The sequence below is a fragment of the Salmo trutta genome, chromosome 5 (genome assembly GCF_901001165.1).
Source record: "Salmo trutta chromosome 5, fSalTru1.1, whole genome shotgun sequence".
Classification (NCBI taxonomy): domain Eukaryota; kingdom Metazoa; phylum Chordata; class Actinopteri; order Salmoniformes; family Salmonidae; genus Salmo; species Salmo trutta.
The window spans coordinates 13351109-13592533 of record NC_042961.1 but is presented as its reverse complement, the minus strand read 5'-3'; the positions used below and the strand labels follow the sequence as shown (position 1 = coordinate 13592533).

The following is a 241425-nucleotide window of genomic DNA, read 5'->3' as shown; positions in this document are numbered from 1 at the left end:
TGAATCAATACTTTGTAGAACCACCTTTGGCAGCGATTACAGCATTGATTTGTCTTGGGCATGTCTGCATCAGTTTTGCACATATGGATTTGGGGATTTTCTCCCATTCTTGTTTGCAGATTTTCTCAAGCTCTGTTAAGTTAGATGGGGAGCGGCGGTGAACAGCAATCTTCAAGTCTTTCCACAGATTTTCAATGGGAGTCAAGTCTGGGCTTTGGCTGGGACACTCAAGGACTTCCACATTTTTGTTTTGAAGCCATTGCAGCGTTGCTTTGACTGTATGCATGGGGTCATTGTCCTGTTGGAATGTAAATCTTCGCCCCCAGTCTGTCGTTCTCATCAAGTATTTGCATCTAATTGGTTCCATTCATTGTTCCCGCTATCCTTACCGTCTCCCAGTCCCTGCCACTGAAAAGCATCCCCATAGCATGATGCTGCCACCACCATGTTTTATGGTAGAGATGGTGTGAGACGGGTAATGAGCTGTGTCTGGTTTTCTCCAGATAAAATGCTTTGCATTCAGACCATAAAGTTACATTTTTGTTGTTCTTCTGGCAGGATCTCCCATCTCAGCCAAGGAACTCTGTAGTTATGTCAGAGGGGTCTAGTCAGAGTCTGGATAGTTCCATATTTTTTCCATTTCCCAATGATGGAGACCACTGTGCTCTTGGAAATGTTTAACAATCTAGAAATTGTTTTATACCCTCCCCCAGATATATGCCTCATCACAATTATATCTCTGAGATCTACTGACACTTCCTTGGACTTCATGGTGTAGTTTCTGCTCTGACATGCACTGTCAACTGTGGGACCATACAGTATATAGACAGGTGTGTTTCTTTCTAAATCTAAACAATCTTTATTATTTTTTATTTATTTTAAAGTTATTTTACCAGGTAAGTTGACTGAGAACACATTCTCATTTACAGCAACGACCTGGGGAATAGTTTCAGGGGAGAGGAGGGGGATGAATGAGCCAATTGTAAGCTGGGGATGATTAGGTGGCCGTGATGGTATGAGGGCCAGATTGGGAATTTACCCAGGACACCAGGGTTAACACCCCTACTCTTACGATAAGTGCTATGGGATCTTTAATGACCTCAGAGAGTCAGGACACCCGTTTAACATCCCATCCGAAAGAAGGCACCCTACAATCTCAAGGATGATCAAAGGAAATTGGATGCAACTGAGCTCAATTTAGAGTGTCATTGAAAAGGAGACTGAATAATTATGTAAATGACATATTTCTGTAATTAATTTAATACATTTGGTAAAATTTCTAAGCACATGTTTTCCATTTGTCATTATGGGGTATTGTGTGTATATAGGTCAGACAAAATAGATCTAATCATTTTTTTATTCAGGCTGTAAAACAACAAATGTGGAATAAGTAATGTGGTATGAATACTTTCTGAAGGCACTGTATATGACATCTAAGATTTTCCGGGCAGGTATACAGTGATTGGTGTGTACTGCACTAATCTCTCCCTACCCAGTTTTAAGGATACACACACTTTTAAGGCAGCTATTCCTCTTAAAACTAAGCTGAGCCGTCCATCTCCGCTGTGCTTGAGAGGCATTATCAATAGCTAGGCCATTCACTGAAGCAGCCAGCATCCCATCCTAGCAATGGTCGTCAAAATTGTTAAAAGATTAAAAATACAATTCTGATAGATGCAACAGTGTGACAATGGATGAAGATACTCTAAACTTGAAGTTAAGATCCAATAGATATCGACTGAATTATAGCACATAAAACGTATATTTTTGGACTCATCACAATAGTCCCTAAAGAGTTTGAGAAAATAACATTGATCCATTCAAAGATGGCCACACTATACCAGTAGTTGCATATTAGCACATATGCTAATATGCTAAAATACAATACTTCAGAAATCTTCTTGTCATGAACCATAGGACCAAATTACACCAAATTTGGAATGTAGACCCATAGTGCATGTCTTAGCTTAGTTTGAGAAAAGCTAAGGAATTGGTAAAAAAAAAAAAACAGGGTGTCCATTTAAACCACTATAAATCCATTCCAAAGTGGTGTATTAACTTGAAACATATCATGGGCATCCCTAAGATGAACCACACTGAATTTGGTGTTGGTATTTCAAAAAACAAGAAAACTATTTATTTTTTTATGTATTTTTTTATTTCACCTTTATTTAACCAGGTAGGCAAGTTGAGAACAAGTTTTCATTTACAACTGCGACCTGGCCAAGATAAAGCAAAGCAGTTTGACACACATAACAACAGAGTTACACATGGAGTAAAACAAACATACAGTCAATAATACAGTAGAAAAATAAGTCTATATACAATGTGAGCAAATGAGGTGAGATAAGGGAGGTAAAGGCAATAAATAGGCCATGGTGGTGAAGTAAATTCAATATAGCAATTAAAACAATGGAATGGTAGATTTGAAAGTAGATGAGTGTGCAAAGTAGAAATACTGGGGTGCAAAGGAGCAAAATAAATACATTAGGGGAAGCGGTAGTTGTTTGGGCTATTTATAGATGGGCTATGTACAGGTGCAGTGATCTGTGAAGTGCTCTGACTGCTGGTGCTTAAAGCTAGTGAGGGAAATAAGTGTTTCCAGTTTTAGAGATTTTTGTAGTTCGTTCCAGGCAGCAGAGAACTGGAAGGAGAGGCGGCCAAAGGAGGAATTGGCTTTGGGGGTAACAAGTGAGATATACCTGCTGGAACGCGTGCTACGGGTGGGTGCAGCTATGGTGACCAGCGAGCTGAGATAAGGCGGGACTTTGCCTAGCAGGGTCTTGTAGATGACCTGGAGCCAGTGGGTTTGGCGATGAGTATGAAGCGAGGGCCAGCCAACGAGAGCGTACAGGTCGCAGTGGTGGGTAGTATATGGGGCTTTGGTGACAAAACGGATGGCACTGTGATAGACTGCATCCAATTTGATGAGTAGGGTGTTGGAGGCTATTTTGTTAATGACATCGCCGAAGTCGAAGATCGGTAAGATGGTCAGTTTTACGAGGGTATGTTTGGCAGCATGAGTGAAGGATGCTTTGTTGCAAAATAGGAAGCCAATTCTAGATTTAACTTTGGATTGGAGATGTTTTATGTGAGTCTGGAAGGAGAGTTTATAGTCTAACCAGACACCTAGATATTTGTAGTTGTCCACATATTCTAAGTCAGAACCGTCCAGAGTAGTGATGCTGGACAGGCGGGCAGGTGCAGGCAGCGATCGGTTGAAGAGTATGCATTTAGTTTTACTAGTATTTAAGAGCAGTTGGAGGCCACGGAAGGAGAGTTGTGTGGCATTGAATCTCGTCTGGAGGGTTGTTAACAGAGTGTCCAAAGAAGGGCCAGAAGTATACAGAATGGTGTCGTCTGCGTAGAGGTGGATCAGAGACTCACCAGCAGCAAGAGCGACATCATTGATGTAAACAGAGAAGAGAGTCAGCCCAAGAATTGAACCCTGTGGCACCACCATAGAGACTGCCAGAGGCCCGGACAGGCCCTCAGATTTGACACACTGAACTCTGTATTAAAAACTAATTCTTTGCATTTCTAACGCTAATGCTCAAAATCATCTTCTTCTAATGACCCTTAAGTCAGATTCACTCCAGATGTTTTTAGACTCATGATTGCACATAAAGGAAGACAGTTCCTGCATGATAGAGTGTTTGCTTTGTTATCCAACTGATCTTGTGTCCTTTCTGTCATACTGTGAACACCATTCATTGCTGTTCGCAGCAATATTTACGAATTACTGTTCTCACGTTCTCTTTCGTAATTCAACAAGTGTGTCAAGAGAAGGATACCCACCCGATCAACAAGCCTTGCTCTAGAATTTTCCTGCACCACAGAATTGACATGAATTCACTGAAAACCTGCACTTACACACTATTATATAAAGTATTACACTTCATGTAGCCTAATTTTGGCTAGCTAATAGCCTAACCACCGATCAAGCAACATTACATCGGCAGAAAATTGTGAATGGACAAAACATTAAAATCCTGTTGCTGCAGGGTTATTTTGCTGTGACAATACTGATCAAATTAAGATCTCACATCTCTACATACTTTACATTGTTTGTGAGATCAGACATGTCACTATAATCCAAGTTTTCATTTTTGGAAGTTGCTTTTCAACTATATTAAATGATTACTGTTTTCAATTGCACAAACAATGAACATCCACCAAAATAAAGTTATCTTTCTTCATTTTTTTGGTGATACAAGTGTTGAGACAATGCATTAAATCCAAGACCAAGAGTTGCCATTCTTATAGATGCAACGAAAAACATTTTATTCCATTGAGCCCACTTCAGACTGTGTTTGACTGACAGGTCATTACAAACTTTTCCACAGTCGTAACATTAACAGTAAAAAACGAATGGCACAACCAATGATTTGGAAAAGTCACAAGAGTAAAAGGAAATCAATCAATTATTCCAGTGAGATTTAAGTGACTTTTCACCCCTCAAATCCTCATGTGTGAGGGCCATACGTTTAGCTAATTTCTGTGGTGGAGTGTACAGTATAGGGCCCTATAAAATATTTTAAACATTTTCTCAGTTTTGTTTTTCCAGGTATCAGATTTGTCTCTGTTTTTTGTTTTTCGCTTTCAAAATCACACTTTTTTTTAATAGACCAACAACAATGCTTACAACTACATCAGGAGACCACTTTTGATGTCTGGGAAAAATAAAAGAATATTCGATTTCGGGGTGTAGATACCCTTTAATTCAAGTGCATGCCAGCAAGAGACTTGTTTGGTCATGGTGTTTCTATAGCACACATGTTATTGCAGAGTTTGCTTAAAAAAATTGTCACTGGATTGATGCAAATAATCATGATATCATTCTACTACTTTATAGTTAAAGGTCCAATACAGCCATTTTTATCTCAAATATCTCAGTCAGGGTTTGCCTCTTCAGAAAGTTGAAGGAAAATATGATTCACTGATGAATTGTGTTCATGTCTTATGATAATCTTGGGCATATTCATTATTTTTCTAATAAATTCAATACATTTAGTTGATTTCCTACTAAATTCTATGTACATTTTTGAATACTGTTGAATTCCGTTTTTATTGTTGATTCCGTGATTCCATCCGCGTTCTCCACATCATGGATTTTTATAGGGACCTAAGTGTAGGCAAAGCTCTCTAAGTATGGAGCTCAGTGGAGCCCAGAGGCTAGAATGCCACACCTTCTGCAGCTGTGCTTCAATGCTCTCCTGTTGGGAGGAAGTGGAATTCAATCAATCCAGCAAAGAGGAAGCTCCAATGAGATGATAAAGCGGCCGTCAGTGGGGCTGGCCACGTTTATCAATTTCTGACAAATACGCTACCGGCAACATCAATCTAGCCTAATCCCACCAACTGAGGGACAGGTGGGAGAGCGATCAGAAGGGTGTCTATGACACGGTAGATCAGAGCAGGAAGGGGAGTCCCTCTGTTGTGTCATATGAAGAAGAGGAAAAGCATCTAGGAGATGCAGGAGATAAGGGGAGGATCTTGTGTGACACACTCAAGATCCTTGATGGGTTTTTTTTTACGTCAACACAATATTTTGCTACTTATTGATAAATTGGGCAATAAAATATTAATAAATACGTGGCACTTAAAAAAACTGACACTAAAGTAAAGGAACAATTTTTTGATGAGAGGCAGAACTTTAAACGGAAGGTTCTCAGTCATTGAACTGTGTTGCTCTGACCATGATGAAGGACCTTCCCAATGAAGTGAATGAGGTTCCATGTGTTGCCTTTTTCCCTTCCCATTACCTTAGCTTTCTTTTCATTTTGGGCTGGCTGTATTTTTCTTTGTTAGTCATTCAAGTCTATTATGAAGATTGATTTCACACCACTTTAATTATTTTCATTCTATAAATGTTGCAATTATGTTGTTGGAGCCACAATACCTCTATTGAAGTGGAGGTGTACGTCTTTATGATTGGCTGCTCAAGAGAGCTACAGACATAAGTTGAAAGTATATTTCATGCCCCCATCCCTCACTTTTTGTTCAACACCCACCTGGCCCCCTCTGCCCCGCAGGGCTACCTACTGAGAGTGCTCCAACTCTACACCAACAAACATTAGTCTGTAATGACAGCAATAACACTGCCAGCTGGGGAAATATGGGCTTGGAGACTCAATCATGAGGTAACAAATAGGAACGAAACAGGCAAACAGTAATATTATGACTTCTCAAGGCAGTGGTGTTCTATTTGAAATAAAATAGTTTTTGAGCAAATATCTGAAATATGTGTTGTCTATGATCTAATGACAAGTCAAGGACGAGAAAGCACAAAGGAAGTTGCAGAAATGAAACAGTTCAAATCGTCGCTGAGTATGACATGAAACCACCTTGCATCCACCTTGGAAAAAATATGGAAATGCATTTATTAATGTCTACATTCATTTTAGCCACCTTAATGCATACTTTTAAAGTATATTATGTGAGCTAAACATAAACAAATATATATACAGTACCAGTCAAGAGTTTGGACACACCTACTCATTCAAGGGTTTTTCTTAATATTGTACTATTTTCTACATTGTAGAATAATAGTGCTGACATCAAAACTATGAAATAACACATATGGAATCATATAGTAACCAAAAAAGTATTAAACAAAACACCTTTGTAACGATGTGCTCTGAGAGTCGGGAAGCAAGTTCACCTAGAGCACCGAAGAGAGAGCACACCCATGTGACAGTACCCCCTCCCCGGCGTGTTCGTCTCCAGCCCGCAGGACGCCAACCACAGGGACGATCCAGGGGATCAGGAGCGGACTGGTCGCCTCCTCTGAGGCACAGAAATCTGATGAACCGACTGAGGAGAGAGAGCCTGATGAGCCGGCTGAGACCTGGACCTGGACCCGGTCCTGACCCCTGGACTCGACATCACGAAACACGAACAACGCACAGACCTGAAACTGAAACAGAAACAATGACGACTGGGGAAGAAACCAAAGGGAGTGTGACATATATAGGGCAGGTAATCAAGGAGGTGATGGAGTCCAGGTGAGTTTCATTTTGCGCTAATGCGCATAATGATGGTGACAGGTGTGCACCTTAACGAGCAGCCTGTTGACCTAGAGGCCGGAGAGGGAGCACACGTGACACCCTTTGCCTTGATGACAGCTTTGCACACTCTTGGCATTCTCTCAACCAGGTTTATGAGGTAGTCACCTGGAATGCATTTCCATTAACAGGTGTGCCTTGTAAAAGTACATTTGTGGAATTTCTTTCCTTCTTAATGCGTTTGGGCCAATCAATTGTCTTGTGACAAGGTAGGGGTGGTATACAGAAGACAGCCCTATTTGGTAAAAGACCATATTATGGTAACAGCTCAAATAAGCAAAGACAAATGACAGTCCATCACCATCGTTACTTTAAGACATGAAGGTCAGCCAATGCGGAAATTTTCAAGAACTTTGAAATTGTAGTGCAGTCGCAAAAACCATCAAGCGCTATGATGAAACTGGCTCTCATGAGGACTGCCACAGGAAAGGAAGACCCAGAGTTACCTCTGCTGCAGGGGATACGTTCATTAGAGTTACCAAACTCAGAAATTGCAGCCCAAATAAATGCTTCAGAGTTCAAGTAACAGACACATCTCAACATCAACTGTTCAGAGGAGACTGCGTGAATCAGGCCTTCGTGGTCGAATTGCTGCAGAGAAACCACTACTAAAGGACACCAATAAGAAGAAGAGACTTGCCTGGCATCCACAATCATCCGACTTCAACCCAATTGAGATGGTTTGGGATGAGTTGGACTGCAGAGTGAAGGAAAAGCAGCCAACAAGTGCTCAGCATATGTGGGAACTCCTTCAAGACTTTTGGAAAAGCATTCCAGGTGAAGCTGGTTGAGAGTGCCAAGAGTGTGCAAAGCTGTCATCGAGGCAAAGGATGACTACTTTGAAGAATCTCAAATATAAAATATATTTTGATTTGTTTAACACTGTTTTGGTTACTACGTGATTCCACGTGTGTCACGACTTCCGCCGAAATCGGCCCCTCTCCTTGTTCGGGCGGCGGTCGACGTCACCGGCTTACTAGTCGCCACCAATCCATGTTTCCTTGTTCGTTTTGTTTTGTCTTAATTATACACACCTGTTTTCAATTCCCCTATTGTTCCCTATTTAACCCTCTGGCGTCCATTTCTGTTTTGTCCGTGATTGTTCTTTGTCAGTGGTTGTTGGAGGTGTTTCTTCTCACCCTGTTATTTTGCTGTTGGAGATTTTGACTTTGTTTTTTGAGTAAACAAGACTGTTTTGAACTCAACCTGTGTCCTGCGCCTGACTCCGCTACGTCTCCAAACCAAAAGCGTTACAATGTGTGTTATTTCATAGTTTTGATGTCTTCACTACTATTCTACAAAAGTAGAAAATAGTCAAAATAAAGAAAAAACCTTGAATGAGTAGGTGTGTCCAAAACTTTTGACTGGTATTTATTCCTTAAAGTATATCTATTTTTTATTACTTATGTTACTGTCCCCAATATAACAAAAAAATGCTTAAATACATGGAACTTTGTCCTTGAAATTAAATGTAATTACTGTAGAATTCCATTCATTCCTATGGAGGACTGCTCCTACTAGGGAGTGCCAATATGGTACCCAGTTGGCTTTAAAGCCTCTCAATGACCAATACATAGCATCAGCAATCCAGGGTTTATACATCATCGGTTCTCACTGCCGTAATGTTATTTTAATATCATAATACTCCTGACATGATTATACCTTCCCATGTATAGGTGAAGCTTCTCAACGATATGGGCTATTACTCAAAGATGAGTGTGTGTGTGTGTTGTATTCGTGGGCCTGATAGCATAATATGTCCTATGTGTGGGTGAGTGTACTGTATGTTTAGGAGTGTTTGTGATTTTTATTCCCAGTCATCTCAACAGCCCCTTGTTCTTGGAGCACCTCTCATTAATCTTTCATAGGTCCTCTAGTCACTGTATGTATACTTTGGGCAATTAGCCGGTGTTCCCTGCTGTACAGTCTGGCCTGTGGTGAGCGAGTGATAAATCTTTGACGCTGTAGGTGTTGATAAATCAGTGGCAACAGGCCCCCTTAGGATCACCTTCACTACCATCATTAGCAACCAGGCTGCATCCTAAGACGGCTTTATAGTGAAGTGCTATTGATCTCCATAAACGTGTAGGGAGCACGTTATGTTGCGTTCTTCGTTTTGCTCCTGAAATGATGATTTGCTATCTCAGTCACACTTCAAACCATCCGCGAGGTTTTTTGATCTCTCAAGTACTGACACAGTCCTCCTAATTTGAGGCCAACTGAGAAACAACTGATAGTTTAGGCCGTGATCCTGTGTTCAGGGTTTTGTGTCTCTCTATTTGTTGTCTTTAATCTGACGGAAGAAATAATTTGATGCACCAGTCAGCGTTTGACAGTGCTGACATTCACCCGGTAATTGCAGCAAGGTTTTCTTCATGAGCCTTACATATACTACCCACCACTGCGACCTGTACGCTCTCGTTGGCTGGCCCTCGCTTCATACTCGTCGCCAAACTCACTGGCTCCAGGTCATCTACAAGACCCTGCTAGGTAAAGTCCCCCCTTATCTCAGCTCGCTGGTCACCATAGCAGCACCCACCTGTAGCACGCGCTCCAGCAGGTATATCTCTCTGGTCACCCCCAAAGCCAATTCTTCCTTTGGCCGTCTCTCCTTCCAGTTCTCTGCTGCCAATGACTGGAACGAACTACAAAAATCTCTGAAACTGGAAACACTTATTTCCCTCACTAGCTTTAAGCACCAGCTGTCAGAGCAGCTCACAGATCACTGCACCTGTACATAGCCCATCTATAATTTAGCCCAAACAACTACCACTTCCCCACTGTATTTATTTATTTATTGATTTTGCTCCTTTGCACCCCATTATTTCTATTTCTACTTTGCACTTTCTTCCTCTACAAATCTACAATTCCAGTGTTTTACTTACTATATTGTATTTACTTTGCCACCATGGCCTTTTTTGCCTTTACCTCCCTTATCTCACCTCATTTGCTCACATTGTATATAGACTTATTTTTCTACTGTATTATTGACTGTATGTTTGTTTTACTCCATGTGTAACTCTGTGTTGTTGTATGTGTCGAACTGCTTTGGTCGCAATTGTAAATTAGAACTTGTTCTCAACTTGCCTACCTGGTTAAATAAAGGTGAAATAAAATAAATAAATAAACAGGCCAAGTGAGTTGGTGTTTGAAAATTTGTTCTGGAAGATGCATTTTAACAGACCAATAAGCCTGAGGTAAATAAAAACGCTGCAAAACATCCCTTTGAAATTTGCAAGATACAGAGAATTGTACAGTTTAGGAAGAAAATTGTGCTTACAAGTGATATGGACAACTTCAAAGCTAAGGCAACAAATGATCAATGCATTGATACTGAGTAATAAAGCTACCCAATACAAACCATTTAATCATCATTGACAAGGCCCAATGGATACCCTGATGAAGGTATTTTAATCCCAGGATAGATTGTCAGTAATACTGCTTGCAAAGACTTTCTTTCCCAACTCTTTAATGGGTCTATTTGGATACAGAGTATATGTGTAGAATTCATCAAGCAGACCAGCTAAGACAAACTAATGACAGACTCTTATATATTTTCATCCATAAAGATGCAAGTCGTAAAATCATACAAATAAGCCTGTCCTCAAAGGCTGGTTCTTGTAATGTATTTGTTATATGCCAGCAGGATTTCATCAATATCGAGTGATCTCTCTGTCTGAACATACAGTAGTCACTAGGTGGGGAGGAGAGAAAGGACACAAGAAATATCTTCCAAGCTTGGTGACATTTTTTGTATGTACCTGTCTCTCCCTTTATTGCTGTCTGAAACACACACACACACACACACACACACACACACACACACACACACACACCTCTCACACACACCACACACACACACACAGTAGTGAAGCAGCTCCAATTGATTTCATGTCTGAATTCTGTACGTGGATGAATTATTCCACTCAAGTCAAAGTCTCTCGAATAATGAATATTAAAATTTGAGATAAAAGATTAGCCAGAAAAGCTAAGTGTGAATTATATCAAACATTAATAACATCTCAAACATGGATTGTGTTAATTAATTAATAATAACAAACTCAAACTTGAAAAAGAGGTTAAGGAGCTCTCTTTATATTTCCAAAAGCATTCTATCCCTCAGGCTTGTGTGTTTACAATCTTCAGTCGGAGGCTAGGTCAAGGTTATGATTACACACAGATTTTCTCACCTCTCTCAGACCTGTCTGAACTCCTGATTAGAGTGAATAGCTTGCTGGGAGTAGGAAATTCAATTATGTTGCCTTGGAGGCACCTGTGAAATTATGACTCTATATTCTTTTTTCACCTTGCAAACACTTTTTTCTCTGCAAATCAACATTGAATCAAAATGGGTAGTCTTTTTGAGAAACAACATATTGATGTACAGTAACAGCATGAAGTTATATAATGTAACATTGTAATACCAGGTTCATGTCCCTTCTGTGTTTTACATTGTAATACCAGGTTCATGTCCCTTCTGTGTTTTACATTGTAATACCAGGTTCATGTCCCTTCTGTGTTTTACATTGTAATACCAGGTTCATGTCCCTTCTGTGTTTTACATTGTAATACCAGGTTCATGTCCCTTCTGTGTTTTACATTGTAATACCAGGTTCATGTCCCTTCTGTGTTTTACATTGTAATACCAGGTTCATGTCCCTTCCGTGTTTTACATTGTAATACCAGGTTCATGTCCCTTCTGTGTTTTACATTGTAATACCAGGTTCATGTCCCTTCCGTGTTTTACATTGTAATACCAGGTTCATGTCCCTTCTGTGTTTTACATTGTAATACCCGGTATACGTGTTTTTCCCACAGCAATAATCGAGTAAATGTATATTTTTATAAACAATGCAGCACTGTTACAAATGAATGTTGGACTGCATTCATTCACTGGATCAGCTTTTAGAATATAAAGGGAAAGGGGGAGACCTAGTCAGTTAGACAACTGAATGCATTCAACTGAAATGTGTCTTCTGCATTTAACCCAACCCCTCCTTAAAATCCCATTATTGACACCACTGCTTAGCCTACCAGTCTTACTGCTCAATATGCTATCTGATAATTGATAATTGTTCGCTGATGCAGGCCATTTACATCTCTTTGAAGATGTCACATTGCAATTATAGTGTTCATCAGTTTGCATTATACATTCACTTTGAACATGAATCATACAGATTTTTCTATAGAGTAGCACATGTTTCTCAGTGCCCAGCCAGTCCACAGCAAGTATGATCAGCATGTCCTGCAGCAAAGGAATGGTAACATCTATCCTTTGCACTGACTCATTGAAATTTGTATGGAAACACATGAGCGGTGTTTGAATAAATCAGCAAAATGGAGTCCAAAATAAGGGATTTTTAGAATGAAGGCTAGCGTCTGGGGATCTGATTATGACCGTGTTCTGCTGCCATCGTCTCTCTCACATCCCTTTTTTTCACTTTCAAAACACGCCGTCTCGCCTGCAGCGTTTGTGAATATTTGAAAGTATCGCCTTGAGGAAGAGAGCATTTCCCTTTAAGAGAGGCACGGTAGCCTACATTGTGGAAGTGAGGCAGAAAACTCCTCAAACAATGCAAGTCAAATGTAAAAAGTTCCTCTGTGCCTTTGTGCTGTGTCACAGCTTAGGTATTTAGAAGCCCTTGTATGAATTGGCAAATGTTGCTTCATGGAGCAAAGATGAGAGGGATAAAAACAGAAAAATATAAAATATTTCAATACATTTCCTTTAGATTAAAACTGATACCTCATTAATGGACAAATCACAGGCTTGCCATGCACATAATTAATACTGTAAATGTTTCATTAAGGTAAGATCTTACTTGACATGTAATTAATGCATAATAAAGAGAGTAAAAATGTATTTGTAGTTGATCAAACAAGCACTATAGATAGAATTATCATTACTCTCCAGGGTCTAGTGAGATTTGCTGAAAAGTTAACTGTCGGAATCAAGGCCAACACTTTCCTTACCCACATCTCCAAAACTCACTAGATGTTAATTAGCTCTAGCTGGTAAAGCTAGTGTGGGACTGTAATTAAGTGACTTTGATTTTGATAGCGGAAGCTGTAGCTCTAGGGCATAAAGAGCAGGGGTTGCTGGGATAGCTCTTCAGTTTAGGGTTTGCGTGCCACAGCATGGGCGTATTCATTATGCCTATTCTGTTGCAAAACGTTTCTTAAACGGAAACAAACGGAACTAGAAACTCCCATTTGGCCTAATGATTACATCCAAGGTTCCAGCTCTCCACTCATATGACCTCTCCTTACATTTTATTAGTCCCCTGAAGTTGTGTGGTCGCTCTAATTTAACATTGGAATCTATATCTGCGCATGGATATTTTTTCTTTACCCTGGCCTCAAAGTAGAGATAATCAATCGAATCTGATAGTATTGCACAGAATAGTCAGAAATACAGAATAAGTGGGGATGGGAGAACCTTGATCACCTGTCGGATTTCTTGTCAATCAGTCACCAACAGTCTAAGTGCTTCCAACCAGTTTTCATTCACTTCTCAGCTAATCAACCTCCTACCAGTCTAATCTGTAACTTCAAAAAAGAGAAGTTCAAGTGCACAGTTTCTTGAATGCTTCAGCAGAATTAGATTAATATTCACATATTCTTAAAAGCTGTCACTTGGAGAGAGGTTAAAGTGAGCACCCTCTTAAAGGGTGTCCTATGCAGAGATCGATGGTAGAGAATATGGTGCACTGTAGAGAATACTAGACTGGAAGGAAATTGAAGTGACTCCCTTTATCTCCCTTTCTCCCTGGCATGGTTTGCCTCTGCCCTGTAGGCACACGCACCACACACTTTCAATAACACCACATTGGGATATTGGTGTCTCTAGAAACAAACACAGCGGGTAACATAGATTTTCTGTTTGCCATTGTGAGTGACAGAGGGGCTCATTTCTTCGTTAAAATCACACAGGGACACTTCATGACAACCATGACTAGTGTTGTTTTGTCATTGTCTATATTGACACTAAAATTAAAGTACGCACTTCCTCAGAGAGTTGTGTGATCAACAAGTTCACACACACACATCTTGCTTTATAGATTGGTTAGCTGACAATGTCACGAAAACGATGCTTGAGCTTCAAGGGGGCAGAAGGCTGTGTGTTGTTATGGTTCTGGATGGCCAGATACTGTAGCTAGCAACAATTACAAGAAACTGCTATTTGGTGAATCGTAAGTGGCTTGTTAAAGCTTGTTTGATCTTGTTCTTGATACCATGTCTTGTTTTGAGGTCATGTCTATGCTAATATGGCTAACATTTGCTAGTTGGCAAACCAACAACTGTAACGATGTATTTGAGGGACATGTGCTCATTGTGCAACTTTATTTACAGTACCAGTCAAAAGTTTGGGCACACCTACTCATTCCAGGGTTTTTCTTAATTTTTGGTATTTTCTACATTGTAGAGTAATAGTATAGACATCAAAACTATGAAATAACAAAAAAGTGTTAAACAAATCAAAATAAAGGGTATATTTGAGATTCTTCAAAGTAGCCACCCTTTGCCTTTAAGGCAGCTTTGCACACTCTTGGCAGTTCCCACATATGCTGAGCACCTGTTGGCTGTTTTTTCTTCACTCTGCGGTCCAACTCATCCCAAACCATCTCAATTGGGTTGAGGTTGGGTGATTGTGGAGGCCAGGTCATCTGATGCAGCACTCCATCACTCTCCTTTTGGTCAAATAGCCCTTACACAGCCTGGAGGTGTACATGTAGAAAATAGTAAATATAGAGAATAACTCTTGAATGAGTAGATGTGTCCAAACTTGACTGGTACTGTATGTTTTCAATAAACGTTGAAGACGAAATATAGTTTACATGTTATCAACAGAGATTTTGTTCTAAAATCTTTCATTTTGATTACTATGTTATTTTCCACAGGCGATATTCTGTAGCTGAGAGATTATTTACTGCTGATTAGCAAGGATGCAGGGACTCAATCTGTATTTCTGGACATAGCAACCATAGAGGAGGAAATATGAAACAAGAAGATCCTCCTTGTTCAAACACACAACCATAGACAACTGGGAGATGTTTGTTTACCTGACTTCTGCAAAACCTGGAACTCAGTACACAGTGGACTCAGATATATACTTTTAGATGAAAGCTTGCGCATTCTGTATGTACACAGCTAAGAATTGTGTTTTTTATTCCGATTTTTCAAGGGGTGCTGCAGCACCTTCAGCACCCCTACTTGCCACGGCTATGCCAAGCTTTCAATAGAGCGACAGTGATTGGTGCGGAAGTGGGGTCAGGGTTCATACACTGTCCTGCCAAGTGAGGCATCAAAAAGATAGTGTCTTCAAAGACTCTGGTTCGCTCCCTTCCCCCTATTGCACCTTAGATGACTGGATCCTCCAGACTCTCCTTTGACTGATAACTCTCCCAAAGCTTCAAAGCTAGGCAACTAGCTGCAATACAGGCCCATGACACCCCAAAGACCTCTACAAACTGTGCTGTTATCTACAGTATGTGGGGTTTCTCATTCGTCTAGCAAACCTACAGGGAATATCACTACAACTTCTGACATGGGATGTTGAAGTCAGCATTCTGCTCATAAGGATTCAGCTTTCAGCTGTGGAACAATTCTGTAGTTTGGTAGTGAAATATTACAAAATGTTTACATTTTAGTCATTTAGCAGATGCTCTTAGCAGCGCGTCTGGTCCTCAAATGTACATGGAGGGCCAATGTCAATAACATGCATGTCAGTCTCCTGGTTCAGAGTTGAGGAGAGATTAACTGCATCACTGCTGGTCTTTGTAAGAGGTATTGACGTGCTGAAAGTATCTAATTGTCTGTTCAACCAGTTAACACACAGCTAAAAAAAAACATACATACCCCACAAGACATGCAATCAGGGGTCTCTTCACAGTCCCCAAGTCCAGAACAGAGACTGGAAGACGCACAGCACTGTATAGAGACCTCAAACTCAAGTCTGGACCTTGAAGCCAGTTTCACAGTTTTTTTCCATTGTTCCCCTCTAATCAGGGACTAATTTAGACACGGGACACCAGGTGTGTGCAATTAATTATCAGGTAGGACAGAAAACCAGCAGACTCCAAACCTCAAATGGTAAGAGTTGAATACCCCTGATATAGAGCAATGACTATATGGAATTCTCTTCCAGGTAACTCAGGCAAGCAATAAAATCTGTTTACAAAACCCAGATAAAACAAGACCTCAAGAAACAACACAGACTCCAGACACACACACCCAAGTACATTATTGTTATTATTATTCATTTTTCTTTATTTTCTCTTTCATCTTAAAATAGTCCTAGTGTTCTTTAGTCGTAGTGTTTTTTAGTCATATTCAGTGGCGACACGGCATTCATTTGAGCCCCACATGTTAAGCTAAAAAAAGATATACACACAAAAAATACGTTATTTAAATAAAAAAATTGTGCCTGTTTTGCATGTTGTTTTGAAATTAATACGTCACATATCAGTTAGCAAACAATGTATACATTTTTTTTGTTTGTTAATAAAGGCGCATGCAAACATTGTCCCTTTTTAGTAAGGCAGTAAGGCAGCTCCAAAATGCAGGTGTTTCAGCCTAGCTCAGTGCTTTCTGTGGTTGTAGGGCAGCCATTGGAAAATACAGGGTGTCGGGGTTGGTAATGTTCTCTAGTTGCGCCGTGATTGGCTCCGTGTTCTGTCACTCATGGGGACACTACGTCACCGCAAAATCTATGGGGAGAGCTCGAAAATTCAAGTCCCTTTGGTGCTGCCATAGAGTTATATTAGAAGTGCACATCCAAAAAGGCTCAAGGTCATTGGCCACAGATAAAATGACGTCAAATCACATTATATCTACCGTAGTTTTGATTGGACTGATCATGTCAACATCATACTTTCAAAATCGTAGCTAGCAAGCTAGCAGTCATCATCATGAATCAAGTTGACAATCTACTGGCAAGTCCTTTTCAATATGAAAAGAAACAAAGAGAAATTATAGATAAAACGTATCAGGGCCCATTGGCCATTGGACATAAACATTATACAAGTTGGAAATCGCAAATTCAACAATGAGTTTGGAAGGAATCAGTGGCTTACTGCAAGTATTAGTGGAGTGGGTGTGATCCAAGTCTGAGTTTAAGGGTCTCATTTCCTACAAGAGCACAAAACGTGGAGGCTACATTTAAAGCTGTCTTTGAAAAGCCAGTCAGGTAAAAAGCTTACGTCTTAATTAAAGGGGCATTGTTGTATTTTCAGACAGCTTTGAATATGCAAATAAGCCAATAGGCAGATGGGTAGCCTACATTGTCTAATTCTCTGTATGGTAATAATAATTAATTATATTTTGTAAAGTTGTTTCTAGCATCATACAACACAATACAATGCAATTTACAGTAATCTATTTGGCCCATGGTGTTACAGACCAAGTAAATAATAATGACTTAATGTCAAGCCCTTCATAATGTAAAAACGTTTTTAAGTCTCATGTAGGCCTACATTGAACACCACCTATAGGCTATATCATAGAAATCAAAGCTATTTCCATGTGAAAATGTTATAGGATTTGCTACATTGGTTTGGTTGGTAGGCCTACACTATGCTCAAACAGTCACAACAGCCTATTGGCTACTGTCGAAAACTGTAAGGTTACAGCCTCAGGGTTCTCTATAAACGTGCACAAATGTCAAATTTCCGCTCACAAGACCTAAAATGTATCATTGGTCATGTTGTTCTTTAGTCGTAGTGTTCTTAGTTAAAATGTGTGTTGCTGTTCCTGTCCATTAGAGTTCTGTATTTTGTCATGTTCTATGTTTTGTGTGGACCCCAGGAAGAATAGCTGCTGCTTCTTCTACAGCTAATGGGGATCTGAATAAAATAATTTAAAAAAATCCTAAATCTTATCCAGAGCAACTTAGTTAGGACTAGAACAATTCAGAAAACAAGACACAGTAGTTTCAGCACAATCTCCATTTATTCCATCCACAAAACTCATACAGCAGGGGCACAACACATCAGGAAATCCATAGATCTGTTGCCATCATAGAGCCAGAGGACTCATCTTTGTATCTGTGCCATTTTAGCAACTTTATATTTTAATTTAACCTTTATTTAACTAGACAAGTCAGTTAAGAACAAATTATTATTTACAATGACAGCCTACCCCAGCCAAACACTAGGCCAATTGTGCGCCGCCCTATGGAACTCCCAATCACGGCCGGTTGCGATACAGCCTGGAATCGAACTAGGGTCTGTAGTGACACCTCTAGCACTGAGACGCAGTGTCTTAGACCTCTGCACCACTCGGGAGCACTAGCATCTGTGACATGAGCAGCGCCATTGAGGCCATCTCCATTTTATTGTAGTCAATTTTCTTCACGATTGGCTGATCCCCCCGATGACCCAGTTAGACATGGACTACAACAGGGTCACCAGGAGGGATCAACCAATGAAGTTGTAAGTCCCACCCAGTTGATGAAAAGGCCTGGATGAAAACAAGCAACAGACAACAATTGCCCATAATAACAGGGTTTGATGCTGCCTGCTTTAAAGCATGAATAAGTGCAATCCTGCACAACAACAACTTGACATCTTTCACTGCTTGACCTGAGGTAAATGACTCCAAAACAGACTTGGCAAGTTTGATACAGTCTTTATTGCTGTCTCACACAACCTCCAGGAGAGAGAACGTGACGTACAGTACAAACAGAGAAAGGAAAACACAAAACAAATCCAGTCAAATCTTTAACAAATCTCCAGTTTAGTGTTCCTTCAGTCTCAACTGTCATTTAAAGTGCATCGCTGATTAGCTTTAAAAAAATTAAAAAATCCACTTGCATATAGGTAAACAACAGCTGTTAGGCATATAACGTTGCTTCAATATCAGTATCTATATTGGTTAACATAGCTGTTGTTTGTTACAATATTGCACGTTATGCAATGGGATCATGTATTACAGCAGGATGGGTGGATAGGTGATTTGACATGAAATACAGAAACAAGAAATGTTAAACATTGAAGATAGACAAATACCTCTCACAACGGTTGTAATTATACTATAGTAACTAAGTAAGTAATCAACAAATGAGTTAACTGGTGTGTAAACTTCTAGTGGTTTATGTGTAAGTAGTGGAAAAAGAGGAGGGAATTGTAGTCCTGTTGCATTAACAGTGTAGGTAGATTTACAATTATTAATTAACCCCCATGTTGTTAAAAATGTGATCAGAGTAAGCCCAAAGCCTTGACAGACAACCAAACAGCAGAGTGGACAACCATATCCTAAACTGAACCTGCACAATTGCATCAAATATGTAATCTTTAACAGCTACAAAAAAGTCAAGTATAATATCCTAATGATGATAGGCAGGCAGCTATGTTCCATTAACTAACACAATGGACAAAAAAGGCTTGCTAGTTTTGCTACTAAAGAGAACGTGTTAGAAATGGCTAATTATTTCCGCTTGTTTTGTTGCAGTGTGGGCTCTTTGTTCTGGTTTAGCTAGCTCAGGGGTCTCCGGCATTTTCTAACATGAGATCTACTTCAAAAAATGCTGCGAGCTACTCATTTATTTGCTTGCTTTTTTCTGTTGTTTCACTCAGACAATTACAATTACTTATCGAAAAACAACAAAATTGGATGCTCAGAGTCCATGTCAATGCATAAATCACATGAAAATGTTAAGGTCTTGAAAAAAAATAACAAATGCATACGTTTGAGTGTAATTCCCCTTTAATTCAAGTGCACACCTAGCAAGAGACGAATGTGTTTGGCTAGCGATTTATCTGTTTAGGCCTAGTGCACATCATGGCAGAGTATGGGCTTCGAGATCGACCTGTTGGACCCCCGAGATAGTTATACTCCTGCTTTAGAATTATTGATGAAAGCTATTGATTGGCTGATGGAGAGAACAGCATTACCCTTTCTCCCTGGCTTTATTTCTGTGGCCTGTGGGCACATACTGTACACCTGACACACACACACACACCCAATGAAAACACTGCCAGATTGGTGTATCTAGAGACTCACACACATCCTCTCTTCTCACTAAAAACCAAGGTCCTATTGATTTCTCTGTTTGGAATTACCAAGCAGTATTGACTGACAGGTCTGGATGGCATGGGACATCTCACCATGGCAAACACAAATATTCTCTCTCCCACAAAACAGACACACACACACACACACACACAGTCCTGTCATCACCTGGGCTCAGCTCAGTCCCCCAGGACCACACTGGCACCCATCTTGTCTTGCTGTAGGGGACAGATGGATCAATGTCCCTATGAGAACTTTCCAGAAGTGTGTGTGTCTCTCAGTCGGTCGGATTTATACTAAATGAAAAAACAAGACAGTTGACCATCTAGCTAACTATAATAAATTACTTGAAACAACACTACTGTGTACAGTGATTTTAATTTATGGACAGCGCTAAAGTGGTGAGAGTATTTGGTGTGTGTGTGTGTGTGTTTTCATGTGCGCATGGTATTAATGGGTACTGTAAAACAGAGAGTGCCAGAGGCATTAACTTACAGCCATAGCCCACATTCATGGAAGCTGCCATAGTCTGTCAGAAACTGTTTAACACACTCTCCATGTCTGGATGCATCCAAACGTTAACCACTATTCTGAAGAGAAGATAAACACAACCCTCAAATCCTCAAACTGACCTTAGCCCTAATCTCAAAATACAATAAACACTGATGTTGATCTCAGAGGGAAGGGAGAGCATCCACACATCACCTTACATACTCATAGAGGTGGAATAGGACTACAACTGTGGTTTATTCAGGATAATTGTGTTTATGTTTGAGCCTCTTTCTTTGAATGATTCTTCAATCAACCCATTTCCCTGTTTGAGCAGAAAGCTCCACTCCTTATTTCTCCCCCCCCCCTTCTGCTTTTTTTCTGTCATTCTATTTTTACCCTCTGGGAGAAATGTAACATTGCTGAGGTCATGGAACTATGTTCTGCTGTTCCAGAAGAAGGACCCATGTGAGTGTGAGTAGAGTTGACCGGAGCATTTTGTACAGTCTTGGCGTTCTTAAAGAAAACACACGTGTGAGATTACCAAATAAAAAATATTAATGTTTGTCATATACAGAAAAATAATGACTATGTGCAATGAAAGGCTGCTAAGTAAGTAACTTGACATTTTATGAAGGAGATTTGTCAGTTAGAAACAGTCCCTCCACGTATCTCAGTCATAACCATGAGGCTGTGGAAGAGGAGAGATGTTATACAGTATATATGTTTGATGATGTGAACTCTTCAATGGATCTTTGGCTTGGGGAGGCGTGACAGGATGGGGGGAACCAGGACTCTAGCTCTGAGCAGTCCCAGGTCTAGCATTTCCAGACTAGGAGGGCTGGTGCTCCCGAGGTCCCTCCTGACCCCCAGCGTGCAGGGCTGAGCAAGCACACCGCGGCCCAGGGAGGGGCCCACTGCCTGGGGACCAGAATTGAAGCAGGGTAGACCCCTGGAGGGAGGCGGCAGCTGCTTGGTCCTGTGGTTGGCCAGCAGTCCTACAGAGCCTGATCGGAGAAGAGAGCCATTAGCGTACCTCTGAGGCAGAGCTGGGACAGACACACGCTTGTGGAGGCGAGGCCGCTGCAGGACGCGAGGGCAGCCAGGGCCCTCTGGAGAGGCTCGCTGCCCCTCGTCTGGCCTGGACAGCGCTCCTGTTGCTGGGCTGCTGGCTGCAGGGACCCCCTGGGTAGGGCTGGGGTTGGTCCCAGGCCCTTCTCTGTCATTGATGTTGAGCTGGGTGCTGAGCAGCACGCTCAACTTGTCTGGGTTGGGCACTGGGGGAGTGTCGACACCCCTGGCCGGGCTTCTAGCAGGGCGGTCAGAGTCTGTGCAAGGGGACCCATCTCCCCTGCTCCTCCTTCTCTGGGGGTCACTGTGGCCCTCGGTGAGGGCTGTTTTTACTAGTCTTTCCTGGGTGAGGTGCTCGTGGTGGCTGGGGCTGGAAGGCTGTAGTATTTGAAGCTATTGAAGAAAAACAAAAACATACACATTATTATCAATTCACCAGTAGTGAGTTATCCTTCTTAAAGGTCTATAATTGATGAAGATGTTAATTTACAATGTAAATGTTTTCTATCTACAATTCCAGATGAGGTTTCCACATTCACTTTTTCAATTCTTTTTTGGAACAAAAACTTGCCCTTAAAAATGGGTGAACACTGTAGACTGTGGACAGCGAGCCAAGATTCTTTGCCCTGAGGACTTGTTTGTACTCTCTAACAATCAGTGAGAGTAGTAGTAGCAGTAGTCAAACAGTGGTCCTCCCACCCACCTAGCACAGGCCAGTGCATCAGACAAACAGCAGATCTAACACTGGGTAGAGTCAGGGAAGAGCACAGCTGGCTGCTAGCTGTGGGTCCTGAGTTCAGGGTGACCTATCAGTTAGTATGTGGTACGAGATTATTCTCCTGTCGGGAGAGAACCAGGCTGGAGCAAGGAAAGGCCATGGTTAGAGCAGGGTTTTGAGGGCAACCATACTCCACTCGTCTTTACCCTGTGGTGATATCCAGGGAGAGGGGAATGAAGGCTTGAGTATGTGATGGTCGGGGTTGTGTCTCTCAGACAGCCTGAGGGTCATACATCAACCAGACGTCTGTAGACATAAAACAGACTGGTATACTAACTGGTCTGTGGGCTTATATACATCCTAGTCAAAGGTGGCTGGTGGGAGGAGCTACTGGCTCATTGTAATGACTGGAATGGAATACATGGAACGGAGCCAAATAATTGGTTTCCATATGTTTGATACCGTTCCATGTATTCCATTCCAGCCATTACAATGAGCCAGTCCTCCTATAGCTCCTTCCACCAGCCTCCTCTGATCCTAGTCCTTAACAAGTTCATGCTTTCTAGTCCTTTATTGTCTGTGAACGTGCAGTCAATAAAAAGGGACATATCTTGTGATGATCATCCTCCTAAATCCTACCAATCCTTAGGAGGCTGCCATCTTTATGATCAAGCATGAGTCAGTACATTAGTTGTGCTCCAGGGCCCTGTGACAGGGTTGGGCTGGGATGGCAGTCAATTCAGGAAGTGATTTGAATTTAAAATCAGAAAAAATAAATGTGCTTCTAGTTTTCAGTTTATTGAGAAGTCATTGAAAAGAAGTATCCTTTTCCGATTATTGAATTGTATTATTAGTTTACTTCCTGAATTGACTGCCTTCAAACTGAATTGAGCCCAACCCTGCTTTGTGTGAATCCCTCCTAAGCCAAAGGGAACATACTTATGATGGCCCTGGTCTGGCCAAGGCAGTCTGCCTCAAACATCCAAGAGGAGACCAGGGAGGCATCTGTTCCAGCAGTAACCTGACAGAGGCAATGGGATGATTAGGCCCACAGCTCCACCTGGTGGTCATCTCCCATACTACACCAATCAGATATGGTAAACATCATGATTGTCTATGGTGATTATGCTTTTTATTAGATTACCATGAGTACCCACTATATGCCTCCTGCCTGCAATTCATTTTTGATAACATTCTAGACATTGACAAGCACAACCACCAAAAAGAACAAATGTAACAAAATTCATTACATCACCAAAAGTATGTGGACACCTGCTTGTCGAACATCTCATTCCAAAATCTTGGGCATTAATATGGAGTTGGTCCCCCCTTTACTGCTATAACAGCCTCCATTCTTCTGGGAAAGCTTTCCACTAGATGTTGGAACATTGCTGTGGGGACTTGCTTCCATTCAGCCACAAGAACATTAGTGAGGTCGGGCACATATGTTGGGCGATTAGGCCTGGCTCGCAGTCAGCGTTCCAATTTATCCCAAAGGTGTTCCATGGGGTTGAGGTCAGGGCTCTGTGCAGGCCAGTCAAGTTCTTCCACACCGACCTTCGACAAACCAGTTCTGTATGGACCTCGCTTTGTGCATGGGGGCATTGTCATGCTGAAACAGGAAAGGGCCTTCCCCAAACTGTTGCCACAAAGTTGGAAGCACAGAATCATCTAGAATGTCATTGTATGCTGTAGCGTTAAGATTTCCCTTCACTGGAACTAAGGGGCCAAGCCCGAACCATGAAAAACAGCCCCAGACCATTATTCCTCCTCCACTAAACTTTACAGTTGCCACTAGACATTGGGGAAGGTAGCGTTCTCCTGGCATCACCAAACCTAGATTCGTCCATCAGACTGCCAGATCGTGAAGTGTGATTCATCACTCCAGAGAACACGTTTCCACTGCTCCAGAGTCCAATGGCTTTACACCACTCCAGCCAACGCTTGGCATTGCGTGTGGTGATCTTAGGCTGCTCGGCCATGGAAACCCATTTCATGAAGCTCCTGACGAAACAGTTCCTGTGCTGACGTTGCTTCCAGAGGCAGTTTGGAACTCGGTAGTGAGTGTTGCAACCGAGAACAGATGATTTTTACGTGCTACGCGATTCAGAACTCTAAAGGGCCCGTTCTGTGAGCTTGTGTGACCTACCACTTCGCGGCTGATCCATGGTTGCTCTTAGACGTTTCCACTTCACCATAACAGCACTTACAGTTGACCGGGGCAGCTCCAGCTGGGCAAAACATTTACGAACTGACTTGTTGGAAAGGTGGCATCCTATGACGGTGCCACGTTGAAAGTCACTGAGCTCTTCAGTACGGGCCATTCTACTGACAATGTTTGTCTATGGAGATTGCATGTCTGTGTGCTCGAATTTTATACACCTGTCAGCAACAGGTTTGGCTGAAATAGCCAAATCCACTAATTTGAAGGGGTGTCCACATACTTTTGTTGATGTATTGTATGTATAAAAAAATAGCACACCATATTGAAATCTAAAGCAGAAATGTGTAATTAAATGAGAAATGGAATGAACAGTTTTCTATCTCACAGGAGTGGCCAGTGTATAAATAAGAGGTTCTACATCTGTGATTTTGAGTGGACTGTCTATGAAGTACAATAGGACATCCCTTTATAACCCCATTTACAAGTATCTGTCCAGGCTATCAAACCAATCTCAACAACCCCATCCCACTGTGTCAATACAACTACAGTGATTTAAGCATAATGAGTGCAGAAGGACCTAGATATTGTGTAATTGAAAAATTATACTAATTTAGCTCCCTGGAAATCCCCCTATTATAACCCTCTGAATATTGCCAATGATGATCATTATCTATTTCAGCTCTAGTTTAGTGCACAATCGTATATTGGTTGCTGCGAAATAGTGGCAATTTCAATTTTGTCTACATTACACTGCTCAGATTAGAGCCAATGATACAGGGGGAGAGAAGACTGATTGCTTTCATTTGTTGACTGCTGGCTTAGCTAAACTGTTTCTGATTACATAGTGGGATAGTGATGGCTGACAACAGCGATAATGGGGCTTCAAATACATGTGGCCTTGTTCAGGAGCCAATTTAAAAATACAGTAGATGTTTATTGATGCATGCATTATAATTTAACAGAGCAGTGCAGGCCCAGCAGGAAGACAAGGTAGACTCCAAACTCAACCCAAGGCATGCAGATGCACATCAACACTGGCATGCTTTCATTGCGCCACGTCATGCTACGCCAGAGTGCAGGGCCCAGGGTGATGGTTAGACGGTTACTGTACCACGCTTTGTCAGTGATGTAATGCACAAGGTGCTCCATTCCTTGCCAAAGGCATTATGGGAGAGGCAGAGGGAGAGAAAGAACATTGACAAGGTATTCCCAGAGAGAGAGAGAGAGAAAGAGAGAGAGAGAGAGAGAGAGAGAGAGAGAGAGAGAGAGAAAGATGGGATGAGAGAGAGCTCGATAGACAGATGAGAAAGACGAGCAGAAGGCAGACTGACAGAGGAGAGACACACACACAGGATTAAGACAGGATTAAGACAGGGTTAAGATAGGGTTAAGATAGTAAGGTAGCTGAAAAGGAGCACTTGCATCAATGAGTGATGACATCTTCACTGGCATCCACATTTTCGCAGAAAAATACCTTGACCAATGACCACTCCATCATAATGACTCAGTGTCCCATTCAGGCACAGAAAAATACAGACATACTCACATCACACCTGAATTCAAGGGTTAAATGGTTAATTGCTCAATCCAGTGCATTTGGCTACAACACATTAAAACAGCTCCCTCTTTCATCTCTCTCCCTCTCGCTCGCTCTCATTCTGTGTTTACATGGTACGAGGTAGACAGCAAACCCGATGTCGTTGTTTTCAATAAGAGCATGACGGTCAATGCCATTGAGGTTGGCGGTGAATGGCGTCAGCCGCCAAGGTAGACGGGACTTGCCTTCAGAGTTCAAATATGAAAACTTTTGCCGTAGCGTTGTTTTCTATCGGTTGTTGATTTGCACTGTTTGTTTACTGAAATCACCATAGCAACGCATTCCATCGTGCTCGTTTGCTTTTGCCGTCGCTGTCTTTCTTGCTTTCTTGTCCCGCTATGCCGACTGGTATAACGGTTTTTGCGTCCCTCGTTTAAACGCAGGATAACATCATGTGTGGGGACTCATAACTCTGTCAATGCACCCCTTTGATTGACAGCGGGATTGACACATTATGTTTGTCAATCCTAATACAAGAGCAGCCAATAGACTGCCCCGGGTTGTGGAAATGCACCCTCCTTCGGAGTCTTGACTCTCTGTCACTGAACTCATCCAAGCATTAGCTAGTCTTGTTCCTTTACACTAGGGTGTCTGATAACAATCCAAGTCAATTTACTAAAACTACCCGCTGCGTTTGCTCACTCAACCTTGCTACCAACTGATTTCCCCAAACACACAGGTGACTGAACATCACTCACCCTCCTAACTGAATTCAAGTGTTAATGGGTAGATCATATTAAAGGAAGAAAGTAATGATAGAGAGAGACATGTCAAGGGGGGCAGAGACACCGGATAATTGAGGGGAGCAGAGAAGGAGACAGAAGGGTAAGTGAGAGGGTCAGAGGGGGGTTGGGTTAGTGACTCACTCTGTCTGCGCTGGGGCATGCTGGTGCGGGGCGGCCCCTGGTACTGGCTCTGCCAGGGGGAGAGGAAGGGGGCGGGCGGCACACCCTGCACAGAGAAAAGACAAAGGAGGCGTGACATACACTGACACACACACCCACACAAACACAGACTCACACACACACACACACACACACACACACACACACACACACACCCACACAAACACAGACTCACACACTGACTGACACACACACACACACACACACACACACACACACACACACACACACACACACACACACACACACACACACACACACACACACACACACACACACTGACTGACACTGACTGACACACACAAACACTGACTAACACACACATACAAACACTGACTGACACACACATACAGACAATGACTGACACACACATACAGACAATGACTGACACACACACTGACTGAAACTAACACACACACACATACTGACTGACACACACACACACACACTGACTGACACACACACACTGACTGACACACACACACACACTGACTGACACACACACACACACACACTGACTGAAACTGACACACACACACACAGACTGACACGCACACACTGACTGAAGCACACTGACACTGACAGACACACACACTGACTGAAACTGACACACTGACACTGCCAGACACACACACACACACACACACACACACTGTTTTCTCCACAAGACATCCAGCCATGTTATGAGCGATTGTGTGAGTAGGAAGCATGACGTCGACGAGCATGAAAACATGCTAACGTTAGTGGGATGACGTTTCGACTTTGTAAAGACCATCTACAAAAGTAAGAAAGGTAAAGCCAGCCAGCCTGTCACAGAACTAGTGCTTAATTTGACTTCTCATTTCCAGGTGAAGGGGTGCAGGGAGGAAGAAGGAAGGGTTATCAACCCAATCTCTCCATTTCACTCTGCAGCCAGGGACAGACATCAATGTCAGTCAGCAGACAGCAAGTAGCCGAAATCAATTGTACCCCACTGTTCCTCCCACCAACACCACATTGCTCTCTGTCTGTTATTTGTCTCATTCTCTTACATCCTCACTCTCTGTTTCCCTGCTCTAGGATGTCAATGCAAAAACATAACACTTTTGAAAGGCATACAAGTTAAAATGCATGTTGTACTTATGTGAACCTCTCTCCAATAGCTACTTCCTTTATTTTCAATCGTAGTCTCTCTCACTCGCTCTCTTTCCCACAGTCTATAACGTTTAGCACTGAATAATCAGACAGAATGTTTGTCTGTGTGTGAGGGCGAATGCCTGTCCTCAATAACCACCCCAATCCCACCTGAAGAGTCCCAAACTGGGCATAAACATAAAAGCATTCTGGGTAAAAGAGGAGTGGAGGGGCGGCCGCAGGCTCTACGTTAACCAGAGATGACAGTCAACAGGTTCTCCTGGGGCCGGCTCTTAAATTGCCCAAATCTCCTCAAGCCGAGAGGGACATATATGCATCTAGGGTGAAAGAGATTGGACTCCCTGGGGGGCCCCGCGCTATTTCAAAGACCCCTACGGTTAGGGAAGTGGATGAGAAATGAGGTTTCTGATCAACCTCCTCCCCGTCATTCTTGTACAACACAATTACAGCAGGACCCTTCTGCATGGCCACCTGCCACAGCTTCATTTGCAGAAAGGAAAGTTTGAAATGGGAAAGAGGGCCTGGGCTAGCCTAGAGCTGACAGTGACTGGCATTTTTATTGGGCTGTCTGCAGCTCAGGGAGAGCTTTCCCATCTTCATCTAACATTCTGCTGTGAAGACGTAGCTACTTCCCATGTCTGACAGTTCAGGGGGAACACTTTTACTTTACTGACTTTATTGTCCCAGTGAAATGTTGTTGCAGTATCATGTACACGCTTAAAGTGGTGTTTAAATACAAATTGACAATAAAAAAATCATAACAGTTACATACAGTGTATGTCGATGAAAGAAGACCAGCCTGCTGACCTTACTGGGTGGATAAGATCGAAACATTAACCAGAGCTGTTAACAAGGCACATTACACCTGACACAAATGATTGGCCAGTTCTGTTTTTCATGCCGGGGGTGTCCTATACCTTCACCCAGAGGGGAGAAGTTCAAAGTCCAGGTACAGGGGGTAGTTTGGGTCTAAAAGGATTTTGTGAGCCTTGCTGAGGGCCCTGACCTTAAAGATCTCATCCAGGCCTGTCTGTTTGACTCCAAGTACCTTGCTTGCTGTGGTAATAATCCTTCTCAGCATATTTTCTGTCTGACAGTGGCATTTCCAAACCAACAAACAATACAAAAAGTTTTTAAAAAGTGAATACTTGCTGTACAAGATGTACAGGAGTGGGGACAAAATACATCCCTGTGGGGAGCCTGTCTTGGTGGTGCATTGGTCTGATACACGGGGACCCACCTTGACCTCTGGCTCAGGAAGTCCAACCCCCCACCCCATCTAAGGAGAAGTCCCTTACGAGTGAGTCTCTGTGCCAGAATGTACGGCTGGATTGTGTTAAAGGTAGAAGAAAAGTCAACAAACAGAACTCTGACATGGGATTTGGCGCCCTCTAGATGTCTATAGACCACGTCGAGGAGCGTAAGAACGGCATCATCAACTCCTCTGCTGGGCTGATAGACTAAAGGTCGAGGATATGGCTTTTCACAATTTCCGCAAATCATTTCATTACTAAGGATGTCAAGGCAACAGGGCAGTTGTCATTCAGCACAGAGGGATTAGATTCTTTAGGAATGGGTATAATTGTTGAGTTTTTCCACAACATTGGCACGTGTTGCTGGACGAGGGAGGATTGGAAATTGTAAAAACACCAGATAATTGTTCAGCACAGTACTTTAACACTATTTTGTCTGGGCCTGGGCTTTCGTGTGTATTACATCCCCTGAACAATTTCAAATCATCAACCTATTTAACAATAATCCTCTCAAACATTTGTAATGACACTCATTAGTTGCACCTTGTCTGATTCAAATTGTGAGAAGAAAACATTCAGTTCATTAGCCATGTTCTGCCACACATGTCCACTGATTTTGTCTGGGCCTCAGGCACACAAGTAGATGGACCCGTTATTAGATGCTCTTTCATCATGATGTCATTAGTATGCTAACAGTGTCTTGGCCTAACATGTCAGTGTGAAGAATTAATAAGGTGAGCATACTGCTGTTGATTTGTTCATGGTGAAGCCAAGCAAAAGCAGTTATACTAGTAAAGTGTTCACTTCCCCTTTCATCTTACAAACTGGTCTGAGGCCTTATTTGTGGAGCATGGTGTCATTGCTCATTACAAATGATCAAGGCATTAGCAGTTCTGCTAGCAGTGTCCTGAGGTACCTTGTATCATCCACTACGTAAAGTATTTCGCTAGACTGAGGACAGCACCAAGAGAAGCGATACAACCCAGGTCTGTACACAAATGTTTACTTCGGTAGTTCTGGCAATTAAATTTGCACCTGTCCGATAATATGAAGTTGATTTACAAAGCAGCAGCGTTCTGGTGGTAGCTTGGGGCAGGGTGGTGAATATGGAATCTCTGGGGTCTCTCTCTCTCTACCTCTCTCCCTCCTGCTGACAGGATGTTTAGAGCATTGTGTCTAATTACCACTTCGATAATGATAGAAAGGGAGGGAGGGGAAAGGAGAGAGAAGGAGGAAAAGAAAATAGAAAAGTTTGAGGAGGAGAGACAAGACGGTAATTAGCCTTTTGTCTTGGTGTGACGAAACAAGGTTTTGCATTCTATAATTCTTCCTGCCTGTTTGATTTTCCACGTTATTAATGAGGCCGTTCAGTATTCCCCTGTTGTCTAAGCCCTTTGTTCAGAGACCTCTTCTTCTGTCCTCTATCAATCCTGAACCTCCAGGCACGCATGCGCACTCTGTCGATCTCTCTATCGCTCTCAAATCACAGCATTGCATTAACAGTGTATCAATTAAGCCATAGGGAGTTATATCTGATAACATGATTACCATTCATATCTTCTGAAGTTAAAGTGGACTACGTTAAATCTATCAAAGTGTGGTGTATAGAATCCTCCCGTTCCATAAGAGATCAGACATGTGAAAGCCCTGACAACATCCTGATCATCAGACACCTCCTCTCTGAGTAGTGTTATTGGGTAAACCTCAGAAACTAGCAGGCAAGCACCAGGATGTCACACAACAACAGTATCGGTAGTAATTAGGATCAGAGAAGATATTCCACCTCTGATTCATTATTTAATTAATAAGATGAGGTCTAAGGGCGTTTCATAGTGCCATCGTGTGAGATAAGTCAGGCTTCAATGACTGTACCTGCTAGCAACATGTGTCCCACATCCGAAGATACATCCATAATCTGTAGACTGTTCTGATTGGAGAATCGCCATTTGTGTCGCCGAGCAGTGAACAAGAAACTATTAAACCCAGTTTTTAGATGCACACCCCTCCTCAAATCAAAATCTAATATGGATGCCAATGTTTTGTTCTGGTTTTGCACGCACACATTTCCTCTACCGCGAGACTGATTAGCTAGACAAACAGGTGTGAAACGCAGACCGGTGTCCACGCAAAGTGAGGATACAACATGGAATGTGATGCCAATGGCGATTCTCCAATCAGAACAGTCTACAGATTATGGATGCATCTTCGGATGTGGGACACATGTTGCTAGCAGGTACAGTCATTGAAGCCTGACTTATCGCACACGATGGCACTATGAAACGCCCTTAGACCTCATCTTATTAATTAAATCATTCAGAGGTCAAATATTGGGACAATGTTCCACCTGCTCCAACTCCCTGTGAACGGTCTGTGGAGCGAGAGAGTGTGTGAGTGAATGAGTGAGTGAGTGAGAGACAACAAGAATAATTAAATAGGGAAAGAATAAGTGAGAATGACACATACAGAGGTAGAAAGATAAAAGAGGGAGTCACTACACCTGCCTTGTGTGTAGATGGCTGAGGGCTGACGGCTTGTCTCAAACACACAGACAGTCTCACTATCCATTAAGTGGTTCCACCATTTAGGACAATGGTGATGGGGTGGGGGATCTGGAGGTGTAGTACCAGTGAGTAAGTTGAATGGGAGGATAGGGAGTGAGGAAGGGGACTATAGGTGATGGACTGACTTGATGACTGACTAGCAGTGGACAGATGAGACTGGATGTGGGTCTCCATTCTCCAGGTATATATTCTACAGGTGTACTCACGGCATGGCTGGTTCCTTGTCCTCTCCAGGGGGTCTGTGTGGCCTTGTCTTGGTGCGTCTGTCTGTCCTCGAGCGACGGTGCCCTCTGGTGACAATGACAGCTCCCAGGCTGGTCAGCATGGGCAGACTGGGGCAGGAGAGAGTTACAACTAAAGTATCAGGAAAATACAATAACAACTGATCTACTAAAGTGAGTTGCTATTCAGAAACTACTAGACCCTATTAACTCTAATACTATGGAGGTCATTCCCAGTGGGTTTTCAACTTCAGAATATAGCAGTGGATCAGTTGCTAATTCACAGTTTGCCGTTAAAGAATGTATTCATTCCAGGAGCACCAAGGTCAGATGAGGGGAGGTTCAAATTCAATCCAATTGGTAACTTCGTATAATCAATGAAGCTGAGCTACATTAAAATGCAACATACCCACGTCTGTCTCTCTCCTCACAGTTCAATAAAAACAACACCAACCACCCTTTGCTAATGAGTAAAACAGAACATCTGCATCAACTCCTGGCAGCTCAACCCACAGAGCATTCACTATTTCTTTCTCCCCATTTGGCTAATTATATCATTCTCTCCATTATTCTTTCTCTCATCTACTATTCAATCAGTAACTCCCTTACTATTTCTCTCCATAGTAATGAATTCTTATTATATCTCCCTCTCCCCCTCCCCCCTAATTGGGAGAACTAGAGCGGTTGGAACACTGATGTTGCTCTGACATTTGCTATTACTGTACCTTACGTTGCTCTGACATTTGCTATTGCTCTACATGGGGAATTTGAATAATGTCAGTGGACGGTCTGGTTGTTTACCTAACGAGCCCACTAGGCCCTGGACACTAATGAACGTCATAACACTGATGGATCCATGTGAAAGCAAACATAGCTGAGATTAGTATGTCGGTGTCTTGACTATGGGATTCGTAGAAACACACTCCCAGGTGTAATGTGCTGCATTATGATGGAGGAGAACGCACTGGCAGAGAGTGACTGCCGTTGTCTCACTGACCCCTCCTGGAGACTCACCACCTGCTGCTGTCGTGTGAGCTGCGTGACTGTCCTGTCCTTATCCCTCAGCTCCTCCCTGAGCTCCCGCACCTCCTTCATTAGCTCCTCCATCTGGAACACATACACAGTGGTTCATTCTGAACACGGCTAACGATGCTACTCGTCTTGGTTCCCGGATGTGGCTGACTGTACCTGTATGGTTGTGCTGTTATCCTCCTCATCCTCCTTCACAACCTCTGGGCCTCCATCCTCCATCTACAAACACAACACATACCTTTCAGTATTCTGAAATATACTACATGGGGCAGACAGCATGACTAGCTGTATGGATATTGACAGTTGATTACAGTGATACTACTAATTGCTACTAAGTCTGGCGCCTCTTCTGTAATGTCTTCTGTAGCCAGGCCTTGCTCTAGCTAGCCTATAGCCAGCTGGGTACACTGATAAAGCCTGTTGCTTGTAGCTCAGAGAGATCAATTATGATTAAAGTAGAGCGTCATTTTACAGCTGCTGCCCACAGCACATCATCACGGCTCCAAAGAAAGATAATTAAGAAGAGAACATCTAATGGTGCCCAAGGCCAAACTACCCAGCTAAATACAGACAAACAGACAGATATACTTTCAGACTTTCTCAATTAGACATTTTTGTCATTTAGCAATTAGATGACTATATTCAACAGCATTACTTAGTGTAACGAACCTTGCCTAGGTAGGCCTGTTATGATCCCCCCCCCCCCCCCAAACAGGTTAACCCTTATTGGAGTAGTGGTTAGCAGGTCTGCCTACATGCTGGGAGACCCGCAAGGGGCGTTACACTGTTGCCATTTGCTACGATCTCTACATTTTAGTCAGAGGTGAAATTAACATGAATCAAACATGGGTATAAATAACGCACATTTATACACATCACTTTGGACCCAATGAAAGATGTTCCTTTTTGGAGATAATTAACATATTCTCCGCTCTGACAAGCAAATCAAATTACTATCACAGAGAGTGGCTGTGTGGTGCTTTGTCATGTCACAGACCCTCTTTGGGCACAGTTGACTTGTCTTGGAGGAATGTAATGTGCTGAGGGCTGTGAGGGCAAAGCCAATATCACCCAGCCTGACACTAACATAGATAATGGGGTCCTACAGGGCCAGACAGAGACGCTGTACCGTCAAAAGCTGTACACCACTGATTAACTGTCTCACACATCACATCACTGGCTCTGTGTGTTTGTGTGTGTGTCTCTGTTGAATGGAATGCTTCATGTGACAGATCTATTAAGTGATTAGGAACCACAGGTACCCACAAAGGAGGAGGATTGGCTCCAGGAGTAATAACAGGTAAAAAGAGATGACTGACGCACAGAATAAAACCCTGTGCCACAGCTTAACTGTTGCTCACTCTCAAGACATGGGCATGAGACATGGCATTCACAGTAAAGCCAGCAGCTATTTTCTACATCACAAAATGGATTAAACCAGTGCATCTCTGCTACACAGGCCTAAAGGGTCACTGTGACTGGTATGTGGCAGTGCAGATTTCTACTGCCTTCAAACTTCAGAAGCCTTCTTTCACCTGGAGGTTTTGATGTGTGATAAACTCCTATAAAGATACTGCTTAATAAAACATGTGCAGCTTCCATCTGGCAAATGAAAAACTCGAACCTGACATCATTGTTATCCTAATCAAGTGACATTTTATTGGACGCTAAATCTATTTGATTCTGAAAGGAGCTGACGCAAGTGACAAGATGTGATTTCCACTTGCTTAGTCAGTAAATTGCTCAAATCAACTAAGTGATTAGATTGGAATTGTATTGAAAATCCTAAAGACTGCCTTCGAGACTTAGAGGTTGTGTGTGTGTGTGTGTGTGTGTTACCTGTAATAAACTCTTGAGTTTGAGCAGCTTGTTTTTAACAGAGCTGCAGTCCTGGGCCATGTGTTTGAGTGTGAGCTCGTCCAGCGCCCCCGAGTAGCCATCGTGTCTCCCTACAGGAGGAAGAGGACGGGGGCCAACCATGAACCCTCCATGACAAGTGTAACCCTCATACTGCTGGAACACTGGACCCCTGGGAGAGGATGGATAGAGAGAGAACAGAGAGTAGAGAGAGAAAAAGAGGAGCATGTATTATTATTATATTATAGAAAGAGGAGAGGCAGTAAGAGAATGACCTTTGCCACATTGACTAGGCTTAAATGGGCAAATTAAGTCATTTACCAAATGCACTCTGGCTTTATCCAGAAAATATCCAATAATGGACAATCATATTTCACACAGCAGCTTTATATTCATGAATACAGCACACCTAGTAGACTGTTGTGTTTGGTCTTTTTGCCATTTCCATGCTGTAGGACAGCTACTGAGTCTCACCTGTTGTCATTATGGAAGTGGTCTAGTCCATTCCAGCGAGGCTGCCTCCTCCTCCAGTGACCCTTTCGTCCCCCCCTCTCTGAGCGGTCAGAATGGGCCATCTCATCAGCGTCTAGATGGATGGATGGAGAGATAGATGGGTCATCCACAAGGTAGCTTAGAAGTGTGTGTGTGTGTGTGTGTGTGTGTGTGGTGGTTCTATATGCTGCATGTAAACAGCAGAGGAGGCTGGTGGGAGGCTGAAAAGGAATAAATGGAATGGAGTAGGGCTGTCCACGACAAAAACAAATCTTTGTCGACCAAGAGTCGTCTGTTCTTTCAACCAATCAATCGGTCAAAATATTTTTAATCAAATCAACTGTATTATGCACTGAGCTTGTCTGATGCTTTAAGCAAACTGTTATATTAAATAATTAAGACACACAAATGACCACAGGGAGTCCAACCGCAATTGATTTGATTGTGCCGGGCTCAGACGTGCTGCGCTGTGTTAAAAAAAAAGACAGTGAGACTGTGTGACAAGCACCCGTTGTCTCTTCTTCCTTCCTGCTGCAGCGACCACCACAGAACATCCACAGTGTTAATCGTGCTACATAATTACAGCCAATTCTGATTGTATTCGACATGTGGTTGCGTGAGGCTCGGTGCTCACGGAATCAGTAGGCTATTAAACAAACACTCAAACAGGTAACACAAGCAGGATCAATCTTATTTCTGTAGATCGGAAAGTATTCAGACCCCTTGACTTTTTCCACATTTTGTTACGTTACAGCTTTATTCTGAAATTGATTAAACTGTTTTTATAATCTGCACACAATACCCGCATAATGACAAAGCAAAAACAGTTTTTATAAATGTTTGCAAATGTATAACATTTTTGGAACTGAAATATCACATTTACATAAGTATTCAGATCCTTTACCCAGTACTTTATTGAAGCCCCTTTGGCAGCGATTACAGCTTCAAGTCCTCCTGGCTACAAGCTTGGCACACCTGTATTTGGAGAGTTTCTCCCATTCTTCTCTGAAGATCCTCTCAAGCTCTGTCAGGTTGGATGGGGAGCGTTGCTGCACAGCTATTTTCAGGTCTCTCCAGAGATGTTCGATCGGGTTCAAGTCCGGGTTCTGGCTGGGCCACTCAAGGACATTCAGAGACTTGTCCCGAAGACACTCCTGCGTTGTCTAGGCTGTGTGCTTAGGGTCGTTGTCCTGTTGAAAGGTGAACCTTCGCCACAGTCTGAGCTCCTGAGCACTCTGGAGCAGGTTTTCATCAAGAATCTCTGTACTTTGCTCTGTTCATCTTTGCCACGATCCTAGCTAGTCTCCCAGTCCCTGCCGCTGAAAAACATGATGCTGGCACCACCATTCACCTTATTTTTTACATTTATTTAACCTTTATTTAACTAGGCAAGTCAGTTAAGAACAAATTCTTCTTTACAATGACGGCCTACACCGGCCAAACCCGGACGACGCTGGGCCAATTGTGCAGCGTCCAATGGGACTCCCAATCACGACCGGTTGTGATACACCTTAGGGATGGGGCAGGTTTCCTCCAGACGTGACGCTTGGCATTCAGGCCAAAGTGTTCAATCTTGGTTTCATCAGACCAGAGAATATTTTTTCTCATGGTCTGAGAGTCTTTTGGCAAACTCCAAGCGGGCTGTCATGTGCTTTTTACTGAGGAGTGGCTTCCGTCTGGCCACGCTACCATAAAGGCCTGATTGGTGGAGTGTTGCAGCAGATGGTTGTCCTTCTGGAAGGTTCTCCCATCTCCACAGAGGAAATCTAGAGCTCTGTCAGACTGACCATCGGATTCTTGGTCACCTCCCTGACCAACGCCCTTCTCCCCAGATTGCTCAGTTTGGCCGGGGGAGCAGCTCTTGGAAGAGTCTTGCTGGTTCCAAACTTCTTACATTTAAGAATGATGGAGGCCACTGTGTTCTTGGAGACCTTCAATACTGCAGACATTTTTTGGTAACCTTCCCAGATCTGTGCCTCGACACAATCATGTCTCTGAGCTCTACAGACAATTCCTTCGACCTCATGGCTTGGTTTTTGCTCTAACATGGACTGTCAACTGTGGGACCTTATATAGGCAGGTGTGTGTCTTTCCAAATCATGTTCAAGCAATTGAATTTACCACAGATGGACTCCAATCAAGTTGTAGAAACATCTCAAGGATGATCAATGGAAACAGGATGCACCTGAGCTCAATTTTGAGTCTCATAGCAAAGGGGCTGAATACTTATGTAAATAAGGTATTTCTGTTTTTTGCAAACATTTCTAAAAACCTGTCATTATGGGGTATTGTGTGTAGATTGCTGAGGAATTTTTATCAATTTTAGAATAAGGCTGTGATGTAACAAAATGTGGAAAAAGTCAAGGGGTCTGAATACTTTCTGAAGGCACTGTATGTGGATGATTTATGAAGCCAGGCACATTTAACAGTTAGGCTATTGATTATGGACCTAATTAAGTCAGGGTGTCCTCTCTCCTCACTTTTCTTAGACAATTAAGGCAAGGGCTGTTATCCAACGTGGGAGAAAGCACATTTGTTATAAAATAATTCAATTTTTTATTTGTGTTGCGCCATTGTTCTTACATAATATAACAATATACAATTTCAGTAGCACACTGATGGACTATGGCATTCCCACGGCCTCCACAATAGACAGGTGTCTTGTACACCATGATTTTTTTGTTTGTTTTTTTGCTACTGCTCGACTAAAGAAATCTCGGTCGACCAACAGCCTATCGACCAAACAATCGACCAGTCGACTAAATGGGGTCAGCCCTAGAATGGAGTCAAACGTGGCTTCCATTTGTTTGATGTGTTCAATACCATTCCATTCTGGTAAACAGAGTCCTGTATACACTCTGCCAAGCATACACAAACATTGCCTCATGGGACAAGGTTAACTTAGGGGACTTTTATTTGTTCTCACACACATACATACACATACACACACACACACGCACATATATATATAATACCACAATACAAATAGTGAAATAATGATACTTCAAGCAGTTTTTCATCTCATAACACATTCACTGATTTGTACTGAATAAGACATTAAACCCCAGAAGAAGCAGTTCTAGCTTCAAGCTAAGGCCTACAGTCAGACAGTAGGACTCTCAGGGGTTAACATCAACAGAGAAAACTAACAAACTCATACACACCCACAAAACACTTACATTACAGACAGACAGACACACAATTTCTCTTCCAAACAGAGCAACCAAGGAACATAAATATTTGTCAACACTCTAATCAAACAAGCCATTAATGAACTGAGACAAAATAAAAAAGACAAACTGCATAAAATTGTGTGCCAGTCTTCAAATAACTCAATCTTACTGTTGTAGCATGAGAGTTCTTCAGCTGAGGACTAAACAAATACCTTACCCAGCCTCTCTCCACATACCGCAACTGAAGACGACCCCGTCTAAATAGTCAGCCCAGTAATTCCACAAGTGACCTGCTACATTCCAACATGCTCTGCTACATCCGTGAACGTCTTCTCAACATGTACACAACTCAAATCCAAACATTGCAAATCCAAAGTGGTAAAATGAAGAGGGAAAAGAGTGGGCTAAAGTCCTAGTCTGCTTTTTAAAGGGCTGGAGAAACTCCTCCACCCTGCTGTCTGTTTTCGGAGAAACTCCCCAAGTGGCCAGAGAGGGAGAGGCTGGGGTGGCTGTGTCTGTGGCCAGGCTGGGAGTCACCGGCTTGGGCAGGGTAGGGAGAGACCACCAGGACCTGTCATTGGAGCTGGAGTCTGCCTGCTGGAGAAAATAGCAGGGCCTCCTTTTCCCTTCTCCCTTTCCCCTTCCTGCTTGGCTGGCAGAGCCTGTGCCCATGGGAAGGAGGGAGGGAGGGGAGGAGAGGGAGGATGGGCCTAAGGCTATGCTACATTGAAGCTCCCTCCTTTCCTCCCCTCTCTTTAGGCCTGCCACAGAGGGCTGAGCTTGGCTGGACCCTCTGTCCGCTCCCCTGTCCCTTAACTACGACCCCTCGCTATGACATACAGAGCTATAAATAAATACGGTCTCTTTCCAGGATGCCGGTTGGCTTCACAATCCTTCAGAGTGAACATTCCTGTCACACACACAACACACTCAATGTAGCGCTCTGTGAACTGAAAATCCAGGCTGTGTGTGTGTGTGTGTGTGTGTGTGTGTGTGTGTGTGTGTGTGTGTGTGTGTGTGTGTGTGTGTGTGTGTGTGTGTGTGTGTATAGAGACAGAACAAGATGCACTTTGGGTTGTCTGTGAGTTTTATGGTCATAAAGGGACCCTTGTTAGCAATCCTTTGGCAAGACTGGTCAGCAGTCTCACACTGGGCGAAGTGTTTTCAGAGCAGTGGAAAGAACTGCATTCGCCATGAATGACACTGTCAGTGTGGCATTTCCAATACAGTGGATAGACTTCATTACCTAAAATTCATGATCAATGACCGATGATCACTGACGTAGGGAGTTTGTGATGGCTTGTATAATGTAACAAAATGCCAAAATCTCTCTCTCACACAGACACACACATAGATGCCCACACACACCCACAGCACACCTACACACACACACACACACACACACAAATACAATCCTGCTGTCTCTGAGAATAGAGACCTATTCACCAAAACTATCTATGAGATTAGTTTATCTCGTTACCTAATCAGCAGTTGAAATAGGACCAGAGGAATGTGTCATGATTAGAGATTAAATTGTCACTTCCATAGGTGTGCCATGATTACATTTACAGAACGGAATCAAGAGCTAAACTCAAAAGGTGAGAGGGTCTGGTCACAGTGATTAGGCTTTCATTGTAATGATTAGGGCTCTACTGAACCAATCATTAGTGTTAAGGAGCACCAAGCCTGGGGAAAGATGAAGGAAGCGATGACTGTACCTGGAGCCACTGTTGTCTGTGTTCGTAGAGAGCCGTCCTCAGGGAGGTCCACGTCCAGCATGAGGTCGTCATCCTCCAGGTCAGCTGGCTCCAGGGGGTCCAGGTTGTTCAGAATGTCCTGCATGGTGGAAGAGACAAAAGTTGGTTCAATTGATGTTATGTTATTTCGATTCAATTTATATTATGACAATATACTGTTTTGTTAGTTCACAAGAGATCCTCAAAAAAAGATTGTACAGAATGTCGGGGTATTTCAAAAAACATCTCACAACGCTCCCATCTGTAAAGGCATGATTAGTTCACTGTTTTTGTCTGCCGGTGCAAAAGTAGTGAGTACATTTTTAGGCTCACAGCTCCTTTTGAATCAGACTCTCACGGACAAACACAGGTTGTTATTCAAAACAACAAGAAGCAGAGTCGGAGACAACAAAAGATTTGCAGACATGAATTTCTCAAAAGAAACATCACTCTGGAATGAGTATAATAATCTAAAATCGGTAAGTATGTTTTATTATTAAAGCTAAAATAGTCTGCACTTTGCATGTTGTTGAATTCAAAGCATAACATACCCAAAAGCAAAAAAGGCAAGAGTACAAATTATTACTTCAAAGTATGAAGTGTTGATTTGTACTCCTCACCTTTTTGCTTTCCAAAGCATCAATTCCCAGGCAATTTTGTGCTTCAGCAGAAAATGAAAATATATAGCGAGGCCTTTACTTGAAGATGTACCCATAAAATGATGGTGGTTGGTGGTATTTAATGGATGTTGTGTTATTAAAGGTTAGAGAATGGTTATCTAAATCAAAAACTGGCATTGAAGCAGGGAACCATGATAGAAAACAGAAAAATAACATCCAATATCTTTTGATCCATACTTATATCTGCCAGTGCACCCAACTGAACTGTACTCAGTCTTTCTCCCACATGCCTGCTCTCCTCTACTCCCTCCTCTGCTTTTTTACTACTTCTATTATCACCCTCTTTACTTCTCCCACTCTCTTTCTCTGTCCTCTTCCTCTCGTCTCCTCGCTCTCTTCCATTCTCCTCACCTCCTCCCCCACTCTATCCCTCTCTCCTCTAGAGGTTCCTCATGCAGAGCAGGCCTTAGTCACGGCACGTTGCTCGAGAGGAAATGGCATTTCACACCGGCAGGCTGCAGCTTAGATGCTGAGCGGGCCACATAATCTCCCCCAAGGAGGAGGAGAAAAGGGCTGGTTGAATGAACTGGGAATCTGGGGTCTAATTTCACACAAATCCCACTCCAGCTGACTGCCCTGGGGCTCTGACGTTGGAACCGCCAGCCAAACAGAGAGGACTAGGGGGGTCCAACAGAACCACAGTACCACAGCAGGTCCCCATATTGAAATGAAGATAGCTCCAGTGGTGGTCCCCTCAGTGGTGCTTCACCTCCTGTTCAGTAGATGGAGACTAATGGGCAACTGATTTACCGGATTAGCATGATTATCCATCTCTCTCGTCATACATCTTTCATATAAAGATATTTCATTCATTGAGCTTACACGTTGTTCAAATATTTAATCGATTGAGGTTACACATTATTCACATTATGATTACATCAATTCAGGAAGCATTTTGCTGTGGTTGTGCATGTGTAACATGCTATGGAAATTCCTGCACCATTCTGTGTCCCTCAGTCAGTTAACCTCACAATCCCCATCTTCTCCCTACTACCCTCTCAATCTGCACCCGGTGGGGAGATCAGTGAAGAATAATAAACCAAAGGAAAAGCCTTGGCCCATTCAACCCCATATTGAATTGAAACTTCAAACAAACACAACTCTCTGTTCATATATGAATCTGAGGTTAGCTGAGGCTCAAAAATCACACAGATTACCTCATATGACCCACTAGTATATGACCCACTAGTGTGATTAATATATGTAGCTTTGCCCCCACAACCCAAGCCCTGCAGAACTTCAGTCTGCCTAACCCAGAAACGTAATCTATACAAAATGAAACTAGAACAAATAAAAAATACTACCTTTTGGGTAAATGATTGTTCTACTGTATAAGGAATTATGGGCACAGATATAAACATCCAAACGTCTAATATATCCTAGAGGGGCTTAAGAAATGAGTCTGAAACTGTTCAAATCAATAGCTGTCGCACATTCTGAGACGTAGTCACCAGCCCCTCTGCCTGAGATCAGAATTATCATCGCATTTTCATTACATGTCCATTCTGTTTCCCATAACTCTCAATGAAGGCTTCAGAGCTGCCTGCAGATCAACTGCTGCTCCTTCAGTAGATCTTCACTCTAATTGAAGGTCATTCCCAGACTAAATGTAACACAGTGGGGCTTACTGCAATGTGAGATACTGAAGATTTCAAAACTGTTTCTTCGATAAAAGACCAATACAGTATCTCCAAATAAAGTTTTACTAACCTATGTGTGAGTGTGCCTCTGCAATGCCTCCACAATGACATTATGTTGACCTTATTCTACACTGAAGTTCTGAGTTGAAAGCACTTAGCTTGTCCTTTAAATATAAAATATGCCCTCTACCTCTACAATGATAGCACTGCTTTGTAATCCAATTATTCGACTCATTTACTGCTCTTGAACTAATGCATTTTCCCCCAAACCCAATTCTCAGGCTCTAGCCAACTGCATATGACCATTCTCCGTGGTTCTATAAAGGATGTAATGTGGTGTAATCTAGGCGTCCGTTGCTGCAAAGGGCTTATTGACTTTTACAGGGACAATTAGAGGGTCACTATGAGCACGGAAAGTGTTAGAGAGATTGATGAGAGCAGAACTTCCCTTCCAAGGACACTAGGATGATACTGACTTGGGCACAAAAGAGAGATTTAAGGAGAGATGGCCCCATAGCGCTGATCTAAGGTCAGTTGTGCTGCTTTAGGTTGGGACATTCAGGGTTGGGATGGTTAAAGGTGACAGGCAAAGGTTTCCCTGTACATTTTAAAAAAAAAATTTTTTTTAATAACAGCTACATTTGAAAGACCTTCAAAATCGTGACTTGTCGAGATAGTCAGAGACTAAAAACCAGCAAACCGTAACAACATTTCTCATTAGTTGTCATATCCCGCAGTCTGTTGACAGACGCTACGATACCATTTATGTTACGTGTGTCTGTCCACAAAAATGATGAGCTCACAAGCTAGATTTTGTACTGTTGGGAACACAAGCAGAATTTTCACATTTTCCATTAGATCCAGCTATTCCAGTGAGGAAATAATCCGGTGCCAGGATCATTTGCCCTCTGACTGCCCACAGTGACCTCGCATTCACAAACGTTCCAAAAAGCAGAATCCGCATTGACCACCATAGAGAGTCAACGTTTTATTTCCGCTTTGCCCAGCGGAGTGAAACCGATGGTCATATGGGAGGCAGATGTGGTGGGAAATAGATCACTGCTCTATTTTCTCTGCTTCTAGTGACAGGTGCCTCTTTGTTCAGCCAACCCGAACCCACCAGGATGTGTTGGAGGGACAGTGGTCGGTGTAGATCGGTTTAAATTCATCCAGATTTCAAATAGGATAAACGGGGGACATTATATGCACGCAGAAGCGGATTCTGACGTATTTGGTGTGTGTGTGTGTGTGTGTTCTGATACGGTGTCTCTTTGTACTTGGCATGAGGGAATTAGGCCTTTCATAATTACACTGCATACATCTCTCCCTCTTCGTTCCATTTTCATCCTCCTGTTATCTCCATTTGATGCGAACAGAGCTACGGGGATAAGTGAGTGACAGATTCGTCCTCCACTCTTTTCATAAACCTCTGCCTTGCCTGCCTTGCCCACCCTCGACTGCTTTTATCAACTTAATAATCAATTCAACAAACCCAAAAGCAGCAGTAAAAGTAAGCCTGGTTTACATCTAGCAGGCGATGTAAGGAAAGACGCAAGGAGACAAAACTAGCCAGTTTTAGAATGTTATGTTGTGGAACAAAATGACAGCCTAAATGGAGTTTAAATGGAGACCTTGGACTATCACATTTCAAACAGACTAAGGGAGTTACTAATAGTTACCACTGTGGTCAGCAACCAACAGGAAAACATGATGACTACATTGAGCCCACTAATCTTAGGGCTGACACAGATCACCGTCATCATTGTAAATTGCTACTTTCAAAAAACAGCAGTAACCACTATCAAATGTGTTTCTACGGGTTCTGGCTGACGACACATTGGTTCAGTATAGCAGCTATAAATGCATGCAGGCGTATGTCATATACTAAGAGGGAAGACAGAAGGCAAGAGAGAGAAATAAGAAATCAATGAATTATCAGACAAGACAATGTAGGGACATGTTGGCAATTTATGCGTGGCAAACAAAGCAGCCTAGATATTAGCTAACTAATATGACAACAGTCTGCTTGCTGAGTGTGTGTACTATAACAGCAGTGTACTGCAAAGAGAAAGGCTTAAGCACCTAGCTCATTTATCTGCTAATGAATTGGGCTGTCACCACCCAGCGCTACAAAGCCTAACATTAGATCCAAATAAATAAATCAAGAAGCAGCAGCTCTGCGGCTTTGAAGTCAGAGAGGAGACGAGGATTAGAGACAGAGCGCCGTCAGGAGCTTGCTCTGCTTCTGAGAGGATATGTCTCACATGAGAGAAGCCGAGTTAAAATAAAAACATAGCAAATACTAGGTACCTGCAGGAATAAGGAATAAACAGGCCAAGGAGAGAGTATGTGAAAAGAATAGAAGAAAGAGTGGCTTAACATTGTTTATTCCAATGTCTATCTGTTACAGCCTTTCGGTGGAAATAGCCATTTTCAGGTACATTAGAATGAATACAGACAGCCACTAGACCTCCTCGGGCTCATTGGGCAGTATGAGGGGAAGCAGAAAACATGAACAACGGCTACAGAAACACCAAAACAGGGCATTTTAGAAACAGCAAATCTCCCAATATAGTGAGGCAGGTCTTTAGATGTTGTACATATGAAACCGTGTCATTTGGAACTTAAAGACTGTTATATTTCATTTTGTTGGACTCAAGCGTTACTTCATGCATATGCATGCGCTTACATTCTTGTTTCCATTGTGATGATAGTGACGGTTTCTATAGCAACCAAATCGAGCCAAATAAATATTAGCTGTAGCCATAACGTTATAGCCCATTTAGGACATATATTTGCCTATATCCACAAAACAGACAAGCGTCAACTTTCAATGTGAACGCACGCGCACGGTTTCAAGTTTCACGAGTTCAACAAAATATCATGCCATTTATATCCAAAACAGAGATTAATAAAATGCTATTATAATGTATTAAAACCTCTAATATAAGGGCAGGACTACTTCTAATTATGAAACTGGCTGTCTACTACTCAACAGCAGGCTATAGGAAATCATCAAGTGAAAAACATGGAAACCAGGTGATGTATTTCTCTTACCACACACACACTTATGTCATATTTAACTTAACACTGCCATCAAGTGGAGGCACAGAGGTATTGCAACACAGCTTAACTAGGATGACTGTGATTTGTTTTGTCTGGGTTCTGTGTTATGAAGCTCTTTTACAACACAGGATCATAAGACGTTTGTCAGGTTAATCCAACACCAGACGACAGATCATCATGGCTGGCTGTTGCCTCTTAGGAGACTTGTCTGTCTACACTGAGTGTACAAACATTAGGAACACCTTCCTACTATTGAGTTGCACACCCTTTCAGCATCTGAATGGCACACATACAAATCAAATCAAATTTGATTTGTCAAATGCACCGAATACAACAGGTAGACCTTACCGTGAAATGCTTACTTACAAGCCCTTAACCAACAATGCAGTTCATGAAATAGAGTTTGGGTATCAATGTAAATAGTCCGGGTGTCCATTTGATTAATTGTTCAGCAGTCTTATGGTTTGGGGGTAGAAGCTGTTATGGAGCCTTTTGGTCTTAGACTTGGCGCTCTGGTACCGCTTGCCGTGCAGTAGCAGAGATAACAGTCTATGACTTGGGTGACTGTAGTCTTTGACCATTTTTTGGGCCTTTCTCTGACACCACCTAGTATAGAGGTCCTGGATGTCAGGAAGCTTGGCCCCAGTGATGTACTGGGCCGTACGCACTACCCTCTGTAGCGCCTTACGGTCAGATGCCAAGCATTTGCCATACCAGGCAGTGATGCAACCGGTCAGGATGCTCTCGATGGTGCAGCTGTAGAACTTTTTGAGGATCTTTGGGCCCATGCCAAATCTTTTCAGCCTTCTGAAGGGGAAAAGGTGTTGTCGTACCCTCTTCACAACTGCCTTGGTGTGTTTGGACCATGATAGTCAGTTGGTGATGTGGATACCAAGGAACTTGAAACTCTCGACCTGCTCCACTTCAGCACTGTCGATGTTAATGGGGGCCTGTTCAGCCCTCCTTTTCCTATAGTCCACAATCAGCTCCTTTGTCTTGCTCACATTGAGGGAGAGGTTGTTGTCCTGGCACCACACGGCCAGGTCTCTGACCTCCTCCCTATAGGCTGTCTCATCGTTGTCGGTGATCAGGCCTCTACCTCTGTTGTGTCATCAGCAAACTTAATGATGGTGTTGGAGTCGTGCTTGGCCCCGCAGTCATGGGTGAACAGGGAGTACAGGAGGGGACTAAGCACGTACCCCAGAGGGGCCCCAGTGTTGAGGATCAGCGTGGCGGATGTGTTGTTGCCTACTCTTACCACCTGGATGCGGCCCATCAGGAAGTCCAGGATCCAGTTGCAGAGGGAGGTGTTTAGTCCCAGGGTCCTTATTAACTTTTTTTTTATAAAAAAAAAAAAACAATGGAATATCCAAAACATACAATATACTTGCAGTGAAGCCGCTCAACAACTACACCATACCAGTCATCCAATAGACTCCCATTCAGAGCGATACACAAAAGCATCCAGGGTCAATGCCCTGCTCAAGGGCACGTTGACAGATCTCCTACCAGGCCAAAAAACATGAACCCTAACCCTCCAAGATCCCCCACAGTTCCCCAATAGCTGTCCCTCAACCATTCAAGACCCCTCCCACCCCCCCCCAGAATATATATATGTTTTTAAATACAATTCATTTCATTCTTCACCCCCAAGAATCCCCCAATGCACCAACAACCAAGAGAATGAACTAAATATAAAACATAAAAAGACAGAAGAAAACAGCAAACAACAATGCAAAAAAAGAAAGAAAGAAAACAGCAACAAAAAAATCTATAAAAAACAAAGGACATCAAGGGCAACTAAATTCATAACAGCAATGCCAACTGTATATGTTTGTGTGCATGTCTGGCACTATTACATGTATGTGTGTGTTCTTGTGTGCATTTATTTGAATGAGAGTGTGTACAAACACCTGCACGGCATCAGCCTCAGGCAAACCGGCATTAGCTGTAAAAACACTGCTCATCAGGTGTCATTCAAACATACTTTTTATTATGTTTTATTTTGACTTTATTTTTTACTTTTATCTTTGACCATCATTCTATCTCCCGCACAGCAACTCCAGTCCCACCTGTCTCCAATTCCACATCCCAACCTTCAGCTTCCCTCAGCCCATCCCACCTGTCTCTGCTGGCCACCCTCTTCGGATTTCTACACAACATATATCTTTCAACTATGCTGTGATGTTTAAAGTACAATTTCAATCTATCGAATTTAATCCACAGATTGCGAGTTGAAGATAAATACATTTACTTAGAGTATTAGTAATTGACTGACCCGGTCTCTCCAGATCTCCTAACAGTACTATTTCTAGGGTCAATTTTAGGGCCATTCCTGAACCTGAGACCAGAAACAGAAACCTGAGGGCAACACCAGAATAAATGGTCTATTGATTCTGTATCCTCACAACAAAATCTGCAGAGCTTCAATGATTTTATGTCCCAAATATTCAACATTTTGTTGGTGGCAAGAATTTTATATAATAATTTTAGCTGAAAAGCACGAAGTCTTGAATCTTCCCGTACAATTCTGATAACTCCATGAACGACATAACTCTACCATTCCAATTTACAATATCATTTAAGAACAAAATACCCTTTTCAAACACCTTTCCCATAAATACAGGTATTTTATCAACCAGCACATTTGAGTTCAGCCATAATATTTGTTCTATCTTTTCATGGGGATGAAATTGAAATTGTAGCCAGCTCTGCAATGCTTGTTTGAAAAAGTGAGATACTTTTAAAAAAGTATCATTTTCGCATGGCAATCTGCACAAAGGCAAAAAGGCAATTGTTAAACAATGGGTGAGCTTTTCTTAGCAATCTACTTGAGAACCATTTAGGATTCAAGTAAAACTTTTGAATAAGTGAAGCTTTTAGAGAGGTTTAGTGCTTTTATATTTAAATAATCTCAACCCACCCAATTCATATTCATTGTATAGATAGGCAAGCTTTATTTTGTCTGGTTTAGTGTCCCAGATCAAGCTAAATATTTTTGCTTATATAATTTGAAAAACGAATCATTAGGAGTAGGCAGCGCCATATGTGAGTAAACTGAGATATGACTAAGGAGTTAATCAGGGCAATATTTCCATAAATATACATGTATTTACCTCTCCATGGTTGCAGGATCTTGTCTATTTTTACAAGTTTTCTATTGAAATCCATTGTGGAGAGCTTACTTATATCTTTTGTGATATGAATACCAAGTATGTCTACTTCACCATCAGCCCATTTTATAGGTAAACTGCAGGGTAATGTAAAAGTTGTATTTTTTAAAGATCCAATACGTAATATTGTACACTTATCATAATTAGGTTTTAGTCCAGAGAGTCCAGAAAATGTATCTAGATCTTCAATGAGACATTGCAGTGATCTAGCTTGCGGACTTAATATAAAACTTGAGTTATCGGCATACTTGGACACCTTTGTTTTTAAACCTTGGATTTCTAATCCTCTAATGTGGTTATTGGATCTGATTTTAATGGCTAGCATTTCGATGGCCATAAAGAATAGGTATGGTGACCCTTGTTTAACTCCTCTTGACAATTCAAAACTCTCTGAGAAGTAGCCATCATTTACTATTTTACACCTGGAGCTGCTATACATTATTTTACCCATTTTATAAGAGAATCACCGAAATTGAAAAAATCCAGGCATTTATAAATAAAATCCAGTCTTACTTTATCAAATGCCTTTTCAAAATCCGCTATAAATACAAGGCCTGGCCTCTTAGATGTTTCATGACGTTCTATTATTTCTAGTAGTCGTATATTATCTTCGATGTATCTTCCATGTAAAAAACCTGTCTGATCAGTATGAACAATACCTGGTAAAACCTTTTTAATTCTGAGTGCTATGCATTTCGCATCACAACGTTGAAGTGTAAGGGGTCTCCAGTTTCTTAGATAGACTGGGTCTTTATATTTGCCATCTGGGTCTTGTTTTAATAATAGATAAATCAGACCTTCCTGCTGAGTACCTGACAGACTACCATTTCTATAGGAGTAGTTAAACCAATCTAACAATGGAGCTTTTAGTATATCAAAAAAGGCTTGATATACCTCTACCGGTATGCCATCAAGCCCTGGGGTTTTTCCAGACTGAAAGGATTTAATAGCCTCAAAAAGTTATTCCTCTGTAATTTGGCCTTCGCACTGATTTTTCTGTACATTTGTTTTCCATTTTTTATATTATTTGGAAAGAATTCCTTACCGTAATCTTCCTTCGGTGGGATAGGATGGGGAGGAAAAGAGAACATCTGCCTAAAATAATTAGCTTCCTCTTTTAAAATATCATTCGGAGAATTATAGATGACTCAGTAACGAGTTTCTCCAAATTCTATTTGTTAGCGTTCCTGTACTGGAGATTCAGGAAGCATTTTGTGCATTTTTCTCCATATTCCTTCCAGTTTGATTTATTTTTGTAATAGATTACATTAGATCGTTCTTGAATAAGTTCCTCAAGTTATTTTTGTTTTTCATCTAACTTATTTTCTGTCTCTGTAGTGTCATTTTTATTGCTATCTACCTGTACTATTAGTTAGTCTTGTCTCTTTAGACAGAAACTGCTTTTTTATTATTGATGAATATTGAATTGAATGACCTCTGAAGGTACATTTGAAGGTAACCCAAACAATAAGGGGATTTGCTAAACCTATACTATACTGGAAAAATTCAGTTATAAATTATTTTGTCTTAGTTAAAAATAGGTTGTCCTCCAGTAAACTTCGATACAATTTCCAATATCTCCATACTCATGGAAAATCTATAAGAGTTATGTGAATGCCAATTAAATGATGATCCGATCGCATTCTGTCTCCTATTAAAACTTTTTTAACCTTTGATGCAAGAGAGAAAGAGTCAAGAAAGTAGTCAAGACGAATAGCTTGATTAAGTCTCCTCCATGTATATCTCACTAGGTCGGGGTTTTTTAGTCTCCAAATATCCACTATTTCTAATGTGTCCATAATATTTGTGATTTCCTTAAGGGCACGGTGATGATAGTTTGTAGAGTGATTACCTTTACGGTCCATTGAGGTACTTAACACTGTGTTACAGTCTCCTAACATAATGATTTGATCATTTGTTGCCTGTAAGTTCAATAAATTGGTATAAATGTTTTCGAAAAAGTATGGATCATCCTGATTTGGACCATATAGATTAATGAGCCAAATCTCTTTTTCGTCCACTTTCATATTCAAAAAGAGCCACCTTTCTTGCGAATCATTCCTGACTATTTGCACATTCAGATCAACATTTTTGTTAATTAATATCATCACACCACCACATTCCTTTTTCCACGCAACTTCATCTAAAGATGTAGACTGAGTTTCCTGTAAACAGTATATGTTATATTCCTTTTCTTTTAGCCATGTAAAGACTGATCTTCTTTTATAATCTGCTAAACCGTTACACTTATAACTGACTATACTTATATCACCCCTTACCATAACTAGATACTATTCTCAGTCTAAATTGACCATAATTAGTACTTGTACTTCCATCAGAGGTATTATGACGGTCAAAATTAAGAAATAGGGTCTAGCAATATCTTTTTTATTCCCTTGCCTGTTTGCCTGTGAGCCAATGCCACAGATGTTAGAAAATTGAGACAAGATATTATGTGTGAAGTAAATCTGAGTAGGTTGATGTGTATGATATTTGATGTGATTTAGTGAGAGTGCGTACGATGTCTGTATAAGAGTAATGTGTGCTGTCCAAATAAATAATAACTCCGCCAATTTGCATGGTTGAGTGTCTATGTGTGTAACATGTAGTGCATATAGCCTTAATATTCATGATGATAATTGTAATCCATATCGTATCACCATCATAGTTGCATCATAATTACCTTTAACATCATTGAAAAACACATCCCAGCATTTCCATAGCAATTGACGTTTCACATGATCATGAAAGAGACCTTGCATTACTCTAGAGACGGCTTCACTACAGTACAAATGTATTCCGTACAATATGTTATTAGAGAGTCCCCTGTTCTACTCCAATCGAAACTTCTTTATCGGTGTAACAAATGGCTTTGGCCACATGGTGTCACCCTACATACATGCTTTACTTTGCTGTGTTTGCTCTAAATCACGTGTTCCAAACAAATGCAGCACATCTCAAGGGTGCTTTGACCTAATAGGCCAAACAATTAGGACACAGTATGTTAGATGGACCTTATTCTACTAGGCTTACCAGATACATGAATGTCATTGTCATTGTATCAGTACAATGATTTATGGCTCAGTTGGATTGTGGGTTCGATTCCCGAAGCCGCACGCATGACTTAAAGTCGTTTGGATAAAAGCGTCTGCTAAATAGTATTATTATATATTAGAGAGAGTCACTCACACCCACTCAGAACAGTTGGCATCCCCAGCTCTCTCCCCAATACACACTGTCTCAGTTGTCTATGCACCACTGTTCGGTCAACAGCTCTGTGTTTTCATGTAATGGTAAACCCCAGAGGAAGGGAAGAAAAGACTAAGCTGATTAACTGTTTTAAATCCCTGTCATTAAGCTCGTTAAACATTCCAGAGCCAATGGCACCGGAACACAGAGAGGAAAACAGAAAGAAACGGTTCGATTATCTCCAGGAGATCATATGTGGCTTGTAAGGAGCTATGCAGACATTCCGGAATCTGGGAACCCCGAGGGAGGGAGACCTTGGTTGGGAGTGGGTGGCTGGCAGCCTTGACATTCACATTCCCTTTCTGACCTGAGTCTTTGTTCTCCTAATCCCTAATTAAGTATCTAATTTAACTGAATTTTTAGCAGCGGGATCAATTGATAGAATAAAGCAGGTAGCTCTTGCTGGGAGGACTGGACTGACATAATAGGGTCAAAGGTACACACTATCAGGCCTCTGGTGAATACCAACACTAGTCAATCTGATGAATTAACTTTGTACTGTACTGTGCATCATACAGAAATTACAGTATGTCATTACTAGTCAGTGATACTAAATCAAGTGTATGCTAAGCGGAAGACAAGGCAATCGCGGACAATAAAACAGTCCGTTTTTCTAAACAAGGACTAAATATTCTCCTGACCCTCTCTATGTTCTGACTGTATCTGACCAGCCAGGTAAATATGGGTGTTTCCGTGTGTATGAATTTGGTACCCTGGGGCAAACCAAGCGTTGACTCACCATGCTGTTGAGGCGGTCTGAGTCGTCATAGCTCTCACATGGGTGTGTTCTGGGTCCCAGGGGCTCCAGATCCTCCTCGTCCCACATGTAGGTGCCCCCCGAGCTGTTAGAGGGGGACAGCTCCAGAGACGAGCCCTGAAGGAAGTCTCCCCTCTCTGGGGGCAGGATGTCAAGGGCTGTCCTCACCCCAACTTCCTCCTTCCGCCCTGCACAGGGGACACAAACAGGCCAAACAGTTCATACTGTACATTTTACTGACTGTCAGGAATGACGGGACTGAAGCAGTGTTACCAAAGCTCTAGAGTGGTTAATCATGGCAACTAGTAGTAACAAATACCTGCTGAAATCTTATTTTTTTCGCTTACCTGAGAGGCTCATCTCATTCCAGTCCATGGTCTCATTCAGGAAGCTCCGCAGGCGGGTCTGAGTGGCAGTACTACCTCTCGTCCTGTTGTCTGGGACATCCCCATCAGCCAGGTTATTAAAGTCATCCAAGAACTCCTCGCTGGTGTCTCCTCGAGAGAGCGATGAGGCTGAGGAGAGAGACATGTCCTCTAGCCCCTCCCCTGTCCCCCTGAGCTGCCCTCCTGAGGTCCTGTCGCTGTCACTAAGGGGGTCTGGAGTGAGGGTGAGGGGGGGTGACTCTGCCCTATCCCCGTCCCCCACTCCTCCAGCCCTGACCTCCCCCTTCACCCTCCCTGTAAACAGGGGTTTCTGCTGCTTGACCTGGCCAGGCCGTGTCAGTCTATAGCCCAGAGCAGAAGGCTTGTTCAGAACACAGTTGGGGAGAAGAGTTTTTTTCAGGGCACTAGGGGTTGTGGAGGGGGAGCCGGCTGAAGAGAGGCTCCTAGGATACTGAAGCCCCCCCAGCCCTGTCCCCAGGCCGAGGCCCATCCCCAGGCCCTGCCTCCCATTGGACAGCTGGTGGGGTCTGATGTGGTTGGTCCTGGGTGGTTGTAGCTGGGTGTTGGCCAGAGGCTTGGCCAGCTCCACTGCCCGGTTAAAGGAGAAAGAGCGTGCCATGGGCAAGTTGGTCGGGGACGGGATCTGCTTGAAGTGGGTGAAACTCTGCGAGCGCACCATGTTGTCCAGTGTGAGGGACTTGAGGCTGTCGCTGGACTGGGACAGGCTATCTCTAGAGCTGCTGCGCGGGGAGCTGGAGCTGGCCCGTGGCCTCACCAGCCCTGAGCCTGACTGTCCTGTGAAATCAGTAGCTCCATTTTGGCCTAGTTTGGGGCCTCCACTGAAGGAGGTGCTCTGCCCCTGTCTGGGCCCTGCCTTGGGGCTGGTCTTTGCGGCTTGGCGGGGGATGGCCCTGGGGCTGGAAGTAGATGACTCAGACGAACCAGACCTCCTGACCCTCTTAGGGGTGGATGGGGAGGGTTTCTTGATCTCCCTCCCCCATGTGGAGTGCTGAGTCTTGGGCTTGTCCCCTCCCTCCTTTGGGCATGCATCATCTTCAAGGCTAGTAGGGGTGGTTGGAGTACTGCCACCGTCTTTCCTCCATTTTAGAGAGAAGGAGGAGGCACGGACCACCCCATTGGGTCTTGCTGGGGGGGTGGTCTTGCTGTCTTGGGGTGAAGGGGTGGTTCCATTGGGCAGGGGGCTGGTGACCCCCGCGGTGGGGCGGACCCCGAACTTAGGCAGTCTGGACACCATGGCAAGCTTGATAGGTGTCTTCTCTTCCATCAGCTGCCAGCACAGTGTGTGTGTGTGTGTGTGTGTGTGTGTGTGTGTGTGTGTGTGTGTGTGTGTGTGTGTGTGTGTGTGTGTGTGTGTGTGTGTGTGTGTGTGAGAGAGAGAGAGACAGAGAGAGACAGAGAGAGAGAGAGAGAGAGAGAGAGAGAGACAGAGAGAGAGAGAGAGATATCAAAATTACATTTCTGTTGCAAATTCATACTTTCATGCATGCGTGGATGTGGCGGTCCTTGGCTGGCGTGGTTACACGTAGTCTGCAGTTGTGAGGCCGGTTGGCCGGTTGGTCAGCATGCCAATTTCACTCTCCCTCAAAACTTGAGACATCTGTGGCATTGTGTTGTATGACAAAACTGCACATTTTAAAGTGACCTTTTATTGTCCCTAGCACAAGGTGCACCTGTGTAATGATCATGCTATTTAATCAGCTACTTGATATACCACACCTGTCTAGTAGATTATATTGGTAAATGAGAAATGCTCACTAATAGGGATGTAAACAAATTTGTGCACAACACTTTGGAGAAATAAGCTTTTTGTGCATGTGGAAAATGTAGGAGATTTTTTATTTCAGCTCATGAAACATGGGACCAACACTTTACATGTTGCGTTTATATTTTTGTTCAGTATATATACAGTATGTTGTAGCAGTGAGACAGACAATGACATGATGTCATGATTCCTAGATTAGTACTAATTTATTTGGGTCAATGACTAGACTACATACCGGCATTGACACAAGGATTCCGGCCCTGCGGCGTTCTGTGTTAAGCGTGGCAGTCCTGCACAAGATCAAAGCTAACTCATTGTTATTTTTTCCTATGCAAAGATATGCAAGTTGAAAAGAGTAAACATTCTGGAGTCAATCCCTGATAGACAGAATCCTTTGTTGGACTGTACAGTACCAGAAACAACCGTCTGTTATTTCACTATTTCAATATCAGTCTTTTCCTCTAAATCTACAGTGTTAGATTTGTAAACCACAGACAATGAAGAATGAACTTTGAAAGATATTTGGCAGACTTCCCCCATTGTCTTCTCTATTCATTACCACTTTAGATGTGTTTCAATGGGACCTCTGCCCCCCCCCCCCAACTTAACAAAGCTGATGAGTCACAGCTACCTTATCATAAAAACACCCGAGCGCCATAGGCTTTATGATATCACAGAACTATAGGGCATAATAGTGAATCATATTTGGTTCAAAGCGAAGGGGAAGTTTTAGGTTCTGCATGTAGTATAGCTTCCTTTTCTTGCAGTACCTGGTAAAGAACCTTCATCTTCCTTATCCAACGGTTCCCCATTCCCAGACCCATTACTACTAATCTGGATCAGCTCCAGAACAGAGGCTGCATTGAGGCAGCACACACACGCACGCACGCACGCACGCACGCGCGCGCACACACACACACACACACACACACACACACACACACACACACACACACACACACACACACACACACACACACGCACACTGAGGCACAAAGCAGGTCACTTCATAATGACAATAATACGGGCTGTTGTAAAGACCTTGCTGATGCTGATATTTGTGCCGGTCCTCTTAAGGTCAGAAGGTTGTGGAGGAGGGGAATTTGCATGTCCAGCTTTTCTGACACAGGGATAGTGGGACAAGTATGGTCCATTTAATTCATGAGCATGGATAAACTGCTACACGGTGTCGCTCATCCAAGGGCCATGCTGACTGGAATCTTTTTTTATTTTTTTTATTGTCCATCATCAGATAAATCCCTCCAAAGGGGAAATTCCAGATAGTTCTGGGAACTATAGTGGCTTAAGAGGAAACTCCAGGGAAGTTTTAGTTGGTCAACTTAAGACTATCAGAACATCATGGGGTAAAGAGGAAATGTGTTAATAGAAGGAAATAGAATTTGGAGGGATGTGTTGGCCTGAGTCCCAACCCCACAGTGCAGCCATGTGAGATGCGGACATCAGAACCTGAGGGTAAGATGCCAAGAGAGCTTGGCCAAGTACAGGACAGGACCCCAAGTAGGACACTGAGGCTGGGACTCAGGCCAGCTCAGTCAATACTGAATGGAGGATGGACGTAAGCTGTTGGTGAGTTTAGGCCTAACTCCATTATCCTTCAGTTATAGCCATTCAATTCAAATAATGAATGCAGCCTGGGTGGTCTGGGCAGTCTTTTGTCAAACTCCAGTCAGAAGCCTGTCAAAGAGACACCATTGTGTGTCTCAAGCCTGTAATAACTAGTAGTCAACTTCAAAAATAAATCATTCTAGATTACTAATATGTGTTTCCATAGTATTCATACACAACCACAGAATACAGGGTGCTAGTTAACGTAATACATACGGATATCTACTGCTCTATTGGTAAAGGGAAATTCCACATTAACAGGGACACTGAGACTCAAATTCTTCACATAAAAACTTATGTCAAACAAAAACAATAATTGCAAAGTTAAAAAAAAAACATGCAACTCTATGCACAAGGATTCATTTGAACAATTTCCAAAGACATTTTTACAAAAACACATTTACTTGAAGAACAGTGCAGATGCAAAGTTTGGTAACAAAATTGATGACAGTAACAGCACAAACTGTCATTCTGTTAACAAACTTTACAACTGCACTGTTCTCCAAGTAAATGTGATTTTATAAAATCATCAGTGGACATTTGTTAAAGTAGTCCTTGTTTAAAGGCCCAAGGCAGTGAAAAACTTGATTTTCCGGTGTTTTATATATATTTCTACACTATTAGGTTGGAATAATACTGTGAAATTGTGATAATGCCCTTTAAGTGTACGAGCTGTTTGAAAAGAGCCACCTTAAATGTCTGCCTGCTTTGGAGGGATGGAGTTTTGGCTTGCCTCATCACCAGGTGGTTAATTAGTCAATAGGCTAATAAGAAAGACCGTTCCAAACCTCTCTGTCAATAACAGCTTGTTTTTAGTTTTTCCCTCCCCACTGAGACCACTCTCAGACAGTCTTGCTCTTTGCTTAGAAGCTATTTTTGTTTATTTTTAACCATTTTAATTGAAAACAATCACTTCATTGTTACCCAGAAATGATTTAATCAAATAACATTTTATTTGTCACATGCGCCGAATACAACAGGTGTAGTAGACCTTACTGTGAAACGCTAACTTACAAGCCCTTAACCAACAATGCAGTTTTAAGAAAATAAGTAAGAAATAATTGAAGAGCAGCAGTAAAAGAGCAATAGTGAAGCTATATAAAGGGGGTACCGGTACAGAGTCAATCAATGTGCGGGGGCACCGATTAGTCGAGGTAATTGAGGTAATATATACATGTAGGTAGAGTTATTAAAGTGACTATGCATAGATAATAACAGAGAGTATCAGCAGTGTAGAAGGGAGGGGGGGATGCAAATAGTCTGGGTAGCCATTTGATTAGATGTTCAGGAGTCTTATGGCTTGGGGGTAGAAGCCTCTTGGACCTAGACTTGGCGCTACGGTACCACTTGATATTGAGAACAAAATGGATGCATTGGACCTTTAACTTTGCAAAAATTGGTTTTTGTTTGAAATCGGAGTCTCAGTGTCACGCTGTTCCCGTGGAATCGCCCTAAACCGGTGATGGGCAACTGGCGGCCCCCCTTTTGGCAAGTTAGTGTAGCGGCTAGCTATCTACACTTGTATTAATTATGGTCAAATCACTGACCTTGGGGCCCTCATTGATTTTGTTAGTTACTCTCACTCAGAAATTTAAAAAAATTCTCTACCCCATGGCAAAATGTGTACAATTGCAGGAAGTTAGCTGTAAAACTGCAAATTTTTCTCTCTGCCCCATGTCAAAATGAGTAGAATTGCATAAAACGTGTTATAAAATTCCAAAATCTGCTCTCCGCCCCATGGCAAAAGATTTAGAATTGTAGCAAACTTGCTTTAAAACTGCAACATTTTCTCTACGCCCCAAGGCAAAATTTATACACTTGCAGGAAATTAACTTACATTTTTTCCTCTTTGCTGTCAAGAAGAGGGCCGCTAAAATTGTTGGTTGCAAGGTAGGGGGCAACCCTATAAAAGTTGCCCATCCCTGCCCTTTTACATTGATGTGCCACTTCCTATTCTTGCTGAGTAAATACTTGTGTTTTGGACCAAAAACCTACAGAAGTGTATGTAAAACTAAAGGATGAGATTGGGCCATTAATCCACAAAGCTGGTTTGTGTGTGTGTGTCTGGGAACACTGACCTCACACTACACATTGACCCACATTCCCACACGCACACACTGTGCCATCACCAGCCCAAACTGACACTGTAATGTAATAGAGAATAGAGTTGCTGGCAGCCTCACTAATCTGCCTCGCACGAGCGCACACACTCTTAGAAATCAGGTCAGTCACTGGAGACAACGTAGCCAAAGCCTTTTTGCCCAGGGAGGGGGTAGGGCAGGGTTGTGGGGGAGGTGGGGCATATACGGGGTTTCTCACTGATGTCATAGTTCAATAAGCTCACCCACGTTCCATTCATATCCAGAGTGGCACACGACTACACCCTGACGCAGCTTCGGCAACCATCTTCAGCTGGCCAGCGAGGCTGCCTGATATGTGCGTACTTATCCTATACCCCCCCGCCCAGAACATACTGTATCTTAAATATATTTATTTAAAGAATATTCACACCAATAATTGAATTACCAAAACAGAATCACTAGACCAGTAAATGTAAAATACAGATTTTGTACGATATACACTCAGTCACATGAACAAAATTGCCAACAACTGCTGCTGTACTGAAGAGATTTACTCATTGTCCTCACAGCTTAATTTGTGGCATGCATTAAGACCAGTACAAACGTGTTAGCACAGCCTCATTAAACAGGAAACAAATATCAACTGTAAGCAAATAGGGCAACTGACACACATCAGGGTGTGGGTTACCAACACACCATCTGTCACTCACTCACTGCTCCTACATTACTCCCTCCCCCAAAGCATTGTGGTAAATAAACATCCCTGAACTGACACACTATACCACCTGCCCTTCTATCCACACTCATCAAGTCTGATGAAACCTTGCAGAGATCCAGTAATCCAGGGATATATATACAGTTGAAGTCGGAAGTTTACATACACTTATGTTGGAGTCATTAAAACTCGTTCTTCAACCACTCCACAAATTTCTTGTTAACAAACTATAGTTTTGGCAAGTCGGTTAGGACATCTACCTTGTGCAAATCAATCCCAGAACAACAGCAAAGGACCTTGTGAAGATGCTGGAGGAAACGGGTACAAAAGTATCATATCCACAGTAAAACGAGTCCTATATCGACATAACCTGAAAGGTCGCTCAGCAAGGAAGAAGCCACTGCTCCAAAACCGCCATAAAAAAGCCAGACTATGGTTTGCAACTGCACATGGGGACAAAGATCATACTTTTTTGAAAAATGTCCTCTGGTCTGATGAAACAAAAATAGAACTGTTTGGCCTTAATGACCATCATTATGTTTGGAGGAAAAAGGGGGAGGCTTGCAAGCCGAAGAACACCATCCCAACCGTGAAGCACGGGTTGGCAGCATCATGTTGTGGGGGTGCTTTTCTGCAGGAGGGACTGGTGCACTTCACAAAATAGATGGCATACTGAGCATGTAAAAGTATGTGTCTATATTGAAGCAACATCTCAAGACCTCAGTCAGGAAGTTAAAGCTTGGTCGCAAATGGGTCTTCCAAATAGACAATGACCCCAAGCATACTTCCAAAGTTGTGGCAAAATGGCTTAAGGACAACAAAGTCAAGGTATTGGAGTAACCATCACAAAGCCCTGACCTCAATCCTATAGAAAATATGTGGGCAGAACTGAAAAGGTTTGTGCGACCAAGGAGGCCTACAAAACCTGACTCAGCTACACCAGCTCTGTCAGGAGGAATGGGCCAAAATTCACCCAACTTATGGTGGGAAGCTTGTGGAAGGCTACCCGAAATGTTTGACTCAAGTTAAACAATTTAAAGGCAATGCTACCAAATACTAATTGAGTGGATGTAAACTTCTGACCAACTGGGAATGTGATGAAAGAAATAAAAACTGAAAGAAATAATTCTCTACTATTATTCTGACATTTCACATTCTTAAAATAAAGTGGTGATCCTAACTGACCTAAGACAGGGAATTTTTACTAGGATTAAATGTCAGGAATTGTGAAAAACTGAGTTTAAATGTAGTTGGCTAAGGTGTATGTAAACTTCCGACTTCAACTATATATATATATATATATATATATACTGCTCAAAAAAATAAAGGGAACACTTAAACAACACATCCTAGATCTGAATGAAAGAAATAATCTTATTAAATACTTTTTTCTTTACATAGTTGAATGTGCTGACAACAAAATCACACAAAAATAATCAATGGAAATCCAATTTATCAACCCATGGAGGTCTGGATTTGGAGTCACACTCCAAACAGGCACGTGGAGGCCACACTACAGGCTGATCCAACTTTGATGTAATGTCCTTAAAACAAGTCAAAATGAGGCTCAGTAGTGTGTGTGGCCTCCACGTGCCTGTATGACCTCCCTACAACGCCTGGGCATGCTCCTGATGAGGTGGCGGATGGTCTCCTGAGGGATCTCATCCTAGACCTGGACTAAAGCATCCGCCAACTCCTGGACAGTCTGTGGTGCAACGTGGCGTTGGTGGATGGAGCGAGACATGATGTCCCAGATGTGCTCAATTGGATTCAGGTCTGGGGAATGGGCGGGCCAGTCCATAGCATCAATGCCTTCCTCTTGCAGGAACTGCTGACACACTCCAGCCACATGAGGTCTAGCATTGTCTTGCATTAGGAGGAACCCAGGGCCAACCGCACCAGCATATGGTCTCACAAGGGGTCTGAGGATCTCATCTCGGTACCTAATGGCAATCAGGCTACCTCTGGCGAGCACATGGAGGGCTGTGCGGCCCCCCAAAGAAATGCCACCCCACACCATGACTGACCCACCGCCAAACCGGTCATGCTGGAGGATGTTGCAGGCAGCAGAACGTTCTCCACAGCATCTCCAGACTCTGTCACGTCTGTCACATGTGCTCAGTGTGAACCTGCTTTCATCTGTGAAGTGCACAGGGCGCCAGTGGCGAATTTGCCAATCTTGGTGTTCTCTGGCAAATGCCAAACGTCCTGCACGGTGTTGGGCTGTAAGCACAACCCCCACCTGTGGACGTCGGGCCCTCATACCACCCTCATGAAGTCTGTTTCTGACCGTTTGAGCAGACACATGCACATTTGTGGCCTGCTGGAGGTCATTTTGCAGGGCTCTGGCAGTGCTCCTCCTGCTCCTCCTTGCACAAAGGCGGAGGTAGCGGTCCTGCTGCTGGGTTGTTGCCCTCCTACGGCCTCCTCCACGTCTCCTGATGTACTGGCCTGTCTCCTGGTAGCGCCTCCATGCTCTGGACACTACGCTGACAGACAGAGCAAACCTTCTTGCCACAGCTCGCATTGATGTGCCATCCTGGATGAGCTGCACTACCTGAGCCACTTGTGTGGGTTGTAGACTCCGTCTCATGCTACCACTAGAGTGAAAGCACCGTCAGCATTCAAAAGTGACCAAAACATCAGCCAGGAAGCATAGGAACTGAGTAGTGGTCTGTGGTCCCCACCTGCAAAACCACTCCTTTATTGGGGGTGTCTTGCTAATTGCCTATAATTTCCACCTGTTGTCTATTCCATTTGCACAACGGCATGTGAAATTTATTGTCAATCAGTGTTGCTTCCTAAGTGGACAGTTTGATTTCACAGAAGTGTGATTGACTTGGAGTTGGAGTTGTTAAACATTGTGTTGTTTAAGTGTTCCCTTTATTTTTTTGAGCAGTATATATATACATATATATATACATATATATATATACATATATATATGTATATGTGTGTATGTATGTATGTATGTGTGTGTGTATATATATATATATATATATATATACACACACACATACATACATACATACACACATATACATATATATATATACACACACACACACATATATATATACATATATATATATACATACACAAACACACACACACACACACACACACTACCAGTCAAAAGTTTGGACACACTTACTCATTCCAGCATTTTTCTTTCTTTTTTACATTGTAGAATACATATATTCTCTATGAAATGTGTATGATTTAATTGCCAAAGTAATACTACGTGGTGGGTGTACCTGTAAGTGAAATCTCTAATGTAGTGTCTAATGTAATATACATAATCCATATCAAACAGATTAGACATACAGCTCAGAGATGGCCATGTCTTAATGTGTCCTCTATTAAATCAGAGTGCACTGCAGCTGCATCATCATCTGTGTGTTTAGAGAGTGGATCTTTCCTTACTCCCTTATGCGTTTGGAGAGCTTTTCACTTGGCAGTGCAGCTTTCCGGAAAGCATTTCCGACCCAGAGGCTACAGTTAGCACTTGGCAAAGATACAGCAAGCCTAGAAAATGGCTTGAATTGTGCAGGACAAAATACAGACAGCATAGACGTCGAGTTAGATAATTGAGTTTTCTTGTTTGGCATTTTTGATATAATTTTTTTTATTTCACCTTTATTTAACCAGGTAAGCTAATTGAGAACAAGTTCTCATTTACAACTGCGACCTGGCCAAGACAAAGCAAAGCAGTGCGACAGAAACAACAACACAGAGTTACACATGGAATAAACAAGTGTACAGTCAATAACATAATAGAAAAAAAAGAAAGTCTATATACAGTGTGTGTAAATGGCATGAGGAGGTAAGGCAATACATAGGCCATAGTAGCAAAGTAATTACAATTTAGCAGATTAACGAGTGATAGATGAGCAGATGATGATGAGCAGATGATGGTGTGTAAGTAGTGATACTGGTGTGCAAAAGAGCAGAAAAGTAAATAAATACAATATAGGGATGAGGTAGGTAGATTGGGTGGGCTATTTACAGATGGACTATGTACAGCTGCAGCGATCGGTAAGCTGCTCAGGTAGCTGATGTTTAAAGTTAATGAGGGAAATGTAAGTCTCCAGCTTCAGCAATTTTTGCAATTCGTTCCAGTCACTGGCAGCAGAGAACTGGAAGGAAAGGCAGCCAAAAGGGTGTTGGCTTTGGGGATGACCAGTGAGATATACCTGCTGGATGTACCTTTCTGTAATGTTCAGGGTTTAAATTATTGGGTGATATGATGGCCCGACAAGCAGTGGGAGAGGGTCAAGGAATGGAGATAGTATAAGCAAATAATTATTCTTTACTCCTCTAGCAAAACTCTCTTTCTCTCACACACACACACACACACACACACACACACACACACACCCTCTAATCAGTCCACGCCCCCCTTGAATTATAACTAGCATTCTTCAAGAGCAACAGGATGGACACAGATAGCACATGACAGCTCCTGGGCTGTGATCAATTGGGAAGTGGGGTTACGCATGAGTGCATCATACAGCAGCCGTCCAAAACCCCATGCTGCCCTGCTATAACCCTCCCCATGCCCTTCATTCTCCACTATCTGCCAATAGGTCTGAGTACAGGAGCGACCAATAACTACTAGGCCTTCCTCTCTATAGAAGTGTCTCTCTTCTATCTTCATCTCAAACACAACCAACCAACCTAGGGAGCCTCTGAGCTAAGTCATAAGGGCGGTAAGCAATGAAGGAGGGAAGAGATAGGAAAAGCGAGGGGGAAACTGGGTTATCATGCTGTATCATCTTTCCATTAATGGGCCTTGGCACTGGTTTCCAGTAGGGCCGGGATGATACCAGTATGACGATACTTGTTAGTATCATAGCAAGGAAACAAAGCGCAAAGCAGAAATAACTTCTTTAGGAAAACAGCCCTACTGGTCGAAACATACATCATTATGTTGTCATCCAGAGTCACGTGTTTATTTTCCAAGCTATAGCTGGCAATATTTTATGTATAAAAGGTTTTTAAATTACCAAAGTTTGGTCTGCTTCGTGTTATCATTTTTTGCCATGGAAAAAAATACTTGTATCTATTGTAACCTCCTAGTTTCCAGGAGGTTACAGTAGACCATGGCCGCTCCCACGTCCTCTCTCTTCGTCCTCTTACTGAGCAGAACTGAGCCAGGCTCCAGTGTGCTCTCTGCACTGCAGCCTCAGTAGATCTAGCTGTCATCTGACTCTTACAAGTGAATCAATTTGTCTGATCAATTACTCTATACCATCTGTTTGATGGGCAACTGGTCCCATTCTCAGACATACGCCTAGAACTAGAGGACTAGAGCTTTCACAGTGGAGGTAAACTCACAGCCCCCCATGCAACACAACCCTGTCAGTCTAACCCAGATGCAGTAGTTCATCCAAATCTGGACATGGACTCCTCCACTGGCTCTACAAACAGAAGGCTGTGTAAAAGAGAGACATCCATTAGTGTTTCTCAAACCCCGCTACATGAACCAGGTGATTCGCTGAAACTAATTTAAACAGTTCTCAAATGCAAGTTGTACAATTGGTGGGCCTCAGAGAACAATTGCGTGCCAGTCCTTGGAAAAGGGTTGAGAAACACTGCCTCAGTGTAGTGTAACCTCCCCCCACCATTCCCAAAGGGATCCCAAACTAGCCATTAGCTGATGCTAATTGAATGAGACAGCGAGGAAAGCGACACTGAGGCTATGCTAACTAATGAAAATCGAATGAGTTAGCAAAACTATACTGATGCTACGCCATGTGATGCTAAACGATTGAGAGAGCATGGAAAGCTATGCTAGTGCTATATTCCAACAAGCAAATCAAATGGATGAGGAAGCGTGATGCAGGATAGGCTTCCATTACCATGCTGCACTGCACGTGGTGCTCTATCGGAGCAACGCATTACACCACACTATGCCACCACCCATCTCTCACAGTGACTCAATGACAGCAGGGGACATCCCTGTAGACATTACAAGCAGCACTTAGCTTTCCGTGGGAATTAAACATTATCTTTGCAGTCCACCTGGCTTTACCCCACAAAGTCTTCTAGTTACTCAAGTTCCCAGACATCAATGTTGAAACCACAGTTAGAGACTGTTTAGACATTCAGTATAGCTCATGCATTTTCCCCCGTGTCTTAGACAGTGAGCTGGCACCCAGTTGAGGTATTGCTACGCAAGGACACAGCAATAACCTTTTCAGTTTCAGTTGGTTATGTATTCAGTCTGACTGTATACAGTATGTGTGTGAGATTGGGTGGGGAGCTAAGGGGGAACTGAAAGGGGCTTTCAAGGGTCCTTTAATATTTGATGGGGCGTCTTTTAGGAGCCAGGTTAGAGATGTGTAGCATACGCCACAGAAGTCTCTCACACAAGGCAGTGTTCGGAGCAATGAAAGTGGCAAAGTTAGAGTACTGTAAATGAAAGGGTACATCAAATTCAAATCAAATGTATTTATATAGCCCTTCTTACATCAGCTGATATCTCAAAGTGCTGTACAGAAACCCATGCCAGCAAGACATCATTCACACACAATTTACCCAGAAAAAAGCTGAAGTGGCATTTCTCAGTGTGAAACTAGTCACAAGCACACAACTGTGACTACTAAAAGAAATATCAACTTGGCAATAGCTATGAGAACCCATTTTAGAGGGCTCAACAGACACATTTCAGAGGGATATCTGCCAGTAAACAGGATCTGTTATCGGTCTATTAAAGATACAGTGTCAATCAGTGAAGGCTGTTGAGGGGAGGACGGCTCATAATAATGCTGTAATTGAGTAAATGGAATTCCATTCACTCCTTTCCAGACATTATTATGAGCAGTCTTCCCCTCAACAGCTTCCACTGGTTTCAAGTTGTCAGCCAGACATGCCCAGTGTTACGAACCGGCTCTGAGTTCGCAACAAAAGGGAGACAACGTGGAGACAAGGAGTATCAACATATATATTTATTAAATAAAGTGAACAATTACCAATGGTGTGTGTAATCAGTAGTGTAAGTGAGTGTTTTGCATACCTGAATGTAATAATGCAGAGTGTTGAAAGGTGCCAAAGCAAATAACCAAAAAGCCACAACTACCAAAAAAACAACAAGGTGTCTGCATGGAGAGAGTCTCCCCATTGACTGTAGAAGAGGTCTAGGTGTTTCCCATTTAGCTGACGACCCTTCCAACTCCGCCCACATCGGCATCCTAATAAGGAAACAAGAACAAAGAGAGAGAATACGGCAGACAGAGTGGGAGGGTCGTCACACCCAGTAAAAAAAAAAAAGAACATTGAGAATGTTCCTCAATAGCCACTCTTTACAAGCTTCTGTGATGTCATACACCATCTTGATTCGCATTCAACCTTGGCTTATTTTCACATCACATTTAATCTAGCTGCAGAATGGCTCTCGACCATTGATGGCCTGATAAATCCTACCCCTGCAAACCTATGTGAACTTTCCTCCACATCTAAATGTGATGAGTTTGCGGCATATTTCAGAGATAAGATGGCACCCATTTGGCTGGGTATTAGTCAAGCAAGACCTGATGAGAAGTTTGATGACATGTGCCCTAGCATATCACGCAAAGGCACTATGGATTACATTTCCCTGGTTGACACAGACATGCTCAGGAAAGTGATTTCTCAATTTAAGCCCTTTACCTGCCTTCTCGATCCTATCCCCACCACCTTCTTCAAAACAGTTTTTAACTGCATATCTGAAGAAGTGCAAGCTATTGTTAATCCCTCCCTGTTAACAGGCACTTTCCCCACTGCACTAAAAACCTGCCATGGTGAAACTCCATATGAAAGAAAGTAATCTAGATTTCTTTTTAGGTTTTAGCAAGTTTCAGCCAATCTCCAACCTTCAATTCTTTAAGCTAAATTCTCGAGCAATAGGTTTTCAAACGGCTAAATGATAACTCTATTTTTGAAAAATTCCATTCTGGTTTCCGGGCCCTTCACAGCATAGAGAACCCCTTAGTTAAAGTGGTAAATGATCTTAGAGCCAATACAGATGCCAAACAGCTCTCTGTCCTTGTATTCTTGGATTTAAGTGCTGCATTTGACACTGTTGACCATGATGCCCTTCTGGACAGAATGTAGAGATGTGTTGGCCTCTCCGGTCCAGTTCTAAATTGGTTAAGGACGTATTTAACCGGTCAAGAGTTTTTTGTCACCCTTGGTGAACATAACTCAGAGACAATACATATCACATGGCGTTCCACAAGGTTCGATTTTGGGTCTGGTACTGTTCAGTTTATATATGTTACCCCTTGGCAGCGTTATCAGAAATCACAGCATTGATTTTCATTGCTACGCAGACAATACACAACTTTGCATTTCTGTGTCACCAGAGGATATTAGCTCCACGGATAAATTATTAGACTGTATTAGTGATTTAAATACTTGGATGGCTCACAACTTCCTCCAGCTAAATCAAGACAAGACCGAGGTACTTATTGTTGGAGCCAAAGTACAGAGAGAGAATGTGGCCACAGATTTTATTTCACGGCAATAAAGATAGAACCCTAGTTAAAAAGCCTAGGTGTTATTCTATATTCCTGAACTCAATTTCGAATCACAGATTAGTAATGTGACCAAAATAGCTTTTTACCACCTGAGGAACATTGCCAAAATGCCTCCATTTCTCTCTCAGGTTGCTACAGAGAGACTCATCCATGCTTTTTTGACTCATCCATGCTGTCTGGTCTACCAAAAGAATCCTGCAAAATATACAGAATGCTGCAGCATGGGTACTGACCAAGACCAGACGGAGATCACACATTATACCGGTTTTAAGGTCTCTGCACTGGCATCCTGTGAGTTTTAGAAAGAATTTAAAGATTATTTTGTTTTTAAAATCAATCCACGATTGTGCACGCCAATACATGTCAAATCAAATCATTAGTCACATGTGCTGATTACAACAGGTGTAGACCTTACAGTGGAATGCTTACTTACAAATAGGCGCCGTGTGTAAACATTTTATGAGAAACAGTGACATATACTCTGAATGACCTAAAATCATAAATTCCATATTGTTCTTTCAGTCAGGCCAACCCAAGCTTCACTCTGCAAGTAGGCTAATAGTAGGCCTACTATTGAAACAGATAAACGAGGCTGTCACCTGAGGTCACCTATTTTGGATTCAAAACGGCAAATCTCGTCAAAAGGTGACTAGTTTGGATCCCTGATTACAGAACAACTTTATTGACCTGAAATTGGTGCTGATTGCAGGTAAAAATAAGTATATGTTGTTCTCTAGAGTGCATAAAAATAACGCTGATGACGCTGATGATTTAAGCACATGTACTTTGGTTGGTGTCCATAGCGATGTGATATGATATGATATGGCAGATATCCCTCTATGATATGCATCTTCCAAGATGGCATAGCAGTCAGACGTCCTTCGCATATCTTTTTTATATATTTTTTTTCTAAAAACTCAACTTCAAAACACTCTCCTGAAACCCGCCTCACCAATATTTTTTAAAAGTATTATTTACCTCAAATCTGAAATCCTCAACAGAAATTAGGCAGAAGTTAGCCAGTTCACTTCAGAGCTCGTGCTGCTAGGTGACCTAAACTGGGACATGCTTAATTCCCCAGCAATCCTACAATCTAAGGTTGATGCCCTCAATCTCACACAAATTATCAATAAACCTACCAGGTACCACCCCAAAGCCATAAACACGGGCACACTCATAGATATCATCTTAACCAACTTGCCCTCTAAATACAACTCTGCTGTTTTCAACCAAGATCTCAGCGATCACTGCCTCATTGCCTGCATCCATAATGGGTCAGCGGTCAAATGACCTCCACTCATCACTGTAAAACGTTCCCTGAAACACTTCAGCGAGCAGGCCTTTCTAATCGACCTGGCCCAGGTATCCTGGAAGGATATTGACCTCATCCTGTCAGTAGAGGATGCCTGGTTATTTTTTTCAAATGCCTTCCTCACCATCTTAAATAAGCATGCCCCATTCAAGAAATGTAGAACCAGGAACAGATATAGCCCTTGGTTCTCACCAGACCTGACTGCCCTTAACCAACGCAAAAACATCCTGTGGTGTTCTGCATTAGCATCGAACAGCCCCCGTGATATGCAACTTTTCAGGGAAGTTAGAAACCAATATACACAGGCAGTTAGAAAAGCCAAGGCTAGCTTTTTCAAGCAGAAATGTTCTTCCTGCAACACAAACTGGAAAAAGTTCTGGGACACTGTAAAGTCCATGGAGAATAAGAGCACCTCCTCCCAGCTGCCCACTGCACTGAGGATAGGAAACTCTGTCACCACCGATAAATCCACTATAATTGAGAATTTCAATAAGCATTTTTCTACGGCTGACCACCTGGCTACCCCTACCCTGGTCAACAGCACTGCACCCCCCACAGCAACTCGCCCAAGCCTTCCCATTTCTCCTTCTCACAAATCCAGTCAGCTGATGATCTGAAAGAGCTGCAAAATCTGGACCCCTACAAATCAGCCGGGCTAGACAATCTGGACCCTTTCTTTCTAAAATTATCTGCCAAAATTGTTGCAACCCCTATTACTAGCCTGTTCAACCTCTCTTTCGTGTCGTCTGAGATTCCCAAAGATTGGAAAGCAGCTGCGGTCATCCCCCTCTTCAAAGGGGGGGACACACTTGACCCAAACTGCTACAGACCTATATCTATCCTACCCTGCCTTTCTAAAGTCTTCGAAAGCCAAGTCAACAAACAGATTACCGACCATTTCGAATCCCACCGCACCTTCTCCGCTATGCAATCTGTTTTCAGAGCTGGTCATGGGTGCACCTCAGCCACGCTCAAGGTCCTAAACGATATCGTAACCACCATCAATAAAAAAACAATACTGTGCAGCCGTATTCATTGACCAGGCCAAGGCTTTCGACTCTGTCAATCACCACATCCTCATCGGCAGACTCAATAGCCTTGGTTTCTCAAATGATTGCCACGCCTGGTTCACCAACTACTTCTCTGATAGAGTTCAGTGTGTCAAAACGGAGGGCCTGTTGTTCGGACCTCTGGCAGTCTCTATGGGGGTGCCACAGGGTTCAATTCTTGGGCCGACTCTCTTCTCTGTATACATCAATGATGTCGCTCTTGCTGCTGGTGAGTCTCTGATCCACCTCTACGCAGACGACACCATTCTGTATACTTCTGGCCCTTCTTTGGACACTGTGTTAACAACCCTCCAGACGAGCTTCAATGCCATACAACTCTCCTTCCGTGGCCTCCAACTGCTCTTAAATACAAGTAAAACTAAATGCATGCTCTTCAACCGATCACTGCCTGCACCTGCCCGCCCGTCCAGCATCACTACTCTGGATGGTTCTGACTTAGAATATGTGGACAACTACAATACCTAGGTGTCTGATTAGACTGTAAACTCTCCTTCCAGACTCACACCAAGCATCTCCAATCCAAAGTTAAATCTAGAATTGGCTTCCTATTTCGCAACAAAGCATCCTTCACTCATGCTGCCAAACATACCCTTGTAAAACTGACCATCCTACCGATCCTCGACTTCGGCGATGTCATTTACAAAATAGCCTCCAATACCCTACTCAATAAATTAGATGCAATAAATTGGATGCAGTCTATCACAGTGCCAACTGTTTTGTCACCAAAGCCCCATATACTACCCACCACTGCGACCTGTACGCTCTCGTTGGCTGGCCCTCGCTTCATACTCGTCGCCAAAACCACTGGCTCCAGGTCATCTACAACACCCTGCTAGGTAAAGTCCCCCCTTATCTCAGCTCGCTGGTCACCATCGCAGCACCCCCCTGTAGCACGCGCTCCAGCAGGCAAATCTCTCTGGTCACCCCCAAAGCCAATTCCTCCTTCGGCCGCCTCTCCTTCCAGTTCTCTGCTGCCAATGACTGGAACGACCTACAAAAATCTCTGAAACTGGAATCACTTATCTCCCTCACTAGCTTTAAGCACCAGCTGTCAGAGCAGCTCACAGATCACTGCACCTGTACATAGCCCATCTATAATTTAGCCCAAACAACTACCACTTCCCCTACTGTATTTATTTATTTAGCTCCTTTGCACCCCATTATTTCTACTTTGCACTTTCTTCCACTGCAAATCTACCATTCCAGTGTTTTACTTGTTATATTGTATTTACTTCGCCACCATGGCCTTTTTTTTGCCTTTACCTCCCTTATCTCACCACATTTGCTCACATTGTATATAGACTTATTTTTCAACTGTATTATTGACTGTGTTTGTTTTACTCCATGTGTAACTCTGTGTTGTTGTACGTGTCGAACTGCTTTGCTTTATCTTGGTCAGGTCGCAATTGTAAATGAGAACTTGTTCTCAACTTGCCAACTGGTGAAATAAAATTAAATAAATAAATAAAATTGATCGTGTCCCTGCTTACAAATATCTGGGCATATGATAGATGAAAACCTGTCTTTGAAAAAGCATATTAATGAGTTATTTAAGAAGCTGAGAATAAAAATGGGCTTCTTCTATAATCTCCTGAATCTCACTAAATAGTAGAAACCAGATTATTTAGTCGACGTTCCTATCGGTCCTAGACTATGATGACATCATCTATATGAACGCAGTTGCCACTTCATTAAAGAAGTTAGATGCAGTTTTTCATAGCCCACTGTGCTTTACTAAGGGCGACAGTTTTAGTACTCATTACTGCATTATCTACCAGAAAGTCTGTTGGCCCTCTTTGATGTCACGTAGGTTGATACATTGCTATGTTTTTATTCATGAAGCCTTTCTACAAGAAGACCCACTGTCCGTAACATCATTACTGAACTTTACCACACCCGGTCTCAGGGATGGCTAACTCTGGACATTCCTTTGTTCTTTACGGTAAATCAGCGTTTTATTTTCTTGCACCTTATTTGCGTAACAATCTTCAAAATATTCTTTAATTTGATGTTCTGGTGCCTCTAGGGCAATTCAGAAAGTTGATTGAGGACCTTATTACTGATGAATGTGATGAATGTGTTAGTTTTTTATGACAGTGTTTTCATCTTTCTGCTTGCATTTTGATGTGTGTATTTTCTGTAATGTACAATATGTAATTCAGTGCTCATCTGTAAAAGAGAGCTTGGTCTCAGTATGACTCCCTGATCAAATAAAGGTTAAATACAAATGTCAAAGTAGAATAATGTTTTTACACATTTTTACAAATGAATTAAAAATGAAAAGCTGAAATGTCTTGAGTCCATAAATATTCAACCTCTTTATGGGGAGCCTAAATAAGTTCAGGAGTAAAAATGTGCATAACAAGTCACATAAGTTGCACGGACTCTCTATGTGCAATAATAGTGTTTAACATGATTTTTGAATGACAATCTCATCTCTGTACCCCACACAATTATCTGTAAGGTCCCAAAGTTGAACACTGAATTGCAAACACAGATTCAACCACAAAGACCAGGGAGGTTTTCCAATGCCTTGCAAAGAAGGGCACCTATTGGTAGATGAGGTAAAAAAAAAAAAAAAAGCTGACATTGAATATCCCTTTGAGCATGGTGAAATTATTAATTATACTTTGGATGATGTATCAATACACCCAGTCACTACAAAGATACAGGCATCATTCCTAACTCAGTTGCCAGAGAGGAAGGAAACCACTCAGGGACTTCACCATGAGGCCAATGGTGACCGTTACAAATTTAAATGGCTTTGATTTGAGAAAACTGAGGATGCATCAACAACATTGTAGTTAATCCACAATACTAACCTAAATGACCGAGTGAAAAGAAGGAAGCACGTACAGAATAAAATATTCCAGAACATATATCCTGTTTGCAATAAGGCACTAAAGTAAAACAAAAACAAAAGTGGCAATGAAACGTCCTACAAAGCATTTTGTTTGGGGCAAATCCAACACAACACATCACCGAGTACCACTTTTCATATTTTCAAGAATGGGGGGGTGGCTGCATCATGTTATGGGTATGCTTGTCATCGGCAAGGACTGGGGAGTTTAGGCATAATCCTAGAGGAAAAGCTGGTTCAGTCTGCTTTCCAACAGACATTAGGAGACAAATTCCCCTTTCAGCAGGACAATAACCTAAAATACAAGGCCAAATGTACACTGGAGTTGCTTACCAAGACGAAATTGAATTTTCCTGAGTGGCCTTTTCAAGTTGACTTAAAATCCGCTTGAAAATCTATGGCAAGACTTGAAAATACCTGTCTAGTAATGATCAACAACAGAGTTGACAAAGCCTGAATAATAAGAATAATGTGCAAATATTGTACAATCCAGGTGTGCAAAGCTCTTAGAGACTTACCCAGACTCACAGCTGTAATCACTGCCAAAGGTGATTCTAACATGTATTGACTCAGGGGTATGAATACCTTTGTAAATTAGATATTTCTGTATTTAATTTTCAATATATTTGCTAACATTTCTAAAAACAAGTTTTCACATATAGAGTATTGTGTGTAGATGGGTGAGAATTATTATTTTTGTAACCCATTTTTAATTCAGGCTGTAAATGTGGAATAATTCAAGGGGTCTGAATACTTTCTGAAGGCACTGTCTTTTATAAAGAAAGACATCTTCATATGCGTTCTCCTGTTCTATTGGTTTTCTTTAAACTTTCTTTCATTGTCTAGCAGCCAAAGGCATTATCCTAGTCGTTAGCAACCCATGATAGTTATTGAATCTCCCCTCTTTCTATATTTCTAATTTCCATCTCTGTCCATAAAACCGCTTGCATGAGCAGTGCGCATTTTCGAACGGTGTTTATCTGCACATTTTGGAACAGTCGCCCATAGGCCTATTGATCTGTGCACATTGCTGCGCTTAAATGGGAAAAAAATAGTTCATCAACATTTTAAGCTAAACACTGTGATCCGTTCCATCAGCCTTACTAATTGATACTGTGTATACCTCCACTACACTACTTTGATATGCAGCATGGGGATTAAGAAGTGAGTACACGCAATTCCCACTGAAAAATAAGTGGGTATACGGCATATACCTGCGTATACCCTCCACTACACCACTGACCCACCCTGTCTTCAAGAGCATATTGTGTCTCAACCGATGGCAGGTACAAAACAAAAACCTCAGATAATATAAAGTACAACATAAATGAATATGAAGAAAAAACGCGTTTTTAGATCATTCACGTTAAATTAACAATACCATGACAACCCTTTTTGTAAGCTTTTAAATGATACCAGTGATGAAGACATGGATGTCTCATGGTATAGTGGGGGATGCAAAATGGGTCAACTTTGAGGAACTCCATCTCTTGAATGTTTTGGCATTCAGGTCCAAAAAGGGGACAAACATGTATGGAAGGTTTTGTTTAATTAAAAGGGAGGCTGTTAAAAAGTGCTTGAATTCATATGGATTTACCATATGTCTCTTATCAATCACTGCTTCCCTCCGGGCCTCCAGAGTGTTGCAGCGGTCTAAGGCACTACATCGCAGTGCTAGAGGTATCACTACAGACCCGGGTTCAATCCCGGGCTGTATCACAACCGCCTGTTATCGGGAGTCCAAAAAAGGCGGCGCACAATTGGCCCAGTGTCGTCCGGGTTAGAAGTGGGTTTGGCCGGGGTAGGCAGTCATTGTAAATAAGAATTTGTTCTTAACTGACTTGCCTAGTTAAATAGGCATAAATAAAATTAAAATAAATAGTCTATTGATTACTGAATCAATATCGAGAGAAAATGACTAATAGTGATACAGTAGCAACTCAGAACCGCCGTCACAAACATTGAATCTAATTTCTCCATTAAACATTAAACATGACTCCCTAATATGATGTGTGGTTCCGGATAATGGCCACTGTGCACTGCTGCAGTGGGAGTCAGGTTAGAATTTCAATATAGGAAATGTGACTTGAATAGGTTTGAACAGCTATATCATTGAAATCACATTTCCCAACAACAGCAATCTCTTATCTTCTTAACACTCAGCCGTGTCCTGACCTTCGACATCAAACACTGTTAGAAGACTGCAGTGCGTTTGACAACCCCGTTTACTTCTTGGCCTCTGATTGGCTGCGGGGGAGAGCGAGGCTGATGAGTGTCCTGCAGCAGCGTTGGTGGTGTCAATCACTGTCAGTGAAGTCATTAAAGGAGTTTATGGAGCGACAGGAGGACATACTTAACTCTACTCTCTCACCCATAGAAAAGAATATAATACTTATGCTCACATGCCTTTTGCCATTGATAAAAGGGTAGAGGTGAGAATCCATTTGTAATTACATTTTAGTTACCGTCATCAGATGCTCTTATTAAATCAATAACGACTTCAACTCTTGTCGTGGAATTTGCAAGATTATGTTATAATGCTTGTATTGTATTATAATGGTTGTTTTATTCGACAGAATAGAGTATTCTGTTAACTATTGTGTGTGTGTTCTACTGAGGAGGACCTCTATGGTCCTCCTACTCCAGTTTGGAGTTGGAGGACCAGACACTGGTCTTTACAATGAAGTAGATACCTTTCATACAAATCTTAACCTTGTGACCATTCTATGTATCTGTTGTTCGTCATGTAGGTTGAGAGGGGTGTATCTTGGCTATAAAAGATCTTTGTACTTTTGTGTTCACTTTCAATGGTTCATTAGAAATGGCGCATCATTGAAAGACAATTGCTATTGCAAAGCTCTTATTATTAAAAATGTAGTTAAAGTATAACTCTGACTGGTGTGTGAAGTTTGTTTCTCCTCATTTGGTAATACAGAAATTAGCCACCACACTCTAAAGTAGGCATCAAATCTGTTCTCAGTACTTCTGATCTATTAGAACACATAGCCATATTCTTTATTTGCTGATGTCGAGTCTTTATTCCTGGCTGGTGGAGGAGGAATGTCCCTTGCAATGCCTGAGCAAAGACATGTTACAAGGAGCTGAACAGGCACGCTGGGCATGTGCCCAGGGAACCACCAACCAATTATTTTGTTTGGAGAGAGATAAGCCTTGCTTTTTCTTTCTGTGGCTGTACCACTGTGTGGTAGTCATGTGACATTCATATGACCCAGTTTTCATGTACTTTAGACACACGCAATTAGACTGGAGGGTTGTGAACAGCACAAAGGAAATATGGAAATCACTTACCTTGAAAAATGGTGCATCATGCTACTATGAGTTAACCTGGTCACTGTGTTCACCATTCTGTCATATACTGAAGTCAAATACCTTTTTAAGGAAGTTCGTATCAGATACCCTAGTATCATGTTGCCAAAAGCACAAAAGAAGAGAGCTGGTTGATCGCCCGTTCGATGGCAACGTGCCCATATCCTGCCCATATCACAACATGAGAAGACACAGCAAATGCATCCACATGCAATATGACACCGGAATTACATTGGAGACCATTCAGTAGATCACAGATAAAGATCAAGACAGGAGAGCTGTACCACTTACACTCAACTAATCTCCTCTGTTGTCAAATCTGTTTCACATCGGTCTAGCTGGCGACTTTAATAAAGCAAATCTGAGGAAAACGCTACCGAAGTATTATCAACACATCGCCTGCGCTACTTGCTCATCGAGAACTCTTGACCACTGCTACTCCCCCTTCCAGGATGGCTACAAGGCCCTCCCCCACCCTCCCTTTGGCAAGTCAGATCTCAGCTCCATTCTGCTCCTCCCTTCCTATAGTCAGGAACTTAAACAGGAAGTTCCCGTGGTAAGGACTATCCAACGTTGATCAATCGGAATCTATGCTTCAAGGTTGTTTTGATCACGCGGACTGGGATACGTTCTGGGTTGCCTCTGACAATAACATTGACGTATACACTGGCTCTGTGACTGAGTTCATCAGGGAGTGCATAGGGGATGACTGGGAACATGGATGAGAACAAACAGTCCAGCTATGCACTCCGTAAGGCAATCAAACTGGAAAAAAGTCAGTACAGAGACGAAGTGGAGTCGCTATTCAATCACGGATTATAAAGGGAAAACCAACCACGTCGTGGACACCAACGCCTTGCTCCCGGACAAGCTAAACAATTTATTTTGTCCGCTTCGATGAAAACACAGTGCCGCCAACACAGGCCACCGCCACTCACGAGAACTGTGAGCTCTTGTTCTCTCTAGCCAACGTGAGTAATACATTTAAGTGTGTTAACCCCATGCAAGACTGCCGGCCCAGACAGCATCCCTAGCCGCATCCTCAGAGCATGTGCAGACCAGCTGGCTGGAGTGTTTATGGACAAATAACATTTCTCCACTTGTTTCAAGATGTCCACCATTGTTCCTGTACCCAAGAAAGCAAAGGTAAATTAACTAAATGACTATCGGCCCATAGCACTCACTTCTATCATCATGAAGTGCTTTGAGAGGCTAGTTAAGGATCATATCACCTTACTTGCAACCCACTACAATTTGCATGACGCAATCGGCATCGCACTGCACACTGCTCTATCCCATCTGGACAAGAGGAATACCTATGTAAGAATCCTGTTCATGGGGATTCCGGTATGGCGCAAAGCTGATCACATGCATCCTTTTTATCTCCGCTACAAATTTGAAATAAATCCTGAAATCAATTCACCCTTAAACTTTTGTGAAACTATCGCTGGAGAAGAAGGCAGATGTTTTCGGTGTCCCCAACCGATTGTGTTTTTTGTTTGTTTATTGGCTGGGGTTTTTAACTTATTTTGTACATAATGTTGCCGCTACCGTCTCTTATCACCGAAAATAACTTCTGGACATCAGGACTGCGATTACTAACCACGGACAGGCAGAATATTTGTTTTCCTTTAACAAGTCTGACGAGCCCAACGCAAACAATATACTGCTTTCTCGGGAACAGGACCAGATCCCCGTGATTTCCATGAAGAGGCGGAGAAAAAGGGGCCAGAGGGCGGGCTGCCTTCTGAGAATTCGTAGGTGATCGAATAAACCCCCACTTCCTTCCATTCTGCTGGCAAACGTGCAATCTTTGGAGAATAAAATAGATGACCTACGCGCAAGATTAAACTACCAATGGGACATTCAAAACTGTAATATCTTATGCTTCCCGGAGTCGTGGCTGAACGATGACACTCTCAACATACAGCTGGCTGGTTACACACTCTACCGGCAGGATAGAACAGCGACGTCTGGTAAGACAAGGGGCGGCGGACTATGTATTTTTGTAAATAACAGCTGGTGCACGATATCTAAGGAAGTCTCAAGCTATTGCTCGCCTGAGGTTGAGTACATCATGATAAGCTTTAGACCACACTATCTACTTAGAGAGTTTTCATCTGTATTTTTTGTAGCTGTTTACATACCACCACAGTCAGAGGCTGGCACTAACACAGCATTGAATGAGCTGTAAACCGCTATAAGCAAACAAGAAAACGCTCACCCAGAGGCGGCGCTCGTAGTAGCCGGGGACTTTAATGCAGGGAAACTTAAATCCGTTTGACCAAATTCCTTCAGCATGTTAAATATGCAACCAGAGGGGGAAAAAACTCTGGACCACCTTTACTCCACACACAGAGACGCATACAAAGCTCTCCCTCGCCTTCCATTTGGCAAATCTGACCATAATTCTATCCTCCTGGTTCCTGCTTACAAGCAAAAATTAAAGCAGGAAGCACCAGTGACTAGATGAACAAAAAAAGTGGTCAGATGAAGCAGATGCTAAGCTACAGGACTGTTTTGCTTGCACAGACTGGAATATGTTCCAGGATTCCTCCGATGGCATTGTGGAGTACACCACATCAGTCATTGTCTTCATCAATAAGTGCATCAATGATGTCGTCCCCACAGTGACCATACGTACATACCCCAACCAGAAGCCAGGGCAAGACGGCTTACCAGGACGTATACTGCGAGCATGCGCTGAATGGGGGCGTGCTCGATCCTCTTTTTCCTGTAGTCCACAATCATCTCCTTTGTCTTGATCACTTTACTACTTTCCCTACCTGCTAACTCAGTGGAGGTCAGACTAACAGACCAATAACACTGCACTGACAGTCACTGAAGTGAAAGCTCGGCGTAATTTCATTGGCATGTTTAGGGTTCTCCTCACATGACACAGACAGACAGGCAGACTCAAAACAGATGCTCAAAACAGACATGCCACAAGTTCAATCACTGCAATTGCAGTCCTCAGCCACAATCCACTGATACCAACAATGACATCACTCACAACCCTCCCTTTGCTGTAAAGTGATACGACACTCCTCTCATATCTCATTTGACATATGTAACAAGATCAGACAACCATGACTGCTTATGAGTCATATGATGGATGCTAGCCAATCATAATGGGGGGTATGAGAGTGATGTAGATCAATGCTAATGCAGTTGGATTCAAAACACACCGTATAGCTTCTTAGTCCACAATGTGTTTAAAATAGTAGTCTTTTATTAGCTCGGTCTCATTTCCATGTCTTTAGCCAGTCGGAGGGGCATGCTATTGGGCTGTGTATTGAACAGGAGAGCACTGGTTTCAAATGTCACCATCTCATAAATAAGTGATATCAAAGTGTTACCAAGACCACAATCAGGTTGTTAGAAAGGCTATGTAGTGGTAGGTGGGAAGAGAGATCCCATCTGACAGTGAGTGCTTGGCATACCCTAAGCAAACTCTTTGGGAAGAATAACAGCTTGCAGTAGGTGGAATGTTTATGGCAATGTTGAATAACAAAATGAAAAATAGTGCAATGGATTTACTCCAATATTTGACACAAGAAGAAACCAATTCAAAAGAGAGGACGCTGAATGTCATCCTTGCTTTCTTGTGGGTTATATGTTCAGGAAAACCCCCTCATGGCAGTTAAGCATCACGTTAGCCTGCATATTGGACTGCTATTTTAAATGTATAAGAGCTTTTTTTAAGAGAGCAACAGACTACATTAGACATGGTGATGCTTGGAATTGGAATGACCCAGCAGGTTTAGAGTGCAGAAATCCAAAGCCAGCATACTAAAGCTCTTGCATATAGGACATTGTTCACACACACAGACATGCACACACCCATGTAGACTTTCTATAAAAGCACCAGTTTAGAGTGCAGCAGCAGTCCATAAGCAGCACTTATTGGTCCCAGCCCTAGCCCTGGGGGCAAAGAGCAGACCCTATGCTGAAACTAGTATCACATGACAGGGGGGTATTATTGAATGAAACATGGAGGCCTAATGGAGGCGGCCTCTGGGGCCTCGTATAGGAAGGTCTCAATGGAGCTGCCAACTGCTGCTGGGAGCTGGAGGGCATTACTAAGAGACTGGAAACAGCACATATGCTGCTTGTCATCCAAACACATTAGAGCCAAGATGGCAGTCAGCACAAATCAGACTTGAGGTAGGACACATCATGCTGATGCCTTGTCTAGCCTTAGTATACACATTGATACAAGAAACCTGTCTGCCAGTGTTAGCAACCCCTGCACAACGAGGCTCATAAATATCCTATGATTCAAAACACTCCCAATCAAACAGAGAGCCATAATCTTACCCATCACACCTGTGTACACACAATCCTTCACATCCATGTCACAGTGTTGCTTTCGGTTAGTGGAAAGTCCAATCATACATTCTGAGAGTATGTTTATTACTAATTTAGGTGAAAAAGATATGGGATTAAATGTTGCTATTATTGACAATGAGAGACTAAAAACAGTGCCACGCACACCTTCCACCGGACCGTGAAACACACAGCTGTCAGATAGCAGCGATAAGCAGGGCTAAATATAGCTGTAATGATAGGCCCCATAGTGAGAGTGTGGAAACGGAGAAACAGATCAGACTACCGTCAAAGTCACATCAACCCCACATTACAACCAGCTCTACTGAAACTTCTCATTTCAGAGTGGGGTTTGTGGGCCACTCTGGCATTCATGTTCTACTGTTACACACACACACAGTCTTCTACTGAGCACTGCTACCCAAATCCTCTCTGGGGTCAGACATTCAATTGTTATAGTAATATTATAACACATTGCTAAACCATAATACAATTAAAAACAACAGACATGAGATTACACTGCCAGGCCACTCTGGCAATAAAGGTGTTGAGTTTAAACCAAGCTGTTAAATACTCAGTTGTTCAATGCTCACTCACCTTAAAAATAGCAGGTTAGTTGTAAATTCAAGTCCTTGAGATACAAGTAAACGCTTGACTCTCAGTGACACAGTGCCGTGACTAAACATGCAACCTTTATGCTGGTGTGGTCTAGTAATGAGATCTTATCTGCTCAACTAGACAGTTTTTCAGGGCCACCACCATTGCTGGGTATGACTGGTTTGTGATGCTTTCACACACCGGCCATGACTGATTGTGTGTATTAGAAATACACGGACATATATACACAGACACACACACGACCCAAGTATACCCTGATACTAGGAGTTGTGGCGGTCCTCTGTGGGCAGAACCTCTGTGAAGACATTCAGCTGTTGTGGGGTAGTGTACCAACGCAGCAGGCTGGGACCTACACAGACAGGTGCCAGGGGAACACACACAGAGATATGTGGAAGTGGAGGAGAACGCCTCCATCAGAGCACCAAGGAATGTCCAGCTCACTTACACTATGGAGTGTCAAAACTGGCAATGAATACAATCACAGTCAGAGGAATTCCACTTGTTTTGTACATTTGGGGTGATGGTACAGAGAGCTTAGCGCTGTCTGGGTTATCTATTTCACTTGGCAGACAGTATCACGTGTCATTGATTGAAAATAACTGGTCTTGGCGGATTATGTATCGGAATCATGTGTATTAAAAGATGCAGTCAGGGAACTTAAGCACAACAAATTTGTAACATATAGTACGAATTAGATTCATAACATATCAGACGAATTGCTAACACACACACATATATATACACACACACACACACACACACACACACACACACATATGTGTGTGTATATATATATATATATATATACATATATATATATATATATATATATATATATATATATACATTCACACACATATATATAAATAAATATATACATATATATAAATAAATATATATACACACACATATACATATACAATGGTATTTTAATCGATTTACTGTATATTTTAAATAGTGAACCGTTTCATATTGTGTGAACCGCTTCCTATATATATAGTGGGGAATTGTGTGTAGATCGAGGGATTTTTTATTTTATTTAATCAATGTTAGAATAAGGCTGTAATGTAAACTTTCCGAAGGCACTGTGAAAGTGTGAAAACTTTCCAAAGGCACTGTGTGTGTGTGTGTGTGTGTGTGTGTGTGTGTGTGTGTGTGTGTGTGTGTGTGTGTGTGTGTGTGTGTGTGTGTGTGTGTGTGTGTGTGTGTGTGACAGTGCCTTCGGAAAGTTTACATTACAGCCTTATTCTAACATTGATTAAATAAAATAAAAAATCCCTCGATCTACACACAATACCCCACTATGACAAAGCAAAAACAGGTTTTTAGAAATTTTTGCTAATTTATTAAATAGAAAAAACTGGAATATCACACTTACATAAGTTTTCAGACCCTTTACTCAGTACTTTGTTCAAGCACTTTTGGCAGCGTTTAAAACATCGAGTCTTCTTTGGTATGACGCTACAAGCTTGGCACACCTGTATTTGGGTAGTTTCTCCCATTCTTCTCTGCAGATCCTCTCAACCTCTGTCAGGTTGGATGGGGAGTGTTGCTGCACAGCCACTCCTACGTTGTTCCCAAGTTCTCTCACGTCACCCCGCTCCTCCGCTCTCTCCACTGGCTTCCAGTTGAAGCTCGCATCCGCTACAAGACCATGGTGCTTGCCTACGGAGCTGTGAGGGGAACGGCACCTCCGTAGCTTCAGGCTCTGATCAGGCCCTACACCCAAACAAGGGCACTGCGTTCATCCACCTCTGGCCTGCTCGCCTCCCTACCTCTGAGGAAGCAGTTCCCGCTCAGCCCAGTCAAAACTGTTCGCTGCTCTGGCACCCCAATGGTGGAACAAGCTCCCTCACGACGCCAGGACAGCGGAGTCAATCACCACCTTCTGGAGACACCTGAAACCCCACCTCTTTAAGGAATACCTGGGATAGGATAAAGTAATCCTTCTAACCCTCCCCCCCTTAAAAGATTTAGATGCACTATTGTAAAGTGGTTGTTCCACTGGATATCATAAGGTGAATGCACCAATTTGTAAGTCGCTCTGGATAAGAGCGTCTGCTAAATGACTTAAATGTAAATGTTGTCTTGGCAGTGTGCTTAGGGTCGTTGTCCTTTTGAAAGGTGAACCTTCGCCCCAGTCTGAGGTCCTGAGTGCTCTGGAGCAGGTTTTCATAAAGGATCTCTCTGTACTTTGCTCCATTAATCTTTCTCTCGATCCTGACTAGTCTCCCAGTCCCTGCCGCTGAAAAACATCCCCACAGCATAAAGCTGCCACCACCATGCTTTACCGTAGGGATGGTGCCAGGGTTCCTCCAGATGTGACACTTGGCATTCAGGTCAAACAGTTCAATCTTTGTTTCATCAGACCAGAGAATCTGGTTTCTCATGGTCTGAGAGTCTTTAGGTACCTTTGTGGCCACTACCATAAAGGCCTGATTGGTGGTGCTGCAGAGATGGTTGTCCTTCTGCAAGGTTCTCCCATCTCCACAGAAGAACTCTAGAGCTCTGTCAGGGTGACCATCGGGTTCTTGGTCACCTCCCTGACCAAGGCCATTCTCCCCCGATTGCTCAGTTTGCCCAGGCGGCCAGCTCTAGAAAGAGTCTTGGTGGTTCCAAACTTCTTCCATTTAAGAATGATGGAATCCACTGTGTTCATGGGGACCTTCAATGCTGCAGAAATGTTTTTGTACCCTTCCCCAGATCTGTGCCTCGACATAATCCTGTCTCGGAGAATGGGGGTATGTATGTGTAGATTGCTGAGGAATTGTTTTTATTAATCAATTTTAGAATAAGGCTGTAACATAACAAAATGTGTTAAAAGTAAAAGGGTCTGAATACTCTCCGAAGGAACTGTATATATATATATATATGTTTTTTTGAGGACGTAACAGATCATATGAAATGGATGACATAGTACACAAAAACTGGGACCCGTTTTGGCTTGCGAGCACAACTTCCATAACTACTGGCTGAAATTATACAAAAGATCTGGAGCGTCACATTAAGTGCCCTCTAGTACAAATGTGAACAAAAAATATGAATAATAATACGTCAATGAACAGTTACATAATTCCCATGGTTATTTTATACCACTATTACGTAAATGTCTAAACATAACATAAACATTCACGGTACAGTAACATCCCCAGGGTTATAACAGTGTGTCTTCTGCATGGCTGGAGAGCAGTAGGGAAAGAGAGCGTTTGTACTATTGGCCTTAGGATGCTCGGTTGACAGATGCAGAGCCGTCGGAAAACGTGTGGGGAGGCGGCATTTGCCACAGCATTTTTCAATTATGATTGATTTAGTTTAAAACTATTGATTTAGTTTAACAAAATATATTGACGCAAATATTAAAATAGTTGGGGTTTTTTTAGACTGATTTGCCTCATGATTTGTCAACACACACACAATTTATCTGTCCTTCACATCAGTGTTGCTTCAGGCTCTTTGCAAGTCGTGGCCAATCAGATTCACAGAAATCGCAGATTGTGCAGGCTGGGCACAGAGCACAAAGCTCAAGGCGCGCTCTTCACTTTCCTCCAGTATTTATTTAGCAAGCGTGATAACACATCACTCCCGACAGACACAAGGAAAAACTCCATACATCTAACACTAGAGATCTGACATGCTGTATTGCATGGAAATTAGACTATTTTTCAGTCTGATCAACTATAGGTAACTGTCAACAGCAGCTGCATAGTCTAGCCTACTACAGTATGTGCCCTCTCCTTCTGGCCAGGGTAAACGAAGCGGTAACATTGTGTATTTATAGTCCATTTGATTGTGAGAAAATGTGAATGGGATCACATTTGGTTTAAATTCAAACTTGGGCTGACTGGGCAACCTAGACTTTTTCAATCCAAAATGATTAACTGGAATTAATCAATAAACACAATAGCTGACAGACTGTGAGGAAATGTTTTATTAGACCTACAGTTGCATAGGGAAGGATTACACAATGTAAACCTGGATAAAGCAAGCTCAGCCCTGTGAGTTTTATTGTCCAATCATTATGTTTTCTCTGTGTATAGAAAACCCTGTTCTTTAAAATATAATTCATATGAACAAGTACAAGGCTGCTGCAGTTTGACAGGGTTTTTATATTCCCCAAGGTGAAGAGTTTTTCTAAACCATGTGACCTGATTCTAAAAACTTTGGTCCCATCATAGCCCATATTAAATCTTTTTACAACAGATGAATAATGTCATACCATATAAGATCGAGTTTTACCTGGTTAGGTTACCAGATCAGGAACATCTATTGGCCCCAGAATAGTTTTTCCGCCACTAGGGCTGCGGCGGTCATGACATTTTGTCAGCCGGAGATTGTCATGCAAATAACTACCGGTCTCACGGTAATTGATCGTTAATTAACATAAACACGTTTAGCATCTCCTGGCTTCCACGCATAGCCTACAAGTCACAGAAGCACACCGTTGGAACACCTACATTTTAAAAAGTCAACAAAAAAAATCTATTTAATATAGCCTACACCATCACAATAAATCCATGATTTATTTTAGGTCTAAAGAAACATGATATGAAGAAAATGTAGCCTATATCAGAAGAACAGAATAGCATATTTTGAGTTGTCCTTATGTTAGGCCCTGATCTGGCTATGCCATATGGCTGTGAGCTACACTAGTTAATTTAGCAGAGAAGATTTGCTTACAATTCTGTGGCATTATTTTATATTATTTTATAGTATGAATAATACAATTGAACATAGCTGAAAAAAATAGAAAGTATATTTTCTACAAACGATTTCTGAGGGAATGCGCACATGCGGCTATTCTGTGTTGAGCAGTTAACAGAGAAACAGATGCTGCTATATGCTTAATTTAGAGTTATTTATGCAACTTGGGGCGGCGTTAGGGAGCGTTGTGCCAGTAACCAAAAGGTTGCTAGATCGAATCCCCGAGCTGACAAGGTAAAAATCTGTTGTTCCACCCTGAACAAGGCAGTTAACCCACTGGCTGCATAATGCGACTAGTGATGATTTGAAAAAAGTTGTATGAAAGACATGAGCTCTGCTCTGTTTCTTGTGCAGCCTGAACACCAGTGGAGGCTCCTCGGAGTAGGAAGGGGAGGACTTCTTAGTGGAATTCATTAAAAATAAAAAGCGAAACATTAAAAAAGTTATTATTTTTAGATAAAACTATACTAAATATATTCCAAGTAATCAAATCATTTATTAAAACACACTGTTTTGCAATGAAGGTCTGCAGTAGCCTCAGTAGCACTCTGTAGGGTAGCACCATGGTGTAGTCGGATGACAGCTAGCTTCTGTCCTCCTCTGGGTACATTGACTTCTATACAAAATCTAGGAGGCTCATGGTTCTCAACCCCTTCCATAGACTTACACAGTAATTATGTCAACTTCTGGAGGACATCCTCCAACCTATCAGAGCACTTGCAGCATGAATTGACATGTCGTCCATCCAATCAAAGGATCAGAGAATTAATCTAGGTCTTAAACCATAAACTACAGATGGCTAGCACTGCAGTGCATAAACTGTGGTGAGTTGTTCATTTAAAAAGAGAAATACAGTAATTGAACACTTATGAACAAATTGACTTCTTCCTAAATTAAGGAGAAGCAAGAGAGAGAGCTATATTTGGATGTATTATTTTTATTTATTTGTATTTTCACTTAGCTAGCCAATTCAGTTAGCTAGTTTAGTCTACTCAAACACCCAGCTCAAACAGAGAGTAATACTATGTTAGCTAGCTGGCTATGGCTATCCAACACTGGAACTCTTCCAAGTCAAGGTAAGCTTTTGGTTTTATAAATGTATTGCCAAAGGGGCCCGCAGGTGTAACTGATCAACTGTTTTCTTACTGTACACTGTACTGCATGATTGTAGCAGGTTTACTAACGCGTTAGTTCTAGTAGTTCTAGTTGACTATGATGTGACAACAATGTATACTGTGTGTAGCTCTTAGCGGTCATTATATGAAGGTTTGGCTTGGAAAGTTTTTTTCGCCTGGTCACAGATAGCGGATTTGTTGTGCACTGAAGTCCACATGCGAAGGGAAAAGGTGAAAGGAGGAGAATGTGTAGATAGAAATTATATAAACAATGAGGAAAGTGATTGTGCTGTTTTTATGTGGCTGCTATGAAAGTGAACTGTTTACGTGTGATCAACGAAAAACGTTTCTTAAACGTAACCAACCAGAATGAAAAAGGGATAAACATACCTGAATTTGTCCAATAGAAACTCTCATTTGCAACTAGACTATTGATTACGTCCTAGATCAGCTAGATGCAGGCAAGCGTGTGCAAGGCAGTATTGAACGTGTCACTGTCTGTCACCTTGATAATTCAAAATTCTCTTGACCTTTGCACCTACATTGTAAACTTTAATTAACAGGCTAGGTTGTGGCAACCTCATGATGGGTACAGGGAAAATTTGAGGATCATGTAGTAGCCTAAACCTATTGATGTTACATTGAGAGGGGTGAATGGAATATGAACGACAGTCATCCAATACACTGTGATAGAAATAAGGCCATGCTCATAAAAAAAATCATCTTAAAAGGCACCGACCACCACCGCTGCACACACTTCATCAAATCAAATTGTATTAGTCACATGCGCCAAATACAACAGGTGTAGACTTTACAGTGAAATGCTTACTTACGAGCCCATAACCAACAGTGCCGTTTAAAAAATACAGATAAGAATAAGAAATAAAAATAACAAGTAATTAAAAGTGCAGCAGTAAAATAACAATAGCGAGACTATATACAGGGGGGTACCGGTACAGAGTCAATGTGCGGGGGCACCGGTTAGTTGAGGTAACATGTACACGTAGGTAGAGTTATTAAAGTGACTATGCATTGATAATAACAACAGAGCGTAGCAGCGGTGTTAAAGAGAGGGGGGGGAAATGCAAATAGTCTGGGTAGCCATTTGATTAGGTGTTCAGGAGTCTTATGGCTTGGGGGGTAGAAGCTGTTTAGAAGCCTATTGACCTAGACTTGACGCTCCGGTACTGCTTGCCGTGCGGTAACAGAGAGAACAGTCTATGACTAGGGTGGCTGGAGGCTTTGACAATTTTCAGGGCCTTCCTCTGACACCGCCTGGTATAGAGGTCCTGGATGGCAGGAAGCTTGGCCCTAGTGATGTACTGAGCCGTTCGCACTATCCTCTGTAGTGCCTTGCGGTCGGAGGCCGAGCAGTTGCCATACCAGGCAGTGATGCAACCAGTCAAGATGCTCTCGATGGTGCAGCTATAGATCCTGAAAAGGATCTGAGGACTCATGACAAATCTTTTCACTCTCCTGAGGGGGAATAGGTTTTGTCGTGCCCTCTTCATGACTGTCTTGGTGTACTTGGACCATGTTAGTTTGTTGGTGATGTGGACACCAAGGAACTTAAAGCTCTCAACCTGCTCCAATGCAGCCCCGTCCTGTAGTCCACAATCATCTCCTATGTCTTGATCACATTGAGGGAGAGGTTGTTGTCCTGGCACCACACGGTCAAGTCTCTGACCTCCTCCCTATAGGCTGTCTCATCGTTGTCTGTGATCAGGACAACCACTGTTGTGTCATCGGCAAACTTAATGATTGTGTTGGAGTCGTGTCTGGCCATGCAGTCGTGAGTGAACAGGGAGCACAGGAGGGAACTGAGCACGCACCCCCGAGGGGCCCCTGGGTTTGAGGATCAGCGTGGAGGATGTCTTTATACCTCCCCTTACCACCTGGGGGCGGCCCGTGAGGAAGTCCTGGATCCAGTTGCAGAGGGAGGTGTTTAGTCGCAGGGTCCTTAGCTTAGTGATGAGCTTTGAGGGCACTATGGTGTTGAACGCTGAGCTGTAGTCAATGAATAGCATTCTCACATAGGTGTTCCTTTTGTCCAGGTGGGAAAGGGCAGTGTGGAATGCAATAGAGATTGCATCATCTGTGGATCTGTTGGGGCGGTATGCAAACTAGAATGGGTCTAGGGTTTCTGGGAGAATGGTGTTGATGTGAGCCATGACCAGCCTTTCAAAGCACTTCATGGCTACAGATGTGAGTGCTATGGGTCAGTAGTCATTTAGGCAGGTTACCTTCGTGTTCTTGAGCACAGGCACTATGGTGGTCTGATTAAAACATGTTGGTATTACAGACTTGGACAGGGAGAGCTTGAAAATGTCAGTGAAGACACTTGCCAGTTGGTCAGCACATGCTCGCAGTACACGTCCGGGTAATCCGCCTGGCCCTGCATCCTTATGAATGCTGACCTCTTTAAAGGTCTTACTCACATTGGCTGCGGAGAGCGTGATCACACAGTCTTCCAGAACAGCTGGTGCTCTCATGCATGTGTCAGTGCCATTTGCCTCGAAGCGAGCATAGTAGTTTAGTTCGTCTGGTAGGCTTGTGTCACTGTGCAGCTCTCGGCTGTGCTTCCCCTCATAGTCTGTCATGGTTTGCAAGCCCTGCCACATCCGATGAGCGTCAGAGTTGGTATAGTACGATTCGATCTTAGTCCTTTATTGACACTTTGCCTGTTTGATGGTTCGTCGGAGGGCATAGTGGGATTTCTTATAAGATTCCGGGTTAGAGTCCTGCTCCTTGAAAGCTGCAGCTTTAGCCTTTAGCTCAGTGTGGATGTTGCCTGTAATCCATGGCTTCTGGTTGGGGTATGTACGTATGGTCACTGTGGAGACGACATCATCGATGCACTTATTGATGAAGCCAATGACTGATGTGGTGTACTCAAAACAGTCCTGTAGCTTAGCATCTGCTTCATCTGACCACTTTTTTATTGATCTAGTCACTGGTGCTTCCTGCTTTAATTTTTGTTTGTAAGCAGGAATCAGGAGGATAGAATTAGGGTCAGATTTGTCAAATGGAGGGCAAGGGAGAGCTTTGTATGTGTCTCTGTGTGGGGAGTAAAGGTGGTCCAGAATTTTTTTCTCCCTCTGGTTGCACATTTAACATGCTGATAGAAATTTGGTCAAACGGATTTAAGTTTCCCTGCATTAAAGTTCCCAGCTACTAGGAGCGCCACCTCTGGGTGAGCATTTTCTTGTTTGCTTATGGCGGAATACAGCTCATTCAATGTTGTCTTAGTGCCAGCCTCTGACTGTGGTGGTATGTAAACAGCTATGAAAAATACAGATGAAAACTCTCTAAGTAGATAGCGTGGTCTACAGTTTATCATGAGATACTCTACCTCAGGCGAGAAATAGCTTGAGACTTCCTTAGATATCGTGCACCAGCTGTTATTTACAAAAATACATAGTCCGCCGCCTCTTGTCTTACCAGACGCCGCTGTTCTATCCTGGCGGTACAGCGTATAACCAGCCAGCTGTATGTTGATAGCGTCGTCATTCAGCCACGACTGAAGCATAAGATATTACAGTTTTGAATGTCCCGTTGGTAGTTTAATCTTCTGCATAGGTCATCGATTTTATTCTCCAAAGATTGCACGTTTGCCAGCAGAATGGAAGGAAGTGGGGGTTTATTCGATCACCTACGAATTCTCAGAAGGCAGCCTGCCCTCTGGGCCTGTTCCCGAGAAAGTAGTATATAATTTGCGTCGGGCTCGTCAGACTCGTTAAAGGGAAAAAAGGATTCTGCCAGTCCGTGGTGAGTAATCGCAGTCCTGATGTCCATTAGTTATTTTCGGTCAGAAGAAAAGGTAGCGGCAACATTATGTACAAAATAAGTAAAAAATGTAAAAAAATAAGTTACAAACATCGCAAATAAACAAACAAAAAAACACAATCGGTTGGGGACACGTAAAACGTCTGCCTTCTTCTCCGGCGCCATTTTATCAGTCTCTCATTCACAATTTGACAAGCACTTGATAATATTCTCACCCACTGGACTATTCTTAATTTAATCTGGTCTTTACATTTAGCCTATAGGTAGAATTATTTTTAATTTAGAATGGCCCACCTCTGGATGGATGAGAGAGCACACTAGGTTGACATGAGTTATGAGTCATGGCACGACCCAGAAGACTACCTCTCATTATAAACTGGGTGGTTCGAGCCCTGAATGCTGATTGGCTGACAGCTGTGGCATATCAGACTGTATACCACGAGTATGACAAAACATTTATTTTTACTACTCTAATTTTGCTGTTAACCAGTTTATAATAGCATTAAGGCACTTTTGGGGTTTGTGATATATGGCTAATATACCATGCATGGCTAAGGGCTCTCTGCGTTGCATCATACATAAGAACAGCCCTTAGCCGTGGTATAGTGGCCATATACCACACCCCCTCAGGCCTTATTGCTTAATAATAAACTGGGTTGTTCGAGCAATGAATGCTAATTAGCTGAAAGTCGTGGTATATATCACAAGTATGACAAAACATATTTGTACTGCTCTAATTACATTAGCAACCAGTTTATAAGAGCAATAAGGCATCTAGGGGGTTTATGATATATGGCCAATATACCACGGCTAAGGGCTGTATCCAGGCACTTTGTGTTGCGTGCATTACAACAGCCCTTAGCTGTGGTATATTGGCCATATACCTGTACCCACTCATGCTTATTGCTTAAATTTACCAGTGACTAAACACAACAGTGATGAGACAGAGAACAACCATTTGAGCCATTGCAATGAGTCAAGTTTCTGATTCTATGCCCATTCTAGAGAATATTACATAAAATAATTTACAAGTAATCCATGTATTGTACTTTATATTCCTTACTCTTCTACAGAAGGACTCAAAGGATTACCCTGAGTAATGACTTCTGTTATTGACATGTTATTGTGTATATTTATACACGGTATCTACTCTTTCCCTATCACAGGTGACATGCGCTCAGAATACCATGGAGAAAGAAAAGTACTAGAGTAGTAGACAAATGGTAAATTTTGAATTAGTATAGTGATAAACTTTGTTTTAAGTAAAATGGACTCTTACCTGGAAGAACAGAATTATGAAGTTATTCGGTCAGGTTTACTAGAGTCCACGGTCCAACGAAGGCAAGTGTCAGATGAAAGCAGTGGCTGTCCTGAAGTTGAAGTTATCCTCTTGGTATCACCATCGCCAAGTTCGTTTCTCTATGTAAGAACAGTTTTCTTTAGAATGTGAACAATAAGTGGAAAACGCAACAACAAAAAATGGCAGAAAGAGAATTATACCGCATTTTCTCACTAAAGCCTTCTAAACTATTCTTGTTCAAGAAAACATTATCTTGAGTCTTGACGTTTAAATGTGGTTACAATTCAATTATTGTAATATGCCCAATGTAAAGAACCTTGGAAATAACCCCAGGTTTCGCTATAATCTCGTCCCCAGACACTTCCGCTTTATATGCGCAATAGCCTGGGGACGAGGTTAGTTGCACTTTAGTCATGATACACGCAAACTACAGCATTATCGTGTCAACACCGATACAATGTAATGATAACGTCGAATGATGTTCGGAAGCAACAGTCATACATATCCACGTGTTCGTGCCGTCAAATAATTCAAACGTCCATCAGAAAACAGTTCAGCGTAATTCTCAAAGGAGATTAGATGCATGATGCTTTATCATTCCAGCATCCTCTTCTACTCGATGGGCGGAGCGTTCAGACGTCACCTGGACCTCAATAGAGTCCCACGGCGGTGTTGTCATAATACCCATAAAACCTAGCAGTCAAACAAGGAAATGGTTCCAATCGTTTTTCCATCGTTAATTTTTCCCATAAAATATTTCAGAAACACATAAAATAATGTCTGTGTTTCGTGTAGGCTTACCTTGGCATGACGTTTTGATAACCATGTACTTCTCCCTTGGACAAGATTACTTTTATCAATATATTCAGCTCTATTTACTCTCAGATTCGAAAATGCTAATTGATATCAAAGTAGACATGCAAAACTACAAATCCCTGCAAGCTCCTGCCCATCATCTCTAGCTGACACCTTTGCTAACAGGTATTGTGTAAATGTAAAACTTGAACAAGACAGTTTACAGAATTGTCCATTTGAAGAAATGTTGCCAATTTATTCATTACTACATTTAGCTAACATTAGATTATTAATCCAGAGATTCTAACCTTTGCCTTGATTCAGCAGTCTCGTCCCGATTATCATGGCATTTGTAGTCCTTTATGATAGCCACATTAGCAGCTAATCAGCTTTTCATTTTTGGGTTGTAAATGCAGGTGAATATATTGATAAAAGTCACCTTGTCATAGAGAGATTCACACGGTTATCTAAACTACATGCCAGGGTAAGTCTACACAATACACAGCCCTTATTTTAAGTGTTTCTAAAATCCCCTATGGGAAAAATGAGTGTGGTAAAAAGATTGGAACCATTTCCCTGTTTGACCACTAGGTTTTATGAGTATTATGAGTATTATTACCAAAATATTATTACCAAAATACTCAGTAATATTATTCATGAGCATTATTTTGGGTGGCAGGTAGCCTAGTGGTTAGAGTGTTGGGCCAGTAACCAAAAGGTTTCTGGATCAAATCCCCTAGGTAAAAATGTGTCATTTTGCCCCTGAACAAGGCAGTGTTCCCCGGTAGGCCGTCATTGTAAATAAGAATTTGTTCTTAACTGACTTGCCTAGTTAACTAAAAAAATATTGAAAAATTATGACTCATTCCTGTATATGTCCCTACCATGGTCCCTACCCCCCACCTTCTCTCTTTCTCTCTAGCTCGCTCGCTCTCTCTCACTCACACACACACACACACACACACACACACACACACACACACACACACACACACACACACACACACACACACACACACACACAGTATATGACTCTTTCTCTTCTCACATCAATACACATACACTGAACAATTTTCAGAGGGATGAATGTGCATGTTTTTGCTCCACTCTTAGCAGTTACCTCTCAAATCCCCTTTGATGATCATCCATGTGAAGGGAAGCTTCTCTTCATGACATTTTAATCTAGTGAGAAACCTGAGAGCTCTCTGGTCTAAACGTTTACAAACAATAAACGAAGGGAAGAACTTACATTCGAATAGAAAATACATACATAAAAATGGAGGTTCTGTTGTGGGATAATGTACAGTACAATAAACCAAGTTATTCATGTAATGATATGTCTAATAAAATATGTATAGTGGTCATGCATCACAATGACCACTAGGTGACAGTGTTAAGCTTCTCCCCATCTCAGTCATCTCCCCATCTCACTATCTTCAGCCCCCAACAAACTGTGTAAAGTGTGTACCTTTATAAGGACTGAGGAAAATATTGGATGTTCATACCTAGAGGTTTCTCTGAAAACTGAGAATAGCAATTGCTAGGGGCATCATATGTTTGTCCATTATGATTACAACACTTCCAGGACCTCTATACCAGGTGCTGTCAGAGGAAGGCCCTAAAATGTGTCTAAGACTCCAGTCACCCAAGTCATAGACTGTACTCTCTGCTGCCGCACAGCAAGCTGTACCGATGCACCAAGTCTGGAACCAACTGGACCTTAAACAGCTTCTACCCCCAAGCCATAAGACTGCTAAATAGTTAGTCCAAGAAGCTATTTGGTTAACTATTTAACTATCTGCATTGACCCTATTTGCACTAACTTTTTTGACTCCTCACATACGCTGCTGCTACTGTTTATTACCTATCCTGTTGCCTAGTCACTGTATTCCTAGTTATATGTACAATTGAAGTCGGAAGTTTACATACACTAAGGTTGGAGTCATTAAAACTCGTTTTTCAACCACTCCACAAATTTCTTGTTAAATAAACTATAGTTTTGGAAAGTCAGTTAGGACATCTACTTTGAGCATTCTTTTTCCAACAATTGTTTACAGACAGATTATTTCACTTATAATTCACTGTATCACAATTCCAGTGGGTCAGAAGTTTACCTGCACTAGGTTCACTGTGCTTTAAACATCTTGGAAAATTCCAGAAAATGATGTCATGGCTTTAGAAGCTTCTGATAGGCTAATTGACATTGGGAGACGTACCTGTGGATTTATTTCAAGACCTACCTTCAAACTCAGTGCCTCTTTGCTTGACAACATGGGAAAATCAAAATAAATCAGCCAAGACCTCAGAAAAAAAGTGTAGACCTCCACAAGTCTGGTTCATCCTTGGGAGCAATTTCCAAATGCCTGAAGGTACCACATTCATCTGTACAAACAATAGTACGCAAGTATAAACACCATGGGACTACGCAGCCGTCATACCGCTCAGAAAGAAGACGCGTTCCGTCTCCTAGAGATGAGCGTACTTTGGTGCGAAAAGTGCAAATCAATCCCAGAACAACAGCAAAGGACCTTGTGAAGATGCTGGATTTAACAGGTACAAAAGTATCTATATCCACAGTAAAACAAGTCCTATATCAACATAACCTGAAAGGCCGCTCAGCAAGGAAGAAGCCACTGCTCCAAAACCGCCAATAAAAAGCCAGACTGCGGTTTGCAACTGCACATGGGGACAAAGATCGTACTTTTTGGAGAAATGTCCTCTGGTCTGATGAAATAAAAATAGAACTGTTTGGCCTTAATGACTATTGTTATGTTTGGAGGAAAAGGGGGAGGCTTGCAAGCCGAGGAACACTATCCCAACCGTGAAGCACAGGAGTGTCAGCATCATGTTGTCGGGGTGCTTTGCTGCAGGAGGGACTGGTGCACTTCAGAAAATAGATGGCATCATGAGACAGGAAAATTATGTGGATATATTGAAGCAACATCTCAAGACATCAGTCAGGAAGTTAAAGCTCGGTCGCAAATGGGTCTTCCAAATGGACAATGACCCCAAGCATACTTCCAAAGTTGTGACAAAATGGCTTAAGGACAACGAAGTCAAGGTATTGGAGTGGCCATCACAAAGCCCTGACCTCAATCCTATAGAAAGTTTGTGGGCAGAACTGAAAAAGCGTGTGCGAGCAAGGAGGCCTACAAACCTGACTCAGTTACACCAGCTCTGTCAGAAGGAATGGGCCAACATTCACCCACCTTATTGTGGGAAGCTTGTGGAAGTCTACCTGAAATGTTTGACCCAAGTTAAACAATTTAAAGGCAATGCTACCAAATACTAATTGAGTGTATGTAAACTTCTGACCCACTAGGAATGTGATGAAAGAAATAAAAGCTTAAATAAATAATTCTCTCTACTATTATTCTGACATTTCACATTCTTAAAATAAAGTGGTGATCCTAACTGACCTAAGACAGGGATTTTTAAATAGGATTAAATGTCAGGAATTGTGAAAAACTGTATTTGTCTAAGGTGTATGTAAACTTCTGACTCCAACTGTACATATCTACATCAATTACCTCATACCCCTACACATAGACTTGGTACTAGTACCCCATGTATATACCAAAGTTATTGTTACTCATTGTGTATTTATTACTACGTGTTATTACTTTTATATTATTGCTCTATTTTCTTTCTCTCTGCATTGTTGGGAAGGTTAAGCACTTCACTGTTTGTCTACACCTGTTATATCAGACGGCTACAGTACCACGGTCCGCTAATACTAGTAATTGTTTTATTCTTCAGATTTTTCAGGTTTTTGCTGCAGCACTCTCAGCACCCCTACTTCCCGCGGCTATTAGGAAAGGGGAACTGGTTCTCATTGAGGCTGGCAGTCCATCACAGACATATAAATGTACAGGCCAGAGCACACATGGATTCAGCCAATACATCTCTCTCTCTCTCTCTCTCTCTCTCTCTCTCTCTCTCTCTCTCGTTACATCATAAGTAAAATCAAACCCCCTAATAAACACTCTCACAACACCTACTGTCTGTCTGAATTGCATTTTCTGTTTTCATCTAATTGATTGATTGACTGATTGACTGATTGACTGACTGAAGGTGCATATATTTTCTCTGAGTATTTTGGTCTGCTGATGTGGCCTATACACTGGGGGCTATTGTGAACTGAAGATTAAGAGGAGGAGGTAGAAAGGAGGGGAGAGGAGGGGCAGATAAGGCAGGATTGTAAGAATAGGAGATCAAATAAAAGGAGGGAGAAAGTATAGGCAGCAGAACTTAAAAACAGACACCTTTAAGGAACGGGTGTAAAGGAGAGGGAAAGATATACAGCTGGCAAGACGCAGAACAGCAAGCGGAATAGCAACAGAGGATAGAAGCAAGTGAAACTCTGGTAAGATTTCTGAAGCTGTCTGAGAAAATGACTTGTAACTTCCTCTGTTGATGGCTAATGTCGTCCTGTCCATGTAACTCAATCTGTCTCCTACAGCACAGTAATAGGAAATTATTACTTTCTTTTGACTGAGCCTCATTGTTTTTTTCTGGATTATTGGAATGACTGGTGAATAATGGAGGGCAATTACACCAAATAAGAAAATATGTGTATATTGTCCAACCATATATTGACAATCTCAAAGTTATATTTGTCTTTCACTCTTTCGTAAGGGTTATTTTACAGTGAATCATACAAAAGGAAATTGTTTTATTTAATAAATTTGATATACAAGTAGTATACATAAATTGGCCATGTCACTGAAATAGTTCTGTTTGGTTTATTTCTCCTGCAGGACTGTTAGAAACTCTCTTCTCTCACGTTCAGCCTGACTATGAACCTGCTCTTCCTGCTGGTCCTCGCTTTTCACCCTGACCTGACCATGGTGAGTATAACCTTTTCTCCTCATTACATTAGGAGGCTGGGACCTGTTCGGGAGAGTGCAATGTTACAGAAGGTTCAGACAGAAATGTTACAGAAGATTGTAGAACGGATATAATTATTTGTCTGTCACAGTCTATGGTCTGTCATGTCGAATAGTGAATGTTGTCAGCTCTATTCATTATATATCTATCTGCAACGTTCTACATTTTTGATCTCGTTAAGTACGTCCCAAGTAGGACGGAAAGTTGGGACTTTTATACCTTGAAGAATGTTCATAGACGTCAACACATACTTTCATATCCAGCCAGGCACCTGGTAAAAATGTGTGTATAGCTGAGGAAATCACTTGGTATGTCAAAACAACTGAAGGAAAAATAGTAGGTCTTTACTGAAATAGGACACATTTTCATGTAGCATACACATTGAGAACTTTTCCCACATGTTGGAATGAGTTGGAGATAAATCAACATTCCTCTGTTTGTTAATGAGATGGATTTGAGTTGGAGTTGTTAGGCCATAAATTCATGTTAAAGGAAAACTCCACCCAAAACTAGCTTTTGGTATTTGTGTAATTAGTCCAATGTTAATATGGTAAAAATATATTTTGCATGTCAGCAATCAAGTTTTCAAGATATATCACTTTCAAAATACATAAATCATATGATGCAAAATGCATCATGCCAGCTGTGTTTCTGTTTTTTGAAAGTGATATATCTTGAAAACTTGATTGCTGACATGAAAAACATTTTGGGACTATATCAACAATGGACTAATGAAACAATTGGGCTTTGGGAGCTGAAGGAGCAAAAGGAGCTGAGGCCCCAGTATTTTGGGTCACAACCCACTGGGCACAGACATCAACGTGTATTCCACATTATTTCAACGTAATTTCATTGAAATGATGTGGAAACAATGTTGATTCAACCAGTGTGTGCCCAGTGGGAATGCACCTGTTTCTCATCAGGTGTATTCAGGGCAGATGTGGGTCTGGCTCAGACTACAAAGACCATAGTAGTGGATTGAGGATAGTGGGGATTTGGGGGGTTTGGAGCATCCCCCCTTACAGTGGGGGCTGTTCTATGCCAGTCAGGGTTTCATACACTAAAGGGGTTATAGAGGAGACAAGTCATCGATTAACATAGCTTCAATATGAACAGTGAAAGGACTTGAATTGGCTTGAAATTAATTGCTATCAGTGGCAGATTGTCAGGCATGTACAGATTTATCATGGTTGAAGATAAATCTGAAAATTTGGGAGAGGTTCTGACTGTTGCTTGGCATCTATTTGTCTGAGAACCCAACCACCCAAAATATAATTCAACACAAAAGTCTGTATACAAAACAGAGCAGTTAAGTTATCTACTCATGTTGAGTGGATAGGCCCTACAATATGCTGTACTAGTACAGCATTTTCAAAGGAACACAGCATTAAAAGACAAACGCATGCTCAAGGTTTATTCAATGTTACAAACTGATAACAGACTGGTCTGTCTCTTTTTGCTCCCGAATTCTATATGTTTCAGGAAGGCAGAGCCCAGCGCAAACAATGGCAGGCTGAGAGCAGTCTGAGACCATATCTGGGTAGAGTGGACCCAGGTGAGATACAGTTGAAGTCGGAGGTTTACATACACCTTAGCCAAATACATTTAAACTCAGTATTTCACAATTCCTGACATTTAATCCGAGTAAAAATCCCCTGTCTTAGGTCAGTTAGGATCACCACTTTATTTTAAAAATGTGAAATGTCAGAATAATAGTAGCGAGAAGGATTAATTTCAGCTTTTATTTCTTTCATCACATTCCCAGTGGGTCAGAAGTTAACATACACTCAATTAGTATTTGGAAGCATTGCCTTTGAATTGTTTAACTTGGGTCAAACGTTTCGGGTGGCCTTCCACAAGCTTCCCACAATAAGTTGGGTGAATTTTGGCTCATTCCTCATGACAGAGCTGGTGTAACTGAGTCAGGTTTGTAGGCCTCCTTGCTCGCACACGCTTTTTCAGTTCTACCCATACATTTTCTATAGGATTGAGGTCAGGGCTTTGTGATGGCCACTCCAATACCTTGACTATGTTGTCCTTAAGCCATTTTGCCACAACTTTGGAAGTATGCTTGGGGTCACTGTCCATTTGGAAGACCCATTTGCGACCGAGCTTTAACTTCCTGACTGATATCTTGAGATGTTGCTTCAATAAATTCACATAATTTTCCTCCCTCATGATGCCATCTATTTTTTGAAGTGCACCAGTCCCTCCTGCAGCAAAGTACCCCCAAAACATGATGCTGTCACCCCTGTGCTTCACGGTTGGGATGGTGTTCCTCGGCTTGCAAGCCTCCCCCTTTTTCCTCCAAACATAACAATAGTCATTATGGCCAAACTGTTCTATTTTTGTTTCATCAGACCAGAGGACATTTCTCCAAAAAGTACAATCTTTGTCCTCATGTGCAGTTGCAAACCGTAGTCTGGCTTTTTTATGGCGGTTTTGGAGCAGTGGCTTCTTCCTTGCTATGTCGATATAGGACTTGTTTTACTGTGGATATAGATACTTTTGTACCTGTTTAATCCAGCATCTTTACAAGGTCCTTTGCTGTTGTTCTGGGATTGATTTGCACTTTTCGCACCAAAGTACGTTCATCTCTAAGAGACAGAACGCGTCTCCTTCCTGAGCAGTATGACGGCTGCGTAGTCCCATGGTGTTTATACTTGCATACTATTGTTTGTACAGATGAACGTGGTACCTTCAGGCATTTGGGAATTGCACCCAAGGATGAACCAGATTTGTGGTGGTGTACAATTTTTTTTCTGAGGTCTTGGCTGATTTCTTTTGATTTTCCCATGTTGTCAAGCAAAGAGGCACTGAGTTTGAAGGTAGGCAATGAAATACATTCACAGGTACACCTCCAATTGACTCAAATTATGTCAATTATCCTATCAGAAGCTTCTAAAGCCATAACATCATTTTCTGGAATTTTCCAAGCTGTTTATTAAAGGAACAGTCAACTTAGTGTATGTAAACTTCTGACCCACTGGAATTGTGATACAGTGAATTATAAGTGAAATAATCTGTCTGTAAACAATTGTTGGAAAAATTACTTGTGTCATGCATGTCCTAACCAACTTACCAAAACTATAGTTTATGGATTGGTTGAAAAATGAGTCTTAATGACACCAACCTAAGTGTATGTAAACTTCCGACTTCAACTGTAAGTCTGCCATCATTAACCCTAAAAGCGCCAAATTGGTAATGTTAGCAAAGAGGCACTGTCTGTCAAGCAGTAACACTTTCTCTTTTATTAACCTTTTGTAACACAAGTAAATGGTTTTAATTCCCCCAAATAAACATATATTTTATCTTTTGCACACATTTATAGTGAAATTTGATGTTTAATACACATTGACCTTGTTTGTTTAGACTGCAAATAACCCCAATGTAGTTCTGTATCGACTGATTTTATGTTCAAAGCATGAAGTCTCTACCACCTCCCTCCCTTCCACCCTCCCTCTCCATTTCTCCATCTATCCATATGCAAGTCCTACTATGTGAGCTTCTGAAGTGTCACAGTCCAATGGGCTCCTGGTGCCAGGTGGTGCAGGACAACGGAGTCCTCTTCCCAAAGTGTGTGTGTCCTAAGACCTGCCCACGGTAGGGCCACACCACAAACTTAATTAAGTTGTATTCAAGTGATAAAGAAAGGTGCCTTACACTACAGTATGTCATTGTGCTTGTAATGACCTGTGTGTGCAGGCAGGGGGCACCAGTGTGCAGTGTTCTGGGAAAGACCTATGGGAACGAGTGTCTGCTGCATAGAGAAGCCTGCCGCAAGAGACGTCACATTGGACTGGCTCATAAAGGGCCTTGTCTGGGTAGGACTCACAAACACACACAGTACTGCAGTACTATACCTACATAATAAGTCTTCTTCAAGTCCAGGTTCCACTTCATGCTTGCTTATATTTGTTTCCAAGTTCCCAAGGCAAACTGTACAGAGGAGGAGTATGGCCAGTTCCCATACCGCCTCATGGACTGGTTCCTCCTATTGAGTCGCATGGGAGAGTCGTACGCCCCCTACGCCCCGCCTCAGAGCTGCCTGAGCCACGCCCAGCGCTCCCAACTAGCCCAGGTAACAGACAAGAGAGAGGAATAGGGCTGGGCTACTCTGGTCCTGGAGGGCTGCAGTGTTCGCAAGATCTACCGCACCTGATTACACTTATCATAAACTAACTTGAAGAGCATGAAGAGCACTTTGGCGTAAGAGCACTTTGATTTGTGTTGTGGTGTGAAATGCTTACAGTTATCACGAGCAGATGTCATTTAAGGTTAAAAAGCTCCTGTGTAGCTTATTGTGTGGTCTTCCACTACTTAGAATGAGGGAGCATTCGGGAACCCCAGTATAAATAGGCTTAGTCAATAATCACTAAATGATTCAATAAGAAAGATAACTGGGTGGTAATATTATATCCTCATTCCTGCCTTCCTGACCTCTAGCCCTCCCTTTATCTATTCAACTAACCATATCTTTAACCCAGCTTTGTCCTCCTCCCTCCCTCTCTAGACTCTGTCCATCCTCCTTTTAGGTAAATTGTCATTAGGAGAGCCTGGGGTGAATGGCTCATTGTTGTCATTCAATATTCCTCTGCTTCGATGTCTCCTCTCTCTCCTGAATTGTGTAGCGGAGGTTTGGCCTGCTGGACAAGAACAAGGATGGAAAGCTGAGCCGGAAAGACCTGAGGAAGCTACGCTACAAAAGAATGCCTCTAGAGCACTGTGCTACCTCCTTCTTCCAGTGAGCCCCACTCTGAATACACACTTACACCTAATCGTTCTTGTCCTCTATGCACCACATACAAATTATGACATGTCCAAATCCCCATTATGTTCATTCCTGTCTTTATCAGTTGCCAACTGTCAATATCCTTTCATCTCAATTAATTAATTAATTCAAATTCAACTGATAATTTCAGAACATAATGGAAAAATGTGATATTGGGGGCAATGACCTATTTGTAAAGAGAAGGTCAAATGATTTCCTTAGTGTAAAGGATTAAAATGTCAATCGCCCCCATTCCATGTTGCACCTCCCATCCTCATGTTCTCTCTGCACCCCATCTTCAGCAGACATCCTCTGTGCCAACCCCCTTCCTGTGAGCCCCCCCTCTCCCTCTACTACTCAGCCAACCCACCCCCCCACTCATCACACTCTCCTCTCTATCTCATCCATCCCTCTAACACTCCCTCCTCCATACCCCATGTCCTCATCCCTCTCTTTCCTCACTACTAAGTCTATCCTCTCTCTCTCTCTCCACCCGTCTCCCGCCTCAGTCGTAAAGCTGGTGTGTGTTGCCAGTCTGCAGTGACAGGTTTTGTGGGAGTGGGGCTGGCTGGCTCAATGTCAACCTATTCCCAGCAATGATAATGTTTATTACCCACTGTGCTTCCCGCTGTGTGTGGATTAGCACAAATGGAAACGGTACCCTTCAAAGATAATGTTTCTGTGTGGGTGAAGACAAATGTCGGTCTGTTTATATTGTATGCGGATGTGTTTGTTTGCATAAGTCCTTTGTGTTTGCGTGTGTGTCTGCGTGTGTGCATGCATGCATGTGTGTGTGTGTGTATTTGCAATAGTATATGTTTGTTTATGTGTATTTGTATTTCTTAAGGATCTAAGGAAGCAGCTACTCTTCCTGGGGTGCAGCAACATAAAGGCAGTTATATACATTACATTTCATCCCACTTTTCACAACATATTAAGTGTGTGCCCTCAGGCCACGACTCTACTACCACATATCTACAATACAAAATCCATGTGTGTGTAGAGTGCGTGTGTTATCATGTGTATGCGTGTGCCTGTGTGAGCGTCTCTTCACAGTCCCCGCTGTCCACTGTGTATTTTTATCTGTTTTTAAAATCTGATTATATTGCTTGCATCAGTTACCTGATGTGAAATAGAGTTCCATGCAGCCATGACTCTATGTAGTACTGTGTGCCTCCCAAAGTCTGTTCTGGACTTTGGGATTGTGAAGAGACCTCTGGTGGCATGTCTTGTGGGGTATGCATAGGTGTCTGAGCTGTGTGCTAGTAGTTTAAACAGACAGCTCGGTGCATTCAGCATGTCAATACTTCTTACAAAAACAAGTAGTGATGAAGTCAATCTCTCCTCTACTTTGAGCCATAAGAGATTGACATGCATGTTATTAATGTTAGGTCACTGTGTACATTTAAGGGCCATCTTAAATTAAGTTAAATATGTATTGTAAATGTTTATCAGCACAGCATTATGACAGCATTTTCTAAACTGCAGAGCCAATTGTAATTTTTCTAAGTCCCTCTTTGAGGCACCTGACCACACAACTGGATAGTAGTCCAGGTGCGACAAAACTAGGGCCTGTAGGACCTGCCTTGTTGATAGTGTTGTTAAGAAGGCAGAGCAACACTTTATTATGGACAGACTTCTCCCCATCTTAGCTACTGTTGCATGAACATGTTTTGACCCTGATTGTTTACAATCCAGGTTTTCACCAAGCAGTTTAGTCACCTCAACTTGCTCAATTTCCACAGTATTCATTCAAGATTTAGTTGAGGTTTAGGGTTTGGTCAATTATTTGTCCCAAATACAATGCTTTTAGTTTTTGAAATATCTAACTTATTTTTTGCCACCCATTCTGAAACTGACTGCAGCTCTTTGTTAAGTGTTGCAGTAAATTCACTCGCTGTGGTATCTGACGTGTAAAGTATAGAGTCATCCGCATACATAGAAACACTGGCTTTACTCAATGTCATTAGTAAATATTGAAAAAGGTACAGAGCCTAGACAGCTGCCCTGGGGAATTCCTGATTCTACCTTGATTATGTTGGAGAGCCTTCCATTAAAGAACACTGTCTGTGTTCTGTTAGATAGGTAACTATTTATCTACGATATAGCAGGGGGTGTAAAGCCATAATACATATGTTTTTCCAGCAGCAGACTATGATCGATAATGTCAAAAGTCTAACAAAACAGCTCCCACAATCTTTTGATCATCAATTGCTCTCAGCAAATCATCAGTCATTTGTGTAAGTGCTGGTCATGTTGAATGTCCTTCCCTATAAGCATGCTAAAAGTCTGTTGTCAATTTGTTTACTGTAAAATAACATTGTATGTGGTCAAACACCATTTTTTCCAAAAGTTTACTAAGAGTTGGTAACAGGCTGATTGGTCAGTTACTTAAGCCAGTAAAGGGGGCTTTACTATTCTTGGGTAGTGGAATGGCTTTTGCTTCCCTCCAGGCCTGAGGGTACAGGCTTTCTTGTAGGCTTAGATTGAAGATGTGGCAATATCGTCTGCTATTATCCTGAGTAATTTTCCATCCAAGTTGTCAGACCCAGGTGGCTTGTCATTTTCACCTTAAATTTCATTTAAGGTGCTCCAAAGCTTTTTACTATCATTCTTTATATCATTTGTCTTTGTTTCATAGTATATTTTCTTCTTCTTTTTATTCATTTTAGTCACATAATTTCTCAATTTGCAGTACGTTTGCCAATTGTTTGTGCAGCCAGACTTATTTGCCATTTCTTTTGCCTCATCCCTCTCAACCATAACATTTTTCAATTCCTCATTAATCCACAGGGATGTAACAGTTTTTACAGTCATTTTCTTAATGGGTGTATGCTTATTAGTGACTGGAATAAGCAATTCATAAATGAGTCAAGTGCAGCGTCTGGTTTCTCCACAGACCAGAAAATATTCTCATCAACATAGGAATCAAAACAAAACATATTGTATGACCTCTTATACACTATGTTAGGCCCAGCCTTTTGAACTTTGGTTTTCCTAGATATGGCTACTATATTGTGATCACTACATCTGATGTATTTGGATTCCTTTAAAGCAAATTGCTGCAGCATTAGTAAAGATGTGATCAATACATGTTGATGATTTCATTCCTGTGCTGTTTTTTAACTACCCTGGTAGGTTGATTGATAACCTGAACCAGGTTGCAGGCACTGGTTACAGTTTGAAGCTTTTTTTTGAGTGGACAGTTTGATGAAAGCCAGTCAATGTTAAGGTCACTCAGAAATTATACCTCTCTGTTGATATCACATACATTATCAAGCATTTCACAAATATTATCCTGACACTGACTGTTAGCATTTGGTGGTCTATAGCATCTTCCCACAAGAATAGGCTTTAGGTGAGGCAGGTGAACCTGTAGACATATTACTTCAACAGTATTTAACAGTAGATCCTCTCTAAGCTTTACAGGAATGTGGTTCTGAATATAGACTGCAACACCGCCCCTATTGGCATTTCTGTATTTTTTATAACCATGTATTGCAACAACTGTATCATCATCACTGTGAACTCTCCTTCCAGACACATATTAAACATCTCCAATCCAAAATTAAATCTAGAATCGGCTTCCTATTTCGCAACAAAGCCTCCTTCACTCACGGCGCCAAACATACCCTCGTAAAACTGACTATCCTACCGATCCTTGACTTTGGCGATGTCATTTACGAAACAGCCAATACTCTACTCAGCAAACTGGATGCAGTCTATCACAGTGCCATCCGTTTTGTCACCAAAGCCCCTTATACCACCCACCACTGCGACCTGTATGCTCTAGTCGGCTGGCCCTCACTACATATTCGTCGCCAGACACACTGGCTCCAGGTCATCTATAAGTTTATGCTAGGTAAAGCTCCGCCTTATCTCAGCTCACTGGTCACGATAACAACACCCACCCATAGCAAGCGCTCCAGCAGGTATATCTCACTGGTCATCCCCAAAGCCAACACCACCTTTGGCCGCCTTTCCTTCCAGTTCTCTGCTGCCAATGACTGGAACGAATTGCAAAAATCGCTGAAGCTGGAGACTTGTATTTGCCTCACTAACTTTAAACATCAGCTATCTGAGCAGCTAACCGATTGCTGCAGCTGTACATAGCCCATCTGTAAAAAGCCCACCCAATCTACCTACCTCATCCCCATATTGTTTTTATTTACTTTTCTGCTCTTTTGCACACCAGTATTTCTACTTGAACATCACCATCTGCTCATCTATCACTCCGGTGTTAATTTTCTAAATTGTAATTACTTTGCTACTATGGCCTATTTATTGCCTTACCTCCTCATGCCATTTGCACACACTGTATATAGACTTTCTTTTTTTTCTATTGTGTTATTGACTGTGCACTTGTTTATTCCATGTGTAACTCTGTGTTGTTGTTTGTGTCGCACTGCTTTGCTTTATCTTGGCCAGGTCGCAGTTGTAAATGAGAACTTGTTCTCAACTAGCTTACCTGGTTAAATAAAGGTGAAATAAAAAAATAAAACATGTATTATTTAAGTGAGTTTCAGAGATAGTCAGAATATAAATGTTGTCTGTTACTAGCAAGTTATTAATGCCATGAACATTGTTTCTTAGGCTACATACAGTATGTTAATGTAGGCTATTTTTAGCACTTTTCTGGGATGCTAGATTGTTTTTATTGCTTTACTGGGAAGCCTATCAGCAGTAGACATGACAATGTTATTTATGTTTGAGCTGATAGTGCAGGGTGAGCTGCACAGTGGGGCAAACCTCCTCAGTGCTAGCAGTATAACTCTGGTTTATAGGCACACGATTACTGTATACAATAGCTGTAGGATCGACAGAGGCATTCAGGGGAGTTAGAGGGACATAAATTAGGTTACTTACATTGTGACTGCCAACACCCCTGGGATAATGTACATTTGCTGCAGCATTACAACAACGACACAATGGTAGGGATTATCTGAGCTGGGCTTGGGTCATTGATAAGTCATTGTCTCAATGCAGCCTTGAAATGTGTGGACAGATTCCAGGAGTCAAGATGATTTGGATGGACTCCGTCATTCCTGTAGAGCATCTTCTGTTTCCAAAAGGTGTCAAAGTTACTTATAAATGTTATTTCAACAGAGCTACAGTAATCTTTTATGTGGTATTGTGTATGTTTATTCTCTGCATACAGGTCGTGTGACCATAACAAGAACAGTAAGGTGACCCTGCATGAATGGATCTCCTGTCTGGTGGATCGCTCAGAGATCTGGTTCCACAGCTTCATGTGTGGGTGAAATCCCTTAACTTCACTCTCCAGACTATGCAACATTATCAAATCAAATCAAATTGTATTTGTCACATTCTTCATAAACAACAGGTGTAGACTAACAGTGGAATGAGTACTTACGGGCCCTTCCCAACAACACGTAATAATAAATACACAATGAGCAACGATAACTTGGCTATATACACGGAGTACCAGTACCATTAACCTTAAATCCTAGTGAGTCATTTGTTTCGTCTTTAATTGAACTAAATTTGATTACAGCAAATGCTTTGATTAAAACAATTGATTATAGCAAATGTTTCTTTCTCTCTCTGACAGCTATGAAAATGGGATCCGGTAAGCTGTGTCCCATGAAGACTGACAACCACCTTTGACCTGGATATGAACACCTCTCCTCTCGCATTGTGTATTTATTCCTTGTGTTATTATTTTTTAAATGTCCTGTTGCTTCTCATTTTTATCTGCATTGTTGGGAAGGGCCCGTCAGTAAGCATTTCAATGTTAGTCTACACCTGTTGTTTACAAAGCATGTGACAAATAACATTTGATTTCATTTTAATTTGATTTGTCTACATGTGCATCTGTTTATCAATGCTATCTACATTCTACAATCATCAGCATCAATTCATTATCCACTGCCAGTGTCATATTTCCACTACTCCCTCTAACGGTCACACTCAGTACTGCATTTGTTTTTGATTAATGACATCATCTGTTTTGAGAAGTCCACTGTAGATTCGTCTGTGTGGTGAAATGGCCTGTAATAAATGTCTATGAGGCTTGGCTACCTTCTTAGTGTCTATATGGGGATGGCCAGAGGAGAGAGGGGCTCATTAAGAACCAGGAGGACGTGTTGCATGGATCAAGCATTCAATTACTGTGGAGGGAGAGATAGATGGAGAAAGCCTCACAGAGACAATGGGATACTGTGATGGAGGGAGGATGGAGGGAAGAGATAGAAAAGAGATGGTGTAAGGAAAGGACGCTTAGTGTGAGAAGCCGTTACCAGGGAAGGGAACAAGGGATAATAGGGGGAGACGGGGGAAGAAAGAGGAGTGTGGTAATGCACTGTAAACGAAGGAGGGGAATAAGAAAGTGTGTTTATGGAAGGGGGGGTAATGCACTGTAAATGGGGAGTAGAGATGATGGTGGGTAAAGTAATGCATGAAAAATAGATCAGAAATGAGAGAAAGAACAAAAGGGAGATGGAATAGTCTGAGAGAAGTTGGAGAAGAGTAACTGAGAAGAGGTTTGATGTTGTGGGAATAGTAGCCATGGCGTACGATATTTGTCAACAGGAAGCAGGAAATGAAGAAATAATGCACACTTGTAAGGTCAAAGAGCCAAATCATCAGCCCTTACACAGTCCAGTACATCATTTTGAGATATTTGATCTGTTGCCTCAGCTTTTCCACAGCTCTCATTGTGTTTTGTTTCGTCTGTGCGTGTGTGTGTTCTAAAAGATCAATAGGGGATGTGCGTGTCCCGGGGTGGGTTCCTCGGTTCCACTGGTGTCTCTGGATTAATTATCCCTCACATTTTTCTTCGCTGGGAGGAGGAAAGATAGAGAGAGATATTTCAATATTCAACATAAGATACAGATGCTTCTCAGACACCGGGCAACGGAGGAATGAGATTTGCAATGTGCCCAGATAAACCCCCAAAGAATCAAAACAAGATTTTTTTCCTGATGTCTCAGATTCGCTCTCATCACTTTTGATTAAGACGAGACCACTGGAGGCAGTGTCAGAGTTTTAGAAAAGAAGAGAGGAAAAAACAGACGGTGAGAGGAGCTGTAAATGAACAGATATAGGAGCGTGTTCGGAGATCAGCCAATTGAGAGCAGGCTGTATTTACTAATGAGTGACCTGCACATCAAGCTGTTAACACGGTCGCCACGGCAAGTGGAAAGGAGCTCTGAATACAAATTCCATCCCCCCTTCAATTGCTCCCCCATCCCAGGGGACTCGCTCCTTTATCTGTGAAAATGAAATGTGTTGTTGGGGCCACCCCTGGAGGTCCCTGCCTCCCTCCCTCTTTGCGTCTTCATCCCCTACATTAATACATTCCCACTCATTACCTCAAGACCTTCTGCCCCACCTCCAACTCCACTACCCCCCCATCCCCCACACCCAGGGGAGGGTAAAACTGATCCACAGGGCCCCCTTCCTGTCCTGCCCGTTGTCCCTCCCCCCTCTACACTTACTCACACTCACCTACAATCTTCTTCTCCTCTTTGTGTTGTCACATGTTGGATGTTGTATAGCTAGATCTTTCACACCCCCCAACCCAACCTTCTCCCCTCCCTGTGGTGATCTGATCTGAGATGGTGAGATAGTGTATGTCTCTGACTTCCCCCTCCCTCACTCTCTTTCTCTCCCTTTCTCTATCTCTCCCTCTCTCTCTCTCTCTCTCTCTCTCTCTCTCTCTCTCTCTCTAGGGACCCTCTGCCAGCTCAGGAGCAGATGGGTGGCTGGTGATGATACGTTGTTAAAAATAAAGATTCCTGTTAACCCGTTGTCAGCTAGCAACCTCCCTCTCTCTTTCTCAATTCAATTCAAGGGCTTTATTGGCATGGGAAACACATGTTAACATTGCCAAATATCTCTATCTCAAACTGGCCAGGCAACACTCCACAACACAGTCACAGCACTGTGTTGCTACATCCAGTCACTCTACAAACAGTCACCATGCTGTTTGTCCCGTACAACTGAGCCCCCAACCCTAAAAATATTCCATTTAATACATGATCGTCATAAAGACGGTGCCTGCATTATGCATGACTTGTAAGCAGACATAAATAATAAATGAAAGTGGCAATTGTGCAGTTTCTTTCATGCAATTATTTAAATGAAATTTTCTCTCTTGGTTTTTGTCGCTCTCAGCGGACGGAGTTAGTCCAGTGACAGTTTGTCGATAAATTATTAAGGGCAATATAAGAGAGGGAAAGCTGTAGGATCAAAATAAATATCCAGGCCAGCTCTGATGGTGCAGACCCCAGCAAAGAAAGAGAGAGAAAATGAGAGATGGAGAGAGGCTCTGCGTTTTGTGGGTGTCTGACCTGGTATACCTGTCATAGGCTAGCAGGCGAGCTGAGTTACCTTACAGATACAACGGGGACAGAGGTAGATTCTGGAACAGGAAATACTTTCCTGACATTACTTTCGGATATGCTGATCCATTTCCCCCCACTAGACAGCAGCACTGAAATAAATATAATATACACGCAGTCAGTTGTGAATAGGCTATAACCCCCAAAGGTCAATCAAAATCTAGCTTTCAAAGCATCAGCTATATCGTGCTCTGCCAGATTTTCAACTTTTAAAACTTCAGAGGGATTCTAAAGTGGGCCAGGGAGGGAGAAATAGGGGGAGAGCTGATAGCTTTGAAAGAGTCCAGCAGCAGTGAGGGGTCCTTCCTTAAAAGGGTGACAGATTTTGATACTGCTCCGATCATTAATATTCTCATTAATACATTTGCAGGGGGTATTGCTTTAAGCCCCCATATTGCAGAGGGCTCTCAGGTTAGTGTAATGACAGACAATACCCCCTCTGGGTGAACTGGCTCCATTCAGAGCTCCTCAATAGCCTTGCTGAAGTAGCTAAAGAATGGGTCAGAAAAGCCCTGGTGAGGGAAAAGAGAGGGGACTAGCACACAATGCAAACGATATTGATTAAAGACCGGAGCAGAGAGTACCAACATGAGGCTCTCCATTGTGTGTCTTTGTGTGGAGATGAGAGGGAAGGCTGGGTGGGGTTGGAGAGCCACTGATATCAATGTGCTTCTTGCTCCTCTGAGAGATGTACTTGTCCCCTACGTGGCTCCGTACCTCCTCACACCACACCACTCCAACCTAGTTCCAGGCTTTAGACATTGCTTGCCCCACGCTATATTGTGTTGTGCTACTGTCACTGGCTGGTGTGGACACAGTGGTATTTCATTGACATGTCTTCTGTCTGTTAAGCCATTATTCTTGTGTTCATATTCAATTAGATAAACTCTTGGCACCAAATCAAATGGCAGAACAAGATGTGATCTCAAGCTCCCAGTTCATAATCAATACAGATCTTATCAGATCCTCCAGTGAATGGTTAATGTGGGCAAGTTTTGTATCATCACCCTCTCCCCATCCTCTGCCATTGCTCCTGACACCCCCCCCCCCCCTTCTGCACACTCCCTTCACCACCACCCCCACTCTGCGACCTCACCATCCGTCCTCTCACTCTCACCCACTCACTCACTCAGTCACTCTCAGTCTGAACAGACACCCCCACACACACACACATTAACACTACACACGTGTGTCTACCTCTGTTCGACTTTTGCTGCTCACTTGCCAGTGAGCTCTGAACAGGGCTGGAGAATAGGAGAGAAAAAGAGGAGAAAAGAGGAGAGGAGAGAAGAGAGGAGAAGAGGAGAAGAGGGGAGAAGAGAGAGAAGCTTTACTCACGGACTGGCTGACATTCACATAGCGATCACAGATCTTCTAGGACACGTACAGAGCAAGGCTCCACGTGTGACTGAGTGGGACCTGCAGATACCCAATACTGTGCCTTGGGACCTGAACACACACATTGGGAGTTGTGCTGTGGTAGCCAGACACCTATTAAAGCAGAGAGGCAAACCCCAAGGAAGGGAAGGGGGCGTCCAACAAGAACCTGAGTGTTGACTCGAGCTCCTCCTCCCGTCCGTCTCTCATCCTCCTCTTGTCCATCTCTCCTCTCATCCTTCGTATTCTGCTCTGGAGTGCACTGTGAGGTAAGGACACGCATGTTGTCGTTGTCAAGTGCCTGTGTGTGCATCATCTTGAAATGTTAACATCGATAAACAAGCCTGGATGTTATTCAAACTTGTTTTCTACATCAGAGCCTTTTTTTCTCTCAGTCTCAGGAGGTTGGAGAAAGCTATGTGGGGGTTTGGAGTACTTTGCATTTGTTGTCGGTGGGACAAATAGATGACGCAGATAGTGAAGCTTTTATGTTGTTCTTCTTATTTTTATTTACATCATTTTCTATATAGCTTTCCTCTAAACCATTGAATGTTTGACTATGACTGCTGGTCTGTTAATCATTTGTCTGGCTCTCTGTCCGTCCGACTGCCTCGTTCTCTCTGTCTCTCTGTCAGCCTATATCTTAGTCTGTTCCTCTAGTTCCCCATAAGAGTTGCTAAGTGTGAATGTGTAGTGGGAAGTGATAGCAGAAGGAAAGAGGACCTATGCAATGAAGATCCAGCAAGAGCGTGTGTGCATGTCTGTGTGCGTGCACATATGTGTGTGTGTGTGTGTGTGTGTGTGTGTGTGTGTGCGAGAGAGAGAAAGAAGGGGTGGTGGATGTGAGGGAGAGCGAGCGAGAAGGCTAACACACTCAAACACTAGCAATGGGGTAGAAAAACAGCTGTAAAATCTTATCATGGTCCAGCTCCCCCTCGCCTCCACCTCCCACCCCCTCGCCATATCATGCACCCCCCCTCCCCCCCATGCCATTTAATCTGTCCCTCCAACCCACTCACAGGAGGCAGATGGGACCCCTGAGTCTAGGACAGAAGGCATCTGACACCATGTCTATACTGATAACTTACAGTAGGACTGAGCACTCTGAAACTGACTCCAGGCCTGTGTGCACCGAGACACAGTGAAGGCTGATTAGAGATAGCGGCTATACAAGAGAAAAGTAGAAGGATTTATGTAAATGTACATTTAGTGCTGAAAAACAAATGAAACAAGCAAAAAATGAAGAAATTAGATAGGAGCGACTTACTGTAAGTGAGACAGAAATGAGAGATGGAGGAAGAAAGAGAGACATGATAATAAACTCAATGCCCCAATCCTGTGGCAGGAGAATGTCCGTGAGGACCGTGTGTGTAAAGCGGTGTATTTATAGAGAGCTTTGGTTAAGATCACTATGCTCTCTCTCTCTCTCTCTCTCTCTCTCTCTCTCTCTCTCTCTCTCTCTCTCCACTCTTAGAGAAAAAGGTGCTGTATAGAACCTAAAAGGGTTCTTAGGCTTTCCTCATAGGAGAACCCTTTGAACAACCCTTTTTTGTTCCAGGAAATACCCTTTTGGTTCCAAGTAGAACCGTTTTGGGTTCTAACTCTTTCCACAGAAGATTCTATTTGGACCCCAAAAGGGTTCTACATGGATCCAAAGGGGGATTTTTCTGGAACTTAAAAGGGTTATCCTTTTGGCTGTAATTTGCTGAGGAGACGTATGCATATTTTATCAGCGGGCACATTTAGAGAAAAAACAAGTCTGAATGAGAGAGAGAAAGACACAGAGAGACAGAGAGAGAAAGAGAGAGAAGGGGTGTGTGAGAGAGAAGAGGACAAAGGGGGTGGGGGGCAGAGGTCTGGTTTATAGTATGCATGTGGCACCAGTTATGAGCCCATTAGACATGGAGCTGTAGTAAACACCACTTAGCTTAATTTGTGTGCCTTCTTCCATCACACTTTCTCTTATTTTCCTGTCACAGTCTCTCTCCATTTCTCATTCTCTATTACTCTGGATCCCATGTCCTTCCCTTACTCTCATTCCCTATTACTCTGGATCCCATGTCCTTCCCTTACTCTCATTCTCTATTACTCTGGACCCCATGTCCTTCCCCTCCTCTCATTCTCTATTACTCTGGACCCCATGTCCTTCCCTTACTCTCATTCTCTATTACTCTGGATCCCATGTCCTTCCCTTACTCTCATTCTCTATTACTCTGGATCCCATGTCCTTCCCTTACTCTCATTCTCTATTACTCTGGATCCCATGTCCTTCCCTTACTCTCATTCTCTATTACTCTGGATCCCATGTCCTTCCCCTCCTCTCATTCTCTATTACTCTGGATCCCATGTCCTTCCCTTACTCTCATTCTCTATTACTCTGGATCCCATGTCCTTCCCTTACTCTCATTCTCTATTACTCTGGATCACATGTCATTCCCCTCCTCTCATTCTCTATTACTCTGGATCCCATGTCCTTCCCCTCCTCTCATTCTCTATTGCTCTGGATCCCATGTCCTTCCCTTACTCTCATTCTCTATTACTCTGGATCCCATGTCCTTACCCTCCTCTCATTCCCTATTACTCTGGACCCCATGTCCTTACCCTCCTCTCATTCCCTATTACTCTGGATCCCATGTCCTTCCCTTACTCTCATTCTCTATTACTCTGGATCCCATGTCCTTCCCTTACTCTCATTCTCTATTACTCTGGATCCCATGTCCTTCCCCTCCTCTCATTCTCTATTACTCTGGATCCCATGTCCTTCCCTTACTCTCATTCTCTATTACTCTGGATCCCATGTCCTTACCCTCCTCTCATTCTCTATTACTCTGGATCCCATGTCCTTCCCTTACTCTCATTCTCTATTACTCTGGATCCCATGTCCTTCCCTTACTCTCATTCTCTATTACTCTGGATCCCATGTCCTTCCCTTACTCTCATTCTCTATTACTCTGGATCCCATGTCCTTCCCTTACTCTCATTCTCTATTACTCTGGATCCCATGTCCTTACCCTCCTCTCATTCCCTATTACTCTGGATCCCATGTCCTTTCCTTACTCTCATTCTCTATTACTCTGGATCACATGTCATTCCCCTCCTCTCATTCTCTATTACTCTGGATCCCATGTCCTTCCCCTCCTCTCATTCTCTATTGCTCTGGATCCCATGTCCTTCCCTTACTCTCATTCTCTATTACTCTGGATCCCATGTCCTTACCCTCCTCTCATTCCCTATTACTCTGGATCCCATGTCCTTCCCTTACTCTCATTCTCTATTACTCTGGATCCCATGTCCTTCCCTTACTCTCATTCTCTATTACTCTGGATCCCATGTCCTTCCCCTCCTCTCATTCTCTATTACTCTGGATCACATGTCCTTCCCTTACTCTCATTCTCTATTACTCTGGATCCCATGTCCTTCCCTTACTCTCATTCTCTATTACTCTGGATCACATGTCCTTCCCTTACTCTCATTCTCTATTACTCTGGATCCCATGTCCTTCCCTTACTCTCATTCTCTATTACTCTGGATCCCATGTCCTTACCCTCCTCTCATTCCCTATTACTCTGGATCCCATGTCCTTCCCCTCCTCTCATTCTCTATTACTCTGGATCACATGTCCTTCCCTTACTCTCATTCTCTATTACTCTGGATCCCATGTCCTTCCCCTCCTCTCATTCTCTATTACTCTGGATCCCATGTCCTTCCCCTCCTCTCATTCTCTATTACTCTGGATCCCATGTCCTTCCCCTCCTCTCATTCTCTATTACTCTGGATCCCATGTCCTTCCCTTACTCTCATTCTCTATTACTCTGGATCCCATGTCCTTCCCTTACTCTCATTCTCTATTACTCTGGATCACATGTCATTCCCCTCCTCTCATTCTCTATTACTCTGGATCCCATGTCCTTCCCCTCCTCTCATTCTCTATTGCTCTGGATCCCATGTCCTTCCCTTACTCTCATTCTCTATTACTCTGGATCCCATGTCCTTACCCTCCTCTCATTCCCTATTACTCTGGACCCCATGTCCTTACCCTCCTCTCATTCCCTATTACTCTGGATCCCATGTCCTTCCCTTACTCTCATTCTCTATTACTCTGGATCCCATGTCCTTCCCTTACTCTCATTCTCTATTACTCTGGATCCCATGTCCTTCCCCTCCTCTCATTCTCTATTACTCTGGATCCCATGTCCTTCCCTTACTCTCATTCTCTATTACTCTGGATCCCATGTCCTTACCCTCCTCTCATTCTCTATTACTCTGGATCCCATGTCCTTCCCTTACTCTCATTCTCTATTACTCTGGATCCCATGTCCTTACACTCCTCTCATTTCTCTCATTACTCTTTCTCTCACTCCCCCTCCCTCTCTCATGTGTCTTTCTCCCCATCTCCCTCCCTCTCTGTAAAAGCTTTATGGGTTGCTCACTCCTCTACTGAGATAATGAGATCCTCCATACTTTGTAATGATGCAGCTGCTGTTGGTGTGGAACTTGGAGGTCCCAGGGCCTGATCAAGACTCAGATTCATCTGCCTAGTGCCTATGTACGATTGTCATCTGATCTGCAGGGCACAGCCTTGACGCTGACAAACAAGCGCCAACAAAAGGACGTTTTTGAAGACTGTGACTTTGAACGAATGCATTTTCTCTCTGGAGACAAGAGCCAAGACCTGTAATCATATCTGCAAATCATCACAACAGCAAGAACAGCAAAGAAAAAAACATCCCAATCTGAAAACGGTTTCAAAGTTCTTGCAGCTTTGTCTGCTTTTGTCAAAAGAATCTGTATTCCAATTGGATTATACTAAAGCACCTCCAGGTGTTGTTTACGTCAATCCAAAGTAAATTGGCTGCTTTTCTCCAATAACAAGGATTGTAAAGACCATGAAAAAATACCCTATATTTAGAGAACAAACCCATTTGAACTACCTTACTATAAATAGAGATATACAGTAAATTCAAAGGAATCCACTTCTGAGTAATATTTGCAATCCACTTCATACTTTGAAAGTCGTCCAATGAGGGATTTTTCACCAAGTGTCAAGATGCGCCATACAGATCCAGAGTATTATAGCAAGAACGTTTGCTTTCCTGCATGAATAATTCCGTGTGAACAGCGGAAATGTTACCTCATATTAATGAATCATCTGCTGCTAGACCTCTTTAGTACTTGATGAATGGTAGGAGCAGAACTATGTGATGGAACTGATCGATGCTGTTTACCTATCCCCTGTTCTTTCAGTTCCTGGGGGACGGCATAGTGGTGTCTGAGTGTGAATGATGGCAGCGATGGCCTGGTATCTCTGCCTGGCCGTGTCTCTCCTCTGTGGCACCCCCTGGCCCCAAGGACACTCAGCTCTGGCTCCTGAGAACGAGGTGCCACTCCGCCCCACCGCCTGGCTGCCTGATGGAAAGGTCACCACCATACATCTGCCCAAAGGACGCACCCGGAGGTACAGCACAGAGACCCCATTAGGGGAGGTGGATAGTATTGCACACTAAATGTTTATGTTCCATGTCCTGGACATAGATTGAAATACTTAAAAGTGGCCTCTGTTTAATATCCTGTCTTTGTCCAAGTTTATACTGTCACTACAAAGGGTTATAATTACAAGGTACCTAAATGGTAATTTCCTGTGTAATTCTTCATGGGTTTGAGCAACAACAATGACAGCCTTAATCTTAATAGCCATTACTTTAGTTGTTGGAAAGGCAGTGGTTCAGTGCTGTGGCCCCATGGGCAGGAAGAGCAGCCCACTTGGCCCAGGCTCTGCTGATCAGTGCCAGTTGTAGAGCTCTAACACTGGGAGCTGTAAATTGTAATAAGGGCATCCGTGTGAGCTGCAGTCTGTCCATTGATGCATTTGTGCATAATGAAACAACATTTTTAGAAAATGAGAAAAAAAATCTGCTAATGATGATTCTAATTAATCAATCAATTAAACCAAGTATTACCCTTCATAACTTTAGCATGGCACAGCTGTTGACAAACAGCAGCACAGTAGCAGTTGATCCAGAACATACATGTAAAAGAAGGACGATACTTTTCAAAGGGCAGAGTAAATATTCTGGAGGCTATGATAACATAGAGGTCAATTATATTACGTCTCGATATTGAATGACTCACCTTGATGAGTGATGTTGGTGACAGTATAAAGATGATCAAATAATGATGTCAGAATCAGTCGGTGATAATGATGTAATGGTCAGTTGGTGAGTTTAAATCTAATTCTATTGTGAAGATGAACAATAAGCTTGTAGAAGGAGACTATAATGTCTAAGTAGAGAGATGTGGTGGGTCTAATGTGGAGATGGGAGCAAAGAGATCTCTATCTGTACAGCGCAGGTCCATGGAAGCTCATCACAGATTATTAGTTGACCTCTCCTTGTTCACTTTATGGGTTTATCAGTGTATGGTGAAAAAAGCTGATAGATATTTTATACATTTTTTTAATGCTTTAGTGGCTACATGTTACAGTACCTTTCTAAGTGTGGGACGAAAAAGGCATGAAAACATTTGAAGTGGAATCCCTTTTTTGTGTGGTACCTATCTTCGTGCAGGCTGTATTTCACACTGAAGAAGAAGGTTGCGATGATGTCTGTGACCGTCAGTCCCTGTGACCTCCCCATCGAGTGGACCCTTGAAGCCCGAACCCTGAAGGACAAACCGCCTAAGAGTCTGCACTGTGAGTGTGAAACACTGATAGACAATAAAAGCAATTACACACAACAACCTCTCACATGTAATTCCTATTCATATCAATTCGGTTTCATTACACCACAATCCAATTCAAACTGGAGACATTTATTTTTGACATAGTGGCCATTAAAAGACTAACCCTGGTCATAAATGTCTACAAGATAGGAGAGACTTAATCAATCCATTGGTCTTGTTCTCTCTTTCCACATCTCTGTTTTCCTCTCTCCCTCTCTCTTACACACACAGTACTGAGCCCAGGATACTGAATAAAACCGGTTTAGTATATCACCGGACAATCTTTCCAAGCATTTTACCTTTTGCTTTCTTTAATTTCAAAGCAAGAAGGACAGTAATATATCTAAATGCCACACTTTTTTTCCTGAATGTAAGAAAGATTAGACTGAAGTATTGCCAGTACTTGAGAATGAGAGAGTTAAAACATTTGCCATTTCAAATAAGACACATACTGAGAGCGAAATAGATAGGTTTGTATAGAACGACATGCAAGTTCTACCCTGTACAGTATAAACTGAAATTCAGCATAAGTCAGACCTTTAACATTCCATTGAAAATGTATCATATTCACGCCCAAGATCAGACTCTGCAGTTTTTATTTGTGATGCTATGGGCTAAGTGAAACCCGAAATAGAGCATATCTGGTGAAAACCTCTTCAAGAGTTGCAAGATATAAATTGAGTGACAAAATAGAGAACAGATAAATCTAAGCTACATAACTACATTCATTTATATGTTATAATAATCTATGGTTGTGCATCAATTAAACACAAAAGTCGCCTTTTTATGCCAACAATGAACATCCTCCATGAACCTCACCAGCCTGCTTAGTTAACATCAGTGGGTATTCTAGATGGACAGACAGCTTTATGAAGTTAACAGAGACACATACACTGAGTGTACAAAACATGAGTCTTTTTATGAGGGCAAATGAGGGTGTAAACTCAATACTATGAAGTCGTTCCTAATGTTTTGTACACTCAGTGTAAATCATTCAGTATGTGAACCCAAGGCTTCCCAACCTCTGCCTAAATTATTCAGTTTGATTGTGTAACATTTGGTACCCTTTCATTTCCGTAATAAAAAGTAACTGCCCCTAAAACCAACGAATCCCTTTGAAAACAGTATGTGTGGCATTGATGTCAGAAACATTTATTCTAGTGTCAAAATTGACTAAAAGGTGTACATTGGATACATTTGGTAATAAAGTCAGTATCGTCTAAAACGGAGTTTGGAACCTCCGCGCTTCACAACGAGTAAATGAAGGTTGGGTTTGGATTACTACGTCAACATATCATTCCCCCTTTTTCCAAGCTCCATGTGCACATCACCCCTTCGCCCACGTCGCTTCCCTTCCTTGAATGTGGCTTCATTATTTCATCGCCCTCAACGCGTTCAAAGGATCACGGCGTGAAAAGCCCAATACGGATTGCACAGCCAACAACTATGGTTTGCATGCCCTGCGGAAGGACCCTATCACGCGGAATAGGTGGTTGGAGTTTATTGCGGTCTCCAGTGGTGGTGAGTATACCGGTAGCTAGACCATAGGCTGCTGGTGATGTATATTTCGATCATCATTATCACTGTGATCGCTAGTATAGCTAATTTTAGCTAACTAGTTAGGTACCAAGCTAACGTTAGCCTACCTCAATACAACTCGGATTTGGCTTGGAAACACGATAACATTTCAAAAGAAGGCAAATAATTAGTAGCAACACCTTTTGTAATGATTCTGATGTCACCAGATAGCCAGCCAACTAAGATTGAGGAAAGCACCATATTTTAGCTAGGTGACGTTAGCATTGCTAGCTGTCTTTGACGAACTTTTCTAGTAACAGTAATGACAACATTGGCATCTCACTAAAGTAAATTTGATGACATCATAATATGGCAAAGTTGTTTCCTAATAATTATTTGCGTACTTTAACAATGTCGTCATATTTCTATGCAGCTCTAAATTAGTGTAATTTAGACGAAACTGTCACATTAGCCTCCGAGGCGAGATGCAACTTATGTAGGGCACAAATAGATACTGAATGCAGCTAGTTATGGTGGTACTAGCTAACTCATGTCTGACAACAGTGTAGTGACTAGCAGCAACAAACTCAAACCAACCCAGGGCCATAGCAAAATATGTCATAGTTGGTTGCATAGTGTAACAGCGTCACTGCCCTGAAAATGATCCAATCTTGTGCCAGTCAGTTTACATCTGTAAAACATAGAATTACGATCCAAATGAAATTACGTTATTTTTCGAGCTCTGTTTATAATTGAGGGATGATGATAATCGTTGACCCTGTTTTTCTGTTAGATAAAGTGCACAGTTGGGTGCCAGGCTGATCCCCTGGTCATGAATGGACCTACCAAAAGGAGCAAAGGTGGGTATCATAACATGTCCAGCAATGTGATTGCAATGGTTTAGAGACCTCCAAAAATAATTTAGTTCACTTGTTATATTCACCGCTTGTAAAGTACGACCTCAGAATAAAGTTGTGTCATGCGACACAATTACTCTTGTGACACCTCTGTTGACATTCTCCCTCAACGATGAAAAGGACACGCCATCATGAGGCCTCTGATAGTGGCCCGAGTTACTGCACTGATGACACAGTCGGCTTCATCAACGACGACAGGGAATGTGTGTTATGTGAAAAGTCGTATTAAAAAATACACTGCTGTATAAACTAGTAGGCTAATTCCCCAGCCAAGCAAATACATTTAGTAGAGACATTTTGGTTAAGTGCATTAGCAAAAAGCTTTGTCTTTTCTTTAGAACAAAATGCAATTTACTACTTGGCTGTCTATTATATCACCCTGTCACAGGCCCACCCTGTCAACACAACCTCATAAGATTGCCTTCTACAGTTGTTCGAGAGCTGTCCAGTTTACAGCCAAACATGCAGCATAGAGAAGACCAACAAGGGGTCCCTCATCAGCATCATGCAGACATGCCCTGGCTGTGAGCATTCCTATGAATGGAACAGTCAATCACATGTTGGCAAGTATCTGGTTAGCAACCTTCACCTATTGGCGGCAACTGCTTTCACAGGGTCACCTTCTCTACAAATACAGAAGGTAACCCATTTCATTACTTTGATAACCCAATTGTGAAACATAATTTATGTAAACTGCTATTATTTGTTGCTTATTTTCTCATTCTTAGATGCATGTAGTGTCCAGGGCGTAACCTAGGCTGGTGAAGCCAGCCTGATCGCTGTGTTCATCATTCTACTTCACTTCACATTTTAGGATATCTGAAGTGAAATAGAAAGGTGAACGCAGTGATCAGGTTGGTTCCACCAGGCTAGTCATAACCACCATTGATAATGTAATCGTGTGTGTGTGTGTGTGTGACCAACCAGTATCTTTGATAAGGGGCCAGGAGCTGATCTATGCTGCTATGCCCATCAACGGGGCTCTGGCAAAGACCTCGCCTCACCTCTTGCCTGCTCACCAACGGTCGTCGATGGCAAGACCAGACTCACGTAGGTTTAGTCTGACCTGTTCAAACTTCTACATAGTACCCTTTTGTGTGTCAGATGTTACCTATGTATTCACAGAAACATGTATGGAGCCAGCACATGTAGACTTGCAAGATTATGTGATGAAGTCCAGACTGACAGACAGGCTTGATACTGATGTTTTTGAATGGAGACCTGGCACTCAGCATTAAAATGTAACTGGACACAACTTATTTGTATTGTCTTTTTTGTTTGTTATTGAATGCTATCAGTCAATATGGGGAGAGAGAAACCTTGTGTATTCTGCACTGTGACCAGGGAACTCCTGTTATATACAGTACAACACACAGGAAGGTATGACCATACTTGACATGTTTGCCAAGGTAGTCCCATTGCCACCAAACAAAATACCAATGGGCACAGTATCTGTATCGCCTGGGTATGACAATGAAAGGTGTACATTGTTATGTTAGCTGAACACTGCTTCTATGGCAGTGGTATTAAAACCTTTTCAGCGGGGACACCTGCTGCCGACCCCATCTCACCCCAAATCTAATGACAACCTTAAAAATCTGGCAAATTTGATTTTCACAACAAATAACAAAATTGAGAACCGATGCATACATTTACTCAATTTTATTTTACAAATGATCTTCCTCAGTAAGGTTTGTATATTGTCCCATACAATAATCTGTACTCTGAATGTTTTATTTATTATCTGAAGGGTTGTTTATTCTACATGGGCCTGTTACTATATTTGAAAATGATCAAAACTCTTAGTTTAGAATATCTACATAAATTCAGCAATTGCATTCTTCCCATGTCACTCTGTAGGATACTGACCTATTCAAAACGTCCTCCAGCATCTGACCATACATCTGCCTGTAGTTATTGAACTCAACCTGCAGGAGGTTTGTTGTGATTGAGTTTGGGGGAAACGGCTGCGGGCAAGGTTCTGTCAGATGGGTGTCTTGGTGGTGGAAAGGATACACCCACATCAAACGACACCTCCAAGCCAACTCATGTTTTGCTTCTGTCATTGCCGTCATCAATCACATTTATTTATAACGCCCTTATTACATCATCAGTTGTCACAAAGTGCTTATACAGAAACCCAGCCTAAAAACACAAAGAGCAAGCAATGCAGATGTAGAAGCACAGTGGTTAGGAAAACCTCCCAAGAAAGGCAGGAACTTACAAAGAAACCTAGAGAGGAACCAGGCTCTGCGGGATGGACAGTCTTCGTCTGGCTGTGCCAGGTGGAGATTATAAGAATACATGGCTATTAATGCCAGATCGTTCTTCAAGATGTTCAAATGTTCATAGATGACTAGCAGGGTCAAATAATAATCCCAGTGGTTATAGAGGGTGCAACAGGTCAGCACCTCAGGAGTAAATGTCAGTTGGCTTTTCATAGCTGAGCATTCAGAGGTCGACACAGCAGGTGCGGTAGATTGGGGGGGGGGGGGGTCAAAACAGCAGGTCCGGGACAAGGCAGGGCGTCCGGTGAGAGATGGGAGAATTAGAGGGAGCATACCTAAGATCACACAAGACACCAGATAAGACAGGAGAATTACACCAGATAGGACAGACTGACCCTTGCCCCCCAGCACATAGACTACTGTAGCATTGATACTGGAGACTGCGGGGGGTCTGAGAAAACTGTGGCCCCTTCAGACAGGGCCAACCAGGCAGGATATAACCCTACCCACTTTGCCAAAGCACAGCCCGCACCAAAGTGATATCACTAACTTAGTACCCTGAGACAAGGCGGAGTAAAGCCCACAAAGTTCTTTCCCACCGCACGAGCCAAAGGGGACGCAAAACCGGACAGAAAGATCACATCAGTGACTCAATGCCGCCAGCATTTCTTGAGGCGCAAGCCAAAAAACTAGGCCAAATCAGCAGGTGCAGTTCCCCTTTATGTCAGGAGAAACTATAAATGCTTATGGTGAAAAGGGGTTCATATGAATAAGGTAAAATCTTTTTAGCACTTCATTGATTATAGTTGAATACTGTATGAATTAAAAGTAATCAAGATACATATTGAACTGTAAGACTATATTCAATGGGTGTGAGAGTATGTTCTGTCTAGTTAGTGTAAGTCTGTGTGTGGCACTGTGCATGTATGAGGCAGAATTTTCATGACCTGTGGCTTAACAGTGTTTTCTGCACAGGGAGTACCAAGAAGAGTATGCCAGAGGTGTGGTGGAGAGGACCTGGAACTGAAGCCAAGATACACACCTACACTGGCAACGCCATGAACACGTACACAGGTCCTTCGTACGCCCCAGCATCTATCTACATCCTCAGGCTGCAGTCCAAGGACCAGGACACCAGGGCTACTGTGTACCTCCATGAGGGCTCTGGGACCTCCTGGGCCTTCCCACAGCTTCCCTCTGACTCCCGTGTCCACACCCTGGGTGTAGGAATGACCAGTGTCACCCTCAGTTGGGCCCCCAGTGCCTCCCTCAAAAGGCTGCACACCCAACGCAGCTATGACTACTGTGTCCTCGTCAATCGCAAACACAACTACCGCAACCTTTGTGCCGCCCAGGAGGGCATCAGGAAGGAGCGGGAGAAAGATAAGAAAAGGGAGAAGAAGGACAAACGGAGGAAAGTAACTGTGTGGCCGATTCTCAAAGACTGGTGGTGGCAGCAGTGGGATGCTGACACTGAGCTTCGGTCACCCGCTGCGCTCCGTGACGACTATGGTCATCTCCAATGTGCTTGTAAGGGAACAGAGAGCGTGTGCACTGTCTCTGAGCTCGTCCCTGACACGCAATACTACTTTGACGTATTTTTGATTGACAGGCTAAATGGAACCAGTGCAGCATACACTGGAACATTCGCTCAAACACACGAGGAGGCCCGACCAGCTATCACACCACTTAGGGAAGGGGAGCTCCAGTGGGTGACCTTCCGGGATGGAGGCTCAACCTCTGGGGAGTTCTTTAGCTTCCGCCCCCGGGGCTGGCAACAGAGTGGCCTGCTCACTCTACAGAGCTGCGGAAGCAGTGAGAAGATCAACGTCACCGTTTCCAGCAAGGGCAAAGAGCTGAGCTCCCAGGCTGTGGGAGAAAACCTGGCTCAGATCTGGCTCCAGGGCAGCCCTTCCTACCTCATCCACTTGGAGAAAGACGGAACGGCGGCTCCCAGACAAGCTGCTCCAGGAGTGCTGAAGGCCTCTGTTAAGATGCAGGCATCCTCCACTTACCATCGTCAAGGGATACCTTCGCTCCCCTCCACTCTGCAGATAAAGTCTTTCAACAGGCTCAGGAGCTGTGAATCTGTCACCCTGGCCTGGATGGGCACAGAGGAGAGGAGCCTTTACTGCGTGTACCGCCAGAGGCTGGGTAAGGGGGGGGGGGAGAAGGGAGGCACGGCACCCTGCCTGGGGCCTGAGTCACGGTCGGACACTGAGAGGGTCCTGTGTAAATACTTCCAGGAGCTCAACCCTCGACGGGCTGTCACGACAGCCGTGATCGGAGGCCTGGAGCCTGGGGTGGCCTACATATTTGATGTCTATCTAATGAGACGCTGGGGGATCCCCATAAAGTACAGCAGCAAGACAGTAAGAACCAGGAAGGAGTGCTGAGCTGCTGCCCACTCCTAGTCTCAGTCTGCAGCAGCATTGGACTAAACAAAGAGGTGATTTACAAAGACTTACCATGACAAAGTCATTCTACTATGAGGGAGACTGTTAAGAAATGTGGTACACCCTCTGAAGAGTGGTCACATTTGAACACTGGTACTCATGGATTTGGTAGAAGTAGCAGAGGGGCGACTGCACACCAGCAAAATTCATTCCATTTCAGTAACCTGTGCTTTTTGTCTTTTTGTTCATAGTTGTTGATGATGTGCCAGTTGTCCAGGTACTAATTGTGCGACTGAGTACAAAGGAGGATATAAGTTTTTGATTAATACAAATTTTCAGTGAAGACTGTGCCAAAAAAATCAACAGAAGCAGATAGAGATTTGATTATACTTTGCAATGGGGAGAGAGAACTTATGGCAAGAACCTACAGTATATATTTAGTGCTGCATTGTTTTGTTTCAATATTCTACAGGCTTAAAACAGATAGGGTAATCTATTGATGCTTAGCGCAAAGTCAATGTGTATCTTGTGTTCTGCTTTCGCATGAAGTAGATAACATTTGTTAGCGACTAGCTTCATTGTCGTTGATGTATTATTGTGCTATACTTCAAATACACCAATAAACACACATTAGGTATCTGTATCCTGGTATCAACATTCATCACTATCCTCTTTTGGTTGACTTGTCTCTTTGCTTAGTTAAGAAAACTAATTGAGAGATAAACGCACACCTACCCTATACTAACTTGCATTTATTTATCTCTAGGCTACTTGGATGATTGCTACAAAACTAAAGAGTAAGACTAAAGATCATAAATGTATCATAAAAAATATCTCAAATCTAAAGAACATGATTTAAAATACTTTCAATGACAATATTATTGATATAGAGGCAATAATGATTGAGAGATCACTGCACTTCCTGATTTGACCTCATTAAGAAATGCTAGCGGCCATGACTGAATTCAAACTTGAGTTGGTTTTTGGGTGTGGTTTGATGTGGGTGTCTCTTGTGTGTGTTTGAAGGTGGGAACAGGTAGCCAAATTATATTGCCAATTAGCTTCATCCGGCTGGTGTGCGATAGTGGCAAAGTTGTTTGGACTTTGGATAGCCTATCTCTGGGGATAGTTAGGGACTGTCAATAAATTGCACAATGTAAATGGGACAATATTTTAATGTTGCACAACTTTTAGTTGTCTAATTAAATTATTTAAATTCATATATGAATTTCTGGTTTGATGTTTTTAGGTCATTGAAATTTGGTGCACTTGACCTTTTTAAAATATTGTCCCATGTACATTATATAACTTACTTATGGTCCCTAACTAGCCCTATAGGGATATTGAATGGTCCATGGGTACTTGGGGGGGGGGGAACGTCCCTACCCAATTGAAGTTGAAATTTAAAATGGTAAGGGGTGGTTAGGATTTAGGGTAGGTATGTCCCAAGGATCCCGGATAACACCGACAAATATCAAACAAAATTGACCATGGGCTTTACAATGACATCGCCTGCAGTTACTCCGAATTGGTGATTACTTGGGACCAAGGAAAACTGTTAGGATATCCTTCATTCAGTTACATTTTTTTTTTATTCCTATCAATCTCAGTTTTGGACAAGAATGACTTTATGACCAACATTTACCTATTTACACTTTGTAGTCAACTTTGACACTAAAATAAATGTTTCTGACTCATATCGATTCCACATAGGCCATTTTCAGAACGAGAAGTTTTGTAGGCGAAGTCGCTCTTTAAGTCGCTGTTTTTTTTTACTACTTTTTCTCCCAAATTTCGTGGTATCCAATTGGCAGTTACAGTTTTGTCTCATCGCTGCCACCCCCGTACGGCCTCGGGAAAGCCGTGCGTCCTCCGAAACACAACATAACCAAGCCGCACTGCTTGACACCATGCCCGCTTAACCCGGAAGCCAGCCGCACCAATCGCGTTTTGACCACGTGCTTTAAGACCGAAACGGCGTTTATACGACAGAGCTTGGACTCACACGAATCCAGAATCTCTAGTGGCACAGCTAGCACTGTGATGCTGTGCCCGACCATCGTTCCACTCGTTAAATCACTGTACCTGCTTCAACAGACAGAATGGGTGTTCATCAACCTGTGCCTAAAATGATTGACACAAATGGGTCGTCACTAGTTACCCCGCCCATTTTTAAATGTATCTTCTTAAAATGATATTTGAAACCTAACCTTCACCACACTGCTAACTGTATGCCTAACACCAACCATAAATTATGACATATTAAGCACGTTTTTCATTATTTTTACGATAGACTTTGTGGCTGTGGTAACTCGTGAAAGCCACACAAATGTAACGTACGCTGAAAAACGTGACCAAGAGAGGTGCGTTGACGCTACGTACACTCCGTTGACAGCACAGCGCGCCAAATTTTGTAAACAAAGCAAGTGAAGCTTTCATCCAGATATCCACCATTTTGATAAAGTAGATTTCAAGGTAGGTAGATGTTTTAAAACGCTATTACAAATAACGCTATGAATAAAGTATGCAGACAATAATTGTTTTGAAATAATTTACAGGGGCTTTCTGCACTGCATTAAAAAACAAAGGGGTGACATTTCACTGTTTTGGTAAACAAGAGGGCTGAGCAATGTAGTCATGTACGTAAGCGAACCACTCAAAATTCATGGTCAAAACTAGCTATGCATACATACAGTAGCTACAAGGACTGAACATCCATGGGAATACAATTGCAGTGTTAATCATGTTTTGAGGCTATACAGTGTTAGCCTAAAATGTAATTGTTTACAAACAATGGAGTAAAACAATATTGTATTTTGGATTCTGACGGTGTATAGCAGTTGAACTAAGCTCATGATTGATTTATAAGTTATATTCTTCAAAAATCATTGGCTATAACGTTATGTGGTTACATTTCTCCAGCCTTTAGTGTTATATATATACAGTTGAAGTCGGAAGTTTACATCTTAGCCAAATACATTTAAACCCAGTTTTTCACAATTCCTGACATCTAATCCTAGTAGAAATTCCCTGTTTTAGGTCAGTTAGGATCACCACTTTATTTTAAGAATGTGAAATGTCAGAATAATAGTAGAGTGATTTATTTCAGCTTTTATTTATTTCATCATATTGCCAGTGGGTCAGAAGTTTACATACACTCAATTAGTATTTGGTAGCATTGCCTTTAAATTGTTTAACTTGGGTCAAACGTTTTGGGTAGCCTTCCACAAGCTTCCCACAATAATTTGGGTGAATTTTGGCCCATTCCTCCTGACAGAGCTGGTGTAACTGAGACAGGTTTGTAGGCCTCCTTGCTCGCACACCCTTTTCCCACACATTATCTATAGGATTGAGGTCAGGGCTTTGTGATGGCCACTCCAATACCTTGACTTTGTTGTCCTTAAGCCATTTTGCCACAACTTTGGAAGTATGCTTGGGGTCATTGTCCATTTGGAAGACCCATTTGCGACCAAGCTTTAACTTCAATTGTCTTGAGATGTTGCTTCAATATATCCACATAATTTTCCTCCCTCATGATGCCATCTATTTTGTGAAGTGCACCAGTCCCTCCTGCAGCAAATCACCCCCACAACATGATGCTGCCACCCCCGTGCTTCAAGGTTGGGATGGTGTTCTTCGGCTTGTAAGCCTCCCCCTTTTTCCTCCAAACATAACAATGGTCATTAAGGCCAAACAGTTCTATTTTTGTTTCATCAGACTAGAGGACATTTCTCCAAAAAGTACAATCTTTGTCCCCATGTGCAGTTGCAAACCGTAGTCTGGCTTTTTTATGGTGGTTTTGGAGCAGTGGCTTCTTCCTTGCTGAGCAGCCTTTCAGGTTATGTCGATATAGGACTTGTTTTACTGTGGATATCGATACTTTTGTACCTGTTTCCTCCAGCATCTTCACAAGGTCCTTTGCTGTTGTTCTGGGATTGATTTGCACTTTTCGCACCCAAGTACGTTCATCTCTAGGAGACAGAACGCGTCTCCTTCCTGAGCAGTATGACGGCTGCGTGGTCCCATGGTGTTTATACTTGCTTGCTGTTGTTTGTACAGATGAACGTGGTTCTTTCAGGCATTTGGAAATTGCTCCCAAGGATGAACCAGACTTGTGAAGGTCTACAATTGTTTTTCTGAGGTCTTGGCTGATTTCTTTTGATTTTCCCATGATGTCAAGCAAAGAGGCACTGAGTTTGAAGGTAGGCCTTGAAATACATCCACAGGTACACCTCCAATTGACTCAAATGATGTCAATTAGCCTATCAGAAGCTTCTAAAGCCATGACATCATTTTCTGGAATTTTCCAAGCTGTTTAAAGGCACAGTCAACTTAGTGTATGTAAACTTCTGACCTACTGGAATTGTGATACAGTGAATTATAAGTGAAATAATCTGTCTGTAAACAATTGTTGGAAAAATTACTTGTGACATGCACAAAGTAGATGTCCTAACCGACTTGCCAAAACTATAGTTTGTTAACAAAAAATTTGGGGAGTGGTTGAAAACACATTTTAATGACTCCAACCTAAGTGAATGTAAACTTACGACTTCAACTGTATATACAGTACCAGTCAAAAGTTTGGACACACCTACTCATTCAAGTTTTTCTTTATTTTGAACTATTTTCTACATTGTAGGATAATAGTGAAGACATCAACACTTTTTTTTTTAAATCTTTTTTTTTACTATTTTGCACCCCAGTATCTCTACTTGCACATCATCATCTGCACATCTATCACTCTAGTGTTAATGCTAAATTGTTATTATTTCGCCTCTATTGCCTATTTATTTCCTTACCTCCCTAATCTTACTACATTTGCACACAGTGTACATAGATTTTTCTATTGTGTTATTGACTGGACGTTTGTTTATCCCATATGTAACTCTGTGTTGTTGTTTTTGTCACACTGCTTTATCTTGGCCAGGTCACAGTTGTAAATGAGAACTTGTTCTCAACTGGCCTACCTGGTTAAAGAAAGGTGAAATATATATTTTTTTAAAGATGGAATCATGTAGTAACCAAACAAGTGTTAAACAAAGTAGCCACCCTTGCCTTGATGACAGTTTTGCACAATCTTGGCATTCTCTCAACCAGCTTCACCTGGAATGCTTTTCCAACAGTCTTGAAGGAGTTCCCACATATGCTGAGCACTTGTTAGCTGCTTTTCCTTCACTTTGAGGTCCACCTCATCCCAAACCATCTCAATTGTTTTGAGGTCGGGTGATTGTGGAGGCCAGGCAAGTCTCTTCTTTTTATTGGTGACCTTTAGTAGTGGTTTCTCTGCAGAAATTCGACCACGAAGGCCTGATTCACGCAGTCTCTTCTGAACAGCTGATGTTGAGATGTGTCTGTTATTTGAACTCTGTGAAGCATTTATTTGGGCTGCAATTTCTGAAGCTGGTAACTCTAATGAACTTATCCTCTGCAGCAGAGGTAACTCTGGGTCTTCCTTTCCTGTGGCGGTCCTCATGAGAGCCAGTTTCATCATAGCACTTGATAGTTTTTGCGACCTCACTTGAATACATTTTCAATGTTCTTGAAATGTTCTGCATTGGCTGACCTTCATGTCTTAAAGTAATGATGGAATGTCATTTCTCTTTGCTTATTTGAGCTGTTCACGCCATAAAATGGACTTGGTCTTTTACCAAATAGGGCTATCTTCTGTATACCCGCCTACCTTGTCACAAGACAACTGATTTGTCTCAAACGCAAAGGAAAGAAATTCCACAAATTAACTTTTAAGAAGGCATACCTGTTAATTGAAATGCATTCTAGGTGACTATCTCATGAAGCTCGTTGAGCGAATGCCAAGAATGTGCAAAGCTGTCATCAAGGCAAAGGGTGGCTACTTTGAAGAATCTGAAAGATTAAATATATTTAGATTTGTTGAACACTTTTTTGGTTACTAGATGATTCGATATGTGTCATTTCATAGTTTCAATCGCAGATTTCCCTTTTAACCTAAAGTTGACAGATAGGGATGGGGCTTCTCGACCAGTGTCAAGCACTGTTCAACACCTCAAGCCTCTATGGGGTGCTGGGCGTCTCCAAGGAAGCGACAGACTCAGAGATCCGACACAGCTACTACAAGGTGTCGCTCAGGGTTCACCCAGATCGTGCTCCCGAAGACCTGCAGGCAACAGAAAAATTTCAGGTGGGAAAGTGTCAACTAAAACACCTACTCAAATCTGAGTTGTATTTAACTGTATTTACCTAGCCCCTTTCTTTCAGGTGCTTGGGAAGTTATATGCTGTGTTGAGTGACAAGGAGCAGAGGGCAGTGTATGATGAGCAGGGACTTGTGGCTGAGGAATCTGACTCACTGCAGCAGGACCAATGCTGGGAGGAGTACTGGAGGTTGCTGTTCCCTAAGGTAGCCTAACTATATAACTATCTAAAGCTGATTAACATCTTCACCGTATTTACTTTTTAGGCTCTCCTGAGAGAACTTTTCTTTTTCATACCTTAGCCATAAAATAGTCACTAGACGTGTGTAATTTTGAGTAATGTATCTTAATCATTACAAGACTGTCATCAGCATCATCCAGTACCATCTTCCTCTGTATCTCCCCAGCTTCTTGACTTTCTTTATCCACCTGGAAGCAAATAACAAACACCCAGTATAATGTCACAATTAGAATTTGTTCTAACAACCATCTCTCCTTCATTAGATCACATTGAAGGACATCCAGGAGTTTGAGAGGAAGTACAAAGGCACGGAGGAGGAGAGGCAGGATGTGATGCAGATTTACCTGCAGCACCAGGGGGACATGGACGCCATCATGGCCTCAGCCCTGTGCTGCTCTCAGGAGGACGAGCCCAGGATCACAGCCCTTATACAGACAGCCATCCAGGCAGGGGAGCTCACGGCCTACCCTGCATTCACCCAGGAGAGCACCAGGAAAAAGAAAACACGCAGACAGAAGGTACAGTGTGCTTTATACAAATACTTGTACACACTCACTTCCTCTGTTGGTAATTTTTTTTAGTTCACATTTGTGAGAATACTTTGTTGTTATTTCCTTCCAGGCTGATGAAGAAAGACAAGAAGCTGAGGAGATGCAGAGAGAGATGGGACTCAATGATGCTGATGACAGTCTTGTAATGATGTTAAAGGTAAGTTGAATCACACAACCAAGATCTTAACTGGTGACTGTTTTAGGGGTTCAGGTAAGGCATTAATGGGGTTTATTTTTGTCTTGTTAACAGCAAAAGCAGAAGTCCAGAGAGCAGAATTTGAACTCTTTCCTGTCTGACCTGGAAGCCAAATACTCCAAGGGAGGAAAAGCCAAAGCAGGAGGGAAAGGGAAAAAAGTGAAGACTTCAAACCCTTGAAGTTAAGACAAGGTAGAAGTTAAGGTTACATTTTTATCAAAACTTGACACCCGCATGCCCCTTAGTCACACATCTATCATGTATTACTATACAAATTATATTACTGATCTAAGCTTCGGTAGCACCTCTGCTGAAAGTAGAATATGGCTTCTACTGCAGTGAGGTGAAATGTCCCAGTACTTAAACAGCCCCTCTATTCCCTCGAAAGTCTCCTGTGGCTTACACTAAGCTCTCATCACATTAAGGTTTTAAGGAAAACATCTGATACCTACCTTTTAGTTGGCGTCTCTAAGGCTTGTCTTGTCTCTTCCTGTTAAGGTATGCTATGTGAAACCCCAAAGTTTTGTGCTTGTCTTTTTTACATGGGGAAAATAAAAGTAATGTCCTTATAAAAGTACAAAGCAGCCAGTCGAAGCATGTCAGTGTTCAAAAGGCTTTTGTTTCTCCCTGTATAGTTGGACTTGCCATTCGGGTCATCCTACGAAAATTGTCTTTCCTGTCCCCTGCCTTAACCACCAGGAAAAACACTTACGTTAGATAATGACACGTTTTAAGTGTTTTGTTAATTAAACATGTAAAACAGATATTGCAAACTATTTATATATATATAGTGCGTTCGGAAAGTATTCAGACCCCTTGATTTCCCCCCCCCCACAGTATTACTTTACAGCCTTATTCTAAAAAATATATTAAAAAACATGTTTTTCCTCAATCTACACACAATACCCCATAATGACAAAGCAAAAACAGGTTTTTAGACATTTTTGCAAATGTATTTAAAATGAACTATCATATTTACATAAGTATTCAGACCCTTTACTCAGTACCTTGTTGAAGCACCTTTGGCAGCGATTACAGCCTCGAGTCTTCTTGGGTATGACGCTACAAGCTTAGCACACCTGTATTTGGGGAGTATCTCCCATTCTTCTCTGCAGATCCTCAAGCTCTGTCAGGTTGGATAGGGATCGTCGCTGCACAGCTATTTTCAGGTCTCTCCAGAGATGTTCGATTGGGTTCAAGTCCGGGCTCTGGCTGGGCCACTCAAGGACATTCAGAGCCTTGTCCGGAAGCTACTCTCCCATTGTCTTGGCTGTGTGCTTAGGGTCGTTGTCCTGTTGGAAGGTGATGCTTTGCCCCAGTCTGAGGTCCTGAGCACTCTGGAACAGGTTTTCATCAAGGATCTCTCTGTACTTTGCTCTGTTCATCTTTCCCTTTATCCTGACTAGTCTCCCAGTCCCTGACACTGGAAAACATCCCCACAGCATGATGCTGCCACCACCATGCTTCACTGTAGGGATGGTGCCACGTTTCTTCCAGATGTGACACTTGGCATTCTGGCCAGAGTTCAATCTTGGTTTCATCAAGATTAATCTATAACGTAACAAAATGTGGAAAAAGGGAAGGGGTATGAATACTTTCCAAATGCACTATATATACAGTTGAAGTCAAAGTTTACATACACCTTAGCCAAATACATTTAAACTCAGTATTTCACAATTCCTGAAATTTCATCCTAGTAAGAATTCTCTGTCTTAGGTCAGTTAGGATCACCACTTTATTTTAACAATGTGAAATGTCAGAATAATAGTTGAGAGAAACGTTTCAGGAAGCCTTCCACAAGCTTCCCACAATAAGTTGGGTGAATTTTGGCCCATTCCTCCAGGCAGAGCTGGTGTAGCTGAGTCAGGTTTTTAGGCCTCCTTGCTCGCACACGCTTTTTCTGCCCAGAAATGTTTTATAGGATTGAGGTCGGGGCTTTGTGATGGCTACTCCAATACCTTGACTTTGTGGTCATTAAGCCATTTTCCCACAACTTTGGAAGTATGCTTGGGGTCATTGTCCATTTGGAAGACCCATTTGCAACCAATCTTTAACTTCCTGACTGATGTCTTGAGATGTTGCTTCAATATATCCACATAATTTTCCTCCTTCATGATGCCATCTATTTTGTGAAGTGCACCAGTCCCTCCTGCAGCAAAGCACCCCCACAACATGATGCTGCCACCCCCGTGCTTCAAGGTTGGGATGGTGTTCTTCAGCTTGCAAGCCTCCCCCTTTTTCCTCCAAACATAACAATGGTCATTAAGGCCAAACAGTTCTATTTTTGTTTCATCAGACCAGAGGACATTTCCCAAAAAGTACGATCTTTGTCCTCATGTGCAGTTGCAAACCGTAGTCTGGCTTTTTTATGGCAGTTTTGGAGCAGTGGCTTCTTCCTTGCTGAGCGGCCTTTCAGGTTATGTCGATATAGGACTTGTTTTACTGTGGATATCGATACTTTTGTACCTGTTTCCTCCAGCATCTTCACAAGGTCCTTTGCTGTTGTTCTGGGATTGATTTGCACTTTTTGCACCAAAGTACGCTCATCTCTAGGAGACAGAATGCGTCTCCTTCCTTAGCGGTATGACGGCTGCGTGGTCCCATGGTGTTTATACTTGCTTACTATTGTTTGTACAGATGAACGTGGTACCTTCAGGCGTTTGGAAATTGCTCCCAAGGATGAACCAGACTTGTGGAGGTCAAATTATTATTATTTTTTTAAATTGGAGATCTTTGCTGATTTCTTTTGATTTTCCCATGATGTCACGCAAAGAGGCACTGAGTTTGAAGGTAGGCCTTGAAATACATCCACAGATATACCTCCAATTGACTCAAATGATGTCAATTAGCCTATCAGAAGCTTCTAAAGCCATGACATAATTTTCTGGAATTTTCCAAGCTGTTTAACGGCACAGTCAACTTAGTGTATGTAAACTTCTGACCCACTGGAATTGTGATACAGTGAAATAATCTGTCTGTAAACAATTGTTGAAGTTTACATACACCTAAGTGTATGTAAACTTCTGACTTTAACTGTATATATTTTGTAGAAAATATATTTTTCTCCCACTCTAAATGTCATACATTAGAAAGTATTAGTTATTTAGTGCATACTTAAACTAATATCAACTAAATATAACTAATTTACAAGGAATAGCTGTCCCTCAATTTCATGTCACTGGTGTAACGCCATTAAATAACATTTTAAAAAGCAACATCCTTGTGATCTTCTTCCTGGGTCAAATGTTCATTGGAGCTATTTTGAAAAGCACATGGTGAGTCTGCAGTCTCTTCATGTTAGCAATTTGATGATTCATTTGGTAATTTCATGCGACGCTTTAAGATCGGTCGCTGGTGTTACACAGTTTATAGTATGGGGAAAAGGAAATTTGATTAAATCACATGATTAAGTAATTTATTCACAATTTAAGAAGTGTGGTTTGAGCTACTGTGGCCACCATCTTAGATATTCTATATTTTTTCACTGGTTACTGTTCCTGCTGTTTTTATTAGAACAGTCTGAAGATTTGTCACTGGTGTTGTTAATATAAAAAAAAAAAACATTTTCTTCTATATCATTAACCTTTTTGTCTTGAATTATATATGCAAAGTAAATACTCAAATTACATTCTGGAAAGCCTTAATTGTCATTAAAATATAGGGAACACCAGTGACAAAGGCAACACAAGCATTTTAATGTAATATAGTGAAAAAAATATATAATAAGCTGTCATTTATTTTCATTAACATTGTTACGGCATTAACTATTATCTGACTAATTTGTAAAAATATTTTTTTATGGCTGGTCAAAAAGCCACCATTTTCGTAGAACGACTCATTCCCTGCATAGAATCATTTAAGAGTATACAGATCAGAGAACGTCAACAATATACATTGACATATCCATCCCAACATACAGTATATACCAACATACATACAGATAGGTAGGTTTAATGAGACGGGTTACTGTCTTTGGCAGCCAGGTAAGCAGAGTTCCAACATACAAAAATAGGGCTCTAGAAAAACAAAAAAGGATCAAATAAAATCACCAAACAGTACAATGTAAAAATGTTCCTTGTTGTATAAAGTGTTGTTTGAAGGCCCCGTTGGGAGTGGCAGCAGGGCCTTGCATCCTGCAGTGCTGAGGTGTGTGGTTGGTGGAGGTGGCCGAGGTTGATAACACAGCCACAAAACCAAATTCCACAGCCAAAGTCCGAATTGGCAAAAAATGTATAGCTTTCTATTTTTTACTTTAAAGTTAGACATACAGTTAGCAGTGTGGTTAGGTTTAAAATCAGATTGTAAGAAGAGAAATTGTATAAATGGGTGGGGTTTAATGATAATTGTGACTTTGTGGCTGTGTTAACTAGTGACAACCGGTTGAAGGGGCTACAACCCAAGTCTGCTACTGCGGGATGTGAAGCCCCCCCGGCTGTAGGAGCGTGCTGGGACTGACACAGGCACCAATACAGCTGAGAAGAGGGGAGAGCAGGACAGACCAGTGTTAATGAGCATTCATAGTTAATATTCAAATCATCTGTCTGAAAATAATGACTTTCCTCGTTAGATAACCAGAGGCTACAACCAAACTCTCTCAAACATAATTACAGAACGCAACCCAGCGACATGTTTTATAAATGAGGAGGACCACAGATGGCTCCTACTGACCTGGGGCAGGGGCTTGTGTGTCAGGCTCCTCCTCATCCTTGATGGGGGAGTGGCCCAGAGGGTGGTGGATGAAGGAGTCCAGGAAAGAGGAGCTGCTGATGCCCAGACTGATGCCCAGACTGATGCCCATCACTCCGATGCCCAAAGAGTCTGCCAGTGTACCAGACAGACTCAATGAGTCAGCCACAAAAATTAATGCGTAGAAATTGTGTACAGTATTCAATGTAAAACGAGGTACCCACCTGTACCCAAAGATTCTCTGCCAGGACGCCCCTGTCCAATGTTGTCCAGCACCGTGAAGGAGCGGCGGTAAGGGGTGTCCGACTGCAACAGAACCCAGAGATAAATCTCACTGACTGGGACGCAGGCAAACATATTCCATATTCATCCATTACAATATGAACCTACAAAATATGCCTAAATTGTTCTGTAGTGGTATAATAACTTTTACCGTGTGTGACTATAGCCATACCCTGTAGGTGTGGGTGGTGTTGGGACGGGAGAATACGTCCAATTGATGAAGCCGATCCCGAGGAAGCAAACTACCAGCTTCATCTGTAACAGCACTGTGGGCACGACTGGACAAGCCTCTGTGCCGCTACACAAACAAAATAAAATAGTGTTGTGTTATTAGCAGGTGATAGTATTAAGTGTTGTCAAGTCAGTGCAAGATGTACAACTAGTATGCAGAGTTCTACTCGTCCAATACCTGAGTAGGTCTGAAGTGCTGTCCAGAGTGCGTGGGCTCAGCTTCTCCTGTGCCGATGGGGGGAAGGAGTGTGTTCCTGCTCAGAGGTATCAGAGGCGAGGCCTGGCGGTCACTGGCTGTGGGTCTGGAGAGAGTAACACCCTGTTCACTTTCCATAAAGTTACACAAGTCCCTTTAACATGGAGCAGACTGAAATCATTCCACATGAGGGCAAATTATACTGTATGCTTCACACAGATATTCTTTAACTCAGAGTTCATTAAAAGTCCACCCGTTGGTTCTTAATCATACACACAACGCCTCACATCTCTTCCACTTCCCTTCTGCTGAACAGAACGCCACAAGGCAAGAGTTAAACGGCAAACAGCTTTCAAAGTAATCTCTCTGCACAGACGGTTCTCCAGCTTCAGAGCAATAAATAAGACGGGAGTGAGGAGGGAGGGGGTGTACATGGAAGAGGACAGGGACCAGATGGAGAATGGGTAACCCCATTTAAGTTAACTCACAGGCGTGTCCCACGGATGACCTCCTCCATGGAGCCGGCGGCGCTGAACTGTGTCAGGCAGGGAACCAAGGGCAGAAGGGTGCGTGGGGGGGCGTTACGGCGTAGCGCCGACTGGGGCGGACGGGACAGGGAGGAGGAGCTCTGCTCTAGCGCCCGGCGAGGACGGGGCTTGCTGGACGGGATCACGCTGGACCCTGGCCGATGGGTCACCACCACCCTCTCCTCAGGGTCCCTGAGAAGGAAGCAGTGAAACTTTACTCAAAGTAACACATGCACAAACCTACATATCCATAGCTAATAACCATCTCTTGCTCTCTTATTGATAAGAGGTGAGTGGTTCACGGCTACAGTTAACTCCTTATGCTACACTCTACTAATAAAGATCGTTATAGTATCAGCATGATCAGTCTCCATACTGGGCTCTCTCCATCACGCCCAGGTTCCTCTGCTGCAGGGGGATGCCGTGGATCACTATGAGGTCGTTGAGGTTGTGATGCGTCACCGCTGCCCCTACTGGTACCCGACTGGACTGTAGGAGGGAGGGAGGCAGATGAAGATACAGTTAGACTAGGCAAAAGTGGTCATTCACCTAAAAAAACTACAGCCACATCATCACTACGGATACTTGCACGTCACCACAGTCAGCTCCAACTTGGATTTTCTACATGCAACCAAGTGGAGATGACATACCACCACCCACTTGAGACCAAACAGACGATTAGACAAAATAGCAAATTAAAGCGGTAAGCAAATAAAAGCATTCCAAAATGGTCATTATTGAATTAAATAAGAGGGACATGTGTAAAGAAAATACTCAACAGTTGGTTAAGAAGTATGAAAGTGACTAAAAGTGGTATGGTTTGTGTTATTCAACAGCCACAAGCACATTCAGTCTAGGAGTGAATAATAACATGCCGCTGTGGATGGCGTCGATCGCCGCCATTTTGGCTCTGGGTGAGAGTTACATACAGTGGATGGCTTTTTCTGCTTTTTGGATTTCCGTCTGGACTTGTGCTTTGAGACCCTTGATTTTGTGGTCTTTGGGGGAAAAACGGATGACCAAATGAGAGAGAGAAAAGGAGAGAGTATGGTGGACAGATACAAGGTTGTTGGTTTGAAACAGACCAAGGAACAAGACAGAGTAGGGGACAAAAGAAGGAAGGAAAGAAAAAAGGATGAAAGTTAATGAATTGATAGCCTTCAAGAGTGAGAAGAACTACGGACAGCAGGGGAAAACAATTCAGCATCAGTGTGACTGTTTTCAGTTTTCCGAATTTGTCCTAAACTCTCAAAGTCATCTGAAGATTATTATGGAGTTCAATCACAGTGCTTATTAACATTTCTTATTGACATAAAACCTACATCCTAGGAGTAGGATGTTCCACTCTCCGAGGAGGTGGTCCTTCAACCCTCTCAGGGCACTGACCTGGGGTTGCAGGCTGCCTGTTAGCTGGGGCACCCTGCTCTGGCCTAGCCTGGGGAGAAGGGTGGGAAGTGTGGACAGAAGCAGGAAAGGATTCTCAGCATCAGACTGTGATGGGCTGAAGTTCACTGCAGTCTTCTCATCATCTGTCAATAAGAAGGGGGCAGAAAACTGTTGATTTGGCAATGATGGATTTGTTGGTTTAAAAGTTAATGACAAGTCAAAAGTGCCTATAAGACATAGCCCTGTGGTCCTACTTGAGACATAGCCCTGTGGTTCTACCTGAGACATAGCCCTCCCAATGCCTGCGGACCAGCTCCTCCATCCAGCCAACCAGCTCTCGCCACACGTCGTCAAAGAGCAAGTCCAGGGCCGCCTGTCTGCGACAGCGATAGGGAGACACAGGAGGCAGGCAGTACCGCCGCCGACCAGCCCCCACCCACCCCCGCTCCCACTCATCATCCCTGTAAAAGTCAAACCACAGATTAAACCATCAACACAACAGACCTTTGGCAAAATAATGTCAAAGCCTTTCAAATACTAAGCTTTGTTTTAGGTTACTTGGTACAGTGGAACCCTTGGGATAATCCTAAAAGTAGGCTTCAAGCTCAATCAAGGGCACCATACTTTAAAGTATTTGAAATGCCCCTATAGTTAAAGGGTCCTACATAGGAGAGCTGGGTGGTGACTCACAGGTCCCTGCTGTCAAAGGCCAGGTACTCCTCCATCAGGCCTTCAGCCTCGATCACCTTGGGCCTGTCATGACCTCTGGATCCACTGGGAGTACCAGGGGGGTGGTCAACTGCCACACAGGGCCTGGACAGCAAAGCCCTTCTCCCCTGCACACACAGACTGGACACACAAACAACATGATTCACACTGACATCGGTTTCTCAACAGCATCAGTCCAAACTTTTTAGCTAGCCAAAGTAGACTAGCCAGTGCCAGTATGCCTTGTGTTACTTAGTTCACTTGCTGTTTGACAAGCCACACAGTATGTAGGTCACAAAACCACAAAGCTAACGGTAATCTATAATTGATGGGTTAACAGCATCAGTAGCCAGTGCTCACTCTGCGCTGGGGCCAGGCTTGTCCTTATCCTGGGGCTTGCTACTACTGCTGTCCTTCTGTCCAGCTGCAGTGGTGCTGGCGGGTGTCCCGGTCCCCTTCCCTGAGCTGGCGTACCACTGAAAGCCCTCGTCACTGGGACACACCAGCTGACTACCCAGAATCCTGTGGGTTCACATAGTAGGGTGGATAGGAGGTGAAACGGTGATTAGAACTTCAATGAATCCAACCGACAGGAAAATGAATTTATTTCATTAACAATTTAATTTTGTAATGCTGAGCCAATGGTCTATGACACATTCTCTCATTGTGTACAGGGGCCCAATGGCTTTGGGCCGATCATTATGTGGTAAGTAGTTCCTTTTCGGGTTTGCAAACAAATCTAAATAAGATTTATCTTAGGTACCTTTAAGTTAGACTGCTCTTTTTAAGAAGTATCACTATACAGCAGCCAAATGACCTTCAGTGATACATTTACAGGTGAGGAGTGGAAGGAGACAGGCTAGAGTGGCAGTAATGTGTGACAGTGTATGAGAAGTGAGAGATGAGGGGGTGTAGGGTGAGGACCCACCGTAAGTGAGGGAACCTGAATGCCCACTGATGACACTCATCTTGCAGCCCCAGTAGATGCGCCCCACCCCGCCCCTCGTAAAGCTCCTCATCAATCTCCTCAAACATCTGCTGCACCTGTCGCGACGCCGCCTTGTCAAACTCCTGAGGGATGGAGAGAGGGAAGGGAAAAATAGAGAGTGAGAGGAGCCCCGACAGAGAGGCACACTATGACAGAAGGTCATTGCTTTTCAAGCTACTTATCAATTATTAGCAGCACGTCGCTGAGCGCTGTTCATTTCACAGCAGGCTACATGGCTCCCAGGTGACTGTGTGTGAGTGATTGTGCTGGAGAAAGTAGTACCATTTGCATGTATATTTCAGAGACTGTGTGTGCGTGCACAGGCGAGTGTTTGTGTGTACTGTACAATATTAAGTTCGTAACTTAGGACTGTAGGGGTATGAGTTCTATGAGGCATTCTGAGGACATGGCTGTGTAAATAAATCCGTTTTTTGTTTTGTTTCTGAATGCAAGTTCTAGAAATCTCAGCATCACAACGAAGCGAAACCATGAGGGAAATGACCTCTGCAGACAGAGAAGATTGTCATCATTACAATACAAACATGATTACACTAATTCAATGGTAATCTGCATACAAGAGTGTTGTAGCATTCAGCATGGCTATGCCTAGCTATATATGCACTTCAAAATACTCAGAACATAGGGAATTTGAACTGAAAGATTCTGTCAGCCAGCTGAGAAGGTGAGGTGAGACTCACATCATAGCCCCAGGAGAAGACAGAGCTCCTCTCTGTAGAGATGCCTGTCCCTGTGTAGCTGTGGATCCCAGACCAGGCCCTCGTTGTGTTTCCAGTGGTGACCGTTGGAGAGTCTGACCGGTTAGAGGCTGCAGACGTCGTCTCCGAGCTGCAAAAGAGGACAGACTTTGTTTACATGTTGCTGTGCGTTACAGTGTTGTGTGTTGTTGAGTGTACCAGGGAATAATTTAGAGCAGTGAGGTATATTACTGTGCTGTTCAGATTATGTAACTGGCTACCTCCCTCTATTTTGTCCCTTGCCTTCACACATCTAAACAGGATCTGTGAAAGCAATATGACTGCTCCCTACAAGTGTACATGGTTTCACCTGTCCGGTTCATCGAAACAGGTCATACCTGTTGTAAGTGGAGACAGCTTCCTGAAGGTCATGGAGGTGCTGGGGGAGGAAGTCATCGTCTACCTCCTCTGGGAGAGGGTGATGGTCAAGGTGGCTTCGGGATAAGCCACGACTGCAGAGAAGGGAAAATATAGCTGAATAAAACATGAATAAGCAATAGCATTGATAGATATATCTTTCATTGTAATACTTTGGTGGGTTGATATTTATTGTTGTAAAAAGACATTGATCCCAAACAAGCAAGGAGTGAAATGTGAGGTAGGAGTGGGACCCTTACGTCATCAGTTTACAGCATTGAACAACATCATCCTATTGCATCCATTTGTGTAATGGAGGCAACTGACCTTGGCTTGGTTTATCAGATGGGCTGTCACATGTGACATGATTACGACATTCTCCTTTACGTTGTCACCCGATAATTAGCTAACCAACAATCTAACCATATTTCAATCTCGAATGACAGAAATTACAGTTAACAAATAATTACAAGCTTGTCCACTAGCTAACAACCATTACTTACATCTCAAGACTGTGCGTTACCGGCCGCCTGGTGTATCGCGAAATCATCCTTTTCTCCGTTTTTATCGCCTCATGCCACTCCGAGTACCCTCTCTCACCGTGCTTCCCTCTGATTCATGGCCCCACTTGCTCTTTTGGCAGAGGTTTGTCATTTTCAGCCGCCCGCGGTTCAATAACACTTGTACACCCTAGCAAGTTACCTAGCTAGCTAGCGTCGTTGTCTTTGATGTGGAACTTGCTAACTTTAACAAACATTAGCTAGGAATCTAGCCACTAGATACGCTAACAACTGAGAGGGAGAACCAAACCGCGCCTTTGTGCACGAAGTGGCCTATTGATATACAATGCAATGGATTACTTCAAATAAAACGCGGCCTAGAAGTATTATGGTAATGTAGGTTATGTTTCAGGCAGCGCCAGTAAAATAAACAATATAGCCATTAACTACAGCATCCCTCACGACAAGAGAGAATTAGCGCCACAACAACAATAACAAGGCTGTCATGGATACCTAACTTTCTTACCCCTATACTTCACGGGAAATGTATTTTGATCTCCTCTAAAATGACCTTTTGCAAAAATATAAAAGACTACAACTTCCTGTGTTCTGTGCGATGTTCCTACTGCGCTACAAAATTATGTCCGTCTCACCTGGGAACTTTGTCTAGCATAGAATTCAAAACAATTGTAATTCCACATTTTATGTAAATGGTACAACTTTTCTATTGATTCATTATATTTTTTGTGTATCGTAATTTTGAAGCAAAATTTAATCGAAGTATATTATTATTTCTGCGATAAATGTGTGTCATATAGGAACCAATTACAAAAAAGGTAGTATTATAACCGAGATCTATTAATGGTAGGGGAAAAAACAGTGCCTCTAACGGCATGAGAATGACAGAATTTGACAACTCATTTTATTTTTATGGGATTCCTTCTTGAAGATTAACGTTAAAACATATACATAATAAACAAGGCAAGGTAAGACCTCTCTCAGAACTGTGACTAAGTTAACGTTAATTGATCATGCGATTAGCTGGTAAAGACACTGACTAGTTAGGATGCTAGCTTCATTTTATTGACATGACTTCGTTTGCAAATGTCATGTAATGTTCAGTTTAAAAGAGTAGGCCTATCATTGAAGACTTATAGATCAAGATATCATGTGATCAATGGCAGTTACATATAGTTAAACAATACGGTTATCGATAAAAGACAAGCTGCCTGTCTGAACAGTTTGGAAGCTGAGCTTGTACCCTATAATTCAGTTATGATTCAAATGTCATTATAGGGATGACGTATGACCTGACCTACAAAAGTCTCTGCTGATAACAAAGCAAAGGAACATAACTTATCTTGTTATTGCTCATATCATAGGTTCATCAAGCCACCCCCACTATGGACCCACTTAGGAGAACAGTCATGCAAGAGGACATGGTCCAGTACTATCTCTTCTTGGTTCAGCCTAACCTCTCAGTCTGATGATCTATGTCTGCAACAGCTAGTGGAGGAGATTTTGGCCAAGGTTGCCCCTCTCCTTGTGCAGTATATCTGGCAACAGCAGCCATTCAACCTCAAGTACCACACTGAGAAAGGTACAGTACTGGTTCTGACCTGGATACAAATGTCCTTTGAGGATTGAAGGATTTGTTATATTGAGGATTGAAGGATTTGTTATACAAATCATTTTGATGCTTTGACTGAATGAATGGTGATCATGTCTTAATTGTACCTGCAGGGGGAGTTCCTACACACAATGGAGGCAGCACTGTGTTTAGGGACAGTGTGGAGGATGTGTGGTTCATCTTATACCTCCTGCTTCAGATCACACAAGTCTTCCCAGAACTTGCTGCCAGGTAGAGTGGAGCACATGGTCTGCAAAGCTCTGTATTACTTCCAGTTAGTTTCAACTTCCCAGTGATATTTACTTTAACTTGGAGGTTAGAGGACAATGATGGGGAGGTCCTTCTGATCGAAGCAGCAGACTATCTTCCCAAGTGGTTGAACCCAGAGAGCAGTGGAAACAGAGTAAGATGTCTACGTGGGATTTAGCGGCAATTTACGATAGTATTTTCTGTCCAGGGAGTTGTGCTAAGAGCCCTGACACTTGCACTAAAAGTTAACACGCATGCGGGACTATTTTCACATCAAATTAAATTGTATATGTCACATGCGCCAAATACAACAGATGTAGTCCTTACAGTGAAATGCTTACTTACAAGCCCTTAACCAACGATGCAGTTTTAAGAAAATACCTAAAAAAAAAGTAAGAGATAATTTTTTTTTTTAAAAACGAATAATTAAAGAGCAGCAGTAAATAACAATAGCGGGGCTATATACAGGCGGTACCGGTACAGAGTAAATGTGTCAATGTGCAGGGGCACCGGTGTTGAGGTAATTGAGATAATTATGTACATGCAGGTAGGGTTGTTAAAGTGGCTATGCATAGATTATAACAGAGCGTAGTAGCAGGAGTCTTATGGCTTGGGGTAGAAGCTGTTAGAAGCCTATTGGACCTAGACTTGGCTCTCCGGTACCGCTTGCCGTGCGGTAGCAGAGAGAACAGTCTATGACTGGTGTGGCTGGAGTATTTGATGATTTTTAGGGCCTTCCTCTGACACCGCCTGGTATAGAGGTCCTGGATGGCAGGAAGCTTGGCCCCGTTGATGTACTGGGCCGTACACACTACCTTTTGTAGTGCCTTGCAGTCGGAGGCCGAACAGTTGCCATATCAGGCAGTGATGCTCTCGATGGTGCAGCTGTAAATTATTTTGAAGATATGAGCCATGCCAAATCTCCTGAGGGGGAATAGGTTTTGTCGTGCCCTCTTCACAACTGTCTTGGTGTGCTTGGACCATGTTAGTTTGTTGTTGATGTTTTGGAAACAAACTGAACATTTCTACACCTTTATAGGGTTAGGGTTCCCACATGGCCATAGTTCCATGTTACAGCAGTTGTTTACGTAAAACAGAAGACAGTCGACTACCTGTGCTAATTAGCTATCTGTGTCTCTGAACACCTGTGCGTAAATGGAAGACGGACACCATAAACGTGTTTTCACTGAAAAATACTGTCGGCTGCAACTGTGTTTAAAACAGTGTACGACAGTATGTATTTTACATTTGTGAAATAATTTTTATGTGATATGATAGTAGATGGCTTTATGTTTCTAGAAATGTACCGCAATTGACAATCGATTCACGTTTACATGGAATGTTTGGGCTGCCAGAGCCAATTCTCCTCTAAACAGAACATGTAAGGTCCTTGGACTATAAGGAGTAACATTAGGCTCCATTATTGGGCTATGTGTGATGATGACTACAAATTGTTTATCACTCTGTCTGTACATCTATTCACATAGCTGACTATCCCTTTTGTTTGTTGTCTCTGTAGGCCTATATCATTCTGTCCATCTGTGTCTCTCCCCCTGGTTCTGGTCTGCTAGGTGTTCCTCCACAGGGGTGAGCTTTACATCCTGCCCTGACCTCCCACTCTAGTGGAGTTGGACTGCCCATGAACGTAGTGCCCAGCGTGAACCAGGCTCTGGTCCTGCTCTCGTCCCACACACAGGCCTGTCTGGCCAGCCCCAAGATCCGCACTGCTCTGGGGAAAAGACTGGAGGGGTGAGTGACGCAGCAGAAACAACACTATGAAGTGTTGAAGTGATTGTAAGGTTTCTGTTTGAGGGTAGATTTGAACCTTATGATTAGGGCCAGGCCTTTGGCTGTTTTCTTTCTAGCCCGCATTTCGATCATCTCACCTCAAGAGACCAATATAGTGCCTTCTCACACCACGTGTGGTTCTCTCCAGACCTGACTGCCCTTAACAGACGCAAAAACATCCTGTGGCGTTCTGCATTAGCATCGAACAGCCCCCGTGATATGCAACTTTTCAGGGAAGTCAGAAACCAATATACACAGGCAGTTAGAAAAGCCAAGGCTAGCTTTTTTAAGCTGAAATTTGCTTCCTGCAACACAAACTGAAAAAAGTTCTGGGACACTAAAGTCCATGGAAAATAAGAACACCTCCCAGCTTCCCACTGCACTGAGGATAGGAAACTCTGTCACCACCGATAAATCCACTATAATTGAGAATTTCAATAAGCATTTTTCTACGGCTGGCCTTGCTTTCCACCTGGCTACCCCTACCGCGGTCAACAGCACTGCACCCCCCACAGCTACTCGCCCAAGCCTTCCCCATTTCTCCTTCTCCCAAATCCAGTCAGCTGATGTTCTGAAAGAGCTGCAAAATCTGGACCCTTACAAATCAGCCGGGCTAGACAATCTGGACCCTTTCTTTCTAAAATTGTCTGCCGAAATTTTTGCAAACCCTATTACTTGCCTGTTCAACCTCTCTTTCGTGTCGTCTAAGATTCACAAAGATTGGAAAGCAGCTGCAGTCATCCCCCTCTTCAAAGGGGGACACACACTTGACCCAAACTGCTACAGACCTATATCTATCCTACCCTGCCTTTCTAAAGTCTTCGAAAGCCAAGTCAACAAACGGATTACCGACCATTTCGAATCCCACCGCACCTTCTCCGCTATGCAATCTGGTTTCAGAGCTGGTCATGGGTGCACCTCAGCCATGCTCAAGGTCCTAAACGATATCGTAACTACCATCGATAAGAAACAATACTGTGCTGCCGTATTCATTGACCTGGCCAAGGCTTTCGACTCTGTCAATCACCACATCCTCATCGGCAGACTCAATAGCCTTGGTTTCTCAAATGATTGCCTCGCCTTGTTCTCCAACTACTTCTCTGATAGAGTTCAATGTGTCAAATCGGATGGCCTGTTGTCCGGGCCTCTGACAGCCTTTATGGGGGTGCCACAAGGTTCAATTCTTGGGCCAACTCTCTTCTCTGTATACATCAATGATGTCGCTCTTGCTGCTGGTGAGTCTCTGATCCACCACGCAGACGATACCATTCTGTATACTTCTGGCCCTTCTTTGGACACTGTGTTAACAACCCTCCAGACGAGCTTCAATGCCACACAACTCTCCTTCCGTGGCCTCCAACTGCTCTTAAATACAAGTAAAACTAAATGCATGCTCTTCAACCGATCGCTGCCTGCACCTGCCCGCCCGTCCAGCATCACTACTCTGGATGGTTCTGACTCTCCTTCCTGACCCACATTAAACATCTCCAATCCAAAGTTAAATCTAGAATTGGCTTCCTATTTCGCAACAAAGCATCCTTCACTCATGCTGCCAAACATACCCTCGTAAAACTGACTATCCTACCGATCCCCGACTTCGGCGATGTCATTTACAAAATAGCCTCCAATACCCTACTCAATAAACTGGATGCAGTCTATCACAGTGCCATCCGTTTTGTCACCAAAGCCCCATATACTACCCACCACTGCGACCTGTATGCCATCGTTGGCTGGCCCTCGCTTCATACTCATCACCAAACCCACTGGCTCCAAGTCATATTCAAGTCTCTGCTAGGTAAAGCCCCGCCTTATCTCAGCTCACTGGTCACCATAGCAGCACCCACCTGTAGCACGCGCTCCAGCAGGTATATCTCTCTGGTCACCCCCAGAGCCAATTCCCCCTTTGGCCGTCTCTCCTTCCAGTTCTCTGCTGCCAATGACTGGAACGAACTACAAAAATCTCTGAAACTGACAACACTTATCTCCCTCACTAGCTTTAAGCACCAGCTGTCAGAGCAGCTCACAGATCACTGCACCTGTACATAGCCCATCTATAATTTAGCCTAAGCAACTACCTCTTCCCCTACTGTATTTATTTATTTATTTTGCTCCTTTGCACCCTATTATTTCTATTTCTACTTTGCGCTTTCTTCCACTACAAATCTACCATTCCAGTGTTTGACTTGCTATATTGTATTTACTTCGCCACCATGGCCTTTTTTTGCCTTTACCTCCCTTATCTCACCTCATTTGCTCACATTGTATATAGACTTATTTTTCTGCTGTATTATTGACTGTATGTTTGTTTTACTCCATGTGTAACTCTGTGTTGTTGTATGTGTCGAACTGCTTTGCTTTATCTTGGCCAAGTCGCAATTGTAAATGAGAACTTGTTCTCAACTTGCCTACCTGGTTAAATAAAGGTGAAATATATATATATATATTTAAATGTAGCGTTATTGTGGTTGTTGTCTGTGTCAGGGGGAGCTGCAGGACTCTGCACATTACAGAGAACTGATGACCTCAGCAGAGAACTTCTTCAAGCAGTCAGTCACCCCAACACACAGGTGGGTGCTCTTTGCTTGACTGTAGGAACACTGGTGTCTGTTTGTCTACATGTGTGCCTGCATATGTGTGTGTGTAACTCCAGTGGCAGGGCCCCAGGTGAGGAGATCCTTCAGCTGCTACAGAGCTGGGATCCCTGCAACGTGGAAGAACTGAGGAAACGCGAGGCCCATCTACCCCCAGAGGACAGTGGGTAAAACACCTCCTATTACTTCAGTACAGCAGTCACTCAGTCTAGTACCAGCTCCGGTGTATTGAGTAAAGTCCCTGTTATTATATGACACTTACCGCGCTGATATGTTCACACCACAAAGTAGTCTGCTGGCTTTCGTGTCAGATAAAACCACATGGGCATAAGGCCTGCTGATTTTTAGAGGAAGGGTTCAGCCTTTACTGAACATACCCATATCGTAAACTGGTTAAATAAGCGGTTTCCATAAAGATGAGCTAGAATGAGCTTATCAAGGTTGATTGAAACACTGATTTTCTCATGTCTCCCCCATCTCCAGGTGAGAGTTGGCTGGATATTTCAGCCCAGGAGCTGGAGGGGAGAGGAGGGGAGGAGTGGGGGTGGGCAGCTCAAGCCCATCCACACCGAACAGATGAAGGGGTGGTGAGTAGGAGGGGGGCAGCTACAGCCTGGTGGCTGTGACCCAAAGCATAAAGAACTTCATCAACGCCATGTCTTCATATGAGGGGGCCCAACTACCCTAGTGAGACTGACGGACTGTCTGTCCACACTGTTCTACTTAGCCCTGTATCGGTATGCTAACTGCTATGAGATAATATTGTGTAGAATGCTAACGTATGCTAGCTGCTGGCTGGCTGACTTTAACGGGTATCAATGTAATTTGCCTTTGTTTATGTTACAGGTCCCATTCAAATGAGCCTTTCGGGTTTGATCCAGACTCTATGGCCAGTGCACTGGACAGACTACTGGGTAAGTAGTTGCTAGTAGTAAGTGCTATATGAAGGCCGTATGTCACAGGTGGTCAGTGTACTTTTTACCTATGTCCTATGTAAATATCTCAGGGGCTAAGGATGAGGAGTTGGATTCAGATGATGAGGATGAGGCCGTGGATGGTCCTACTGGACTGTGAGGGGATGAAGGGGCAGAGGCTTCAGAAGGTCTTAGGAAGTACATGGATGAGATGGACCATGAGTTTATGGGCACCAGCATGGGACAGCTTCAACCAGCAGGTAAGATGTGATCGATATTTACCACTTCTTGTTGCAGTGTGCAAATTCTGTAAAGTGTTCTTTGGAAAGAGGAAGGATTAGGGATGCATAAATTGCATTAATTGCATATAAATATGTAAAATAACAATACAATTCTATGATTCCAGCAGGACACCAATAAAGCAGGCCCAGCAGCCAATGGCTGCCCTTGTTCCCCCAGCGGAGAGGGTCTGCTGGGTGAGGATGAGGAGGAGATCCAGCCCCTGGACATAGACTTTAATCTGGTCACTAACCTCCTGGAGTCTCTGAGCTCCCAGGCTGGGCTGGCCAGGCCGGCCTCTAACCTTCTGCAGAGTCTGGGCATCTGCTACCCAATACTGACCGTTCATGTCTAACACCTGCCACCCAATACTGACCGCTCACGATGAACACCTGCCCTCCAACTCTGACCATTCATGCTGAACACCTGCCCTCCAACTCTGACCATTCATGATTAACTCTGACCGCTCATTATGCCTTAGCAAATAAAATCACCCAACACCTAGTTCTTACTGTCTGCGCAGCCTAGAAACACTGGCCTACTTTTTGCTCACACAGAGTACACCATGGACCACACCAGAATCAGTAATGTACATCAGGACAGTGGTTTGACAACTGGATCATGTTTGCAATTCTGATTCTGAATGCAGGATCTAAAAGGTAACTAACCCTAAAATGTTGTGATCCTAACGTAGAGGCACTTTCATCCCTGTTGGATATTTTAATCTGAATGTCCTAAATATAACATGTAGTTTCAAATGTGTTTTTTTTGTACAGCACTTAAATCATTACTTAGTCAAATAATAAAGCCATTATTTGTTGGGACAAAATGTGTGATAATTTTCTAAGTATATATGATGTTAAATGAGGTTAAGGCAGTGAAAATATAATTTTCTTCACTTACCCTGTGCCTTATTATTACACAATCTCATTGTGATTCAATATTAACCAAAGCCCAGCCAATTTTACTAATACATTTGAGATAAACATGTGGACTTTCTCACTGTTAACTTTTATTGTTTCATGTGGGGATTTGATAAACCTTGAGGAAGACATAGTGTATCTCTATGCAGGGTTTCCCAAACCTTATCTTCGGGACCCCAAGGGGTGCACGTTTTGGTGTAGGCCCTGTTTTGGTTAAGCTTTGTAGTGCTAGGGCAAAAACCAAAATGTGGACCCCTTGGGGTAATGAGGACCACGTTTGGGGAAACCCTGCTGTATTGGTTTCTAGCACTTGGAGTAGAGATCACTTTCTGAGTCTAAATGCAAGCTGAGATCTACTGCTCAGATTTTAACTATGCAATTAAAAGCCGTTCTGTATCAATGAGGTTTGTGCAATAGGCTATAGGCCCAGTACATTATCATTGCCAACTGGCTATGCTTGAATTGCCCTGCCAGTGTTGTTCTACTCAAACTATTGTTAAATTACAGTATCTCACAAAAGTGAGTACACCCCTCACATTTTTGTAAATATATTTTGTTGCCAGCGGTTTTAGACATTAATGGCTGTGTGTTGAGTTATTTTGAGGGGACAGCAAACTGTACACTCACTACTTTACATTGTAGCAAAGTGTCATTTCTTCAGTGTTGTCACATGAAAAGATATACTCAAATATTTACAAAAATATGAGGTGTACTCACTTTTGTGAGATACTGTATATACAAAAAAAAATGGAATATGATCACACTGGTAGTATATAATTTGTTGTATTACTTGTGAGGCTGACGAGCCTAATATACAGCACATTTGGGAAAGTATTCAGACCTCTTCACTTTTTCCACATTTTGTTACCTCACAGCCTTATTCTAAAATGGATTAAATTACAATGTTTTCCTCATCAATTTACACACAATACCCCGTAAAGACAAATCAAAAACAGGCGTTCAGACATATTTGCAAATTTATAAAAAACAGAAATATCTTATTTACATAAGTATTCAGACCCTTCCAGAAAGACAACCATCTCTGCAGCACTCCACCAATCAGACCTTTATGGTAGAGTGGCCAGACGGAAGCCACTCCTCAGTAAAAGGCACATGACAGCCAACTTGGAGTTTGCCAAAAGGTACCTGAAGGACTCTCAGATAATGAGAAACCATATTCTTTGATCTGATGAAACCAAGATTGAACTCTTTGGCCTGAATACCAAGTGTCATGTCGGGAGGAAATGTGGCACCATCCCTACGGTGAAGCATGGTGGTGGCAGCATCATGCTGTGGGGATTTTTTCCAGTGGATAGGACTGGGAGACTAGTCAGGATCTAAAAAAAGATGAATGGAGAAAAGTACAGAGATCCTGCTCCAATCAAAATATATTTAAGACTTTAGATTTTTCAAAGTAGCCACCCTTTGCCTTGATGACTGCTTTGCACACACTTGGCATTCTCTCAACCAGCTTCATGAGGTAGTCACCTGCAATGCATTTCAATTAACAGGTGTGCCATGTTCATTTGTGGAATTTCTTTCCTTTTTAATGCGTTTGAGCATATCAGCTGTGTTGTGACAAGGTAGGGATGGTATACAGAAGATAGCCCTATTTGGTAAAAGACTAAGTCCATATAATAGAACAACAGCTCAAATAAGCAAAGAGAAACAACAGTCCATCATTACTTTAAGACATGAAGGTCAGTCAATGCGGAACATTTCAAAAACTTTGAAAGTTTGTTCAAGTGAGGTCGCAAAAACCATCAAGTGCTATGATGAAACTGGCTCTCATGAGGACCGCCACAGGAAAGGAAGACCCAGAGTACCTCTGCTGCAGAGGATAAGTTCATTAGAGTTAACAGCAACTTAGATTGCAGCTCAAATAAATGCTTCACAGAGTTCAAGCAACAGACACATCTCAACATCAACTGTTCAGAGGGGACTGCGTGAATCAGGCCTTCATGGTCTGAACAACTACTAAAGGACAGCAATAAGAAGAAGAGACTTGCTTGGGCCAAGAAACATGAGCAATGGACATTAGACCGGTGGAAATCTGTCCTTTGGCCTGATGAGTCCAAATTTGAGATTTTTGGTTCCAACTGCAGTGTCTTTGTGAGACGCAGAGTAGGTGAACGGATGATCTCTGCATGTCTGGTTCCCACCGTGAAGCATGGAGGAGGTGTGAAGGTGTGGGGGTGCTTTGCTGGTCACACTGTCTCTCATTTATTTAGAATTCAAGGCACACTTAACCAGCATGGCTACCACAGCATTCTGTAGTGATACGCCATCCCATCTAGTTTGCACTTAGTGGTACTATCATCTGTTTTTCAACAGGACAATGACCCAAAACACACCTCCAGGCTGTGTAAGGGCTATTTTACCAAGGAGAGTGATGGAGTGCTGCTTCAGATGACCTGGCCTCCACAATCACCCAACATCAACCCAATTGAGATGGTTTGGGATGAGTTGGACCGCAGACTGAAGAAAAAGCAGCCAACAAGTGCTCAGCATATTTGGGAACTCCTTCAAGACTGTTGGAAAAGCATTCCTCATGACGTTGGTTGAGAGAATGCCAAGAGTGTGCAAAGGTGTCATCATGGCAAAGGGTGGCTACTTTGAAGAATATAAAATATAACATATATTTTGATTTGTTTAACACTTTTTTGGTTACTACCTGATTCCATATGTGTTATTTCATAGTTCTGATGTCTTCACTATTATTCAAAAATGTAGAAAATTGTAAAAACAAAGAAAGATGTTTTAATGAATTATGGGTCCAATCTTTTGACTGGTATTGTAAATATTTTTTTACTTGACTGATGGCCTGCATCTGATGTTCAGTCTGAGGGGAGCTAAGGAACAGCAGTGAGGCTGCCTCGTACTGCATTATTTCTGCCTCATGCACACATTCATGTTGTTACTCCTATGACCAGTGAAAGTGAAATATTCCTAGATTTAAAAAACGACACAAGCTGCAAGCTTGTCGGAACACTTTGCTATACTCATTCATTGCAGGTTCAGTGCTGGTTGTAGTGTGAGTGGAAGTAGGGAGAACACGCATTTCATTAAAACAGCAGCTCTTTCCTCTTTTCTTCTTACAGTCTATGGTTCAAGGAAAATGTGCAGACATGGTGATCTGACCAGTTGGTGATCACCGACATGGAGTGTATTGCTTATTACCATTAATCTTATCACTAACCATGTTACCATACACAGTTTTTGCGCGAGTAAAGTCATACCAAATGAAAAAAAATCATGACAGCTGTGACGGATACAGGAAGCCGACAGATCATTTGTTCGTTTGACATAGTGGGATCTTTTTGTGTCTGTAAAATGTAGAATGCAAGAAATTACAGGCAACATCTTCACTGTGCTAAAGGATAGAGCTGGCGCTTTCAAAGAGTGGGACACTAATCCCAACACTTATAAGAAATACCGCTAAGCCCTCAGACGAACCATCACACTTTAAACAGATCAACATTCACAAAGCCGCGGGGCCAGACTGATTACCAGGACGTGTACTCAAAGCATGCGCGGACCAACTGGCAAGTGTCTTCACTGACATTTTCAACCTCTCCCTGACCGAGTCTGTAATACCTACATGTTTCAAACACACCACCATAGTCCCTATGTCCAAGAAAGCGAAGGTAACCTGCCTAAATGATTACCGCCCCGTAGCACTCACGTTGGTAGCCATGAAGTGCTTTGAAAGGCTAGTCATGGCTCACATCAACACCATCCTGCCGGAAACCCGAGACCCACTCCAATTCGCATTCAACAGATCCACAGATGACGCAATCTTAATTGCACTCCACACTGCCCTTTCCCACCTGGACAAAAGGAACACCTATGTGAGAATGCTGTTCATTGACTACAGTTCAGTGTTCAACACCATAGTACCCACAAAGCTCATCACCGAGTTAAGGACCCTGGGACTAATCACCTCCCTCTGCAACTGGATCCTGGACTTCCTAACTGACTAACCCCCAGGTGGTAAGGGTAGGCAACTACATATTGGCCACGCTAATCCTCAACACTGGGGCCCCTCAGGGGTGCGTGCTTAGTCCCCTCCTGTTCACCCACGACTGCGTGGCCAAGCACGATTCCAACACCATCATTACGTTTTCTGATGACACAACAGTGGTAGGCTTGATCACTGACAATGATGAGACAGCCTATAGGGAGGAGGACGGAGACCTGGCAGTATGGTACCAGGACAACAACCTCTCCCTCAATGTGAGCAAGACAAAGGAGCTGATCGTGGAATATAGGAAAAGGAGGGTCGAACAGGCCCCCATTAACATTGACGGGGCTGAAGTGGAGCGGGTCGAGAGCTTCAAGTTCCTTGGTGTCCACATCACCAACAAACTATCATGGTCCAAACACACAAAGACAGTTGTGAAGAGGGCACAAAAACATAATTCCCTCCTCAGGAGACTGAAAAGATTTGGCATGGGTTCCCAGATCCTTAAAGTTATACAGCTGCACCATCGAGTGCATCCTGCTGAACAATTAATCAAATGGCCACCCGTCTATTTACACTGCTGCTACTCGCTGTTTATTATGTATGCATAGTCACTTTACAAATTACCTCGACTAACCTGTACTCCTGCGCATTGACTCAGTCCCGGTACCCCCTGTATGTAGTCTCGTTATTGTTATGTAATTTTCTTGTTACTTTAATGATATGATAAGATTGTTTAAACTTTAGTTTATTTCGTAAATATTTTCTTAACTCTTTCTTGAACTGCATTGTTGGTTAAGGGCTTGTAAGCATTTCTTGGTTAAGTATACACCTATTGTATACACTCGGCGCATGTTAAAAATATAATTTTATTTGATTTGAAATGGCAGGGGAAAGACCAAATATTGATATAAAAACCATCATGTCAAAGTAAACTTGGAGCCATGCGGTGAAATGGCGTTTGGTCCTTCCAACCATGCAGTTTAGTAGGCCACAGATGAAATAACTTTGATGAACTTCACAGGGAGGTGAAAGTGCACGCTGATCTTGATGCGCCTTTCCAATAAATATGAAGGGTCTGATTCTGGTAACATGATGATCGATGCTTGACTGCCGTTTGACAAATACAAATAAAATAATCGCATTATGTAGAGCCTACCCGCACAGCATTCCCGCACTATCTGTGAGCTGTACAGGCACCAAGACCAGAGTAGGCCCATTTGCTATTTAACGCAACAGTTTTTGTGACAAATCTATAGTTCAAAATGCGATGGAAACGCATATAACTTTAGATTTTTATTCAGTACATGAACCTTGGGCATAATGACCATTGTTATGTTTGGAAAAAGGGGGAGGCTTACAAGTCAAAGAACACCATCCCAAACATGAAGCACGGAGGTGGCAGCATCATGTTGTGGGGGTGCTTTGCTGAAGGAGGGACTGGTGCACTTCACAGGCCGCTCAGCAAGGAAGAAGCCACAGCTCCAAAACTGCCATAAAAAAGACAGACTACGGTTTGCAACTGCACATGGGGACAAAGATTATACTTTTTGGAGAAATGTCCTCTGGTCTGATGAAACAAATATAGAACTGTTTTGCCATAATGACCATCGTTATGTTTGGAGGAAAAAGGGTGAGGCTTGCAAGCTGAAGAACACCATCCCAAACGTGAAGCACAGAGGTGGCAGCATCATGTTGTGGGGATGCTTTGCTGCAGGAGGGACTGGTGCACTTCACAAAATAGATGGCATCATGAGGCAGGAAAATTATGTGGATATATTGAAGCAACATCTCAAGACATCAGTCAGGAAGTTAAAGCTTGGTCACAAATGGGTCTTCCAAATGGACAATGACCCCAAGCATTCTTCCCCAAGTTGTGGCAAAATGGTTTAAGGACAACAAAGTCAAGGTATTGGAGTGGCCATCACAAAGCCCTGACCTCAATCGTATAGAAAATTTGTGGGCAGAACTGAAAAAGCATGTGCGAGCAAGGAGGCCTACAAACCTGACTCAGATACACCGGCTCTGTCAGGAGGAATGGGCCAACATTCACCCAACTTATTGTGGGAAACTTGTGGAAGGCTACCCAAAATGTTTGACCCAAGATAAACAAGTTAAAGGCAATGCTACCAGATACTAATTGACTGTATGTAAACTTCTGACCCACTGGGAATGTGATAAAAGGAATAAAAGCTGAAATAAATCATTATCTCTATTATTCTGACATTTCACATTCTTAAAATAAAGTGGTGATTCTAACTGACCTAAGACAGAGCATTTTTACTAGGATTAAATGTCAGGAATTGTGAAAAACTGAGTTTAAATGTATTTGGCTAAGGTGTATATAAACTTCCGACTTCAACTGTAAATGTGATGAGTTTGCGGCATATTTCAGAGATAAGATGACACCCATTAGGCTGGGTATCAGTCAAACAAGACCTGATGAGAAGTTCTTTATGTGCCCTAGTCTACTACGCAAAGGCACTATGGATTTATTTTCCCTGGTTGACACAGACATGTTCAGGAAATTGATATCACAACTTAAGACTTCTACCTGCCTTCTCGATCCTATCCCCACCACCTTCTTCAAAACTGTTTTTAATTGCATATCTGGAGAACGGCAAGCTATTGTTAACCACTCCCTGTTCAAAGGCACTTTCCTCACTGCACTAAAAACTGCTATGGTGAAACTCTGTCTGAAAAGTAATCTAGATTCTTCAGTACTTAGACATTTTCGGCCAATCTCCAACATTCCATTCTTAAGTAAAATTCTGTAGAAATTGGTGTTCAAACAAATAAATTATTCATTTTTTGCCAACTAACTCAATTTTTTTATTCCATTAGTTAAAGTTAAAGTGGTAAATGATCTTAGAGCCAATACAGATGCCAAACAGCTCTCTGTCCTTGTGCTCTTGGATTTTAGTGCTGCATTTGACACTGTTGACCATGATGCCCTTCTGGACAGAATGTAGAGATGTGTTGGCCTCTCCGGTCCAGTTCTAAATTGGTTAAGGACGTATTTAACCGGTCAAGAGATTTTTGTCACCCTTGGTGAACATAACTCAGAGAAAATACATATCACATGGCGTTCCACAAGGTTCGATTTTGGGTCTGGTACTGTTCAGTTTATATTTGTTACCCCTTGGCAGCGTTATCAGAAATCACAGCATTGATTTTCATTGCTACGCAGACGATACACAACTTTACATTTCTGTGTTACCAGAGGATATTAGCTCCTCGGATAAATGATTAGACTGTATTAGTGATTTAAATACTTGGATGGCTCATAACTTCCTCCAGCTAAATCAAGACAAGACCGAGGTACTTGATGTTGGAGCCAAAGCACAGAGAGAGAATCTAGTCACACATTTTAATTCACAGGCAATAAAGATAAAACAGCAGGTAAAACACAGAGGTGTTATTTTGGATTCTGAACTAAATTTCTAATCACAGATTAAGAATGTGGACAAAATAGCTTTTTACCACCTGAGGAACATTGCCAAACTGCATCCGTTTCTCTCTCAGGTTGCTACAGAGAGACTCATCCATGCTTTTTTTACAAGCAGGCTTGACTACTGTAATGCTCTCCTGTCTGGTCTTCCAAATAAATCCTGCAAAACATATAGAATTCTGCAGCACGGGTACTGACCAAGACCAGACAGAGAGCACACATTACACCGGTTTTAAGGTCTGCACTGGCAGCCTGTGAGTTTTAGAATGAATTTTAAGATTATTTTATTGTTTTTTATATTAATCCACGATTGTGCATGCCAATACATGTCAAATCAAATTATATTAGTCACATGCTTTGAATACAACAGGTGTGGACCTTACAGTGAAATGCTTACTTACAGGCCCCTGACCAACAATGCAGTTAAAAAAAGAAAAAGAAAAAAGAGATAAAAGTAACAAGTAATTAAAGAGCAGCAGTAAAATAACAATACCGAGACTATATACAGGGGGGTACCGGTACAGAGTCAATGTGCGGGGGCACTTGTTAGTCAAGGTAATTGAGGCAATATGTACATGTAGGTAGAGTTAAAGTGACTATGCATAGATGATAACAACAGAGCGATTCATCCATGCTGTTTAAAATGGCTAGACATGTTTAAAATGTCAGACATGCTTTTAAGTTATGTACCCAGTAGGTCCCTCAGGTCCTCTGGCACTGGTCTTTTAACTATCCCAAAGCCTAGGACCAAGAGGAATGGAGAAGCAGCCTTTATGCTCCCAGCCTCTGGAATAACTTGCCAGAGAACTTGAGGGGGACCAAAACTGTGGACATATTTCAGAGATCTGAAAACACATCTTTTTAGCTTTGCTTTGACTTAGGGTGCCTTTTAGTCGTTCAGTTTGTGTCATTCTTAATTTTTTTTAATCTTATGTTTGTTGTGTATTAAATATTTCAGTTTTTACTTCCATTATTTAATTTTTTTCTTGTATAGCACATTGCGTTGCATTCCATGTCTGAAATGTGCTGTATAAATAAAGCTTGATTGGATTTGATTCAAGTCACCTGATAATTCCTATATGGTTGAAGTTAACAATCAAATCAATCCAGCCCAAAGGTTAGGAACAAAATGCAATCGTAATAAAAGTCCCAAGCGATGCACCATGGGAGTTGAAGTCTTGGCTCCTAGACTGAATAATACTGCTCTGTAGTAAAACTATGTATCCTGCTCCTGGCACAGATCTAGGATCAGATTATCCTTGACAAATCCTCCCTTTAATCATTAAGAGGAATGCAAAACTGACTTCAGACTGACTAGTCTCTACAATAAACGTCATCCTCCTCTATGTTGGATCTCTACAACAGGCTGTACAAAGGTCTTGATAATCCATGTGCCGTGTGAAGTATTGCTGCAGCCAGCGGTGAGAATGCCAGAGCAGCCATGTCGACCAAGAGATTCTGTAGCGCTCCCAGCAGCAGTATGGCCAGCAGGTACCCCATGAACAGCAGGCTATGCCAGCTACCCTCGCCTAGTGCCCGGGGGCCCTCCGGGTGCAGCAGGCACAGGAAGCCCAGCACCAGGCTCTGGTTCACCATCAGGGTGAAGTACAGGTCAAAGGGCGAGGTGTGGGAGCTGATGTGGTGCCGGTGCTCGTTTTCAGCCACCTTGGCCAGCCAGGTCAGAGAGAGGCTGTGGAGAAGGAGGGCCAGTGGGGCGTAAAGACACTCCAGAACCTCCACTGACGGGAGACCCTGAGACACTGCAGGGAGAAGGGGTGAGTTAGTGTACTGACACACAGATGATTGACACACCATCACATTTGAGGCTATGAGTCTGTTATTAACTGGTAAATGCTGGTTAGAGAGCTGACTTTCCCCTCAAGCTAAACACTGTAAACGCATTTACCTGTGATAGTGATGGAGGTGAAAGTGATGACTGTGATAAGGCCCGTTAGGTGGACTGACGGGAGTAGTGCCAGTCGCAGGCAGTGGCTCCAGCCCACACAGAGCAGGGGCAGCAGGCCCATGGTGAGTGGGTACATGCCAGAGTGGGCACTGGCCTCTGCCCACACACCCAGCACAGCCTGGGCACTCCCACAGATAGAGGGCACCAGCAGGCGCTCTCCCAGAGACAGAGAGTAGGGCTTCAGTGGCGCCAGGCCCATGGCATGGAGGACCAGCAAGTATAGCAGAGTCACCAGCACCTGGGAGAGACATCCCATAAACACAGGTAAACATTAGCCATCATTAGCCATTTTAAACATTAGACATCCTGGAGATTGCAAGAGGTAGCCAATTATGTCCTGCAGTATCAAGAAAAAAACTAACTCAGGTGATTTAGGGTATTTTTTGCCTTGGGCCTGGGTCTTCCAATCATGCATGTGCAACACATGTACTGTATCAATTCACCCAGGGTCTCACTCACAGATATACTGTAGTTCAACTTCACATGCGCAGGTACAGTGAAATGCTTCACTTGCAAGCTCAAACCAACAGTGCAGTAATCAATATCAAAATAGTATAACTAATAAAAAATGAAATGTATATATCATTTTTTTTAAACACAATAAGAGAAGAAGCTATATACAAGGTCAGTGCCAGTACCACATTTACAATGTGCAGGGATACTGGAGTATTTGAGGTAGATATGTAAAATGTAAAATGTAAAAAAAAAAAATATGTACACATAGGCGAGGATTAGGAGAAAGTGACTGGTAGCAGGATAAATAATAAATATGATAATAATAACTAGATTGCAACTTTACAAGTAAAGTTGTGAGGCTTGCTAAAGCTCTTTTAAAAGTATTTTTTTTGATAGTGAAAGCAGTTTAAAAAGTTGTACTTTGATTATATAACTTGAATAGTGAAATCATTTTAAAATCTATTGATAGTCAGTAGTGACCAGTAGGTTTGGTCAGTAGTTGAGTGGTTCAGTAGTTGTGGTCAGTAGTTGTGTGATTGTGGTCAGAAGTTGTGTGGTTGTGGTCAGTAGTTGTGTGGTGTGGTCAGAAGTTGTGTGGTTGTGGTCAGTAGTTGTGTGGTTGTGGTCACTAGATGTGGTAAGCAGTTGTGTGGTTGTGGTCAGAAGTCGAGTCGTTGTTGTCAGTAGTTGTGTGGTTGTGGTCAGAAGATGAGTCGTTGTTGTCAGTAGTTGTGTGGTTGTGGTCATTAGATGTGGTAAGAAACTGTTTTTGTGGTCAGAAGTTGTGTGGTTGTGGTCAGTAGTTGTGGTCAGCAGTTGAGTTGGCAATAGTTCTTTGGTAAGAAGTTGGGTGCTTCTGGTCAGTAGTTGTGTGCTTCTGGTATAAGTTGTGTAGTTGCGGTCAGTAGTTGTGTGGTTGTGGTCAGCAGCTGAGTGGTTGTGGTCAGTAGTTGTGGTCAGTAGATGAGAGATCAATATTTGTGTTATCAGAAGTTGTGTGGCTGTGGTCAGTAGTCGTGTGGTTGTGGCCACTAGATGTGGTCAGCAGTTGTGTGGTTATGGTCAGAAGTTGTGTGGTTGTGGTCAGTTGTAGTGGTCAGTAGTTGTGTGGTCAGAAGTTTTGCAGTTGTGGTCAGAAGTTGTGTGGTTGTGGTTAGAAGTTGCGTTCTTGCGGTCTGAAGTTGTGTTGTTGTCAGTAGTTGTGTGTTTGTGGTCAGTACTTTTGTGGTTGGGGTCAGAAATTGTGTAGTTGTGGTCAGCAGTTGAATGGTCAGTAGGTGTGTTATCATATGTGTGGTTGTGGACAGAAGTTGTGTGGTTGTTGTCAGATGTTCTGTGGTTGTGGTCAGAATTTCTGTGGTTTTGGTCAGTAGTTGTGTGGTTGTGGTCAGAAGTTGTGTGGTCAGTAGTTGTGGTAGGGAGTTGTGTGGTTGTGGTCAGTAGTTGTGTGGCAGTGGTCAGACATTGTGTGGTTGTGGTCAGTAGTTGTGTGGTTGTGGTCAGTAGTTGTGTGATTGTGGTCACTAGATGTGGTCAGAATTTGTGTGGTTGTGGTCAGTAGTTATGTGGTTGTGGACAGAAGTTGTGTGGTTGTGGACAGAAGTTGTGTGGTTGTGGTCAGTAGTTGTGGTCAGTAGATGAGAGATCAGTATTTGTGTTGTCAGAAGTTGTGTTGTTGTGGTCAGTAGTCATGTGGTTGTGGTCACTAGATGTGGTAAGCAGTTGTGTTGTTGTGGTCAGAAGTTGTGTGGTTGTGGTCAGAAGTTGTTGTCAGCAGTTGAGTGGTCAGTAGTTTTGTGGTTTGGTCAATCGATGTGGTCAGCAGTTGTGTGGTTGTGGACAGAAGTTGTGTAGTTGTGGTCAGAAGTTGTAGTGGTCAGTAGTTATGTGGTCAGACGTTTTTCAGTTGTGGTCAGTATTTTTGTGGTTGTGGTCAGTAGTTGTGGTCAGCAGTTGTGTGGTTGTGGTCAGAATTTGTGTGGCTGTGGTCAGAAGTTGCGTTGTTGTCAGTAGTTGTGTGTTTGTGGTCACTAGATGTCGTCAGAAGTTGTGTGTTTGTGGTCACTAGATGTCGTCAAAAGTTGTGTGTTTGTGGTCAGTACTTGTGTGGTTGTGGTCAGAAATTGTGCAGTTGTGGTCAGTAGTTATGTTTTAATGGTCACTAGATGTGGTCAGCAGTGGTGTGGTTGTGGTCAGAAGTTATGTGGTTGTGGTCAGTAGCTGTGGTAAGCAGTCGAATGGTCAGTAAGTGTGTTCTCATAAATTGTGTGGTTGTGGTCAGTAGATGTGTGGTTGTGGTCAGTAGTTTTGTGGTTGTGGTCAGTAGTTGTGGTCAGCAGTCGAATGGTTGGGAAGGGGTGTTCTCATAAGTTGCATGGTTGTGGTCAGTAGTTGTGGTCAACAGTTGAATGTCAGTAGGTGTGTTATCATAAGTTGTGTGGTTGTGGTCAGTAGTTGTGTGGTTTTGGTCAGTAGTTGTGGTAGGGAGTTGTGTGGTTGTGGTCAGTATTTGTGTGGTCAGTAGTTGTGTGGTTGTGGTCAGAAGTTGTGTGGTTGTGGTCAGTGGTTGTGGTCAGTAGTTGTGGTCAGTAGTTGTGTGGTTGTGGTTGTGGTAAGCAGTTGAATGTTTAGAACGTGTGTTATCATAAGTTGTGTGGTTCTGTTCAGAAGTTGTGTGGTTGTTGTCAGTATCTCAGTGGTTGTGGTCACTAGATGCGGTCACATGTTGTGTGGTTGTGGTCACACGTTGTGTGGTTGTGGTCAGAAGTTGTGTTGTTGTGGTAGGGAGTTGTGGTCAAAAGTTGAGTGGTAGGAAGTTGTGTGGTTGTGGTCACTAGATGTGGTCAGAAGTTGTGTGGTTGTGGTCAGAAGTTGTGTGGTTGTGGTCAGTAGTTGTGTGGTTGTGGTCAGAAGTTGTGTGGTTGTGGTCAGATGTTGGATGGTTGTGGTCAGAAGTTGTGGTCAGTAGAAGAGAGGTCAATAGTTGTGTGGTTGTGGTACGTAGGTGTGGTCACTAGATGTGGTAAGAAGTTGTGTGGTTGTGGTCAGCAGTTGAGTGGTCAGTAGTTGAGTGGTCAGTGGTTGTGTGGTTATGGTCACTAGAGGTGTTCAGCAGTTGTGTGATTGTGGTCAGAAGTTGTGTGGTTGTGGTCAGTTGTTGTGTGGTTGTGGTCAGTAGTTGCGTGGTTGTGGTAAGTCATTGTGTGGTTGTGGTCACTAGATATGATAAGCAATTGTCTTATTGTGGTCAGAAGTTGTGTCTTTGTGGTCAGTAGTTGTGTGGTTGTGGTCAGTAGTTGTGTGGTTGTTGTAAGTCATTGTGTGGTTCTGGTCACTAGATATGGTAAGCAATTGTCTTATTGTGGTCAGAAGTTGTGTGGTTGTGGTCAGTAGTTGTGTGGTTGTGGTCAGAAGTTATGTTTTTATGGTCACTAGATGTGGTCAGCAGTAGTGTGGTAGTGGTCAGAAGTTGTGGTCAGTAGTTGAGGTCAGCAGTTGGATGGTCATTAGGTGTGTTATCATAAGTTGTGTGGTTGTGATCAGTAGTTCTGTGGTTGTGGTCAGAAGTTGTGTGGTTGTTGTCAGTAGCTCTGTGGTTGTGGTCACTAGATGTGGTCAGAAGTTGTGTGATTGTGGTCACTACTTGTGCGGCTGTGGTCAAAAGTTGTGTGGTTGTGGTCAATAGATGTGGTCAGTAGTTGTGTGGTTGTGGTCTGTAGTTGTGTGGTCAATATTTGTGTAGTTGTGATCAGTAATTGTGGTCACTCTCTTCACCCTCGTCATAATTTTTGTCCTCTGTGTCTGAGTATCAATAGCAACGGCTCCATTTAGGCTGCTCAATGATGACACAGTGACCTGTTAGTAGACATTTTTACATTTTACATTTTAGTCATTTAGCAGACGCTCTTATCCAGAGCGACTTACAGTAGTGAATGCATACATTTCATACATTTTTTTCCGTACTGGTGCTCCGTGGGACGTGAGCTAGAAACTTTCTGTCGCTCTAAACTCTCTCTAAACTCTGTCAAACATCTGTAACTTTTTATTGGTATAAACTATTCCTAATCCGCTCTATCCAGTCACAGGGGTACACCTCACCCTTCTCTTTAGAGACAGGCAAACTAGCCAGTTAAGTTATTTAGAGCACTTAGCCTGATCCTGCAAAGCAGGACAAAGCTAGTAAGCATTAGAAATCTTCTCTTTATCATTCCAGGTCGTCCAGACCGGGAAAGTATTCTTAATCTTAACGCTAGCTGTTTGGTCTGAAACAGATTGACAAATCATGGGAATTTGAAGAGACATTCATTGAAGCGAGTCAAGCATTGCTAGGCGACAGTAGCCTTGGCAACACTGCTGCCTTTTGGCTAAAGCAAGTGTGAGAAACATGCTAACATAAAGTACAGTGCATTCGGAAAGTATTCCCTTCCCCTTTTCCACATTGTGTTTTGTTACGGCCTTCTTCTAAAATGTATTAAATCATTTTTTCCCTCATCAATCTACACACAATACCCAATAATGAAAAAGTGAAAACAGGTTTTTAGAAATGTTTGCAGATGTATTCAAATAAAAAAACAGAGACACCTTTTTTACGTAAGTATTCAGACCCTTTGCTATGAGACTCGAAATTGAGCTCAGGTGCATCCTGTTTCCATTGATCATCCTTGAGATGTTTTTACAACTTGATTGGAGTCCACCTGTGGTAAATTCAATTGATTAGACATGATTTGGAAAAGCACACACCTGTTTATATAAGGTCCCACAGTTGACAGTGCATCTGAGAACAAAAAACAAAGCATGAGGTCGAAGGAATTGTCCATAGCGCTCTGAGACAGGATTGCGTCGGCGCACAGATCTGGGGAAGGGTGCCTCAGAAACTTCTGCAGCATTGAAGGTCTCGAAGAACACAGTGGCCTCCGCCATTTTTAAATGGAAGTAGTTCGGAACCACATAGACTCTTCCTATAGCTGGCTGCCCGGCCAAACTAAGCAATCGTGGAGAGAAGGGCCTTGGTCAGGGAGGTGGCCAAGAACCCAATGGTCACTCTGACATAGCTCCAGAGTTTCTCTGTGGGGATGGGAGAACCTTCCAGAAGGACAACCATCTCTGCAGCACTTCACCAATCAGGCCTTTATGGTAGCGTGGCCAGACGGAAGCCACTGCTCAGTAAAAGGCACATGAAAGCCCGCTTGGAGTTTGCCAAAAGGCACCTAAAGGACTCTCAGACCATGAAAAACAAGATTCTCTGGTCTGATGAAACCAAGATTGAACTCTTTGGCCTGAATGCCAAGTGTCATGTCTGGAGGAAACCTGGCACCATCCCTACGGTGAAGCATGGTGGTGGCAACATCATGCTGTGAGGATGTTTTTCAGCGGCAGGGACTGGGAGACTAGTCAGGATCAAGGGGAAGATGAACGGAGCAAAGTATATAGAGATCCTTGATGAAAACCTGCTCCAGAGTGCTCAGGACCTCAGACTGGGGTGAAGGCTCACCTTCCAACAGGACAGCAACCCTAAGCACACAGTCACGACAATGCAGGAGTGGCTTTGGGATAAGTCTCTGAATGTCCTTGAGTGGCCCAGCCAGAGCCCGGACTTGAACCCATTCGAACATCTCTGGAGAGACCTGAAAATAGCTGTGCAGCAACACTCCCCATCCAACCTGACAAAGCTTGAGAGGATCTGCAGAGAAGAATGGGAGAAACTCCCCAAATACAGATGTGCCAAGCTTGTAGCATCATACCCAAGAAGACTTGAGGCTGTAATCACTTCCAAAGGTGCTTCAACAAAGTACTGGCTCTGAATACTTATGTAAATGTAATATTTCACTTTTCTATTTATAATACATTTGCAAAAAAAACTGTTTTTGCTTTGTCATTATGGGGTATCGTGTGTAGATTGATGAGATAAAACAATCTATTTTAGAATAAGGCTGTAACATAAAGTGTGAAAAAAGTCAAGGGGTCTGAATACTTTCTGAAAGTCAAGTGCACCTATAGGCCTACAGGTGGCCAATCAGATAGCTCAGATCACCCTGTCTGCACATTTCTCAAGCTATACTGTAAAAAGAAACCTTGAACCCACAGCAAGTTGATACTGTGAGATTTCAAAACTTGTAAAACCATGACTAGAGAGAGACTCAATGAATACAGCAAAGACCAGCAGTTTTTATGAATACGTTGTTATTCAGCACTGTCAACACTTTGTTCGACAATTTTTTAATTATTCTAATACTTTTTTCTCAGGGGGTGGATCAGCTTTAATATTGAGGATAGATTGTTGCTTCCATCAATGTAATTGTCTGCATCATTTCCAATCCCACCAAACAGCTGCCTTCAATTGGAAGTCCAACCCCAATTAACTCAACATAGAAAACACACACACTAGACTAACCATAGAATACATGAAAACCAAACAGTGCCCAAAAACCCCGGAATACTTAAATCAAATGCCCCTTCAACAAACACACCACCCCGAACCACATAAAACCCTCTGCCACGTCCTGACCAAACTACAATACCAATTAACCTTATACTGGCCAGGACGTGACAGTACCCCCCCCCCCTTAAAGGTGCTAACCCCGGAAGCACCTTACAAAAACAAAAAACAAAAAACAAACCACAACCCCAAACAACAAAACAAAATTTCCCTTCTACTAAAAGGGAGGGAAGGGAGGGTGGCTGCCATCAACGACGGCACTGTGCTACACCCCCCCTCCCCAACCCACCTATATCAGCAGGTGGCTCCGGTTCTGGCCGTTCAGGGCAGTCTGGCCACTCCGGCAGTTCAGCGCAGTCTGGCCACTCCGGCGACTGTTGACTGGCGGGCAGCTCAGGTGACTGTTGACTGGCGGGCAGCTCCGATGACTGTTGACTGGCGGGCAGCTCCGACGACTGTTGACTGGCGGGCAGCTCCGACGACTGTTGACTGGCGGGCAGCTCCGACGACTGTTGACTGGCGGGCAGCTCCGACGACTGTTGACTGGCGGGCAGCTCCGACGACTGTTGACTGGCGGGCAGCTCTGACGACTGTTGACTGGCGGGCAGCTCTGACGACTGTTGACTGGCGGGCAGCTCTGGTGACTGTTGACTGGCGGGCAGCTCTGGTGACTGTTGACTGGCGGGCAGCTCTGGTGACTGTTGACTGGTGGGCAGCTCTGGTGACTGTTGACTGGCGAGGCTGGGTTTACGCACTTGAAGCCTGGTGCGTGGTGCTGGTACTGGGCTTACCAGATTGTGAACACGCACCTCCAGGCTAGTGCGGGGAGCGGGAACAGGACGAGTCGGACTGGGTTGACGCACTTCCGGTTTCGCACGAGAGACAGGAGCTGGAAACCCAGGGCTATGGAGGCGCACAGTCGGTCTTGATCTTACCTCCTGCACAACCCGCCTTGGCTGGATGGAACTAGTAGCCCTGTACGAGCGGGGTGCTCGTACAGGGCAGACTGGGCTGTGCAGGGGCCTGATGGTAGCCGTGCGTAGAGCGGGAGTTGGGTAGCCTGGTCCTCGGAGGCGTACCGGCGACCAGATGCGCTGCGCAGGCATCCTCCTACCAGGCTGGATGCCCGCTCTAGCACGGCACCTGCGAGGGGCTGGAATAACTCGCACCGGACTGTGCATGCGTATGGGTGAGATAGTGCGCTCCTCAGCGAAACATGGCGCTCTCCACCCCATACGCTCCTCCATAATACCACGGGTAGCTGGCTTCCGGCTCTTCCTAGGCCTAGCCAAACTACCCGTGTGCCCCCCCCAAAAAAATTATTGGGGGTGCCTCTCGTGCTTCTCCCTCAGCGCGTCCATGGCCTCGTACCTCCGCCTCTATGCCTTGGCTGCCTCAATTTCCCACTGCGGGCGGCGATTATCCCCAGCCTGGTGCCAAGGTCCGGCCCCGTCCAGATCTTCCTCCCAGGTCCATTTCTCCCGCCAGTCCAACTCGAAGTCCCTCTGCTCCTTCCTCTGCTGTTTGGTCCATAGTTGGTGGGAGATTCTGTCACGGTTGTCGTCGGTAATGGAGGACCAAAACGCAGCAGGTATGTGTATGCTCATCTTGATGTTTATTTACTTTCAAAATGAATATCAAAATAACAAAACCACGAGAACGAACGAACGAAATGAACAACAACAACAACAACAACAACAACAACAACAACAACAACAACAACAACAACAACAACAACCAGTCTGGCAAAGCATAAGGCTCAACACAGAACAATCTCCCACAAAACACAAGACAAACACACCCAACTAATATAGGACTTCCAATCAAAGGCAACACCCAAACAGCTGCCTTCAATTGGAAGTCCAACCCCAATTAACTCAACATAGAAACACACACACTAGACTAACCATAGAATACATGAAAACCAAACAGTGCCCAAAAACCCCGGAATACTTAAATCAAATGCCCCTTCAACAAACACACCACCCCGAACCACATAAAACGAATACCCTCTGCCACGTCCTGACCAAACTACAATACCAATTAACCTTATACTGGCCAGGACGTGACAGTACCAAAATAAATGATCTAATGACTCGGCCTCCTCGCAGCAAAATCAGCAGAGCTGAGAAGATTGTATCCCCCATATATATATATATATATATATATATATATATAACATTCTATTGGTTGCAAGAATTTTGTAAAATTATTTAAATAGAAAACTTGGAAGTTTTGAATCCGGCATCATTTTGCATGTCAAATCATAAACCACGTGCCATGGAATCGGTACATCGAAAATCTCTTCCCAACTATTTTGCAATTTATATGGCACAACTGTCATTTTTTTTAGTCCTTAATTGAAATTGGTATATATTTTTATTTATCACAATTTTCTTTAACCATTTTTGGTCTTTAATGAAAGCCGGACAGACAAGTTCCTTACTTTTTCCCCCTTCCACTTGCCTCTTCCATATTTGTGCTAATGCTGCAATTAGTTGGTTGTAATTTTGGGTAAAGCAGACATTTCCATATGTTTGTGGTAGCTGCATGTGTGACATAACTCCACCAGTGCTAAAAACTATACCTTTAAAAAAATATATATTGAAAAATAAATGTTTTTGATCAATTAGTATATTTGAGTTTAACCACAATATTTGTTGTATTATTTGTTCTGTCTTCTTAGACGGATTAAACTGAAATTGCAACCAACTTTCTAAGGCTAGTTTAGTTAAAAAAAAATAATGATATTTTGGATATTGTTTTGTTTTCAAATAATCGAAAGTGAGCCGTTGTAATCTAAATAAAGGGGAAAAGGCCATTCTTGAACATGGGGTGAGACATTCTTACTAATTTACTAGAAAACCATTTCGGATTTAAGTATAACTTTTGTATGACTAATGCCTTTAGTGAGAGGTCTAATGCTTTAATATTTAATCATTTCTGCCCTCTGAATTCATATTTGTTATATTAATAGGCCCTTTTAATTTTGTCTGGCTTGCCATTCCAAATAAAATGTAATATTTTGTGTTCATGTAATTTAAAAAGCAGATCACTAGGTGTAGGCAAAACCATAAGCAAATAGGTAAACTGTGATATGACTAAAGAGTTAATCAGGGTGATTTTTCCACAAACAGACAGGTATTTTCCTTTCCATGGTAGCAAGATCTTGTCTATTTTTGCTAACTTTCTATTGAAATGTATTGGAGTGAGATCATTTCTTTCTTTTGGGATTTGTATACCGAGTATGTCCACATCTCCGTCAAACCATTTAATTGGTAAACTACACGGTAATGTAAAATTAGCATTTTTTTGTGATCCAATACGTAATATAGTACACTTGTCTTCCCTGTGGCTCAGTTGGTAGAGCATGGTGTTTGCAACGCCAGTATGGTGTGTGCAACACCAGGGTTGTGGGTTCGATTCCCATGGGGGGCCAGTACAATAAAAAATGTATTAAATGTATGCATTCACTACTGTAAGTCGCTCTGGATAAGAGCGTCTGCTAAATGACGTAAATGTAAAAATGTTATCAGAATTTGGTTTTAATCCAGGGAGGTTAACAAAAGTATCTAGATCCTCTATGAGGCTGTGGAGGGATTCTAATTGTAGTTTTAAAAGAAAACATGAATCATCAGCGCACAATGACACCTTTGTTTTTAAGCCATGGATTTCTAATCCCTCAATATTATTGTTGGATCTAATTTTAACAGCTAACATTTAGATGGCAATAATAAATTGATATGCCGATAGTGGACAACCTTGTTTTACTCCTCTTGACAGTTTAAAACTTTCTGAGATGTAGCCATTATTTACTATTTTACACCTAGGGTTACTATACATAACTTTAACCCATTTTACAAGAGATTCTGCAAAATTGTAATATTCTAGGCATTCATATATAAACTCTACTCGTACTTTATCAAAAGCCTTTTCCAAATCAGCTATGAAACCAGGCTTGGTTTCCCCGATATTTCATAGTATTCTATTGTTTCCAGTACTTGTCTTATATTATCTCCAATGTAACGTCCATGTAAAAAACCTGTCTGATTAGGATGAATAATATCTGACAATACCTTTTTAATTCTATGCTCCAAGCATTTAGCTAGAATTTTTGCATTACAGCAAGAGGCCTCCAATTTTTTAAATGGACTGTATCTTCATATATACCACTTGGATCCTGTTTCAGCAATAATTAAATCAGACCTTCTTGTTGCATGACTGATAATCTACCATTTACATAGGAGTGGTTAATAACTAACATGCTAAAAATGGTCCTCGGAGTATATCAGAAAACGTTTGGCATACTACCACTGGTATGCCATCCAGCCCTGGAGTTTTTCCAGACATTAAGGCTTTAATTGCATCAAGAAGTTCTGCCTCTGTAATTTGGCCTTCACATGAGTCTTTCTGTACAGATGTACATTTTACATGAATAATAGGGAATAAATCTATACAATTAGCTTCAGTTACTGGAGATGGAGGAGACTGAAATGAAAACATATTCTTAAAGTACTTCACTTCCTCTTTCAAAATATCGTTCGGTGAATCATGCGTGACTCCATTTGTAACAAGTTTCAAAAAAAAAAATCGGTAGCATTTCTATGTTGAAGACTGAAAAATAATTTGGTCAATTTTTCCCCATATTCCATCCAGCCCATTTATTTTTATAATATATTACACTGGATCTTTCTTGAGTAAGTTCCTCCATTTATTTTTGTTTTTCCTCTTTCTTAACTTATGCCTCTATGGTACAGTTTTTATTGCTATCAAACTGTACTGTCCTTCAATTTCCTTTGTTAATATGTACTCTTTTGACCTAAATTGCTTTTGTTTTATAGATGAGTACTGCATTGCATGGCTTCTAAAGGCACATTTAAAAGTGTCCCATAAAATAAGGGGAATATGTACATTCTCCCTACTTCCACTCACACTACAACCAGCACTGCAGCTGCAATGAGTGAGTGTAGCAAAGTGTTCAGATGAGCTTGCGTTGTTATTATTAGCGGCTTCTGTCTTCTTTATTATCAAGGAATATTTCACTTTCTCTGGTCATAGGAGTAATGCAGAAATGCAGGAATAATGCAGTGTGACTTGAGTTTTGCCATCAGCTGGAAGACTGTGTCCCCTTTTCTCAGTGGAGGGAGGGAAAGTGGAGGGACGGTGAGTCGGGTGAGAGGCAGCCTCACCGCTGCTCCTTGCCTCCCCTTAGACTGACCATCAGATGCAGGCCATCAGCCCAGTAAAAAAAAGCTAATGATTATGCTCACTCAGCTGTGCCTCACAAATGATACAACAAATTACCTATTACCAGTGTGATCATATACTGTACACGTTTTTTTGTATATGTATATATAGATGATTTCAAAATGGTCAGAGAAGAACAACATCGGCAGGCTTATAGCCTACTGCACAAACGTCATTGCTACAGAACTGTTTTTAATTGGTTAATGTTGCATAGGCTTATGTTGTTTAAGTCATGTTTAAAAACAATCTGAGCGGTAGATCTGGGCTCGACTCAGAAATTGATCTTGACTCAGAAAAGGTTGGTGACCACTGCTGTAAGTGTACACATACATGGAGACTCCCTAATATACAAGCACACATGTTCACTCATAACCACATTCTATAAGCACATAAATCAAATCAAATTTTATTGGTCACATACACATATTTAGCAGATGTTATTGCGGTTGTAGTGAAATGCTTGTGTTCCTAGCTCCAACAGTACTGGCATCAGGAGAGTACCCATACTAATCTATGGGAACCGATTGAGAATATGTGACTAGAAGCACATTTCAGGAATTATCGATATTATTATTTGTAAAAGTTACCACATAGCAAAGGCCTAATGATGATAAGAAACATTATGTTGGCTCATGCAAAATCCCAACACCACAACTCAAAACGCGACACAGATTATTCCTATGATAACCCTGAACAAATGGTGGCCTACCTGTACAAAGGTGATTGGTACAGCAAACGGGTAGTGGTACTGGGGAATGAAGATGTCAGCTACAAAGCTGCGGAGCCGATCTGCCAGGGCATATAACACCACGACCACAAGGGTGGCGCTAAAGCAGAGTAATGGCACAAGAGGCTTCCATACATCAGATGAAAGCCTCCTCAGTGTACAAGCACTCCTCCTCCATCTCATCCACCAGGAACTGCTCAGGGAACACAATGGTACAGAGTGTTACGGATGGAGTGTAGTTCATGAGATTATTGATTAACACATACACTAATTGGAATGCACTGCAATTAACTGCTTGTCAAACAAGTGTCTACATTTAAGTACTATTTAACTATTGTCTACTATTATACAAAACAGGTGAATACCATTCTGTGAGGAGACAGCCCCAGGTAGTGGGGTGGGTACCCCTGTGGTTCATTGTCATAGTCCAACTGCCTCTCAGTGAGGGGAAGAGGGGCTGGAGTCAAGCTATCAACCCTTCTACTGCATCAGGTAATGGAGGTAGAGTCATCGTTCTTCCACTCCCTAAATATTGGGCGATCACCGATTACTTCCATGGCACAAATCACATTGATATCTTTATTTCTTTATTATTTTAACTTACCATTGTGGTGAGGTACTGTAGTTGTAATTGCCAAAACACTTTGACAGAATAATAAATGGAATGCACCCTATACATACTCAGACACAAATCTATAAGCCCTGAACTTTAGACTCTGTCACTAACCGGCTACCACCTGGTACTCTACCCTGCACCTTAGAGATTGCTGCCCTACACTCTTAGAAAAAAGGTGCTATCTAGAACCAAAAAGGGTTCTTCAGCTGTCCTCATTGAAGAACCCTTTGAATAATCCCTTTTGGTTCCAGGTTGAACCCTTTAGAACCCATTCTACCTGGAATCAAAAAGGGATCTCCTATGGGGACAGAACCCTTTTGTACAGTACATAGTCATTGAACACTGGTCACTTTAATAATGTTTACTTACTGTTTTACCCACTTCATATGTATATACTGTATTCTAGTCAAGGCTTATCCTATTTAACTACTGCTGTACACACCTTTTCTATTCACATACTGTCTATACACATAGCTAATTTCCTGCTATTCTATCCAATTTGCATGGGGTTTTGTACTGTGTATTTTTATACTGGATTCTTGACATAGCTCACTCTAATATATCTACGCTACATATCATTCTTAGTATATCTTGTGTAAATTCATCCGGTGTATATATGTATAGATTGCATTTGGATTACTGTTACAGTGCTATTTCGTTCTACATTTCTTAATTTCTTGTTATTTTAATAATTTTCTATTTGTGTACTTGTTTGGCATTTTACTGCATTGTTAGGAGCTAGTACAATAAGCATTTCGCGGCACCCGCTATAACATACGCTAAACTGTCTACGCAACCAACAAACTTTGATATATAAGAAAATGTTCTGTTGTTTCCTAGACATTTCATATCCACCTTTCTATCTGTAATCTGTAATATAGGGTGGGAGGATTGGTTTGTTTTTACAAAAGGGCATGCTATTAGTAATATTATCAGATTGGAAATGTCATTATGTAAATAAACCATGCATATTGTACTTTTTTACATCTTGGTAAACGGAACTTACTGAAGGGACGATGATACTGTACAATGGTAGTGTACATAGCTAGTCTGCATGTAACCTCACACACGAGAATCATAAACATGTGACATAGGCACCATATAAAACTCAAATAGACCCAAGCATAAGAACAGCAAATCTAACATTGTTACACTTAATATGTGCACGATGAAAAATGTCAAACTGACGGACTTACCATTGAGTCTCAATTGTTCCATCATGGTGTTTTTACAAAAGGTGTTTATTCCACTTATTCAACATTCCACAGTCTCCTCCAGCGTCCCTCTTCTTCCTCTCCTCTCCAAGCAATATCCACAGATGAAACAGCTTGGTGGGGTATATTAACCACAGAAGCGTGTTCCTTATCAACCAGGTATAAAACAGTGCTCTTCCTCTGTTCTGTGTGGCAGCAGTGGAGTGTGTGATGGCCAATGGCCCGAGCGGAATGCATTTTCCATGAGAACCTACATGAACACTAAGCACTCAGTTAGGTATTGACATCTAGATGGACTTTAACCTCACAAAGTGTCTCTGTTCGTGGGCAAAAACCACTAACAAATAAAGTATGTGTCTATATATTCTTGAATAGGGAAATATTGTTACATTTGCATTGCATCAAACTCCATCTCTATTTTGTTTAACAGAAAAGGATTAAGAAACAGTAGCCCTCTAAAATGAGTGATGAACAGTTGTTCTGCACACCACATGTAAATAGATCACCCAAAGGTGGCTGATATAATCCCTAAAAGGAGAGGTGTTTTCAGATAGAACAATCTGACAGATTTTACCCCATGCATGCCAGCTGGTTATATACACAGGATGCAATTGTAGGTATTGTATACCCTGAAGCTATTTGGAAAATAACTGTGAGCCACATTGTAGATGGTCGTAAACTTTGACACATTGTACAATTAGCATGGCTTGGTCCTAGTTTTATGCTATATGCTTGTAGAGCTTATACTGTATGTAGCCTATTGTTAAAAGCACATATACAGTACCTGTGTGTGTGTGTGTGTCATGACTGCTTTATATACTGTATGGAAATTCTGTTAGACCTATGTCTGATCTTTGACTTTCCTTTCTTAGATTCCTAAATAAGCAATGTATTTGTCTGATCTATGCTCAGCGTTTATAGCTGTACATATTTACCTTATCATTCAACTAGGATACTAGAACACAAATGTGACATGCCATACTGCTTAGTATGACTTCACGGAGGTGTGTCTAATCCTACAGTAACCCTGGTGGGAATCTCATCACTGATCATTCACAGCGTGGTACAGACATCTGCTTGTGACATTGTTGACCGCCCCCCCTCAATTCAAAGGGCCTTATTGGCATGGGAAACATATGTTGACATTGCCAAAGCAAGTGAAATAGATAATAAACAATAGTGAAATAAACAATAAAAAATGTACAGTAAACATTACACTCACAAAAGTTTCAAAGGAATAGAGACATTTTACATGTCATATCTCTCTCTCCTCTCGCTCTCTCTGTCTCTGTCCTAACTCTCCGCAACACTGATACTCCTGTGCTATTCCAGCAGAGGAGAACAGAAATGATCAAGTATTTCTGGAAAAGTATTTTTTTTGCCTGAACAAATTACTGAAAATACATGTGTTAGTGAACACAGAACATGCATGTGAGTGTGTGTACTAGCTGGCCTCTGTATCTCCCTGCCAAACTTCACAACACCTCAGACATGTGTAGTAACCTGAGCCATGCAGCCATCTGGGCAAAGCCCTCAAAGTAAACAGACTCATGTGACTTGAGAAGAGGTGGTTCTCTGATCTCTGTATTCAAACAGCAAAGAGGGCCTAATGCATAGCCAGGGTACTATAGCAACATGCCTGATCAAACTAGCACACAACACAGTGGAGATACAGTACTTTGATGGAACCTGGAGAGACGGATTCATCAAGATTGGTTGATACTTTATCAATAACATCAACAGTTTGACTTATTAAAATAATTAATCAAGCTGATGTCCTCACCATTGTGTGGTTGTGTTGTATTGTATAATCATATAAGCTTATACCCCTAATATATTTCAGTGTCTATGACTGCCATAGGTATTCATAAAAAGATCAACAATTGAAATATCTGTTGAACATGCTGGAGGTGTTTAATGGATCTGTCGATTGTAGAATAATATAGAATAATTATTGATAGAATCATTTGATTTGGGAGGGATGGAGTCATACCACAGGGGTCCATGAGGAAAACCTGATTTGGGGTGGTGTTCATGGTCTGACTATATGGTAGAGTGAGACCGAAGGCCGTTCTCTTCTTTCTATCACTCTCCTCCCTCACCTGTCACAGCCAGCACCCATGTGGCATTCTAGAGCACTTATCACTGCTAAGTCGTCAAGGCAACCCGCTAAAATAAGGCCCTGACAAGGAGGTGTGAGAGTGACCGAGAAAAAAGGCAAGGAAAACAACTATTTTACACCGGAGCCAAGCAAACCAGTTTTGTGGCAATTTGACAGACATTTAACCGTATATATATTTGGTTGGCTGGTCAAGAATTTGCCCGAAATTTTGACTATTCTCACTATGGAAGGATATCTCCCTGATAAGGGAACATAGGGGGCAGCAGCTGCGCCTCCCAAATGTCTGGCACTGGGAAACAACATGGGCATAGTGGTGTCCAGGTGAGTGTAAGGTCTAACTGCTAGCTATAGGCATCTCAGCTTGTGTCAGTAGTGTCAGTTGCCGTGCATGCATCCCTGAAGAATATAATTCTGTTGGTCAAATATATTGCTGAATAAATAATACATCTAATGTCCTTTGTTAACGCTGGGTAATGCAGCTCTGTCTTTGTGTATTTGTCTCAGAGTGACTAACTGTCGTATAGAACCATCCAGAAAACGCAGCAACGCCTTGCAACCAAAAAACAACACCCCCTACAGGAAGGTCAATGGTACTATCAAATCATCCCAATGTCACACACTGACTCCAGTGCAGAGACAGACCCAAGGTAGGTCATCAGCCCATATTAGATCAAGTGGATATAAGATTAAGTATAAATGTGGATTTAAAGTTGTGACTGGAGTTATCACGGGGGGATTTATGATCAAAGGACCACAATCTGGGCCTCCCGAGTGGTGCAGCGGTCTAACGCACTGCATTGCAATGCTAGATGTGTTACTACAGACCTGGGTTCATTCCCGGGCTGTGCCACGACCGGCCGTGGCCGGGAGTCCCATAGGACGGCGCACAATTGTCCGGGCGAGGGGAGGGTTTGGCCGATGGGGCTTTACTTGGCTCATCATCATCACGCTCTAGCGACTCCTTGTGGCGGGCCGGGTGCCTGCAAGCTGAACCCAGTCGCCAGTTGAACATTGTTTCCAATATGCATTTCGGCTCTGTGTGTATGATTTTCTCTGATGTGTGTGTGTGTGAGCGCAGGTACATGTGTGTGTGCATACTGTTGTCCAGTAGTGTGTGAGCCTGAGGTGCAGGAGGTGTTAATTCCTGCCTTCCCAGAGAGGGTGAGTGTGCAGCGAGGCTACATCACCCCCCAGCAGGTATATAACCTGTTGAACGCCGAGGCTGGACATCCCGCTCTACATGATCCGAATTACATCCTCATCCTGGACTGTCGCAGTGCAGAGAGGTGGGAGCACTCACACAACACACCTTCAGAACACAAACATGCACGCCCAATGTAGCCACTTGATCACTACACCTCACAGACTTGTTGTAGATACGTGGAAGTAGTGTAGGGGCCTGAAGGCACAGACTTAATGTGTTGTGAAATCTGTTAAAATTGTATAACGGCCTTCATTTTGCTGGACCCCAGGAAGAGTAGCTACTGCCTTGGCAGGAACTAATGGGGATTCATAATAAATACAAATACTTACTGTAAAAGCATTATGTTGATATGTGTGTGTTCATTGGTTGTCAGGTACAAGCAGAGTCATCTGGTTACAGCCAGGGCTAGTGTGACAGTGATCCACCCAGATCTGGGCTGTCTGATCAGCTGTGTCCAGCTCCAGGAGTTCTCTATCATATTGCTGTACGCTGAGGAGGGCCACAGCCCAGGTAATACACTGCACACTCCTTTGCTACAACATAGGGAGCATTAGACACAATCAACACAGACACTGTACAACCTCAGCAACACAAAAGCACCCTTCTAACCTTCACTGTGTGGTTGTTTTATGTCTGTCTGTGTGTGTATCAGTGGGCAGTGTGGAGGCCAGGGCAGCCTCCCCGTTCCTCCAGCGCTGCTTCTTCCAGCTCAGTGACCTGGGCATGGACCCTGTCATCCTCCTAGGGGGCTTTGCCGCCTTCCACACCCTCTACCCCTTCCTCTGCACCTCCCGCATGGCTCTTCTAGAGCCCGACAGGTACGCCCTCACCATCTACCCCTCTGAGATCCTGGAGGGGGAGCTCTACCAGGGCTCAGCTGCCCAGGCCTCTGACTACCACATCCTTGAGAACCTTAACATCACCCATGTGGTCAACGCTACGGCTGAATGCCCTGATGCATTTCCCAGCACCCTCAGCTACCTGAGGCTGCGGCTGAGCGATGACGCCCAGCAGGATTTGGTGGAGGCGCTGCCCCAGGCGGCGAGGTTCATCGCTGGGGCCCTGAGCAGCGAGGTTAGGGGTAGGGTGCTGGTGCACTGCAGCATGGGGCGGAGCCGTAGCTCGGCGCTAACGCTAGCCTTCCTAATGCAGCACCAGCGCTGGACACTGCTGCACGCCATCCGCTGGCTGAAGGAGAGGAGAGCATGCACGGCGCCCAACGTGAACTTCCTGCGGCAGCTGTTGACCTACGAGGAGCAGCTGTTCGGACGAAGACTTACCTCACTGGACGACATCCGCCTGTGAAGTTATGTGGTTTGCGCAGTGCAGTTTCTGTGCATAATTCATGGAGAGGGAAGTGGACTATGGACAGAGCCCACTGTGATTCAAATAATAACGTTATTAAAGACTCATTGGGAGAGTTGTATGACCTTGATGGTCTTAATAACTTTAAGCTGTTTGGTTTTCTTTGTCATTGTTGCCCTAGATCTAGGACTGTGTTTTATTAAGGGTTATTTGAGGGATGATGTTTTTCCAGAGCCCTGGAGCGCTGATGTTGCAGCATTACAGTGGATAAGGGGAGAGGAAGTGAATGTATTTGCATCAGTGCTGATACCAGCTTATACAGAGGCCATCTGTGTATTCAAAGCTTGGTTAGAAACTTGTTCAGCTCTAATATTTTGTCTGGGACCTGGTAGAGCTACGAATAATAAACATATTTCCCTGTTTCTCCTATCACTGAACATAAAACTACTGAACAGTTATGCTTAGAAGAAAGCATAAAACACATGGTCATAAATTCCAGTTGAAAGGGCAAAGTTGGGTTGTTATTGCCATATTGTTTAAAGAAAGGCAGAGTAAAGAAAGGCAGAGGAAATGGAGGAAGTAACCTACATCAATTGGTACAATAGTGTGTTTTAAAAACTGTGAACAGGTCACTGCAAGGATAAAGGAGAATGGGTATTGAGTTGTTTTTTTCCCAATACAACTGTGGACACACATACAAGAGTTTGTTCACACTGACCGTACCATGCAGAAAGGTACTTTCTTCCAAATTAATAGACGGTTGTTTCTGCACACAGGGCTAACAGTGGATTATACCATTTCATTCATAAGACTGAACGTGACTGAATGTGGCTGTATGCCCCCCCACCACACACACACACACACACACACACACACACACACACACACACACACACAAACACACACACCAAGCTCCTCCCATGCAGCTCTCTCCAGCCAGCTTCCTTTTAGAAAAACTGGGAAGCAGATCCCGAATCTTCTGGAATGTGGAAGGACCACATGATAAATGACCCCGCCTCCTACTACTGGGGTGAAATTGGGGTCTATAGAGACCGTAGAGTTCTTAGTACCTGTGCCTGTTAAAGAAATAGCCATGAAACTTACAGTAAACAAATCCAAATAGAAAAATTCAGTTTGGTATGACTATTGCAGCCTGGCCTTTAGGCTAAGGGCCTATAATGGATTACATTGCTTAAATTATTTGCATACACATATTACATTTCTAGGGGCAAACTGTCAAAGTAAGAATCAACCAACATAAAAGGACAAAAACATTTTTAGTAGGGCTTGGGTCTAGGCTAATTGAATGTAAAAGTGTTCAGATGTGGGCATAAACCAAACACCAGTGGTCCTCCACAATGCACACTGTAAACAGTAGTGCATTCTAGAATGCCTAACAGACTCATTCTTCGTCATATTTAGGAGTAACATCATTTTATTACGTGTCTGGAGCAAAACATCCATGCTAATTGTTATATCCCAATAATGACAGGGAAGTAAGGGAACACTTCAGAATTGGTGTGGACGCATGCTCAAAAATTCTCCCCTGAAATTCCCCAGCACCAAACTTGGGTTGAGTGCGTGTGTGCGACTCTGCACGTAGCAGTTTCCGAGGATAGAACCTGCCGCCAGATGGCGAGCCGAGGACCGATGACACGCTGAGGATAAGAGCGACTGGAGGTTGGGGCTGTCATAAACGGTACCAAAGCAACGAGCAGGGACACCTTTGGAGAGCTTGCGAGCGGCTGCCGGGAATATATTTTGGCCACCGGAGTGTTTTTGTACCACTGTTCCAAGACAAGTCTCTCTTATCATTTCGGTAATAATTCATGTTTGTTTGCATGTTGACAATTATCTGTTTGTCTAAACCTAGCCTAGTGTTAAGTTTGATTACCATATCGGATGAGACCTGTATTATTAATAGATGAATAACTTTCTCTACAAGCACGTTGCATGTCCAATATGTGATATCAATTGATTTTAGTTAGTCTATTGTCTCTATTCTATCAATCAAACTCGTCTTGTCATTTATTTATTTGTAGCCTACTTTACGCACAAAACCTAGCGCCAGGCATCCTATTCCAAACCCATCCACTGCGTAAAATTCCGATGCAACGTGGGTATGAGTTTATTTACACATGACTGTGCCTGCGAAATCTCTGTCTCAATAGACTAGAATGCTATGAAAACGTTCCAGATATTGCTATATTAGGCTATATTTTAAAATTGACATAGTTATGAATATGCCATGGCATTATCAGGCTTTCAAACGGAAATGTTACAAGCCTTCCTTGGCTAAAATGAATAAACCGGACACTAAACGAAATCGACAACCGTGGCTGTTACATCGTTGTTAGGGATTGTTACAAAGCGGCAAGTCATTTATGCACACGTTACAAAATGAACGTGTGTTTACTGACCTACAAAGGCAAATTGTATTTTTTGAATGAAGGGGCTAACTTTGAGTTACTTAATGAATTAACAAGTTGTCTCAATACCCAGTTTCTTCCCGATTGCAGGTAGTAGAGCAATCACATCATTCACAAACTCACATCCCGAGAAACGTCCTTGCGGGGAGGGGCGAAGACGTGGCAGTGCTCTCCACGTTTTCTGACTGATTCTGGAACTTTCACTCATAACTGCACTACCGTCAAACGTTTTAGAACACCTACTCATTCAAGGGATTTTCTTTATTTTTACTATTTTATACATTGTAGAATAATAGTGAAGACATCAAAACTATGAAATAACACATATGGAATAATGTGGTAACCAAAAAAGTGTTCAACAGATCAAATTATATTTGAGATTCTTCAAATAGCCACCCTTTGCCTTGATGACAGCTTTACACGCTCTTGGTATTCCCTCAACCAGCTTCATGAGGTAGTCACTTGGAATGCATTTCAATTAACAGGTGTGCCTTCTTAAAAGTTAATTTGTGGAATTTCTTTCCTTAAGTTGTGTTGTGACAAGGAAGGGAGGAAGGGGGGTATACAGAAGATAGCCCTATTTGGTAAAAGACCAAGTCCATATTATGGCAAGAACTGCTCAAATAAGCAAAGAGAAACAACAGTTCATCATTACTTTAAGACATGAAGATCAGTCAATACGGAAAATTTCAAGAACTTTTGAAGTTTCTTCAAGTGCAGTTGCAAAAACCATCAAGCGCTATGATGAAACTGGCTCTCATGAGGACCGCCACAGGAAAGGAAGACCCAGAGTTACTTCTGCTGCAGAGAATAATTTCATTAGAGTTACCAGCCTCAGAAATTGCAGCCCAAATAAATGCTTCAGAGTTCAGGTAACAGACACATCTCAACATCAACTGTTCAGAAGAGACTGTGTGAATCAGGCCTTCATGGTTGAATTGCTGCAAAGAAACCACTACTAAAGGACACCAATAAGAAGAGACTTGCTTGGGCCAAGAAACATGAGCAATGGACATTAGACCAGTGGAAACTTGTTCTTTGTTCTGGAGTCCAAATTGGAGACTTTTGGTTCCAGCTGCCATGTCTTTGTGAGACGCGGTGTGGGTGAACGGCTGATCTCTGCATGTGTATTTCCCACCATAAAGCATGGAGGAGGTGTTATGGTGTGGGGGTGCTTTGCTTTTGACACTGTCTGTGATTTTGTTTAGAATTCAAGGCACACTTAACCATTATGGCTACCACAGCATTCTGCAGCGATACGCCATCCCATCTGGTTTGGGCTTAGTGGGACTATAATTTGTTTTTCAACAGGACAATGACCCAACACACCTCCAGGCTGTGTAAGGGCTATTTTACCAAGGAGAGTGATGGAGTGCTGCATTAGATGACCTGGCCTCCACAAACCCCCGACCTCAACCAAATTGAGATGGTTTGGGATCAGTCGGACCGCAGATTGAAGGAAAAGCAGCCATCAAGGCAAAGGGTGGCTATTTGAAGAATCTCAAATATAAAATATATTTTGATTTGTTTAACACTTTCTTGGCTACTACGTGATTCAATATATGTCATTTCATAGTTTTGATGACTTCACTATTATTCTACAATGTAGAAAATGGTCAAAATAAAGAAAAACCCTTGAATGAGTACAGTAGGTGTTCTAAAACTTTTGACTGGCAGTGTAAGTCTTTATTTTTAGCCTGGTGTCATAGACTAGATTTAACATATTCAACTTAAAGCTGGAACACTAAATTGAGTATGTTAAGCTTGGCATGGTTACATAAGACAGAAGGTTACGTAACACAAATACAAAAGTAGGGTGGCTGGGTAGGCATATAATGAGAATGTCTAGCAATTTAAAGATTGCATGTTCGAATCTCATCACAGACAAGTTTCGAATTTGTGCTAATAAACAACTTTGCAACTACTTAGCATGTTAGCTAAACCTAACCGTTTAACATAACTCCTAACCTTAACTCTAACCTTATCCCCTAGCCTAGCTAACAGTAGCCACCTAGCTAATGTTAGCATTAGCCACCTTGGTAACGTTAGTCACAACAAATTGGAATTTGTAACATATCTTACGTTTTTCAAATTCGTAACATATTGTACAAATTGCAATTACGTAGTAACATATCATACTAAATGGATGATGGACATCCACAAATTAACACATACGACATTTGTGACATATCATACTAATTTGAGTATCCTGGATTTACTTTTACTATGTTACGTCTACCCCTGCATCCAGGTTGTTATTCTCCCAAAAATGACTGTAGTACAGTTTGGGGATTTTTTACCTTTTTTACTAGGTTTATGTAAGTATTTGGGCTTCAGCAACCCTCAAATATATGGACTATAGTAATAGAATGAATTGATGTCACATTTCAAGTTTGTTTTTGGTGTCAGGTTGTGTGAACTTTGAGCCTCCCTTTTCACTGACATTTTTCACCAGACCAGGATAATACTAAACTGGGCCAATGATGTCCTGTCAAATGGTGCATTTTGAGCTCTTGTGTGTTGGTGCCCTTGTATGGCACACTTAATCTAGTGGGGTCTTTTTGTGAAAACCATGGCCACTGGTAAAGAGTTACGACTGAGGAAAACGATAAATTGAATGATAAGTTTATAACATTAATGTGCACCACAGTTTTTTTTATATTACCGTTAAAACTACTACTATTACTTTGAAGGTTGTAGCTATCAATTGTCCTATTAACAATCACCCATATTAGCAAACGTATTTAATTTCAAACTTCACATTTCTCTAGTAGCGCCCTATAGGTTATTTATTGTAATGAACGATATCAGCAAAATCTCCATGATAAGTGGTCGGTTTGGTCGGTGTTGGTCATATTCTGGATTATCTTTCCACCTATAGTGTGGGGTCATTCTATCAGGGGCGCAACTTTGGTTTTAGAAGTGGGGGGACATAATTATTATTATTCTTATAATTTTTTGTTGTTGATCCAGTCGGATATAACACTCCAAACAGCCTACCCGACCACTCGGAGTCGTCCGCATGGTCCCACCGTTGCCTCGTTTTGTATCACATTCCAATGATAAAAATGCAATTTCAGAATGTGAGGGGGGGCATGTCCCCCCCATCCCCGTCCCCCCTGTCCCCAGTGAAAGTTGTGTCCCTGCATTGTATGGTTTATGTTGTATAAAATTGTAAAGATAAGACCTTTATTAAATGACTTGCAAGGTTAATACTTCTCTTCTATAATGCTTTTGTATGTCTAGGATATTGCAGGTTTTACAGAATATCTGTACAGACGGGTGCTCTACGACTCTCCCTGAAAACCACAGGAATGGAGCCTTCATATCTACATTTCAAGTGCTAAGTCATGCAGTCTGAAATTTCTCCATGGCCTACACTCTTAGAAAAATAGGTGCTATCTAGAACCTAAATGGGTTCTTCGGCTGTCCCCATAGAAGAACCCTTTGAAGAACCCTTTTTGCTTCCAGTGATTTCCAGAGAGGGTTCTACATGGAACCCAAAAGAGTTCTACCTGGAACCTTTTTTTGTCTTTGTGGTCATAACAGATCAGTTAGCATCTATCATATCAGGAGGTTTTTATTTAACTAGGCAAGTCAGTTAAGAACAAATTCTTATTTACAATGATGGCCTACTGGGGAACAGTGGGTTAACTGCCTTGCTCAGGGGCAGAACAACAGATTTTTACCTTGTCAGCTCTGGGATTCAATCCAGCAACCTTTCAGTTACTGGCCCAACGCTCTAACCACTAGGCTACCTGCCACCCCCTGTGCTTATAATATATTCCAGTTGAAGGTGAAACAAAGCTCAAACAGTAGTCTGAATTCAACATCATAGAATAAGGATGGGTGTGTGTGTGTGTGTGTGTGTGTGTGTGTGTGTGAGAAGTACCAGAATGCTCACTTTGGTCAGACACAGGAAGGTTTAATTCTAATAGTGTAGGATGTTGACATTTAGTCTGGTCATCCAAAGGTTAGTCATGACTGTGTGTGTGTTTCATCCAGCCTTTGAAATACACAAACAGCCCCTATAACTCCCTTTTAAAGCCAATTTAATAAAGTAATTAGTTATATTACAACTTCACTTCACAAATGGTGAAACTGTAACAATGTGAGGCTAATGATCTAAAACTAAAAACAATGGGTTTGACAGATCGGGAAGGTTTTTTTCACTCACAAGTGATATTCTGTCTGTGGCACTGGCACAATACCTCTGTCACCTAATACAACCACCAGCTGCTTTGCCAGTCCCTTGTCCATCCCTTGTCCATCCCTTGTCCATCCCTTGTCCATCCCTTGTCCATCCCTTGTCCATATTTCATTTTCCAACTGACTTGCCCTCTATTTGCCATGCGTTAGTAATTGGAGGGTAATGACTGACTTCTGTAAGTGTAGCTTGGACATAAACCTCAAACTGTGAATGAGTGATTGAACCTCGTTGAGGTGTGTGTGTGTGTGTTTCCCAGGTAACACAGAGTAATGAGAGAGTTGACGTAAAAGGACTTAACTCTACAGTAGCACTGGATAACACTAACCTCAGGCTTGTTTGAAACAAGTAGGCCCTACAGGCATATGACAAGTACTAACGGATTATTGGCCCAAGGAGGTTAAACCTCAGGGGAAGAACGCAGACTCATAATTTTTTAATCTGTTTTCGACACGGGCGAAGTGATTTCTCCTGGGACTGGTTACTGCTAGTTGAAACCCAGTTACGTATGGGCGTCTGTAGAGCAGCCATTTGAGGTTAGTGGCTCTCTTAAAGGCTTGGTAATTAACAGTATCACTTTACATGCTCTGACATAACACTTTGAGGCCATTATCATAACAGTGACACTGTCACTACTGCCACTCTGCACTCTGCAATACGGTTGATATTCTTATGAGTTTTATTGCAGATTGGCAGCATAAGTGAAGTGTGACTGTCATTTGAGCACCAGTGAGAAACATTACTGTAAGTGGTGTAGTACTGTGTAAGACAACTCTGTGTCTCTCTGTGATAAATAGAATTTAACACGTGAACGTATAAAGCATTTGACGTGTGCATACCGTTTTTCTCTTATAGTTCTTGGCTTCTGGCTCTTTCCACTCCCTGTTGACCTTCATAGAAATATCACCTGTATGTTTCCTTTGTTTTCAATCAAATCCTCACTCTGTTTAAGAAAATGAGGACTTGCCTAAGCCTGTCCATTGCCTAAACCCTCAGTAGATAGAGTCTCTGTTGGCTGAGTTGGTGCCAGAGGGTGGAAGGTATGTGCAATGACCTTTACATTGGCAGTGGGTTAGTATTTTTTTATACGTACTTCATACTTGGCGCTGCTTTCAATCCTGTCTCTCTTTGACCTCCTTATTCATATCATGGTCAGTTATGCGTAAATGTAATCCTATATGCCATAATTATAGATATCCAAATATTACAAATTGTACTTGTGACTTTAATTTTTTGGGTCCTTCCTACTTCCTCACCTTTCATCTCATGTGCACAGTAGAATGCAGATGTGTGTTACCAGCTTGTACGTTTTAGATGTTAGTGATCGTCAGTCCTGTGTCAAGTGTCTTCCAAACTATCTGCGGGGTTGCCAGATTGGTATTTCTGTATCAGCGCAGCTAGGATTTAGATTTATGTACCTGTTTTGAGTTATGTTTTGACTGCAGTATTTAAACAATATAAACTCTTATGCTAGGATGAATTGGGTGTGTGTCAGCTACAGGACAGAGTGCTACTGCTTTCAGCCAGATCAGCTACTGTTAACACAGGGAGGTTATACTGCAGTCTTTGTCCAATGTTGCCATTCGTTCTTACATGCTTAATGAGTAGTAGGTATGCTAGATAAGCTAATGTGTAGAGGGGGGATTTTTTTGTTGATAAATTAATACATCTGCTGGATAGTACTGTAGCATTCACGGAACTTCGTGTTAAAGTTTCCCGCAACGTGGACTTGTCTCTATTGATGAGGTATTGTCTGTGTGTTTTAAAGACCCTAGGCTAATAGGGATGTGTGTTTGTGGAATAGAGGTAATGTCTATGTGTGAAGTCCCCTCCTCCCCTTTCTGGCCCATCCGTCCCCCTCCATGTCCATCCCTGAGGGCAATATAGACAGGCATGTTTGTTCAAACAAGGCCCACGCTACTTCCCTGACACACACACACACACACACACACACACACACACTGGACGACTAGTGGAGGCTCGCTATGGGGGTAGGAAGAGCACAGTACCACTCCCGCAGGGCTAAGGCATGTCTAGATAAGGGCAGCCAGGCAAAAGCCATGACAGTGCCAACTCCAGAACTCATGTGCCAAACTAGGCACTCTATGGCCACATCCAAGGGGTTATATTCATCTCAGTGTGGTGGGTGAGGCAGAGAGGAAGTCCTTTAATGTAATACTGTTTTAGAGGACTACTCTCTTTGAAACACACTAACACACGTGCATGCATGCACACACCCACCCACACACTCACTCGCTAACACTCCCTTTCTCTCTCTTTTCTGTTTGTTATTTCCCTATGGCTTATCCTTCCACGGCCTCACACTGACAAAACCACTCTTTGTGGGTTGAGGTTTGAGGCCTTGCTGTGTCAGCCTGCAGACAGCCAGGGTTAGGGTTTGTCCTGCCGTCAAGGAATGTCCATTCCCACTTCTATTTTAAGTATTTGAGAGGCAGCACAGGTATAGCTAATTGTATGTGTTTTCTGACCTGTGTGTCAGGATAGTCTAAACTCTGGGGGGAAAAAGATGAGTGGACTATAATGCTTTAAGTTTCAGATGTATCAGAGAAATGATATTGTTCATCAGGAAATTCTCTCCTGTAGATCATTGGACCATTCTGTCAAAAGGGAAGCCTCTGTTGATTATGACTATTTCTAGTACATTAGCTGACAGAGTGTTTGAGTCAGCAAACAACATGCGTTCATTGTCCTTCTTTCACTCCTCCTCATTCTGGCCTCCTCTCTTTTCCTCTCTCTGCCACCCCCCCCCCTCTCTATCTCTCTGTCTTTCTCTCTCCCAGTATGTCCAGGATGGAGCGACAGTGTTGGTGGTATTTACTGGTGTTGAGCTGCCTGTTTCAGACTCTTTCAGCCCACAGTGACTTTTACACATCCATCGGTGAGACTCCTCCCTTCCCTATGAGATACGTAGTCATATGGTTGTGAGACAGGTGTTGAGTCTGCACTCAAAGCCTGTCTGTCAAGCACATACTGTGCATTTTATCTACCCGGAAGTACACGTTTCTACCCGGAAGTACACGTTTCTACCCGGAAGTACACGTTTCTACCCGGAAGTACACGTTTCTACCCGGAAGTACACGTTTCTACCCGGAAGTACACGTTTCTACCCGGAAGTACGGGTTCTTATTTTTTCTCATTTACACGGAAGTTGAAAGATATAGTACACAGTGTATTCCTTATCATGTGTATGATTGGTTTAACTAAACTTAAAATAAAGTTTGATAATGTGTGTATTATCCTCCCTTAGGTCACATGACAGATCTGTTGTACACAGAGAAAGACTTAGTCACTTCACTGAAGAATTATATCACGGCAGAGGAGAACAAGCTGAAGCAGGTTAAACAGTAAGTGTCCGCACGCACACTCGCAAACGCACGCACACACACACAGAGTAGCTGAATTGTGTCTCTTCTCCCATCCCTCTCTTAGGTGGGCAGAGAAGCTGGATGTGTTATCAGCCATAGCCATGCAGGACCCCGAGGGCTTCCTGGGAAACCCGGTCAATGCCTTCAAACTGATGAAGAGGCTGAACACAGAATGGGGAGACCTGGAGAGCCTGGTGCTGAAGGACACCAAGGACGGTTAGATATGATGACACTATAAAGTTCACATTAGAAGAGATTAAAAGGAAGTTGAAAAGTAGTCACAAAGCAGCAATGACAGATACTAGTTTATTTTACATAAAATATTTGCTGCAATGTTTGTTTGTCTTTTAGATGCTCACAGTGAGCATCCTCACTAATGAGGATCTCTGTCCTTCTCTCAGGCTTCATCTCTAACCTGACCCTCCAGAGGCAACACTTCCCTACCGACGAGGACCAGACAGGAGCAGCCAAGGCCCTGCTCAGACTGCAGGACACCTACAGACTGGACACCAACACCATCTCTACAGGAGACCTGCCAGGTAAAGTGTTAGGGAGCGCTAGAGAGAGCACTCAGGCCTTTCATAATTTGTAAGTTTGTAAACACTGACTCATCCACAGGAGTGACGCACAAGAGCCCTATGACAGTGGAGGACTGCTTTGAGCTGGGGAAAATTGCCTACAGCGAGGTGGACTACTACCACACTGAGCTATGGATGGAACAGGCCCTGAAGCAGCTGGACGAAGGAGAGGAGTCTACCGTGGACAAGGTCACCGTGTTGGACTACCTCAGCTATGCTATTTACCAGCAGGGGGATCTAGGCAGGGCCCTGGAGCTCACCAAGAGGCTACTCATGCTGGGTGAGTTACCCTAATACGGCTCAGAATGAAAGGAGTTAAACTAGTCACACCGGGAGCGAGGATTTGAAGGTCACACTGACAGAGTTAAAGGAGAGCACCCTAAAAGAGCTAACTTATGGGATGGGTATACTTGAAGGTTAACTGGTAGTGTAACACTGTGAATGTTAATGAGTGCTGAGGGAATATGATGCCCTCCAGGTGAATCATTGAACAACAGCTGCTGTCCTGTATGCCCAGCATAAACTGGTATAGAGGATTACTCATGAAATGTCCCAAGTGGCAGTAGGGTCTGAAGTTAGTGATTCAGATAGATCCAGATGAAAATTCTAAATGAATCTTCCTTGTTTGTTTACTATATGAGCATCAGTATTCCATCTCACTGTCCCCTCTCTCTCCTCACTCCAGACCCGGAACACCAGCGTGCCAACGGCAACCTGAAGTACTTTGAGTTTCAACTGATAAATCAGAGGAAGGCCCAGGCCCAGGAGGCCCAGAAGGCCCGGGAGGAGGGCAAGGAGCAAAGGAAGAGACTGACGAGTGATGCCTCCAAGAAGAAGAAGCGCTTTAGGGAGCCTGTCCCAGAGAGGAAGATGTATGAGATGCTGTGTCGAGGGGAGGGCATCAAGCTGGTGAGGAGGAATTCCTCACTCACACACACACACACACACACGAAAAATGTATCAACCCCTACAAAAATGTCCATTCATTATAATCAACATAATAATGAATATTTCCTGTTACTGCAGGATTATTTTCCTGCTATAGCAACTGGCTCAAATTAAGATCCTACGTCTGTACGTGTCAATCTGTCTTCTTACCTCCCTCCACCCGCCCCATCTCTGCCTTGTAGACCCCCCGCAGACAGAGACGGCTTTTCTGTCGTTACTTTGACAACCACGGTCACCCCAAGTACCTCCTGAGCCCGGTGAAGCAGGAGGATGAGTGGGACCGGCCCTACATAGTCCGCTACCATGACATCATTTCTCACGGCGAGATCGAGAAGGTCAAAGAGCTGGCCAAGCCCAGAGTGAGTTCAACTCTCTGTCAGTGTGTGTGTGTGCTATATTGAGATAATAAGGGTTCAGAAGGGTGTCATGGCCACACAGATGTGTCTGACGGAAGGGTTTCATGGTCCTACAGAAGTGGATTTGCTGTGGATATGCTCTGTGGTAATCAGAGAGGCTCATACTAGTAACTGTCTGACCAGCTGCAGCTGTGTCTGCAGAGTCAAGGCCACTAGTAGACAGAATGAATAGGAAATGTTCATGCTAAAAAAATAAACCCTCTTCCCACTGGGCACAGACATAATTTCAATGTCTAGTTTTGATTTACATTTGGTTGAGTTGTCAACTAACATGGATTCAACAAAACATGTCACTAAGTCATTGGATTTAGGTTAAAATACTTTTTCAAATCCAATCAGTCAGACATGGAAACAACATTGATTCAACCAGTTTTTGCCCAGTGGGATGACAGTATGTATTGATCAATTCAATGAGTGTTGACTTACTGATATCTAGACACAAATTCAGACTATTAGTATAGGTCTTTGAACTTGATGTTGACCTAATAGTAGTTGCCCAAGTACATGAAAAAAAGTGTTTTTCAGACAAAGGCCTATTGCTATAAATGGTTAGACAGGACGTATTCCCAGAGGAAACAGCAAGCTTTTAGTGTGTGTGGTGAGGGGTGTATATCAAAGAGCTGAGACCTGTTAGCCCACCCAAAACAGGGTCTGAGGGGTGGAGGTGGGTGATGAAGATGGTGTCAGGGTACCCTCTAAACCCCCTCTCCCTGCCTTATAGCTCCGCCGGGCCACCATCTCCAACCCCATCACTGGTGTGCTCGAGACTGCCCCCTACAGGATCAGCAAGAGGTAAGGCGTAGCCAGGTGCAGGCGGTGGTGGGGGGGGGGAGCACCCATAACCCCTCTCCTCATTTTCACCCCAGCTCAAACCCCTCCTCTTACACCTGCCACTGGTCTATGCCTCTGAGTCCGGACTGTATTCCTCCCTTCTTCCAACGCTGGAAGACTCCTCTGCAGAAGCACAGAACCATACTTTTACTGAACCCTCCTTCACTCTCTCTCTGATTAATTTTCTTAGTCTAACCATAAATCAGATTCTAAAATAGTCCAGGGGTGTTCTAGAAGTTCAGAGTATAAGCTACTGAATAAGGAGAGATGATTGTATGGTCCTGTCTGTGGTGAAAATGTGTTTCTGCTCAGGAGATCTCTAGGATGTGAACCCAGTGGAGTGGGAGGAGAAAAGGTGTAGTTGCTTTTGGCCAACTAAGGGTGTGTCAGGAGCAGTACTTCTCACAAATCCTCTGTTCCTTTCATTGCTAATGTAAGCACTAGTTTAGCATTCTCCTAAACTAGAGAATAAACCATTAAGTTATATTACCCTTGGGTTAAAGGACTGGCCCTGAAACAACCCCTGGCATATTGCTGGAATAACATTAACCGCTTGTGACCGAATCTGCTTCTCTCTCTCCTCTCTCTGTTTCTTTCACTTCCTGTTTCCCTCTACTTCATCTATCGTTTTGGTGTGTTACCTCTCTCTCTCTCTCTCTCTCTGTCTGTTTTTTCTTGTGCCCGGGCAACTAGCTATGGCAGCCATAGTACATGACCCCCTAACTGGGAAACTCACCACGGCCATGTACAGAGTCTCCAAGAGGTAAGGGGTAAAAGGTCATAGTACATTTGGGTCTCCAGAGACCCGCCCATCCCCTCTGGTCTCCCATCCCACCCTGACCTGCCCTGCATTCCCAGGATGTGCTATCCAGGTTTTGGCAGGTCTTTGGGTCAGTAGGGCCACCTCACCCATTTTTTTCTGCAATGAATCTATGCTGCTCTCTTACAATCAGATGAATGAGGTCATTCTGGCTTCTCTCCTCCTCTGTGCTGCTGTGCAGACAGGGCCAATTACACCTCAAGTTTGTGCACACGAACGAACGCACATCCACACACATTCTTTCTCTCTCTTTCTCTTTCTCTTTCTCTCTCTGTCTCTGTCTCTCTCTGTTCATGATTTTGATGAATAGTGAGTGCCCACTTGTGTAGATCTAATACACCAGACAACCCCAATCTATGGTCAGACTGCTGATTGTAGGGGAACATGCCAATCTTTAGTCATAGTTACTTTAATAACTTTCATCTTCTTAAAAATAGAAATGATCATGCCACACCCATACCACCCCCATACCACACCCATACCACCCCCATACCACTCCACATCACTTTGGTTTTACTGCCCCTGCTTATTACTGTGTATATTGGAGTGTGTATTTGCTAGGGTGTGCACGTGTGTCTGCATGCAAGTGTAGATGTGTGTGTGTGTGTGTGTGTGTGTGTGTGTGTGTGTGTGTGTGTCTGTCTGCCTGTGTGTCTGGGTCTGTGTCTTCATGTTGAAGTATGTGCAACTGTGTGTATGGTGAAGGGTTAACTGAACTGAGCGTGAACCTCATTTAAACTGACAACAAGGTTAAAGTGGGAGAGTAATCACAGCAGGCGAGAGAATTTGAAGGAAGAGAGACTTTTTGACCTAACCAGCACTCTATCATGTCCAATTTATGTTTTACTGTCTTCACTTCCCCAACAGCAACTTCTAATAAATCACACACACATCTTTGTTTTGAATTTGGCTAACCTTACAAGGAATTTCAGTATTAAGTAATACACACAGTATATTGCACTGGGAAAGAGGAGTCATCTTATTGGCTGAGAGATTCAACAATGTATCCAATAAAAAGGGATGGTGTGTGTAGAGCAGATGGCTGAACTTGAATGGACCTCAACTTTAGCCCTCTCGCCGTGAAATCATTACGGCCACAACTGCTACAACTCTCACTTTATGCAGTGTATAGCAAATCTATTAAGCAGAGAATCTACCATTTTAATGCTATTTTCTGTGGTTTGACACTTTTTTTTATTTTCACACTGTGCCTCGTGGTGCATGACCCAGAAAAACGACTACAAAATAATCTTGAGGTCCATGAAATGACAGAAGTTATTGTGACGTCTTTATATGATATGTGAAAGAAGCCATGACTCCCAGTGAGAATGGAATGCTCCCTGTTGGAGGGGGTGGTTTAGACCACTGGGCCAGGGTGGATGGTGAAAGGCTGGTAGTGTTCACTAAAAGCATTCAAAAAAATCTCCCCTCTGGGCCCCTAAAGTAAACTCATCAACCACCAAAGCCCTTGTGACCTCCAGAACTTTCCCAAGTCACGCGATGACTGCAAACTCAGAGCTTCAACCTACATTATTGAAAAGTACATAAAAAATACACACAACTTTATTTAGTTACTCCTAAACTTCACTCTGACCAATGTACGCTGAGCTGATTGGAGACTCTGTCAGGACGCTTTCTAAAGTCCTTCCTCTTCCTGTCTCAACGCTCCTCCCACTTCTCATGTATCATCTGCACGTAACACATGAACCTACTGTAGTTTATATATTTCATCTTCAGCAGTAGCTTGCAGCATGCTTTGTCTGTTCTCTCTCTCCTAGACTGTTCATCTGTAATAACTACTGTACTATAGTGACTCTACCACCCCCCTGTATTTGACCTGTTATCCCTGCACCCCTGTGTCCTGTCCCAGTGCATGGCTGACAGCGTATGAACACCCAATGATTGACCAGATAAACCAGCGGATTGAGGACCTCACAGGACTGGAGATGGACACTGCAGAAGAGTTGCAGGTAAAGTGTGTGTGTGTGTTTGTGTGTGTGTGTCGTTGTTTGAGCTGGTTGACAGTTACATTTCCAATATTAATGATCTCACTGTTGCTTTGCAGGTTGCAAACTATGGTGTGGGTGGGCAGTATGAGCCCCACTTTGACTTTGGACGGGTTAGTATTACCCTGCAGCCTTGATTTAATGACTGCACACATTATTGCTGTAACACGTTTTTGGATTGCGTATAGCAGGGATCATCAACTAGATTCAGCAGCTAGACAATTTTTTTTCTTGAGCAGATGGACAGGGGGCCGGACCATAATTACTAATAATTTGTAGACTGCAAATTGACCGCAAGAAGCCCAAACAGATATACTGTATGTGATTGTACACAAATGTTAGCAAGGTTTGAAATGATTATGTTTTAGTCAAATTATATATCTCTCTATTATGCGTGGGATTACTTTGGAACAGAATTCCAAAATTAAAATAACTTGGAGCTGTTTTGATGGTGTTGTTAGAGTCTTTTATGTAAACAAGAAAATCGAATGGGCAACCGTGACATTTAGGATGTGGCATTTCTGCTCATAATGATCACGTGATGTCATGATAACGTTTTTCTCGCTCTACAGAAAGATGAGCCTGATGCCTTCAAAGAGCTGGGCACTGGAAACCGCATAGCCACCTGGCTTTTCTATGTGAGTGCTCTATATTCATGGGGCTGCTTCCTTCTATGCCCCCTGCCCTGAAATAAATATATATTTTTTGGTCTCTTGAAGAGTCCAAAGTGATAATAGTTGATGACTAGTTCCTGTTTTCTTGGTTCTAGATGAGTGACGTAGCTGCAGGAGGTGCTACAGTATTCCCAGATGTGGGTGCTGCAGTATGGCCCAAAAAGGTGACTAAATGCTTGTGAGCAATGAGCATGTGTATTTGCAGCCTACAGTATGTGTATGACTGTAGGTACATAGTTCCCTGTAACCTGTCTCTACTGTGTGTGATGTATTACAGGGGACTGCAGTGTTCTGGTACAACCTGTTTCCCAGTGGGGAGGGAGACTACAGTACAAGGCACGCAGCCTGCCCAGTATTGGTGGGCAACAAGTGGGGTGAGTTTGTGTGTTGAAACTACCTAAATTTAGCTCTGTAAATGTCTATGACACTGTTATAACCATAGACCATCAAACATCTCCAATCCAAAGTTAAATCTAGAATTGGCTTCCTATTTCGCAAAACAAAACATGCTGCCAAACATACCCTCATAAAACTGACCATCCTACCGATCCTCGACTTCGGCGATGTCATTTACAAAATAGCCTCCAATACCCTACTCAATAAACTGGATGCAGTCTATCACAGTGCCATCCGTTTTGTCACCAAAGCCCAAAATACTACCCACCACTGCGACCTGTACGCTCTCTTTGGCTGGCCCTCGCTTCATACTCGTCGCCAAACACACTGGCTCCAGGTCATCTACAAGACCCTGCTAGGTAAAGTCCCCCCTTATCTCAGCTCACTGGTCACCATAGCAGCACCCACTTGTAGCACGCGCTCCAGCAGGAATATCTCTCTGGTCACCCCCAAAGCCAATTCCTCCTTCGGCCGCCTCTCTTTCCAGTTCTCTGCTGCCAATGACTGCAACGAACTACAAAAATCTCTGAAACTGGAAACACTTATCCCCCTCACTAGCTTTAAGCACCAGCTGTCAGAGCAGCTCACAGATCACTGCACCTGTACATAGCCCATCTATAATTTAGCCCAAACAACTACCTCTTCAACTACTGTATTTATTTATTTATTTATTTAGCTCCTTTGCATCCCATTATTTCTATTTCTACTTTGCACTTTCTTCCTCTACAAATCTACCATTCCAGTGTTTTACTTACTATATCGTATTTACTTTGCCACTATGGCCTTTTTTGTCTTTACCTCCCTTATCTCACCTCATTTGCTCACATTGTATATAGTCTTATTTTTCTACTGTATTATTGACTGTATGTTTGTTTTACTCCATGTGTAACTCTGTGTTGTTGTATGTGTCGAACTGCTTTGTTTTATCTTGGCCAGGTCGCAATTGTAAATTTTTTATTTATTTTTTATTTATTTCACCTTTATTTAACCAGGTAGGCAAGTTGAGAACAAGTTCTCATTTCTCATCATCTGGTTCACCAACTACTTCTCTGACAGAGTTCAGTGTGTCAAATCGGAGGGCCTACTGTCTGGACCTCTGGCAGTCTCTATGGGGGTACCACAGGGTTCAATTCTTGGGCCAACTCTTTTCTCTGTATACATAAATGATGTCGCTCTTGCTGCTGGTGAATCTCTGATCCACCTCTACGCAGACGACACCATTCTGTATACTTCTGGCCCTTCTTTGGACACTGTGTTAACAACCCTCCAGACGAGCTTCAATGCCATTCAACTCTCCTTCCGTGGTCTCCAACTGCTCCTAAACACAAGTAAAACTAAATGCATGCTCTTCAACCGATCGCTGCCTGCACCTGCCCGCCCATCCAGCATAACTTCTCTGGACGGTTCTAACTTAGAATTTGTGGACAACTACAAATACCTAGGTGTCTGGTTAGACTGTAAACTCTCCTTCCAGACTCACATCAATCATCTCCAATCCAAAGTGAAATCTAGAATTGGCTTCCTATTTCGCAACAAAGCATCCTTCACTCATGCTGCCAAACATACCCTCGTAAAACTGACCATCCTACCAATCCTCGACTTCGGCGATGTCATTTACAAAATAGCCTCCAATACCCTACTCAACAAGCTGGATGCAGTCTATCACAGTGCCATCCGTTTTGTCACCAAAGCCCCATATACAACCCACCACTGCGACCTGTATGCTCTCGTTGGCTGGCCTTCACTTCATAATCGTCGCCAAACACATTGGCTCCAGGTCATCTACAAGACCCTGCTAGGTAAAGTCCCCCCTTATCTCCGCTCACTGGTCACCATAGCAGCACCCACCTGTAGCACGCGCTCCAGCAGGAATATCTCTCTGGTCACCCCTAAAGCCAACTCCTCCTTTGGTCGTCTCTCCTTCCAGTTCTCAGCTGCCAATGACTGGAACGAACTACAAAAATCTCTAAAACTGGAAACACTTATCTCCCTCACTAGCTTTAAGCACCAGCTGTCAGAGCAGCTCACAGATCTCTGCACCTGTACATAGCCCATCTTTAATTTAGCCCAAACTACTACCTCTTCCCCTACTGTATTTATTTATTTTATTTATTTTGCTCCTTTGCACCATATTATTTATATTTTATCTTTTAACTTTCTTCAAACTACAAATCTACCATTCCAGTGTTTTTCTTGCCATACTTTATTTACTTTGCCACCATGGCATTTTTTTGCCTTTACCTCCCTTATCGCACATCATTTGCTCACATTGTATATCGTCTTATTTTTTTCTACTGCATCATTGATTGTATGTTGTTTTACTCCATGTGTAACTCTGTGTTTTTGTATGTTGTCGAACTGCTTTGCTTTATCTTGGCCAGGTCGCAATTGTAAATGAGAACTTGTTCTCAACTTGCCTACCTGGTTAAATAAAGGTGAAATAAAAAATAAAATAAATAAATAAATAGACATCCTATTAAATTACCATTATTACTAGTTTTGTAATTCCTAATTCTATAGTTATAACTCCCGCTACAGTCATTCCTTTACTTTTCTCAAGTGATCATTGTTGTGGTCTTCACCAAGTTATCTCTGATATAAACTGAGTGTACAAAACATTAAGAACACCTTCCTAATATTGAGTTGCCCTCAGAACAGCCTCAAATCGTCGGGGCATGGACTCTATAAGGTGTCGAAAGCGTTCCACTGGGATGCTGGCCCATGTTGATCCCAATGTTTCCCACAGTTGTGTAAAGTTGGCTGGATGTCCTTTGGGTGGTGAACCATTCTTAATACACACGGAAAACTGTTGAGATTGAAAAACCCAGCAATGTTGCAGTTCTTGGCACCTACTACCATACCCAGTTCAAAGGCACTTAAATATTTTGTCTTGCCCATTCACCCTCTGAATGGCACACATACACAATCCATGTCTCAATAGTCTCAAGGCTTAAAAATCCTTCTTTAACCTGTCTCCTCCCCTTCATCTACACTGATTGAAGTGGATTTAAGTGACATCAATAAGGGATCATAGCTTTCGCCTGGATTCACCTGGTCAGTCTATGTCATGGAAAGAGCAGATTTTCCTAGTGTTTTGTACACAGTATTGCAGACTAGAGTACTGTAGATTTTTTACCAGACTAGGCAATGGTACAGTAGCTAACGTCTTTCTCTGTCCTCCTTGTCACCCTCAGTATCAAACAAATGGATCCATGAAAGAGGGCAGGAGTTCCGGCGACCCTGTGGCCTGAATGAGACTGCATGATGAAGGGGAAGGCTTTTCCCTTCCACGCCCCTCTTCCTCTACCCCTCTCCTCCTCTATCCCTCTCCTCCTCTACCCCTTGCTTCCTCTTCAACCCCAGGGCCTGAGAACACTGCTGTGGATGACAGGCCATGAAAAGGGGGCCATTGGCATCCCTCCTTCTCCTCCTCTTCCTCCCTCCTTCACGTCATCCGTTCCTTACCCCCGCTCTGTACCTCTCTGAGCCCAGGATGTTTTGGGGCTTTCAGGTTGGACAGTATTAGTGGTGTTCTGACTGACATGGTGCTCTCAAGGCTCTTTGATATGTCTCAAATGAACACGTTGTGTGTTCACCCTTATGTCTTTGTTTGCACTCTTTACTGGCTCTGTACACAGCAAAAATGGTCATTTCAGAGCACAGGTTCTGCATCTTGCTCTGTTCTAATGTAAATAATACCTCCTCTCTAAGTGCATGTCCATAGTATGCCATGGACTGTTTTCTCTATTCAGGTCAAGTGTTCACTCCATCTCTTATTTCAACACTGATGTCACTCCAGTTTATACTAACATATCTCTCTCAAAAACACACACCACACAGACATACACTCCAACACTCCCACGTACAGCACAGACAATCTTATCTGACGTTTAACTGTTTATAGCTGGGGTATCATTTGTTTATTGTTTTTTAAGATCTGGTTTGGTATTTAACTGACTTTGGATTTGAATACTCACATTTTAAACAGAACATTTGATTTGCCATACAGATGAGTTGCGCTTCCCCATTCGTGTGATGGAAAAGAGGGAGGCAGAAACGTTGGACATGGTGTCTTAAAGTTAAAGTGCCTTAAAGTTTATCGATGTGGGCCCATCCCCAAAAAGTAGTGGTGTTTTTTAGAAGGCAAGACAAAGAATTTCTGGTGTTTTTCCCCACTGAAAAGTATTGTGAGGCCTGTTTCTTTATGTAATACTATCTGGGGGCCTCAAGGAAGAAACATGGTATTTATAGCTGACAAGATTCACCCATTGTGTGTTTTGTAAGTCCTTTCAAATATGCAGGAATATTTTTGGAAGTGTGAAATTAATGTTTTCTATAGAAATAAAGTCTAAATGTCATTGCTACCCACTTGAGTGATGTTGTTTTTTTCCCCTCTCATCAACTACATTTTTAAAGCCCTCAGCTATGACCCCTACATTTTCAGCTGGGTGTTTTGTAGGCCATCTTCACTAAAATATCCAATAGGAAGTACTGTAGTCTATGATGGTTTATAAAAGCTACAATGGATGTGAGAGATGCCATGTACTGTTTATGTGTGAGGAAGGAAGAGAAAGTATGTGTGTGGTCAGCTGTAGATACACAGGGCCATGTCAGAATACTGGCCTGGCTCCAGATTGATTGGAAGGGAGGAGGCCTCTGTCTGTGTTGGTGAATGAAAGATTGTGTTTGGTATCATCAGAAATACAATATTGTGTGCATGTGTAACAGTGTAGGTTCCGTCCCTCTCTTCGCCCCAAACCAGGCTCGAACCAGGGACCCTTGCACACATCAACAACTGACACCCCACAAAGCATCGTTACCCATCGCGCCACAAAAGCCGCGGCCCTTGCAACGCAAGGGGAAACCCTACTTCAAGTCTCAGAGCGAGTGACGTCACTTATTGAAACGCTATTAGCACGCACCACCGCTAACTACTAGCCATTTCACATCGGTTACACATGGATAGGTGAGTGCAGATGCTCCTGTTAAATCACTGCTAGGACCTGGTTGCTGTCACACCCCCTTGCCTTATTAGAGTCCAGAATAACATTCCTAAGGTCTGCACTGCTGGAGGGGACAGTGTCCAGACCTGGGAATTAAATCCCAAGAGCTATCTGCGGCTTCTCTCCCTAATCACATCAATTATCCTATGGTGTCCTCTGTGTGTACACAGATGGGAAAGCACTTATTATCTCCAAAGTCATTATCACTAGGGCCATTTTCTTTTCTTTTTTTACCTGGTATTTCCAGCATTATCCACTAGGTTTGCTGCCTGTAGAAAATACTTAGAAAAGTTATATAATTGACACAAGCTGTCTCTAATCAATGAATCCGACCGGGACTCAACCCCGGGTCTAGCACCTGTCAAGCCTACAAAATGAACTATAGAGTACCACAGAAAGAGTCAAAAGTACTACTACTGCAACCACATCTGTTGAAATGATATTGTCAATGCTTTGGATGCTAAGATGAATTGTGCTGCCATATTTTTAGATTTGTCAAAAGCTTTTGATGCAGTTGATCATTCAATCTTATTGAGTAAGCTGTCTGTTAAGTCTTGGCACTGATGCCTGTGTGGTTTCAGAATTATCTTAGCGACAGAACCCAGGCTTTTATGACAGGCGGCGTTAACCTCTTAAATATGTTTAATATTGTGTATTATGTGTTTTATTATAGTGTGTTTTATTTGTAATGTATACAGTGCATTCGGACCCCTTGACTTACAGCCTTATTCTAAAATGGATTCAATTGTTTTTTCCCCCTCATCAATCTACATACTATACCGCTTAATGACAAAGCATAAACAGGATTTTAGCATTTTTGGCAAATTAATAAAAAATAAAAAACTGAACAATCTCATTTACAGAAGTATTCAGACCTTTTACTCAGTACTTTGTTGAAGCACCTTTGGCAGCGATTACAGCCTCAAGTCTTCTTGGGTATCACGCTACAAGTGTGGCACACCTGTATTTGGGGAGTTTCTTCCATTCTTATCTGCAGATCTTCTCAAGCTCTGTCAGGTTGGATGGGGAGTGTCGCTGCACAGCTATTTTCAGATCTCTCCAGAGATGTTCGATCAGGTTCAAGTCCAGGGTCTGGCTGGGCCACTCAAGGACATTCAGAGACTTGTCCTGAAGCCACTCCTGTGTTGTTTTAGCTGTGTGCTTAGGGTCGTTGTCCTTTTGGAAGGGGAACCTTCGCCCCAGCCAGAGGTCCTGAGCAGAGATGGAAAAAGTACCCAGTTGTCATACTTGAGTAAAAGTAAAGATACCGTAATAGAAAAGGACTCAAGTAAAAGGGAAAGTCACCCAGTAAAATAATACTTGAGTCAAAGTCTGAAAGTATTTGGTTTTAAATATACTTTAAGTATCAAAAGTAAATGTAATTGTTATATACTTAAGTATCAAAAGTAAAAGTATATATTACATTTCACATTCCTTATGTTAAAACCTCTATGGGATCGGTGTCCCCCCCGTCAGACAGTTGAGCTAACGTAGGCTAATGTGATAAGTAACAACAAAAAAATCCCAGGACATAGACATATCTGATATGGGCAGAAAGCTTAAATTATTGTTAAATCTAACTGCACTGTCCAATTTACAGTAGCTATTACAGTGAAAGAATACCATGCTATTGTTTGAGGAGAGTGCACAATTATGAACTTGAAAATGTATAAATTAACCAATAAGGCATATTTGGGCAGTCTTGATGCAACATTTTGAACAGATATGCAATGGTTCATTGGATCAGTCTAATACTTTGCACATACACTGCTGCCATCTAGTGGCCAAACTCTAAATTGCACCTGGACTGGAAAATTATGGTCTTTCTCTTGCATTTCAAAGATGATGGTACAAAAAAAGTTTAAAATAAATGCATGTTTTTTTTATTTGTATTATCTTTTACCAGATCTAATGTGTTATATTCTCCTACATTAATTTCCCATTTCCACAAACTTCAAAGTGTTTCCTTTCAAATGGAATCAAGAATATGCATATCCTTGCTTCAGGTCCTGAGCTACAGGCAGTTAGATTTTGGTATTTGAGTAGATTTTGAGTAAAAGTGTTGGATCCTTTAAGCCAGGTATTCCTAAAATACATTTCTTCACATTTTCAAACAGTCCATTTATGAGTAGCCTCGTATCACTGCCAAAATTAAATTAAGTAATCGTGTGTTCTGCGAAATAACAACACAATGTCAAATACAGGTAGCCTAGTCAAATAATTAACATCCAATCACATTAACCGTTACTCTCTCGCGGGAATTCCACTAATGGTCCTTATGTAGCCAAAAGTAGCTGCTGCTCATTCCGTTTGCTCGAAAATTGATGAATGGTTAAAGAAAGTAAGGCCCACGTCCATAGAAACACATACCAGCTCTACTGGTAGTACTGCTACTACCAGCAGTACTACACTTGCACCTGTCGACGACACAAGTTGTTCTGCTTCCACGAGCACATCCAATGCTAATTCTACATGTGTTGTTAACCCAGCTAGCATGGACTCTGACAGTTGTGAATCTGATGCAGCCGAAGAGCTACTGCCCCCTTACCTGGGAAAGCACTGAACAACAGACAGGGAGGTTGGACCATTGAAGAGGCGCAAATATGATGAGAACTACATTGATTTGAGGTTCACTTATATTGGGAGGAGTGCCTTTCCTCATCCACAGTGTGTTAGAAGTGCAAAAGTACTATCTCACAACTAGATGAAACCTTCACTCTTCAGCAGGCATTCAGAAACAAAACATGCCATTTTGAAAAATAAACCACGGGACGTTTTATTGCGAGAATTAAGACAACTTTCAAGTAGTAAGACATGTAAAAGCAACAGATACCATTAATAAGAAGGGGCTAGAGATGTCTTATATGGTGAGCTACCGAGTGGCTAGGACAGGCAGCCCCATACTATTGTGGAGGACTTCATTCTTCCTGCTGCCGCGGATATGGCTGGGGCACTGCTGGGGGAAAAGGACAAAAAAACTATACAGGCAATGACTTCATCAAACAACACAGTTTCACGACGCATCAGTGACATGGCAGGAGATGTTTTGAAACACTTACTGCTTCGCATACAAGCCAGTGAATTCTATGTGTTACAGCTGGATGAGTCAACAGACGTGGCGGGCCTGGCACAGCTTCTGGCATATGTCTGTTAAGTTTATGGGGGGTCAATTAAGGAAGACATCCTTTTCTGCAAACCACTGGAAACCAGGACAACAGGAGAGGATATTTTTTAATTATTGGACAGCTTTGTGACATCAAATGGACTTTGGTGTTCAAGATGTGTTGGTATCTGTATTGTGCAAAAGCCATGACAGGGAAACATAGTGGAGCTGAATGATCTGAATCTAGGATTACAGCGCAGGTACTGGCCTGTCTGGGTGATGTTTTTTGTTGTCTGAATGATCTGAATCTAGGATTACAGGGACTCTCTGCAACTATATTCAATGAACCGCACAAAAAATTGAGGCTATGATTAAGAAAAGTTGGAGCTCTTCTCTATCTGCATTAACAAGGACAACACACAGGTCTTTCCATCATTGTTTGATTTTTTTGTGTGCAAATCAACTAAAGCTTATGAACAATGTCAAACGTGATATAGCGAACCTGATTTGGGTGCACAATTACCCAGGTGCTTTCCCGAAACGGATGACACAAACAACTGGATTCGTTATCCCTTTCATGCCCTGCCTCCAGTCCACTTACCGATATCTGAACAAGAGCCTCATCGAAAATGCAACAAGCGTTTCTGTGAAAATTGAATTTAATCAGAAGCCACTGCCAGATTTCTGGATTGGGCAGCTCTCAGAGTATCCTGCCTTGGAAAAATCGCGCTGTTAAGACACTGATGTCCTTTGAAACCACGAACCTATGTGAGAGTGGATTCTCGGCCCTCACTAGCATGAAAACTAAATACAGGCACAGACTGTGTGTGAAAAATGATTTAAGACTGATTTAAGACCAATACAACCCAACATTGCAGAGTTACGTGCATGCTTTCAAGCACACCCTTCTCATTAACCTGTGGTGAGTTATTCACAATTTTCGATGAACAAATAAAGTTTTATATGTACGATGGCTAAATAAAGAGCAAAATTATTGATTATTATTATATTATTATTTGTGTCCTGGTCCTATAAGAGCTCTTTATCACTTCCTATGAGCCGGGTTGTGACAAAAACTCACACTCATTCTTATGTTTAATAAATGCATCATATAGTGTGTGGCAGGCTTACAATGATGGCAAAAAAACAACATTTGAGAGTGCGCTGACCCTGGTGCTAGAGGGGGTACACAGCTGGAGGATGAATGTTTGAAGGGGTATGGGACTATAAAAGGTTTGGGAGCCACTGCTAAAGCAAACCACACAATTACATTTTTTATTTATGGATATCCAGGGGCACAATCCAACACTTAGACATAATTTACAAACAAAGCATTTGTGTTTAGTGAGTCCGCCAGATCAGAGTCAGTAGGGATGACCAGGGATTTTCTCTTGATAAGCGTGTGAATTTGACCATTTTCCTGTCCTGCTAAGCTTTTGAAATGTAAGAAGTACTTTTGGAAGTCAGGGGAAATGTATATAGTAAAAAGTAAATTATTTTCTTTAGAAAAGTGGGGGAGTAAAAGTAAAAGTAGTAAAAAATAGAAATAGTAAAGTAGAATACAGACACCCCAAAAAACTACTTAAGTAATACTTTAAAGTCTTTTTACTTAATTACTTTACACCACTGGTCCTGAGTGCTCTGGAGCAGGTTTTCATCAAGGATCTCTCTGTCCTTCTCTGTACTGGTGCAATATTTTCTCCAGACTTAACACTTGGCATTTAGGCCAAAGAGTTCAATCTTGGTTTCATCAGACCAGAGAGTCTTGGATCTCATGGTCTGAGAGTCCTTTAGGTGCCTTTTGGCAAATTCCAACTGGGCTGTTATGTACCTTTTACTGAGGAGTGGCTTCCGTCTGGACACTTTACCATAAAGGCCTGATTGGTGGAGTGTTGCAGAGATGGTTGTCCTTCTGGAAGGTTCTCCCATCTCCACAGAGGAACTCTGGAGCTGTCACGTCCTGACCAGTATAAGGGGTTATTTGTTATTGTAGTTTGGTCAGGACGTGGCAGGGGGTATTTGTTTAGAGTGTTTCGGGGTTTGTTGGGCTATGTGTTTAGGTAGAGGGGTGTTTGTTTAGATTGTTCCAGGGTTTTTGGTTATGTTCTATGTTAGTATATTTCTATGTTCTGGTCTAGTCTTTTTAGTTCTATGTTTAGGGTTATTGGATGGACCTTCAATTGGAGGCGGCTGTTCCTTGTTGCCTCTGATTGAAGGTTCTATATAGAGGGGTGTTTTGTAATGGGTTTTGTGGGAAGTTGTTTTTGCACTGCTGTGTTAAGCATGCAATACTGTGCGTTCATTCGTTTTCTTGTTTTGTCATTTAAGTGTTCTAATAAATGTTAAAATAAGCACTCAACCCGCTGCGCCTTGGTCCACTTCATACGACGGCCGTTACAGGAGCTCTGTCAGAGTGACCATTGGGTTCTTGGTCACCTCCCTGACCATGGCCTTTCTCCCCCGATTGCTCAGTTTGGCTGTGCGGCCAGCTGACAGGTGTGTGCCTTTCCAAATCATGTCCAATCAATTGAATTTACCACAGGTGGACTACAATCAAGTTCTAGAAACATCTCAAGGAGGATCAATGGAAACAGGATTCACCTGATCTCAATTTCGAGTCTCATAGCAAAGGGTCTGAATACTTATGTAAATAAGGTATTTCTGTTTTAGTTTTTTTATAAATTTGCAAACATTTCTAACAACCTGTTTTCGCTTTTCATTATGGGGTATTGTGTGTAGATTGATGAGGACATTTTTTTTTATTGAATCAATTTTAGAATAAGGCTGTAATGTAAGAAAATGTGGAAAAGGGGAAGGGGTCTTAAAACTTTCTGAATACACTATTGTGTTTTATTTATGTATTGGGTTTTATTTTTAAACATATACAGGGCTCTCTTGTAAAATAGTTTTATCTCAATGTGAATCCCTGCTTAAATAAAGGTTTATACAAAATAAATAATACCCATTAAACCTAGCGGTCAAACAGGGAAATGGTTCCAATCGTTTTTCCATGATTCATTTTTCCGGTAGGGGATTTTAGAAACGCTTAAAATAAGGGCTGTGTTTTGTGTAAATTTATCCAGGCGTGATGTTTTGGTAACTATGTAAATCTCTCTAGGACAAGGTGACCCAAAAATGAAACGCTAATTAGCTGCTAATGTGCCTATCATAAAGAACTACAAATGCCATGATGATATGAACGAAACTGCCAAATCGAGGCAAAGGCAAGAATCTCTGGATTAACTATCTAATGTTAGCTAAATGTAGTAATGGATAAATGGGAAAAATGTCTTTAAATGGACAATTTTGTGAACTATCTTGTGCAAGTTTTAAATTGACACAACACCTTTTAGCAAAGGTCTCAGCTAGAGATGACATGCTGGAGCTTGCAGGGATTTGTAGTTTTGCTTGATGTCTACTTTGATGCTGATTAGCATTCTCGAATCTGAGAGTAAATAGAGCTGAATATATTGATAAAAGTCACCTTGTCCGAGAGAGATTTACATGGTTATCAAAACGTCATGCCAGGGTAAGCTTACATGATGCACAGCCCTTATTTTAGTGTTTCTAAAATCCCCTATGGGAAAAATGAATAGTGGAAAAACGATTGGAGCCATTTCCCTGTTTGGCCACTAGGTTTCATGGGTATTATGACACCTCCACAGTGTGACTCTGTGCCAAGAGCTCTGAACCTCTTGAGGAGCCTGAGGTCATTACATTATCCCTTTCCTAAATCATACCTTATGCTTCCCAGCTGAAACATTTCACGCATATATTTGACAACATTTCGTGACGTTTTTGTTTTTGGTCTTAGTCCCAAAAAAATGTGGCTGTTTGTGCACACATTTTTTCTTGAGGCAAGTCGAAGTCCAGTAGTCGAAGTCTAGGCCCCTTCGTTGGTGATTTACTCCTAGTAAAAGTGGAAACATTAAGTGTTTGTTGTCATCCAACAATAGATTACTAATTTTCATGAAAAAAAAATCACTCTTCGAAATACTGCACCAAACATCTTAGCTAGATGTAAAATTGCAAGTCTAACCTCTGCAAAAACCTCAACATTAATGACAGATTTCTTTATTTATCTTAAATTAATTCAGACTATTTAGAGATAGTGTTTCTGATTATGTTGTTGCTATGGTGGATCAAGAGGGAAAAACAACAGTAATATTGCAGCTTTTTTCTTGTTTTTCAAGCGAAGGTCTTTCGGGAGAATGCATTGCCTAGCCGAGTTCTGCCAGGAGCAAACCGAACCTATCTATGCGGACACTATAAGGGGATAGCATTTCTTCATTTTTCTCTATACAAAGCCTCTCACTTGTACACGCCTCTCCGATGACCTCACAGGCACCACCACTTCTGACAAGACAGTCAAGCCAACACATGAACCATTACGCCAATAGGTCGGACATTTTGGCATAACGGTTAAGGTGTTGGCCAAGAGGTTCGGACCTCTTGGCGTAACTGTTAAGGTGTTGGCTGGACAGTCACTGGGTTCGAGTCCAGGTCCTGCCTACTCTCCGAGTTCGCCACAACATGGTTTCATTGTCTCAACTGCCCCTAATTTACTACAACTTCCGAGTGCTTTGGAGAGGGTCAGCTTGAGCAAAGTGAGGTGTATAATCACTGATCTACAAATAGGATTCCTTGACAAATTATAGGCTTTGTCCAATTAAGATTCGTAGAGTGACGCCTCCCCTTATTAGCCGATCTACCTACCGATCCCCCACAATCATGATGGGGCACACTCTTTTCACGCCACTTCGATACAAAGTGATATTCGTAGCAGGTTAGGGAAGCATTTTCACTAACCCATTCCCTAACTTTAACCTCAGTCTCCTAACCTGCTGCATACGTTTCCCTAACCTGCTACATCGAAGTGGCGTGAATCGTGATAAGAGTGTTTCCTCTGAGTGTATAGCGCCCTGCGCGCCTGTCATGTGACCTGTCAGTACTAATTGCTATCAGCATTTGTTCCACTGTGTCAACTGCGGCCAGACGGAACACCGGCAAGCGTGTGAGAGAGGGAGTCAAATAGAAAGATAGGGAGACAGAGGAAGTTACCCAGCCCAGAAAAAAATATTAAATTATCAGAGTCTAAATACATAAGGATATTGGAAGACAAAAACGAATAGAATTTGGGGGAATACAAAGACTTAAGACGCAATGATGACCCAAATAGAGACGACAGTGCATTATAATAACGGATTCGGGGATGAGGAGGACTACATGATACAGGAGGATGAGTGGGACAGGGACATGTTGCTGGACCCTGCCTGGGAAAAACAGCAAAGAAAGGTAAGTCAAGAGAAGATGACCTGCAGATAGCCAATTTAACAAATTAACTTTACGCAGTACAGTAGGACTACTTTACGAACGGGATTGGGAGTTCATATGAGAGCAAATTAACATTTGTTTGCATTTCCATTGTTTTATTGATTTAATATTGAGTTATTCACGTTGAGCGCAGGCTCCAAACTCTGTCACTTGTTCCTGGTATTTGGTTCAACCGGAGCCGGGGGTCTGTCTTGGCTCCAGTTGACGGGAATATTGACGGACGGATGCGGTGGGTACCAGCTAACAATAGCTCAATGAGCGGCTCTTAAGACTGTTGCCATTCCACTGATAAGCGAGGAATGAGAACTGTCAACAGATGCTTCTAACACATGATGACGTCCTTGGGATTAGAATGGATGCTATATCTAATTTTAACTTCGAGACCAAAAGGCATTATAGTAGGTTAATCCAGTGTCTTTAGTGTGGAATTATTTTGTTTATAGAAACCACAAAATACTGTTCATAGCATCTGAATGTTAGGCCCCCAACTCAGTATCCGTCTCTTGCACTGATATGCAGTGCCTTAGAGCACTGCACCACTCAGGAGCCCATATACCTACTCATTCAAGGGTTTTTCTTTGTTTTTACTATTTTCTACATTGTAGAATAATAGTGAAGACATCAAAACTATGAAATAACACGTAGTAACCAAAAAAGTGTTAAACAAATCAAAATATATTTTATATTTGAGATTCTTCAAAGTAGCCACCCTTTGCCTTGATGACAGCTTTGCACACTCTTGGCATTCTCTCAACCAGCTTCATCTGGAATGCTTTTCCAACAGTCTTGAAGGCGTTCCCACATATACTGAGCACTTGTTGGCTGCTTTTCCTTCACTCTGCGGTCCAACTCATCCCAAAACATCTCAATTGGGTTGAGGTCGGGTGATTGTGGAGGACAGGTCATCTGATGCAGCACTCTATCACTCTCCTTCTTGCTCAAATAGCCCTTACACAGCCTGAAGGTGTGTTGGGTCATTATCCTGTTGAAAAACAAATGATAGTCCACTAAGCGCACACCAGATGGGATGGTGTATCGTTGCAGAATGCTGTGGTAGCCATAATGGTTAAGTGTGCCTTGAATTCTAAATAAATGACCAAAAGTATCACCAGCAAACTCCCCGCACACCATCACACCTCCTCCTCCATGCTTCATGGTGGGAACCACACATGCGGAGATCATCCGTTCACCTACTCTGCGTCTCTCAAAGACTAGGCGGTTGGAACCAAAAATCTCCAATTTGGACTCATCAGACCAAAGAACAGATTTCCACCGGTCTAATGTCCATTGCTCATGTTTCTTGGCCCAAGCAAGTCTCTTCTTATTATTGGTGGCCTTTAGTAGTGGTTTCTTTGCAGCATTTTCAACCATGAAGGCCTGATTCACGCAGTCTCCTCTGAACAGTTGATGTTGAGATGTGTCTTTTACTTTACCTCTGTAAAGCATTTATTTGGGCTGCAATTTCTGAGGCTGGTAACTCTAATGAACTTATCCTCTGCAGCAGAGGTAACTCTGGGTCTTCTTTTCCTGTGGCGATCCTCATGAGAGCCAGTTTCATCATAGTGATGGTTAGTTTATGTGACTGCACTTGAAAACTTTCAAAGTTCTTGAAATGTTCCGTATTGACTGACATTCATGTCTTAAATTAACGATGGACTGTGATTTTTCTTAGCAAATTTGAGCTGTTCTTGCAATAATATGGACTTGGTCTTTTACCAATTAGGGCTATCTTCTGTGTACCACCCCTACCTTGTCACAACACAACTGATTGGCTCAAACGCATTAAGAAGTAAAGACATTCCACAAATCAACTTTTAATAAGACGGATCCCAGGTGACTACCTCATGAAGCTGGTTGAGAGAATGCCAAGAGTGTGCAAAGCTGTCATCAAGGCTACTTTAAAGAATCTCAAATATATTGTTTGGGTTATTACATGATTCCATATGTGTTATTTCATAGTTTTGATGTCGTCACTATTATTCTACAATGCAGAAAATAGTAAAAATCATGAAAAACCCTGGATAGAGTAGGTGTGTCCAAACTTTTGACTTGTAATGTATATACAAGAACAATAATATTTGTGCACTAGGCACTAGGCCCGCTGTATGAGCGGGTTGAAAAATACTTGTCAGCAGAGCATTTCACCATTTCCCCAAACTTTATTGCTATGGAAGAGGTTGAACTGTTCCTCAAATATCTTGGTTTAATGAGGAAAAACAAATATTTATTTTAGGTGCATGCTAAAGAAGACCTACAGTTGAAGTCAGAAGTTTACATACACTTAGGTTGGAGTCATTAAAACTCGTTTTTCAACCACTCAACAAATGTCTTGTTAACAAACTGTAGTTTTGGCAAGTAGGTTAGGACATTTACTTTGTGCATGACACAAGTCATTTTTCCAACAATTGTTTACGGACAGATTATTTCACTTATAATTCACTGTATCACAATTCCAGTGGGTCAGAAGTTTACATACACTAAGTTGACTGCCTTTAAACAGCTTGGAAAATTCCAGAAAATGATGTCATGGCTTTAGAAGGCTAATTGACATAATTTGAGTCAATTGGAGGTGTACCTGTGGATGTATTTCAAGGCCTACCTTCAAACTCAGTGCCTCATTGCTTGACATCATGGGAAAATCAAAAGAAATCAGCCAAGACCTCAGAAAAACAATTGTAGACCTCCATAAGTCTGGTTCATCCTTGGGAGCAATTTCCAAATGCCTGAAGGTACCACGTTCATCTGTACAAACAATAGTACGCAAGTATAAACACCATGGGACCACGCAGCCGTCATACCGCTCAGGAAGGAGACGTGTTCTCTCCTAGAGATGAACGTACTTTGGTGCGAAAAGTGCAAATCACCTTGTGAAGATGCTGGAGGAAACAGGTACAAAAGTATCTATATCCACAGTTAAATGAGACCTATATCGACATAACCTGAAAGGCCGCTCAGCAAGGAAGAAGCCACTGCTCCAAAACCGCCATCAAAAAGCCAGACTACGGTTTGCAACTGCACATGAGGACAAAAATTGTACTTTTTGGAGAAATGTCCTCTGGTCTGATGAAACAAAAATAGAACTGTTTGGCCATAATGACCATCGTTATGTTTGGAAGAAAAAGGGGGAGGCTTGCAAGCTGAAGAACACCATCCCAACGTGAAGCACGGAGGTGGTACCATCATGTTGTGGGGGTGCTTCTCTACTGGAGGGACTGGTGCACTTCACAAAATAGATGGCATCATGAGATAGGAAAATTATGTGGATATATTGAAGCAACATCTCAAGACATCAGTCAGGAAGATAAAGCTTGGTCGCAAATGGGTCTTCCATGTGGACAATGACCCCAAGCATATTTCCAAAATTGTGGCAAAATGGCTTAAGGACAACAAAGTCAAGGTATTGGAGTGGCCATCACAAATCCCTGACCTCAATCCTATAGAAAATTTGTGGGCAGAACTGAAAAAGCGTGTGCGAGCAAGAAGGCCTACAAACATGACTCAGTTACACCCGCTCTGTCAGGCGGAATGGGCCAAAATTCACCCAACTTATTGTGGGAAGCTTGTGGAAGGCTACCCGAAACGTTTGACTCAAGTTAAACAATTTAAAGGTAATGCTACCAAATACTAATTGAGTGTATGTGAACTTCTGAACCACTGGGAATGTGATGAAAGAAATAAAAGCTGAAATTAATCCTTCTCTCTACTATTATTCTGACATTTCACATTCTTAAAATAATGTGGTGATCCCAACTGACCTAAGACAGGGAATTTTTTACTAGGATTAAATGTCAGAAATTGTGAAATACTGAGTTTAAATGTATTTGGCTAAGGTGTATGTAAACTTCCGACTTCAACTGTATGTGCTTACTCAGGGCCTTCTGCCTCGTATAGTTGGATTGCAATTTTGACCACGTGAGATTTGTTTTCAGTTCTCAGTATCTTCTCTGGCATCTTAAGTAGGAATCTATATTAGCTTTCCCTAATAATTTCCCTTAACTTTAATCCTATTACCCAGTAAGAGCCACAGGGGAAGACAGGGCTGCCCTTGAATAAGACCTGCTGACACCCTGAACTGTCCTTACCTTTATACAGTAGCCTAACATGCCCATTAGGCTACAATGTTGTAGCACATGCTAGGTATTCCACCTGACACAACCAGGTATGCCAGCCACTGATTTGGCCTGGTGTTGTGAAAATAACCTTGGCACATAAGACATTCTTGGAACCAAGACTGAAAACAATGAAGAAACAGCCTCAGGTGTTTGAACAAGTTTGAAATGATCTAGTAAAATCGCCTATTTTTCTTTTATGTAAAAATAAATGTAGGATTCTTAGACACCTTACAAAACATTATTGAACTTAGATTCTTTACCTCCGGAACACACCCCATAAAGCCACAAAGGCTCAGCTACTTCAATGATGGGTGGTCCTCATTGGACATGATTCATAAATATATTTAGCTCTGATCGTCAGGGCTGATGGAGGGGGGAAAAGGGGTGGGGGTCGGCAACTCTGGCGGAGTCGGGTCTGGAGGGCCAGCCATGTCCTAACGAGGAGACAGCCGTTCAATGTCACATACACTTTGGTCTCTTTTGTCATGTGGAATGCGGCCTTTGTTTCAAAGCCTCTAATATTCCTAATTTGGACAGGCATTCCACCGGGCAGCCTCTCCAGATGGGTGACATTAACCCACAGCCTCTGGGGGACCAGGCTATGTGCTATAAGAACTTAAGGGCCAGAGCATCACTCTCCCAGTCATGCTGTGTGAACTGGAATGGCTTGAAAACATAGGTTGTCAATAAAGCCTACAAACATTCCCTGTGTTTACACACAGTACCGTCAACACTGTAGATGGAAGCTGGAGGCAGAGTTAGACATCACATTCCTGGTTGTTGTAAGGAGTATAATTGAGGCTGATCCACTGAGGCCTTTTGAGAAGAGATGTTCAAAGTATCCCATTCAATTTACTTTAGATCCCTCCCAGTTTGTGACACATCCAAGAAATTACACATTTAGGTGTTTCAATTTAGTCCCATAGCCCTCCACCCGTTTTAGCCTCTGCCCTTTCGGTATTCTCATACCTGGAAAGACTGGATAGATTGGGAAAGCAATATGGCAATAGCGCCACTTAGCATTTTTTTTTATCCGACAGTAGTTAACATTGAAGTAAAAGTGTGTCTCTTTTCTTTGCAGAGAGAAACACGTGAGAGAAGAATGCACTGTATGCATGTGACATTTTCCTCACATCTTGATATTCAGTTAAAATGTTTTCTCCCTGTCTCTTATCACTAGGACCACCAGAGCATGCTAAATTGAACACCTTATATCCTCTGGAAAGTGAGCTGGGGTCTGCTCAGGGCTTTCAGTGTTGATTGCCTTTGGGTTCTGTTTGCTGTTGTGAGATAACTTAATATAAACATAGCAGGAGAGAGTGCTCATGTTGTCTTGCATAATGATACAGTACCAAGCATGAACACATCACTCAAATCGAATTCCTGTGTATGTGGGAGCACAAATTATTTGATCCTTTACAATAGGCTCTAGGTTGGTTGGAGGGAAGGTGTTATTTGAAACCAAGGGGTTTGCTGACCCTCAACAAATAGGTTAATCTCAATATGTGGCACTTGCCATAGGGACCAGAGTCATCACAATTTATGACCTCCGGCTAAGTCCTGCTAAGCTGTTGTCTTGTATGTTTACAACTAGGCTATATACTAGAGCTGGGCGATATGGACAAAAATCTATATTGTGATGAAAGAAATTGGGGAGGTAGCTACTTTAATAACGTTGGTTGGCAAACACTTTCAAATGGGAAGCGTATATGAGCCTTCCAATTGGAAAAGTTCATGTCAAATTCACTGTTCAAGTTTTAAAACGTTGTGGAACATTCTACTTTATATGAATAAGACCATTGATGGAAAACTCACTCAAGGTTCTCTGATGAGCTCACAGGAAGTCTCTATCATCAATGCTCAACCCCATCCTAATTTGAATTCACTGCATCAAAGTTATGTGAAAATTTAATTGTACTATTTGTATTTTACTCACCAAAATATAATTTTCTTTGTAGACCTTCACAGCTTGGTGTAACTCCCACCTGAGGAAAGCAGGAACACAGATTGAGAACATTGAGGACGACTTCAGGAATGGCCTCAAACTCATGCTTCTCTTGGAAGTTATTTCAGGTACTGTTTGTTGAATATATAGTTGAATACATTGATTGGTAGTCATTACACTTAGAGTTAAATGCTGTTTGTTTCTCCCAGGTGAGAGGTTACCCAAGCCTGACAGAGGGAAGATGCGTTTTCACAAGATTGCCAATGTCAACAAAGCCTTAGATTTCATCACCAGCAAAGGAGTGAAACTTGTCTCTATTGGAGCTGAAGGTGATGTTTTATTCAGGCAGTACTTCATGTTCAGGCAGCTCAGTATCTTTTGATTTATTTGATTAATCCATTAATTATTTTATGTTTTAGTAATTTAGAAGACACTTTTATCCAGAGTGATTTACAGGAGCAATTAGGGTTAAGTGCCTTGCTCAAGGAGACAACGGCAGATTTTTCACCTAGTTGGCTCATGGATTCGAACCAGCGACCTTTCAGTCACTGGCCCACCACTTTTAACCGTTAGCCTACCTGCCACCCCATTATCATTTTGCAGTTCCCACTCTAATTATGTGATGGATCTGATGGTAATTGGACGTTTTCCCCTCAGAAATTGTGGATGGTAACATTAAGATGACACTTGGAATGATATGGACCATTATCCTCCGCTTTGCCATCCAGGACATCTCTGTAGAAGGTAAGATACAACAATTCAAACAAAATAGGATACTTAAAAATATGCCTTTATTACCATTGTATAATAGATTATGTCCTGCATATGGATTCACAGTGTTTTTATACGGCAGCTACCTTCTTGGCCAGGTCTCCCTTGAAAAGAGATGATCTGTATTGACTTCCTGGTTTAATTAAATGGAGATCTCACTGGGGAATAGCGCTGTTGAAGAACTATTTATCTCTCCTCTCAGAAACCTCTGCAAAGGAAGGCCTTCTCTTGTGGTGCCAGAGAAAGACTGCCCCCTACAGGAATGTCAATGTCCAGAACTTCCACGTTAGGTGAGAACACTTTTTAGGCTTTGACTAATATGTCTTTTTTCTATTTTATTATATTCTGTACTAATGTGTTAGTACTAAGTGATAAGCCAGGCAAAGCTTGCAAACACTAGCTCTCTAGGACCAGCACTGGTAAACTCTGTTTTACTCAGTCATCATACCACTCTGACTTCTGACCTGGTTCTCTCTGCTGCCTGCTGGTGAAGCTGGAAGGACGGACTGGCCCTCTGTGCCCTGATTCACAGACACAGGCCTGACCTCATCGACTACGCTAAGCTCAACAAGGTCTCTTGTGTGTCCCAAACACTAACTATGATGGTGTGAAGTGCCTCCCACATACTAACAGAGAAGGGTTCCCTATGTCCAGAGTAATAACTCCAGTCTTTTCCCACAGCGTGGATTAACAGAAAGTTATTGACTTTTGAGAAGCAGATATTAGAGTGCTTTGTTATGTTTAACTCGCCCAATTTCTCCTTACTGACGTCTGCATTCACTGTCTTAATGACACGCTCACCTGGCCCACCATTGTATAAAGTTGGAAGGACGGTTTAGCCTTCTGTGCCCTGTTACACAAACACAGGCCAGATCTAATCAACTATCACAATCTGAAGGTATCGTATGTGTAAATAAAAAGTAGACTATGTTGTGTGTAGAATTAGTTGTATGCTGTTCTAGGCTTAGCCTTTGGTAGACTGGGTCACTGTAGTGCGTTCGTTAGAGTTCAAGAGTATATTGGTGTATCGGTGTTCAGGTGTTGTGTATAGACACATTTTGTCAAATAAAAGGTGTACGTGTAAAGAGTAGGCCACAGTGTGGAATATACATGTTTCTCCTTACACCTTGTAAGCTGTGGCCTTTTTAATAGTGACTGACATTTACATCTCCATCCTGAACTGACTTAGTCCTGACTGGGAATAGACAGAGAAATGTGAGTCACATCCCAGGAGAGCCCAGGGTTTACCTCAGCTGTGGCTGGCAGATACCTGTGCCTTGTACTGCTCTTTATAGGGCAATCAATCTATTCACGGTTGTTTGGAAATAGACAGGAAAATGAATAGATCTGTGGAACCTAAATCTTTTGGAAAGCCAGAGGCTTTGGGTTTCAGTAGAGGTGTCCCCTCTCTCTCGTACATATGCACACACACACACACACACACACGCACACGCACAAACACACATATACACACACACACACACACCTATATCAGAATCACCTTTATATGCCCCTCTGCCCCCCCAACACTCCCACGCATTCATTGAGCCTAGACAGACCCTGTCAGCTGTCATGTCTGGCTCCAGGTGAGCGGGCTCAGTAAGCCCTGAGTGTTAGCTTTCTGAAATGTCTCCGTGTGGGGAACAGGCTCATGGGTATCTGCCCGCCCTGGATCTCTGCAGCTGCCACTGTCCTGTAACAGGCCTTTTCCCCTCGGCCGGCATCAGTGGAACAGACTTAGGACAATAGCAGCAGCATGATCCCTCTCCTCCCACTAAACACGCTGACTCACCCCACCCCATTAGTGAGGAGGCACTTACTGACTGTCTGTCACCTGTTTGGTTAATTCCATCACTGGATGCACGACAGTTTGTAAACTGGTTTCAAGTACTGTACACATGCACATGTTTTCTCATATAAAAAGTAAATGAGAAGATGACTTTGTTTATTAGTTTAGTTGGAAAGCATGTTTCTATAATATTGATCATTTTCTAGGATGATCCTATGGGGAACCTGAACCTGGCGTTTGAAATAGCAGAGAAGCACCTGGATATTCCCAAGATGCTGGACGCAGAAGGTAATGTCTTCCAAGGAAACAACGTTTTGAAAATCGGCATTAGCTATAGGCATGTCATTCTGCTCATTATGAAAACATAAACCATCTTATCTGGTACTGTAATGGTAGGAGTCAGACTGTGGGTTTTGTTACAGGATTGCCTGGAAGAGATTGCTAGAAAGATTGTCTGTACTTGTATGCACATTGTAATGATGAAGTCCTATGTGCCTGGTCTCCCCACACAGATTTTATAAGCGCAGCCAGGCCAGATGACAGGACTGTTATGACCTATATGTCCAGTTTGTATCACACATTTGCAGTGGTACAGAAGGTGAGGGGACATTGATGCTGTGTAGTCCTAGTGTCAACGTGACCTGGTCCTTGTTTAGATCTCTTTGCCATAGACCACCCCGCCTTCCCTCCAGGATAGCCCTGCGCTAAGATGTTCAGGTTTGGAGTCGATCTGTGGTCCTTTTCCTCTGTCAGTGTTCTTGTGTTTCCTGTCTCCACCTTCCCTATCTTCCTCCTTTGTACTTGTCGTCTGTCACCCTCTTCTGTCCCTCCCTCCCTCTGTAGACATCATCAACACCCCCAAGCCTGATGAGAGAGCTATCATGACCTATGTGTCCTGCTTCTATCATGCATTTGCTGGAGCCGAGCAGGTATACAGCTTGCACCATGAACAGTTTGAATTGAGTTTGTGAATGCAATGTGTTGTGGGTACAATACCTCCAAAACCAATTGATGATGATTACCATATGTCAATCACTCCTCTCTAGCCTACAAGTTGTTTGAGGTCATAATTCTATTGGTTGGCAAATTGTGAGTTTCACTTTGAAATGAATGTTTTTGAAACGATGCACACAGATTGCGTTAAAAGTATGACTTAAATAGTGTGCGTGTTGGGGGGAGAGTACTGTATGAGGAATTGTATTGTATTACATATGAGACAAGAACCACCTCACCTCTCTTTCCCACCTCATCTCCCCTCACCTCTCTTTCCCCCCTCCCCTCAACTCTCTTTCCCCCCTCCCCTCAACTCTCTTTCCCCCCTTCCCTCACTTCTCCCTCCCCTCACTTCTCCTACCCCCCCTTCCCTCACCACTCTTTCCCCCCTCCCCTCAACTCTTTCCCCCCTCCCCTCACTTCTCCTTTCCCCTACCCTCACTTCTCCTTCCCCCTCCCCTCACCTCACCTCTCTTTCCCCCTCACCTTACCTCTCTTTCCCCCCTACCCTCAAATCTCTTTCCCACCTTCCCTCACTTCTCCTTCCCCCCTCCCCTCACCTCTCTTTCTCCTCTCCCCTCACATCTCTTTGCCCCCTCACCTCTCTTTCCTCCCTCCCCTTGGTAGGCTGAGACAGCGGCCAACAGGATCTGTAAAGTGCTGGGTGTGAACCAGGAGAATGAGAAACTGATGGAGGAATATGAGAGGCTGGCCAGCGAGGTAAAGCAACACAGAAGCATACATTTGAACGTATGCTTTCATATTGGTAAACTTTCTTAGGAGAGCTATTTCTACCCCAATCTGAATACTCAAAAAGTCCATTGTCTTACACAAACTTGTAGGAATGGAATTTTCCAGTATTTAAATCAAATTCAATGTCGAATTTCTACTTAACTGAATTGAGAGGAATGACAACAAATGAACCGCAAAGCTCCACCCCATCACCACCCACTGTGTTCCGTAGCTACTGGAGTGGATCCGCCGGACCACCCCATGGTTGGAGAACAGGACTGCAGAGAAGACTATGGTTGAGATGCAGAGAAAGCTGGAAGATTTCAGAGACTACCGTCGCATGCACAAGCCCCCCAAGGTGCAGGAGAAGTGCCAGCTGGAGATCAGCTTCAACACCCTGCAGACCAAGCTGCGCATCAGCAACCGTCCCGCTTTCATGCCCTCAGAGGGAAAGATGGTGTCTGTAAGTGGAAACATCCTGCATTCAATGATACATCATATCAAACTGATGAAACAGTCATCAGTCAAATCACAGTAGTTGTAGATAGCTATGGATATAGATCATCCAAAATACCAAGGTAAACACCAAGGCACTTTTGCCAAAACACTGATAGAGTTAAAAGCCTTTTTAATAGCATATCTACTGAGCGTGGTGCTTTGCTGGTTTTGACCCGTGTCTTTGTGTCTCGGTGTGGCTGTAGGACATAGCCAGTGCATGGCAGGGGCTGGAGGGGGCAGAGAAAGGCTACGAGGAGTGGCTTCTGACAGAGATCCGAAGGCTCGAGAGACTGGACCACCTGGCAGAAAAGTTCCGCCAGAAAGCCAGCACCCATGAGACCTGGGCTAATGGTCTGTCTGGGATATGATTGTTTATCTGTCTGTGGAGGCTTTACTTATGTTTCTTGTTTGTCTAGGGTTTGAAGTTTGAATGTAATTGATTAGCTCCAAATCCTTAGAGATTTGTCAATGGGAAAATGTCAGTAAATCTTCAGCATTTGTTTTGACTAATGTCTGTCTCTCTCGCTGTTTGTGTGTATGACCCAGGTAAAGAGCTGATTCTATCTCAGAAGGACTACGAGACGGCCACCCTGACGGAGGTGCGGGCGTTTCTACGGAAACACGAGGCGTTTGAGAGTGACCTGGCTGCTCATCAGGACAGGGTGGAGCAGATTGCTGCCATTGCACAGGAGCTCAAGTACGGATCCTTCCTCTAAAGCTTCTTCAGGCTAGGCGTCCCGCTAGCGGGACAACTTCCGGTGAAACTGGAGGGCCCGCAATTCAAATAAATAATCATAAAAAGTATGGATATTAAACATTTAGGTACATACAAGTGTCTTATATCAGTTGAAAGCTTAAATTCTTGTTAATCTAACTGCACTGTTTGATTTACAGTAGAACGTACAGCGAAAGCATGCCATGCGATTGTTTGAGGACAGCGCCCCACATTAAAATATTTTTCCACCAGCACAGGTTTCATAAATTCACAAATAGCGATTAAATATTTCACTTTTTGAAAATCATCCTCTGATTTGTCATCCAAAGAGTCCCAGCTATAACATGTAGTCATTTTGTTAGATAAAACCCTTCTTTATATCCCAAAAAGTCAGTTTAGTTGGTGCCATCGATTTGAGTAATCCCCTCGTTCAACATGCCAAGATAGGAATCCAAAAATCAACCCCTAACCTTTGTTTCAACAAGTCAAAATACGTTTCTATTTAATCCTCAGATACCCTAAAATGTAATCAAACTATAATATTTCATACGGAAAGTAGGATGTGCAATAGGAAACCAATATTAGCAGGTGTGTGTTCTCTTCATGGCGCGCGCACACATGAATTTCCAAGACGGTGTCCCTGTAGTTAAACTCATTATTCTCACTCGTTTTGGAAGAAACACGCCTGAAGCCTTGAACATTGAGTGCTGACACCTAGTGGAAGCCATAGGAATTGCATACTGGGAGCTAGATTTAGTTATTTCCCAATAAGTGCCATTGTAAGAGCATGGGCTCTCAAAAAAAATTATTCTGGTTGGTTTTTCTTTGGATTTTCTCCTACCATATCTATTGTGTTATAGTCTCCTACATTATTTTAACATTTCTACAAACTTCAGTGTCTTCTTTCCAATGGTACCAATTATATGCATATCCTGGCTTCAGGGCCTGAGCAACAGGCAGTTTACTTTGGGCACATCAGTCAGGCGGAAATTGAAATAATGGACCCTCTAACCCTCATAACCATTATCCCAACCAAGTCCTATTCCTAAAATCATGGCTTTGACAAGGACTATGACTGGAATTTTTCTTAAATAATACCAAACAGTCTGAAGTTTCTCTTCATTGACCTATATGCTTCCTGTGGTGTTGTGCAGTGAGCTGGACTATCATGATGTGGCTGCTGTCAACCAGAGGTGCCAGAGAATCTGTGACCTGTGGGATCAACTTGGTACACTGACCCAGAAGAGGAGAGAGGCTCTGGAGGTGAGTGAAGGGGGTTGAAGTTTGGGACATGACGTGTTATATTCCCAGCTAAGGTAAACTGGCTAAGCTGCTGTGCCAAGTGAAAAGTAAGCCAGCACAGTACAGCTTGGTACAGCTTGGTAGTGTGGGAATGAGTACCAGTTCCATCAATCCAGAAGAGAGCTGAAGAGGTAAGACAGTGAATGACGTTACCTTGGGGTGGGGTGGATTGTTCACAGGACAACTTAACCCATAATAAAGTTAAATCTCATGTATATTATATTGAGATAGCTAGGGGTAAGATATGAATCCACAGCTGATTGAGGAGGGTGGGGTAATTGGTCCACTTTGTCTACCGATGGCACATTTACAGTGCCTTCAGAAAGTATTCACACTCCTTGACTTTTTCCACATGAAGTTGTGTTACAGCCTGAATTTAAATGATATTATATTGAGATTTATGGTCACTGGCCTAAACACACAATAACCCATCATGTCAAGGTGGAATTGTGTTTAGAACTGCTTACAAATAAATAGAAAATGAAAAGCTGTAATGTCTTGACTCAACAAGTATTAAACCACTTTGTTGTGGCAATCCTAAATAAGTTCAGGAGTAAATCATTTTCTTATCAAGTCACATAATAAGTTGCATGAACTCACTTTGTATGCAATAATAGTGTGTAACATGATTTTTGAATAACTACCTCATCTCTGTACCCCACACATTCAATTATCTGTAAGGTCCCACAGTTAAGCAGTGAATTTCATATACAGATTCAACCACAAAGACCAGTGAGGTTTTTCAATGCCTCGCAAAGAAGGGAACCTATTGGTAGATGGTTAAAAATGTAAATAGCAGATATTGAATATCCCTTTGAGCATGGTGAAGTTATTAATTACACTTGGGATGGTGTAAAAATACTCCCAGTCATTGTCATGCCCTGACCTGAGAGAGACGCCTTATTTCCTCTATTTTGGTTAGGTCAGGGTGTGATGTGGGGTGGGCATTCTATGTTGTGTATTTCTTTGTTTGGCCGAGTATGTTCCTAATCAGAGGCAGCTGTCTATCGTTGTCTCTGATTGGGAATCATACAGTGAGGGAAAAAAGTATTTGATCCCCTGCTGATTTTGTACGTTTGCCCACTGACAAAGAAATGATCAGTCTATAATTTTAATGGTAGGTTTATTTGAACCGTGAGAGACAGAATAACAACAACAAAAATCCAGAAAAACGCATGTCAAAAATGTTATGAAATGATTTGTATTTTAATGAGGGAAATAAGTATTTGACCCCTCTGCAAAACACGACTTAGTACTTGGTGGCAAAACCCTTGTTGGCAATCACAGAGGTCAGACGTTTCTTGTAGTTGGCCACCAGGTTTGCACACACCTCAGGGGGGATTTTGTCCCACTCCTCTTTGCAGATCTTCTCCAAGTCATTAAGGTTTCGAGGCTGACGTTTGGCAACTCGAACCTTCAGCTCCCTCCACAGATTTTCTATGGGATTAAGGTCTGGAGACTGGCTAGGCCACTCCAGGACCTTAATGTGCTTCTTCTTGAGCCACTTCTTTGTTGCCTTGGCCATGTGTTTTGGGTCATTGTCATGCTGGAATACCCATCCACGACCCATTTTCAATGCCCTGGCTGAGGGAAAGAGGTTCTCACCCAAGATTTGACGGTACATGGCCCCGTCCATCATCCCTTTGATGCAGTGAAGTTGTCCTGTCCCCTTAGCAGAAAAACACCCCAAAGCATAATGTTTCCACCTCCATGTTTGATGGTGGGGATGGTGTTCTTGGGGTCATAGGCAGCATTCCTCCTCCAAACACGGCGAGTTGAGTTGATGCCAAAGAGCTCCATTTTGTTCTCATCTGACCACAACACTTTCACCCAGATGTCCTCTGAATCATTCAGATGTTCATTGGCAAACTTCAGACGGGCATGTATATGTGCTTCTTGAGCAGGGGGACCTTGCGGGCACTGCAGGATTTCAGTCCTTCACGGCGTAGTGTGTTACCAATTGTTTTCTTGGTGACTATGGTCCCAGCTGCCTTAAGATCATTGACAAGATCCTCCCGTGTAATTCTGGGCTGATTCCTCACTGTTCTCATGATCATTGCAACTCCACGAGGTGAGATCTTGCATGGAGCCCCAGGCCGAGGGAGATTGACAGTTCTTTTGTGTTTCTTCCATTTGCGAATAATCGCACCAACTGTTGTCACCTTCTCACCAAGCTGCTTGGCGATGGTCTTGTAGCCCATTCCAGCCTTGTGTAGGTCTACAATCTTGTCCCTGACATCCTTGGAGAGCTCTTTGGTCTTGGCCATGGTGGAGAGTTTGGAATCTGATTGATTGATTGCTTCTGTGGACAGGTGTCTTTTATACAGATAACAAACTGAGATTAGGAGCACTCCCTTTAAGAGTGTGCTCCTAATCTCAGCTCGTTACCTGTATAAAAGACACCTGGGAGACAGAAATCTTTCTGATTGAGAGGGGGTCAAATACTTATTTCCCTCATTAAAATGCAAATCAATTTATAACATTTTCGACATGCATTTTTCTGGATTTTTTGTTGTTGTTATTCTGTCTCTCACTGTTTAAATAAACCTACCATTAAAATTATAGCCTGATCATTTCTTTGTCAGTGGGCAAACGTACAGCAGGGGATCAAATACTTTTTTCCCTCACTGTACTTAGGCAGCCTTTTCCCCACGTGTTTGTGGGTAATTATTATTTCTTTGTGTGTTTTGTGTGCGCCTCAGTTGCGTCACGTTTTTTTCTGTTTTCCTGTTTATTGTTTTGTTCGGTTTCACCTCAAATAAAGATGTGGAATTACAAGCACGCTGCGTCTTGGTTGATCTACGACAGGGAGTTTGAAGATAGCGAACGTGACAGTCATTGCAAAGATACAGCCTTCCTTCCTAACTCAGTTGCCATAAGGCCAATGGTGACTATAAAACAGTTACAGAGTTTAATGGCTGAGGATAGATCAACAATATTGTAGTAACACAATTTTAACCTAATTGACAGAGGGGTAAAGAAGGAAACCAGTACAGAATAAAAACATTCCAAAACATGCATCCTGTTTCCAACAAGGCGCTAAAGTAATACCGCAAAAATTGTGGAAAAGCAATTAACTTTTTGTTCTGAATACAAAGTGTTATATGTTTGGGGCAAATTCAATACATTACTAAGTACCACTCTCCATATTTTCAAGAATAGTGGTGGCAGCATCATGTTTTGGGTATGCTTATAATCCTTAAGGACTGGGTAGTATTTCAGGATAAAAAAGAAATGGAATAGAGATGAGCACAGGCAAAATCCTAGAGGAAACCTGGTTCAGTCTGATTTCCAACAGACACTGGGAGATGAAATCACCTTTCAGCAGGACAATAACCTAAAACACAAGGCCAAATCTACACTGGAGTTGCTTACCAAGAAGACAGTGAATATTCCTGAGTGGCCGAGTTACAGTTTTGATTTAAATCTACTTGAAAATCTATGGCAAGACGTGAAAATGATTGTCTAACAATGATCGACAACACATTTGACAGAGCTTGAAGAAGCTTTATAAAATAATGGACAAATGTTGCAAAAGCCAGGTGTGGAAAGTTCTTAGACTTATGTAAATTAGGTATTTCTGTATTTCATTTTCAATAAAACATGTTTTCACTTTGTCATTATGGGATAGTGTGTGTACAGTCGTGGCCAAAAGTTTTGAGAATAACACAAATATTAATTTCCACAAAGTGTGCTGCTTCAGTGTCTTTAGATATTTCTATCAGATGTTACTATGGAATACTGAAGTATAATTACAAGCATTTCATAAGTGTCAAAGGCTTTTATTGACAATTACATGAAGTTGATGCAAAGAGTCAATATTTGCAGTGTTGACCCTTCTTTTTCAAGACCTCTGCAATCCGCCCTGGCATGCTGTCAGTTAACTTCTGGGCCACATCCTGACTGATGGCAGCCCATTCTTGCATAATCAATGCTTGGTTTGTCAGAATTTGTGGGTTTTTGTTTGTCCACCCGCCTCTTGAGGATTGACCACAAGTTCTCAATGCGATTACGGTCTGGGGAGTTTCCTGGCCATGGACCCAAAATATCGATGTTTTGTTCCCTGAGCCACATAGTTATCACTTTTGCCTTATGGCAAGGTGCTCCATCATGCTGGAAAAGGCATTGTTCGTCACCAAACTGTTCCTGGATGGTTGGGAGAAGTTGCTCTCGGAGGATGTGTTGGTACCATTCTTTATTCATGGCTGTGTTCTTATGCAAAATTGTGAGTGAGCCCACTCCCTTGGCTGAGAAGCAACCCCTCACATGAATGGTCTCAGGATGCTTTGTTGTTGGCATGACACAGGACTGATGGTAGCGCTCACGTTGTCTTCTCCGAACAAGCTTTTTTCCAGATGCCCCAAACAATCGGAAAGGGGATTCATCAGAGAAAATGACTTTACCTCAGTCCTCAGCAGTCCAATCCCTGTACCTTTTGCAGAATATCAGTCTGTCCCTGATGTTTTTCCTGGAGAGAAGTGGCTTCTTTGCTGCCCTTCTTGACACCAGGCCATCCTCCAAAAGTCTTCACCTCACTGTGCGTGCAGATGCACTCACACCTGCCTGCTGCCATTCCTGAGCAAGGTCTGTACTGGTGGTGCCCCGATCCCGCAGCCGAATCAACTTTAGGAGACGGTCCTGGCGTTTGCTGGACTTTCTTGGGTGCCTTGAAGCCTTCTTCACAACAATTGAACCGCTCTCCTTGAAGTTCTTGATGATCTGATAAATGGTTGATTTAGGTGCAATCTTACTGACGGCAATATCCTTGCCTGTGAAGACCTTTTTGTGCAAAGCAATGATGACGGCACGTGTTTCCTTGCAGGTAACCATGGTTGACAGAGGAAGAACAATGATTCCAAGCACCACCCTCCTTTTGAAGCTTCCAGTCTGTTATTCGAACTCAATCAGCATGACAGAGTGATCTCCAGCCTTGTCCTCGTCAACACTCACACCTGTGTTAACGAGAGAATCACTGACATGATGTCAGCTGGTCCTTTTGTGGCAGGGGTGAAATGAAGTGGAAATGTTTTTGGGGGATTCAGTTCATTTGCATGGCAAAGAGGGACTTTGAAATTAATTGCAATTCATCTGATCACTCTTCATAACATTCTGGAGTATATGCAAATTGCCATCATACAAACTGAGGCAGCAGACTTTGTGAAAATTAATATTTGTGTCATTCTCAAAACTTTTGGCCACGACTGTAGATGGCTGAATTCAGGCTGTAACACAACAAAATGTGGAATAAGTCAAGGGGTATGAATCATTTCTGAAGGCACTCTATGTAGATATGGTTACCTGGCAAGATGCCCACCGTCCTTTTCCTCTGATCCATACTGGGCACTCATGGCCTACAAATGTGTCAAGACAAACAGCCAGGCCTGGGATTAGGGTGACTGACATGGGCTGCTGTCTGCCCCCTCTCCCTGCCCAAAGGAAGGGGTCTAATCCATGCAGACCACCTTGCCAACTCAGCGTTCAATTGGGTCATGTCAATGTGATGCATCCTGGGATTAGCGGTCCAAACAGGCAATGTTGATGAATTGTCAATGAGATTAATGACAAGTGTTTTCTCTCTCCTGTTTTCCAGAGGACAGAGAAGTTGCTGGAAACCATTGATCAGTTGTTCCTGGAGTTTGCCAAGAGATCAGCACCCTTCAACAACTGGATGGAAGGGGCCATGGAGGATCTGCAGGACATGTTTATTGTACACACTATTGATGAGGTCCAGGTACATCATTTTTATTTATTTGACCTTTATTTAACTAGGCAAGCCAGTTAAGTACAAATTCCTATTTTCAATGACGGCCTAGGAACAGTGGGTTAACTGCCTTGTTCAGGGGCAGTGTGACAGATTTTTACCTTGTCAGCTCGGGGATTTGATCTTGCAACCTTTCGGTTACTAGTCCAACTCTCTAATGACTAGGCTACCTGCCGCCCCATAATGCTTCCTATTAGTATTTTAATCATTCTATGGTTGTTACAACTGTTACGTCATTTTGACACAGTGCCCATTACTTGCCATGTTCTTGTAAGTACAAACCAACACGGCAACTTCTCCTCTCCTCCTTCCTTGCAGGGCCTGATCTCTTCCCATGAGCAGTTCAAGGCCACCCTCCCAGAGGCAGACGGAGAGAGACAGGCCATCCTGGGGATCCACATGGAGGTGCAGAAGATCTCCCAGAGCTACGGCATCAAGGCCAACCTCATCAACCCCTACAGCACCATCACCACCGAGGAACTCCTCGCCAAGTGGGACAGGGTAGGATCTCAAAATTCACATACGTACACTTGAAACACGCATGCATATACACAGTCACTTTCTATGTCAGATTGATGCATGTGTTGTCGTCATGTTGCTGACCAGGTGAAGAAGCTGGTTCCCCAGAGAGAAGGCTCCCTCCAGGAAGAGCTAGCCCGGCAGCATGCTAGCGAGAGGCTGAGACGGCAGTTTGCTGTCCAGGCTAACCTCATCGGACCATGGATACAGACAAGGATGGAGGTCAGAGAGTCAGCCATCTGTTTAGTGTCTAGGGCAGGGGTCTCTAACACTGTTCCTGGAGAGCTACTCTCTGGTTGTAACCTACAGGATGGTAGCTCTCCAGGAACAGGGTTGGAGAGCCCTGGTCTAGGGGTATCTTTGGAACTGGAACAAAAACCTGAATTGCTCATGTGTTTGGTTCTGACAGGAGATTGGCCGCTGCTCCCTGGAGGTGGGTGGTACCCTGGAGGACCAGATGACCCAGCTGAAGCAGTTTGAGCACGTCATCGTCACCTACAAGCCCAACATCGACAAGCTGGAGGGAGACCACCAGCTCATCCAGGAGTCTCTGGTGTTTGACAACAAGCACACCAACTACACTATGGAGGTACTGCAGAGCACCACAGAGAGACGGTCTCTGCATGCAGTCTATTAAGATTAAATTTGGTCATGGGGATAATGATGATGGATGTCTTTGAGATTTCATTGGCAGCTGGTTAATCTGCCTGTCTGTGTCTATATCTGTCTTGTCATCATGGTAACAGCACATCCGTGTGGGCTGGGAGCTCCTCCTCACCACCATCGCCCGCACCATCAACGAGATCGAGACCCAGATCCTGACCCGTGATGCCAAGGGCATCAGCCAGGAACAGATGCACGAGTTCCGCTCTTCCTTCAACCACTTTGATCGGGTACAGTGCTCCTTCCGCTTCCTGTACTCCCGGTTCTCTGATTCATATATTAGCATTTAACCTGAATGGCATGTTAAGTAGCATAATACCACTGACAAAATAAATCATTCTCACCTGTCTTGCCTTATTCAGAAGCTGCGTAAGGAAACTGGGGTAACTGTATATTGTTGTTGATACTGTACTAGAACGGTCACTGCTCTCTGGGCTTGGTTGTTTAGACAGTTAAAAAATATAATATAAATACAACTACTATTGTATGATAGTGTAATGTATAGGTCTATAAAAAAACTAAGTATTTTGATATTGGTTCCACATTGTTGTAATGCTTCATGTTATAGACACTTCCATGTGTGTGAGAGAGAGACACTTCTGAGTGTGACTAACACCCCCTCTAACACCTGGCCCCAGGAGAACACAGGCAAACTGCGTTGTGAGGAGTTCAAGGCCTGTCTGATCAGCCTGGGTCATGTGGGCAATGACCATCAGGTACTCAACTCTACTGACCTCTAACCTTTCATGATTCCTGACTGACCTCTCGCTGATGTCTTGGGCTTCTTCCATCCCTTCTAGAGTAGACCACACCTGCTGCTACCTCTCATATTTTTTGAGTTGTATCAATATTTTGACAGTGGGCTCTACAGCATGACAATGTTGGTGGCAGCAGCTTTGGCCTGTTATGACAGTTCATTTTGAATTGACTCCTAAAGTATTTATTGTCTCTCTCTCCATGTCTTCTAAAGTTACTGTCTGTGTCACTGTGTCCATCTGTCTGGTTGTGTCTATGTGTCCATTTCTCTGTGTTAGCTTTGGCCTTCTCCCCTTCCTGATCTCCACTGCTCTGCCATCCACCTTCTCTTGGTCTCCCTTCTCCTCCCTGTCCCATCCCTTCTCCTCCCTGTGCGGTGACCCACTCCCAACCTCCACCCTACGACCCTTGACCACTGACTACAGAAGAAACACGGGGCGATGGACACTGATGACTTTAGGGCCTGTCTGATCTCCATGGGTTATGATTTGGTAGGAGTCTCAATATGCTCATGATGAATTACAGTATGCAAACAATGCATAATAATACCAAGAGGTATTGATAATATACTGTATGTGTAATGACGAATAAAGATGTGTGTTCTTTTCTCTGATTTCTCTCTCCCTGATCTCTGTCTCTCTTTGACTGTCAGGGTGAAGTGGAATTTGCCCGCATCATGATGCTGGTAGATCCCAGTGCCACTGGCATGGTGTCTTTCCAATCCTTTATCGATTTTATGACCAGAGAAACCACTGACACAGACACTGCCGACCAGGTCGTGGCTTCCTTCAGGATCCTGGCAGCCGATAAGGTGTGTGTGTGCGAGAGAGAGAGAAAGTGAATGGGAGTGTGGCAATTGAGTGGACCATGAAAGGCATATTATTCTGTCAGATTAGGAAAATTTGGTAGAGCGGACTTCTCTAAATGAGCCTGTTCTCTCCCCCCTATCCCTTCTCCTCCCACCTCCACAGCCCTACATCCTGGTTGAGGAGCTGAGGAGGGAGCTCCCCCCTGACCAGTCAGAGTACTGCATCTTGAGGATGGCCCCCTACAGTGGTCCAGGGGGACTTGCGGGGGCTCTAGACTACACCGCCTTCTCCACTGCCCTCTACGGAGAGAGTGACCTCTAACCCTTTTGACCCCAGCCAACACTTCTGGATGAAATCTCCTTTAACCAAATACACTGTAAAAGCAAGGGGAAGTTAGCTATGTTAGATTCACATTAGGTAGATATTGTACATTTGCCTACTATTGTGTGGCACAGTAGTTTCCCTTATATGAGTTCTGCGGTGAAGTGAAGATAGCAGATAACAAAAACTGTTCTTCTAAGAAAAATGATATGATTGTATAAGCTACAATAGTTTGATATAATAGAACAGTTGACTACAGTAATAGCAGCAGTTGGATATGTAGCTAGAACAGAAAAATTGCAGCCTAATAGTAAACATTGTGTCCTCATCTCCTGTTAGTGCCTCATCAGGAACTAATGTACAGTATGAGTTCTGATTGGGAATAAGACAGAGTGGTATATGATGATGCAAACATCAGGATTCTGATTATTTAAATGTTGGGATATCCGTTTGCTGATTTGAGAAATTAGATCTGGACTATTTTAGCAAAAGCTTGATTGAAATGACAGTAAAGTATGCCATTTTAAGTATCATAATAGGTTCTGTGATAGCATACTGATAACTGTGTAAGGTTATCAAGTGTGCCTCTAATACTCCATTCTAAAAAGTAATGACCAACATGTTGTTTATGTCAACAAAATGTACTTGTGATCTAATCATAGCACATGGTGCCTGCTCTATGCTAACTTTTCTCGCAAGTTGCCCAATATAAATGAAGAACAGTTTGGCTAAAGGCTATGAGTGATTGATTGAACAATACGTTCCACAGTTCACACACAATAAATACATCTCAAGCCCAAAGCTAAGAGCCTCTTCACACACTTACTAGACACTTTTCGTTAACATGTCGGCTACACGTTACTCAAATGTAAACCTCTGGAGGTAGTGCACAACACTCTCTCAACAGCTGCCCCCCTTGAAGCAGTGTAAACAGAATTGTCTTGTTAATTGAGCCAACACTCCTACAGTATAAATGGTAATAGTAGAGCAATGTTTTTGAAACAGTTGAAATGTATAGACATTTTCCTAATATGTGAGACTGAATATTGCAGTAACAGCCTGTTACATTCTGAAATTGTTGCAGTAGCTGCCGGCTGCACTGAGCCAGGGAAAACTATGGAAGCCTATCCTCACCACCAAAAACATGTCAAATGATGGCTATGTTTTTTTTACATTTGTAACATTGTGTGGTGATTTCAGAGGTGGCACCACAGGTCCCAGAGTGGTGGGAGAAAATTGGTTTCCTAGGGCCCAACGTTTTTCATGATCTGGCAGTAGGCTAACCTAACCAACTCTGTACCCTAGTTGTTGCATTTGACATAGTAACAAATCAGCTGTACAAAAAAATAGGTTTTATATGGGCTATGATAGCACCAGATAATGTTTCTAATCAAGTCAAAATGAACAGATCTGAGCTCGCTGTATGCAGGATTGCATCATTTAGGCCTTTGCGTCTGTAATTAAAAAGATACTCATACTGAATGTCATCACTATTGTGTTGATTCATTAATTCCAGTCAATACTTGTTTTATTAAAAAGGCCTAGGTAGCCTAGCCACCCGAAGTGTGAATATAAACCAATATGATCACATTCACATTTTCTCAAAAGACAAATAAATGGGCCTATTTTGGGCTATAAATACATGTCTTAGGCTATAAAATCGTGATGTTAAGTTTTCCCTGGCCAGGCCCAGATAGGATCAGAGCACAAAGGCTGTTTCTCTAGGCTACCTGCAGCTGTCTTTGTTATCTGTAGGCTACAGTTGAACAGACGAAAGCACAGACTAATTGTGCATGTTGGCAAATCACGAGTCATAAAATGAAATACAATTGGTGGCGTTTATGGGCTTCCATATAAAACAGCTCATCACGGTAAATTATCTTATACCCACATTTTCAGTCACAATTATTTGCTTCTAACATGTAATGATCTGCATGATTTTGATCAAAATTAAGCCTGGTTTGTTGTAATACTGTACGGTAGGCCTTCTGTACTTTTATATTCGTGTAGAGGGTTAATCGTTTGTTTTTGATAGGCTAACGTGAAGACATGCCATTATAGCAACGCCGTGATTTTGTCTTGAAGCTAAAATGTAATGAGTGTAGCCTACAGACGAGAAAATAAACCCCTTTAATTGTTGCATTATTCAAGATTGTAATATGATTTGGTTGCATTATTCAATAGTGTAATACGTTTTACAAGAAAGGTTTCTGTCATTGTTGAATAGTTTGTGCTTACTGGCTAATGGACACTGTGATATTTACGGTCAATTTGAGCTGACCAAGAATGTTGCGTTGCCAGCCTCAATAAAAAGGTAAGCAAAGATTATGGACATACTGACAAGATACTTGTCTCTCCGCCCTATCAATGAGAGTTTTTGTCCAGTGGCACATCGGGCTGTCTAGCTCCCGCCTATCCTTTCTTTGGATTGGTGCATACATCTAATTATTTTAATACTTTTAAAGATATTCAATGAGGGTTGTTTACGTCAACCACATGTACTCAATGGAGAGCGATGCTACGCTACTAGTTTTATTTCATGAATATGCATAGCATCTCAAGACAACTCCAATATAAAGTGTTTTTTCTCAAAGTTGCCATCACATGTCCTACTTATCAATAGAGTAGTAACAACCTAAGCGTGACGTAACTTCAATTTGATCAAATAAACCTCACTTAGCAAATAAGCCATACATTTTTTTCGACGCTCATTGACGTCCATACAAAAACTGAAAAAACGACACCTGCTGGAGGGAGACAGATTTTAAGCCGAGTTGGGCCTCTTTGCCTGCTCTCTGAGGTAAAGCAAGGATTTAATGTGAATTGAACATTAGAATTCTATCCCGCTCCTCAGACTCTCCTTCATATCTCGGAGTGGGAATAGGGCCTAAGAGAAAATATTGCAACATTTTCTTATTTGCGAACTAAAGGAGTTTGGTCACACCAAAATGAATAGCTTTGCCTGTTTGATGATATTGTTTATTGCCTTAAATAAATCCTATAAAATTCCTACATACTTTGTATCAAACCTCAGTGGGTTTAGCCTGACTCTCATAGCCTGCCACCTGTGGAGCAGTTGGGATTTCCCAGTTGGAGAATGGGGGGAGGAGATAATCACTGTACTAAATGTGTGACTGTTTGAGAATCTGTAACGTTGACAAGAGTAGTATACTTTGCACTTTGAAGTGAATCGATTGTTCAATAAACCCTTATCACTTATGTTTATTTTACTTTACATATTAAGAGAGTGCAGTTAAATACAACATTGTGTTTCTCTCTTTGGGGTAGAAATGTGGAAACTAGACTTTTTGTAGGCCTAGACTGTAAAAGCCATATTTCTGTTTCTTACAGTTGATTAAAGTAGGCTACTGGTATAAGAAACTGAAAATTAAATTCAAAATTCAAACATATGGATACAGATGTAGGATCTTAATTTGATCACCCAGTTGCAGGATAACTTTCATGTGATGCAGGAAATGTCAAAAGTTTAAAAGTTTAAAAAAGCTTCCACTTTGACATTTCAGACTTGATTTTTACCTACGAAAGATGTATCAACACCTACAAAAAAATGCCAATTCATTGCAATTCACATAATAAATCACATTTCCTTTTGCTGCAGGATTGTTTTCCTGCTGTAGCAGACTGGCTCAAATTAAGTTGTCTGTAAAATTCGATGTGAATATGTCCTACATTTGATAAGGTTGGCACATCAAGGGCTGTCAATGGTAGCATTCCTGTAGGTAGGAGTTACTCTATGCTATGCAAATCAATCTAGGCCTAGATTTATTGGGTAGTGGAGTATGGGCCTGAAGGCACACACTTACTGTGTTGTGAATTCTGTAATGAATGTATTGTAATTGTTTAACTGCCTTAATTTTTTACAGACCCCAGGAAGAGTAGCTAATGGGGATCCATAATAAATATAAAATACAAAATACTGTATGAGTGTGATTATGAGCCCAAAGAGGGCCATCATCATGTGTGTAGTGGTGCACCATTTCCATTACATACAAAATATTTAATGTTGCTAAATACAGTTAGACATTAACTATAAAAATGTGTGACCCACACTGAAAAACATTTTCTTCAGCGCTAATTGATGCTAATGTCGCACACAGTGACAGTTGTTAACATATTAATATCTCAGACATATTCCCTGTAGCTCATTAAAACTGTTGTCAATATCTTCCTGCCTTTGAGAAATTTTTGTTATCAATCCAGTATTCAAGAAAAACTTTTCTTACCTGTATCTTGTCTATGTTTCCCAGGGGAGGGGTATGTTGCTTATGTGTGCATGCGCCCAGTGGAGTGCAGGTAGTAGTTTATGAATATGCGTATACATTGTCGTGTCGCGATGGGGAGTTTACTTTGTAAGACACATATTCATTTTTTGAGTACTTTTGTGCCAACATGGCAATGTCCCACTAGGCACAGACATCAATTCAACGTCTATTCCACGTTGATTCAATGTAATTTCATTGAAATTACATGAAAGCAACATTGATTCAATCAGTGTGTGCCCATTGGGGTAGGACAAAAATGGTGATAACGTAGTCTAGTTACCTGATGCCACATGTTTATACAGTGTATGGGGATAGTAGGCCTATATTCCACAAGCGCATGCTTTCTGACAAAGAGAGGTATTTAAATCAGTTAATTGGTTTCAGTTCTTCAGATGAGAAGGCCGGGAACAGACAGATGTATGGTATGATATGTCAAGTTTGGTCCAATTTATTTCGCTACAGGTTATTTGCAATGTCACACTGAGCCCAAGTGTCTTTCTTTGGAATACATATTTTTTCTCCTTTAGTATTGAGCTCATGAATGCAATCTGAATGACTACAAATGTAAGTTTACATTAAGTAAAATATTGTGACTTGCTTCAGCTCTTTAAAAGTAGTTTTGTGTTAGTTGAAGAAGTTTAAAATGTTTTACTCAAGTGAAGCAGTGAAATATATAGTTAAAGTTAAACATTAAAATATCTGGTCTGATTACTTTGGCAGACTACTATATCAACCTTGGTGTCTCACCTAACTATCTTAAGTTGAATCCACTAATGTAAGCTCTGCTAAATGACTCAAATGTAAAATGTATTATTTTTGGAGTGTTGGGCAGTTAGATCACGTATTTCATCACAAACATCTACACTCAGACTACTACCCATTTAATCAAAAGGAATTAGAAAGGGGGCACTCACTCTGGTACAGTTTCATTGCCATGGCCATTCATACTGTACTGAATACTGAATATCCACTGTTAATGTGGATATATTCAATAAGAACCCATCACGCCTTCCCTGTGGCTCAGTTGGTAGAGCATGGTGTTTGCCTACGCCAGCATGGTGTGTGTAACGCCAGGGTTGTGGGTTTGATTCCCACGGGGGGGCAGTACAAAAAGCAATAAAAAAATGCATGAAATGAAAATGAAATGTATGTATTCACTACTGTAAGTTGCTCTGGATAAGAGCGTCTGCTAAATGACTAAAATGTAAATGTACTCTTTCTCTGCTGCTGATTAATTTCCAAGTATTTTTCTCACTTCCCTTATGTCAGATTATTACAGTACTACTGCTGCTCTACTTACTGTATGGTTTGAAACTTAACGTAATATTTTCTAATTATAATACACTAATTATTCGGTAATAATAACCAGCAACATGCACAGTTCAATTATTATTATTATTATTTTTGAAAAGGTCAAACTGACACAATTATCCAAAATAAAATAACATCATGGCTGCCTCTCCCCAGTATGAAGTCAACACATGCAATACACCCTCCAGATTTATGCTGCAATCATTTCATCAGATTATATATCAGTCCCTCCAGGATTTCGCAGGGATTTTTGTTATATTTGCGGGCAGAAATGCTTGATTTTGCTGCTGCAATTCTGAAATTTTGCATGGCAATATGCAATGATTTTATCCAATTGTTGCGAAAATGTGCTGACGAGGGAAATAGTTTGTTGACGTGTGGGTTGATTGAACCATATATTGCGAGCCTTTTTTTTGTACTGCGGTGATGGGTCAGTTTTGTGCAATAATATTGAGATGATTTGACTGTTTTATGCAGAAATAGTGTGAGATTGGTAAAATTTGCACGCCCTCTCATTGAGATCGCAGAATTCTGGAGGCACTGATATATGATAATTCTGATTGATTCATGCTATGACAGATCATCAGTCTATGAACTCTACGGGTTTGGAGAGGCAATTCTCACTATCATGCCTGTTGGTTTGTTTCCTCTCTCTCTCTGCCTGTTTGTCTGTTCATGATAGCAACAAACAAAGTCTTAACACATGGAACACACCTTCATGACCCATAATTACTGTGATGAAGTTAAAGACCTTAAAGCACTCAAATTTTCCAGATAGTTTGCCAGGAGTGGTGTGCAGGCAGTTTCCAAGAACCTTACTTACAGTCATTTGAACTTCTTTGAATAAAACTCTTGTGCCCTCTTTCTTTCTGTTCTTGACTGGTGGCACATTAATTAGACAGTGATTGCGCAATTAATTCTGTAGCTTGCAAATATTCTTGGCTTCAAAACATCCACTATCAGTTTTTCACACAGTCAGAACTACCCAGCGTTAGCGTTAGATGGCCATTGCCCTCTGTTCTATTGGTGAATGTGGAATCACTGGAGAACAAACTGGATGAGCTCCTGTTCGAGGCTATCCTATCAACGGGACCTGAAAAACTGTAATATCTTATGTTTCTTGTGGCTGAACGAGGACCTGAATATACCAGTCAAAAGTTTGGACACACCTACTAATTCAAGGGTTTTACTTTATTTTGACTATTTTCTACATTGTAGAATAATAGTGAATACATCAAAATTATGAAATAACATATATGGAATTATGTAGTAACCAAAAGGTGTTAAACAAATCTAAATATATTTTATATTTGAGAATCTTCAAAGTAGCCACCCTTTGCCTTTATGACAGCTTTGTACACTCTTGGCGTTCTCTCAACCAGCTTTATGATGTAGTTACCTGGAATGCATTTCAATTAACATGTGTGCCTTGTTAAAAGTTAATTTGTGTAATTTCTTTCCTTCTTAATGCGTTTGAGCCAATCAGTTGTGACGATGTCTCGCTGGTTTTGCTATGCATTGTCAAGACCGAATGGCAGACTCTGGTAAGACGAAGGGAGTAGCGGCGTGTCTCTTTGTTAACAACAGCTGGTGTGTGATCTCTAATGTTAATAAGGAAGTCTTAAGTTTTTGCTCACCTGATTTAGAATACCTCATAATAAGCTGCAGACCATACTATTTACTATGAGAATTTTCATCTATATTTTTCATAGCTGTCTGTTTAACACTACAAACTGATGCTGGCACTAAGACCACACTCAAATAGCTGTATAGGACCATAAACAAACAAGAAAATGCACATTCAGAGGTGGCATTTTTCATTGCCGGTGATTTTAATGCAGGGAAACTGAAATCCGTTTTACTACATTTTTACAAGCATGTCACCTGGTGAACTAGACAAAACCTCCAGGGGACAATGACACAACATCCCCAAAATGTCCTAAAAACGTCCTCGGGGACCAATCAGTAACTAGACAAAACTTCCAGGGGACCATGACACAACGTCTTTAGGCAACCATTTTGTGATGTGCCAGGGATGTCGTAACGACTCATTATTGCTTGCAGGGTATCGCCCTGTAGCACACGTTTATAGCTATGAAATTATTTGAAAGGCTGGTCATGGTTCACATCAACACCATCATCCCAGACACCCTGGACCCCCTCAAATTCACATACAGCCCCAACAGATCCACAGATGACGCAATCGCTATTGCACTCCACATTGCCATCGCCCACCTGGACAAAAGGAATACCTATGTAAGAATGCTGTTGAGCTCTCCCCGTAGATTTTGCGGTGACGTAGTGTCCCCATGAGTGACAGAACACTGAGACAATCACTGAGCAACTAGAGAACATTACGAACCCCTACACTCTGTTTTTTTCTGCTGGCTGCCCCACAACCACAGAAAGCACTGAGCTAGCCTGAAACACCTGCATTTTGAAGCTGCTTAACTCAAGAAAGAAAAAAAGAGACCATATTTGTATGCGGCTTTATTAACTCAAAAGTTTTTTGGTAAAAAATGTTTTTACATTGTTTGCAAACTGATATGTGACATGTATTAATTCCAAAATAACATGCAAAACAGGCAACGACAAAAAAAAACAAAA

At 42.5% G+C, this 241425-nt stretch overlaps 9 protein-coding genes and 1 pseudogene across 21 annotated transcripts; 7 read left to right on the top strand and 3 right to left on the bottom strand.

Annotated features, from left to right (window-relative positions):
- Nucleotides 1-18679: 18679 nt before the first annotated feature.
- On the bottom strand, nt 18680-93196 carry ccser2a (coiled-coil serine-rich protein 2a). 5 transcript variants are annotated; one of them, XM_029752617.1, is made up of 13 exons: nt 92557-93196; nt 53394-54720; nt 53029-53234; nt 40464-40581; nt 35555-35666; nt 35063-35252; nt 33380-33442; nt 33206-33298; nt 32177-32302; nt 26984-27068; nt 25632-25671; nt 23296-23377; nt 21947-22031 (listed from the first exon to the last, which is right to left on the bottom strand). In XM_029752617.1, exons 2-12 carry the CDS (start codon nt 54715-54717, stop codon nt 23296-23298), a joined length of 2439 nt encoding a protein of 812 aa, XP_029608477.1. In that variant the 5' UTR covers nt 54718-54720; nt 92557-93196; the 3' UTR covers nt 21947-22031. The 5 variants fall into 5 exon arrangements, with proteins under 5 accessions (XP_029608475.1, XP_029608476.1, XP_029608479.1 ...); XM_029752618.1 differs by lacking the exon at nt 23296-23377 and having other exon boundaries at nt 21829-22031; XM_029752615.1 differs by lacking the exons at nt 23296-23377; nt 25632-25671; nt 26984-27068 and having other exon boundaries at nt 18680-22031; nt 92557-92696; nt 93079-93196.
- A 4228-nt stretch (nt 93197-97424) lies between these two features.
- LOC115193696 (SPARC) lies at nt 97425-108763 on the top strand. Its single transcript, XM_029752614.1, has 9 exons — nt 97425-97738; nt 98133-98222; nt 99745-99817; nt 101754-101865; nt 101968-102086; nt 102189-102343; nt 102894-103006; nt 108192-108286; nt 108606-108763. Exons 2-9 carry the CDS (start codon nt 98172-98174, stop codon nt 108659-108661), a joined length of 774 nt encoding a protein of 257 aa, XP_029608474.1. The 5' UTR covers nt 97425-97738; nt 98133-98171; the 3' UTR covers nt 108662-108763.
- Nucleotides 108764-112543: 3780 nt separating this feature from the next.
- On the top strand, nt 112544-127195 carry LOC115193695 (protein NDNF-like). 7 transcript variants are annotated; one of them, XM_029752607.1, is made up of 5 exons: nt 119421-119464; nt 119725-121014; nt 121805-122568; nt 122869-122978; nt 125132-127195. In XM_029752607.1, the coding sequence occupies exons 3-5, from the start codon at nt 122465-122467 to the stop codon at nt 126550-126552; spliced, it is 1635 nt and encodes a 544-aa protein (XP_029608467.1). In that variant the 5' UTR covers nt 119421-119464; nt 119725-121014; nt 121805-122464; the 3' UTR covers nt 126553-127195. The 7 variants fall into 7 exon arrangements, with proteins under 7 accessions (XP_029608466.1, XP_029608467.1, XP_029608470.1 ...); XM_029752610.1 differs by lacking the exon at nt 119421-119464 and having other exon boundaries at nt 119472-121014; nt 121805-121871; nt 122359-122568; XM_029752612.1 differs by lacking the exon at nt 119421-119464 and having other exon boundaries at nt 119472-121014; nt 121805-121871; nt 122317-122568.
- Nucleotides 127196-128959: 1764 nt separating this feature from the next.
- On the top strand, nt 128960-134300 carry LOC115193693 (dnaJ homolog subfamily C member 9). The gene is made up of 6 exons (XM_029752605.1): nt 128960-129027; nt 132523-132709; nt 132787-132927; nt 133226-133480; nt 133584-133670; nt 133764-134300. The coding sequence occupies exons 2-6, from the start codon at nt 132536-132538 to the stop codon at nt 133887-133889; spliced, it is 783 nt and encodes a 260-aa protein (XP_029608465.1). The 5' UTR covers nt 128960-129027; nt 132523-132535; the 3' UTR covers nt 133890-134300.
- LOC115193694 (protein ecdysoneless homolog) lies at nt 133800-152605 on the top strand (annotated as a pseudogene).
- On the bottom strand, nt 137108-144981 carry LOC115193692 (protein FAM149B1-like). Of its 2 annotated transcripts, XM_029752602.1 has the most exons (16): nt 144329-144981; nt 143807-143920; nt 143412-143559; nt 142654-142796; nt 142086-142247; nt 141708-141866; nt 141297-141478; nt 141018-141160; nt 140561-140629; nt 140008-140120; nt 139593-139823; nt 139087-139210; nt 138850-138975; nt 138620-138701; nt 138378-138527; nt 137108-138181 (listed from the first exon to the last, which is right to left on the bottom strand). In XM_029752602.1, exons 1-16 carry the CDS (start codon nt 144373-144375, stop codon nt 138099-138101), a joined length of 2076 nt encoding a protein of 691 aa, XP_029608462.1. In that variant the 5' UTR covers nt 144376-144981; the 3' UTR covers nt 137108-138098. The 2 variants fall into 2 exon arrangements, with proteins under 2 accessions (XP_029608462.1, XP_029608464.1); XM_029752604.1 differs by lacking the exon at nt 140561-140629 and having other exon boundaries at nt 144329-144979.
- An 8487-nt stretch (nt 152606-161092) lies between the features above and the next one.
- Nucleotides 161093-177052, bottom strand: LOC115193691 (uncharacterized). Its single transcript, XM_029752601.1, has 5 exons — nt 176759-177052; nt 175312-175471; nt 174929-175139; nt 162021-162318; nt 161093-161874 (listed from the first exon to the last, which is right to left on the bottom strand). Exons 2-5 carry the CDS (start codon nt 175368-175370, stop codon nt 161471-161473), a joined length of 972 nt encoding a protein of 323 aa, XP_029608461.1. The 5' UTR covers nt 175371-175471; nt 176759-177052; the 3' UTR covers nt 161093-161470.
- Nucleotides 177053-179199: 2147 nt separating this feature from the next.
- LOC115193459 (serine/threonine/tyrosine-interacting-like protein 1) lies at nt 179200-181407 on the top strand. Its single transcript, XM_029752144.1, has 5 exons — nt 179200-179219; nt 179403-179545; nt 180010-180184; nt 180476-180612; nt 180755-181407. Exons 1-5 carry the CDS (start codon nt 179200-179202, stop codon nt 181405-181407), a joined length of 1128 nt encoding a protein of 375 aa, XP_029608004.1.
- A 1655-nt stretch (nt 181408-183062) lies between these two features.
- Nucleotides 183063-202462, top strand: LOC115193690 (prolyl 4-hydroxylase subunit alpha-1). Its single transcript, XM_029752600.1, has 15 exons — nt 183063-183226; nt 190845-190942; nt 191312-191408; nt 191494-191645; nt 191831-191968; nt 192048-192287; nt 192693-192916; nt 193138-193314; nt 194093-194163; nt 196893-196992; nt 197088-197141; nt 197601-197666; nt 197798-197866; nt 197980-198076; nt 201293-202462. The coding sequence occupies exons 2-15, from the start codon at nt 190846-190848 to the stop codon at nt 201361-201363; spliced, it is 1653 nt and encodes a 550-aa protein (XP_029608460.1). The 5' UTR covers nt 183063-183226; nt 190845; the 3' UTR covers nt 201364-202462.
- Nucleotides 202463-211173: 8711 nt separating this feature from the next.
- On the top strand, nt 211174-236443 carry LOC115193689 (alpha-actinin-2). 2 transcript variants are annotated; one of them, XM_029752599.1, is made up of 22 exons: nt 211174-211499; nt 217609-217723; nt 217805-217924; nt 218253-218339; nt 218569-218656; nt 218860-218938; nt 220362-220443; nt 220999-221084; nt 221776-221868; nt 222113-222343; nt 222582-222729; nt 222925-223075; nt 224248-224356; nt 229986-230126; nt 230475-230657; nt 230763-230897; nt 231085-231264; nt 231422-231568; nt 231977-232054; nt 232520-232585; nt 232747-232905; nt 233066-236443. In XM_029752599.1, exons 1-22 carry the CDS (start codon nt 211368-211370, stop codon nt 233222-233224), a joined length of 2769 nt encoding a protein of 922 aa, XP_029608459.1. In that variant the 5' UTR covers nt 211174-211367; the 3' UTR covers nt 233225-236443. The 2 variants fall into 2 exon arrangements, with proteins under 2 accessions (XP_029608459.1, XP_029608458.1); XM_029752598.1 differs by lacking the exon at nt 231977-232054 and having other exon boundaries at nt 211175-211499.
- Nucleotides 236444-241425: the final 4982 nt, after the last annotated feature.

What these genes read in the sequence shown, in the direction of transcription:
- LOC115193690 (XM_029752600.1), top strand. Translation starts at nt 190,846, where the DNA reads ATGTCCAGGATGGAGCGACAGTGTTGGTGGTATTTACTGGTGTTGAGC. An exon ending in CTCTACAGGAGACCTGCCAG is followed by an intron (nt 191,969 to 192,047) that starts GTAAAGTGTTAG and finishes ACTCATCCACAG; the next exon opens with GAGTGACGCACAAGAGCCCT. An exon ending in CAAGAGGCTACTCATGCTGG is followed by an intron (nt 192,288 to 192,692) that starts GTGAGTTACCCT and finishes TCCTCACTCCAG; the next exon opens with ACCCGGAACACCAGCGTGCC.
- ccser2a (XM_029752615.1), bottom strand. Translation starts at nt 54,717, where the DNA reads ATGGAAGAGAAGACACCTATCAAGCTTGCCATGGTGTCCAGACTGCCT. An exon ending in ACAGACAACAGTGGCTCCAG is followed by an intron (nt 35,667 to 40,463) that starts GTACAGTCATCG and finishes CCATCCATCTAG; the next exon opens with ACGCTGATGAGATGGCCCAT. An exon ending in TCACACGACAGCAGCAGGTG is followed by an intron (nt 32,303 to 33,205) that starts GTGAGTCTCCAG and finishes CTCCTGCCCCAG; the next exon opens with TCTGCCCATGCTGACCAGCC.
- LOC115193696 (XM_029752614.1), top strand. Translation starts at nt 98,172, where the DNA reads ATGAACCTGCTCTTCCTGCTGGTCCTCGCTTTTCACCCTGACCTGACC. An exon ending in TTCACCCTGACCTGACCATG is followed by an intron (nt 98,223 to 99,744) that starts GTGAGTATAACC and finishes TATATGTTTCAG; the next exon opens with GAAGGCAGAGCCCAGCGCAA. An exon ending in TGTCCTAAGACCTGCCCACG is followed by an intron (nt 101,866 to 101,967) that starts GTAGGGCCACAC and finishes CTGTGTGTGCAG; the next exon opens with GCAGGGGGCACCAGTGTGCA.
- LOC115193459 (XM_029752144.1), top strand. Translation starts at nt 179,200, where the DNA reads ATGGGCATAGTGGTGTCCAG. An exon ending in AGTGCAGAGACAGACCCAAG is followed by an intron (nt 179,546 to 180,009) that starts GTAGGTCATCAG and finishes GTTGTCCAGTAG; the next exon opens with TGTGTGAGCCTGAGGTGCAG. An exon ending in TGAGGAGGGCCACAGCCCAG is followed by an intron (nt 180,613 to 180,754) that starts GTAATACACTGC and finishes TGTGTGTATCAG; the next exon opens with TGGGCAGTGTGGAGGCCAGG.
- LOC115193689 (XM_029752599.1), top strand. Translation starts at nt 211,368, where the DNA reads ATGATGACCCAAATAGAGACGACAGTGCATTATAATAACGGATTCGGG. An exon ending in AGAGGAGAGAGGCTCTGGAG is followed by an intron (nt 224,357 to 229,985) that starts GTGAGTGAAGGG and finishes CCTGTTTTCCAG; the next exon opens with AGGACAGAGAAGTTGCTGGA. An exon ending in TCCTCGCCAAGTGGGACAGG is followed by an intron (nt 230,658 to 230,762) that starts GTAGGATCTCAA and finishes GTTGCTGACCAG; the next exon opens with GTGAAGAAGCTGGTTCCCCA.
- LOC115193695 (XM_029752606.1), top strand. Translation starts at nt 118,056, where the DNA reads ATGATGGCAGCGATGGCCTGGTATCTCTGCCTGGCCGTGTCTCTCCTC. An exon ending in CCCAAAGGACGCACCCGGAG is followed by an intron (nt 118,232 to 119,339) that starts GTACAGCACAGA and finishes ATCTTCGTGCAG; the next exon opens with GCTGTATTTCACACTGAAGA. An exon ending in ACCGCCTAAGAGTCTGCACT is followed by an intron (nt 119,465 to 125,131) that starts GTGAGTGTGAAA and finishes TTTTCTGCACAG; the next exon opens with GGAGTACCAAGAAGAGTATG.
- LOC115193693 (XM_029752605.1), top strand. Translation starts at nt 132,536, where the DNA reads ATGGGGCTTCTCGACCAGTGTCAAGCACTGTTCAACACCTCAAGCCTC. An exon ending in AGGCAACAGAAAAATTTCAG is followed by an intron (nt 132,710 to 132,786) that starts GTGGGAAAGTGT and finishes CCTTTCTTTCAG; the next exon opens with GTGCTTGGGAAGTTATATGC. An exon ending in GTCTTGTAATGATGTTAAAG is followed by an intron (nt 133,671 to 133,763) that starts GTAAGTTGAATC and finishes TCTTGTTAACAG; the next exon opens with CAAAAGCAGAAGTCCAGAGA.
- LOC115193691 (XM_029752601.1), bottom strand. Translation starts at nt 175,370, where the DNA reads ATGACAATGAACCACAGGGGTACCCACCCCACTACCTGGGGCTGTCTC. An exon ending in GGCTGTCTCCTCACAGAATG is followed by an intron (nt 175,140 to 175,311) that starts GTATTCACCTGT and finishes TTCCCTGAGCAG; the next exon opens with TTCCTGGTGGATGAGATGGA. An exon ending in TACCAATCACCTTTGTACAG is followed by an intron (nt 162,319 to 174,928) that starts GTAGGCCACCAT and finishes TGTCTCTCCCAG; the next exon opens with GTGCTGGTGACTCTGCTATA.
- LOC115193692 (XM_029752602.1), bottom strand. Translation starts at nt 144,375, where the DNA reads ATGATTTCGCGATACACCAGGCGGCCGGTAACGCACAGTCTTGAGAT. An exon ending in CAGGCAGCCTGCAACCCCAG is followed by an intron (nt 140,630 to 141,017) that starts GTCAGTGCCCTG and finishes TTTCCCCCAAAG; the next exon opens with ACCACAAAATCAAGGGTCTC. An exon ending in AGCAGAAAAAGCCATCCACT is followed by an intron (nt 140,121 to 140,560) that starts GTATGTAACTCT and finishes TCCCTCCTACAG; the next exon opens with TCCAGTCGGGTACCAGTAGG.